Genomic DNA, 288,358 nt, shown 5'->3' with positions numbered 1-288,358 from the left:
ATATTCCCTTTGAAACATGGGAATTGCAAATCGATATTGTAATATATTGTGGTTTGTAGAAATATAATGTCAATTAAGAATCTCTTCCTTACAAGAGATATATTAAAATGCTTCCTCTAAAGAAACATTTAATTTTTGAACACAGCTCTGTTATTTTTCTTGCCAAGTTCTGCTGTTCCCTCTATATTTATGAAGACATTATATTACTACCACATCCATTACAGTTTTCTGCTCTAATCTCAGTGTATTCATTTGCAGCTTCTGTTATTTTTCCCCCTATAATCTAGGGGTTTGCATCACGGAGTCGTTAGAATAAAATTAGATTAGTATGAAAATGGACTGATAAAGTACCTGTCATATAAGATGAGCCAAATTAATGTTATCATCATCATTGTCTTCATCATCATCATCAACACCGTCATCACTAGTAGTGACAGCAGAAGAAGTGTTAGTAAAGCCATGGTAATAGTTTTGATCAAACACCCTGACTCCCTGACTTCATCTCTGTGATGCAACATTTTGTGCACCCAGGATAAGGAAGTACTATGTTATAATCCTTTTCGCAGAAATGATACTTTTCTAAAGGAGGTCCAAAATAAACATGACTTTACACACTCTGAGGACAAATAAGAGTCATTGTATTTCTCACGTAACACAAGAGTCTCTGTCCCTGGACTGCAATTTTCCCTTGTGTTAGTTTCTTTGTGTGTTACTGAGCCAGAGGCCTAAGTTATAAAATTTTTTTTCAGTTTTTTTAATTAATAGACTCTATTTGTTTTAGAATAGTTATAAGTTTACAAAAAATAGAGCAAAGAGCACAGAGACTTCATGCACTTCTTTCCCCCAACATACACACACACACAAACACAGTTTCCCTTACTATTAACGTCTTGCGTTAGTGTGGTCCATTTGCTATACTTTATTAGTGAATACTGGTACAATATTACTAACTAAACACTATAGTTATACTAGGGTCACTCTTTGCGTTGTACATTCTATAGGTTTTGACAAATTCATGATGACACATATTCACTGTTACAGTATCATACAGAATAGTATCACTGCCTTAAAAATGCCATGAGCTCCACCTATCATCCCTACTTCCCTCATCCCCAACCCACTGGAAACCACTGATCTCTTTCGTTTTTTATTTTCTTTGAGGAAGATTAGCCCTGAGCTAACTGCTGCCAGTCCTCCTCTTTTTGCTGAGGAAGCCTGGCCCTGAGCTAACATCCATGCCCATCTTCCTCTACTTTATATGTGGGACGCCTACCACAACATGGCATGCCAAGCGGGGTCATGTCTGCACTTGGGATTCAAACCAGCGAAGCCCAGGCCACCGAGAAGTGGAACATGCAAACTTAACCGCTGCACACCAGGCTGGCCCCTGATCTCTTTCTTGTCTTTTGCCTTTTCTACCCTGTCATACGGTTGGAATCATGTAGCACTTAGACTTTTGAGATAAGCTACTTTCACTTAGCAACATGTCTAAGTTTCCTCCATGTCTTTTCATGGCTTAATAGCTCATTTAATTTTACCACTGAACAGTATTTCATTGTCTGGATGTACCCCAGTTTCTTTATCCATTCACGTACTCAAGGACACCTTCCTTGCTTGTAAGTTTCAGACATTTTGAGTAAAGCTGCTATGTTTCACATTTTTGTTTCATCCTACGAAAAAATGAAACATAGTTGTTTTAGTGATTGCTTTTGACTTTCACAAATATTTTACGCCAATTAGTTCTTGCTTTTAAGTCAAATAAATTAAGTTCTGCAAGGATGTTATCAGTAAAATTGCTACAACTATGTAAACTAATACTAGTGTAGTCTTTTGTGCAACATCCCCTTCCTTACAGACCTTCCTTCAGAGTAACTGTACATGTAGACTATCTGATCTAAACAGAAAGCCTAAGACATTTAAATATAATTATGCTAAGATATTTAGGAGGGCAAGGATATTTTTTACTATATATGGGCATCTCACTATTACAAGGCATGGGTGTCATAGAATCATAATAAGAAGAAAGAGACTCTTGGGGCTACTTCAGAGTTCAGAACTACTTAGAATATTTCACTTAATTTGTCAGCAGCACAAGAGTACCGAAGTCTTTTACTACAGAAAATTGAATTCGTCTCTTTATGAAAGGAGTAGTGCTAAAAAGGAAAATATTCCTGTAATCAAATACTAAAAAAGGAATGTCTATATATTTATTATCCTAGAATACATTGACATTCTAGGCCTTTTGTGGATCTGCTAAGCCAAAGCCTGCCCAGCAAAATCTGAAAAACGTCTTTGCAATTCATTTGCTTTTGACTTTGCTTTCTCTTTTTCATGTTAAAAAATTAGCTTCACAGATTCACAGCCTTACCTGTTTCTAGCATCACTAAATATCTAGTGTATACAATATTACTTACACATTACAGGTGCTCAATAGATCTTTGTGGAATAAGTAAATAACTATCCCCTGAATAAAGAATTCAATACGATTTCTTCAAGCTCTGACCAGGTGAATCCAAGAATGGTGTGATGTCTGGGCACTAGGTGAAGGAAGGTCCATGAAGGCAACCTAAAAGAGAAGATTCGGTAGTGTTATCAATTTATGCTAAAAAAAAGAAAGCTCTGAAATATACGTGTACTCATATATGTTTTGTGTATATATAATAAATGGTGCATTATATATCTTTATATAGAGATACACACATACATACATAAATAGAAATACATACACCCACACAACGTGTACTTTAACTCTAGCATTTAGTTTTTTGAAAGTTGTCATATCTGTTTTAAAATGGCCATGAATTTTTGCTCTTGTTGCAACTATACCATTGCAGTGTGATATTTTACAGGTCCTCCCCAAAAGAGGTAAAGTCTATCCTTCCACTCTTTGATTCTGGCTTGGTGATGAGGCTTGTTTTGGCCATGGAACATTATAAGTGAAACGCAAAAAAGACTTGAAAAGTGTTTGCACATTAACGTGGCCTTTTTTGCTAACCCTGGAAATCCTGAGACTACCAGGGGATACCACAAGAAGAAGCCCAGGCTAGTCTACTGGGTGACAAGGAGACATGAAGAGCTGAAATGAGTTGTCCCAGCATATCTCCTTATTTTATGAGGCTGCCAACTGCTGAACATTTGAGGGAGGCCATCGGAGAACATTTTGCAGCCAGGTGACTCATCGGCTGGCAATAGATGCTTGAGAGAACCCAGCAGAGAACAGCAGAGCTGACTCAGAAGAAGCTCACAGCTGAGCCACAGAGTTTGGGCTAAATAAGATGATTTTACTTTAAGCCACTAAAGGTATGTTAGTTTATTATGCAGGAAAATCTGACTGATACACTCTTGATGATTTTACACTTTGTAAACAAAGTAGTCCAGGGTACTACTTCTTTTTAAAAAGTTTAAATTACGATGGAGTAATGTGAAGCTAATATATTGCATGAATATAGAAGTAGGCTTACTGATATGCCAGAGCACACAGCAGAATAATTAGTAATCATCTTCTGGTTTTATAAATACATACTCAGAAAACATTTCATTTACACTCTTCTACAGTAATAAAGCAGTTTTGTAGCAATATTATAGTCTACCAGGTTTAAATTATTGCAAGTATTTTTTGTGTGAGTCCCTCGATAAGTACCCATACAACCCATATGAACGAAGTGTTCTTCGTTTTTACCGTCTGATTGAGATCTATTCTTATTTTTTGATCCCTCTTATTTAATGTATTTTTTGCCAAATACACAGCCTTATCTTATTTCTTGCGAAAATACTGATATATGAGTATATAATATTATTTAACCATTTTATAACATTTGAGTTGTTTCAGTATGCAGACGCATACATATATACCTCCATTTATTTATTTATTTATTTATTTAATTCTTTTTATTGAGGTGTAATTGACAAATAACATTATATCAGTTTCAGGCATACAACATAATGATTCAATATTTGTATACGTTGCAAAACGATCACCACAATAAGTCTAGTTAACGTCCATCACCAAACATAATTAGCAATTTTCTTTTTCTTGTGATGAGAACTTTTAAGATGTACTCTCTAAGCAACTTTCAAACACACGATACAGTATTATTAATTATAGTCTCCGTGCTGTGCATTACAGCCCCAGGGCTGACTTATTTTATAACTGAGTTTGTACCTTTTAACCACCTTCACCCATTTTGCCCACCCCTACCTACCACCGCCCGTTCTGGCAAACACCTATCTGTTCTCTGTATCTATGAGTTCATTTTTTTTTTTTTTTAATTCCACATATAAGTGAGATCATGTGGTATTTGTCTTTCTGCATCAAACTTATTTCACTTTGCATAATGCGCTCAAGGTCCATTCATGTTGTTGCAAATGGCAAGATTTCCCTCTTTTTTATGGTTAAAAATATCCTATTGCATATATATTTTTTTTCCACATTTTTTTAATCCATTCATCTATTTATAGACACTTAGGCTGCTTCCATGTCTTGGCTGTTGTAAATAATGCTACAGTGAACAAGGAGTGCAAATATCTTTTCAAGTTAGTGTTTTCATTTCCTTCAGCAAAATATAGATTTTATAATTTTCAAAGAAATTAGAATCATAGGCTTCCAATACAGTGCGATTCTGAAAGCTGGCATGATGTATATAATGATATTCAGAAAATTGCATTGTGTGCAATTTTAGCATTTAGTAAAACAGGCACTAAGGCTTCTTACTTTTGCTTTCACTGACAGTTTTAAAACAATTTTCATCAGAGTGATGCATACACATGATAGCAGAAATTCGAAGAGTTTATCAGAAAAGATTCTCTTTGTATCCTGAATTATTCAGTGCAATTATATCTAGCTGGTATAAAATACAGTCCCCAAATTTTTGCAGCTTAACACATAAACTGTTGTTTTTTACTATTTCCCAGACTGATGTCGATGCTCCCAGCAGGGCTGCGGTGGTAGGGCGGCCCTCCTTTAAGTGCTTCTTGCTACAGATGGGAGAGGATACAGAGAGATGTTATGTATGTTTATGTTACGTTATTTTATGTTATGTTATACGTTATGCTCTTCACTTCTGTTCACACTCTATTGTCCTGAACTAGTTACACGGTACCAAATGGAGGCATGAAGATTTGATAATTGTTTTTTTTTTTTGCATGCACAGGATGAAAAAGAATAAGTTTGGTGGATAAACAACATTATCTCTGCAAAACCATTCTTGCTTTTCACAAGTCCGACTTCTCAAAGGCAAATTCTTAAATTTTTTTATGTTTATTTAACATTTTCATCCACTTCTCTATTTATCAAGTAAGAAAATTTGCATTGGCTCCTTCCTATGAAACACAAGTACAGCACTTATTCTGCCTTCTTCTCTCCTCCTGATTGATATTTGCCAATGAATCCTTTTATTCTATTGATGTGGTTTCAACTTTAAAATGAATATAGAATTTTATATCTCTCTCAATCAACTGCTAACAGAATCTCAGGCCTATCCTGAGAGTAATTTTTTCTCCCAATCTCCCTTGTTTCTATCAACATCATTTTTAATTTAGTATTTTCAAGGGCTTTAACAGTTATTTTCTGTTCTGGCTTCAAAATTTTAAAAATTCTATTCCCGAGATTAAGATTATGAAGCAATATAATTTTTGGATTATTGTTACTAGAAAATTATTCTTAATGATGTGCCAAGTAATTTAAATATCCTATTTTCCTTTGTACATGACTATTCTTTAAAGATTTTATTTTTTCCTTTTTCTCCCCAAAGCCCCCCCGTACATAGTTGTATATTCTCCGTTGTGGGTCCTTCTAGTTGTGGCATGTGGGATGCTGCCTCAGCATGGTTTGATGAGCAGTGCCATGTCGGCGCCCAGGATTCGAACCAACCAAACACTGGGCCGCCTGCAGTGGAGCGCGCCAACTTAACCACTCGGCCACGGGGCCAGCCCCTGTACATGACTATTCTTATCACTCCATAGACACTCAAATATGATGATCGCTAGCTTCAAAACAAATGTTTTGATTTTATTGTACTCCTTCAATTTCTTGTCTCTCCACGGTATCTTTAATTTTGCTTCCTATTTGGACTGTAACTTTTATACATAAACATTTTTATTGGAGTTTCTGATTACTTTCCTTCTTTTTTTATTTTTTTGTCTTTATTATCACCATCTGTTTCCCAGCTTTCAATGATACTTAATGTTTAATCCAGATCCCTTATTTCTTAGAAATCTCACTATTGAATGCCTCACACGATTTGGAGAAGACACTCACTAGGCTACTGCAAGAATTTGTCCAATTCTATATTTGGATTCATTGTCTCTTTGGCCACATGGCTTCTGGATTGTCCTCCTCCACCTGCCCACACCGCTGCCATTTGGCGGGAGCATAAAGATTATCACAAGCAAATTTTCTTTGTCCTTTACATGCTAATGTATTTTATGGCTTCACAGTTGACTGATAATGTGGCTGAGAACAGAATTTTAGACAGTGACCCTCAAATAGCTTTTTCCTCAAAAATTTGATAGCGGGACTCCAGTAGCTGTCATTTCCAGTGTGCCTGGATGCTATTTTGATTCTCATTATCAGGAAATTTTTTCCTCCTCTCTCTCTTCCAGCTTAGGGATTTACTCTGTGGCTTTTGTATTTTGAAATTCTATAAATGTGCATAGAAATGAGTATTTTTTTTACTTATTCTATTCATCTTAAAATGAGCTTTTTCATGCTATCTAAGACATCAAGTAAATTTCTTCTATTATTTCTTTCGAGGTGAATCTCATGCATTTTCTCTCCTCTCTTTATGGGTCTTTTGTTGTGTAGATTTTTGTGGACATTTACTCGGCACTGAGCCTCGTCTTATAAATAGAATTTTGCATTTCACTGAGGTTGTCACAACTCTACCATATAATCATAAAATTCAGTGTAGTTAATCCTACCTCCATCTTTATTTCTCCTTTCAAATGCACATGCAATTCTCCCTCCCATTCTATTTCATTCAGGGTTGAGTGAATGGCCATTTTTAGACTGATGTGTACCAAGGAAATACACGCTGTGGCCAGGGCCAGATACCTAATTTGCGAGGCTTATGGCAAAATGAAAAGGTAGGACCTCTTCTTCAAAATGCAAGGGGAAAAGGGCCATGAAAGGTACCAAGGCATAACTCTTTTTTCCTTTTTTCTAGGTCTCTCTCTCGACCTGTCATGTGTTTTTGTTTGCTATTTAATGTCACACTTCTTCCGGCTTTGAACACTCAGGATACGTGCAGGGTGAGTACGGACTCTGACAGCTGCCCTGGGTGGCCTACAGTGAGACTCTGTTCCTACAGGACATCAGCTGCCTGTCCCATCCCCTGTCAGATACTGGATCATAGGTAGTGCCCTTCCTGGGAAGGATAAGTCAACCTCCCTTTCCCGATGTATGCACCCTCAACCAACAGCAGATAGGTGACTCCACCCCACCCTCCGCCTCTGGCTAACCAGGAGGTTCTCTGTACCTGAATCAGAGGTGGGCAAAGAACTCCCCTCCACTGAATCACCAGCCAGAAAACTCCATGGGCTCCAAAGCTAGGGCTGGAAGACCTGTCACCATCCCCTTCCCTCAAAAGCGGTTGCAGACTCAGCTGGCCCTGGCTAGAGCTTCTGGAAAAGAAGCTCTCTTCCTGTTCTGCTGAAGCTGCCTGGAAAGATACTCACTTCTCTGAATAGAGTGGTGTGTAGAGGTGATGCGAGGAACTGCTGCTGCACCCAGAGAAGGTAGCCGGAGGATAAAAGTCACACAAGGAGGCCAGCAAAGCTAGGTCTGTCACAGAGAAAGAGGCTGAAATTTTTCTCAGAACTTTCTTTGCTTTTCTCATCTCCGGATGTTTCACATACAGGACCAAATACGTTGTTAATATAATTTAAGTTAGGTTTCCTTGTCTGTGCAATTGGAAGCAGCCAAACTGACACTTAAGATGGTGCATCTCCCAAAACTTGCATCCATATTTTCTTTCATAGGCTTTCTTTTAGTATTTTCCTCTACATTTTAGAAGAATGCTTTTGAATGCATCATTTATGGCTCTTTTATTTTTCTTTAAAATATAAATTCTTTTTTAGTTTTTGAGGTTTCTTTTTTACTTAATTCTTATTTTCCCATGATGTCTCATTTTTAAGGAATATTTTTCTCCCAAATACCTGAATATTTGATTGAATTTAAATTTAGGTTACTGTAAAATTTTTATTTTTCTAAATTATCTTTGTTTCCCTTTGTTCAAGTTTTTATTTTATTTTATTTTATTTGCTTGTTTTTCTTGTTTTTTTTAGTTGTTATTGATCTTGCTTAGGATTCTCCTTTAAGTATGAAGATATTTAATTTTCCTTAATTTATATATTAAGCTCATGATATGGGCCTATTCAGATAATCTATTTCTTCTTGTACGAGTTTTGGCAAATTGTGTCTTTCAAGGCCTATTTACTCTAGGTTATCAAATTCATTGGCACAGAGTTGTTCATGGTATTCATTACACTTTTAATGTCCAATAGGACCTGTAGTGATGTCCCTGTTTCATTTCTGATATTGTGATTTGTAGCCTCTCTCTCTCTTTTTTTCTTCCTTAAGGAAGATTTACCCTGAGCTAACATCTGTTGCCAATCTTACTCTTTTTTTGCTTGAGGGAGATTTGCCATGAGCCAACATCTGTGGCAGTCTTCCTCTATTTTGTATGTGGGTTACTGCCAAAGAATGGCCACTAAGGAATGGTGGAAGTCCGTGCCCAGGAACCAATCAGAGCTGCCAAAATGGAGCAAGCCAAACTTAGTCACTAGGCCATGGGGTCAGCCCCTCTCTCTCTTTTATTTAATTAGTGGCTAGGGGCTTATCATATCATATCATATCTATTTCTTTGCTGTTTGGTAAGTGGATCTATTACAGGCTAGACCATTCCTATGAATGGGAATGCTATGGGCTTTCTATCCATTACTTTTGGAAAACATTGGGCAAAATTACTTTAAGTTAAGGAGATTTGAATGTGTTGGGTTATGGACACTCCCTAATGACACCAAAAATGCTAATATATGAAAGCCTTATTAATAGGTATTCACATCAGCATTAGATTGCCTGGGGATAATGTAGGTTCTTGATACTCTGTATGCTCCTGGTGGGAGAATTACATATTGGAGTAGGTTTTTTAAATACACACTCTGAGTTAATTCCTCTGGTTTGTATATGAATTTCATTACAACTCTCTCCTGCCTGTGACTCAGAGCCCAGAATCTCTCTGCAGTCCCTTGGGCCAACTTCTCTTTCCTTTTATTGGGCAACATTGAACCATATTCTTTGCTCTGACTTTGATGGTTGTTTCTGTTTCATCCTTACTCTAACGCTAGTGTCTCTTCCTTTCTCTCTTTCTTTGAAATACTCTAAAATCTTTATTTGTATGTGAACTCCTTCTTGTTTATTATGTGTTTATTCTTTTCTTTATTTCTATACTCTTATGTCATCAAGGAAAGTACAGAAGACGAAGGAATGTTTCTAGTCTAGTTGGCATATTGAATCTTAAATCCTACAATGAATTTCAATAACCCATCACATTTCTTTTTTTATTACACGATTCTAAATGAAATGGATAACCCAGTCAACAATCGATTGCTTGAATAATTTAGTAATGAATTCTAATTTGTTAAATTTAGCTTAAAAACAAAAGAACAATAAATATAGGTTTTAGCATTCTTCAGCTGTTTCACTTGTGTCTCCCCTGGAAATCAGTAGATATGCATTCCAATATTTGTGGGATGTCTCCTTAATTATGAGAAAGAATTACTGACCTATATTCCATAGCTCATACAAGCACTTAGTGAGATACTATTTGATTATATACAAATGATCTGGCACAACAGACACAGAGGAACCAAAACACCTCTGGGATGATATTAAAGACCATACACCTTTCTGTAAGAAATGGACAGATTTTGTGAGGAAGGCATATGAAATGACAACTCTTTCCCTTAGAGATTTGTGTGCTGTCTTTAACATTCGTAGAAGCACAGACATTCATGCACCCCTAATACAGTAAAAAATGAAAATTATTTTGATCCTTATTTTAGAAGTAGAAAAAAATGACAAATTGTTACACATCAGCCAAGAGCTCATAACAATCAACAAATTTTGTTCAACTCTAATGTTCAAAATCATATGGAAATAATGGAGGAAATACAGTTAAATATAAGTGCCCCCTTCAGTCTCAATTAGGTTACATTCTCTTAGAGAAATAAAGGAGAACACAATTATATTTATAGTAGCTCTCATTACTAAACACCTCTTAATGCATAAGTGTGCTGTTTAAGAAGTTTATATAATGGTTTCCTTATTAGACCAATCAACACATAAACACTCCTAGAGTCAATTAATATAAATAGGTGATAAATCACTTGCTAATTAACACTAAACTCAGTTTTTGTCCCTCTCTTGTACCTTTAACCTTGTCCCTTTCTTTATTACAGGACTTTGCTGTCATCAATAAACTCAGCTCTTCCCTTCTTAAAATGAAAAAGAACTAGATACTCTCGCTATTAAAAATCTCTCTTTAATTTCCATTACAGGATGTAATACTAATAGAAGTTTCTATATTCACTGTCTACATTTTCATACTCCAAAGTATCCTTTTACTCTCCCCATTAGTTTAAATAAACTTAAAACAAAGGTCAAACCTTGTGTTTCCCAGAATTCAGTAGTAGGCCCTCTCTCCAATTACGCATTCTACCCAAAAGTAGAATTCTTTCTCCTATGAAAAGCCATCATAGTGAGGATAATAAATTCCAGGTCTTTTCCTCTAGCTCAGACTTCTCAGTAGATTTCTAGAAGAGCATATGCAACTCTTTCTTGACTCTCTCTACGTATATGTCCCATAAGCTCTGCAAAATTGACATCTCCAGACTTTACTCTTTCTTGTTTTTAACTGAAATCCCAGCATAGCACTGCATTGGCATTGACCTAAATAACCTTTCCATTACACTGTAAACTATGAGGAAAGATATTGTTGTGTTTTGTCTTTAAGTTTTCTATGATTAATACAACGCATGCTACATAAAAAGTGATCAATAAATACATATTTAATACATATGAATAATCTGTGATTTTAACATCTTCTTTAATTATGACTTATACATTGATGTACATCTATAACAAATATGATAAATAAGAAATAAGCAAACTGTAATATACTTCTCTCCCCAATATTATAAGCTAAATTATTGAGTCAGTTATAAACACGAGATTAACCTTGTGACAATAACTTGTAACCAATTTAAACAAAGCCACAACTTTCACCAAACAGTATATAAGTTAAGAAAGTAGGAAAATAAAATGATAATGTATTAGGCCTTAATATTAAATTAATGTTGAATTACTTGGGGACAAATTCATAGATTTTAATCATAGGGGAGTAGGAGATTACAAACAAAACTCTGGTAGATAATCAGTCAAATTGCCACTCCCAAGGCCACGGAACACAATCATAAAGAATGAACTGATACAGCAAGGAAGTCGTTACTAGCAAACAGCAGAGTGAGGCTTCATCTTGAATGAAAGAAAAGAAAATTTTATCTGATCCTATTAAATGTCACCCAGGAGAAACAGAACAATAGAATTAATAATGAGTTCCCTGATGATACAGGAACAAGCTGAATGATGAGTCAGATAGGATGGCAGATAGCAAACCTGAGAATGTGGAAACTGATACCAATAAGATAAGGAGAGTGTTCATGAAAGGCAAACAAATGAAAAAAGTAAAATAATAATGGACACAATAATGGTGATTTAGGTAATGCTGAGAGGCTTATCTTATCTTTAAGAGAAATGAATGCTCTAAGTTTGTTCAAAGTGAATATGAGCTGAATTAGAAAAAAAAAGAAAGAAACATTATCTCATGATTGTTGATACTACATATTGTGAATTCAAGTCTGAAAGAGGTTATTTGAAGTTTTAAAGTAACAACCTGTATGGAAATATTCCTAAACAGATGGTCCCTATATCCATTGACTATGCAGTCCACACAATAAATATGTTATACACTAGCCTACACTGAGGCCAACATTGCATAACCATGAATATAATAGCATAATTTCAGGAATCAGCCTATGTGTTTATCTCATTTTATCCTGCCTCATTATCCTTCTTTTCCAGTTCTAGTTTTAAAGCAAATTTCCTTAGAACCTCTTCCTGAGCCACGCATTCACCATAACACAGAAGGTGGGGGGTCAGCCTTGTTCAGCCCAGACCAGTCATAACCTTTCCCAGCCTCAGGCAGCCCACACCTCTGAGACCATGCCCAATCCTTGCTTTGGATCTCAGCCAGTTCTAAATACATAAACAAAAACATATTGTGAAAAAATTAGTAATTTTACGTAATTTTCTTCTATTCACGCCACTTTCCCCTGTAATCTTTGGTGCTCAAACAGAAATCAAACCGTCCTTAGGCTCCTCTTTCCAATCTGCTCATACTTATCGTGCTTGTGGTATATGATTCCCACTATGCCCCCTTGGTAACCTTATATCTATTGCAAATAAAAAGTGACCTGAAAATTTAAAATTCCACAGAATATTCTCTTCAGCCCCTGGGATTAATTGAGTCCTGGTTCATAACTGAGACTTTTGCTTCTCTTGCAGCAATCTAGCTTGTTAAACAAGTAAAAATCAAACTAAACAAAATTGCCTATGCTAACAGCCTCATGGTACCAGTGAGTCTAGATAGACCATATCCTTTCTTAAGCATCTGCAGTACTACTACATAATTTTTATACTTTCACTGTCAAATAAAATTTCAAATTTCATGATTCCTGACATCCAGTTATAAGTACACCTCTGTTACAACTTTGAAGATATCTTTACTTCTTTGCATGCTTCCATTCTCTCCAATTCTATCATTTCTCATATTTTTTCTTTTTATTACGCCTTTCCCTAGCCTCACGGTTAATCATCTAAACTTTACTTTTGTTTAGAATTTCTTAACCTAGGGTTTGCTAAAAAGCATAACTTTAAGTGAAGGTTAACACTAATGTTTTATTGGCAGATGCAAGGCTATGGCAAAAAGAGTGAGGGAAAAGTAAGGACACAGAGAAGAATGAGAAGTAGATACATTATCCACCACTAGAAAAGAAACAGAGCCAGTCAATCAGTGTGCAGGACGTATCTGGGCAGATTGTATGTAGTCTATCAAAGGAGAAAACAGAGAGGGAATTTATCTGCAGAACTCTCTCCTATCTCTTCTCCCACAATGATCTAAATTTATCCTGCAGGTAATTAACTTCTCCGCAGTTCTTGTAGTGGTCACTTGACTCTTGCAACAGCCACTGGGAAAGCCAGAAATCTTAGCACATCATTTAAGTCTGGAAGAATTGAGAAGAGCCAGACTTTAACTCTCGGTGGAAGGACTTTTCAGGCTTGCAGAAAATTCTTTATTGTGTTGGCTGGAGCAGAATCAGTAGCTGAGAGCTGAGAGAAAGCCAGGACGGGGAAAATCTGAGGCATTTCACACAAAATGTGACTGATATTCAGCAACACTCTCCTTACTCCTGTATCCCAGTCTTAGAGGAACTGCGCAATTTTCCTATCTTATGCTTTTTTTCTTTTTAGAAAAAGATTTGCCCTGAGCTAAATCTTTTGCCAATCTTCCTCTTTTTTTTTTTTCTCCTCAAAGCCCCAGTGCAAGGTTGTATATCCTAATTGCAAGTCCTTCTAGTTCTTCTATGTGAGCCACTGCCACAGCATGGCAACTGACAGATGGGTGGTGTGGTTCCATGACTGGGAATTGAACCCAGGCTGCCAAAGCAGTGATAGCACCAAATTTTACACACTACACCATCAGGGCCAGCTCTATCTTATGCTTTTTATAAAAGAAAAACTTTCTGTGACATGAAAGGAAAATTCTTTGAGTTAATAATTTCATTGTAATTCCATTTCTATAAACTTTGAAAAGTATAAATCAGAACTTTCATCAGTAGTTTCACTCCTCCCCCCACACCCCACCAAGAACAAATATCATTATTGTCCTGAAAATTTAGGATTATTCTTTCCTATGAAAAATGTATAGGTTCAAATCTTTAAAATATAAACTCAAAGAAGACATAGAGTCTAATATTTTCAATGGAAATTCCATCCTCCTATCAAAGTCAAAACTGAACAAAATTTGTTTTGATATAAAAGAATGAAAGAAAGTACAAGGATAGAGGGAAGAAAGGAAAGGATGGAAGGAAGGAGGTAGGAAAGGAGGAGATTCATATTCTTTAAAGATATTCATGGAAAAGCAGATGTGAATTATGAACAAGAAATATGCAGCCACAGTTCCTATATCTGCAGTCCTAAAACCATGGCAATAGACACCTTCATGTTTTACACATCACAAGGACGTGTGTGTGTATACGTAGGTGTGTCTATACACATATGCTTAATTATGCTTATATATAAGTGAAATGAATGATAGCAATGGCATAAGGAATAGGAAGGAGGAATTAGGAATATTTTGTTTTTATAAAGTACTTATTTTACCCATGAAGTGGTATAGAGTTATTGCAAAGTGGATTTGGATTAGCTGTAAATGTATATTGAAAAGTCTAGGGCAACAAATTAAAAAATAAAGAAACAAGTATAACAAATATGATAATAAAGAAGACAAAATGTAATCATATAAACCCTCAGTTAAAACAACAAAAGGCAGAAAAAGAGTGGAGGATAAAAACAGGAACAAAGAACAAGGGCAACAAATAAAAAACAGTAATGAATATAATAGATATCAATTCAATATCCATATTAATCCAACTCTGTCAATAATCATTTTGAAAAATCAGTGGTCTAAATACACCAATTAAAAGACAGAAATTGTCAAAGTAGATCAAAAAAACAAGACCAAACTATATGTTATGTATGTGGAAACAACTTTAAATATAAAGACACATATAGATTGAAAGTAAATGGATGAAAAAAATATATACCACACTGACACTAATCAAAGAAAGCAAGAGTAACCATGTTAATTTCAGAGCAGACTTCAAAGCAGAGAAAGTTATCAGTTACAAAGAAGGGCATTACATAATGATAAGGGGTTAATTCTCCAAGAAGACATAATCCTTAGCATGTTTATGTCTAACAACAGTGCATCAAACTATCTGAGACAAAATCTGATAGAACTATAAAGAGAAATAGATGAATCTACTATCATAGTTGGAGACTTCAACACCCATCTCTCAGAAATGGACAGATCCAGCAGGTGGAAAATCGGTAAAGACATAGATGAACAGCTATCATAATCAACAACACAATCTGTCAACTGGATATAATTTACATCTATAGATTACTTCCTCCAACAACAGCAGAATGCACAGTCTACTGAAGCTCACATGAAACCATCATCAAGATAGACCATGTTCTGAGAGATAAAAACCACCTTAACAAATTTAAAAGAATAAAAATAATACAATGTCTTCTCTCAGACCACAAAGTAATTAAACTAGAAAGAAATAATACAAAGATAACTGAAAATGCCCCATATATGTGAAGATTAAGGAATATACTTATAAATAACACAAAGATCAAAGAAGAAAACTAAAAAATATTTTGAACTAACTGAAAATGAAAACACAAATTATCAAAATTATGCGATGAAATGAAAGCAGTGCTTAGAGGGAAATTTATGACATCAAATGCATATATTAGAAGTGAAGAAAAAACTAAAATCAATAATCTAAGTTTCCATTTTAGGAAACTAGAAAAAGAAGAGCAAATTAAATCTAAAGGAAGCAGAACAAAAGAAATAAGTAGAATTAGAGCAGAAATAAACGAAAATGAGTACAGGAAACCAATAGAGAAAAATCAATGAAACCAAAAGCTAGAATTTGAAAAGATCAGTAACATTGACAAGCCCCTAGCCAGGCTAATTAAAAATAAAAAGAGAGGGGCTGACCCTATGGCCTAGTGGCTAAGTTTGGGTGCTCCATTTTGGCAGCTCTGGGTTGGTTCCTGGGCTCGGACTTACACCATTCCTCAGTGGCCATTCTGTGGCAGTAACCCACAAAATACAAAATAGAGGAAGACTTCCCCAGATGTTGGCTCAGGGCGAATCTTCCTCAAGCAAAAAAAGAATATGATTGGCAGCAGATGTCAGCTCAGAGTGACTCTTCCTAAGAAAAAGAAAGAGAGAGAGAGACGATACAAGTCACAATATCAGAAATGAAACAGGGGATATCACTACAGGTCCTATTGGACATAAAAGTATAATAAAGAATACCATGAACAACTCTGTGCCAATGAATTTGATAACCTTGAGAAAATAGCCCTTGAAAGACACAATTTGCCAAAACTCACACAAGAAGAAACAGATTATCTGAATAGGCCCATATCTATTAAAGAAATTGAATCAATAATTAATAACCTTCCAAAACAGCACCAGGCCCAGATGTGTTCATTGTTAAATTCTACTAAACACTTAAGGAAGAAATTATACCAGTCCTCTACAATTTCTTCCAGAGGATGGAAGCTGAGGTGCTGCTTCCTAACTCATTCAATGAGACCAGCAATACCCTAACACCAAAACAAGACAAGGACATTGCAAGAAAAGGAAACTATAGACTTCTTATGAACACAAATGCAGAAAACCTCAACAAAATATTACCAAATTGAATCCCACAACATATACAAAGAATTATACACCATGATCAAGTGAAATTTATCCCAGATATGCAAGCCTGGCTCAACATTTAAAAACAAATTAATATAACCCATCACATTGATAGGCTAAAAAAAAAAAAAAAAATTGCAGGATCCTGTCAATAGATGCAGAAAAATCATTTGAAAAGATCTCACCCTTCTCACAGTAAAAACTCTCAGTAAACTAAGAATAGAGGAGAACTTCCTCAACTTGATAAAGAATATCTACAAAAATGCTACCTCTAACACCATATTTAATAGTGAGAAACTGGATTCTTTCCTACTAAGATTAGATACAAGTCAAGGACATCCCCTCTCATCACTCCTTTTCAAAATTGTACTGGAAGTTATCATTAAAGCAATAAGATAAGAAAAGGAAATGAATTATATGCAGATTGAGAAGGAAGAAATAATACTTTTTGCTTTAGCAGACACGATCATCTACATAGAAAATCCAAAAACATTGACAAAAATATCTCTTTAAGTAATTATAGCAAGGTTGTAAGATACAAAGTTAATATAAAAAAGTCAGTTAGTTTCCTATTTACCAGCAATGAGCAAGTGGAATTTGAAATTAAAAAAACAATATCATTTATATTAGCACTCAAACAAATTAAATTCTTAGGTATAAATCTAACAAAATAAATATAAGATTTATGTGAGAAAAACTATAAAACTCTGATGAAGGAAATCAAAGAGCTAAATAAATGGAGAGGTATGCCATGTTCATGGATAGGAAAACTTGAAATTTTCAGGATGTGATTTCTTTCCAAATTAATCTATAGATTCAATGCAATTTTAAACAAAATCCTGGCAAGTTATTGCATGGCTATCAACAAATTGACTCAAAAATTTGTAAGAGGCAAAAGATCCACGATAGCCAACACAATACTGAAGGAGAAAAACACATTCAGACAACTGAGACCACCTGATACCAAGATATATTCTAAAACTACAGTAATAAAGACAGTGTGGTATTGGTGAAAGAAGAGACTAATAGATCAGTGGAATGGAATAAAGAGTCCAGACATAGACACACATAAATATAGTCAACTGATCTTTGACAAGGGAGCAAAGGAAATACAATGGAGCAAAGACAGTCTTTTTAACAAATGGCACTGGAACAATTGGATATCTTCATGCAAATAAGTTAATCTAGATATAAATCTTACAGCCTCCACAAAACGTAAGTCATGATGCATCATAGATATGATCTAAATGTAAAATACCAAGGTATGAAACTCCAAAAAAATCATGCAAGAGAAAACGTGGATGACCTTAGGTTTAGCAATGACTTTTTAGATACGGCATCAAAGGTATGATCTATGAAAGAAATAATCGAAAAACTAGACTCCGTAAAAATTAAAAATTTCCGCTCTGTGAAAGACAATGACAAGGGAATTAGAAGACAAACCATAGACTGGGAGAAAATATTTGCAAAAATACACCTGATAAAGGACTGTTATCCAAAATATAAAAATAACTCTTAAAAATCAACAATAAGAAAACAAACAAGCTGAGTTAAAAAATGGGCCAAAGACTTTAACAGACACCTTACCAAAAAAGATATAAGACGGCAAATAAACATATGAAACGATGCTTTACAGCATATGTAATTAGGGAAATGTAAATTAAAACAACAAAGTACCACTACATACCTGTTAGAATGACCAAAACCCAGAATATTGATAGTATTAAATGCCAGAAAGCGTGTAAAACAATATGAATTCTCATTCATTGCTGGCTGGAATGTCAAATGGTATAGTTACTTTGGAAAGTAGTTTGATGGGATTTTTCTTTAAACTAAACATACTCTTACCATATGATTCAGTAATTGCACTTCTTGGTATTTACACAAAGGGGTTGTAAACTTATGTCCACAAAAAAACCTGCACATAGACATTTATAGTAGCTTTATTCATAATTGCCAAAACTTGAAAGCAACCAAGATGCCCTTCAAGGAGTTGAATGGGTAAATAATCTCTAGTACATCCCATCCAAACAATGGAAAATTATTCACCACTAAAGAGAAATGAGTTACCAATCCATGAAAAGACATGGAGGAACCATAAATGTGTATTGCTAAATGAAAGAAACCAATCTGAAAAGGCTACATATTGTATGATTCCAACTATATGACATTCTGGAAAAGGCAAAACTGAGGATACAGTAAAAAGATTGCTGGTTGCCAGAGGTTGTGGTAGAGGAAGGGATGCATAGACTGAGCAAAGTTTCTTCCTCCCTGCTCATGTGGAAGACAATGGCTAGAGCGGGTTGGAGTTGAGTATTTCCCTTCTCCCGGATCAGTTTTGCTCTGATAATACCCTAGCCGACTAGTGTCTCCTGAGGGCAGGCTTTGTTAAGAACAGAGTCCTCTGGCATATTTCAAGATTATTCCATTTCCCCTCCCCCTGTTGGAAGAATGAGGGGATTTTTCTCCAATATTTACAGTTGGAACTTGGTCAAGTTTCTGGAGATAAGATTCACAATAGCATAAAGGCTCACTTATGACTGGGTTCTGACATTTTAACTCTCAGACTTGTCCACACTGTGTCTCCAGCAATTCATCAATTACGGTTCAAGTTTCCCTGTCAGGTACTGGTTTCCATGGTCCATTACACTCATGAGTCTCTTCACTGGCAAGCCATGGCTCCTTGTATTTGCCTGTCTGTCTTGGGGGCCATGGGTTGCCTGATGTCCTCACGTCTCTTATAGACCCTAGACGAGTTGTTCATTTTTCAGTCTACTCAGCTTTTTGTTGTTAGGATGGAGTGGGAATTTCTAAGATCCTCACCTGCAGAAACAGAAACTGGAACTCCTAAAGATTTTAGCAAAAACAGATTTCTCAGTGAACAATTATCACACTTTGATATTCCTTCATATCCTTTTATTCATTTGTTTTTGTTAGAAAAGAATCAACAGACTTCAGGGCAAATTTCAATTATGATCATGCTCTTTGGATAGAATTATCTCTACTTCCCTTCTGTTCCCTTCCCTTCCCTTTCCTTCTCTTCTCTTCTTTCTCATCTCCTTCCATCTCATGTAAAATGGATTTTGATGCCTCTAGGTGCGGTTCTATTTTTCTAATAGAAGCGTGTGCCCAAAGCTCACAATAGCATTATATTCACCACTTCACATATTTAAATTACCATTCTGTTCGCAGGCGTTCAAATTATCCCTGACATACAGGATTCTTTATAATGCTTTACACAGTTTTTTCCTGCTTTTGAAATATTGGGTAAAATTGGAACCACTGAGGGCAGTAAAATATTATCTACTGAGCAATATCTAAATTCACTGCATGCTTCTAAATGTTAATAAGTTTTAGAAAGTGAAATATTGTTTCCAATATCCCAGCATAAAGTGAGCCAAATAGTCTGAAGAGAACATTTTATGACATGTCTACTACTGTCGGACTCAGTAAGCATTTGGTAGATTATAAGAGCCTACTATTCTGTTTTGTCAACATAAAAATAATTTTTTAACCACAAATGATTTTTATACTTAAATACAAGGGAGATATGTGAAAAGTGACATTACTCTAGAAAAAAATAAAATAGTATGGTTGTTTCCAAGATCATTGTATTCTATAGAAGAAATGAGACTAGCACATTCTGTAGTGTGTGTGTTTTAGTTCAGGCAAGATGTATACTAATGCAATAAAAGTCATCAACCTAGTTTGGTGAAATATATGTTTGACGTATAAAAAAAAGACTTCCCTTGGGCTGGCCCACAGGCGTAGCAGTTAGGTTCTTGCGCTCCGCTTTGGCGACCCAAGATTCGCTGGTTCGGAGCCAGTGCGGACCCGTGCACAGCTTATCAAGCCATACTGGGTCAGGCATCTCACATATAAAATAGAGGAAGATGACCACAGATGTTAGCTCAGGGTCAATCTTCCTCAGCAAAAGGAGGAGGATTGGCAGTGGGTGTTAGCTCAGGGTTAATCCTCCTCAATAAAATTTTTAAAAAAAGACTTCTCTTAGGATTCAGCTGCTACATTAAGTCAAGCCCTAGCCATAAATCACACATACAAATATTTGATTTCTTTACTCCTACACCTTGGCTGTTGAACATTACTGCAGAAAAAGGCAAAGCTATGCAGATTGGTGTCCTCATTCATAGTCACGGTTTCAACAACCATTTATATGATGTTGATGCCAAAATCTACATCCTTAGAGTAAATCTTCACCTTGAACTCTAACTTGGAACATTGTTTAATAGTTTATTTGTTTTACGATATTTTTCCTTGATTGTGCCCAGGATATTTGTAATGCATTCCACACTCAACTAGTCCAAATCTAAAGTCATCACGGTCCGTGACAAGTCAGTTCTGCTGTATATATTCCACATTCTATCATTGGCCTTCCTCATTACCAGTCATCATAGGAAGAAACCCAGGAGAAATTAAAGGGTGCATTTTCTACTCGCCTTGTGCATTAAAACATACAAGAGGTATGTGATTCTACCTCCTAAATATTTCACAAATTTATTAAATCCTCTGTATACATTGCATACTGCTTTAGTTATGGTTTTCATTATTTCATACTTGGATAATTTAAATAACTTCCTACCCAATTTATACAGACTCTAATATAGATATATATTCCCTAAAATTGGTACTGTTGAGGTAAAAGTACAATGTGTTTAAATTTTTGGTAACTGTTGCTACATGGTTCTGCATAAGCTGTGTACCAAATAGTAATCCCGATGTTTGTTCCAATGTTTTATATTCTTATTATCCTGTATTGTTTATCAGCTAATAGTGATAATATATAGAAATAATGGTGAAACACTTTCCCTTTTAGTATTTATTTTCACTTTTTGTTATATTAAGTAAACTCCCTGAAGAATAGTAAGTAATGGAGTAACAGCAGGCACATTTTTCTTGTTCTTGATCAAAGGAGTATTTGTTGGATTCTTTTGGTGAAAAGAACATTTGAAATTGACTTTTAGCTGTGTTTATATAATGAAAAAGGATGTAATGTTTTTTGTTTAATGAACATAATTTATCGAAATTATTGTCTTTTTAAAATTCCTTTTTCTATAAATGCCATATTAAAGACTTTTTAAAGAAAACCATTGTGGAATTTCTGAAATAAAACATAATTTGCCGAAGTACATTATTCTTGAAATACACTGAAGGAATTACAACACTGTTGGGAATATTTCGATAGTATTTTACCAAAGAAGTGTTCTTAATAAGTAAAACACAAGCAACTTGTTTCTGTTTTTTGCTCTCTTCTTATATTACTCAAGTAATTCAATACAGTTTGTCTGCATTTCTCATCTCCCATTTAATGATGAAACTATCCCAATTAGTGTTTTCTTTCAATACTACACTGAAAACTGGTTTATTCACATCAACAAAGACTACAGACCATTTAATCATGTGTGTATACATATGTTGACTATATATGTGATGATACACACATACACACAAATATGTATAAGTACATATATACACATCTACAAATACATATATACACAAATCTGTGTTACAATGGCAAGTTACATAAATTCTCTTTTATTTGACATATAAAATGGGAGTTATATGATTTGAGAATTATAAGATGGAATAATTATATAAAGCACTTAGAACAGTGCTATGTAAATATTGGCTAATCTCTTCACATTTAAATTTGTGCTCTTTTCAACAATGCATGCATGCAATTCATTAATGTCTTGATAACCTGTGCTTCAATGGACTGACACAGGGAATAGAAGAAAGAAAAGGCTATTTCTCACTGTTGCTCAATATTGTTTTCTGACAGGTCTGACTAATGCCATTAGAAAAGAAGTATTAGTGGATGTTAATAATGAAAATGTTGGGCAAACATTTATATCTTTGCTGAAAACATAAATACATATTAAGAAACTCCAAAAAGGGGCTTGGCCCGGTGGTGCAGCGGTTAAGTTCGCACGTTCCACTCCAGCAGCCTGGGGTGCGCCAGTTGGGATCCTGGGTGCAGGCATGGCACCGTTTGGCAAGCCATGCTGTGGTAGGTCTCCCATGTATAAAGTAGAGGAAGATGGGCATGGATGTTAGCTCAGGGCCAGTCTTCCTCAGCAAAAAGAGAAGGACTGGCAGCAGATGTTAGCTCAGGGCTAATCTCCCTCAAAAAAAAAAAAAAAGTCCAAAAATATATACCACTGACCACAAACCTCATATTATTGTGCTTTGCTTTATTGTGCTTAACAGATATTGAGTGTTTTACAGATTGAAGGTTTGAGGCAACCCTGTGTCAAGCAAGTATATTGGTGCCATTTTCCCAACAGCATTTGCTCACTTTGTGTCTCTATGTCACATTTTGGTAATTCTTGAAATATATCAAACTTTTTCATTATTACTATATTTGCTGTGCTAATCTGTGATCAGTGATCTTTGCTGTTACTATTATAACTTTTCTGGGGCCCCAAAAGCTGTGCCCACACGAGACAGCAAACTTAATGGATAGTGAGTGTGTTCTGACTGCTCCACCATCCAGCCTTTCCTCATTTCTCTCCCTATCCTTGGGCCTCCCTATTACCAGAATCACTACAATATTGAATTAGGCTGATGAATAACCCTGTACTGGCCTCTAAGTGTTCAAGTGAAAAGAAAAGTCACAAATCTCTCACTTTAAATCAAAAGATAGAAATGATTAAGCTTAATGAGGAAGGCAGGTTGAGAGCCAAGATCGGCTGAAAGCTAGGCCTCTTGTGCCAATTAGCCAAGTTGTGAACACAAAGGAAAAGTTCTTGAAGGAAACCAAAAGTGTTACTCCAGTGAATGCAGAAATGACAAGAAGGCAAAACAGACTTATTGCTGATATGGAGAAAGTTTTAGTGGTCTGGATAGAAGATCGAACCAGCCATAACATTCCTGTAAGCCAAAACCTAATCTAGAGCAAAGCCCTAACTCCCTTCAATTCTGTGAAGGCTGAGAGAGGTGAGGAAGCTGCAGAGGAACAGGTTGAAGCCAGCAGAGGTTGGTTCATGAGGTTTAAGGAAATAAGTGGTCTCCATAACATAAAAGTGCAAGGTGAAGCAGCAAGTGCTGATGGAGAAGCTGCAGCAAGTTATCCAGAAGATCTAGCTAAGATAATGAAGAAAGGTGGCTACACTAGTTAACAGGTTTTCAATGTAGATGAAACAGCCTTACCTTGGAAGAACTTGCCATCCAGGACTTTCAAGCTAGAGGGGAGAAGTCGATGCCTGGCTTCAAAGCTTCAAAGGACAGCTGACTCCCTGTTAGGCACCAATGCAGCTGGTGGCTTTAAGTTGAAGCCAATGTTCATTTATCATTCCAAAAATTCTAGGTCCCTTAAGAATTCTGCTAAATCTACTCTGCCTGTGCTCTAGAAATGGAACAACAAAGTCAGATAACAGCACATCTGTTTACAACATGGTTTACTGAACATTTTAAGCCCAACATTGAGACCTACTGCTCAGGAAAAAAAGATTCATTTCAAAATATTACTAATTGACAGTGCACCTGGTTATCCAAGAGTTCTGATGAAGATGTACAATGAGATTCATGTCATTTTCATGCCTGCTAACACAACACCCATTCTGAAGCCTATGGATCAGGGAGCAAATTTGACTTACGAGTCTTATTTAAGAATACATGTTTGAAGCCCATAGCTGCCACAGATAGTGATTCCCCTGAGGGATCTGGGCAAAGTCAACTGAAAATCTTCTGCAAAATATTCACCATTCTAGATGCCATTAAGAACATTTTTTCTTCATGGGAAGAGGTCAAAAAATCAACATTAACAGGAGTACAAAATAAGTTGATTCCAACCTTCATGAATGACTTTAAGGGGTTCAAGACCTCAGTGAAGGAAGCGACTGCAGATGTGGTATAAACAGCGAAAGAACTAGAATTACAAGTGGAACTTAGAGATGTAACTGAATTGCTGCAATCTCATGATAAAACTTTAACAAATAAGGACTTGCTTCCTGTGGATGAGCAAAGAAAGTGGTTTCTTAAGATGGAATCTACTCCTGGTGAAGATGCTGTGAAGATTGTCAAAATGACAACAGAGAATTTACAATATTACAGAAACTTAATAAAATGGCAGCAGGTTTTAAGAGGATTGACTCAATTTTGAAAGAAGTTCTACTATACATAAAATGCTACCAAACAGAGTTACATGCTCCAGAGAGAGCATCTCTGAAAGGAAAAGTCAAGTGATGAGTAAAACTTCATTGCTGTCTTATTTTATGAAATTGCCACAGCCACCCCAACCTTTAGCAAGCACATTCTCACCATCAACATCAAGGCAAGACCTTCCACCAGCAAAACGATTAAGACTTGCTGAAGGCTCAGATGATGGTTAGCACTTTTTATCAATAAATTATTTTTTAGTTAGGGTATGTACATTGTCCTTTTAGATGTGATGCCATTGCACAGCTAATAGAATACAGTGTAGTGTAAACGTAACTTTTATACAAACTTGGAAACTAAAAACTCATGTGACTTGCTTTATTACAATATTCATTTTATTGTGGTTGTCTGAAACCGAACTTGCAATATCTTTAAGGTATGTCCCTAAACAAAATAAAGTATTTTTACTTCTAAGGAGAAAATAGTCCATTTGTCTTTAATGATTTGGATAAATAAGTCCCCAAATTGACATATTTGAATGCTTTTGAAAAGATTAGATTAGGAAACATGTTCTAAATTATTGGTACAGAAGCTTAGCCTAGATAAAGTAAATTTACATAGTCACAGCAAAACTACATATACATATTTATGTATTTATACATACCGCATAATATTTGGGTGGATTCTTCAAAGACACATTATTGTTAAATGTGAGAAAACAAAGGGAGCACCACAAATCATAGGTGTAAATAGTGTTTATCTTTCTTGATAAAAATATTGGTGGCTCCAAATTTATGGATGTGTTTCTTAATTTTAACTAAGAACTCAATTACTTAACATTTCAAAAAAACATTTACTACTGGCACAAAAGTCACATATAATTTCCTAAGGTAATAATACATATATTCAAAAATGTTGTGGATTAAAATAATTAATTATAGTAGGTCATGAATTCTGTAGCCACGGATTCAACCAATTGTGGATTGAAAGGCCTCCGAGGGTTGTGTCTGTACTGAAGATGTACAGACTTTTTTTCTTGTCATTATTCCCTAAACAATACAGTATAATAACTATTTACATAGCATTTACACTGTATTAGGTATTATAAGTAATCTAGAGATGATTTATTATGGGAGGATTGCCCAGGTTATATGCAAATTCTAGCCATCGTATATAAAGGACTTGAGCATCCGTGGATTTTACTACTGATGCAGGGTCCTGGAAGCAAGCCTCCACAGACACTGAGGATGATTGCATTAATTTTGTAAGCTCAGGGATCCTATATACTGCATTGACAAAATAAAAATGGAAGTTTTCTGATTCTACATAAACTAAGAAAGTTCACTTTACTTTTCAGTGTGAGAAATATGTACATATATATATACAGAACTACGAGCCGTAACAAATCTGTACCAAATTGTCTCTTATGTAGTATCCTTTTAGAATAACCAAGGCATGCAACCATGATGAGTCTTTCAGAGTAAACTCTTCATAAGGAGCTGGATCTGAACTGTATTTGGCATTAAAAGAATCGAATTACTTGTTACAGGGGGCTGGCCTGGTGACATAGTGGTTAAGTTCACATGTCCCGCTTCCGCAGCTCAGGGTTCACAGGCTTAGATCGTGGGTGCAGACTTAGCACTGCTTGTCAAGCCACGCTGTGGCGGCATCCTACATAAAATTGAGGAAGATTGGCACAGATGTTAGCTCAGTGACAATCTTCCTCAAGCAGATAGAGGAAGATTGGCAACAGATGTTAGCTCAGGGCCAATCTTCCTCACACATACACACACAAAAAAGAATCTAAGTACCTATTACAAATGGTGGGAATGATTATCTGTAACCTCATTGATTGAATCACTCCTGTAGGCTGATGATTAATCAATGTGCATCTTTAGCTTGCCTCTGCCTATTACTTCAATCAAAGAATTAATGATTTTTGAGAAGAACAGATTGACTGCATTTAAATCTATGTTTAGTAACTAGTAACTAACTGGGTGTTTTAAAACGAAAAACCACTTGATTAAATTCACTTGTTTTTTTGCTGGTCAAGGTAATTCATGATGTGGTTTTAACTGCAGAAGGAAAAAGAGAAAGGAGGCAAAAAGATGCAGAAGAATAATTTTAATAAGAATGTTAAACATGGAAACAGGAATGTAACACTTTAGTAAATTCTGGCAATAATCAAAATATAATTTAGTTATAGAAAAAACTGCTTAAAACAATAATAATGGCTTTGCATGTTTTATTGTAATTGCCTATTATTATTCTCACTGGTTTACTTTCCCTATCCTTATTTAGATTTCTGCTTAAATGACATACTGTTAGAGAGGATGTTCTATCTAAAACACACTCCCCTATAATTCACTATATATAATACAACATTTAATTTGTTTGCTTTGTTTTACTTCATAAGAGCTATCAATACTTGAGTTTATGTTTTTATTTGTTTCTTAACTCTCTCCAAGAAGAGAAGGACTTTGCTCACAAGAGTGCAAGGGCTTGGTCAATTTTATTTATTATTCCATTCTGAATGTCTGGCATATGATGTGTTCTTTTAAATATTTGGGATAAGTGAAAAATACTTTGAATATTTGTCTCTTCCACTAGACTAGACTCTCCACTTACTTTGGCAGGAAGTTACCTTCATCGTGTTCTCACAATGAAGCCATTCACCTGGCGTGTAATAGGAACTCAATAAAAGTATGGTGACTGAGTGAGCAATTGACTGAACAAATGGATAAATTTAATTTCCCATTCTAACTCCTATAGACTTGGATCAGAATTCCTAGGAGAGATAACAGCAAGTGAAAACCTGAAAAATGTGTTTCACTAAAGAGTTTCTGTGAATCATTAGAATCCTAGGGTCACTGCTGGGGGATGAATTGAACCATTGTGGATGGCAGCATACCACAAAGACACAGAGGCACAGGGGAGCAGCTTCTGCACAGTTCTGCGTTGACACTGTTGGTGATTCTGTAGGCATTAATGTAGCAATGTGCTGCAACAGCTGCCAGCAGTAAAGATGTATGCTCTGGAGCAAATATAACCACAGGGAATAGGAGCCAGAACCAAAACAGAAATGAAAATGGGAAAATAGTGGATCCAGAATGTTGGTACTCACAATGTGGCTGCGAGCATATAGGAGAGAGTTTCAGGCAGCAATGCTGGATAGAAATGTCTAAGGAGCCCTACAAGTCTCCTGTCCTAGACATAGGCAAAAACTGAGTAATACTATTTGTCACTGTGCCAGTGAAGGTATACATTTTTTTGTTCTGTAGGCTACTGATAGCAAAGCAAACACAAGTAACATAGATATATCAGAGGAAGGTTGTGTTCAAGGACTCTAGGGTACATAGTATGTAATCCTTGGTGATTTTATGTGCATTTTAAGGAATATTGGAAAGCAAAAATAAAGGTAGAAGAGTTCCTCTTTGAAAAAAGATTCCTTCAAACAGGTCATGAACAAGTACTGTTCACCAAGGATCTGTGCAAAGCTTATTAATACTGAAATTGATGAGTCTCAGAAAAAATGGTAAGGGTTGCTCTAAATATTAGTTTTGAATACAGAAATAGGAAATTTTACAATATCACATCAAACTGATTGTGTAAGTATAGACATTTTCTGGTTAGACAGAAGGCACAATAACCTCACTGAGACAGCGGCTGAGGAAAGTGTACAGGCAGCTTCCTGGAAAATAACATTAAAGCTGAAACCTGAAGGATGAGCGGGAATTAGCCACAAAAAGAAGTGATTGTGAGGAATATCCCACTATTCCTCAGTACATGATGTAAACTCGGAGATTAGAGAGTGCAGGGCACAAAGGAGGAATGGCAAGTTTCTACACATTTGGACCATAGGGTGATCATACTTAGGACTAGAGGATTGAATGAGGCCAGAACATAAAGGTTTATTTTAGGCATTAAAGTGCAGTAGAACCATGCTTTGTTGCATCAATACCTCCTACAAATACTATATCATTGTCAAAAGATTAAACTATTTTTCCAAGACAAAAATTCATAAAGAGGGAAACCAGTTAATATCATTTTTACTTGTTTAATGCTATTCTAATTATATTAGAACAGCTAAACTTTAAAGGTCTTAAATTCTTCTATTCCACTTTCAGAAAACAACATCTTATTTTTTCTGGTTGTACTCTACTTTTACTACCACCCAGAATTATTTCCATTCATTGCCAACTCTGAAATTTACGAATGATCATTTCATAGTTTCATAGCGTCATCCACAAAAGCCTTGACTCTGCTTCATTATCTGTACTCCCTTTAAAAACCCACATCTTAGAATCCACCTGTTGTCTGTCTTTTGCTCTACTGTTTTCATGATGACTTAATTGTATTAGCCAAAAATCTGATAACCATATGAATAATTGATTTTAAAAATTATGTTTTGTAATATTTGTTGGAGGCTCAATACGGCTTCATAAAGATTTTATTTTCCTTATTCAGTTTTCAGTCTTGCTCTGATCAGTGGATCATAATCAGGTATGTTGGCTATTATACAAGTTCTTTTTTGATCTGGCAACAGTCTGCTACCTCAGCCTCATCTTTAAATGTTGAATTAACATTCCAGAACTCTACTTCATAACCCAGAAATAGCAGTCTACTTGAGATTATGCAAACACATTACATTCTATTCACACCTTTGCACATTTTTTCATATTAGCTATGTCTGAAATGTTTTCATGCTGTGTCTTCTTCCACTGAGAACTCCAAATCTTCAATTCAAATGTAATTCTGTAATCAACTCTTTTAGCTAGCGTTTGCTGAGTATCTGCCAAGTTCCCAATTAAACCTGCATTGAATGCCAATTACCTTCTCTTATGTCCATTATGTGCATAACTCTGAGAGAATCCTCAAAAAATAGTATTGAAATTGATGTGTAGATCTTCTAAAAACAAAAAGTAAAGGATGGAAGCTTTGCTATATTAATTTTTAAATCCTTAGAACATAAAATAATAGAAGATAAAGGTCATTACAAATGTTAAACTGAAAATGGAGACTTCTTGCAAGTGTTTTGACCTGGATGACCACATTTTGTTTCTCTTCTGTAGAGATCCAAAGCAGGAAAATGACTAGAAATACAATGCTTAGGTTTGGGCCAAAATGAAATATCAGAGACAGGGTTTATCTTCCCCATAGAAACAACCAAAACAATGCAGAAAATATGTGAAAAGATAGTTTTAAAGATATAGACAGCAGATGATAAATGAAAGTAACGATGCAGAGAAAGGAAAAAAAAGAGCGATGAGACCTATGATTGTCCCAGAATAGGACCCTAATATGGTTTGTAGATCATGGTGAATAAAGGAAGAACCTAGAAGAGTTAGAAGCACTTACTGAGTTTACAAGAAAGATCTGAGACTCTAGGAAGACCAAGGTGACTGGAGCGCACAGAACAGAGAAGTTCAGATGAAAGAAGGGCACGTGGAGAACCCTGGATTTCTTCAGTGGGTTCTTCTTAACTATACAGCTGTGTTATAAAGAGTACATATACATGAGAAAACTAGCTGAAATAGTCAAAAGAACCATCTGAAAGGATTAGCGGTAAGAGTGCCCAGTCTCACATATGGCCAGGAATAGTGCATGTTTCCACCAGTCACTAGAAAGTCTCAAGATTCATGGGATATTGGGAAAGAGTATATAGAATCATAACTCAATAATGAGGAATGATTAGCCCTAGTATGAATATAGCTCCATTCCTGTCTAAACAATTATAAAAAGAAGCTGCCAAAAGATACAACTTTTGCAAGCAATTAAACTATATTACAGAACAAAGCTCAAAATTATTACAGGAATACAAAAATTATCAGGTGTGATAGGAAGCAGGAAAACATAAACCATAATGGCAAGAAAATTTAACTAATGGAAACCGACAGAGAATTGACACAGATGTTTAAGTTAGAAGAAAAAGACATTAAGACAGTAACCCTAATTGTATTTCATGTGTTTGAAAAGTCAATAGAGACAAGAAAGATATATATATGTATACATGTGTATATATATATATATATATATATATATATATATATATATATATATATTTTCTTTTTTGAGGAAGATTAGCCCTGAGTTAACATCTTCCTCTATTTCATATGTGGGGCACCTGCCACAGCATGGCTTGATAAGCAGTACGTAGGTCCACATCAAGGATCTGAACTGGCAAACCCCGTGCTGACAAAGTGGAGTGCACAAACTTAATTCCTGTGCTACTGGGTCAGCCCCTGTATCTATATATATATTTTTTGGTGGGGAAAATTCACCCTGAGCTACTGTGTGTTGCCTCTTATTTTTTCTTGAGGAAGATTACCCTTGAGCTAACATCCCTGCCAGTCTTCCTCTATTTTGTATGTGAGATGCCTCCAGAGCATGGCTGATGAGGGGAGTAGGTCGGCCCCTGGGATCCAAACCCATGACCCTGGGCCCTCAAAGCAGAGTGCATGGAACTTTAACCACTCAGCAACAGGGCCAGCCCCTGAAAGATATATTTTGTGAAAGCTAGTCATACAACTGGAGATGAAAACTACAATGTGTGAGGTAAAACAACAACCACCACCACCAGATGAGACTAACAGAGGACTAGACATCAGAGAAGGAAAGATTAGTGAATTTGAAGTAAAAAAATAGAAACTATTAAAACTGAAATACAGGGGCCAGCCTGGTGGTGTTGCGGTTAAGTTCACACGTTCTGCTTGGAGGCCTGGGGTTTACTGGTTCCAATCCCAGGTGAGGACATGGCACTGCTCAGCAAGCCATGCTGTGGCAGGCGTCCCACATATTAAGTGGAGGAAGATGGGCATGGATGTTAGCTCAGGGCCAGTGTTCTTCAGCAAAAAAACGAGGAGGATTGGCAGAGCTTAGCTCCGGGCTAGTCTCCCTCAAAAAAAAAAAAAAAAAAAAAATCAAACTGAAATACAAAGAGAAGAGAGAATAAAAGAAGAAGAAAAGAATACTACTGAGCTGTAGGACAACTTTAAAAAATCTAATATAATTGCATTTCGAATCCCTGAAAGAGAAAAGAGATGAAGGATGATGGTAAAAATATGTGAAAAAAAATCCTGGGCCAGATTTTTCTACATTTGATGAGAATTATAAAGGTATATATTATACAAGATGTTCAATAAAATGTTAATACAAGAAACATGAATAAAACTGCAGAAGACACATCCTAACCAAACTGCTCCAAACCAGTGATAACGAAAAAAATGTTATAAACAATAAGAGAAGCAAAGACATGTTTCACATAGAGGAACAAACATAAGAGTGACAGCAGATTATTCATGGGAATAATGCAAGTGAAAGGGCAGAAGTGTAACACCTTTAAAATACTACAAGAAAAAAAAATGTCAACTTTGAATTCTATTCCTATTTTTCAAAACAAGGCAAAATAAAGGCTTCCAGATATACTGATGTAAAAGAATTTATCACAAGCCAACTCGTATTATAAGAAATGTTAAAGGAAGTACTTTAGGTAGAAAAAATAATAGCAATGGGAAATATGAATCGAAACAAAGGAATAAAATCACTGCATATGCTAACTACAAGGTAAATATGATAGATTCTATTTCTAGTTCTATTTTCCACTTCTATTTCAATCTCTTTAAAGGATAATTGAATACTTAAAGTAAAATAAGAAAAAATATCTTTATGCCAATAAATTCAACACCTTACATGAAATGGGCAAACTCCTTGAAAGAAAGATAGCATCAAAATCCTACACAAGAAGAACCTGGTAATAACATAACCTATTGAAAACATATAACTTGTTAAAAATTTTCCCGTAATGGTAACTCCAACCTGAAATGGCTATGTTTATGACAACTACCAAATTTTCAGGAACATAGTATATTGATTCTTCAATGAATCTTCCAGAAAACTGACAAAAAAATGAGAGCAGTTTACAACTCATATTATGAAGCCAGCATTACTGTGTACCAAAACTAGACAAAGAAATTACAAGGAAAGAACACTGTAGACCAATACATCTTATGATGCAAAAAAGATTAAACAGAATTTTAGCAAATAGAAACCAACAATGGATAAAAATTATTTTATATCATGACGAGTTAGGGTTCTGTTAGAAATGCAAGTTTACTTTAGCCTTCAAATCAATCAATGCAGTCAACAGCATCACCAACTTAAAAAATAAAAGTATATGATCTTGACAATAGGTGTTGACAAGCATTTGAAATAATTCAACATGCATTTCTGATAAAAATTCTCAGTAAATTAGAGATAAAAGGAAACTTCCTCAACCTGATTAAGGGTATCCAAAAATCACACATAATATTGAAATCTTGAATCTTTTTCTTTACTATCGTGAAAAAGACAACATACCCAAACTTACTATGTCTATTCAATATTGTCTTTGAACTTTTAGCCAGATAAATAAGGCAAGAAAAATAAAAACATCCAGATTGGAAAAGACGAGGTAAAACTGTCTTGGTTTGCAAAGAAAGAGTCTCATAAATTACCTATAATCAGAATATAAAGATAAATCTCAAAACTCAGTAACCAGAAAAAAAGGAAAAATATTTGAATACAGTCTTTGACAGACATGTAAATTAACACGTGAAAAGAAATTCATTGTTATCAAATTAGTTATTAGGAAAATGACAACCAATATCTCATTGAGAAGATACTGCTTACTTAATTGAAGGGCTTAGATTAAAACGACTGATCATACAAAAGTGTTGCTGAGGAAGCACGGGAACTGGAGTTGAACCTAAGTTCAAGTCTTCAGTTCTTAAACCAACTGCAAACTGGCCCTATCTTACTCTTCTGCAGAATACAGATATATTTTCCCGACTGGGATATTTTGAAAATATACAATATTATATGCTTAAAACCCTTGACAAAGAGAATGACATACAGTAGCTTTGTTTTTAATAAATATCTATTATTATTACACTATTATCTCATTCTACCCACATACTTTATTTTTCATATATCAGGCCATCTCTCAGCTTTCTTTGGGATTCTTTTTTCCAGTTCATGGAGTACAGCAAAATAAAATAATTGGTAAAAGTCAGATAATTAGGAAAAAAAACGTGCAATTTTGTGAACTAGATATGCAATGAAACATGAGTATAAATTAAAAAATAATGAAAATGTAGTGACTGGCCTGGTGGCATAGTGGTTAAGTTCATGTGATCTGCTTCAATGGCCCCAGGTTCATGGGCCCAGATCCTGGGTGTGCAGACCTATACACAGTGCTCATCAAGCCATGCTATGGTGGCATCCCAAACACAAAATAGAAGAAGATTGCCACAGATGAGCTAAGGGACCATCTTCCCCAAGTGAAAATGAGCAGATTGGCAACAGATTTTAGCTTAGGGCCAATCTTCCTCACCAAAAGAAAAACAATAATGAAAATGTAATAAAAACATAAATAGCTTGGTAGTCACCATGTCTATTTCCTATAATAAACAATTTCTTGCATTATTTCATTTATTTTCCCTAAGTACACTATAATGTTAGTTATGTAATTATCAAAATTTTATGATAAGGACACTGAGGCTCAGAGAGATTAAATATATGACCCCATGCAGCTTTTTTTGAAAGTCCAAGATCTTTAACTACTGTCAGCATAGTCTAAATACCTGATTATAGTTGTCAGGTGAAATAAATTATGGTAAATTTATAAAATGGAATACAAAACATGCATTAAAACTCTAATAATATTGGTAATGATTCTTTATTGATTATTTACCTCTTGAAAATTTTTTATATTAAGTATAGTTTTATATCTACTTTTGAGATAGTCACGAGTGAATTCCCAGGGTGATGTGTGCCTGGCGTTGAGTGCTAAATGCAGTACACAAGCAGGGCACATAGAATGATTTTATCATTCTCTGGTGAGAATGTGCATTTGCTTATATATACAATTTTGTTAAAATATTTGCTAAAATAAACCGTTGTTGTCTCTAAGTGATGGGATTACTAGTAATTTATATCTTGTGATATTGAACTGTTTGTGATGATCATGTGTAACCCTTTTAATTAGCAAGTATAAACTATTTACATATTGGAAAGATAGTATTGTTCCTATAAACATGTTCATATTTTCACAGCACACTCCACTCGGAGCATATATTTATTGTATAAATCAAAAATATAACACCATAGTGAGTAACACTGGTGTGCAATAGAACTCAAATATTCAACACTTTTCTAGAAAAGCATAGAACATGAGAAATGGCTAATTTATTAGTAAGTGTGCTTATTCTGCATGTGATTTAAAAGTGGTTTGTAATCTATATCACAATGAGCCTTTTCAAAATAGGCAATGCTCTGGTTTCTGCCATAGATGCTATTGAGAAACCACATAATATGTTTCTGTGGCTAAAAGGACAAATCTAATATATATTTTTTTCTAATCAGAAAAGGTCAATTCCATCTCAATTCTTATTCCTAGCTGGATATTTAAGCTAAATTATAAATGTGCACCCAGTGAAAAGAACAGGAATTTAAGATAACTCACAGATTCTATCCTTTACAGTTCTTTGCTTGTAACAGATACAGAATTTCACTAACTAAAGCCAAAGCAAATAATTAAAGAAAAATCACAACAAAAAAAGCAAAAACTTATTAAAATGACCCTTCATGACTCATAGAAATGAGGAAGTAGAAAATCAACAAGGAATTTGGGAAGACCAAAATTAAGGAAGTGCCTAGAATTTCATATTTTGATATGATAAATTTTATAATTGATTTTGTTGTTTGATATTTGATAAATTTCATAATCGATATTTTAATAGTTTTGAAAAGTCTTGAGTCCTACAATAAATTTGATTTATGGAAAATTCACGAAAGACTAAATAGAGAGAATAGAAAAGTACAAAATAATAATAATTAATAAACTAAAAAATAAATTTAATCTTTAATATAGGAAAACCCAATAACGTTCATTATGTGATGACAAAGCAGTAGTTGATATATGTGAATTCCAACCTCCACCACATTTCATGGCTGATCTTTTTCTTTGCACAACATCACAGCAGCACAAGATTCTTTGCCAAATAAAATAATTCAAACTTTCAATCAAGAGAGGAACATATGTTTGACGTAAATTCTTGCATTGATATCTTGGCAGTCATGTTCCATTACCATGTAATAAGAGACATACAGGCATATAGGAAGTATCCCCCCAAATTATCTAATTTCTATCCAAATACTCCTTCCTTTGACATTTCTTGCTGAAGGATTCTTTGAAATCTCTCTCATCTAGCCAGAAAATTATGCATTGGATAACATGGCTTCATGTAAAATAACTATGCAACTGAATATTCTGTGTGTAGATAGAAACATAGATGTCTCTCTATGTCTCTATCTTTATAGTTGGTCAAAGTTCTATCAACTATGAGAATTGTTTTTTCTTTTTCACTTCTTACCCCTGACCTTGAGTTCACCACTAAGTAGGGCTAAAAAACATCAGAGGAACCTTTGACAGGTTGACTTTAAGCTGAAGCTGTCATGTTACACAAAGCCATCTATAAACTCAGGATAATATTGCTTTTTCTCCTGGTTGTCTTGGTTTTTTCAACTTATAGGAACCTGGCTGTAACATGTACACAGGAACATAAGAGTGAGTTTAAGGAATCTGATCAGTAGCCATATGATTGCAGTAAACACAATCTGAATGTGAAGACAATATATAGATATAATTTTCTTGCACCTTTTGCGATTATTCAGGCCTCATAATGTTGACTAGAATTCTCTCAAGATGTGTAAGTAACTATTTTAATAATCATGAATCCCTGACCGTGGAACAGCAAGTCTCTTTGAACTTAGCTCCCAATCACAAATTGAGTGTTATCTGATGCTTGCACAGCAGCATTCCATCTTTAAATAGAAATAGTACATACAAACTGGATCCAAACAGGTCCGAAGAGATGAAAACAAATTACATGAGCAGGTGGCTCCAGCTCCCTAATAACTACTCCTGCTGTTCCGCCACATCTCCCTCACATCACTGGTATGACCCCATGGAGTGTCCACTACGACTATTAACAGAAGAGAAAAAGAAATGGCCTGGTGTACAGCTGATCTGCATCTTAAACTGGCACCATCTAGAAATGAATGGCTGCTGAAAAACAGCCTTATGCAGGGTTGGTTATGGAAAGCCGTGTTGAAAAGAAAACTTCAGAACTTTGAGCAAAACATATGATTTCCATTTTGTTGGGAAGAAAAGATGGCCAGAGGTATAGATCTTGGGCAGTGACTTATGGACAGTGCTAATGGCTTGACTGACCAATTAGGATCTTAAGAAGTGAAGATTAAAACATTGGTGACTAGGAGATCTGGAGAAGAGTCATTTGGATATACCGCTCAGAATAAACAGAAAGTATGAAAACATTCTTTTCCATAGAGACGCCCAGTAGAGGACATTCTTTCACATAAATCCACATAGCCAGGTGGATAAGACACACCTTTCTGTGAATGTCATCTTTATTTAGTTATCCAAGTTGTTCAATATACACAGGTACAATGTGGCCATAGCAGCACAACTGGAAAGCATGAATAAACTCAGCAAATGTAATAGCCATAGTCTTATCTGCCACCACAGCAAAGCAGCAAAACCAAATTCATCTTTTTTCTCAGGGTCACTCACCCTAGCTAGTAATAACCTCATATTTAAGCTTTCAATTCAATAGCTTGAGTAGTCAATTTTTTCTGGGGTTGAGTTAATTTAAGGGAACAATAGCCATGTTCACTGGACTCAGCTTTACTTTTTGGGAACCAGACTTTCTGTGCCTATTGTCTCAGATATTGTGGTAATGAGAAACAAAAATTCTGAAACAACATGAGTTTGTGCTGAACAAGGAAAATCTTGCTACCTCCACTTTTGAGTCCAGCTTGCCCACAGCAGAGGACAAGGTGGAGCTCCCAGCCACCTGGGGGTGGATTACATTGTGTGCCTTTTGTTGCTGTTGTTGTTGTTGTTGTTTTGGTGAGGAAGATCGGCCTGAGCTAACAGCTGTGGCCAATCTTCCACTTTTTGCTTGAGGAAGATTATCTCTGAGCTAACAGCTATGCCAATTTTCCTCTATTTTATGTGGGATACTGCACAGAGTGGCTTGACAAACCCACATGGGTCCGTGCCTGTGATCTGAACCCATGAACCCTGGGCTGCCAAAGTGCAGCGCACAAACTTAACCACTACACCACCAGGTCGACCTCAATATTGTATGCCTTTTTGACGGAAGAGGCTGCAATGTGTCCTCCAAGGGATATTTATCTAATCTAGATAAACATGTGCTTGCTCAAAACACTTTTGCTGGCACTACAAACTTTAGAACAAAAGTAGTCAATCGAATCAATATCAGCCCAAGATATGGTGCCTAAATATAATATTTTATGTCCATAGTGATCAGAATTATGCTTTCTTAAGCTGAAGAAAGGGAGTGAATAGTTGCTGAACAGCAAAACTGGTTGATTATTCTGGTTTTTCTCTGTTTCATCAACCCTTCATTCTTTAGATCAACTTTAGAAGATCAACTCTTCGTTCTTTAGATCCATGTAGACTGCATTAACTGGGCATGCTTACTGTGTGGCTTCTACTTGGGTTGGAGCAAGGACAAACAATAGAAAAAATCAAAATGGGAAAGAGGACGACTTCAGATATTTCAATTTTTCTCCCTGTCTGCTTTTCTGCCATACCTGAGGCAGTAGTGATGACCCTGCTGACTAAATCCCACACTGATGTTCCCTCCTGCCTAAGAAGCCCAAATTTTTTATATAAAAATGCCACAATAAGGGGGTCTGCCCATGGCAGAGTGGTTAAAGTTTCATGCACTCTGCTTCAGCGTCCCGCATTCAGATCCCAGGTGTATACCTACTCTACTCATCAGCCATGCTGTGATGACATCCCACATACAAAATAAAGGAAGACTGGCACAGATGCTAGCTCAGGGCTAATCTTCTTCAAGCGAAAAAAAGAAGAGGACTGCTAATGAATGTTAGCTCAGGGCAAAACTTGCTTACCAAAAAAAAAAGCCACATTAAGATATAACAATACTAGCCAACTCCTGGCTTTACCAACCATCCCAGCCTGGGTAGAGGACATAAAATTAAGCCAACTCTTGATCCTCTATATCAGAACAGTCATCATCTAAATATTACCAAGTGACTCCAGTTGATACCATATGGATCAAAATAATTGTCCAGCTAAGCTTTACCCAAATTCCTGACATCTAAAATCATATGCCAAAAATAAAATTTTTTAAAATATTGAATTTTGGGTTAGTTTGTTATGCTGCAATAGATAACTGGAGCAGAATTTGATAACTGAATAGTGATGGTGTAAAAACACTGAAAATATGTAGCATTCTTTTGTGATGGTGGCGCCAGAAACTAGAAGGACCCGGAGAACAGTGTTCATGAAAATAGGGGGCCTCAGTAAGGCTGTTGGTGGGCACTTGAAGAATAGCAAGGTGAATGCCTTTGTGCTCTGGAGAAAACAGGAGCATCTTTATGTAGTAGTGGAAATCTGGCAAACGGTTTGCAGTAGTAATATGGGAGATAGAAAGCAGACGTCATGGACTCTTGTACCTAACGGGAGATTTCAGGCAGGATAAAGTAGCCACTGACTTCCAGCTGCCAATGATAAAATATGAGAAAGGATGAACTGAATAGGTATTGGTTCAGTTTCTGAGAAAATTATTAGAGGAAGTATGCCAGCAGGACTTCTTGGTTTTGTAAATATAACCAGTTCTCATCTCCAATTCCTTGTAGCAAAAGATTTTCAAACCATGGAATGGCATACAGGTAAAGATCAAGTCCAAAATGCTCCCAGTAAACATGGCCTCATGGCTAAGATGTCACGTGAGTAGCTGGAAAATTCTTTGTGCAGAACCCATAAAAATATATGGACACATCTAATAGAGTTCTTCAGACTCTGATGGGTATTGTTAAACAACACCCTGACTCTCAGCCCAGGTAGAGATGAGTTGGTCTTTAAAAGCAAAGTGCGAAGAAACAAAAAATGGGTTACAATTACGTACGGGAAGCCTAAGCTATTTTAAAGAAACTATACTTGTTCAACTGAAAATACAAAATGAAAAGAGGTCTTTAGACACCTAAACTTCTACAAGGAAGAAGCAAGCTGAACAGCTACTCATTTGAAAACAAGGTCATTTTTTATGAAAAAGCAAAGATACTAGAGGGAGAAGGTATAAGAAAGCAGATAGCAGACCCAATAGACCAAAAGGTCATTCTTAGAAAGTATGACTGGGCTCTAATCACTGAACTAGCAACATATTCTCTGCTGGATCCAACGACTTGACTTCTGTGTACCTCCCTTCTCCACCCCATCTCTACTTTTTGACTGAGATTGTCTATTGTGTTATTGCATCTGTATCTCAATGTTGTATATTGGATTTTTTGGTTGAAAATTACTTATCTTTTCAATTTACAGGACTTTAGATAAATAGAAACTATGGTTTAGGAAATACACACAAGGAAAGTAATTCGCATATTAACAAGACCCTGAACTCAATATACTTGAGCTGATTTCATAATAGAATGAGATTTTGGGGGCTTGTGTAGGAGGTAAGTATATTCTGCATCTGGGAGAGATGTGACTAATTGGGGCCCAGAAGGCAGACTGAGATAGCTAATCTCCAATGATCCCCAATCAACTATATCTCCCCATATTCACTTCGATTAACCTTGTGTAACCAAAGGCACCTAGTGGAAGTGTAAGAATGTAACCTGAAGCTAGGTTATAGAAAGCCTTGCTGATTCCATGTTGATCTCTTGGAATCTTTTGAACTGCCATGTAAGAAGTGCAAATACCCTGAGGAGACCTAATCTGTCAGGAAGCCCAAGGTAGACTTACAGAGAGGCCACGTGGAGAGAGACAGTAATTCTGTCCAACCTCCAGTTGTCCCAGTCATTACAGCACAGGTATGAGCCACCTTGAATCCTTTCAAGACCAGCCACCAGCTGAATATCAATAAGTGAATCATATGTGTAGATGAATGGCCCAGTTGAACCTTTTTATAAATATTAATCCACAAAATCAAGAGCAAAATACAATAGTTACTTCAGCTTATTAAATTTTGGAGTAATTTATTATACAGTAATATATCACTAGAACGTACTTGGCATTAAAACAATTAAAGCAAACTCTAATTCCAATGCTACCATTAAGTGTGTTGTCCTTTGAACTTAAAATAGAAATTTGTATCACATAAATTCATTGGTTGATACATTAGTTGATTATTTGAGTCATTACTTTTTGTAATTGTTTTTAAATCCTTACTTTGCACTGCTGATACTAAGGTAAATGTGAGAACTGCAATTTTAATTATTTTAAACCTCAGAAGTAGATACAAGCTGTAAAAGGCTGTGTAAACCATATATGTAGTGTAAATTTTAATTTTCATCATCATTAAATATGAAGCAAGTTAATAAGTGATAAATGTCTCATGTGGTCAGACCCAAACCATACTCTTAGTGCAAAATGTACAATTCCCAAAGTCCAATCCCAGGACAATGTTCACAGGTTCACAAATCAACTATTTTCCAGACCAACAGTCCTTCTGGGGAAAAAATGAGTGACAAGAGGATAGACTAAACAACAATATATATTATCTACAGTGTCTTCAAACAAATGCAGAAATAGAAACAAATTCATGTGCTACAATAGAACCTGAGTCTCTTGAGCCTGCCATCACAGATTAAACCTGGAAACATTACCTGCACTTCTTCAGCATGACCCCATTCTCGCTCTTCAGTGTAAACCTTTTCAAGTGCATCCCTAGACTGTCCCTAAAAATAAAGATAATAGATTGATCCTTGTTTTATTATCATTTGCTTCATTTACATGTTCTTTATAATGTCACTAATACAGGGTAGATCACTATTGCCAACGCAACCAGGAATGCTGTGGATGTGACCTACAGTCTTTGCTAATTAGACATTGGCTTTGGATTATCTTAACATAATGGACAAATAAATGTAGAACATCACAATTATACTTTTTTTTAATCATTTTCTGGCGAAAATTCCCCCAAATTAAGATTTAATAATTGCATCCCTATTTTTAAATCAGGGATATATTCTTTTTTTTTTTTTTTGCCATTCCAATAAAAGTGCTCTCTAAATTACCCCTTATATCAAAATATTTGTTTGTTTCATAGTTATTCTACATAGTTCGATGGATGAAATACATCTGAATTCAAGAAAAGTGTTATCATTCACACATAAAAATGTGTTAAATTGTACATTATAAATTTGCATCTTTTATTTCCAAAACAATTTAGAGATAACTGCTCATGATGCAATTTCTTGGAACATAAAAATTAAAAGGACACAATTCGTGCAAAAGGGGAAATGACTTCAGGGTACATGTTCAAAATGGGCTTTTCATTTTATGCTGGGATAAAAGCTGAGCTTTGGAAAATAATTGATGCTACAACTGATATGATGATACTGTACCTTCTCATATTTCCTAATATTAAATAGATCAGTGATAAACAACAAAAACCATTTTCATAAAAAAAATTGGTTGAAACATTATATTTTATAAGAAAAATATTAAAGTATAGAGCTTTATTGTGATGATTTGGTTACTGTTATAAATTAAAAAAATTTGGTTGTAATATTTTTCTCTAGTATAAAATAAAAAAACACATAGTTAAATACATTTACCAATTCTTATAATTAAATTTATTTGTGATTTTCTTATTATTTATCTTAATCCAAATGCTTATTTAATTTATAGCTGCAATTCATATCCTGCAAAGTATAATTTAAAAAAATCATAATTCTGGAAGCTCTGTCTTAAAAATAATTTTCATCTTGATGATGTATGCGAAAACACAAGCAATTTCTGAGCTGAATTGATAAAACTCTAAAATACATTGGTATATAGGTCTATATAGAATATTGAAATTCTTCTGTATGAAAATACAATACAATATCAGCATTGGTTTCACAGAGTTTATTTTAAATACTCTAGAAGGAAAACTTATATAGTTCCATTCTTCTGTAGGCATAAAGCATTGGTTGAAACCCAATTGTATGTACTTATATATACTTTATCCAAATAAATCATAAAAGTACAGGAGACCATGCATATGCTCAGTGCTTCAGTATTTTAAACACCGAAAGTTATTTCTGCAGGAGAAATTAATGAATCTTGAACTAAGCACTGACAGGTTAGGAAAGAGGAGAGAATTAACCCAAACTGTTGCTATGTTACATTGTTATATATAAAATGTATATATTTGTGTAGCAGGGTATGTGCATGCACATCCACATCAGGATGCTCTAGAAATGTGGATTCGAACTTCAGCTTCACTACTTCCTATCCACGTGCATTTGGCAATTTACTTAACACCTCTTTTCCACTTGCTTTGTAAGCAAAATAATATTGTTGTGTATTATACAGCTTAAATGAAAAAATATAGCATAAACATTAGAATAATGCATGATGCTTGGTAAGCATTATGTAAGTATTTAGTTTTATGTTAGGCTGGGTGAAAGATTAATTAAGAGTAAAATATAAATAAACGATTAATAGCGTGTTTAATTTGTATCATTCAAAATGGCTTTTCATTAACTCCATCAGCCAAATACTAACTCAGCTCTGAATTTTAATGCATTTTTTTCTCAATCGTCTCTTTTGGAGTAAAGGTTAGCACTTGACATATCTCTGTTGCATACAGGTAAGTACAAATTGAAAGTGAATGACAGACCTTAAAACACCTATCACATCGCATCCTGGTGGATGACGCTTTATTGGGTTTCACCACTCCTGAATCAGGTCCAGCATTAAGTGTTCAAAGACCTCTAAGCCCTAAATTAAGATTCATTAATCAAAACTCACCATGAGAAACTGTGACACTCAGATGTGCTCTCTGTTTGAGCCCAGGCTGGACAATCTGTTCACATCATATTAGCTTCTGAAACATTGTTCCTAAATCTCTGCCCTTCTGTATTCCCACCTTTCATCAGTATTTACTGCTCCTTTGATGTAGCTCAGAGTATTAAGAAAAAAGTCAGATTGTAACTAAAAGAGGCCACTGGATTGAGGAAATCATTTGACGAAAGAGACAGTCTATACATCTTTCAATAATTTTCTCAATCTTTGAAATTCGCTTTCCCCTAAAACTAGGTAGATATACCGATCTTTTAAAATGTGTGTACTATCACTCATAGAGATGAGTTTGCTTGTTGAGTCAGTATCGGATAATATCGTGTACAGTTTGTTTTATGCCCAAATTAAATTTGAAAGTCAAGTCTATTAATATATCTAGTTCTTAGTCATTATTTACATGGTTTTAAGTTTAATTTTGACCATATATAAGTATCTGACATGTTGAGTGGCAGCTGTGCCTCTGCAGGGGACAATGATACCCTAGATATGAATCACGGCTCCAGAAAAATAACAGTTACATGGCAATACAACATATGAGTGTTCCAATCATCACCCACACAAATCTAAAATAATTTCTACATGAATATGGATATATGTTTCTAATAGTGTCATGTCAATTTTATTAAGTATATTTCTTATTTGATACAAAAGTTTATGACATTACAAAAAACTTATGAAAAAATAGTACTATTTGAATAGTTTTAAAATTGTTCAAGAAACTATGCAGAATATAGTCTCAGATTTTATTGAGAATTTGAGTCAATGAAAAATGATATGCTTGCTATTTATATATGTCCATTTCGTTCAAATTTTTACCGGAGAAACTCTACTTCAAGATGAGATTAAACTAAGTGCAAAGAATTTAGAACTTTGCAAAAAAATGTTGCGGACATGAATTTCACCTTTTCATTGGTCAATAACTTAACATTCTCTGAATCCACAAACAACAACTCTAGCATGTTCATAGTTTAAATGAAGCATAGACATTTCCATTGTATTACTTGCAAGGTGGGAATAATAATTCTTATTGAGTTCTATAGGAAGAACACATGAAATTTTTACTCAATGTACATTCAATATTTCAAAGTCCAAATTAGTGCCTGGAATATCCCATAGTAAAGTGGAAAATGGTATGAATGTCTTTGTGCATCCTGCTTTGTAATGTGGAATTCCTTCAACTTAGAAAATAATGTATTTCTGTATTGCAATACCACTGATAACATATACCATACGATATTAAATGCAAAGACATGTATCGGCTTTCGTGCCCTTGCTAGTGAACAATCACTATTTAGGACATTAGTTCTATGGAACTAATACTTGGATATCTTTTATATTATCATTTTTGTCCTTCTCTTTTGAATGATTTCCATCAGTATGTATGTATACAAACACACATAAACAGAACCTCTTCCTGACCCCACATTCATCTCCAGCTAGCTTACCATTTCTTTTTTTTGAGGAAGATTAGCCCTGAGCTAACATCTGTTTCCAATCCTCCTTAATTTTTTTTTAAGAAAGAATGACCCTGAGCTAACATCCATGCCTATCATCCTCTCCTTTTTTATATGTGAGACGCCTACCAGAGCATGACGTGCCAAGCCGTGCCATGTCCACTCCCGGGATCCCAACCGGCGAACCCAGGGCCATTGCGCCACCGGGATAGTCCCAGCATACAATTTCTTTGCTCACTTCTACAACCAAACTCCTGGAAAGGGTTTTCTATATCTGCAGGCTCCATTGCTTCACCTCCTCTACCTTTTGAACCCATTCCCATTACGCATTCTCACCATATTGCTACAATAAAATCATAGAAAATTTTTCCAAGTCGTTGGAGATGTTTACATTTCAAAATCTGCATTGATTCTCAGTCAACATCTTTTGCCACCCCTCATCAGCATTTAACATGGGTGGTCTGTCCATCCATATTGAAACATTTTCTTTACTCGGCTTCTGCAACCTTACATTAGCCACTTATTCTTGGTCACCTTTGCTGCTTATCTTCAATTTCCCAACCTCAAGTCTATAATCAGCTCTCTCATCTCTTCTCTCTCTATTCCTACCCATTAAGTAATCTTCTAGTCATATTCTTTTAATCCCATATTAAGTTATAATCATATAGTTTTAATTATAATATATAATAAAGTTTTTATCCATCCAGTAACTCCTTCATTAAACTCCAGACTCCTACCTAAAACCATATGCTTCACATCTTCTCTTAATTATAAAATGTGCTTCAAACTGACCACGTCCAAAACTGATCTTGTCTTCTACTCAAACTCACAAAGACTCTGGCTCCCCCAAGTTGTTTTTCCCATCACTGTACATGACTCAGTTCCTTTGTCCCAAAAGCTTGGTGGCCTTAACTCTTGTTTTCCATAACCCACATGCAGTCCATCTTCCTCCTGGCTCTACTTTTAAAATATATTCAGACTCTGTACATTTCCTGTGGCTTTCTCAGCTACCACTGTATTCGCAGCTGCCATTATTTCTTATATTGGCTAAAGTAACAGCTTCGAAGTTGGGTACCATACGCTACTATTGACTTTTCTACATTTTTCCTTGTCAGTGGCCACTGAGCGCTCGTTTTGGGGTTTGGTTTTGCTTTGCTTTTTTTGTTTTGTTTTCTCTATAGCACTGATGGTATTGCTTTTAATATAGGATGAATCAATTGTTAGTAGGTAAAAGACAAATTAAATCCCTTAAATCAATCAGTCTCTCACATCATTATTATCTATGTCCTGGCCTTTGCCAGCACGCACTTAAACTATTATAGTAGTCTCACATATTCTTCTTCGATATTCTCTTTGTTGATGTTATTATTTGACTGTCACCTTGCTTTTCTACTAATTTTTTCTACACTTAAATAGTGATTTGTCTCTTAAGAATATTGTATAAGTCTTTTCACATGGCATACATCCTTTGTTCATTTTCTGAAGAGTTTACAACATAGTTTTTAATATCCTTCATATTCCTACTAACTCTATTATGCTGTAGCCTCTGCTTCTCTGATCTACACCCCTCATCACCCGGTACCTGTTTACCACTGCAAGTAACACTGCAGACATTTTGAGATCCTGCTGCCTCTCCATACTAGCCATGCTATTTCATGTTTCAATGTCTTTGTACTCAAAATTCTGTTTTCTTTCTTCACAAATTCTCACCTCCACTCTGTCTCTTTTGACCACTCCTAGTGTATATCAAAGTTATGTGTCACCTTTTTTTTGAGGAAGATTAGCCCTGAGCTAACATCTGCCACTAATCCTCTGCTTTTTGTTGAAGAAGATTGGCCCTGACCTAACATTTGTGCCCATATTCCTCTATTTTATATGTGGGACTCTTGCCACAGCATGGCTTGACAAGCCGTGCATAGGTCTGTGCCCAAGATCTGAACCAGCAAATGCTGGGCTGCCGAAGTGGAACATCCTAACTTAGCCACTACACCAGTGGGTTGGCCCCTATGTTCCACTTTTAGAAGGCCAACATGCCCTCAAACTCCATAGAGTTTGCTGAGCTGGAGAAGATTTTGCAAGATTAACTTCAACACTTTAAAAAAATCATGTATAAAATGGAACTATCATAGTGATATCTACATCATGGGCTACAGGTAATTCATGGGATGTGCTTCTGTAATTGCCTGGTATATTTTTAATAGTGCAATTTATGTTAATATTATTGTTTCATGATTAATGAAATGCTTTTAAGAGAAATTCTTATAAGGAAGGAACACACAGGTATTTAGGAAAATATTTTTATAAATCAATTGAAGTAAAAAGGATCATGGATATGAAGTAATACACTGAGGAAACCATGAATAACAGAGACAGATAATCACCTCTGCATTAAAAGGGAAAAGGGATTTAGAAGTCAGTTTGAGAAGAGAAAAAAGCAGAGTAGTGGATTGGCGAGGCGTTATGGCAAGCTGGCTGCAGTACTTTCGAGATCTGGGACGTCTAAAACTCAAAATTAAATGATTTGCTTTGCAGCCGGGTAAATCCTCTGTTTCACCCCAAAAATAAACTTAAGGATATGTGGCATATGCGGGAACTGGTAGTTGATTTTGTCTTTGTTTCTATGTTTATTTGGAGGAGATTTGTCTGTAGTAATTACACGAAAGGACTAAGATCCAACTTTTACTCTATGCCAGATCAGAAATAAAAGACAAAGTTGTGGATTGGAAGATGTACATTTGGACAAAGGAGAAAGCAGGAGCCAGAGATGACCATGGGAACCTAAGGACTCAGATATTTCAAGAAACCTTGCACAGAACTTGAATGGGCTTAATTTAAATCATTTCTAGATCTCAATTGTCAGTGGCCCCAGCTGAAATCTGAATAACATTTACATCCACCACAATGAAGTATAAGAAAGTTTTACACGTCTGTGTCCTCTCTTAAACTATCTGATTTTGAAGAAAGGGTCTGAGCATCTTTTTATGTCTGTATTATTAATTATGGAATCTGACACAGGTGGTCACTCACAAATATGTGTTTGGAATTTAATCCTATACATTGGCAAACTCAGTCTCATAACTAGTTTTCATCCATTGCTATGATTCTCCTAATAAATTCACTGCCTACTTTTTGATCCTGCCAAATCTTGTTTATCTAGAAAGATTGCTAATACATAGCAAGATTTGTTTTGGGTTTTATTCCGTCTGCACTGATGCCATCATTTTTGAAACCTGAGATATAAAATAATATCATAATAGGACCCCTTTATCTTCATATACAGGTAAGTTTAGCCTACTAGAAAAGTATATTGGGAATGCGGTATAGAAAAGCAAATTTCATAGGAATTGAGGTAATGGATTTCTTTATAATAAAATGATGATACATAATGAATTTTAAGTTTTCCTCTAAAGCTTTGTGAATGTCTATCTTCACCTCAAAATTAAATAAGAAGACAAATTTTGACAAAAATTATTATCTTATGAATTCTTAACAGTGTGTGCTATATGGTTAATCAAACATAATTATAAAAAGACAGTAATCTGGGGCCAGCCCGGTGGTTAAGTTCTCCTGCTCTGTTTTAGCAGCCTGAGGTTTTCCAGTTCGGATCCTGGGCATGGACCTACACACAGCTTATCAAGCCATGCTGTGGTGGCATCCCACATAGGGGAACTACAAGGACCCACAACTAAGATATACAACTGCGTACTGAGGCTTTGGGGATAAAACAAAAAAAAGTAGAAGATTGGCAACAAATGTTAGCTCAGGGCCAATCTTCCTCATCAAAAAAAAAATCATCTATGCCTAAAAGACAATAATCTAAATATGTGAAAGATTCTATGGCCTGGGGTTCTGAAGTTTTTTGTTATGGTTTTTGTTATACTGTCACAGAATTTATCCCTGTTTTTCACGAAGGTTGATGCCAATGTATGAAAATATACAAGGTTTATGCTATTTTGTGAATATGTTTTACTACAGAAAGTAGGATATTAGTAATGCACTTCCTTCTCCCAAGGCCGAGTGTCATAACACAGAAAAACAGAAAACAGAAAATAATGTTTATAGCAATAACGCCTCAATACTGACAATAATGACAAAATTTAGTTTTGGTCATAATGAGACCATAAGTTTGGGCACTAATTTTTAATTTTCTGGTATTTTAACTTTATAAAATTTAATTTTACGTTATTAACAAATATGCAGTCACCAGGTCTTTGAACGTGTCTACCATTGAGTGACACTATTGTATGTAAATCTCTTGTTTGATTTTTACCTTTTCCAGAGCCCTCCTAACCTCTTCCTCAACCAATCAAGGCTCATTTATGGGTTTGCTGCAAAGGTATCATCCTGTGACTTCTTTTCACTGGAAGTTTTGGTTAGAACAAATTTTTAAATATTCTTCTTTTTTTTTGAAAAATTCTGTCCCAATTTTTCTCCCATATGTGGCTTGAAAATATCCTTATATAAATTCATCTTAAGGATGAATGGGAGGTACAAAAACAAAAGATAGGGTTGATTTATTGGTATATTTTTTGATGAGTTGAAAATAATTTCCTTCTTAATTTTTCTTGTAAGACAGTGTGATCAATGAAAACTCTATTTTCAGGTGGACAGTCATGTTTGTATGATTCACATGATTTACAATTAATTTTTTTAAATAAAATTTAAATTTAGATTTACAAAAGTTCATAAGATAGTACAGAGAGTTCCCAGATAGCACACACTCAGTTTCCTCTTTTATTAACATCTTATTTTATGTTATATTTGTACAATTAGTCAACCACTTGATACATGATTATTAATTTCCTCAGTTGTATGTAATGTTCTTTTTCTGTCCCTGGATCTAATACAGGATATCACATTACATTTACTTATCATATCTCCTTAGGTCTCTCTTGGCTGAGGTCGTTTCTCAGACTTTCCTTGCTTTTGATAATATTAACAATTTTGTGGAGTACTGCTCAGGAATTTGTAGAATGCCCCGTAACTGGGATATGTCTGATGTCTTTTGTATGATTAATTGGGGTTGTGGATTTGGGGAGGCAGACCACAGAGGTAAAGTGCCATTTTCATCACATTATATGAAGGATACATATTATCAACATGACATCATTTTTGATGTTGAACTTGATCATCTGGCTAAGAATGTGTTTGTTATGTTTCTCCACTGTAAGGTTATTCTTCTTTTCTCTTTTTCATACTGTAGTTTTTGTAAGGATGTCACAATGTGCAGCTCACGCTTAAGGAATGAGTGGTTATGCTCCCCACCCTTGAAAGCCAAATATATACATATATTATTCAGAATTCTGTTGTAGGAAAGGTTTGTCTATTCTCCTGCATTATTTGTTCATTCAATCATTTCTATAAAATGGTATATGACTATGGACTCACGGATATTTATTTCATATTTTGGATTATACTCAATACTACTTTCTTTTGTTGCAAAAATTGTTTTAGCTTTGACCATTGAGAGCTCTGTCAGCTGACTCTTGTCCTTTTGACACATCCCCATCTTTTTTTTTTTTTTTTTAGCCTTTTCACTTTCTGGCAGTGCAAGATACTACAGGTTCATTTTGTATATTTCCTGCTCCAGTCCTAGAACCAGACCTTTTTCCAAAGAGCCCCAGTCCCTCTTATTGGAGAATGGTAGTAAAAGACATTATCTGAGTGCTAAAATTAGTGTGTATGTTTCTCTAGAAGCTTTGATAATTTTCTGCTTATCTGGATGTTCTCTAATTTTGTCACATTACATTTTGGAGTGGATGTGTCTTTTTCATTCTTCCTAATAACACAGTAGCACATTTCATCTTAAAGGCTTATATCAGCTTTTATCTTTTTTTTTTTTTGAGGAAAATTAGCCCTGAGTTAACATCTGCTGCCAATCCCCCTTTTTTTTGCTGAGGAAGACTGGCCCTGAGCTAACGTCCGTGTCCATCTTCCTCTACTTTATATGTGGGACACCTACCACAGCATGGCTTGCCAAGCAGTGCCATGTCAGCACCCGGGATCCAAACCAGTGAATCCCGGGCCACCGAGGCGGAACGTGTGCACTTAACTGTTATGCCATGGGCCGACCCCTCAGTTTTTATCTTTAGAAGATTTTTTTCACCATCAATTTATCTTTTCTCACTGTCTCCTATCATTGTATCCTTTTCTTGTTTTTATACACACAATATCGTCTCAAGTTTCTTGGAGGAAAAGAAATTCATTTTTATTCTTCTTGATGAATTACTTCTGTTTTAGTTTGTACTCAATGATTAAATTGGTCTCTCTATTTTATTCTATTGGTTTTGCTCATTTGGTTTTCCATTTCTATATAGGAACAATAGACTAGATTTTTTATTTTCGTAGCTGCTATGGTTTTCTTCAGCTGCTGTGTACAGAGGTCCCCATCCTGGATAGGCCTCTCTCATGAATGGGAAATCTGAGCTCTAGTTCCTGAGTAAAGACTATGACTTGAGAGCTCCTTTTCAGAGAGCCTTTTAGGAGTGCATAATCTATCTTATCTGGATATCAGAATAAGCAAGCAGTGTACTCTAGAGAAATAAAAGCTAATTTTTGTTGCCTTGCTTGTCATGATTTATTTTAATTTTAACCAAGAGTTTAATTATCTCTGTTAGCATCTCTGCAAGCTGAAATGAAGAGAATTTTCTAACAAGTAACTGGAATGCTCTACTGTTGACTCACCTTCAAATAAATTCCCAGTACCTCTTACTTCAGAGCTCTGAGATGTTAATTCTTACACTGAGGCCTTCTTTACAATTTTTTGGGGAAAAGGGATTCTTGCCTTTTTTCAAGAGTCCATACAATGATGACCTTGGACTACAGCTTCTCCCAAAAAACATCATGTATAAGCATGCTTTTAGAAGGCATTTGGCTGTTGGTAATAAAAATCCTAACTAACTCTGGCTTAAAATAATGATGGCTGTTATTTAAATAACAAAGTGTATAAAAATGAGACATCTCTTTGGTGTGTGCTTGCATCTTCTTATGGGCAGTCTTCCATGTGTAGGTGATGCCTCGCCACATGATTACAAGAGACCTGCCACAGATGCAAACATCAAGCATCATATCCTTATTCAGCAACGTTCATAGGAGCAAGCAAGTCTCCTCTAGCTCCCTCTCTTTCTCCCCTGAATATAAAAATAAATATAAGTATTGCCAGCAGAGGCCAGCTTCACATTATGCATATCCATCAATTGATCATGGACAAAGTAGAAAGGGATTACTATAATTGGCCTCAGCAAATCATAATTCATTGCTTAGGTACAAGTCCACTAGATTTCTCTTAGTGAGTAATAATAATTTTTTAGGCAACCAATATTAAGCATTTTTCTATTTTCCACTTTAAAAGGAATTAGTGGACAATTTTCCTCTTTATCCTTACCAATTTTATTATCCTTATTAACTTGTGCTACTTTATACATCCATATTTTGATTTTAATATATTCTTAGGTTGAGAAGAGAGTCTGCCATTTTGAAATGGAAGATCTGAATGATTTCAATAAATCATTAACACAGGGAATTACAGTTCTGCATTAAAGGAATTAACATCCATATCACGAATTGAATATAAATAGAAAAAAATAAACACCACGAAAGAACTTTCCCATCGCGTTCAGTAATGGATCCATGATGATGAAATTTATCTACAAATGAATTAGTATAGAAAAAGTATAGGATGAATATAGTCAATTAATTTTAATGTATATTTTGTCTATAGTGTCATGCATGTTTGAATAGTTTTATGTGGTTTTCTTTAATTAGTTACGTGTCATTTTTTTTTTCTATCTGGGAAATACATAACAAATCCTCTCTGAAGTTAATTTATGCAAATATGCACTTTGATCTTTTCTTTTAAAAACATAAAAATTCTTCTTGGTTATGTCAAGAATGTAAATATTTTGACAGATAATGCCATGTAAAATATAAAATAGTTTATTATGGTTTAGTTGTTTTGACAGAGTATTTTTAGGGCACTTAGCTTATATACAAATAAGTGCCATCTTCAAGAATTGAAGTAATGTTCTTTGCTTTAAAAAGTTATGTCAACTTGGTATAATTAAGAATTTAGAAGGCAGTTCCATATTCACACACTCAAAAATATGCTTCTGGGATTTTGATTAGATGTTACCCCCACTAATTCTATTTCTGTGAGCTTCTAGACTGTGTTGAAAGGAAAATAGAACAATTTAATGGAGATAATAAACCATCTGATAAGTTAAAATATAACTGATTTTGTGAAGAAATATGATTCCTAGATATAATAAGCAATCAAAACAAGAGAAAAGCAGAAGAGTGAATGGAGTTCCAACTTCCATAGATAATATATAGAAACATTTACATATGAAAGTGCTTCAAGTATGAATGCAATTTTTTATTTGGCTTTAATAAAGTAGTAACTACAGAGGGATGGCTTATCAAAGAAAGCTTTAGGGAGCTTAATTACGGGAACATAGAATAACCCTTTCAGCTGTTAAGTACAAATTGAGTAAGGAAATCTATCATTACATTCTTAATAATGCACTCAAATGGAAATGTTTAGACATTTTCTGCGTTTAGCAATTTTCTAAAAGTAAGTCAGCAGGTTAAAAATTACCATATTTTTTCAATGCAGTCTAATTTAGTTATTAATTTACATAATTTACTTAACGCAAGCCACTTTATGAAACATTCAATTTCTTAACCTTTAATGAAAATCTAATTCTTAATAATAATATAATACTCTCTGAACATGACAATTTAGTGAAATTATCGCATAATTTAGCTTATTGCTTTCAGCAATCAATGAGTTTCTATCATTTTTATGAATGCATTTTGAATTAAAAAAACTCTCCTAAAACTATGAAGTGATTTAAGATTTTAAATTTGTTTTTATAGTACTATTCCCTGGCTAGAATGCATACATTTCAAAGAGAAGAATGACCATACAAATAAAAACATAAATTATTTTAAAAACCTATAGCTATATTCAGTGACAGTTTGTCTTTTAACTGGCCTGTAATTTTTTTTTTTTGTGCATTCTGAATATATTCATTATATTTCTCTGGTAGGACATTTAACTGTCTCACATCAGTTTTTGCTAGGAAAATGAAGTCAGGTAATTTACTTGGTAGTTACAATGAACCTTTTAAATTTATAACAATATAATTTTTAATTAATGCCACATTAGCTTTAAAAGTATTTTAACAAACTCTTCTCATGTGCATCACCATCCCGCCCCCTTTACGTTATCACAAATTATAGTTTTATATTTTATGCATCCATTAACACAAAGTTATGTGTTTTATTGATTTGTCTTTTAAATCACATAGAAAATAAAAAGAGGAGTTAAAACAAAATATAATAATATTGGTAAAGGCAACTGTATAGGTAAATATAAAAGTCAATTTACTAAAATAAATTGATAACAGTGAAAAAACTTGAGGTCAAAAGGTAATAATTATGTACATTTTTTCTAGTCTGAGTTCTACATGACTGGATTTTTTTTTAATCCAGTGAGACTTTAGTTGAGCAGTTTAATATGTTAGACAAAACAGTAGAAAGTATTTGGTACATGTTATTTGACGTATAATGGAAGGAGAATATTTTTCTTTAATAATTCTGAAATCCCTACTTCTTTCTTTTTTATGATTTTTTTACAAGTTTTATGATTTTCAGATGTTATGTTCCTAAAATCTCAGCATTCCTATTGCTATTCCTTAGACCAAAATTTACCATCTCTTGCCTTGACTCTTGAGTTATTGCCTAAATCCAGTCCTTCAAATTAATCCTCCAAGATGCCTTAATACTCAGCAGTAAGAAATGTTCTCACTGCTTGCCTAGGACAATAGGCATGTTTGCTTGCTGCAAATATGTGTTATATCTTTCAAAACAAAGAAGAATGACTTTGACGGTGGCTCAGAGGCCAGTAAGACTGCCACTACTACCAACGTCCCAGAGGATGTGGACTCAGTAGGTGAAGTCAACACCTCCTTGGCTCCAGAGGTTGGAGCCACCTACTGGGTTCCTAAAGCTTCACTGTAGCTCTTAAAGGCCAAAGCAGGGAGTGGGGCACATCACTATGATGGTAATGTTGTAGGATAGATGTAAAAACCAATGGAATAAAATCGAGAGTCCAGAAATATGCCAAAATATCTATGGTCAACTGATTTTTGACAAGGTTGTCAAGACAGTTCAAAGTGGCAAAGAATAGTCTTTTCAACAATTGGTGCTGGGACAACTGGATAGACGCGTGCAGAAGAATGAAGTTAGATCTCTCTCTAGTTCACGCAATATACAGAAATTAACCCAAAATGGATCAGCCACCTAAATATAAGAGCTAAAATACAAACTTCTTAGAAGAAAATATAGGGCTAAATCCTCTTGACATTGCATTTTTCAATAAATTCTTAGATATGACACTAAACCCAGGAACAACAAAAGAAAAAATAAATTAGACATGATCAAAATTAAAAATTTGTGCGCATCAAAGGACAGTATCAAGCATGTACAGGGGCTGGCCTGGTGGCAAAGCAGTTAAGTTCACGCACACCACTTCAATGGCCCAGAGTTAGCTGGTTCAAATCCCGAGCTCAGACCTACACACTGCTTATCAAGCCATACTGTGGCAGGCATCCTACGTAAAATAGAGGGAGAAAAGCACAGATGTTAGCTCAGAGACAATTTTCCTCAGCAAAAAGAGGAGGATTGGCTGTGGATGTTAGCTCAGGGCTAATCTTCCTCAAACAAAGTACATAACAACCTACAAAATAGGAGAAAATATTTTTAGGTTGTATGTCTGATAAAAGTCTAGTTTCCAAACTTTATGAAGAACACTTCCAACTCAACAATAAAAAGATAAACAATTCAATTAAAAAACTTGCAAAGACCTGAATAGACATTTCTCCAAAGAAGATATCCAAATACAAATACAGAACAAGGGCATGAAAGGAAGTTCAATATCATTATTCATTTGGGAAATGCAAATCACAACCTCAGTGAGACACAATTTCACACCCATTCTGTAGCTATTTTAAACAACAACAACAAAAAAGGAAAATAACAAGTGTTGGTAAAAATGTGGAGAAATTAGAACATGTATATTGTTGGTGGGAATGTAAAATGGTACAATGCCTGCAGAAAACAGGTTTTCACTTACTCAAAAAGTTAAACATAGAATGACCATACGACCCTACAATTTCACTCTTAAGTATGTACTGAAAACACGTACTCTAATAAGTACATGTATGCACATGTTCATAGCAATAGTCCACAATATTCACAATATCCAAAAGATGGAAACAGTCCAAATGGCCATCAATGGATAAATAAACAAACTGTGGTATATGTAACAATGGAATATTTTTCAGTCACAGAAAGCAATGAGGTACTGAAACATGCTACATTGTGGCTAAATCTGGAAACATTATGTTAAGTGTAAGGGACCAAATACAAAAGGTCTCAGGTTGTATAATTCCATTTATATGACATACCAAGAATAGGTAAACCCAGAGACAGAAAGCAAAGTTGTAGTTTCCAGGGGCTGGGGGCAGGGAGGAGAGGGGAATCATCGCTTAAAAGTCACGAGATTGTCTTATAAGGTGATAAAAATGTTTAAGAACTTGATTTAGGTTGTGACTGCAGAACATTGTTGATATACTAAATTCCATGGCAAAGTACACTTTAAAATGGTTAATTTTATGTTCTGTGAATTTCAACTCAATAAGAAAAAAAAAGGAAAAATTATTTGTCTATTTGAAATTCAAATTTGACTGCATATCCTGTGTTTTATCTGGTAACTATATATATCATATTATCACTTGTTGAAAACTAGAAAAAATTATACATTAAATGAATTGTGTCTTAAGACAGCAAACAGCTTTATGGTTGCTAGTCACTCTTTTAGTCATCTAAAATGACACAATTATTCCATTTGCATATAACAGCCATGTCTGTCTTTCAGAAACACATATGCAGCTACACAAAGCAGATGAGTTGATCAGAGAAATGATAAAAAATTCTGTATAAAAGTCACTGCTCTCCTCTTGATTTTTGTATTATTTAGAAATCACTATTCTCACCTTCCTGTACTCCCACGCTTCCTATCCTATATTTTTTCCAATACAGCATCAAATTAATAATATATATAAATTGATTTTTTTGAACTTTGATTTTACTTCCATATGATTTCCCCTAGCCACAACCCTTGTGTTTCTTACGTGTATTGCCTTTTGGTGTTTATAACACAATGCTGTGAGATGACTCAAAGAAAAAGTGTGGAGGCAAAACAAATAGAAGATTGAAGTTTGTATTTTCTTCTTCTTTTAATTTAATAGAAGTGACCTTACCTACAGTTTCTTTTTCCAACTGAAGAAAAAAGATAATAGTGATTTTTGAAAATCTCTTTACAGCACAGCAAAGCGAAGCCTAGAAGAAATGGCTGTGCACATAAACTAAGCGCGAAGCACTGGGATGTTTATTAGATGGAGGGCTGGGAGTACATGACAAGCATCTTAAAACATGATCTGAAGTGAGGCTTAGTGAATTTTCCCTGCAAGATGATCCTACTAATAGGAGGGCTGCATGGATCAAGCACTCTCTGCCCACCGTGGAAGCAGGGCTAGCTGAAAGTGAGCACCAGATTAGTAGAAACCACGGTATTCAAAGCGTGCCAACTGTGGACTTACAACAAGAAAGAGATGAGCTCAGCAAGTCAGAGGGAACAAATCCTTCTGGGTCCTTTAACTCTAGGAAGATCTTTTTTAATATTCTGCAAATAATTCCTGAAAGCAGTGGAGCCAAATTTGGAATTTTATAGTCCTTTTAAAATGGACTTAATTTCGGTAAGATAACACATTTATTTTGCGTTTCCATTTCTCACCATCCCTGCAGGCTTGGTTAAAAAGCTAGGAAAGTAGCCAAATGTCTATTCTATATTTGAATAAAGAAGTCGAGTGTCTTTAAAATATAAATCAACATTTCTCTTTATCTCAGGCACAACATATTTTGCAGAAAACAAAACTTTTTCCCTAAGAATGAGTTTGTCAAGAATTTAGTATAAGATACAGTAATAATCAAAAGCAACATAATAATATTGGTGATTTTGGTCTATGTGAACACTCTGAACTTTGTAATAAAATCCCACATAGTTAAGAAATCAGATTATTTTATGTCTTTTAATAAAAATAAAGTCTGCATGGGGCTGGCCTGGTGGTATAGTAGTCAAGTTCATGTGCTCGGCATCAGTGGCCCAGGGTTCACAGGTTTGGACCCCGGGCATGGATGTAGCACTGCTCATCAAGCCATGCTCTGGTGGCATCCCATATACAAAATAGAGGAAGACTGGCACAGATGTTAGCTCAGCGACAATCTTTCTCAAGCGAAAAAAGGAAGATTGGCAATGGTTGACGGCTCAGAGCCAATCTTCCTCACAAAATAAATAAATAAATAAATACATAAATAATATATCTTAGTCAAATTCAACTAGAGCTCATGCAATACAAAGCATTTTACTTTTAAACAGTCACGGCTATTTGCTGTTGTTCCTAGGAAGGGTTCATTGGAAATACCATGGCAATACAGAAACAGGCAACATAATTCCGACATGTACTCTGATACACAAAGAAACAACTTCTCTCAGAGAGTGCTTAACATTCCCCTCTCATTCCTATAACAGCAGAAAGAATGCTGATGCTGTTTAACTAACCTAGTCACCAAAGAAAAGACATGAGCAAGAATTATCACACTATGGAAACAGAACGATAAATTGATGGCTCAGAGGTAAAACAAAAGCTACCATTTTCACAATTCAAGGTAGATAATTGGTTTTGAGTAGAAATTAATAGATTTGACTCAGTGATTAGAGTTAGCCATTTCATTTACCATCAAACATATTGTTATCTAAAGCCTACCTCTGTGTTTGGTATTAAGGTCACAATGATGAATTCGACAATCAGATAAAGCTGCTGCTCAGAGACTTAAACCACATTAGGCAGAGTTGCAATAAATCCAATAAAGTTCAGAAGATGCTACCATAGGCTTCAAAGGCCCTGGGCAGGAAGTCTAGTCTACGTTAGGCTGAACTGTTCAGGATTGAGAAAGAGCATATGATAAGTGCTGGAGATAAAAGCTTCCCTGTGTGGCTAAAGCTTAGAGTGTAAGGAGTGCGAAATGAGGAAGGATGATGTTGAAAAAGAAGAAGCATACCTTGAAGCACCTTGTTTGCTGTGTAAAACAAAATAAGAGAGTCATGCGGAGGCATTGAAATTTTAAATCAGGAAATTAACCCAAATGAATTTGTACTACAGAAGACTATTCTTTCTGTAGTTTGGAGAAAATGGCGTAGTAGTGTGTCAAAACAACAATACAAACAATGACAAAAATAGTGCAATGTCAATGGAGATAGAGACAAGTGAAAATATTAGTATCATAGAATTTAGAAAGTGGTTGGATACGGGAGTAGGTAAAAGGAGAGTCAAATGATACCCTGGCTTCTGACTTGGTCAACTAAATGAATGGAGGTACACTTCACTGAAATAAGGCTAATAGGGAAGAAGCAGTTTAGTTTGGGGCATGTTGAGTTTGTAACGCCTGTGGTTCATGCAAAATGAATTGACTCAGAGGCTCAATGTTATAAGAATAGACTAAAATCTCAATGGATTAAAAAGACAAAGTTTTGTTGGTCATTTGTATTACATGCTCGTTATGAATAGAGTTGCTGTCTGGATTCCAGATGCTTACTTATTCCAGTGGGATTGATTCTGAATTCAAATGGTTCATGAAAAGAGAATCAGAGGCTCTAATTAGTTCTACAAGAGGCTTGGTTTTATTAGGTCACAAAATAAGTCTCGATAAATTCAAGAAGATTGAAATCATATCAAGTATCTTTACCAAGCACAATGATATAAAACTAGAAATCAAATACAAGAAAAAAACCACAAAAACATGGGGATTATATAACATGCTACTGAACAACCAATGAGTCATCAAGGAAATCAAAGGAGAAATCAAAAAATACCTAGAGACAAACAAAAATAGAAATACAACATACCAAAATCTATGGAATTCAGTGAAAGTGGTTCAAAGAGGAGGTTCATAGCAAGCAATACAGGTCTACCTCAAGAAATGAGAAAAATCTCAAATAAATAATCTAACTTTACACCAAAAGGAACTAGAATTAGAAGAGCAAAGAAAGCCCAAAATTAGCAAAAAGGAAAGAAATAATAAAACTTAAGGGGGAAAGCTTCCAAACACATTCTATGAGGTCATCATTACCCTGATATCAAAATCAGACAAGAACACCACATAAAAAGAAAATTATTCTGATGAGCATAGATACAAAAGTCCTCAACAAAATATTAGCAAGCCAAATTCAACAATACATTAAAATAATCATACCCCCTGATCAAGTGGAATTATTCCAAGGATGCAAGGATGGTTCATCATCCACAAATCAATCAATGTCATACACTACACAACAAAATGAAGGATAAACATCTTCTGATCATCTCAATAGATGCATAAAAAGCATTTGACAAAATTTACCACCATTTATGATAAAAACCCTCAATAAAGTGGGTATAGAGGGAACGTATCTCAACATGAGGAAGGCCATAAACAGCAAACCCACAACTAACATCACACGGAATGGTAAAGCTGAAAGCTTTTCCTCTAAGAACAGGAAGAAGACAAGGATGCTCATTCTTGCTATTTTTATTCAACTTAATAGTGGAAGTCCCAAAGAAAGGCATCTAAATTGTAAAGGAAGAAGTGAAACTGTCACTATTTGCCCATGACATGATACTATATATAGAAAACCCTAAAAACACCAACAAAAAATTTTTAGAACTAATAAATGAATTCAATCAAGTTGCAAGATGAAAAATCAATACACAGAAATCTATGGTGTTTGCGTACACCAACAAAAAATCTGTCAGAGGGAAAAGTTAAGAAAAAAAATCTTATTTACAATTGTATCAAAAAGCATAAAATACCTAGGAATAAATTTAACCAAGAGGTAAAAGACCTGTACACTGACAACTATAAGACACTGATGAAAGAAATGGAAAAAGTCACAAATAAATAGAAAGACATTTAATGTTCATGGATTGGAAGAATTAATATTGTTAAAATTTCCTTACTATCCAAAGCAATCTACAGATTCAATCCAATCCTGTCAGAATTCTAATGGCATATTTCACAGGACTAAAATAAGGTATTCTAAAATTTATATGGAACCACGAAAGATCCCAAATAGTCAAAGAAATCTTGAGAAAGAAGAACAAAGACGGAGGTATCACACTCCCTGATTTCAAGCTGTATTACAAAGCTATAGTAATCAAAACAGTATGACATTGGCACAAAAACAGACATACATGTCAATGGAACAGAATTGAGATCCCAGAAATAAACCCACAGATATATGGGCAATTAATCTATGATAAAGGAACCACAAACACACAATGGAGAAAAGGTATTCTCGTCAATACATGGTGTTGGGAAAACTGGACAGCCACATGCAAAAGATTGATACTAGACCACTATTTTACAACATACACAAAAATTGACTCAAAATGAATTAAAGACTTCAATGTAAGACCTGAAATCATAAAATTCTTAGAAGAGAACATAGGTGGAAGCTCCTTTACTTAGCAAGGTCTTTGTGAATCTGACTCCAAAGGCAAGCCCAACAAAAGGAAAAATAAACAAATGGGACTAAATCAAATGAAAATCTTCTGCACAGCAAAGGAAACCATTATCAAAATGAAAAGACAACTTATGGAATGGGAGAAGATATTTACAAACATCATATCCGCTAAGGTGTTAATATCCAAATTATATAAAAAATTTGTACAGCTCAACAACAAAACACAAACAACCTGATTAAAAAATGGGCCAAGAATCTAGATAGACATTTTTCCAACTAAAACACACAAAATGGCCCATAGGTACATGAAAAGATGTTCAACATCACTAGTTATTAGGGAAATGTAAATCAAAATCACAATGAAATATTACCTCATACCTGTTAGAATGGCTATTATCAAAAAGACAAGAAATAACAGGTATTGGAGAAGGTGTGGAGAAAAAGAAACGCTTGTAAACCATGGGTGGAGTGTAAATTGGTACAGCCACTAAGGAAAACAGTATGGAGGCTCCTCAAAAAATTAGGAATAGAACTAGTATATGACTCAGCTATTTCACTTCTAGGTATTTATCTGAAGAATACAAAAAACACTAATTTGCAAAGTCATATGCAACCCTATGCTCATTGCAGCATTCTTTACAATAGCTAAGATATGGAAAAAACAAGATGTGATACACAGATACATAAACACATACATGCTCACACATACACAATAGAATACTACTCAGCCATAAGAAAGAATGAAATTTTGCCCTTTGTGACAACACGGAAGGATTTGAGGGTATTATGCTAGGCAAAATATGTCAGATGGAGAAACACAAATACTGAATGATTTCACTCATTTGTGAAATCTAAAAAAACAAAACAAAACAAATGAACAAACAAAATAAAACAAAAACAAATGCATGGATACAGAGAACAGATTAGTGGTTACCAGAGGGAAACAGGGTTGGGGGGTGGGCGGAATGAGTGAAGGGGATCAACTGTATGATGATGAGTGGTACCTAGATTTGTGGTAGTGAGCACTTTGTACTGTATAGAGAAGTTGAATTGTAATGCTCATACACCTGAAACTTATATAATAATCAAGAAAAAGAGGCAATTTTAGGGACATCATGATTATTCTGTTGGCACACGGGTTTCAGTTGAAACCTGGCCTGGGATCATCTATTGTGTTCTTATAAGCTCGGATTCTAGTCCCTCTGTCATTATATTTTCCCGCACAAGTTACAGCAGGTCTTAAGAGAGGGAGACTCTGCTCAAGTAATGTCATGTTCAGTCCAAATATGTTCCATGTTTAAAAGCCCTGGAATAAAACTCCATAATTTGCATTCACAATTTCAGCCAATGTTTATAAAATCAAAACTTTGAACATTAATTTAATCATTACGGATGTCCAGGCTCCATCTCACTCTTTTCGAGAATTAGATTTAGCCCAATGTACTTAGGCGCTGGAGGTCATGCTGGATCACCAGACAAGACTTCCTTATCCTTGAACGTAAATTCTTCTTTGGAGTGTTGTTCTATTCCAGTGTACCTGACTTGAGACTAGCTCGGTGCAGAGGTGCTATTATTAATGTTGAACATCCAAATGGATATACTAAAATGGTAGACATCTATCCTTCCAGTAGTCCAAGATTGCTATACAGAATCACTCACCTCCTCTCCAAAGGCCAGCTATGAATTCTGCTGAACAGAGTGCCATTCACTTGCTACTAATTCTAGGGGAGCAGAACACTGTGCACCATTTACTAATCTCAAGAGTGGACTCCAAACACCTCTGCCCACTGCATCTTGGTATTGGAGTCACCAAGGTAAACACAACACAGTCAAGCACTGAAGGGAACAATGCTTTACTTACATGGAGAAGAGACAGAGCAAGATCAGCTTCAGATGTGGGCATCAGTCTCCCACGGCCAGCAGGTCTCTCCAGGCTGGTGACACAGGGCAATTTGCCTATTTGCTTACACAGCTCCTCTCATACCACAGTGAAAGGATGCTGGTCTGAAATTCTGAAAGCTGGAAGCATGCCTGAGGTCCATTGACATATACCCTTAAGCAGAACAAAGTAGCATACAGTGAGCTTGAACTAGGGAAAGCCATTCCCACACAAGGCAGTAAGCCGGGCACAGGCTGTGCAGGCTCTTGATCTCTCAGTAAGGAAGTGTTCCAGGCCCAAGGCCCATTTCTGTGTGGCCCAACAGGGGTCAAAAGTCTATGCACACAAGACTGTATTTCTCAACACATTCCAAGTGATTACTAAGAGAGTTAAGACACATGGAAGACCTCCAGTAGAATAAGATTGCTTGTGTGTGAATCAGGATCTGAGAGTCCCTCACTGTCTGATATGACATGTTAGCTAAATTCTATATCTCAATTTCTTCATTTCTAAACTGAGGATAATATCCAAACTCGAAGAGCTGTTGCGAAGACTAGGTGTACTAATTCATGGTAAGTACTTAGAATTATGCTGACCCATTGCAAGTGCTAAAGAAATTTATCACTATTATTATTATTATTATTATTATTAAAAGTGTAGTTATTTGTTGTTCATGTAAAAACTAGAAGATCTCACAGAGATTCTTCCTGGACCAAACAACATCTGCTAAAGAATGATTGACTATAAACATCAATGAGAGTAAGGAGTTGTCAATTTTGTTTTATAGTATTATTATTAGTCTTGAATTTATTAGCATTGTGTTACTTACTTCAGGTTTTATTTATTTATTCACTACTACACCGCTGTGTCCATGGTAGCCCCCCACCCCTTGCTATCACACCATCACACACAAATTCAGCCTAAGTCTTCAGTAACTGGAGACAAGAAAGACACAAAAGCAAAGAAAGAAACTTCAAATATCATCTCTGAAATTAATTATTGGTAAACTGTCTCCATGTGAGATTTGTAAACATATTTTGGGAATGAATTTGCTTGTCCACATATTTTAAGTTTACTCGTTTTCTTCTGTCAAACTAAGAAAACAGTACAGAAAAATCTGATGTATGGTTATGATACATATATTTGCTTAGATTACTTAATTTTGAAATATTCAGCGACTTGATTTTAAAATGAGAGGGAAAATGAAAATAATTATGACGTATTATTGCATCTTCAAAAGTATAATTGTAATTAGAAGATAATAAAATATTGATATATAATAATACTTTCAAAAATCAACTTAGAATAATTTTAAATAGTTGCATGAACTTAAAGTACAAAATGTTTACAAATATACATAAGTTTAGAAATGTTCAAGGCCAATAAAAAATAACATTCTATTACACAAAAATGGATATAAATATATAACTACATCTGTTTTTCATATAGGAAACAGGAAAAGCATCATCAATAATGTTTATTTATTGATGAGAAAGACAGAAAAGAAGTATAAACTAGAAAAAAGCAAAGTGTGAAGAATATTTCATAGTGGAGTGAAATCTGATCTTTGAATAAGTGGGAAGGTGAAGTGACTGACATCCTATTGTATATTGAAGCATAAATGAGTCCTATAATAATCTTCTTCATGTACTAGAGGATTGATTAGTTATCATCTGAAGAGACCTTGAACTGTCAGGAGAAATTCAGCATAAGAAGAGTTTTTTTGTTTAATCTTCCCAAAGCAGATACCATTGTTTCAGGCTGGAATGCTCATATGGCAGTAAGTAAAGAGAAGGAGATGCTGGAAGGAACAGCTGCTGGGAAGCTAACTCAGAATCTAGAAGCTTGTTGAAATTTAAACTCAAACAATAAATTTCAGTTACAGAATGTTGAGCCATAAAAGAAGAAACATTAGGCAGACATCATAAACTACCCAATCATTCACCTTCCTAAGGATGTTGATGGTTGGCATCAGGAGAAGCAGCCAAGGTCATTGACTTCAATCCGGGAAAATCTCTGGTCAATCAAGGCAGTTCATAAACGTTCATCCATCAGTAGTGTCAGTAAATCCAGCCACCAAAGGGGAAAATATTTCATATCTACTAACTCTGTACTCAGAGATGAATATTTGTGGTAGTAGGTAAAACTTTCATCCCAGAGACTCTGAAATTTTAACTAAAACTAAAAGTTATCAGGTAATATGTTTTTTTTCAATTTGAGTATAATATTTAGCAAAGTCAGATTTCTACCCTAAGAAATAATGCTTTAGTTTGTAAATGTTTAATGAGTTCTCAAAGTTTACTGTTTTCTGTTTTATAAAATTTTAGAAAATATGAGAAATACTTTATCCAAAGGAATTTAGCTTGTTGAAGGAATGTGAAAAGAAAAAGAGTATATGAGGTTAGCATGAGAGTGTTGCAAAGTGAGGTTCTAGAAAAGGTTTGTTGTGTAAAGAGTTGAAATTTATTTTAAGAACAATGACATATAACGTGACCTTATCTTCCTAAAATTTCACTCTACAAATGCAGAATGCTTGGAATGGAAGAGAGGAAAAGAGTTGGGAGGCTATCTCAGTAAACAAGAAATTATGGACTTGGGACAGCAACTATGGAGAATTAGAAAAGGAGGATAATTGACACAAGAAAGAAACATTTTCCACAAGTCAATACATCTCAGTTAAGAATGGAAATTGAGGCTACATATTCTGTTAAACACGAAGTCAATCTTCAAGGACAAAAAGCACAATTTAAACATTCTAATAAGTAAGCAAATACAACCTGCACTTAAATAGAAACATCAAGAGAAAAGATAAAATGAGTCAGTGAAGCCAACAAGAAAAAAAAAAATATTTATCAAAAATAAAACCTCTCTGCAAACTAGCAAAACATGTATAGACATGGTATCGCAGTAAAAGGCTTTGATGGGGAATCACCAGTAAAATATCTGGAACAGCTAATTGTCTCCTGTACTCAGTTACGCTTACATTTAAGAACTCTTGTGATTACTTTGGGTCTCTCAGAATAATCCAAGATGATTGCCTTATTTTAAAGATTAGCACTCTTAATTACACCTGCAATCTTAATTATCCTTGCCATGTAACATAACCTATTCACAAGTTCTGGGAAGCAGGACTTGGGCATCATTTGGGGGAGGGAGTGTGGAGCAGGAAGTGGTGGCATTGTCTGGCCTAACACAATTATTTAGGGAAGGTAAAACAGATACGTTTTTATGTGAGGAAAAAACTGGAAATGGAGGGCCAGCCCCACAGCTGAGGGTTAAAGTTCCATGTGCTCTGCTTTGGTGGCCTGGGATTTGTGGTTTCAGATCCAGGGTGCAGACCTACTCCACTCATGAGCCATGCTGTGGAGGTGTCCCACATACAAAATAGAGGAAGGTTGGCACAGATGTTAGCTCAGGGATAATCTTCCTCAAGCAAATAAGGAGGAGGATTGGCAACAGATGTTAGCTCAAGGATGAATTTTCTTCAAACACAAAAAGTAGTGGAAATAAAGAAACTGAATATTTAAAAAAAAAAATGAACACTTAATCCAGTGGTATGAAAGTAAGGGCAGAGATGCAGAACTTGTTCTTGCAAAGGATGAAATCTATTGCTTAGATTTCTTGCATCTTGCTCAGATATCACCAATTATTCCCAAATGAAATATTTTAATTTTCTACCCCAGTAATAAATAACCAGTCATTATTTGCTTAGTTAGATAATTAATTAATTCTTCCAAAATTATTTAATAATTGAACATCTAACTTTTTAGGCTTCTAAGTACTAGAAGAGATGAGTCATAAAATTTTGCCTTAAGAACTTAATGAACTCATAGAAATATTATGATTTAGTTAAAACAAATATGTGAAATCACATAAAGGAGAAATTTTACTTCTATGGAAAATAAACAACAGCCACAATCCTAAATTCTTAGTCTTTCAAGAAAGTAAATATATGACAATTGTTTTATGCAATTTGGACCATTGCAGGGTGCTCAGTCTAATTCTTTATATATTGCACCTAAGGAGTAAACGATGTAAGCTTCAAGAAAGACCTGCTCAGCCCCACTAGTACACACTAACTGGCACAGAAAAGGAAGGTGTGGTAGGCCCAATAATGGTCCTCAGAGCTATCCATGCCCTAGTCCCTGATGACTGTAAATATGTATGTTACATAGAAAAAGAGGCATTGTAGGTTTAAAGTTATAGACCTTTAAATATAGAGATAACCCTGGATTGTGCAGGGGGCACAATCTAATTGCATGAGCTCTTAAAGGTACAGAATTTTCTCCACCTGGAGGCATGGGACTTGGCAGAAAGTGAAGTCAAAAAGATTCCGTGTGTGTAAAGGACTGGATGCATCATTGTTGAATCTGAAATTGGGGCCCATATGTAAAAGACTAGAGAGAGTCTTCCAGAGCTAAGGGAAGCCATGGCTGACAGCCAGCAAAGAAGCGAGGGGCTTAGTTCTACAGCTTCAAGGAACCAGATTCTGCCAAGAATCTAAGTGAGCTGGGAAAGAAATATTTCCCAGAGCCTCCCACCACCAACTCAGACAGCTGACAGCTTGATTTTGGCCTGTGAATCATTGAACAGAACTAGTGAAGCCAAACTGGACTTCTGATTGATAGAAATGTGAAACAGTAAGTTTGCCTTGTTTAAAACCCCTTGGCTTTAGGGAATAATACCAATCTTAAAATAAAATCAAACAGAATGAAATAAAACAAACATACATACAAACGACCTTAAAGGAAGTAGAACAATCAAATGGAGTAATGCTCGTCAATAAAAAGGAACCATCTACTGATGCGAGCAACACAAGAAATGAATCTCAACAACATCATGCTGAGGGGAAGAAGCCAGAAACAAGAGCACATATTGTGTGATTCCATTTATAAGAATTTCTAGTGATAGAAATCAGATCATAGATTGTCAGGGTTGTGGATGGGAGTGAGGTTGATTGCAAAACGGCATAAGAAATTATTTTTAGGTGTAGAAATATTCCATATCTTGATTGCAGTTCTGGTTACAAGGGTGGATACATATTTTCAATTCCTCAAACTGTACAACTGAAATATGTGTGCTATAATTTACACATATTATATTTAGGAGTCTCTCCATTTTTGTTATTCCATCCTTCCAACTCCTCTTCATGTGGTAAAAAGATATCTATTTTAAACTATAAATTAGACCATCTTCTTTCATGCTTTAAAAATGTTCAGTGCCTTGTCTCAAGGGCTTCAAAAATAATGATATTATTTTTCATCTGCTTTCACCATACCTGCAACACTCAAGAAATAGACTAGATTTCATTTATTTGAAATGGGTAATGTCACCTCATCATTTAGGCTTCCCTTCTAGACAGCCAAATACACAGGAAAAGTGCTTATTTTTATCATCTCTCATGTTTCTTTTGTCCCTTTACAGCATATACCACAGATTGTATTTACATATTTCTTTTATTAACCTTATACCCCAGTGTACTTCACAGTATGCTGAGTAAATCCAAATACTATTTTGCATTTTTCCTGTCAATATATATTCAGTGACTAACACATTACCTGCCATGAACTTTCCAAAATATATATGTTGATTTAATCAATAAAAGGATAAATGAAACAATGAATGCATTGACAGAAGTACAATATATATATATTATTTTCATTATTCTCAACCCTGTTTATCTCCTTTGAGCTATCATCTTATTTTTCGTTTATCTGTGCAAAATAATAAGTACCTTTGGGACAGAGGTTATGTCATAAGTCTTTACCACTACATAACCAGAACCAGACCCCTAGATTTCAATAAATATTTTAAAAACTAATGAAAAAAATAAATGTAAATTGTAAAGTAAAATGTAAATTTAAAACTCATAATTATGTTTCTTCTTTTTTAACTTTGCTTACTGTCTTTTTCAAGTTTCCCTCTCTCCAATATGGAATAAATTAAAATACATGCAAACCAGAAACATTTCCAATTGTAATTTTAAATATTTTACATTTTGAGGTTAATAAAAATGGCTGTAAAATATACACAGCTTTGGTCATTTGTTGGTGTAATACTCAAACTATTATGCAGCATCAATTCAAAATAAAAAGTTATCAGTCTACTGGTTCATACTGATATAAAACCTTTTCTGTTTTTCAATGAACCATCAGTAGAAATTATTAATCTCAAGTGATTTATAACCAAGAGAATGATGGAACTGGAAAGTGATAAAATTACCCTAATTGTTTTTAAGAACATGACTATCATTGCAATGTCTTAAATACCAAGGTAAATAAAATGTTGCCTGGCAGTGTCATAAGAATGCAACCTTTAGAAATATTTTCAAAATTTTTAGAAAGAAAAGAAAAAAAACAGCCTAAAATTTTATCTAATATATTTTATTACGTGTGTAAGGATTTTTAAATTTGTTGTCTTAAAGCTGTTTATACAGTACCTTTTCTAAATTACAGTTATATTGTCAGGTGTCTGGGATAACTCGTATATATAAACAATGTTTCACTAACATCCTTCTTCAAGTGTAGCGTGTGCAGGCATTAATCCACAGTAATATTCCCTGAAGAATCAAAGATTATGCAGACAATGTTTTTGACAAGGAAATGTCACACCATAAATGTGTCATTTAGGATTCTACATTGAATAAGGTCATCACTGAGAGAGAATTCTTGTTCCTTTTTAGAAAATGACCTCATAAATGTCTTCAAGTTTCCATATTCTGATATAAATGGCATTTCTTACTAAAACATGAACTTTTACTAGGTCACCCATGAGCAGTCCTTCAAAGTAATAGCTGTGGGCACCATGGCCATAAGAAGCCAACACTTTCCCAGGAGAAAAAAATCATAATAGGGCAAAAATATCAATCAAGAAAGGCCTTAAGAGTATGCATATATTATAGCACCAATATATTATTTTAAAACTATTTGTTGAGTTCTTAGTATGACCCAGGCATGATTTTAGGTGCAGAAGATTTTTTTAAATCCCATAAAATAATAGTTATCATTATAATAAGTGATCCATGGGGCAGGTCTTGTGGTGTAGTAGTTAAGTTAGCACACCCCACTTCAGTGGCCCAGGGTTCACGGGTTCAGATCCCAGGCATGGACTCACACACTGCTTATCAAGCCATGCTGTGGCGACATCCCACAAATAAATTGGAGGGGCATTGACACAGATGTTAGCTCAGGCCCAATCTTCCTCACCAAAAAAAAAAAAAAAAAAAAGGTGTTCAAAGTAGGAGTGGAGTGTTCTCTGGGAATTTACCTAAGGTAGCCTGGGGGGAGATGCAGCAAATTTATAAGAAAAACCTTCCATTGGAAAATAGTATGTAACCTGGCTCCTACATGATGAATATAAACTACATTAAAGTGGAGATGGGGGATGGGATGGGTGCCATTGTATGTGAAAATCATGAAACAGTGACTAAAACATCACAGAATGATTGAAAGTACTAGATCACCTACAATGAAAATCAATAAATGAATTATTGGAACCTTCTAACTTGAGGTATATTCTATGTACACTTTTATTAAGGATCACTTAAGTCAATGCAGTGCAAATTTGAAATGGTGACACCTGGGTTCTGCTGTTCTGCGCTTCCAATTCAAAAGCTTTGTGACATACATTTCTTAAGCTCACATACTGTATGACTTTTTAATATAACTCTCAAGGTATATTTTGCATATAATAAAATGCATCCATTTTAAGAGAACTAGTTTATAATTTGGGGAAAATATGTAGACTCAGGTAACCACTACTGCATTCACAGTATACAAATATTCATCACCATGGAGGTTTCCTCCTTCTCGGTGGTTTTATATGAGTGAGTCCATGGAGAGAATTTCTTCAAATTCTTCACATTTCTTCATATGATGTGAATGAGGCACTGACGGTCCTTTCTTCCATATTAAATTTGCAAAGATATTTTTATAGAGCAAATGGTTTTGGAGGAAAGAGAGTGCACCTTCCTCCAGAGGAAACGGCAGGCATGTTTACTGTCTAGTATAGTAAAGGTAATGTGTCCCATTGGGGGAAAAGGGCAGACATGTGTGTTGTCCATCATAAAAGCTTCAAGTTCCCTAAGCTCCCTCTTCTATAGCACAGCTGAGTGTCTGTAACAGTGTCCTCTGACCCACCTCTCAAAGCCCTATGGGAATTCGGGCTCAGGAAACTTCAGGCTAATATACTGAAACTGCTTCCTTCTATTTAAGAGCGGTGAATAATAAACCGAACTTCATCTCTGACCCTGTAGACTGCTCTCCTCTGCCGGAAATCATGGGACTGTGGCAGGCTCAATTGTTAGCTTGCAATAGGTAAAATCTCAGACCCTTCTCAGTGCTTGACAATTTTTCTGACAATCATGGTATGCTGAAAGAAACACGGCTTTCTAGGAAAGCAAATTTGAGGGCCTTCAGACCAATTACCGGGATTTGAGAGAAGGCCATGGAAATAGGTAGTGAATGTGTTGATCAAATTGTGTGCTCAATCAGACAATAAATTGTCCTTGAATTTATTGTCTTCTAATGAGGAGGAAATGTAGAGGCGGATGTGGAAATCTACTGGAAAGAAAGTTCAACACAGATGTTGCCAAAATGTTTCTCTCGGTGTGCTAACTCTCCTTGGGGTTGAAGGTCTTTCTTGATAAACTGTCGATCAGTCTGAGGTCTACCTCATTTTATCAAATAGGACAAAGATGTATCCTAAGAGGGAAGAAGATTCTGACTCATTTTAAGTTCAATTTATAAGCATCTACACTGCATGCAAAAAGAGGGAAGTCCATGACTGCCATGGGCAGAAACCAAGCCAGTTATTAGGACTCAGAATGGTTTGTTTGGGAGATGAGGGGGCAGAGAGTGTAATGAGTGTTAAAGGAAAATCCACCAACTGGGAAGTCTTATTGCATAATCTCTCCTGCAGCCTGTCACGTCTACAGCATATCAACTGAAAGGTAAGAGTGAACATCTCAGAGGGGTTGGTTTCCTATTTTTTCCTTGGATGTTTATGTTGCTTGCTTGTTTTCTTTCCCAGTGGGACCTAGTTTCTACAAGGGAGATTCTGTCTACTCTGGGAGATCTCCCGGAGACAAACTCCTGTGGGAGAATATAGATAAGGCCTTGACTAGGAACAGGGTTCTTATTGCCCCAGATTGGGTTTGCTATGCTTATTAAATTGACCCACTGAATAATGAGAAACTGACACAAAGAAATCTAGATAAAACCTTACAGTCAGTCCCCCTACCATAAAACACTCTCCCTGTCATTATTTTGTCACCAGGCAAGAACTTAAAAGATACTATTTTGGTAATGCGACTACAAATGCACTGGATTTAGTGGTTTTAAAGAAAGTTTCTGCAGGGAGACCAGTTCATGTAAGTTACAGTGCACTAATCTTATGACTCTAGCTTCACAAGTTCCCCCAAGTTAAAATAGATGGGAGCTGTTATGAGCATCTTACCATTTGATAAAGAGTGAATGGAAAGTCACAAACATTTGGAAGATTGTTCCGTTAAGTTATGAACCTCCACCACATCACCAAAAGTTTATCAAAAGCCTTGTTTAAGGGCACGAAGCTGCTCTTTTCCTTTGTACCTCATAATCCCTCCTTCCCCCTCGATCCTGATTTCAGCCACTTTAAAAACAAAGATAACTAGAAGTGTAGCTGAGGTCTCTCCATGATCAAGGAAGACTGAAGATCATCCAGCATGTTGGGGAATTGCAAGGAGGGAAAGACTCAAACATACGGCTCATCGGAGATGAACGCAAAAATCAAGATGATGGAAGGAAGGGGTAACTGAATTAAGCTAATAATGTTTGTGTAGAGTTCACAGTGGGAAGGTGAAGTTAGGGAGAACAGGAGGGTAGGGCTTTTGGGCCAATTCCAATGTACTGTTTTTGTTTCCTCTACATCAATATATAGTTGGAATTGACGTGTTATGTGTGTGCACGCCTTAGTCTTATAATTGCCAGAGGGGATTCTCTTGACAGAGAAGAGTCCTATGTAGACACACACTGATGAGGCACTTGAATTGCTCCCCAACTTCCTTCCAGTCCCCGCCCAGGTGATCGAACAAAATTAATACAGAATCTTGTAAGGAGAAAGGAAAATTACAGGCTTGACTAAGGACTTAAAATATGCAGATGGATAAGGGATGCAATATGTTAACTTAGCAGTCCTTTGTGTCAAGTGAGCAAGGCTAATAGGAGCTAGAAGTTTACAGTAGATTATCTCCTGCTGAATTCATTTGTTTCTATTATAATCCAGGTTGTTCCAGACACTGTAACTATAACCAAACTACTAGAAAAATTGGAGGTACTTGTTTTTGTGGACATTGCCAGTATCTTCTTTGTCATATTACTGGCAATAGAGGATGCAGATGAGTTTGCATTTACTTGGCAAGATCTCCAATAGAGTACACTGGGTGGATCAGGATTTAGTATAAGTGACTCTACTCTCTAATGTCCAAAGTATTCAAATTTAACTGGTGGGGTTCACAATTGGAGAGAGAGGTTAATGTGGCTTTTGGGTTGTTTCCCTTTGGTTAATTGAATGTAATTTTGTTGCTTCTACACGTGAGTGTGTCTCAGTCACTTCACAGTTTTTGACAGCTCTCTCATCCATCTTTCTAGGTAGGCGGTAAATTAAAAAGGAGTCTGACTTGGGCATCAAATTTTTTGTTAATTTCATATGTTATTGCCATTCTTCATTATCAGCTAATGTCTAAATTTGTATCACAAAGTAAAGATTTTAATTCATTTCTTCCTATATTTTAATAAATAGGAAAACTTTGGAAGAGCATGGAACAAAGTCACATAGGTAGCATGGGAGGGGGCATTGAGATTGCTAACTTTATACTTTCATTATTTTATTATTACTTTTTTGCTGAGGAAGTTTCACCCTGAGCTAAGATCTGTCACCAATCTTCCTCTATTTGCTTGAGGAGGATTAGCCTTGAGCTGACATCTGTGCCAGACTTCCTCTATTTTGTATGTTGGTGGCCGCCACAACATGGCCACTGATGAGTGGTCTAGGTCTGCACCCTGCAACCAAACCCAGGCTCCTGAAGTGGAGGGCACCAAACTTCATCACTAGGCCATGGGGCCAGCTCCCATACTTTCCTATTTTTAGGTTTGTGAGTTTTAATCATATATGCTGTGATAGGCAGAATAATGGCTTCCCAAAGATGCCCACTTACTAATCCCTGGAACCTGTGAATATGTTACATTACTTGGCAGTGGAGAATTAAGATAGCAGTTGGAATTAAGGCTGTGATCCACCAACCTTAAAATAGGTAGAGTATCCTGGATTATCCTGATGGATTCAGTGGAATAAAAGGAGTCCTTAGATGTGGAAGAGGGTGGCAGAAAAATGCAAGGAGAGAAAGACTGAATTGGCTCACCATCACTGACTTTGACGAAGGAAGGGGACGTGGATGTGAACAGCATGGAACTGCTAGGAAAGGCAAGAAAACGGATTCACCCCCAGAGACTTCAGAAAGGAGTGCAGTCCTGCCAACACCATTATTATAGCCCAGTGAGGCTCAGTTCAGATTTCTGACTTCCAGAACTGTAGAATAATATATTTGTGTTGTTTTCAGATGTGATTTGTTGCAGAAGCAATAGGAAACTCATATATACGCCTGCATGCAGTTGATAACTGTCAAATCCAATCTGTGCAACTCAACACCTACAGAGTTACCGTCAAATAAAGCTTGCATTTAAACATTTTGATTAAGCTGTTGTGTGTGTGTGTATGTGTTCTTATGTGCATCATTTGACTTGCCTGAATAAAGTAATTTATTTTGAGGCTATTTCAGTACTGCAGTTAATGAGTTTTGCTAGGGTGATAGCTGTGGAAATGGAGAGAGTTTATATAATTGTTACATATTTAGCTATAGAGTTGGTATGATTGAGCAAATTTTACATAGTCTTTTCAAGTCCTGTTCTCCAACAACAGTTGAAGGAAAACTATTGTGGAAGAGAGAAGAATCAGGGATGACTCCTGGGCAACTGGCTTGAACATTTGCATTGATAGAGATACAATACAGAGACAGAGGACTAACACTTTAATCAAAACAGCTTCAGAACTGGACAATTTGGACTATTCAATATCTTATTAAAAGTTGGCATGCATTAAATGCACAAAGGGTCATAAACCCATATTAAGTGGTTTGGGGATATTCCATAATTCTTTGGCTTTCCTTGATGGAAAACAAAAATTTCACCTAAACTCATCCTTAGGTGAGTTCACAAAAGAGATGAGATCTAGGTGAAATTTAAAAAGGAGAAAGAATCCTGCTCAAATCATGATTACAAGGGTTCTCTGTCCTTATTAATTTGGATAAATATATCCTAGGAGAAAAATATGCCAGAAAACGTGAGGATAAATATCTTATTGCCACAAATCATTCTTATTCATTCGTGAAAACATCCAAGATGTAGGGAAACAAGTGTTAGACTGACTGAAAGATTATCAGTTATGCAACTAAGTATCTAAGTGAATATGAGGAATGTTCTGAGTATTGATTTCCTAATCTATAAATGCAAGAAATGGATTTGACCACCTGCAATGTCCTTTTAACTCTGCCACACTTTTAAACAGTGACTGTGTCATTTAGCTCCATAAAAATAAACCATGCCCTGGAATTACGCAAATCACTCCTAAAATGTCTTATATAAATGTACATAAAAGGGAGAACTCATATTAAGGACTTCCACAAAGGATCTGCTGTCATTTCTATTTTAATTAATGAAAACTGATAAGTAAAAATTCACTTGCAAAATATCTATTTATTCCAGTTTTCACTTTTTTTCCTGAAGAGCTTTGAAACTGTAAAATTACAGTACAAATTGAGTTGTTTTCAAAGTAACCATCTTCACTCTGTATTGCCTTTCATCTGAGGATCTAAGACCATTTCCCATTTTTTTCATGATTTGCCAGAGGCTCTAGATGAGTCCAATCTCTATTCACTTATGTGACACATTTTGCCCCTTTTTGAATGAACACCCATAGCTTCACTACTATGGGGTAAAATGTCTGACCTGTTATTCTAAAAACAAAGCATTCATTTGCACAGCCATTACTATCCAACAGTTTTTACTGTCCCAGCTGGTTAGGAACATATCTGAAGAAAAAAATTATCTTTGTACCATGATTTCTAAATCCTCCAATAATCAAACACCCAGCTAAATGGAAGACTGTGATCATGTTTCACTTCTTTTCCTTAGAGATATTTTATTATTTTCTGAAAGTTGGTCCTTTTTCATAATCATCATTTAAACTGATATTTTTTATACCATCTTCAAATGTCCTTGGAGCCACTTTTACTGCTCTTTGGCTTGAGATGTGCATGAAGACCATATCAACTTTTCTACATTTAAATTTCATGCACTGGGGCAGGAAGAAGAATGGGATTCAACCTCCCTCTTGTTTTTGTAATTTAACATGTTTTTTGAAGTCTAGCTAGGCAATCATGGTAATTAGGATCTCTGGCACATGTTAAGTACTTGACTCAGTTATTATTTATTGTTACTCATGATATGCAGAGAATATGATATGCTATACATGATATGATAGAATATAGTAGGAATATGCATAGGAATAAGATACTTTTTCTACTCACAAACAGTTTATATTATGACGTAGGAAAGAGGAAATGCTGGTATAGTGTTGTGTAATATAAAACTATTATCCAAGAAAAATGTTTCATTTTACAAGAATGGGAAAAATATTAACAGTAACAGTAGTGAATATATAATCATAGTCATTGTAAACACAATTACATGTGTTATCCACCATGCCACTACTTAGCATGAATTTGCTTATTAATTCTATCCATGATAAAGACATTTAATCAGGAATTAGAATTGTTGTGCTTAATGTGAGACAAGTTCCCCTTGTCCAGCTGGGGACTCCAGACTTCCTGGACAAGCTAACAGACCTCAGGATGAGAGCTTGGAGCCAAGGCAGCTGAGTGGAAGGGAGCTTGGAGACACCTTGTATAGTCACTGTGTCCCAGACATCAGCCATAGACACAGTCATCCACAATTGCCTTATAAACTAGATCACTCTATATTCTGAAGTCCTAGTTGAATACTGTTAAACAGAACTTTGTTTAAAAAAATAAAATTAAAACAGCTAATATCTATAATAACTAATATAAACAGAGCATATATGTGTGTGTAACCACTCAGCATTTACTATGTGCCAGATAATGTGTTTTATTCAGATCATCTCATTAAATCCTAATAACACACTGATAAGCTAATTATTATTACTTTCATTTTAGAGACAAGAGGATGAAAAGTAGAAAACTTTGAGTAATTTTCCCAAGGTCAGGCAGCTAGTAAATGTTGAAAACCAGAATTTAAAAACAGGCAGTTTGATTTCAGAAACAGGTTCTTGAGGACCATGATGCACTGCTTCTCTTGATAGAATCTCGTTTTATTAACCTCTGGAAACTGTTGACTAGTTTATGATGTTGGGCTGTTTCTTCCACTGCCTCAACCAATAAGATTACACTCACACACATGCACTTGTGCGCCCCAGTGGCAATAAAATAAACCCCAAGCAGTTGCAACAAGAAAATTGTTCAATAGAGAATGGCAGGAATTATATATTATCTGAATCAATAGTTTATACATAGAGGACTAGAATTCCAGAGTGTTTTGCCTGCATCTAAATGAAAGTTATTCTTTTCCACAACATATCAAGGTTGTAGAATTCTTGACACTCAACGGAAATCCCAGAGGAGAAAAGTGGAAACTTTCAGATACAGTATAGGAATGAATGAAACGCATTTCGTCGATTCCAACAGGCGATGACTCAAAGTGTGAATGTTGAGCAATTTTGATTGAATTAACAGTGGTTTCAATGTAATTGCTATTTACGCTGTTGGCTTAAATGGAAAAAGGTTTCCCAATGGTAAAAGGTATGAATTGCAAGAGACGTTTAGTTTACAGCGTCTGAGGCAAGTATAGGCCTTGAATTGTACGGGGGCAGAAACTTTTAACAACGTATGAACTAGGGTAGCTCCAAATCTGTAAATTTGACAGATTACAGTTTAATAAAATAAATATAATATATGTATTGTACAACTTGTAAATTTGTTTGCATTTTATATACTCTTGTCAACCCTCGATATTTCTCTTGATTTCTTGACTATTTCTTGAAATGCTCCTGTTTCTCTTATTTCCTACCCCAACTCAATCTTTCACTTTATCCTAGCGTGCCCTGTTGGGGTGCAGTTAAATGGGAACCTGAGATATGATGCGGGCATGTCTGTCTTAAGGTCTTTATCTTTATCCGTATCCATTCCCAGAAAGAAAAGTTAGAGCTATATATCTCAAAACATCTCAAACTGTGGATGTGTATCTTAGATGCACGGAACATTACAGTTGATATTAAAGCTGTTTCTATAAATTTATTTAGCAGTGGCTCACATAAATATAAGGTGGTTTACTAAATACGCACATTTCTCACTCAGTGCATATGAACTCAGAGAAATGTTAAAGGTGCTGAATATTTGTTCCACATGGAAGCACCTGGCTTCTTTTCCTCAAAGATAATAGGGCTGCATCTCTTAGATCCGAACTCTCCTCTCCTCCGACATTCCAGTGTTTGCTTTAATGAATGTAACTACCAAAGAGGGACCCATCCTTCTGTAAAATATCAATCTTATTAAATGATAATGGTTTACTTAAATTAAAATAAGGTCACAATGTTTTTTACATATATGGTAATAACTAAGTCCAAAGTATTTGAAATCTTGGATGTGAAATTATACATTTTTACTTATAATTCTTTACATACAAATCTACAAATTTTTTTTAAAGATTTTATTTTTCCTTTTTCTCCCCAAAGTCCCCCGGTACATAGTTGTATATTCTTCGTTGTGGGTCCTTCTAGTTGTGGCATGTGGGACGCTGCCTCAGCGTGGTTTGATGAGCAGTGCCATGTCCGCGCCCAGGATTCGAACCGACGAAGCACTGGGACGCCTGCAGCAGAGGCACGAACTTAACCACTCAGCCACAGGGCCAGCCCCACAAATCTCCAAATTTTAAAGAGAGTTTTTAGCGAACTCATTTATGAATGTGCTTTAGAGAGCAAAGTTCTTTCTGTATCGGTGGAAAATGATTACAATAAAGTTTGTTACAAATTGTTAAATTTCCTTTTATTTGCCTCTAAAAATAATATATGTGTATCATGTGTGTACATACATATGTATTACTCATACATATACATTATTCATCCATATTAATTACTCACACATATGTATTATTCATATGCATATACCCTCACATATACGTGTGTGTATGTGTGTGTGTCTGTTTATATAGAGAGTTAGATTCACGTGGAATCTAATGGAGTTCTTCCTCTCCCTCTCTTATGTTGCTGTTCTATCTTTCTTAAAGAATCATTAGCTACCTCACCTGAAATACTTCATTCCTCCTTGACAACCTCACCACCTTCATTCCTGCAGACGCATTAGAAGTCGATCTCAGCCTAACAGAGAACTACTAGTAATGCCCAGGAAATGACAAACACAACAGAAGCAGCAACTTTCCTTTTATGCCAATAATAAATAATAGAAAATGTAATGGGAAAATATTTCATATAGTCACAAGAATTTAAAATTAATCAACATAGGCTGAGGTATTGTATTTTCATGACAGAGGATGGCAGGGATTCAGAGAGCAGAGGCTACTCATTGCATGGGGCTCTCTATGCCTTTGGGATCCCAGCCTCACGTCACCAACCACACACTCGTTTCAGGTGGAAGCAGTGGGGAAGTTTACATCTGGGAGCCATGAAGGCTTAGACAACCCAGTGACTAAAAACCATGAGATACTCCTAACGATAGAAATAATGCATGGATCCTGTTAAATCAGGAGGACTCTGGGGATAATAATAGGCTTTATCATCATTATCAAGATCTAATTGCTTGCCACCACATGTGTATATCTAGCTACTTATGTGTCTCCGTGTATTTGTAGCCCTTGAGGAAGGACATATTATATATGTATTTTCCATTTGTGAAAACTCATATCCACTGATTTCCAACACTTCCGGGGATATGATAAATAAATATATATGAGATAAATAAATATATATGTATAAATATGATATATATGATATATATATGATAAATATGATATATATGATAAATAAATATATATTTGAGGCATTTTGGGGGCAGCTACCTAACAATCCAGTAGCCCTATGACACTTTATAAATTTCTATTAAACACTCTGAAGCCTATATTTTCCAGATGATTTCCTTGATTTACCATTTTACTTGCTGAGTAAAAGCATTCAGAGCTGCTCAATGTTCTATCTGTATTAAAGCTTACCTGCTATATTTTAAATTGAGTTTATTTTCAACTCCAATTCATTCACCCTAGTTGAAAATTCTTTCATTCAGAACCTAGCTAAAAGCTATTAAAATATTATTCTATTGAAGCACAATATGACTAAAAATAAAATGTACTCTATTTTTTGTGCCAACTATGAAAGAGAATTTTAAAAGAATGACCTTATTTTGTAAATTCTATTCACTCTGTCTTAAATCACATCTTATCACGATTCAGGTTATCTTCTAAAATCTGCCGAGTGATCATAAAAGCTAACGAGGGCTTTGATGGAAGATGTAAGACAGGGAGACTCACTCAATTACTCTGTAGTATAAATCGACAGGCCAAACTTTTCTTAGTTCCTTCTTGTGCTCCTGCTCGCCTGCTAACTCTCTCTAAACACATACACTGACATACACACACATAGGCGTGCATACACACACACACTCATAAATGTTAGTGCTTACACTCATTGTTATTAAGCAATATCTTCATCTTATCCTGTAATCCAAAAAAATGCACGTTCAGCAGAAAGATAATTAGATATCATTTACTGGACTACCATGAAGAAAAATCCAAGCATACATTTTGTGACCCAAAATATTGGAACATGTTGAGGGCATGACATTGCACTTTCTTTTAGAAGCAAAGGACTGAGAAGGAGAAAGAAAACAAAAGAGAAAAAAAAAGATAAAGCAGGAAAGTTAGCTGAAAAAATTTCCCCCATACCCAGGCTGCCAGTTTTCAAGAAATAATCGTTCTGAAAGTCAAGCTTTAAGTACTATCCTTGAGGGTACTTTGAAATCCAGAATAAAACCAACTTTTCTTCCACTGATTGAGATTAATTACGGTCATGTAAAATAGAACTTTATGATGATAATTTTAAGTTTATGCATTCAATCTTGAAGTTAAAAAAATATAATTCTGCTTTGAGAGTTTATGCAATATGGACTGAAAATAGAAAAATTCAAACAAGGACCCTGGAATGTCTTTAAGAAAATTAATCTAAGTGTGATAGTCAATCAAGAGTCTTATTTACATTGCCACAAAGCATATTATAAGAAAAACAAAAAGCAGCACTTTTCTTCCTAAATGTGCAATTTGATTTCATTCTTTCCACAAGACATATACATTAAGCACCGAACATATGCCATTGGTCTAGGCACTTGGGACTCAATGGAAATCAAACAGTCTCTGTGCCTATCCTCATAATGTGTATAGTGTTATGATGAGCAAGATTTAACTTTGCTCCTACAGTCCTGTGTATGCTTACTTGTCCTAAGAAAGGAAATACACACATATACACTTCTGCCTTGACTTTGCTTTCAAAATATGCACTAAAATTGTAATCTAATTGGCAGGATAATTAACTACTCTGAGTGAAGGAATGATTTGGGGTCCTTACTATTTTATGCAGTTTTTCCTTCAATTAGTTATTTCTTGCTGCCCATTTTTCTAAGCTGGCACCAAGAGTGAGCCTCTCACTGCACACTTATCCACAGCTGTCAACAGTTGTTCACTCCCAGCTGCACAGTCAAGACAATGAGCAGTCTGTCAACAGATTACTGGGAGGGGGTGCCCTCACCTGCCTGCACAGGGTAGACTCGTGCACATTCAAGTGTTCAGAGAAAGGTTCAGTTTTGCATAGACCAGTGAGTGAGGTACAGGGATATTTTCCTTCTTCTTTCCCACAAATTTTAGAGAGAAAGATTTATCTCTTTCTACCTTCAGATTTACTTTTTCATGGCAATTCAATAGAGAAAAGATAACTTTTCCAGCAAATGGTTCTGGAGAAACTGGACATCTATGAGGAAAAATATTAACCTTAATCTAAGTCTCACACTTATAAATAAAATAACTCAAAAGGTATCACACACATAAATAAGAACTCAGATTTAAATTAAAATAAATATATTAGGGGGCTGGTCAGTGGCACAATGGTTAGGTTCACACACTGCAGTTTGGCAGCCTGGGGTTCATTGATTTGAATCCCAGGCATGGACCTAGCACTGCTCATCAAGCCACATTGCGGTGGTATCCCATTTAAAATAGAGGAAGATTGGGACAGATGTTAGCTCGGTAACAATCTTTCTCACACACTCACATAAAAGAACAACAGAAACATTAATTTCTAAAGAACTAACGATAGTCTAGTCTTCTGTTTAAGACAAATAAAATGAGGTCCAAACATTTAAAAATATATATATATATATTAGGAGAAAAATTTGGATCTAAGACTAGGCAAAGAGTTCTTAGACGACACCAAATTTTCATTTACAAAAGAAAATTTTGATATGTGAGACCTTATCAAATAAAACATTTTTTGTGTGTGTGTGTGTGCAAGAACCTATTATGAGGATGAAAAGGGAAACTAGTGACTGGGGAAAAATATTTCAAATCACATATCTGACAAAAGACTTAAATCTAGAATATGTAAAAAACTTACCACATTCATCACTAAAGATAAAAAATAAGCTATTCTACCAGAAATTAGAAAAGTAATGAGCAGACATTTCACCAAAGAAAGAGAGCTAAGTTCTCCAGTGTCAGAGTAGCCGATTAAAGCAACGACCCCAAAATGAATGTGTTAAGTTTTTCTTGCTTCTTACTGTGATGAGATGAACAAGAGGCTAAAACTAGAGAAATCATTGACTCGTCTTGTTCCATCGCCCTCCAAGCATCAGCACAGGGGTTGGGATTAGTTGATCAGTGCAGACATGGGAGTCTGCTCATTCTTGAGGGAGCCTGGTGTCAAAGGCTCCTGCAATTTTATGGACCCTTGGTTTGTGAGGAGGGTAAGGGGGGAGGGCTAGGAGTGGAAAAGCAGTGGGAATTGAGTTAGAGTGGGGAAAAGTGTCGTCAAGGTTTCCCCTTACTCCTTCCATAGGGAGGCCTCAGTAGTGGCTCTTGAAAAAGACCTTTGCCCAAGGCCTCAGATGAAGACACCTAGGAAGGGAGGCACCTGGGCTAGGAGGGCAAATATGTGAAAGTGTGACTTGCCAGTGCGGCCTGGATCCTTGACTGCAGATCCCTTCAGAGTGTGCAATGCATTGGCTGAGTACCGAGTCTGGTGTGGGGAGGGCAGCTTTCGCATGAGGAATTTACTGTTGGGTAAAGCCTTTGTAATTGCCAATGATCAGACCTGAAAAATCATACATAATTTTCAACCAGGAGCCAGACTCCTCAATCCTTATGATGATACATGAAGACTGTGTTGGGAAAAGGCTGGTGAAGAGTTGGAAGAGGTCATTGGATTCCAGAAAAAGAAAATAGACTATGAAAATTACTGAGTCAAAATAAAAATAATAATAATGATAATGATGATGACAATAATAATAAGAAGAAGGAGGAGGAGGAGAAGAAGAAAAGGAAAAATTGGTTTATTGAATGAAATAAAAGGAGGCTAGTAATACTGGAGGCCATTGATCAAGTGAGAGCTAGGCAAGAGGAAAACTGGAACGGCAGTAGTCAGAGTGCAAATGTTGTTCATTCTAAGGATCAAGGTGTTTGGGAAGTATTCTAAGAGCAATGGAAACCTATGGATGGCTTTTAAGCAAGAAAGTTACATACTTAAGATTGCCATTTTAAAAGTTACTCCAACTGCTTGTGGAAATTGCATTATAGCAACTGCAAAGCAAAATGGAAGCAGGACGGCCAAGTAAGTTTATTCTGCAATACTTCAGGAGCCATATTGGTTCCTTAGATGAAGTAGGTGGCAAAAGAAATGGGAAGGGATTGATTGAATCAAAAGATATGTTTGAGTTAGAAGTGATAGTCTTCATTTTGTGGTGTATGAGAGTAAAGAACAAGACAAGAATGACTTATGTTATGGCATGATCAGCTGACTATACAGAGTCTTTTTTTGTTTGGTTTGGTTTTTTACTCATTTTGGAACAATGGAGGAAAGGCAATTTTGGAGGAAAATAAACACTTTACTTTGGACATGTTAGGAGATTGATATAGAAATCAGAAAATTAAAGAGAATAGGCTATAAGTGAAAACATATCCCTGTAGTAAATATTGGATTGCAAAGAAATGTTTAAACATATATAAAATATTTAATAGTTTAGACACATCTTAATTGACTTAGGACAAACAGCTACCTAATTTATTCCCATTTATAAGCTAAGGAATTTTAGAGCATGGTTATTGCAATGGATTGAAAATAAAAACTGAGGATAATGCCGGACCTTCATTTACCAAATATTAACTTCCATTGAATTTCTGTTGGATTTAAAGCTCCCAGAATAACTGTTTTGAGAATTTGTGCCAAACAGTAAATGCTTTTTGTTATGAGGCTTGTACAAGGACAAAGTCAAAGTGTGATTTAGCGATTTTTATCCAACTTTTCCTTGAATCATAGGCCATGATGCTATGTGAAGAAAATATACTAAATCATTTGTTGACAACCCTTTTTCATGTCTCACAAAAATGTGTAGCTATAACAAGATGTTCATCTTTGAAGTGTGTGTCAAAGTAGTTTTATGGCAGAAAGGTTAGGTGTAAAATGAAGGATTTCAACATTATTTTAAGCTTATGTGACTACTGAATTTTACTTTTATGGGTACTCCCTCTAATTGGGAAACAATTCCACAATAATTCAATAATGTGTATCTGGAAATCCAAAATCATGTATCATTGAGCTTTCCTAACAATCTTGAAAGTTATATAGTTAATACTTTTTGACTGAGGAAGTATTTAAATCTGAGAGAGAGTAGGCAACTTATTCAATATCACAGAAAAAAATCCATGACAGAATAGGGACTCAGACCTAACTTTCTGATTCGAAATCTCACATTCTTTCCCCTATTCAATTGTATTTCATAACTAAAATAATGATAATAGTAATAATAACAATAACAACTTGCTTCCAAACTCTTTTTGGCAATTAGATAGAATTTTGCATTTCTTACAGAAAATATTCTTGCAGTAAATGTTATTACTGAATGTTTACAAAAAGAAAATTAATTTTTTTTTAATGCATGGTGATCTACGTGCATATATTTTGCTATTTTCCTGTTCTAGATTTCTCTTTAGGTTAATATTTTATTGCTTATTGTTTTTTCAAATATTTCTGGAATGCCTCTCATATTCCAGTCACTGTGCCACATACTAGATTTTTATAACATTTTTATTAAACCCATTTGTTTAATGTACTTCAAAACTTACTTTAGTCGGATATCAAATAATACTTATCTGATATATTCTAGTTTTTGTAATTATGTTATGCCATATACCTGTCATCCATTTTTGAAGACATATACAAGCAATAACAATATATCATAAAATAATTTAACAAGCTAACATGCTGTTAAACATGATTAAAATATTCTGAGGATACAAAAAGCAATCCTGGAACATAGTCATTAGTAAAATAATTCATCGGGGTTGTATTGTAATGAATGAAATTTCCATTTACATCAATGAAAGATGAGTAACATATTTTATTATATCCCTTCTAATAGTTTATTAGTGTATTTCTTTTAACAATAACATTTCCAAAGCCGAAAAATAGCACTGTATAATAATACAGTTTCCTTGATACTGTAATTCATACTATTTTAATCTAACAACATAAAATTCCTATTACAAAAAGAAGAGGTGATAGCCTGTTAATAATCATGACAATAAAAAGATAATTTACTTCACTAAGTCCTGTCAATTTGCAATTTTTTAAATGCAGCTATGTAGATAGTGGGGCTCTTGAATCTTAAATATATTTTGAGGAATTGATTATATTGATAAATACAGAGATTCCGGCTGATTGTCATTACAGAGCCCAGACCTTTCGGATTTCATATCATGCATTTGAGGTAGCAGTCAGGGATAGCTTCATAGGTGTGGGATCAGTCCAGTGGACCAGAACTCTGCTCAAAGTATACCTACGATGAGAATTTAACACTGTGGTCACTATTTTATAATTCTTAATAATTTTATCCTTGAATTTGTGTTTTGTAAGTGAAGTCTGATGGGACGATACTGCATGTGCAGGTGACTCTGCTTACATACAGTTCTGCTTCCTGCTCCCCCTGGTCTCCCCAGGATGGCTTCAGGCTGCTCCCTGCATCTTGGTGCCACTGGACCCTCCCAGCCTCCCTCATCCTTCCCTCCACCGGCCTCATCACCATCACTGTCCTGCATTCAGGTGAACCTTGAGTCGAAGAAGCAAGAGATGCAGGAGGAAGAGGATGAAGGAGGGCTTCAGGTGTGTATGGAGAGAAAGTAGCCTATTCTTTCCTGATGAATTTCTTGTGTATGAGCTATCATCACTGACTATCTCAGTGTATCATTTTACTATGCATTGTTTTGCCTCATTGCATGGATTGTTAAGATACTTTTTCATGGCTCATGTGTTTTTTAATTCCTAGATGCCACTAAAAAGCTATTATTCCTTAAGAAAAAATACATGAATCCAATCATGCTATATAGCTGTGTCATCTAATTACTTTTATAAATGATATTTTCATTATGTTACTCCTCTAGTAGCTTTACAACTAATAGATAGAAATAAAGACCTTTTTCAGATACTAATAAGAGTAAGAGCAACAACAATAACAAAAGAGAGATGCAAATACTTGTTTGCAGTTCTGTTATAGGAACTAAAAAAAAATCCAGGGAAGATATATTGTAATTATGTCAACATAAGGATTTCAATCTTTATACAGTTCATTACTTTATGCTTCAGGTCATAAGGGTTGACAAACATTTTCTGTAAAAAGCCATATAGTAAATGTATAAAGCTTGCAGTCCAAGAGGCAAATGGGGAATATTATATAAGTGCTTATATAGCCATTTAAAATTAGCCATTTAAAAATGTTAAAATAAAACAAAATATTCTTAGCTCACAAATAAGTGATGTATTAGATTTGGCCATTGGCACATAGTTTGCCTACCTTTGATCAGGAGATTAGGTCAAAAAGTCAATTAGTCATCTCCTTCAGTGACATACAGAAAGAAAAATCTCTCTGTTGCCTCAGAGATAAAATCTTACTTTGGTTGATACAGTATTTTAAAAACTGCCCATATTATTTTATAAACTATAAAAAATATAGATCTCAGCACAGAAACAAAAAAGATTATTCTAAATCAAGTTTTATAAATCTTTGCCACTACATTTGGGAGAATTACTGAATGACTTCATTTTTTAATTGAATATCTAAAAATATTATTATATACTGTAATTTATAAGGAATTTTCATCTCTAAATCTAAGATTTTTCTTTCTATGTTTTCTTGTGTGTGCTTAAAAGCAAAACATTACATCATTGTCTCCAAAAACTGAACTCAATTTATTCGTAATTTATGAAGAAAATATAATATGAAATTTTATTATATACAATTATATACTAAATATGAAAAATAACTCATTTTATAATGTTTCTGTATGTCAAAACATATTTTTTACTTCATAGGGAGAAAAATTAATATGCCATACAGATTTTTATACTAATTCATTCAAAGTATTTATATGTCCTGTGGTGTCTAGGGGTAAATGCAACTTCTAAACTCCATGCAACGTTGTACATTGTTAAATTTTTTTAAAGTAATAACCTAACTTGATTATTGTTTACAGCTTATTTTTAAGAAGAATTTAATGTCTACATATTTTTCCATAAAACATTAGTAGATATTCTGTAATTATTTACTCTGCCTCTGATACCCGAGGAAACCTTTCAATAAATTTGTTTTTTTGCAAAGAGATCATGCCCACTGAATTATTCATCAATCACTAAAAATGAAATTGGGAAAACATATAATGTATAGCAAATTCCTACCACCCCGCAGCAAAGTTTTAATTCTTAAATGAGTCTATCTTGGTAAAAATCTGCATGTACGTCACAAGTGAGGGTGAGTTGTATTCCAGTTAGAGTAATAACATAATCTTCACTTCTTGTTAATATATGTTCTTAAATAATGAATATGTATATTGTATTAACAATTGATATTGTCTACCAGAAGGTAAAATGGTTTCATACTCTCAAATGATAAAAATTATTACTCATTATGACATGGCTAATATAATTTTTGAAACTATTCAAATTTGTGGAAAATTTTCTATAAAATTGGTACCAAATTAATATGGAACTAAAAGGAGGGGTTAAATACATATATTTATTCAGTAATATAAATTAGGCCTCCAACATATAACACAATAAAGAAAACGCTTAAATGTTTCTATTGCTCACATGCCTGTTTTGTTCAATACTTGAATAAACGGACTCGGTAAGACATTTAACATTAGCTGTGAAAGACTGAAGTAAAGCAAAAAAGTTCCTACACGTTTTGACAATAAAGAATGAGTAATTGGATTAGTCCAGTCAGATTCCTATATGGACAATAACAGTCAAAGCTGGAATTTACATGTTTATATTTATTACTTATTTTTATCCAGTAACTTTTCTCAAGTAGATACTTATATGACAATGTACTCATTTGGTTCTTTGAATACAGCTATATTTTTTAAAGGAAAAAAAATCAGAACTTTGGAAAGAAAAATTGTTACATAATAAAAATAGTTATAGAGTTTACGTATTAATGGATTTTACTTATACAAATACATTCTCAATCTTGTACTATAAAATATAGTATTGCCATATAATTCATATTTAATAGCTCTTAAATGAACAATTCAGGGAGTACTATATTTCACAATAAATGAGTAAGATGCCTTGATCTATTCACTCTGCCGTTCACAAAATAACCATTATAATACTCTTCACCCTTTGTAGGGTAATTCATTATTACCTTACACTCTCATAGCCCCACGTCTGATTTCCCGTGTCATATATGTAATATACTTTCAGTCATCATATGAAATGTATATTTGATTGATTGGCAGAGGGTACTATTGAACTGCTACTCAAATGGTCTCCATTTGCAAAACAGAACAAAAAATAGGTTGCAAAATTGAAAAGTGAAATGTAAGACTTAAGCAAACCCAATATAATCTGCACTTCTTGGGAAATAATTAAAATGAAATATAAGTATTCAACAATTATATAGCTTTTTCTTTGCAATAACCTCATACATCCATAACATGTTGATTATAAAATGACCTAGTAATTTTCTTCCAGAATATAATTTATTTGAAAAGTGGAAGATCTATGTTAGAGATACAACTTCTTTCATGAAGTTACGAATTTCAAGTTATATATCAACTATCCTCTGTGGTTTTAATTCTGAGCTCATTGTTAATTGAATACTTATTTATTTGTAAGATTTCATGTAGTATAAGAGAAAAGGAATAAAACTATGTATTTTGAATTGAGCACATTGGATACAATTTCAGAGCCAAAATATTGATTATATTACAAATGAAAATATAAATATTTCATTTTATGTTGATAATATTCTACAAGGTCATAGATGTAAAATGCAGACTCAGTTGACCCAGAGTATCTTATAGAAAGGATAAAGTTTAAGGCATAGGCAGTCTCTTTCTGAATTATAAATGACAACCTTTAGAAAGTCTCCAAAGTGGAAAACAGGATTCGGCTTTCGTAAATTCTGTAGAAATGGGAGTGTCAGCAGCAACAGAAAGATGGACAATTACAATCACTATTAAAGCTTCATTAAAAGATGCAATGGAAAGATTAGGCATTTTCAACAAACCCAACTGCCTCTTAAAGATAAGAGAAATCATTATATAAACCTAGAAAATGTTTGAAAACGAGGTTCCATCGGATTTGGGGATAGAACAGAAAAGAAAATTGTCTTAGTCAGCTCAGGCTGCTATAACAAGATACTATAAACCAGGTGGTTTAAACAACAGACATTTATTTCTCCCAGTACTGGCAGCTGGGAAGTCCAAGACCAAGGTGTGGGCAGATTTGGTTCCTGGTAGAACCTGCTTCCTGACTTTCACACAGCCACCTTCTCACTGAGCCTTCACAAGGCAGAGAGAGAGAGACAGAGAGGGAGAGACAGAGAGGGAGAGCTCTGGTTCCGCTTCATCTTCTTATAGGGACACTACTCGCATGACCCCATGTAAACCCATTTACTTCCCAAAGGCCCCATCTCCAAACACCATCACCCTTGGAGTTAGGGCTTCAACTTACAAGTTGGGGGAGGGCACAAATATTGAGTCCACAAAAAACACCATAGTGTGCAACTCACTTACCACAAACATTTGGATGGATGTTTTGACAAGTAAAGTAAAGCCTTGTCCAGATTCAAAAACACATTGGGAGCATGAGAAGGACTCTACCCCGTTGTGGGCTTTGAATATAGAGAATAGGGGCCTGAGCCAAGAAATGTCCTGGTCTCTAGAAGCTGGGAACATCCCTCAGCTGACAGCCAGAAGGAAATGGGGATCTTGGTCCTGTAACCACAAGAACTAAAATCTTCCAATAACGTTAATGTGCAAAGAAATGGTTCTTCTTTAGAAACTTCAGAAAGGAGACTCCTAGAACCTTGATTTTAGCCCAGTGAGACTTTGGTCAGAACATCTAGAAAAACCTAGAGAATGGCAAGATAATAAATTTGTGCTGATTTAAAGCACTAAGTTTATGGTAATATTTTATGATGGTCACAGAAAATTAATGCATATACCCACAGAAAAAATAAAATGTGGTTAACTTGTACAAGATGTTTAATAATAAAATATACTGGCATTCTTTGAGGGTTTTTTTTTTTTATGGCAACCATAGAAAACAAATGCACATACAGAAAAAATATAATGTGGTAATTTATCCAAGATGCTTAATAACAAAATATGTTAGTATTCTTTGAAATATTTAAGAAAACATTTCATTCATAAAATAAATACAGGCTTTTATAGAGAATGACAAATCAGACAAGAAAAGTACTTAGAGAAAATACATAAATGAGAATTTTCATTAGGTGTTTTCATAGTTGTATTCACTTTATCCTGAGATTTTGTGTGTGTACGGGTGGGTGTGTGTGAGGAAGAGTGGCCCTGAGCTAACATCTGTACCAATCTTCCTCTTTTTGCTTGAGGAAGACTGGCCCTGAGCTAACATCTCTATCAATCTTCCTCTTTTTGCTTGAGGAAGAGTGGCCCTGAGCTAACATCTGTACCAATCTTCCTCTATTTTTTATGTGGGACGCCACCACAGCACGTTTTGATGAGCCATGTGTAGGTCCATGCCTGGGATCTGAACCAAGATCTGAACCCATGAATCCCGGGCCACTGAAGCAGCCTGAACAAACTTAACCACTATGTCACTATGCAGGCCACCTGAGATATTTTTAAGCCTGGTGTACATTAGTGAATAATATAAGACTTTGTTATGTATTCACCATCTGCTTTGTTGCCCCTTTAAAATTGTAATATTTTCTTCATTAAAATTTAGCTGAGAAGGTTTTCCAGCTATATTTGAAGTCTACAAACTAATTCCTCTCCTATATTTCACTGCATATATGGCACCCTAAATATAGTGTTTACTATTCTCAAGTATGTTTTAACATTTAACTAAATATGTAACAAGTTGGAACTAATATTGGATTTTAGTAAAACTTTCTCTCTTGACTCATCACTATATCATTTAATAGCATACTCATTAGTAAATACGCTTCTGTTTATGTTGACTTGTGGTTAATAATATGGCCATATCATCTTCTACTGATGGACATTTAGATTGTCTCCATTTTTTTGGTTATTGCAAACAATGCTGCAATAAATATTCATATGTGTAGCTCTCCTCTTTTTGGCATATATGTAAGGGTGTCTCTACATATAAATAAAGGAGTAGAAATGCCAACCAAGTGCTATGCATGTCTTCACATTTACTAGATGTTGGCAAATTGTTTTTCCAAGAGCTTTTATTATTTACACCACCACCAGCAAGTATGACAATTTTCATTTTCCAGTATGTCGTCATTTGATTTTGCCATTTACCTTAAAGTTATGTGCACTTGAATTTGTATATTAGAATTTTCATTTCTCTGAAATGAAATAGATTATATTTATTACTTGATTTTATTTATCTTCTACACATTGTCAATTCGTAACTTCTATCCAATCTGTCTAATGAATTATCCCCACTTTATCTATACATAGATGATGACGATGATGATAGATACGTAGATAGAGATCCTGGATGCTTCCATGTTGCTCTTTATATAAGTTGCAGTTATCATCTCTCAATATATTTTTTGTCTTTATTTGTGATATATTTGTTGAATATAAGCTTTTAGTAAAGGAAAGTCAATCATCTTTCTTTAAAATTTTTTGTTTGTTTTGTGCAATTTATGTATGGAAGAGAAACGCAGGATATTAAAATCTGCATGGACGGCTGGCCTCCTGGTCGGCTTAGAGAGGAAAGGTGACTGTCTCGAGAAAGGCAATTGCTTCCAGATGGCAACAGAACAAAAATATGTGTTTCCTTTGGACCACAGGAGGAACTGAGGCAGGAAACTGGAGTAGCTGCCTCTTAAAGAAGAGGTACCCCATTTGTGAGAGGCATTGGCTGCAATAAGGAAACAATAAATGAGCGGTCACCTGGTGGGATTTCTCCAAAGAATCTAAAGGAAACATTCCACAAAAGAATGAGCCATTATCTGAAACATGCCATAACTAAAAACCACCAGTGAAGAGTAAACTACCTCAGTTATGTCCCTTCCTCTCTCTGTCCTCTTGTGCCAAATGTGCTGAAACCCAAAACAACAGCTAGGACACAGGATGATCTCAAGCGAGAAAAAGAGAAAAGATCAAACATATTTCTCCTCTAATTGTGATTTTTCTGGCTAAAGATGGCCTTGAACTTCACTTAAATTAAACAAGTTTGAAGTTTTCATATTTTTCTGGACTGTATTTTATTGTTTGGACAAGATTTATTGTCTTCTAATGACTGGCAAAAACAGATATTTCATCCCGGGTGAGAAAAACAAGTTGAGAGAGTAAGCGGCAAGACAATTTTAGAAAAGAATGAAGTTGCTTTATGCCGGCCCCCCGTGTCGTTCAGTTCATTCAATAAACTGATCTATATGCATGGGCTAGAAGGCCACATAGAGTGTCACGGTCTTTCTGCTCCAGGCAGAAGGTTACCAGCGTGTTTAATAGAGTTCTTTTAACTCTCTCAGGATGGGATTACCCTTGAGAATGAAGGGGTTATTTGAAGACACTCTGTTTCCTGCTACTTAAAACATTTGCTTTAGAAACAAACTTTCCAAGTCTTTCTATTCCACATAATGGAACTGCGCATGAAATACATGAAAAATGAGCTTTGCACATGAGCCATACCATATTTGATGTTCTCTGGTCAGTCAGTTCTTCCCTGTGTATGATAAGTGAAATAATTTGTTATTAGTAGAATTTCATTTGTATTGTCACTTTCTATTGAAAACATATTAAGTATACTAATTCTAGATTTTGCTGCACGGAATCATTTAAAAAGAGATTAATATGATGAGCAATGATTTTGTGTCACTTTTTTCCCTGAGTATCCACAGATATCATGGATCCCCAGAAGAACTTAGTCCTCAAGTGTCCTAATATTCACTTTCAGAACCTGCAAAAGTATTTCTGAGGCACACTGCTACATCAACTTATTCATGACACACTCTGAGACTCTATATGTTACTCTATTAATTAGTGATTATTTCTGCCATTTCTAAAAAAATTCACATACCTTCACAGAAAGCTCATATCTACAACAGAAATGCTTGTTTTGCTAACATTATTGTTATTTCTGATATTGCTATTTTTAGTTACTTCCTGGATATTCTATCTACTGCTAATGCACCTCTGCATGTTTCCCCTGAGATAGGTGGTACAATTTCAGTGATAACTGGGTAGTAGTGACATGTTAAGAATTTCATAGTAACAACTGTTGATTACAGCCACCAAATAAAGAGGTGGCCACGTTCTCCCCAGATAGCCTTTCTACATGATCTGCTATGTGGATGTGAGACACTGGCCATGCTGCAAAACATTCCTTGAACTTTTCTATTGAGTAATTTTTTAGGTCACACAGTTTCCCTAGTTAGTGAACATCAACATGTCTCTTCTCTCTTCTCTTCTATTGGTTTCCTGGCTTTTACCTCATATCAGACCTCACTTTGTCTCATCTTCATCCCCGAGGGACTTTAGAACTCTGGAGCCTAATGTGTAATTAGAAGAGATATGTCATCACTCATACTCTACTGAGTTAAATGTGGGTAGACACACACACACCACACACACACACACACACACACCCCTTCTTCTGTTAATGTTCACTGTCCCACATCATGATTAATATGTATAAATGTCACACCATGAGATATCCACATATCATATTCTAAAAGTCTCTACATTACAAAAACAAACAAAAACTCCCAATACCCTAACTCCAAGGAAGCAGTGATGAGAAAAAAAAGTTACTGAAATGAAGATGGAAGAAATTTCTATGCTGTCATAGATGCATAAGAATAACCACATTCAATTAAAATACTATTAAGAGAAGGTAATGATTCTTGGAAATTGTTTTGTAATTAATTTATTTAAATTTCTATAATATCAAAATTAGAAACAAATTCTATACCCCAAAATATAATATGGTTAACTAAATATGATACAGTTGGATTATATCCAGCCCCTAAATAGTGTGTGTTGAATCTGCATAGAGACAAAAGGCCACAATTGTATCTACATAATGGAGACTACAAAAAATCATGTTAAGATAATACAACTTTTGCTGGGAAAAATTGTTTCTTTCTTGATATTTCTCTGGTTCTCATGAGAGAATTTGCAGTCAAATCTTTTTACTTTACTTAAATGTTTGGTAAACTACCACTTGATCTTATTGTGCTATATTTCCCCATTTTGATCAATCTAAAATAAAAATAACATTTTTATTAAATAAAATAAGCTTAATGATCAAGTAACTATATAGAGAAATGAAAGAAAATTGACACACAACTCTGAGGGAAAGCATAAATTAGATATATGCCAATGTATATTTCAAACATTTTTGTGATTTTTTTTTACTACTGCAAGCACATGAATATGTAATTAATCATAAATTTTGCTAGGATAAATATAAATTAACTTTGAAAAACAAAACTGACCCAATATATTATTGTTCTTTCCAAAGAATAAATTCTACAAAGTATATTTAAACTTGTGGTGCAAATTTTATATATATTCACATATTCATATATATTTTGAGGAGGCCTCCTAATGGAAGACATGTGTAGTAGATTCTAATTATCTCAACTATTAGCAAAAATATATTTATTGTCCAGTATGTACCAGACCGTGTTTGCATCTCTAGTAAATAGATTGGCAATATTTTACTTTGAGCATAAAATATAATGGGAGCCAACGTGGGAAAATGCACATGCCAATAAAATAAATCATGGAAACAAGAATTTTAGATTAGGATTATGTGGACATTTCTAATGTATAATTGTGTGAATTAGAAAAGTCTGGCAAATAGTGACTTAAAAAAAAGAACAGCCATTGTTTCTTTAAAAAGAAGTGTGGGATCTTTTCTTTTATCCTTTGAATGTTGAGTGTATTTCTTTTACTTCTTTTTTTTTTTTAAAAGAATGGCACCTGGGCTAGCATCTGTTGTCACTCTTCTTTTTTTTCTTCTTCTTCTCCTCCCCCAAACCCCCCAGTACATGGTTGTATATTCTAGTTTGAGTGCCTCTGGTTGTGCTATGAGGGATGAAGCCTCAACATGGCCTAATGAGCGGTGCTGTGTCCACGCCTGGGATCTGAACCAGTGAAACCCTGGGCTGCCTGCCGAAACAGAGGTAACCACGAACTTAACCACTCAGCCACAGGGCCGGACCCTGATTGTATTTTCTCACATTACTTTATGGTCATAAGATATCTACCTGTGCTCTAGGGGTCTCATTCATAGTAAAGACAGAAAGAAGGAGGTGATTGCAACGAGAATACATTTTCTGCTCAAATCTATGCCCTTTATAATGCAACAAAAACTTCTTCAAGCTCTTCCACAACCTCATTAACATCTAATAACCTGGTTGAAAGCAAGAGATTGAAAGAAAGGGAAAGGGATTGGAACTGAAGGAAAGTGTGTGTGTATGTGTGTGTGTGTAAATAAGAAAGAGAAAGAAAAGAATGTATTTTGGGATGTGTATCTACCTAAATAAGTCTACTTTAACGTTACTTTTGAAAAGAAGGACTATTATAACTATTTTATAAGAAATTATATTTATATGAAATTATTTACATGTATTTTTATGAAATTTTATAAATTATACTTTAATTTTGGTTAATTTATAAAATCTAAGAAATTTATTACAACCTTGCTCAGCATTCAAATTACGTTTTAAACTTTCATACTTTATTTCAATAATTTTCTCATTATCATGGAATGAATAGCATCAACTTAAAGCTGCCTTTACTTTTAATGTTATAACTTATTCATTATTATTAGGTAAGTTAAAAAAGGTAGAGCTGTGTCTTGTTTTATGCCCTGCTACATCATTACTATTTACAACAGTGCTTGTAACAAATAAATACCTCTTGGGTGAATGAATAAATAAAAAAAGCTTATAAAATAATAATCTTGTTGCCTGGACCTTTATATTATCATTAATACTGTTATCTATTCCTCACTTAATAACAGTTCTATAATTGCCTTTTATCTACAACAGTAAACCAAAGGTCACTAGGAGTTAGCTTTTAGAAAGGAAATAATGGAAAAATAAGGGGGAAAAAAAACCCTACAGTAAAAGAACAGTTATATTTAAGATAACTCTGATTAAATAACTGATTTTGTTTTGAATTTATGTGTTTCAAATTTTTACACTGAAGAAAAGCCATATATTTGTAATAAAAGTTCAGATCACTACACTGATTATATGGAAGAGCAGATAGTCCTTATATTTTGACAGCTTACATAGTCTTTCTGTGATATACAGTACATTGTAATAGCACTTTGAATTATTGTGTTGTTATTGACAATCTGTGCAAACCTTTTGGAAGATAACTCAGTACATGGTTCCTGTCATCACTGAAGGCTAATACAAGAGAGAATATATCAAAGCTCTGTAAATGTGAGCAGAGTAATAATTAAAAAGAAATTACAGAGCTATATTTTAAAAATTTTTTGTGATGAAAAAATTACAGTTTTCATTTTATCCATGCCCTAACCAGAGGCCTTAATAAGAGATACACTTAACTGACAGCAAGAAAGAGCTAAACGTCTACAAATATTATCTTCTCAAACAGGAGGTATCATTCTTTTTGAAATATTGTTTTATTATGCATTTGATGCTGTATATAATGTAATTGTGTTAGCACCCAAATTACAGAGAAGTAATATATAGAGAGAGTGACAGATTAAGGAAAAATCATAAACATAGTATTAGCAGAGATGTGGAAAACACATTCAGGATACATAATCAACACATTATGATTTTTATGAAAGACAATAAAATAGAAAATACAGGAAAACTTACATAAATAGAAGCTTGAGTTTTCTATTTTGACAATGCTATACAGTGACCCAGATAAAATTATTGAAAAAAACTCTAGAATTCTTTAACGGCACTTCTGAATTCCTTATCTACAGACCCCATTCAAGTTTTGGTAATTGTCTCACTAATCTTCTTTATAGAAAAAGGGAAGAAAAGAAAATGTGAGAAAGAGAGGGAGGAAGGTGGGAAAGAGATGCATAGGCAGGGATGAAATGTAATAACATTAATATTCTTTGAAATAAATGAATATTATCAAGAAATATATTGGGGCTGCCCGTGACCAAGTGGTTAAGTTCATGTGCTCCGCTACAGCTGCCCAGGGTTTCTCTGGTTCGGATCCTGGGGGCAGACATGGCACTGCTCATCAGACCACGTTGAGGCGGCGTCCCACGTACTACAACTAGAAGGACCCACAACTAAAATATACAATTATATACTGGGGGAATTTGGGGAGAAAAAGTAGAAAGAAAAAAAAAAGAAGATTGGCAACAATTGTTAGCCTAGGTGCCGATGTTTGAAAAAGAAAAAATAAAAAAGAAATATATTAAGCCAAAGTATTATTTACCTACCAGAACAGAGGAAAAATATTTCTGTACATGCAACTGTCAGATAGCTACATAATTACTTGATGGACCATAACCAGATAATGATCAAATCAGAGAAAAAAATAAACTGATGACAAAATACATGAAAAGAGGATTATCTGTTCTAATATCATGGGCTAAATCTAGGGAAAAAAATCTAAAAATTATAGCAATGATAGGATACACTCTAATGTAAGTGCTAGAAAATGAGTCCTTAAGTAAAAATGGTTCTCAGAAGGGAAATCATGACAGCATTTAAAATTATCCATGTCTCAGGGATAATCAAATACATGAGATTTGGTTTGGCCACGAAGAAAACATATTCTAAATATTTCATCTTAATTAAGAGCAGGAGATAGACCATACTATTGTACTGACATTTTGAAACGTTTTGATTGGGAGGCATACTTGTTATTTAATACCAGATTTTCCATATAGAGATGTGGATAGAACTATGTTCACATAGAAAGGTAACAATGCAGGGGTGGGGAAATTTGAACAAACATAATAAAATAGAGAAATAAAACTACATTAATCTAGCATGGTACAGATGATGACAGAAAAGAACAAGACAGTAAAATGCAAATATACCAATAAGGGAGAAATTTAAAACTCTGAAAAACAAGAACTATGAAATAAACAATACTTACTCATTGGCCTTGCTTTGTGTGTTCTGTGGTTCTCATGAAACCCTCAGAATACTGTTTTGTGGGTGACGATGGCCTTTCAGCCACAACCATCCCATTTACTTAAGCCCCAATTCATCCCTCTTCTATATGGCACCCAGCAGGTGCAAACATTAAATAGTTGTCGCTTTAGCTGGCAAACACCTGCCCCCAATTTTCTAATCCATCCTCTCCCTACGTGTTGAACTTGCAAGCACAAGAGGCTCTCCAGTTTATTTCTCGGGGTGCTCAAACAGAAATTGAAAAACATGGGCTGATTTGGGGCATCTGACGTGCACCAAGAGACTCTTGCTTAAAGTCCTGCAGTTTCTGATTCCAATTTTTCCTTCAGCCCACTGGCATTGCTACAAGTTCAGTTCTTCCTCCATAAGCCCATTCATCACAGTGTCCCACTCAGTGACTGACACCCCATCCATTTTGACAAACAAACAAAAAATCTTAGAAATCAGCCTTCATGCTCCTTTCTGCTCACCACTACTCTATCCCTGTCCAAAATTAATTCTTAACCGAATCCCATCGATTTATCTCCTCAATAGGTAGCGAATTCATAATTATTTCTTCTTTTTCATCATTCTCTATGTGCTGTCTGGAGTAGAGAATGACGAAATGTAGATACTGCAGAAATACTGACAGAAAGACTGTGAGAGTAAATTCTGAAAGATGCAATAGGAACTTTAAATTTTAGTCTTTACTTAAGTTAAATCAAGTTCATTTTCTATGATTCGAAAACAAAATCAGCCTAATAGAATACTAAAATCCTTTCACGAAATTTTCTTAACATATTTTTTATTTTGGCTGACAAGGCCCTTAAAGTTAGAAACTTTCCTTGTATCACTTTATATGCAGTGATTACCAGAGAATTTTTCAGAGAGTTGCTTGAGTTCCTGATTGAACGCTTACATGAATATAGAGTAAATTAATGCACAGAATCCATACTACATAAGGATAAGGTGGATATAGGAATACAACAGGCGATTTTCTTCATTTCGTTTGTCATTAAACTCTTAATGGAGAATAAATGCTGAAATAGTCTCCTGAGTAATACAATTTTAAACCTTAGAAAATTTTGCTTTTAAACAGTTTTCATTTCATTTTTCTTATTTGATGTCTATGTTAGTACTCAAGAAACTTTTTTTGAAACTCAACATAATGTATATTGAAAATGTGCATAAATAATAAATGTGAAAAAGCTCACTTTTGTTTTGCCTTCAAAAAACTAAGAATAAATAAACGTTACATTTAAGTGGATTTTTCATCTAAAATACTTAAGAATGCCAGCCACATGTTCAGTCAACAGAACAAAGTTTGTCCTAAATGGCATCCAATTATCTTATGTATTTCCTGACATATGGGAAGAGAGTCTTTGAGTATGTTCTTATTTTTCAATATTGCTAATTAATTTGGGGGTATATAAAATATTTAATTTTATTAGGAAAAATACACTATAAGGCAGAAAGAATTTTTCGCAGATGATACTGATTAAATTAAATATACAAAACAATCTCTTCTACTAGAAATATGAATCAGTAACTATAGTTATTTACTAAATTGTAAAGTCTCTAGCATATTGCATTTTAATTATATGAGAAAATTATATTTACCACCTGGAAGCCATAGGTGACACATGCACACTTTTTCTCTATCTATCCATCTTTTTCTCTTAATTCAATGTCTACATAACAAGGCACTTTGATTAAGTTTGATCCTAGGATTCCACTATGTAGGTTGACTGACAATTAGATTTCCCTTGTTACATGCACTTATAAATGGTTTTGTGATATCCATTCGTACATACATGATAAAGCAATGACCCACAAAAAACAAAGAATTCACCAGGAGAATAAGAGACAGGATGAGATTTGTACTCTAGGGAGACATCCATAGCAGAAAATATGATGAGCTTATTGCTGTCACCAGGGGAGGATGAAGATTAATATTGATGAGAAAAAGTATTATTGTTTCAGGTGAGTGGAAATTGTTTCTTTATACTAGAAAACTGGGAAAAAGTAACTGCCAGTAATTTTACATTACCCACTATAATTGCCTATTAGATATTTAATATTTTATTTATTAATGAACACTGAACTCTTCCTATTAACATGTATAAATATATCACTTTCTGATTAAAGAATGTGTTCTGCATTTTGGAACTTTAAATATTCTACAATGTACTAATTACCTATTATGTGTGAAGATATTTTATACATAATTTGTTTATACATTGTGTATACAATTTATGCATGGTTTGTTATAATTCCTATAACAAACTAATGAAATAACTATTCACAAAAGAGAAACTTGTAGATTAATATGACAAATTCTTTCCAAATCACACAGCTTTTGGGTTGTAACTGAGTTTAACCCCTTGGGCAAGGAGAGCTAGTAGACAGTGACAGCAGCATGGCTACACAGACTGTTTGACGGTAGAAACACCGTATTCAGACTTGATATACACAGACTGTCAGTGAAAAAACAACATCCATTGTGGGTTCAATTTCTTTCATCTCTGCACGCGACTCACTCGGCTTTCTTCATTTGGGGGCTTCAAGATTCTGAACTGTCTAGGGGAAATTTCCTGTGTAGATCTACTCAAAGGGGTTTCTTTTCTCCCTTTCATGAATAAATATGAGCCAATGAGTTATATTTACTTATGGAACTGTTCAATCTAAGCATCAAAGTGAGAAACAAACAAAACGAAAGAGAAGCAAACATTTTAGTGGCAACGTTTCATTTTTCTATCACATTTTTGTTTTATTTTAAATAAAACTTGGAGTCATTTACTCTATGTTAATAGAAAGAGTCTCTAGAGAACACAATTACTCTCACGTCTTGATGATGGCTGTTAATAAAACAGCACGTGCTTCCCCAGCGAAGCACATGATTCAAAGACAATCCCATGCCACCTGCTGAAATGGCAGCTTTTTAAGGAATAAACTTGGTTTCTGAGTTTGGATCCTCAGAATCTTCTCTGTAAATTGAAAATATAATGTCTATGTCCTTCTCAAAAACAGTTTGATATTCTTAAATTATGTTGAATTACCATCAACGCCTAAAGTAAATATAGCCAGAGTTTCAACTTAAGAAATTTGACTTTTTTTTTTTGCTTGAAAACAGCTAAACTTGGAAAATATCAACCCATTTCATTAAAAAGACATGATAGTTTTCAAATAGTTTGGAGATTATTTTTTATACTTTTGCTCATATTATGCAAAAATAGACACAATGCATTTTTATGGGTAATGATGGATGATGGATATAATGATGAATGATGATGAGGTGAAGGATTAAGAGACTGAAACATTTCAGGGAGTAAAATGTAAGGTGTTATTTTTTATTTTTTTGAGGAAGTTTAGCCCTGAGCAAACATCTGCTGCCAATCCTCCTCTTTTCGCTGAGGAAGACTGGCCCTGAGCTAACATCCCTGCCCATCTTCCTCTACTTTATAAGTGGGATGCCCGCCATAGGATGGCTTGCTGAGTGCTGCCGTGTCTGTACCTGGGATCTGAACCAGCGAACCCTGGGCTGTGAAGCGGAACGTGCTCACTTAATCCCTGCACCACCAGGCTGGCCCCTAAATTCTAAGTTTAAGATATGAATTTGGAGCATATTTTAGGACTTGGTAAATAGCTTAGCTCAATTGAGAGTAATTTTTATAATCTTGTCTTTTTCTTGATTTTATTATATTAGTACCATTTAGGTTTTGGCATATTTGCTATCAGTATGGTCTCTGAGACCACCTAGTTGAGTGCAAATTCCAGCTATTCTAACAAGGACTTAAGTGTTGTGACATTGTCAGGCACCGCTAAAATGCATTTTTCTCATCTGAAAAATGGGTTAGGAGTACAAACTAGAGAAGACAAAAAGAGCAATGCATGTAGCCATGGCAAATGTTTGAAAACAAAAATTAGGTTAGAGCCAGCCCTGATGGCCTAGTGTTTAATTTTCTGCCATCTCACCACTTCAGCCCAGTTTAGTTTCCTGGTTGTGGAACCACACCACCGGTCTGTGAGTTGCCATGTTGTGCTGGTGGCTCATAGAAGAACTAGAAGTACTTGCTACTAGGATATACAATCATGCACTGGGGCCTTGGGAAGGAAAAATAAGAAAAGAGGAAGATTGGCAACAGATATTATCTCAAGGCAAATCTTTCCCTGAAAAACAAAAATAAATAAATTCACATAATTTCTAAAAAAAAAAAAAAAGAAGCAGCATTAGGCTAGAGAAAGCATATTAAATAAAATAGTCTCAGGAAAATATTTTACATGCAGATTTAATAAAACCACTTTTTTAAGTAGCTATTATAAACTCCCCAAAATAGAAGGCCAAAGTGAATGAAATAGAGCTCCAATCTCCCTCCTAATTTTGAAGTATTCTGGCTGACTTTTATTTTGGTTGGATTACTATGAAGCTAGATTGTAAACACAAAACTGTACAAGAGAAAATATTCAGAGAGAATGTGGATATTTTAATAAGCTTCGCAATTAGAAATGAGAAGCCAAATACTATATCATGGCAGAAAACTAGGTTATTTGTGAGGAGATAGTTACATGCTATTATAAACCATATTTTTTTGTTTTTTGCTATTTTTGGGACAGAGATTTTTATCTCAACTTCCATGCCGCCGTTTTAAACTGTATTTCAGAACCACAAAATTTAAGAAGTAACTCCAGATACATAGCAGAAAAATTTTGCCCTTCACTTCCCTCCTACTTTTTCCTCCATCTCTCCTCTATTTCCTAATGTCGTCAACTAAGATATTCATTTTCCTTATTAATATTTGCTATATTTAAATCCTTCTAAATTGATGAGTTCGTCTGTACTTTACCTTTATGCCAATTACAAAAAGTAATAAACAGTGATTACATGGTTCAACTTATGAAAATAGCAACTACATGGTTTTCTCTAGATCTGTAAATAAAATGATATCATGAAACATGACTTTTAGAGGAGAAAACTGAAGCATAAATATCAAATGCTTTCTCTTTCCTCACATGTAAAAAATATTTCTCAGAAGTATTCTTTAAATTAGTTTGTTTCATATTCGAGCCCTTAATTTCTTACGTAGTTCCCCTAACTGAGTTCTATCTTTCAGTCTTTGTAGGCATATCATCTATACATTCCAGCCCTTTAGTACTACTGTATGTGGAGTTATATAGTGTGTTCTCATTTCTTTTTTGTTGTAGAGAACACTTCTTCTGAGATGACTGTCATTGCCCTGTTTGTGTAAGGACACTCTCCTTGAAACCATGATTACCTCTTATTTATCTTATTAGGTTCCATTTTCATTTTGTTAGAGGTTGTCTTAAAATGAGGTCTTTCTCCTCAAAATAATAAAAGTTAAAAAAATATTATTTCCAATTTCCATAATCTAACAGTGCTAGAGATGAATAATTTTTGTGGAGGCATTTGAAATGTAATCATTATTTTGTTCATTTGTTCTTGTTGACACTGTGTAATTAAGTAGCATTTTTCTCCAATAAGCTATAATATTCTCTGGCAAATATATTTTTTCTCTTACTTTGTGAGCAAAAGCGACTGTATGAAAGACAAAAAAGCAAGAGAGAAAAATTTAATCAGGTCATCTTATATTCAAAGCACAGGAGAAATGTATTAGAGAAATGGTTGGTGATAAGAAAGATTAAGATAAAGAAATTTCAAACAACGAGTAGCAGTTTAAAAAAAAGAAAAAGAACCATCTTTCACATGTTTATAGCCCTAGGCTTAGGTGATAAATGTATTAAGCTTTTAAGAAATAAGAGCTCAGTAACAGAACTCAGTGAAGACCAGGTGAGATCAATGAGTAAGACTGGGAAATAGTTTAAAATGCCATTACAAGGGGGTGTGGATATCTAAAAGGAGTTCCTATTTGCATAATTTTAATTTATTTATTCACTGCTTAGTAGTTCCTACTTTTAATTCTCGTCCATACAAAACTCATAGCAGCCTGTTTTGAAATCATATACCCCAAGTCTTAAAGTCCTAGCCAAAAACAGAAATGCAAACAAAAATTCAAAACAGAATTGACGTTAAAGTGATGTAGGAAAGGAAGACAATTCCTCTTCTCTCTGAGTCCTTCTAGCTGGGCTACAAAGTAAACTGACCTGAGACAGAATAACAGGAGAAAATCAAAGCTTTATAACATGTATACATGAGAGAAATCCAGGAAAGCTGAGTAACTCACCCAAATAGTGGAGGCTGTTCCTGTAAATACTATCTTCAGCTAAGGACAAAGGAGTGGGTGGGGCCAGCCCTGTGGCTCAGTGATTAAGTTCACATGCTCCCCTTCTGCAGCCCAGGGCTTCACCGGTTTGGATCCTGGGCATGGACCTAGTGCCATTTGTCAAGTCATGCTGAGGTGGTGTCCCACATAGCAGAACCAGAAGAACCTACAACTGGAATATACAACTGTGTATTGGGGTGCTTCAAGAAGAAGAAGAAGAAGAAAAGAAGATTGGCAACAGAGGTTAGCTCAGGTACCAATCTTTAAAAAAAGGAAAAGACAAAGGAGCATGTTGTGGGTAGTGGTTTGGGGCTTCAAAGGGAAGGAAGGCATTGCACATGGAAATAAAAAACCAAATGCTTGGTCAATAAGAAGGGACTTAGCAAGGACCCTCACAAGTCTACAGATACCCACAGTTATCTATGGTGATGCTCTGTCCTGGGGACAGACGTCTTATCTTAAATTTCTTTTAGGCAGTCAGTGGGGAGGTGAAAGTTTCATTTGGAGTCTTTTGTTCTTAAAAGTAATTAAGTCATGGGGGCTGGCCCGGTGGCACAGCAGTTAAGTTCGCAAGTTCCACTTCGGCAGCTCTGGGGTTCACGGGTTCAGGTCCCTGGTGCGGACATGGCACCACTTGGCAAGCCATATTGTGGTAGGCATCCCACATATAAAATAGAGGAAGATGGGCAGGGATCTCAGGAGGCTCAGGGCCAGTCTTCCTCAGCAAAAAGAGGAGGATTGGCAGCAGGTGTTAGCTCAGGGCTAATTTCCTCAAAAAAAAGAAAAAGTAATCAAGCCAAAGAGACAGATTTGGAGGTGGCCAATTCTGATCTCCCACAGTAACTAATTACAGAAGACAAGCAAAGGACAGCTTAAAGCAGTCTGCTAAGTCAACTCTTACCCTAGCAGGGATTTAGGGACCGTAATTAATATTACAGCATATTTGTCTATTCCTTGTTTATAACAAATTATTGAATATTTAATTTTTATCTATAATAAGTCAAGGTTGATCACGACAATCTTCAAAGAGCGACTGCTGAGCCAGGATGGCTGCTGAACTCAGGAGTGCAGGGTGTGCAGGGCTAACATCTTCCAGAATGAAGACATTGACATGGACGGGGCTGGATCCCCTGCGTGAGGGAGCAGTGCTTTTCAGAATGACATCTCAGTACAAGGAACTTCAAGTTCTTATGAAGTCCAAGCCAATTGTCTAGACAGCCTAATATTTTTAGGACTAAGTCAGACCTTCATTTCCTTGTTAAACAGTCTAGGCTGATATTTTCCAATAACCACTGGATCTTTGCAAGTTTTTGATATTTCTTTTTTTTTATTTTGGTTAAAAAAAAAAACTCCTATACAAATGTATTTAAATATTTAAAAGACAACCTAATGTTGAAGTTTTGACTTGTGATATGTCAGTCTCTATTTTGCACTGTGTTTATGATTTGACTGCTAATGAGTGATAAAAGGCATATGAAGATAAAGACATCTGAAGATAAAAGAATATAAAGATAAAAGAAAAAAGGCATATAAAGATAAAAAGAATATAGTGCTTATGTTTGGAAATACTATACATGTTCAGCAGAATTGAGTTAGAATATCTTGATTTCATTAAGACAAATTGATCACTGTTATTAAAAGCATCTGCTACTGTTCTCAGGTTGAAATATTTTAGTGTTTAGAGAGAACAAACCCTTCTTTGGAGTGAAAATCTGAAATTGAAAGTCATCAGAGAAAAGTACTTTACTTCTGGGATGTGATTAATTTGAGTAAAACAACCTCTGTCACACTAAATTGATGTTAATTTTATTTTTTTTATGTTTACATGTTTTTTTGTAAACAAGCACTCTGTTTTATTGGCATAAGAACTATGAGCTTAAGAAATTTATTTCTAGTTGCATGTCTATAATCATACATTATGATAGAACTGCAAATTACCGCAAAGATTCACAAAATTTGACCCCTCTTTAATAAACATCCCAACGCCATTCCATCTGAAACTAGCCATTGATATAATCAATACTAATCCTCTATGATCTTTTCATTTTAAACTTTTTACTGACCTCTATCTTATACTTTTTGTATATGTTCATATATTTCTGCACAAATCTTAAATGTAAAGTTCAATAAAATAGCAAAAGTAATCACAACCATGAATCCGATAAACAGAATTATGCTGACACTCAGAAGCCCCTTCATGTGTTTTCATAATCACTATCCCTCTTTACCACAGTTAACCACTATTCTGAATTTAACCCCAAATAGTTTTTCCTAACTTGAGCTTCATGTAAATAGAGTCATACAGGATGAGTTTTGTTCTGTCTGGATTTTTATAATGAATATTTCTTTTTAGAAGAATTCAGTTTGTTTCATGTAACTGAAGTACATTTAATTTCATTGTTCTGTTACCGAACCAGGTTCATTTTGTCCTCCGCCTGGAAAGCCAAACACTGAGACAAAGAGATTGCAGCAGAGAGAGGGTTTTGATTACAAGGCAGCCAAGTGAGGAAGGGAGAGCATGAGTCTCAAATCCACTTCCCAAAAATAGGGACTCAGGGATATTTATGAGGTAGGGGAATAAGGTGCTCTGAACTATAGAGATAGATGATTGGAGGTAAGGAGAAGTGAGGGAGCTGATGACGTGGGCAAGTATAGTCAGACTTCATGGCTCTTCATAGGACACATGTTCACAAAATGGCGGTGTTAGCATGATCTGAGGGTGGAGTTTTGAGCCTCTTGATGTGAAAAATTCGCCTATTGGACAGCTGCACAGGCCCAGTTGATGAGTTGGTGGTCTCAACTGGACAAGGGGTTCTAATTTCTGAAAAACAGCTCACACACCAATTGCCATGGTGACCCAGGCTCCAGGGAGATGTTATCTATAGGAGCCTAGTGGGAGTCAGAGAGCATGTTGCCTAAACAGCACAGTTAACGGTGGGGGGGCGGGGGGGGGGAAACAACTAAAACCTATAATCAGTAATTGCAAAAAGGAAAATAAACTTTAGTTACTAGCTACTTAATCATCAATGGCTAACTGTTTGCCAGTTTCAGTTCTGTCCTACTCAAATATGCAAATAGATCACAATTTATGTGTACATTTTATACTTAATGGGCATTTAGGTTTCTATTCCAATTACTATCTATTATGACTGAAGTGCTAAGAACATCCTTCATAAGTTTTTAGGTGCACAAGTTCATACATCTACTTCTTGAGGATATACTCGAGTGAAATTATGTGAAATTTACATATTTTCAAATTAATGAATAATATTAAAATTTTTGCAATGTTTTGGGACCAAAAACAATCATTCTAGTAGTGTGTGAAGAGGTTCCATTGTTCTACATAACTGCCTACTCTCAAATTTTTCTTTTTAATTTTAGCCATTCTTATGGTTATGTAGTAGCATATTTTTTTTCTGCATAAATCTGCTTTATCATACGTTACGCTGTGTGTGTATGTGTGTTGTCAGGATACAAGTTATCGTGATGCTTTTGTGTTTTTGCAGAGTCAGGACTTCCTGAGCAAAGACTGCTGACAATGTAGAGTAAGGGATATGTGAATGGTAAACAAGCTTTGGAAGTTAAATACAGAGACCTCCAGAGAGATTTGCCAATTTATCTCCCATGGAGCCATGGATTTACATTCCGAAGTGTAATGTACCTAGAGGCCTTCCTCTCCAGGCCAGAAGGAATAGATATCTGATGCATTTTAAATATGGACTTAAAAATATTAATCAACTTTGGATTTCTGAAATCATCGTTATTTATTTTTAATTTTCCTAAGGTGGTATTGTTTACTATATTTCATTCATTACCATACTGAAATGAATATCACACAGCTTGAGATATAATTCACATATCATACAATTCACCCTTTTAGTGAACGCATTACAAGTTTTTTAGTATACTCAGAGTTGTGTAATTATCACCACAATCAATTTTAGAACATTTTTATCACCTCAAAAAGAAACTCCGTACCTATCAGTGGTCACTTCCCATTTTCCAGGACTAGGCAATCACTAGCCTACTACTGTCTCTATAGATTTGCTTATTTTGGACATTTCATATAAATAGAATCGTACACTGTGTGGTTTATGAATGGTTTCTTTCACTTAGCGTGATATTTTCAAGATTTATCCATATTAAAGCATATATCAGTATAACATTCTTTCTGTTTTTTAAAGACATTATTATCTCCACTTTTTAGATAAGGAAATCAAGGCTTATAGTGGTGAAAAACTTGCCAAGAAGGGACCCAAGAATTTACTTTTTAACAATTTCCCAGGTGTATGCCTAGATGATACCAATAGGAAGCTAGTAGTGAGAACCGTTGATCTTGATCCTGAAGAGCCCCCAACACTAATTTGACATGATGGTACCAGTTTACAAGTGAGAGGAGTGCAATGATGGTTAAGCTTTATGATTATGAGAGGAAGTGAATTGGGGCGTATACTAGGCCAGATGTATTAGACCAGGGCAGATACTAAAAGTTGAGTCTTTCCCTTCTCTCTGGCGTTTTGCACACTAGCGCCAAATAGATCTTCCTAAAACAATGCTTTCATCGAGATGTTATACAGGTATCTAGAAGAGCTCCAGACAGACTGCTGGCCTCCATAACCTAGTCCTCCTCTTCCTTTCAAGCTATGTGTTACGTTAACATTTCAACTCTGATTAGCCAGGCTTTTCACCACACCCGAGTCTAACATTGTGCTTTGCTTCTTCAGTTCTTCTTGATTTTGACATACACTCTCACCCTCTCAGTTCTGAGCTCTCAGTTTAAAAGTTAAAGTACAAAATTTAACATTCACATGATAAAAAAGGAAATAGAATGGAAAAGCTTGTAAAAAAAAACTTAACTCTCCCCTGCTCTCTAAACCCCCAGTCCTACCCCCTAGAAGAAAGAATCTTTAACCTTTTTAGTTAATTCCTTATGCTGCTATTTTGTGATGAACAATTTTTTTATTGAGGTATAATTGACATACAACATTGTATTAGTTTCAGTAGTACAACATAATGATTCGATATGTGTATGTATTGCGAAATGATCACCACAAATCTAGTTAACATCTGTCACCATACATAAAGTGTTTCTTTTTCTTGTGATGAGAACTTTTAAAATTTACTCTCTTAGAAACTTTGAAATATGCAGTACAATATTAACTATAGTCACCATGCTGTATATTACATCTCAATGGCTTGTTTATTTTATAACTGGAAGTTTGTACCCTTTGGCTCACTTCACCTATTTTGCCTTTCCCCACCTCCTCCCCGCCTCTGGCACTCTGGCAATCACAGATCTGCCAATCTTTTTTCTTTGAGCTTGTTTATTTATTTGTTTACTTAGATTCCATATATAAGTGAGATCACATGGTGTTGGTCTTTCTCTATCCGACATTTCACTTAGGTTAATGCCCTCAATGTCCATCAATGTTGTCACAAATGACAAGATTTCATTCTTTTTTTATGGCTGAATAATAATCCATTGTGTATAAATATTACATTTTTTTATCCATTCTTCCATCAATGGACGCTTAGGTTATTTCCATATCTTGGCTATTGTAACTAATTCTGCAATGAACATGGGAGTGCATATATATTTTCAAGTTTGTGTTTTCATTTTGTTGGGATAAATACCCAGAAGTAGAATTGCTGGATCATATAGTAGTTCTATTTTTAGTTTTTTGAGGAAACTCCATACTGTTTTCCATGATGGCTGCACCAATTTACATTCTGACCAACACACAAGAGTTTTCTCCTTTCCCTGTCCTCACCCACACTTATTGTTTCTTGTCTTTTGATAATAGCCATTCTAACAGGTATGAGGTAATATCTCACTGTGGTTTTGATTTGCAGTTCCCTGATGATTAGTGATGTTGACATATTTTCATGTATCTGTTTGCTATCTGTGTCATCTTTAGAAAAATGTCTATTCAGATCCTTTAGCTGGACTTTTTTTTTTTTTTTACTATTGAGTTGTATGAGTTCTTTGCATATTTTTGATATTAATCCCTGTTCAGATTTATGATTTGCAAATGTTTTCTTCCACTTAGTAGATTACGTTTTCCTTGTGTTGATCGTTTACTTTGTTGTGCAAAAGCTTTTTAGTTTGATGTAATCCAACTCGTTGACTTTTGCTTTTGTTGCCATTGCTGTTGGTGTCAAATCCCAAAAATCACTGCCAAGACCAACGTCAAGGAGCTTACCACATATGTTTTCTTCTAGGAGTTTTATGGTTTCGGGTATTCAGTTCAAGTCTTTAACTAACTTTGAGTTAATTTTTATGTGTGGCGTAATATTGTGGTCCAGTTATGTTCTTTTGCTTGTGGCTGTCCTGTTTTCCTAGCACCATTTATTGAAGAGACTGTTCTTTCCCCATTGTGTATTCTTGGTTCCTTTGTCATAGCATTCATTTTTATTCCTGAAAAATATCCCATTGCACATATATCACACATTTGTATATTCATCACTTGATGCACATTTGTGTTGTTTCAACTTTATGACTTTTATGAATAATGCTAACATAAACATTCTTGCACAAGCTTTTGCATGAATGCATATTTTCACTTTTTTGAATATATACATAGAAGTAGATGGCTGAGTTAATGGTTAAATCTATGTTCAACATTTTGAAGAAATCCCAGAATGATTTAAAAGCAGATGCATCATTTTATATTCTCACAATCTGTGTGTGAGAGTTCCAGTTTCTCCACATCCTTGCTAGCACTTGTTATTATGTCTTTGCTTATAGCCATTCTAGTAGGAATGATATGGTATGCCATTGTGATTTTGATATGCATTTCTGATTGCCAAAGAAGTTGAATATCTTTTCATGTGCTTATTGACCACTTGTGTACCTTCTTTGTATAAATGTCAGTTAAGACCTTTTGCACGTTTTTAAATATTGAGTTGTCTTTTTATTGTTTCAAGAGTTCATATATTCAACATAAAACTTGCTTATTACATAGAGTGTTTTCTCTCATTCTCTGAGTTATATTTTTACTTTCTTGAAAATATCTTTTGAAATAGAAACATTATAAATTTTAATGAAGTCCGATTTATCTTTTTTTGTTTTATGTGATTTAGATTAAAATTAGTAAGACTTTGCCAAATCAAAGTCACAAGAATTTTCTCCTCAGAATTTTATAGTTTTGGCAGTTACATTTAGATCTACAGTTTACTTTAAGTGAATTTTTGTTTGTGATATGAGGAAGAGGTTCCACTTCATTTATTCTTTTGCATGTGGCTCAGCAATAATTTATTTAAAAAGTAATTATTTCTCCATTGGATTATCTAGACATCCTTGTTGAAAATCAATTGACCATAAATGTAAATGTTTCTTTCTGGATTCTTGGTTCAATTTTATTGATCAAGTGTCTATACTTATACCACTACCACACTTTCTTGATTAATATAACTTTATAGTAAGTTTCGAAATTGAGAATTATGGAAAATATGAGTCCTTCAACTAAGTAGTCTTTTTAAAGAATGTTTTGCTTATTCTAAGTTACTTGAATTTACACATGAATGTTACTATTAATTTATCAATTTCTGCAAAAAAGTCACTGGGGGTTTTGATAGAAATTGTGTTTAACGTATAGATCAAAATTGGGAGTAATACCATCTTAATTGTCTTCCTACCATGAACATGGGATCTTTCCATTTTTTAGGTAATTTTTTTCAAAAAACTTTTGTAGCTTTTCAGAGTTATATTTCTTAAATCCTATTGGTGCTACTGTAAATGGCATATATATAATTTTTTTACCAATTAAGTTTGTTTCACTGGGAGGTCTATGGAGCGCCTCATGTGAATATTATTGAAGTAAACATTTCCGCATTTAATTTTTTAAATAAAATTATATAGAAAGGGTGGGGAAGATTTTAAGAAATTAGCTCAAGTGATTGTGGGGGCTGGCAATCCAAAACTCTGTAGGGTGGCCAACAGTGAGAAAGTCGGGTTTCTATGTTCCAGTCTTGAGGCAGATTTTTTTCTCTTGAGCCCTTCAACAATTTAGGTGAGTCCTACCTAAATTATGGAGAGTAATCTGCTTTACTTCAAGTCAACTGATTTGTAAGTGTTAATCAATATATAAAATAGTGGGAATTAGACCAGTGTTTGGCCAAACGCCATAACTTAGTCAAATGGACGCATAAAAGTAACCATAACAATATACCGTGAAACTTTTGCTGCCTGTCTCATAATTTTATTTCTTTAACATAAATTAAGTAACTTTTTTATTCCTATGCTTATTTGGCTTTTGACATGTTTTTTGAAGTTTTAGTACCACCTCAAGCCCCTTTCATTTTTCTATAGGTCTATGTATTTCTTATTGTGGGATTACTTTATATTTTCTTAGAAGCCCTGTGCAATTAAGTTATTCACGTACATAAAAAATATCTTCAGCCACATTGTGTACTGCATTGTCACTATCTTAGTGGTATCTGTTAATAAACAGACATTCTTTATCTTTTATGCTTATTACTTTATATGACCTATTTAGGAAATGCTGCCAAATGGCAAAATAGGGAACATTTTTTCCTATATTAACTTGCATAGTCTTTATTGTTTTACCTTTCACACTTTGAGATATAATTTACCTGGAATTGATTTTGTTTCTGGGATGATAATATGGTCATGTTGCCCTTTTCCCTGATATTGCTGACTCGATTGACCTAATTCAATTTATCTGATAGTTTTTCATTTCCTCACTGTTTTCCTGTGCCAATTTGTCAAAAACAAACAGTTCCTATATGGTGCACCATTCTATTGGTTAATTTGCCAATCTTTGCACAATAGCACAATGTCTTAATTTCTATATGATCATAATTAAGAACTTTTTCCCCTGAAATTTTATGTTGGTGTAAAACATTCTAAATCATTCTAAACTTGACAATATTTCTGGCTGTCAGTGTTCCTTTGCATTTCCATATAAGTCATAGACTAGCATTCTTATTTTCCAAAAAATTTCTCCTAAGAAATTAACATTTAATCTCAACATCAGCCTGGGCTGCACTGTCATCTTTATAGCTTAGAGTTATTAAAACTATTGCTCCTATGAATATTTTGCATGTATTTTTCTTGCAAAAATATATACATTTCTGTTTGTTATAGATGAAATTATACGGTAATTGATCTTTTCTGTATAGTTTCCTACTTTAGTGGAATTCATGGAGATGTGTCTTTTTGTTTGTTTGAAATTGCTGCTTATTCATATTCTCTGCTCTGTAGCTTTCCATTGAATAATTAGGTCACATTTTAAAGAAATTTCCACTTGATAGGAAAAAACCTGAGCTATTATCCATAACATCAAGAACAAAATGCATTGTACATCCAAATAGATGCTCCTCTTCAAATCACCCTTATATACGTCTTTTTTGTGACTTAATCTGGGTTCCCACTTATAACTTCTGAATCATTATTATTCCATCGTAAATCTTCCTTGTTTTATTTTATGTAAATTTTATCTAGTTTTAAAATATCCGTTTAGAATTCTTAACATTTTAGCCTCTGACATTCTTGTTTAAATAGCTATATTCCTAGATTGATGGATTGATTATAATTTGCTGCTTGACATTACGATCAATTTTAGCTTAGACAGCTGGTAGAGGTGTTTACTTTCTCTGCCATCTCCATACAGTATTCTGAGCAATTCTCAATCTGTTTTTTTGTTTACACATTAAGATCTGGCAATAATGACTTGTATTCCCAAATATTCACTACAAATCTTTTCTCCTCTGTCCTTTTCATTCTTTACGGATTGCTATAGTATATTTAGTGAAAAGAGAGAAGGTAAACAAAAATCTGTATTATTTCTGAGAATTCACTGAAAGTTATTTGCTATATTATCCTATTATCAAAGAAATTGCCTATTTGCACTCAAGTATATATACAGAAATTGAGCTTGCTTATCTATTGAATAGCATAATTTTATGTGGGTATCTAAAGTATTTAGGATATTAAATTCAACAAGAACGAGGTTATTGCTATAATTTTTGTACATTTCAGACTGTCTCTTTCAGTGAATTTGAGCCTGCTTCACCACTTTGAATATTTTATTGCATAGCTATCTTTAACAGTACAATGCATATATCTTTTAGTTAATAAAAACACATTGGTCAGATATTTCAAATTCCTCAAGTGAAAAACAAATTCAATCTCCTATGGTATTCAAACATTTATTTTGTTTCATAGTCCAAATATGCACCCACTTTGATACTAGAATCTGCATTTTTGTGAGAGCCAATGGTTTAAATCTAATATGAAATGATTTCTCCTTTTCCTCATCTCGTTTCATCATGCTTAATTTCTTCCTTTACTACATTTACACTTGAAAATGATCAAGATAAATTGAAAAATCAAATACTGTCTATTTCAACATATCCTCAAGAAAAACAAAACCTTTACCAAGGTGGAAATGAGAACTGAAATTTGCTGGATGCTACAATTTCTATACTCTAAAATATTTACAGATATTATTTTTGGTCTTATTGTGTTGTTTTCCTAGGTATAAATCTTTGATACTACTTGAGGTATTGAATCCTAGACAAGTGCAAATTCTATTCTCTTTGTGACAATCTGTTGCCTGAAACTTAAGTGTTTGTGAGCTTCCAAAACTTCTTCCACTTATCAGCACGATCTAGCTGTTGGAGTTGAGTAGATATTCAGCAATGAAAAGTTTTCCAGAACACAGTATTTTCGTATTTTTCTCCAAGGATCTTACTTTGTGGTAACTATTTTTCCTTATAACACTTTAATCCTATTAAATACACATGCCGCAGCTTTTGAAAACAAAGTTGAAATTTATATGTGCATTTGATTTAGATAAAAAGATTTTAAATACTTAAAGCTAAGTGCCTAGATTACTACAACTGACTTAATAAAAATTAGCACGTATTCTCTTTTCCTTGCCCAGTTTTTCAAAAATAAAATTGCTATAATTACTCGTAATTATTTCAATTATACTAAATATCAAGAATACTTATAATAATTGTTACTTTGATGTAAATATTTAATGTCTCATGACACCTGGAATAATTTTTTCTTTAAAATTAACACAATTTGTTTCTAGTAGCTTTGAAGACTGTTTCAGCAAGTGTATTACATATGATATGAAAGAAATTGTGAGAATAAGTTTTACTTCAAAAGCTTATTGGTAGCAATTTATTCTTTTAAATGGTCATTAATTTCTTAGAAAACATGGTGCTATTTTGACTAATTCTTGTGCTTTTCTATTCTTTAGAGTGCTATTTACATTTGTAATCAGTATTAATCTTAATTGTATTAAATTATTCTTCCCTGTAAACACACATTATTTGAAATGAAGAAAACATCTCTAATGGAAGGTGAAACATGCACCTGATATGTCAGTCTGCATGATATCATGATACTTATTTTATACCGCCATATGTATTTTATACTTTGGGATATAATCCAATACTTTTTCACTGTATTGCTTCTGCCCTTTCAGTTGACTGAACGGAGAATGGTATTAAAACCTCAGATCTAGATGCTAGGTATGCTTCTTGTTATTGGATGGTTGTCACTTCAAGGTTCTCAGACGACAGAGCAATGGAATATGTATGTGATCTAATGTGTGTATATACACATATATATCAATATTACGATGTGTTGCAATCTGTATCTATTTTAACTGAAGGGTGAGTTCATACTGATAAATCAAACTTTTGTCTATGATTACATGTATTATTCTAGCCTCCACCCCTTTCTTTTTTGTAAATTCTTGACATCAATGGTGAGAAACCTGGATCCTACAAACTACTATCCATTTACAAAATTGTTCAATTCTGGTATGCATGTATAATGGTATCAGAATTATTAGCTAATTCCCCTACAGTAAACGATTGTATCCACTACATTACAATGCTGATGCGCAGTTCTTTTGTCTCTGTCTTAGACTCCATTCCTTTCCAAATTTATTTATGTCAGCACCTTTTCCCCACCCCTCTTTAGTGAGGCTATTTCTTAAATGTGTAATATAGTTTCTCTTTTTCTGGTTTTCATTCACTCCTGAGATCCCCTAACCTCCTAAATGTTTTGTTTTGTTTTGTTTTAGTTTCTATACACTAAGATCCATTCAGGGCTGTAAAGTTCAATGGATTTTGACAGACTTATCGTGTCATTTATCCACCACTACAGTGTCATACAGAGTAGCACTACTGGCAGGATGAAAACATCTGCTGTGCCGCACCTATTCAACGCTCACCTGTTCCCTCTGTAACACTGGCAACACTGATATTTTTAATGTCACTACAGTTTTGCTTTTTCCAAAATTTCATATAATTGGAACCATACAGTATGTAGTCTAAAATTCCTTCCAGATTTTCTTCTTTCAGTTAGCAATATGGATTTAAGAGTCTTCCATGTCCTTTTGTGGTTTGATATCTTATTAATTTTTGTTATTGAATAATATTCCATAGTATGGATGTACTGCAATTTATTTATCCATTCATCTACTAAAAGATGGTTGTTTCCGGTTTGGGGCATTTATGACTAGCATGACTGTAAACATTCATGAATAGTTTTTTGTGCAGACATAACTTTTTAAATCACTTGGTTAAATATTTAGGATTACAAATAATGCATCATACGGTAAGACTGTATATAGCTATATAAGAAACCGCCCAACTGTCTTCCAAAGTGGCTGTACCATTATTTTGATCCTAACATAGCAGTCAGATGGTAATGAATTCACTGGGCTTTTGTTTGACTAGAAGTCTTAATTTCTCCTTCACTTTTGGAGATACTGTCACTGGATATAGAATACAACACATCACATATTTCACTCTCCTCTCTGCTTGCATTGTTTCCCAAGATAAGTTCACTGTAGTTCCTTATTTTTCTACAGTTAAGGCTTTTTCTTCAACTCTGGCTTCATTCAAGATTTGCTCTTTATTTTGTGGCATTTTGAATGACATGCCTGGGTATAGGTTCCTTGACACTTATTCTTCTTAGGATTCTATTGGTTTTTTTATCTGTGGTTTCGTGCCTGTCACTAATTATGGAAATTTTTCAGCAATTATTACTTCAAATATTTATCTGGCTCTTTCTCTTTGTCCTGGTATTCCCATTACACGTATGTTTGACATTTTAAAACTCTCCCACAGCTGTTAGAAATTCATTTTTTTGTCACTTTTTTTCTTTTGCACTTCAATTTTGGAAGTTTCTATTGACCAATCTCCAAGCTCACTGTTTTTTTCCCTTCCTCAAAACTAGTTTACTGATAAACCCAAAATACATTCTTCATTTCTGTCACAGTGGTTTTTAGTTTCTAGTATTTCCTTTTGATTCTTTCTTACAAGTTTCTATCTCTTTGCTTACATTACTCACTTCTTCTCTCATGCTGTGTATGTCTTCCATTCAGGTCCTTAAATATTAATCATGGTTATTTTAAATTTCCTGTCTCATAATTCCAACATTTGTGTCACATCTTTCTCATGTTCTGATGCTTACTTTTTCTCTTCAAGCTATTTTTTTCTTCCCGTTTGTAATGCCTTATAAATTTTTCTTGAAAGCTAGATACAATATATTGGATATAATAGGAACTGAAGTAAATAGGTTTTTAGTGGAAGGTGGTATGTTTATTTGACTAAGAGTTGGGCTGTGTGTAATGTTTGCTGTAGATGCCAGAGGCCTCAACTTCCTCTACTCTCTTTGCTTTTCTCTCCTCCTTTATCTTTGCGCTACCTTAAATACTGCTGGATCTGCATCTTGCAATTCTTTCACCACTGTAATTCACTGTTGATACACTTGAGTCCAGTAAGAAGGAGGAGGGAAAATATTCTATAGTCTTATGATAAAATCTCCTTATTTTCTGAGGCTTAGTATCTAGACTGTGACCTTCACAGTGTTTCTTAACATTTTTTTTCCTTCTTAGGTGTGCCAACATGGATAATCCATAATCAATCTGTAAATCAAAATTTGGGATGAGTTTATTGTGAGCCAGGTCTTAAGACTATAGCCTAGGGGGCTTCCTTCCCCAAGGAAGGAAGCACACACAAAAAGTGGAGTGTACAGAGTGTTTATATACTGTCTTGGAACAAAGAGCATACGTCACATATGACAGGGATATCTCTTTTACTACTATCATGAGATGCTTAGCTGATGCAGCAGATCAGTCATCACAAGGTGAGCACAGCAGGTTGGTAATTAATCCTTAGTTTCCAGGAAGAGATGCTTATCTTTAAAGAAATGCCGATATGGGAGGAGGATAAAGCCCTATCTTTAAGGGCATCATTCTTGTCTTTGGGACATTGTAAATATTTAAAGGAGATGTCCACTGCATGCTCAAGAGGCCACATGAGGCCCTTTTGGAAAGACAAGGTCAGGCCAAACTGGTTTGTAAACCACTGGCTTCCTCATATACTCCAGCATATCCTATTGCTTTTCAGGTGATATTGACAAGTAAGAGGGTACTAGGCAGAGAGACTCTCCCACTTTCAGGTCAGATAATACTCTGTTAAAGTCTCCTCCTCTGGAAAGTCCACCTTTGATAGAGAAAACTCTAGTAATATTTCGCAATAATTACTCTTCATCTCATCCTGCCGGAACCATGATGAGATTTTTATTGGCTCTTCACTGTGAGAACCTGTTGGGGTACCAGGAAGTAAAACCTACAAAAGTCTGTGGTCCCTTGTAAGACTGCAGCCTCCAGGAGTTTCTCATGCAACTTATGCCACAATTATTTCCCTTCATTATGTCAAAATCACAATTTATTTAAATATTCCTCCTAGTTAATGCTTCCAAAGAATTCTGCTCTAGACAAACAGATCTAAGTGGTGACATGCTACATGTGCCTGTTTCTCCAGGTTTTGGAATTGTAGTTTACCCTGTGACCAATTTTCTCATTGGTCTACGAAATTCATTGATTTTCAGTTTGTTCAGCTTCTTCTTTTTTCATTCTTCTTGGTTTTTTTTGGTGAGGAAGATTGGCCCTGAGCTAACATCTGTTGCCAGTCTTCCTCTTCTTTTTTTTCCTCTCCAAAGCCCCAGTACCTAGTTGTATATCCTAGTTGCAGGTCATTCTACTTCTTCCATGTGGAATGCTGCGACAGCATGGCCCAATGAACAGTGCATAGTCTGCACCCAGGATCCCAAGCGCTGAACCCTGGGCTGCCAAAGCAGAGTGAGCGAACTTAACAACTCGGTCATGAGGCTGGCCCCCATTCAGCTTTTTCTTGTTGTAAGAATGGATGTAAAGATTTCCAAGCTCTTTATATACAGGATCTGAAACTAGAGTTCAGAGAATCCAAGAACTTTTTAAAAGATTTATTTGCAAAAAGATTTAACCCCACTCTCAACGTCTAAGTTATTTATAATTTTTTCCTTTGTTATATAGATGAGAACAATGAGACCCAGTTATGATTAATTTACTTGCCCATGATGAAATAGCTTATAAAATGTAGAGCTGGATAAAACCACTGGTTGGACTCTAGTGCCCAATTTCCCAACCATCACGCTACACTGCTTTTGAACTCTCTCTTGTCTGTCAAACATCTCAAGAGTCCTTTCACTTATAAGCACTTAAACAAGGACAGAATAAAGCTCTTGTCTTTAAGATTGTATGCAATTTCTACACTGGATCATTTGAAGATCTATTATTCTTCCAAATTGAGTTTCCCATCGTCGTGGGCTAGCACTTCATTTATTTAGCACTGTTGAGGAATCTTGCATATTTGATACATATCATGTGACTTTTAAATCTGTTTAGGAAATGTCATATATTTGGTTCCAAGAAAAAAGGTTCATGAGCATGCATGGAGTTAGCTCTTACCGTTATATGGACATATGAAAATTTAGTATGGTAAAACATAACAGTGTGTAACTAACTTATTAATATTTTCCAACATTTTGGATAAAAATTGAAAAAGGAAGACAGCTCTTTTCAGGGGCTAATCAGTAGGTATTGTATCTAGCAATTTTCTCCTCTAGATCATCATTTGGATGATTATATGGTGAGTTAAATCAGAGAGTACAAAGATTAGGTTAGGTCCCAGGAATCTAAGACTGCTCATTTTGCAATCATTCAGAATACCAATTAGAAGGCAAAAGTTAAAATATTGATTTATTACAGAATATTTTCATGTAATTGAACACAAAAATACAAAACAATCAAAAATAAATGAAAAAAATAAACTTGACCCTCAATGGATTTGCCCAGAATTAAGAGAAAAAGTGGGAGGAAAGAAGTAACTAAACATGTAAAACAAACAAAATCCTGATGTTTACTGACTGCTTTTGAACAATAGCTTGCAATTAAAATGTTTGAAAAGGTATTGAAGGAAAAAATCCCAAAACACAAAAATGTGATATTATAGGTAAAAAAGGAAACAATAATAGATATAAATGCAGTATTCAAAGTAAAAGGAAGAAAGCAAATAACTATTCTCAATACTGAATCTATGAAGTTAAATAGTAGACTTTGTTTTCAAGTATATACTTTTAATTAGGCTGAATAGAATTAGAAGTCTTACTACAGACAAATAATTTTTGTTTCACCTGTTTTAATTTTAGTTAAAATATGCATGATTATTCACCCTGGCAAACTTTTTTATATTTTATAATTCAAAATAATTTTTAAATATTATTAACTGACTATTTGCTTCTACTTTGAAAAGAGATGGTTAATCTTTTTTCTTTTGCAGAGTTACTTAATGATGTGTAAATAGAAACATTCAGTATCAGCAGGTTATGATTAAGGTACTACTTTACTAATGCTGAGAAGGTGGCATGTTGTAATTTACAGAACAAATGATGACCTTCACACTTTATCATTTGGCATTTTAAAATTGAGCCTCATTCTGCACATACTGAAAACACAAGTCACAATGCATGTGTCTTTGACCCACAGATTCAGCATAGCAAGGAAAAAACACTACAGCAGTGCCTCTAGAATTTTCCAGAATGAAATTAATAGAATATCATTTTTGTAACGTCGTGGAAAAAATACATCTGTTTATAGTCAACATATTATTTTTGATTCTTACAATTTTGAACAAGAGCAGAATAAAAAAAAATAAGAATTTTGTGATTGTGACAAGGTCTGTGAAGCAAGGAGCAAGCCACCTAGTGTGTGAAACAAACAATACTGAGTAGAGAGTATTGTTGACAGATTAGCAAGACAAAAACAAACAAAAAAAACCCATTTGCCTTTACAAATTAAAGACTGGAATCAGTTTTCATAAATGAAAGCTAAATATGTTTGTTGAGAAGATATAATTTTATTGGACAATACAAGGTTTAAAAGTATGTGCCCTGAGGGGCTGGCCCCGTGGCCCAGTGGTTAAGTTCGCGTGCTCTGCTGCAGGCAGCCCAGTATTTCGTCGGTTCAAATCCTGGGCGTGGACATAGCACTGCTCATCAAACCACGCTGAGGCAGCGTGCCACATGCCACAACTAGAAGGACCCACAACGAAGAATATACAACTATGTACTGGGGGGCTTTGGGGAGCAAAAGGAAAAAAATAAAATCTTAAAAAAAAAAAAAAAGTATGTGTCCTGAAGCCAGACTTCCCTCAAATATAGTCTGAGCCACTGATAACTCATGAACCTATTGTTAAATGTAGTTATGCCTCAATATCCCGTTCTGTAAAATGGTGATCATGATGATGATGATAATAACTAACGATTATGTAAATCTTATTGTATTCTTTAGTATTTTGACTCCTGATTCTCCCTTATTTCCAATAACAGATGATAAAATGAAGTTAAATATCTGATCTAAGGTCACATAGTTAATTATAAAAATAGCAATGTCTCCTTCATGGTTGTGGGATTTGTAACCCTTAATAAATATAATGATTCAAATTGTGATGTGAGTATATACGTATGTACGTTGAGAAAATTTCAGAATGTGGCTGGAGAAGTCAGAGGAACCTGATTAAATGACTTCCCAAACCAAAGCAATCCGTCTGGAAAGCCTGATCTGAAGAGGTGTGCATGATTGGAGGTGTCATGGGGCAGACACGTGCACTTATGTAAGGAAATGGAATGAAAGGTTCAAAGCTATCATGATAGTGAAACACTCAGAAAGGATGGGATAATCTTTCACCAAAACTCCTCAAATATTAGTGAAGTTTCCATAACATTTATAAGTGTGGTTTTATTTCATAGAGAAAAGAATGCTTTCTCTCGTGTTTCCTGCCTGGCATGACATTAAAGTGCACATTGCAGAATTGAAAACGTGGAAGTGAGGTTAAGAACTACCTGAAATTGTAGGGAAGACGTGAGAGTGGTAAGATATACAATTGGAGGTTTGAGACAATATTTTTCTAAAACTCTAAAAACAAAGAAACATTTGTAATATCACTACAAAGCCAAGGAATTTTTTTATTAGAAATGATGATGATACTAATATGTCAGTATCTTCCAGATAATAATGTGTGTTTTATATGCACTGACTTTATTTAATTATCAAAACAGCTATAGGAAGAAGATACTATAATAATCATTTTACAGATGAGGAAATTGAGGCAAGAGAAGTTAAATAATGGTTCCTAGTTCCCACAGGTCTTAACTAGGTGGGGGCAGAATTTCCATCCAGGCAGTCCGGCTCCAGAAACTGATATTTACCACTAGCTATACAATCATAGGTGAGGTACTTACAGAGATTTGATAACCAATTATATTCATCATATTCAACTTACTATAAAAATAGACTACAAAACATTCTTACAAAGCATCCTTACATAAATTAGTTGATGAAAAAATATCTTAGACATTGAGTCTTAACTTATTCTGTTTGAATTCACAATTCAACATGGAGTTTTGTTAGGAAATCATTCTTTAAGCCATCTCTCATGTAAACAGATTTATATGGGATTTTACTGTGTATTGAGTAGAATATATGCTTTCCTTCTGGGACAGATGCCCAAAATAATACAAACTTAAACAGAATAGTGTTTCTCTGCCCTATAAAATTCTTAACACATAGATGGCTCTGCTCTGCAAAGAGGAGACACCCCTTGCTAGTCACCATTCATGATGTCCTTCAAGACAGCTCAGCAGATATATGTCCTAACAGGACAGGGAAATAGGAAGTGAAGGCTATTTTTGTTTTTCTCAAGGGTGTGACCTGGATGTTGCACACATTATTTCTCACATCTTATTGGCAAAAATTTAGTCACATGACTACCTGGGTCATCGTCATTCTCATAGCTGTGAGCACCAAAAAAGTTCTATTCATACGAGAGGCAACTACCAGTCACTGACGCATCCTGAAATGGAACAAGAGAACTAAAGCAACTAATCTTGCATCTCCCTTACCCTACTGAGACAGAATTCTCTGGATTCCAGATTGCCTGATTACCAATCCTTTTATAGCAGACATTTCCATTTCTTTTTCTTTTTGTGAGGAAGATTGGCCCTGGGGTAACATCTGTTGCCCATCTTCCTCTTTTTTTTCTCCTGAAAGCCCCCTAATACATAGTTGTATATCCTGTTTGTAGGTTCTTCTAGTTCCTCTATGAGGGATGCTGCCTCAGCATGGCTTGACGAGCAGTGCTGGGTCCACGCCCAGGATCCGAACTGGTAAACCCCTGGCCGCTGAAGTGGAACATGCAAACTTAGCCACTGGGCCACGGGGCGGGCCCCTGACATTGCCATTTCTATTCATGGTTACAGACCATCACACACAATGCAGAATATGCTGAGGATTGGAAAGAACTATTCAAACTTTGTGTATCACATGTGACTGAGTTGCTATATGAGGCTATACCTCAAAGTTTGAGATTTGCTGGCACATCACAAAAAGATTATAGGGCCTCAATAGCTTTTATAGATGCTCTCCAAGTTCCCATTGTACACATCTCTCTGGCAGTATATGAACAGACATTTGATGCTATTCATAGTTATTGAAGTATTTTGGTCATTCTTTCTGACAATAGACCTACAGCTAAGAGGAAAAAGAACATCAAAGGTCAAAACTCCATATATTTTATAATTCAAGAGATTTTTTGGAGGAACCATGTTGGATGTGGCTCCATGTATTTTGGAAAAGCAAAGAGTTTAATAGAAGATGTTGCAGGATCAGTTTACAGCAAATAATATTACTAGAAACTCAGTGGGTCAGGGCCCCAAATTCTTGCCGCTAATGCAAGTATGTGAAGAGGATTAAGAGTGAAAATAGTGATTTTCTTAAGAGGAACATATAAAATAGTAGAACCTAGGGGTGTTTTATTTTGCCTATACGTTTTGACTAGGGTCCTGGCAGGAGAATAAAAGAAGGTGCTTACTTTTGCTCAAAAGGATTACTACCTCAAGCTTGCTTATTGGACTGATTTAACATTCATTAATTGTTTTACATATTTGAGTTTGATACAAATGGAAGTGACAGGTCTCTAGGGTAGCGATTCTCCAAACTTAATTCCAAGACCAGCAGGATTAGCATCACTTGGTGATTTGTTAGAAATGCAAAGCATTAAACATCAGCTCAGACCTACGGAATCAGAAACTGTAACTTATCATCGGGGCCAGCAAGCCGTTCTAATAAGTCTTCCTGGTAATTTTGAGGCAGCTGAAATACCAGAACAAGTCTCGGAACACCCACACAGGCACAAAAGACCACAAAAGGCCCTAATGTCAGCTGGGCAAATTAGGGAAGAACCAAAGTGTTTTAGGGACTCTGTGAGACTGAAAAAAATCCACTAGAAAAGACATAGAATGTCTTCATTTAATTTAGTCATATTATGTCCAAAACAATATGATCATAGCTCTATATTCTTCAAGGTGTCACATTCCTATCCTCTATTTTTGGCAGGTGAGATATACTTAAAGATGCCTTTAATAAACCCAAGTTCCTCAATACAAACTAAATGACTGTTAAGTATGCATCTAACTTCAAGGTTGTGAAAATGAAATGAAATCTGTATCTCAAAGTGATATCTGCACTCCCATGTTCATTACAGCATTATTCACAATAGCCAAGACATGGAAACAATCTCAATATCTATTAATGGATAAATACAACGTGGTATGTGTGTGCGTTTATATACAAATATATACACACATATATAAACATACATATATACACTATGGAATATTACTCAGCTTTAAAAAAGGAAAATTCTGCCATTTTCAAAGCATGGATGAACCTAGAGGGCAATATGTTAAGTGAAACAAGCAAGACACAGAATGACAAACCGTAGACAATTGCATATGTGGAATCTAAAATAGTCAAACTCATAGAAGCAGAACAGAACGGTGGTTGCCAGAAGCTGTGGGCAGGGGGAACTGAGGATAAGTTGACCAAGGGTTGCAAAATTTCAGTTATGCAAGGTGAATAAGTATGGAGATATAATATGCAACGCTCTGACTATAGCTCACAATACTATATTGTATACTTGACACTTGCTGAGAGGGTAGTTCTTAAATGTTCTCACCACACACTCAAAAAAAGAAAATAATAATTATGGGAGGTGATGGAAATGCTAATTTGCTTGATTGTGGTGATTATTTCACAATGTATAAGAGTAGCAAAACATCAAGTCATGCCTCTTAAATATGCATGGCTTTTATTTGGGAATTGTACCTTAACAAAGATGGGGAAAAAAAAACATTTACTTTTTGATTATCCATTTATTTCTTTAAATTGATGTTTAAAATAGTTTTTGAAAATAATTTCTATTGAGCAAGCGAAGTAAATAATAATGTCTTCTTCAGTTAACGACGGACTCCTTTCTCATATTTGTAACTCACTTCCTTTCCAACATAATTGTATATGTTACTATATTCATGAAAATTTTGAAATGAGTAGTGATAATGAAAATGTTTATTTTTTCTACCTTTAAAAGTTTTTAGTACCCCGTTAATTAACACAAGTTTTTGGCTTGAAGTAATATATTTATGAATATAATTCTAGGCGTATGTGATATAACAGTGCCTGACATTAGAAATAGCTAATAATGAATCCTTAAAGTTAAAATGTTTGCAAGAAAAATGAAAACTATGTGATAATTTTGAAATGTTTGCTTAATTTGAAGCAAAAATTGGCGTCAGTAAGCCTAAGAATAAATCAAATATAGCATTAGTTAAGTGCTAATAGGTCAACTGCAGGAACCAAGTTATAAGGCACACTGCCACATAATAAAAACAGATCATGAAAAAAGAATTAAAATTTGGCCATGCTCAGATACCTATTCTAGTAAACAATTTCAAGTTTCCTTCTAGGTTTCTTCGCTCCAGTTTCAAATGGTTTGAAAATAAAGCATAATTTTTAAAATTCCTAATATTTATACATATAGAAAGAGATATGTCAACTTTGCCATTTGTTCATTATTTATTCTTTAATACTCACTTTGTAATTAGAAAAATCCACCATGATTAGTAAAAGTTTGTAAAAAAGAGGAATAGTAGTAATTGAAAACTGATTGTAATCTTATAACCAAGAAGACAAATTTTTACATTATGCAACAAAGTGAAGGGTATAACCAGTGTTTATTTATTTAAAATATCTGAAGAACTTAAAGGGACCAAATGAGAAGTTACTAGAATCTATGGGGAAAACCAGATGCAAACGTCTGTACTATACCAGTTCTTTGAATAGAGAATGTAGTTCTCTAAATTAGAAGGATTAAATTTGAAAGAACAGGTGAATTACTCGTTTGTAAATACATTTGTTTTTCCAAAAACAAAAACATACAGTTAAAAAAACATGAACAAAGTAATTGAAATCTCAAGACTACTAAAAAATACAAATTTTGGAAGGCTTTAGCAAAAGGTTTGGGTGAAAGTCTCTACTGTCATTTTTAAGGCATCCTTTAGATTAATAAGTGTTAACGATAACCAGATTCTTAAGTGATAAGAACAGGAGAAACTGTTTTCATCTTTTCTTTTTCTTCAAGACTTATTGAAATAAATATATATACATAGTGTAATAGAGAAATGGTACTTATTTGATTATATATGTAAAATAATCATCTAACAACTACAGTTGGTAAGGATTAGAGTTCTGGGAGCATAAGACAGACAAGCATTTTTAAATGGCCCAGGAAGAATGAATAGATATTTAGAGGACTGAGACCAAAAAGAAGGAAGATAAGAATTCTCTTCTAAATTTTTTTTTTTCTAAAACATCAACTTTTCTAGTTTTCACTGCCAGTATATTAGTGTACTTGATTTCTTTTCATAAAAGAATAGCAATAATGATTAAGTGTTAAAAGGAAGAATAGACAACGGAAGAGGTTGCAGATTATGTAATAGAAAGCTCAGTAGAAATACATGCTAATAATATAAAGGAGGCACTATGTATTTGAGATTTGAGAAGGCAACACATCTCTGACTTTACAGGACTGATGTATTCTGCCACACTATTTTCTCTCAAATTCAATTAATGTTTGAAATCATAATAATTATTGTAAAAATATTTTAGAGCTGAATTGTTTGGATAGAATTTTTTTTTAATTCTAATAAAAAAAAAGAGCTATTTTTCTTGAAGGGGAGATGATGGGCAATGATGAATTCATTCACTTCTTCCACCACGCTCTCTGAAGATGACTTCAGATTTGGTAGAACCTTAGAGCTATACTAATATGACTGTATCAGAACAACAATACGGATAGCCAACAGACTAGTTAAAGATCGATTTCTGTGGATTATAGACAATGGAATCTCAGACTTAATGATGTAAAAAGTTCAATATTTTTATTATTCTAATATTTATTTATAATAACATTATTTTCCTCCAGTCTTTCTTATGACATACAATTGAAGATGTTGTACCCTATTACAGAATTCATAACCATGCTAGAATTTTTAAAAACAACTATCCCCATATTAGCTCTGTAAGAAGGATATTCCATTACTTTCATCTGATAGGACTCAAAATGCTGAGCCATATCCTCACTCTCCTCACTCGTCCCACACCACGCAGATACACCAGACCAACAAGCTGAACAGGGAAGAACAGAGTTTTTGAAATGCTGCATTTCTAGCTTACTTCTCAATCAAACAGCCATGCAGTTTTAATATCAGAAAAACTTAAACTCAATTGAAAAGGCAAGAGGTATAATGCTTATATCCATATGACCGTAAGATATATACCCCATGTTTCTTACAGAGAATCATAAAGCGCCTACAAAGTAAAATCTACAATTAAATTTCTAGTGCTTGAGAATTCATAGGGAGAACTAAGAACTTATTTTTTCATTGCTTGGAGATCTATTCATAATATGTTATGTGGATATTCACTAGTTGAGGCTGAGAGATTTAATTTTCCACAAAGATACTAAAATCTATGTATGTTTTTATATATGAATGAGTATAAATAGAATCCTTGTCAAACATTTATGATAATTAAGACTATATTATATTAAAAGAGAACTAAATAACATTAAATGCCTTAAGTTGACTAACTGTAACATATTAAAAGATAACCACAAGTGTAAAATTTTTGAAATGACTTACTTTACGTAATTCAGAAAAATATAAAATCCAACAGTTTTTCAGTGACACTTTCACACTGCCATCATTTGAATCCATAAAAAGCTTTTACCTAACAGTTGAAATGGAAATGCTTAGTGTTGTTATTATGCACTAATGGAATTTTCTTAAATTAATAATCAGCATATGATATAGTTTCCATCTATTAGCAAAACCAGTAAATTGAAAAATATATGTCAAAAAATGCAAGAAAGTGTGAAAATATATTAATGTTTTATTCAGTTAAAAAAATCTTTTTACAATAAATCCCATAAAATTATTGTCACACAAAAAGTAGCATTTCAAATAATGATATGTATTTTTTATGCCACTAATCCTTCAGCTGAAGAGGTTAGTTATTCACCTCTGTCCATGTCTACCCGACCATAGTTATACTGAAACGTGTGAAATCACTGAAATTAGATCGTGTTTCATCCCCTGAAATGGAAACTGCATGGGATTCAGTGTGATACATCAAATGAGGGTTTATTATAAATCCAGAAAGAATTTCATCATAATAAATTATGTTTGTTTAGCACTTAATGTTTTACAAACAACTTTTCGCATAATTGAACACGTTTAACTTTCAGATAATCTCTATGAAATAATGTTATTATTTAACTTCAGAAAAATTGATGAAAAGTAAAATCAGATGTGGAAACATGATATATGAAACAAGTAGATATTCTGTATATGTATTTCCAACATATGCTGTTACAGATTTTAGGATTGTACCTGATAGAGAGTTCTGACGGATATATTCACCAGTAAGCGAAAATGATGTAATAAATTAAAGTTCATGCAATAGATCTTATGTCCTGTAGGAAATTATGTATTATTTATCAGTACAAATATGAATATCAATGTAACTCTTCCACCTAGAGAAGAAACACTAAAAATAAAAAATATTTTTCTAATTTTCTTTGAATTCTTGGTATTGCAAATTGTAAAAAATGAATACATGATTATTTGCTTTAGCTGTGGTGAAGAATCTTTCAATAGAAGTGTTTAGGCTCTGAAAATGCAAATTAAGACTACAGTAAGTTACAATTTTATATCTGCTAGATCAATAAACATTAAAAAATATTAGCTATACCAAGCATTTGAGAATATATAGTTCAAGGAGATTTATAATAATTGCAGGAAGATCTAAAATCTTCCAATTTGCTAGAGCAAAACAAAACAAAACCCATAATTTTATAATGTCATAACCTTAACATACCAAAACCATGAAATATCACTTCAAGGTACATTTTCAAAAGAAACATTTGCATGTGGATACTAACAAAATGTACCAGAATAGTAATAAAAGCAACGTCTGTAAAGGAAAAAAATAGGAAACCACCCAAATATCCATCTACAGAATAATGACTAAATAAGGTGTAGTCATATTCACTCACAGGGATATTATACTGTGAAAATGAACGTGTTATGTGAAGAAAATAAACTGTACCTTCATCAAACAATGTAAATTAATCTTAGTCTTGAGTGACAAGTTCCTTCAATTCTACATATAGAATGAGGCTAGTATGATAACATTTTTTTACTTTAGGCATAGCACATATGAGATTAAAATACATAGGATGCAAGGAGATGATAAGCACCTGTTCAAGACAGAGGACAGAATGTGAAATTGAGTGATTGGGTCATGTCTGATAATTATAATTCTTTATAAATCACATATACTCTCCCCCATATGTATCCAACGTTACATCTTACACATACAATAAAGAAAAATTTCTGACAATATAGTGATTGAAACCTAAACTTTTCTTAAGTGAGAGAAATTGAAGGTTCTTCTAGTTTTCCTTGGGATGACAGAGTTCCTGGGGTAAAAGATCCAAGATATGAAGGCAATGTAAAAACCAAATCCTGAATGGAGAAGGTGCTGAAAAATAGGTTATATTATCTGCCTCTCACCTTTAAATCCACTTATAAATTCTGTTACCCACAATGCCTTCTGTTTATATGGGATTTTTGGAAAATGCTATTTTTGGAAAAAAAGAGACGATCGCATATGAACAATCATGGAAAAAAGGGCTGATTAGTAGCTTGACAGAATACTCCATTAATGTCTTCCCTTTTCTATATTACTGGGGTTTTCAGAGCAAAGAGCACTAGCATCTGGGCTAAAGTGTGATAAAATCACAAACATACTCTGGAAGTTATAGACTATGTATTGTTCTGGTGAGAGCTGAGAATTTATCTTTGCAGAGCCATTTGTTTCAATTCCAGGGTAGTGTAGGAAAGCTAGAGACCTTGGCCCTTCCTCTGAATGGACCTGTTTGCATTCTACAGTAAAAGTGTCTCCTCTTCAAAGGGTAGGAGGGTAAATGTGCTATCTGCCCCACATAAGCTCCACCTTTCATAATTCTGAGGTTCTTCTCCTGTAGTGTGAACTCCACTGAATGTACAGATGACATCCAGCTCATGTCACACTGCACAGTATGAAATTGTGCTGTGGGAAGCTGGCACTGCAAAATATTATGGTGGTGGTTGTTGCTGTAAATAAAAAAAATCTGATCTCTGACTCAAGTTCCCAGTGTTTGTGTACATATCTATATACATATACACATTTATCAGTCTATCTGTCTATCTGTTCACTATTGCTGTTGTAACAAATTATCACTTAGTGGCTTATATACACATTTATTACGTGATAGTTCTGTGGCTCAGAAGTCCAAAAGCATTTCACTTGGCTAAAATGACAGTTTTGGCATATCTTCATTCATTTCTGGAGGCTTTACAGGACAATTTCTTTTACTTACCTTTTCCAGTTTCTCGAAGACACTCATATTTTTTTGCTTCTGGTTTCCTTTCTCCATCTTCACAGCAAGCAACATCATAATCTCTGACACTTTTTTAGATTGGGCCCATCCTGATCATTCAGAAAAATATGCCCAAGTTCCTCAACTTAATTACATATACAAAGTCTCTTTTGTGATATAAGGCAACATATTCCTGGGTTATGGGAATTAGGATGTGGACATATTTGGTCAGGCCATTATTCTACCGTCATACATAGGTAGGTAGGTAGGTAGCAAGAGGAGTAAAATCTTCATGGCTTTGGACTTAAGAAGTGCCACTGCTAAACTATCCCAGACACACAAAAAGGGGGAGCATCTGACACTTAGAGGGAAGTTCAAGAGAGAAAAAAATATTCTTTGGCTACTGAAACACAGAGTCAGTATAATTCTGAATACATATATTCTACCCCCCAATGCACACACCAATCCTCCAATTTGCAGAATATATTCTTAACTTAGAGACACACGATTTTAAAATCCCTGTCTAATATTCGAGAGTACCTCACTAAAGATATGGAAGTCGTGAACCATGCTATCAACCAAATTGTTCTAACTGGCATTAATATAAATCTCGACTCAAGAATAGAAGAATAAGCATTCTTTTTAAGAATATAAAAAACATTTACTCAGATATATTCTGGGCATTAATCAAATATCAATAATTTTAGATGTTTCAAATCATAAGAGCATATTCTTTAACCACAGTGAAATTAAGTTAGAAATAACAAAAAAGTACCTGAAAAATCCTCAAATATTTAGAACCAAAATAAGACATTTCTAAATAGTACATGGGTTAAATAAAAAATAATGAAAACTGTAATAAGGAAAAATAAGAAAAAATCTTAACTGAATAAAAATGACAAATACATATGAATGTAAGTCTGGAAAACTTACAGCACAAAATTCCTATATTAGAAAGGAAAAATATCTAAAGCTAATAACAAGCTCTGACTTTAAGAAATATGAAAAGAGCAAATTAAATCCATAGCAAACAGAATAAAGAAATAATAATATAAGAACCCAAATAAACAGAATAAAAATTTTAAAAACTATTAGAGAAAAATCAATAAATCAAAAAGCTGGTTCTTAGAGAAGATTGATAAACTTCATACATTCTTGCCTAATTTGTGAAGAAAAAAGAAGACACACTTTACCAATATCAGGGCTGAGTGAGGGAGCACCACTATGAATCCTACAGATATTAAAACTATCATAAAAGTAATATTAACAAATGTTTATGAATAAATTTAACAACTTATGTGAAATGGACAAACTTCTTGAAGGACACAAGCTACCCACATTCCCCCAAGAAGTCACAGGTAATCTGAATAGCCCTATAGGTTGTAAGAAATTGAATTTGTAGTTAAATTTTTTTCAATAAACCACCAAGCCCAGATGGCTTTACTGGTGAATTCCAGCAAACATTTAAAATAGAAATAATGCCAATAATTTCTAAATAATACACACCCACACAAAGTGACACGCACAACTACCCATCAATTTACACAACTATTCAATTACAACTAAAATTCACATAAGTTTTTAGAGACATGAGAGGATAAGAAATCACCAAATGTGGGGTTTATGCCACATTTCTGGCTCTCATTCTCATAGTGTTTTTTTTTTTTTTTTAACTCTTTCTCCTTGTACTTCCGCCTCCCTCTTGGAAGAAATCCCACTTGTGCTCTTGTTTGTTGCTGGTTGTTTTGTTAGTTACCATCGTATAATCATTAGAAGAATGGTTTACTAATTATTCTTGCTGGCTCTATCATAACTTTAAAATCTTTACTCTTTTTTCCAATCCACTTATCAGATTACCCCTCCAAATAAATGCACTATTTCTATAAATACAAAAATCTCAATCTCAACTAGTTATCTTCTAAAACTATCAAATCAAGAGAGAGAGGAAAGTGGAAAGGAAGGAGCAAGAGAGGGAAACAGATTCAATGTTTTTCCTCTTTATCTTTGCATGTCATACAAATTTGATATGAATTTCTATCTTCCACTGCCTAGTAAAAAAGATAAAAAGAAGACCCACCTTCAATGGAGATTTTTAAACTTTTACAAATTTTGCATGAAATATGTTATTTATTAGCATTATGTATATTATAATGTAATATATTCAAATTTAGCTTTACTCATTTGTTTTAGATTTTTATTTTTCCTGTGTTCTTAATCTTTAATATTCTTTCTAGGTAGCAATTGCTGAAAAATTTTCAGTTGTTGCTTATGGATTGAAGAATGCTCTGTGGGTATTGGGGTAAATCAAATTCTCATGTCTGTTTATTCAAAATACCATTCTTTTCTTAATTATACAGGTCTTAACTCCTGTATTTCTCCTAAGGTTCTACTCTGCCTGAATGAATAAACAATTATAATTGCGTTCTGTGATAAATGTTAAAATCATAAAAAATTATGACAAGACTTCCCAAATCATTCATGCTTGTAAAATTAGCTCTGGGAATTTTTGTTCTGTTAACGTGACAACTCCAGATAACTAATGTGTCAAATAACGGTGATGCTTAGATCCCTGTAGTCGTGTATTTAACAAACAAAAATATGTAATCAGCTGTCTAATGTTCTGATTTATGGTGTATTTGTATCTGGTTGCCTTGGTAGTTTAACATTATTGAACAACGTAGCTTATCTATTTTTGAATAGAGAGTTAAATTTAAAATCAAATTTCTCATTATATAAAGAGGAAAAATAAAACATAACAATGAAAACAATATGTTTGAAGTGTGATAATATCTTCAAGATCTACAAATAATAAAACACATTGCAGTCAGAAAATATAAAGTCAAGGGCTGGCCCGGTGGTGCAGCGGTTAAGTTCACACGTTCTGCTTCTTGGCGGCCCGGGGTTCGCTGGTTCAGATCCCTGGTGGGGACATGGCACTGGTTGGCACAACATGCTGTGGTAGGCGTCCCATGTAGAAAGTAGAGGAAGATGTGCACAATGTTAGCTCAGGGCCAGGCTTCTTCAGCAAAAAAGAGGAGGACTGGCAGTAGTTAGCTCAGGGTTAATCTTCCTCAAAAGAAAAGAGAAAATATAAAGTCAGAGATCTGAAAGTGGCCTGAGTTGTTTGTTCCATATCAAGTTAAATCTCTTTTCTTTTAAAAGTCAAACTGCTATTGCTTCTTTTTGTAAAGAGAATGAAAATTCTCATTGTAGGGAAGGAAGACATTTCCTCTAGCCGCTCAGGGTCCTTCTGGCCAGAAAATGAATTAACTTCACATGAGTCAGAATAACAGGAGAAAGTTAAACAAAGCTTTATAATATGTATACATGGGAGAGGCTCAGGCAAGCTGAGCAACTCGCCAAAATGGCTGAAGCTGCCACTTTAAATATCATCTTCAGCTAAAGACAAGGGGAATGTTGGAGGTAGGTGGAGTCAGATACGGGAGATTACCAGACAGTACAGTAAATAAGAGTCAGGTTATTATGCAGATTTAAGTCCTTGCCTTCCACATTGATAAGAGTTTCTAGAGATAAGGTCATCCCCACTTCTTCCTGGTACAGAGAGGGAGACACCTTTGCACACAGAGATTTCCTTTACAAATGTAAATGTCTCTAACAAAGGGTAAGTAAATTCTACTTCTCGAGTTTCTTTCCTGTCTGCAATTTTTAAAAGTAACCAGCCCAAAATAATGCTTATGCCAAAAAGACATATCTTGTGGTGTCCAATTCCAATCCCCCACATCATCAGAAACTATAAGACTCTGCAAGCTGGGCCTGCTCTTCTCTCAGGCTTTGTAAAGTATAAAAGATCATAATGTAGTTTTTCATAGTCTCAATTATGTCATTTTGTATATGTATTTACTTTTCTGCAGAGGCATTGTTTGATACTCTTATTTCTTTACGCCCATGAAATATGTATTTTTCCTTATTTTGGTTGATTTTAAAGCATATACCATTTGTTTAATGAAACTACTTCTTCTAACCTTTCAAGGCATTAAAGATTTCATGTATATGATTACTCTGCTTGATTATGCTGATATTGATATACATTCTGGTAGCTGCATGCAATAAATTATATAATTCCTTTCCATTCATTTTTGCTGAGTTTTTTCTGAATAAGTGTCAATAGTCTGTTAACATTTTCCCTATATATAATTATATAATCATTTATTTCTTTTGCAATTTGTTAATCTATTAATCCTCAATTCTTGACTCACTATCTAGAATACTAAAATGCTAAAAGTGTACTTGTTAAGTGAAGATATTAAAGTTTTGAATCATATTCATAGAAAATTGAAGTCAAAACATGCATGAATCTTTGGAATTAATCAGTTTTTCACAAAGAATTTTAGCATAATGCTGATTTGTTTGTTTTAAGACAAGTTTAGGATTTTTACATGTTTATATACAAGTTTAGTTGCCTTATTTTTTTCCTTTTACATTCTGTCTTAGTTTTTAGAAACAAGTTTATTCAAACTTCGGAAAAGATAATTGAGGCTAAGAGTATTTCTTTAAAAGGAAATTTTCTTAACTTCCATAAGCCTTTCCTCCATTTTCAAAGATTTATTTTACTGCTCATTTACTGTTTCCTGAAGTTACAGAATATATACATATATATACATGAAGCAGGAGCAGAGTGGATAACTGTATTTGAGGGTAAAGATGATGAAGATTATTTTAGACTGGTTAATTTTAAAACTTCAGATGAGAAGCAGACTCCGAGGACTGGAATTTGCTTGCCCTTTGAGGAGAGACATTTGCATTTGTGAAGGAAGGCAGGATGGCCTTATCTCTGGAAGCTCTTAATGGGGAAGGCAAGAACTTAAGTTGGTTACTGTCTGGCAACTTCATGTAACTGATTTAGGGTGGTGGCTTCTGGCCTTTACTTAATCCGATTTGATTCTTATCTAAAAGTTATGGGATCACCCAATGGCCAGACCCCACCTGCACTGATACCATTTTAACTTTTTTTCATATTCTTTCCTTTGTCTTGTAAAGAGATAACTCGCATACCAATGCCTTAAAATTAGCCCTACCCTCAGCTCATTTTTGCAGCAGCAGCTCTGACTGCCCATGGGTCCTGTCCCCATGCTATTCCACACTATTCTCTAAATAAAAGAGCACTACCGCCAGATCTTGAGAGTCCAAGAAATCTTTCTTTCAACTCCTCGGCTCACCGACCCCGCATCAAAGATAGCTGTTATAATGGTAGTTTGAGAACTTTCATCCCAAGGGCAGATTCAGGGTTTTCTTATAATTCAAGGCCAAGCTTGTAAATTAGGCTGCTTTAAAGAAAACTTTTGGGAGCATTGCAGATAAGGGAAGGGAATGGAAAGACTAAAAGCAGGCTTTTAAAAAACGGGCAGCAGCTCAAAGATCATTGGGGAATTCTCAGCCAAAACCAACATTGACAGTTTGGTTATGAAAAAGAAAAATCTTTTTTATCACTTTTACTCTGAAATCTACCTCCAAGACCCTTGCAATCTGAACTTTCTCCCTCCCCACCGCCAAAATAATAACAAAAACAAACAGCAAAAAAACCCAGCATCTTGTTTCATCTCAGTTCAACATTAACGGGGGAGGAGAGTCTTTGTCCCAGGCCCAGCCCAGGACTTTTATTTTTAATAAGTTCTTTTTTCAGAATGAGAAACTCTAGATGTGGCTAATGTTCCTTTTCCATTTAATCAATTTGTGTGATAGGGACTGGCTCTATGTTAAGAGATTCCGAGCTGTAGTTAACTTTGATTACTCTTCAGACTTTAGCAGAAAGTTAACCCTCTACTTGAAACACAAAAGTAACAGGTAATAAATGCAGGTAACCTGGGTAAAGACATGGCTGCTCAGATGAACAAAAATAACAACTAAAAAAGACAACTGAGGTTGTCACACAGAGATCAGATGTTCAGTCTACTAGCTACATAAACAGAAAAAATCTCTCAAATGCAGTCTGGTAGATAGGTTTTTCTGTGGAAAGTTGAGATAACGTCTTCCATAGATGGACAAGTTTGAAAGTGAACACTTGATCCATTTCCTTGAAAGCCAACAATCCTTTTTACCTCATTATGTCAGAAACTCATTGCCTTATTTTGGACAGATTTTTCCCAGTTCTGTCTTCAGAAGAGTCACTTACAAAAATATACTTATGCGTCCATTTTTGTCAGGTCACTGAAGGAAGTGAGAACATTGGTGTTCATAACAACAACATTCTATCACAGTGCTTCCATGTGTTCACAGGGTACCTCCTTTCCACATTAGCTACTCAGTGGTATGGACTGCTCTTGTATACCAACTTGGACAAAGATATACTAGCTGGGGGTGGAAGGGAGACACAAAATACTCCTCCATAGTCTGATGGAGAGTCTTGTAGTAGTTCTTCAACACATGTTGTCGGATTTCAGGTATAGGCATCTGTCCTCAACTACAGAATCCATGTGCTCCACCAGTGGTGGCCACAGTGCAGACAGTAAAGGCGATGGCTTTCTTCAGCCACTCCACTGCCTAGTGGCTGCAGAAATCCAAAGTGCTAGACTCACCAGGTGCTGTGTTCCCTTGGCTGTGACCCAGCTACTTACCTGAGGAACCACCTTAGGGCTGAAGCCCCAGGGTTCGCCCATCCAGGACAGAAGGACTAGCCGCCAGTCTGTGTATTTTTAGATTTTTCCTTTTCTATGAATATTTAAAGCTACTAATTTTTCTCCAACTATCCTTTTAGCTGCCTCTCACTCAATTTGACATGAAAAAATTATTTCTTTTATTTTTTTAAGCTTTCCAACGACATGGTCTTTAACCTTTGAATGATTTAGAAATATGATTTGCAAGTAATTCATAACTATTTACTTCTAAATTACTGTAATTTACAGTGAGAAAACAGTTTATAGAATAACATTTCTTTAGAATTTGTAGATTTATGGCCTCATATTTTATCAATTCTGTTAGTGAGTTGCATGTGCTAGGCAGAGTCCTAATATTTTGGTTTCAGAATAGTATGAATATTCTTCATTTGGGGTTGAGATTTTCCATATATTGCTAATATTTTTCTGTCTTTGGTATGTCATTATTTGAAAATGAGGTACAAAAATATGCCATGACCATTTTTAAGGCATGACCTTTTTTATATTTCTTAATGTAGATATGCTAATATTTAACTTAAGCATAATTTTCTTCTTGAAAAAATTGAATTCTTAACAATTGAAAACATTTAACATTATGAAATAACCTACTCTGTCTCTCATAATATCTCCTTTCTAGAGTCTGTTATGTCTGGTATTAAATTAGTTACCCGGCACTAATTCAGTTAGAATTTGATTGTTATATAGCTTCCTTTTCCCCTTTCATCACAATTAATTCAAGTGAATGAGACCTCAGTTATGATATCTATAATATCCTCATACCACCGAAACAAGAACAGCAACTGCTTACCTCCAGATTATTCACTACATGAGAGAAGTACATTAGATGTGTTAATCGCTGCACTTAGCTTTCTGCTACTTACAACTTAAAGCATTTGCTAACCTCTGTCCTGTACCAAAGTAGATCTGAGCCGCAGTTTCTTCATTTAAGAACTGAGTATTGGAATTTATATCATATTTAGCAATTGCTTTAAACTGAGGACAGGCACAAAGTCACCTGTAGAATTTTCGTGTGGTCTCCCCAGTACTATTAAGGGTCTTTAATTAATAGAGTGTATATCAGCATAATTTTGCAGTTCTCCACAGATGATTGTGATGAGAAACTCAAATTATGTACCACCAGAATAAACAAACTAGTATGGTTTTTCTGAATTTATTATTCTATTATTCCTGTTGCTTCATGAAGAAAATTCAAATTGAGTAAAAATAAGCATATAAATTGCATAGGAATAATTATAAAGAAATGTTCCATTAGATGCTGAAATTGGTGGTATTTTGCAATTGCATATGAAACTAGAGATGGAGAACATTATAGGCAAATCACTTTCCTGGATTATAAAATATATTAGGAAGTTTATATTGCAAAAGAAAGACTAAGAAAATTCTGAAAAAAATGAAGTATCACTGAAATGCCTTGGCCTACCAACAATAAAATATATAAACATATAGTAACGTAGGATGTGTGATATTGGCATGGCAGAAGATATCAAAACTATTGGAACTGAATAAACAGAACAAAAAATATATAAGAAGATCCAAGTGGGGGCTGGCCCCGTGGCCGAGTGGTTAAGTTCGCACGCTCCGCTGCAGGCGGCCCAGTGTTTCGTCAGTTCGAATCCTGGGCGCGGACATGGCACTGCTCATCAGACCACGCTGAGGCAGCATCCCACATGACACAACTAGAAGAACCCACAACGAAGAATACACAACTGTACCGGGGGGTTTTGGGGAGAAAAAGTAAAAAATAAAATCTTTAGAAAAAAAAAAAAGAAGAAGAAGATCCAAGTGTATCTAAATCTAATATACATTAATCAGGTACCTCATAATTTGTCAAAAACGCGCAATCATAGAACGTATAATGTGAAGAGGATTGAGAAGTCACTAAATCTAACAGTTTCACTGTATCTTATTTAAATAAGGCCCACAGTGTGAATAGGTTTGCCTAAATCACACTACTTAGTAACTGAATGAGTGAAGGAAAGAAATGTCTCCCGAAACTGAGAACTACCCATGACAACACTGTAAGCTTCTTTGTTTTTCATTTTATGATATTCATTACCTAAATAATCAATTATTATTTTGTAACCACAACAATTGCATTGCAGTATATTGGGATCTGATATATCAGACCTTGTCAAAAGCCTCACTAATCCGTTCACACACTATTTCCTGAAATTAGCACTGACCCCCAGGTAAAAAATGGGTTGAAGCACTGAAGTCAATAGCAGGAGACTCAGTAACACCCTCAGACCTGAAAGGATAGGGAAAAGAAATGGTGTTTCCAGAGACTGACATTTTTTCCTAGAGCATTTTTAGACTATTTCATTTGAGACATCATTTTTGCAAGGCATATTTTATGCCTTCTTCATAATTTTGAATGTAGGTATTTATCTCCATTTCTAACATGTGCAATATTTTGTGGTAGAGACGATGTTACGTTTATTTTTGCATCATTCCAGTACTAGAAATTTGCTTTTGCCCATAGTGCTCAATATTTAATGATATAGTTACATATTCAATATAATTTATGTTTAATTGATCTGCCTTTCAGAAAGTATATTTCACAAAGCCTGAGAGTATCAAAGGAGTAATGTTTTGAGAATCATAACTTTAAACAGATGTATTTCTTATACTTCTTTCCAAATATCATATTATTGTCAAAGAAAAATTGCACTAGACAAGATAAACAGGCAAGGAGACTGCATTCAAGACGACCGCAGCAGGAAGGAGAGACGGAACTGAACTCCGCTCAAACCAAAGGGTAACAAGAGATTTTCAGAGCAGAGTGAGCGAGTGGAAAAGGACTGGAAGATAAAGAGGGGGAGGTGGCCAACGTCGATTAGATCCTCTTTCTTTGCTAATTGGCACTTGTCAGTTTAGGCTCCTATTCTTTATGGAGACTGGGAGACAGGGGCCCTGTCTTTATTGAAATATACATTTCAAAGAGATGGCTCCCAGGTTCTTCAGAAAGACATTCCTGTGCTGCTAGAACTGGCAAGAGACTGGAGAAGGTTTGCAACACAAAGGGACAATAGTAAATTGCAAGTTTTCTAAAGGAAATGTTTTAAGAAAATGTTTAAGAAAATGTTTAAGAAAGAATGTCAGGAAGAAAATTGTCTAAAGTTTAGTTAAGCTGAGAACAGGAAGGCTGTATACTTTATACCATGTAAGAAGTTGATTTCAAAGCATGCAATTATTACAGGCAGGATATCTATTTTTTTTTAACGTAAATATTCAGAATTTTTTTTAAGAGTACTAGGGATAAATATATGAAAATCAATAGGATACATTGGAATATGTGAGGAAGCCATTTGGTGTAAAACTAATTTGGCCTGACTTTGTTTTCCGAAAGGGCCTGATGTGGCCTGTTGAGCAGGCATTGAACATCCGCTTTAAACATTTACTATTCCCCAAAGACAAGAACGATGCCCCTTAAAGATAGGTATGTAGCTTCCCCCGATATCAGCATTTCTTTAAGGATAAGGCTCTCTTCCTGGAAGCTAAGGATTAGTTACCAACCTGCTGTGCTCATCTTGTGACTACTGACCTGCTGACTGCAGACATGCTGTGCCAGCTAAGCATCTCATGACAATTGTAAAAGGGGCATTCCTAACACATGTGATATACGCATTTTGTTGTTTGATGTGGATTAAGGCTGCACCAGGTAGAGAAGCCCAAGGTGACCTGGCCTACATGCCGAACTATATGACCCGGTGGATTTTTATGGTATGAATTAAGGCTGCCCCAGGGAGAGAAGCCCAGTGCATCCTCACGTACATGCCGATTTATATGACCAGATTCGTATCTAAAGTTATCCGACCACACAATAACCAGACCCCATCTGCACTGAAATCATTTAATGACTTTTTACATCATCTTTTCTTTTTCCAGTAAAAATAAGTCACGTACCCATGCCTTATAAATTTAGCCCTAACCTTCAACTCAGGGCAGCAGCAGGAGCTCTGACTGCCCATGGGTCCTGTCCCCATGCTATTCCATACTATTCTCTAAATAAAAGAGCACTACTGCCAGACCGTGAGAGTCCAAGAAATCTTTCTTTCGACTCTTCGGCTCGCCGTCCCCGCATCAATGTAACATCTCTGTACACCTCAGTTCCTTGGTGCTCTCCCTTCTTTGGGGAAGGAAGGCCCAGGTTATAGTCCTCAAAGTTGGCTCGTAACAAACTCACCCAAAATTTTGATTTATAGATTGATTGGGATTATTTACACCAACTCTTGTATCTCATGGTGAACAATTTGGAAAATGCTAACATGATTTATATAGTTATTGATAAAATGTTACAGATGTTATGGAAAGAGGATACTTGATATCTTTCTTCCAGAAATAGTTTTAAAATATAAAGCTTAATAATACCAAAATAAAAGTACTTTGAACTGAATTTCGTTTCTAGTATAACATTAAAACCTACGTATTGTGAAAAACTTATTAATCTTTCCCAGTAGCATTTTTTACAACTGCTTTGTGATTTCTCATTTATTATCACTGTTACCTATATAATAATGCACTTACATTAAAAACAAAAACATACCTATAAACGGAAAGAAAAGTGAGAGATAAAGTAGGAAATGAACATATAGGAGAAGAGAGCATTAGCATCTAGCTTATGTGGAAATGAATAAAACAAATACAATTATTTCTTAATTCCTACACACTCTGCTAGTTTCCAGCAATAATTTGAAAGAAAAATTTCAATCTCAAGTAATGGCAAATTCACACGTATATTCATATAGAAAAGGACTGGTTACATGCAGTATACACAATCTGTGCTTTCTCATGTGTTAAAAATGAATTTACTTGCAAAACATGTTTTATTAAAAAAGTTGAAAATATAATTGCATTGAAATTGGAAATATTTTTATTAAGAATTTTACATATCAATGAACACATATAAAAGGAGAATATCTTTAAAAATATAACATGTAGGGCTAGTAGAGAAATACAATGTATAAATATCTTTTAAGATGCTTTGATTGTCTCAAAAATATCTCTCATATTCAGAACAGATATCTAGTGTTGTAGTTTTTAAGATGGGACTTGGATTAAGAACAAAGACTATACTTATTTTATTCTTCTGTTTAATAGTATTGATGAGGATTATTTTGGGCTGGTTACTTTTTTTTTTATTTATTTACTTTTTTTTTGAGGAAGATTAGCCCTGAACTAACTACTGCCAGTCTTCCTCTTTATGCTGAGGAAGGCTGGCCCTGAGCTAACATCCGTGCCCATCTTCCTCTACTTGATATGTGGGACGCCTACCACAGCATGGCATGCCAAGCAGTGCCATGTCCACACCCGGGCTCTGAACCAGCAAACCCCAGGCCGCCAAGAAGCGGAACATGTGAACTTAACCGCTGTGCTACCGGGCTGGCCCAGGGCTGGTTACTTTTAAAAACTGCAGACAGGAAAGAAAGTCTGAAAAGTAGAGTTTACTTATTCTTTGTTAAGAGACATTTGCATTTGTAAAGGAAATCTCCATCTGTAAAGGTGTCTCCCTCTCTGCACCAGAAAGAAGGCCTGGATGACCTTATCTCTTGAAACTCTTAATGGGGAAGGCAAGGACTTAAATCTGCATAATAATCTTGCTCTTCTTTGCTGTACTTGTCTGGTAACCTCATGTAACTGACTCCCTCCACCACCAACACCCTCCTATGTCTTTAGCTGAAGATGATATTTAAGCTGGTGGCTTCAGCTATTTCGGTGAGTTGCGCAGGTTGCCTGAGCCTCTCCCATGTATACATGCTATAAGGCTTTGTGTAATTTCCTCCTGTTGTTCTGTCTCACGTGAATTTACTTCATTCTCTGGCCAGAAGAACCCAGAGCAGGTAGAGGAAATGCCTTCCTTCCCTACAGTTTGGTGACTTAGACAAGATAAAATTTCACTATCTGTGATGAGGATAAAGGCTGCCTCAGGGAGAGAATGCCCTACATACCAATCTATATCATCCTCCGGAAGCATAGGACATCCTGACTTTGTCCCATCTGATTCTTAACCAAAGTTATAGGACCACCCAATAAAGAGACCCCGCTAGCACTGATACCACTTTAATGACTTTTTTACATAATCTTTCCTTTGTCTTGTAAAGAGATAACTCACATACTTATGCTTTAAATTTAACCCTACCCTCAACCCATGTTTGCAGCTCTTTACTGCCCGTGGGTCCTGTCCCATGCTATTCCATACTATTCTCTGAATAAAAGAGCACTCTACTGCCAGAGCTTGAGAGTCCAAGAAATCTTTCTTTTGACTCCTCGGCTCACCAAGCCTGCATCAGTACTACTATAACAAATACTAATCAACAAAATGAATTTTGCTTAATTATGAATCTCAAGGATGTGGATAGTTCAGTACAGTACAGTCCAGAAACTCACCTACTTAGCTCTAACATTTCTCCAATGGTCTTATGCATTTTCCTTTTCAAGTTAAAAATAAATGTGCTCTGAAATATGTTTTCATTAAGTCATGCTCTCAAAAGTCTTATTAAACATATTTTCTGAATTGGACTTAAAAAATTTTAGCAGCATAAAATTCAATCTCAGTTTTTCTAATGGGAATATAAGAATGGATAGGAAAAGGACTATCAAAATTTACAAAAAAGAACTAAGGAAAATTACCTGGTAAGTTATTAAGGAAAATTATTGAGGTGATGATTTTCTGGGGGAAAAAATTACCAATGTAGTCTCCCTGATATGTAGACAAGTGAGTGTAAGAATAAATATAGAAAATGGAAAGTTTATAAAATTGCCAGAAATAAAAGTGTCAGTATCAGATGGTTCAGTAATTCCAAAAAAAATCAAGACTCAGATAATCACAAAAATGCAAAGACAAAAAAACTTCACACTACATACTTTAAGAAAAGAACTGTCTAGTATTGAATGATAACCTAGAAAAAATAGCACAAACATATTTTATACTAACATTAGCTAGACACAAAGCAATCTAACAATGCTTTAAAAGTATGATATTTTATGGAGCAGAATGATAAATTTCTGAATACAAAGTTCCATGTCACAGTATCTATTAACTATTCAGTCAGTATATTTTTTGGTAAGTATGTTGCAAGAAAATGCATATGAAAAAATTTACTTTAAATTATTTAAATTAACATTGACTAAGAATATGGAGTAATATGCACAGATTAATGTAAAAATCCAAAGTTTTTCATAGAAAATATAATGGAAATATGCAATTACCCTAGCTAGAAAAACTATAAACCATCATTCAAAAATATATACTAAAGAACAATGTGAAAAACTAAATATAATAAAATACAGAAATTGAGTGAAAAATTTATGATAAAATCTGAATCCATTGAGAGACAGCACATGTTCCTGAACAGGAAAGTCTAAACAAATGTAAATATGTGGTCAATATTTGCCACCCCCCCAGCACACACACACACAGATACACACATACACACATGTGAATTTAAATATATTACATTAATAATTCTGTTTCCAAGCTCACATTTTGGTGGGGACGAGGAGGTGTTACAGTTGGTAATACTTTTTCTTTTTTTTAAGATTTTATTTTTCTCCTTTTTCTCCCCAAAGCCCCCCAGTACATAGTTGTATATTCTTTGTTGTGGGTCCTTCTAGTTGTGGCATGTGGGACGCTGCCTCAGCGTGGTTTGATGAGCAGTGCCATGTCCCCGCCCAGGATTCGAACCAACGAAAAACTGGGCCACCTGCAGTGGAGCAGATGAACTTAAGCACTTGGCCACAGGGCCAGCCCCAGCAATACTTTTCATAAAGACAAATTGCCAAGAATTAGTGGGGATTAGAAAAGCCATTATACGAGATCACTGATTCAATATATATCTAAAACATTATAGTAATAATCCAGTCAATATGTAGCTGCATTATTACGGATTGTACGCAATTGTGTACAGAGATAGATGCATAATTGTAAAGACAACAACAAGAAGTAAAAAAAAAATAGATAGAAATAAATATAATCATCTGGTAGCTTTAGTTTTAGCATAATTGATTCTTTAATCAAGTCTATTTAGTGTATTAGCTATTATTTAGAAAAATGTTTGAAAATTGCAAAAGAATTGAATTTGAGTTTGGGGTACAAAAAAGCATTATTAGCATAAAAATTTTAATTCTGAGAAGTCATGAATGAGATACTTGAAAAGTTTCTTTAGAACTAAAAATTATTGTAATTAACCAACAATCTCCCTTTTGAGATTTGCCCTGTAAAATTAGTCTTATAAATTTGTGCGTGTGTGGCATTTGGTGCATGTTTGTTTCTGTGCATATATATTTATAATATTGACCCTTAAAACAGACTTTACCAAACCAAATTAGTGGTTTTCTGTTTCCTGCGCTTTTCCGTGATAATAGAGAAGCCTAGCAAGAATTTAGAAGCTGGTGGAAGAATAAAAGCAGAGTATTTATTCTTTCAGGCCCTTCTCAGCAAGGTCAGATAAGATGCTTGCATCAATAGGGTAAGTGATGGCTCCTCTCAAGTTGCCCAAATAACTTCCCCTGGATTCTTCCTAAATTTTCCTCCCCTTGTCATTTCAAGGCCTAGAGGTCATAAGAGCTCTCCTGTTACTAACCTCTGGGGCTACAACCCTGTCTCTGAAACACCCATACTCACACTTCTGCAAATCACCTCTTTTCAATAAACTCTGCTCAACTTCCTTTCAAGTATTCAATCTATTTTTTGTTGGGATCCTAAACAACTCAGTTACTGGAACGAGAAATGACCTGGAAGACAGAACACATGAGTCGGATTCTGGGCTTGCCTCAGACTCCTTTACTAGTTTCTCCTGTTGATTCGCTACCTCTCCCTTAATCAGAATCTTTGGCCTCAAGGGTAGGGCCCTACAAACAGATAAAGTAGGAGGAAAATTCATGATCCTGGATCAAAGATGTATCAAATGAGTATGCTGGTTAGAAGTCTTTAGTGGATTGCCACTGAATTAGCATCTCAGGAACGTTCCTGAAATGAGTCTTAAGGGGAAGTTCCCCAGCTAGCAGATGTTGGACTTGCCCGTCTGGTTTTCTACTTTGTGTGAAAAGAGAAGTCATCTGCGTTTACAATCTACGTGGAATTATGGAGAGAGGTTGACAGGTTAGAGGGCTTGTCAGAGACCTGAAAAGAACAAAACTGCAAGATTTTTCACAAGAAGTTTTGGGGAAGAGACTCTCAGAGTGGGCACAAAACGTAAATAGGAGGATACTCAATTTAAAGTAAATGCCCCAATTTGGCATCCATGTCAGAGTACTCTTAATCGTTAAGGAGACAAAATTACCTGCCCTGTTGCTAGATATGAGACTTCTCCCCTAGCCATCCCATTCTTGATCCCTGGGACTAGATGACAAATGGCCATAGTGAAAGGCATGAATTCATAAACTGTCTCTTTCCCTCAATAAGGAAAATTGGGCTTTTGTCACAGCTGCATGCTCACTGCATCAACAACAGAGAAAAACTCCTGTGCTGTTGATATGACACCATCCCCCAGGATAATAAGTTACATCGTAAGTGGCAGGTTGATTCTCTAGGATTAGCCTTTTCTGCTTTTATTATTTCCGTCAGCACTTCCATTCCTTGGCTGATGAAATTCCTTATTCTTTGCCAAAATAATAACCCATAGAAAATAATTTCACCTTCCATACCCAATATTTTGGGCTCAGTGAATTTGGATATTTTAGGACAAATGTTTCCACTAAAAAATATCATTATAGTTGGATTGAAAATAGTGCAGCTTTTCATGCATGACCCAATTCTAATCAGTGTGACAAAGTAGGAAATTCCAAATGAATTATATGATACAGACATTTGCTTGTTTCTTTTAACAACACTTGAAAATAATTTATTGTTAAAATAATACTGTCATTGCCCATTATACGTTTAGTTTGTTAAGTTATAAAGCATATATGGTATTGGCCACAAGAAATATCTAAAATTTGTATTGATTCTAGTGGTGGTTGTAAAAGCTGTTATTCACTGGGTCAGCAACATACATTAAGCACAGGTTATACGACACGCTTTTGTGAATTTAATGTTGAGGAAGTCATGAATTGGTTTTACAATGTTAAATTCAGAGGCAGAGATAATCTAAGTAGTTGAGTATGCTATATGCAAATAACAATGTGCAAGAATAATTTCCTTTTGAATAGTGTAATTGTACTATTGGTAGGTAGAGGATGAAGAAATTACGTTTCTTGATTGTGGGAATTAAGAGATGTCTTGATAAACTTGGCTTTATTTGATCTTTGATGGGGGAAGGCAGTTTTAATCTTTTGCTTTATTAACTTGTGCAAGAGAGATTTCATACAACTGCCTTTATTATATTATTTCCTTTGAATACTCAATGCAATTTACTTATTTTTAATAACTACTACATGTATAAATCTACTGATATTTATTATTTTCCCTTGGATGAGGTATAAGTTCTTCCCTGGGTATACATTGAAAATCAAAGCTTAAGATGTTAAGAACGGGCCTGCAAATGTCTGTAAATTTAAATAGCAAATGAAAAACTATGTTTTCCCATATATACGCTTATGCAAGTCGAAGCAAAGTTATCCCAAATGACCTGGGTGCATAAATTATTTCCCTTACTATGTCTCTTTCGTAATATACATATACACATGCACACACACACAGCACATATGTATATATTTTTTTCTTTTAATGACAACTGCTTCACAATTTCCTCTGAATTTCACTCATAAAAATAAAATTAATCACTGCTTAACACAATATGTGGTATTTTTTCCAAAGGGTAATAATTTTATCTACGTTTCTTTTCTTTCTTTGATTCTTTTATTTATATTTTTATTTTTTTAATTGAGGTAGCATTGGTTTATAACATGATACAAATTCCAAGTGTATGTAGTTTTAACTTCCGTATGGACTGCATCGTGTTCACCACCAAAAGTCTAATTGCCATTCATCACTGTACACATGTGCCCCTTTATCCCTTTCCCCCCACTTCCACCCCTTTCCCTCCTGGTTATTTTCAAGCCTCCTAATGATGGTTGTATTAGCTTTTTAGGGCTGCCATAAAAAAAATTACAAAAACATAGTGACTTGAAACAGCACAATCTTACTGTCTGTCTCACCTTCCTTGAGGCCAGAATTCAGAAACCAAGTTGTCAGCGGGTGTTGCACCCTCTGAAGGCTGCAGAGGAGGATGCTTTCTGGCCTCTTAGGCTTCTGGGGGTTGCCAGCAACCTTTGGTGTGCTTAGGTTTGTATCTGCATCACAATTCAACCCATTATAGTTGTCAAAAGTGATGTGAATACATGTGACAAAAAGTTATCGTAAGTAATGTAAAATCATGTAGAAAAACCAAAAATCTCTCTAAAAATTGTACGTATCATGATAGTTTCTTATAACATATGTATATTTACATTGATCTAATTATTATCTTTTATGGGAAGTTGTGTTCCTTAAGTACCAAATTTCATGGTAAATGTAAAGATGTTTTCATATGTATTGCCTTTTTTCTGTTTGATTTTTATTTTTTAGGCTATCTGAGTTATCTATTGGATGTTATTTTTTTTGTCCCCATTGAGTACTTCAACTTCATTTATTACTTTATATGTAAAATACAATCAGCTATTTAAATAAGCTATTCGGAAATTGAATTTTTATGCAATTCTTTTGATAATATTTTACATATGAAATTAATACCTGACTTTCTAAAAGCCACAATGCATGAGAACTCAGCAATTATAAAAGTAGCATAATTTTTTAATTATCTAAAAACAAATAGAGCAACATCACGGCATATTTTTGGTGTCACAGTTTATCCCACGTGAAAGTTTTTATCAGCAACCTAAAGGGAAAGTTAAGGAACAATGAGTACATAAAACCAGTTTGTTGAGGATACAGACTTTAGTGAAAAGAGAGTGATCATCTCTTGACTGAGCATTTTGTTGCAAACTGAGCAGTTTACAAAACGGAATGAATCAAAGCCATAATTCTACTTGGTCATTCCAACTTACTCATGATTGCATCATAAAAATGATTCTATTTTTCCTCTGAAATTTTGAAAGTTATTATAAAGTAGAATTATAGGTAAGTGGGGTAGGTTCATTGTCAAGTCTCAAGTCTATGAAGAGAAAAGGCAGAACATCTTTCTGACATCAGCAGGATCTACAAATGTATCAGAGGAAGGTTTCAAAACAAAGCACTTTCTTTCTGAATGTGTTATAACAATACTGGTAAAGCAAAGGGCAGACATGTTTCTGTAAAATAAAGTGTTTAATTTTTAATCTCTTTACTTTTTGATGCAACAACCATTTTTTTCTAGTGTATTCAAAAATCGCAAACACCCTTGTTGCCCCAGATCATTTTATCCACCTTCACTCTACCACTCTCTCCACATCTAATGTAAAACCCTTTATACTGCAAAGGCACTTAGAGATAATAATTGAAAAAATTGAAAAGTGCTGTAAATGTCTGCATGTGCAAAACACCAATGTCCTTGGAATTACATCACATTTGGAGGGTAATTCTCCTGTATTTAAACATTTTGTTTTGGAAAAAATATATACTGAGCATACTTCCCCACTTTTGATCTTTTGTTGAATGTCTCTGTTGACTATGCCTAGCAATTTTCCATTTTTCTGAGAGCAGAACCACTAATTCTTTTAAGAACAATGGCACCCCTTTCTAACCCAGTTCCCTTTCCAATCACAAGTTTCTAACAGTGGCTTCACATTATACTACCAGGGATCTCTGTCTATAGTTGATCACCCCAGAAGTAAACAATAAAGGCATTCTCTTTGAAAAACTGCTCCTGGCTACATTCCAACCACATCGAAATAGCTTGTCTGAAAAAAATAAAGCTAACATGGAAAGAAAAGTGGAATTGAGTGGTAGATTATTGGCAACATCCAATTGCTGGTCCCAAGTTTTTCAAAAGCCCAGGCACATGCTCCTTACTCATAATGAAATGAAATTTACAATATATTTTACTCTTTGCTTAAGCTATTTCAAGATGAATTTTTTTGTATTTCTTTCATTTTTTTTACTAAGTTATCTCTAATTTTCTTACAAGAAAGGGAGGAAATTTTATCAGGAAAATAACAAAAAAGGCAACTAAATCGTCAATAGTTTCCCCTATTGGAACAAGGGATTAAGACATTTCTAAAATATGCATTTAATATGTGTCAGATGACAAACATAATGAGAGGGATCTGTGAGTAATTAATTTTATTGGAAGCAGTTTTCTAACTGTTACAATTTCTTTCCAAAAGCGAATCAATAATAAACCAATGCCCTTTACTTCATAGTGTAAACATTATTTTGATGGATTTATGGATTTTAACGTTATTGAGTATGAAAATAAATTATAAATTATTGATTATTTATAAATGATTTGTTTTCCTTAAGTATATAGTTTACTTTTTTAACCAAGAGACTTGTAGACTACAATCCTTGATTTAAGAATATTTTATAAGTTGCCTACATCTTTATTTGCTTCATTAATCAATACATAAAGTAATTATTTAATGATTACTTTGGAAAGAAGCCAGGGAAATCAATACATTGATCTCTCCCTGCTTTTCTAATGCTCCCCTCTGACTCTCCATTGGTTAACATTAAAGTGAAGTCAAAAGGCCTGAGAACACATCGATATGGGTCATACAAGTCAATCTTCCAGGGAAGAGAGAAGGAATGAAGAGAGTGAAGAGAAGGTATGGAAAGTAAAATAGAAAATATCTGACAAGTCACTCTGTTTTTCCTTTACCATCCACTCTGTTTTTATTTCAGGTAAATATAATGTGTTCCCAATGAGGGGAAATCACAAAGATTCATCATCATCAATCTTCTCATTGACAGGTAGATAGCAATCAAGTCTTGCTCTAATCTAAAAGCTAACATATTAGCCATCACTGTGTTCTTCAAATAAGGTTGCAAAATAATAAATAAATAAATAAAGGGCTAATGATAATTAGTAATTATATAAAAGTTTCACATTCATCTTAAAACTTGTCAAAACCCTCTGTTCATAATCATAACTGACTTCTACCATCCACTTCATATACTCCCTGTCCTCTGTTAGCACGTTTGTTGTAAGGGGAGAAATCCAGTCATTTATTGCTGCAGGATCTGAGTGCTTAGTAACGTTGTCATTATGATATTGCCCTAGTTCCCATTGCTTTAAATTATTGTAGTACTTAAGAGAAAAACCCTGGAAAAATTCAGATTCCAAATATAGTCCTCCCTGTTCCAATAATATTTCAGCAAAACCACACTGGTAAGGGGGGTTAGTCATTCCATCTACAACAGTCACCACTTTAGCTGTTTGATATCTCAGCTGCATGAGAAATCCAAGCTCTTCATGAGCAGTCTGGGCTTCTAGTTCATCAGAGCTATAATGGTAATTTTTAGTGGAAACACTTGTCCTAAAATTTCCTTCCTCAAATCAATAATTATGAAGACTACATCAAATAAGGTTTGCAACAGGCAGAGTGTTATATAAAATATACCTTGCTATTTTTATATAACTATCCCTTGTATAACCATCCCTTGCTATTTGCTACTTCATAAACTAGCTGGCTTTTTCTAGTCTTGTGTATTTTGTTTTGGGGGGGATTTATTTGAATGTTTTTAGTCTTTTAAGAATCCAAAGTATATGTTTAATGTAAAACATGGCTACATTTTTAAAAAAAAAAACTGTAATGCCAGAAACACAGGGAAGTTCAAAAATAAAAATAGGGATAGAATGTTGATTTCACTTTTAGGGTTTTTCAAATGAATTCCTAGAACTGATGAGAAAGAACATATTTCAGCCTCTGGAACTTACAGATTCCAAATATAAATTGTAAGTATATTTAATGTTCAGAATAACTTTACTGAACTCAGAAGAGAAAGGATTATTTGGGTTTACCTCTTCTTGCCTTTTGCTCATGTACATTTTAATGTTAATTGGAGTTTTGTAGAATTATAAGATATTGTAATAGGAAGATATCTTAAGAGCCTTTATTGGAGTTTTTATTTTTCTATCTAATTTGGAGCAACAGATTCCCTGACTCCAATAGCATTGTGAAAGTAGTGACTAATCAAAATGATCACTTACAGGGCCAGCCTAGTGGTGCAGCAGTTAAGTTTGCACGTTCCACTTCGGTGGCCCAGGGTTCCCTGGTTTGAATCCCGGGTGTGGACATACCCCACTTGTCAAGCCATGCTGTAGCAGGCGTCCCACATATAAAGTAGAGGAAGATGGGCATGGATGTTAGCTCAGGGCCAGTCTTTCTCAGCAAAAAGAGGAGGATTGGCGACAGATGTTAGCTCAGGGCTAATCTTCCTCAAAAAAACCAGATAAAAGTTATCACTTACAAAAGGAAAGTTCAATGTTGCACATTTTATCTTAGGAAACTATTAGCGAAAATGAGGGAGAGAAGAGCTGGTGGGGATTATCCTGATACTAGTAACACATAATAAGTTTGTTGTAAGGATTAAATAAGTATAAATTATACATTAAATAGACATAAGGAAATTTTGCATTAACAATGAGCATTATACAGATAAAGACATTTGTCTTCGTAGTAATGTAGATATTTGAAGAAAAAACAACCAAGACTATTTCTTCTAATTGGGCAATCCATATTTTAATTCATAGCAATTCAATGTCCTTGCTGTTATTGAATGCAGTCGGTATACAGAGCTTTAGAATGAGATATGTATTGGAATGTAAATTGATGCATCAGGCTTTCTTCTACTGGTTAGGATATACCTCTTTTTAAATCAAAATTTCTGTTTTTTGTATGTAATCATTTTTATGTGCATGTAATTCAGTGTCATTAGAAAAATCCAAGTGTCAGTTTTTCAAGTCAATTTGCTAAACATATTGAAGCAGATTTTGCATATATGATTGCTAAACTCCTACCCAAAAAATTATTAATGTATCCTTAACAGCTGCTACTTCTTTTATTTGAGGAAAGTGTGAGAATAAAATTTGACATCTTGTAAGTCACATGATCCAATCCAAAAAGGTTAAGACATGAAAATGAGTAATTAATACCCAAATTTGTAGATTATTAAGACATAGAAATATGCATGTTGAAATGCTAAATATGTTTTCAAGATTTGAAAGACTTAAAATATCCTGAAAGCTGTCAATAAAAGACCTTACACAATATTAAAAATCCACTTAATAAGATATTTTATAGTGTTGACACTTTTACTTCCACTAAGCTTTTTACTGTGATTTCAAAAATATAGTACATTGTTCAAACATTATAGAAAACTAAATAAGTATTAAAACACTCAATGTGCATTATTTTAAATCTATTTTTGTAAAAAATCAAGAATACACAAAACAGTACCTTAAAGTTTTATTTCTAATGTTAATGTATTTGATTTAAAGTTATGTTATTCTTTAATCATAAGTAAAATGCTTTGATTCCCAATTATCCTTTTAAACTGAATATTAGAAATGTGTTCTGCAGTATTTGTGATATTAGCCATAAAAATGTGTATATTACCTGAGTATATAAGCAAACATTGAAAACTTTTGAGCAATTAATTTAATATGTAAAATACCAGAGTATTTGCATTGCATAATTTTAAAATTACCAAGCTTTATTTTATATTCATTATTTTTTATAATTCAAATACTTTATATGATTCATGTACTTTCAGTTGCTTGTTACATTGAGTAACAAAATTAATGACTTTCACTGAAAAACTTTAGTATGTTACCCATTTCTAAAATTCCTTTTTGAAATATCTTTCTCACTATTTTTTGTTTTGCATATACTCACGTGAAGAGTATATCTTCCTTTCTACTTTATTTGTCCTTGGTTACTGGTCATTACTAAAGAAAAAGACAAATATTTGCTGACAGATTCCACTATTAATTACTGTTTCTTAACCTCAGGCATCCCTTCACAGATTGTTCTGGGTGTCTATGTAATGTCATGTAACAAACTGTCATAGAATGTAGTAGCTTAAATTGTTGGCTATTCACAGCTGGACAGTTCTCTCTTAGAATCCTTCATACACTTGCAGTCAAATGTCATCTGGAGCTAAAACCACCTGAAGGTACAATTCAGTCTGATGTGCAAGATGCCTTCTCTCCATTCCCATGTCTGGTACGTGGGCTGGTGTGGCTGTAGCAGCTGCAGCTGACTAGGAACCAATCCGTCTCTCTCTCTCATATTCTCTCTCTCTTCCAACCTGCCCCTCTCTGTCCCTCCTTCTCCACTCACTACCTCCTCCTCCCTTTCTCTCCCCACAACATATTCAAGCTGCTAGTATCCATTCTGAATGTTTCTTTTTCTCTCTCTCTCTCTCTTTTTTTTTTTTTTTGCTGAGGAAGATTTGCCCTGAGCTGACATCTATGATAATCTTCCTCTATTTTGTATGTGGATCACCACCACAGTATGGCTGATAAGTGGCGTAGGTCCATGCCCAGGATCCAATTGAGAACCCGGGCCACTGAAGGGGAATATGCTGAACTTCACCACTACAACATGGGCCAGGCCCCATTCTGAATGTTTCTTCTGCTGGTATTTTTAATATTGATAAATAAGTACTAACAGTTATTTGTAATGGTGGTCTGGCCAACAGTGATTAGAAGACCTTAGGGAAGATGTCATTTGTTCTAAACACATACTTTGTTTAAATAAAAATGTGATATTCCCTATATGCAGCTATATATCGAAACAAAATTGTGCTATGTCCTTTACTCTTACAAATATCCATCCACCTTTCCATATTTTTATTCTTCCTTCTACCATTTCTTTCTTCTTACCTTCCTTTCTTTGTTATGTTTTTATAAATTTTTTTGTTTGAAATATTTTCTGTATATTAAATTCTTAAAAAATATTTTGCAATTTAACTTAAACATTCAGTTACTATTTAGTAATCTGTGAATGTAACAATCTTCAAGTCTTTCTTTACTTGTAAATCATTTCAAGTAATTTGTAATATCTTACTACTTCAAGCACCAGCAATATTATTTAATTCTCCTTACTTTCCTCCTTTTTGTCCACCTTTATATCTTTCCTGCTTTCATTCCTTCTTTCTTTTGAATAATTACCACATTGTGCTGAACAAGTGGCTCATGCCCAGTGCAGTGACATTCAAAAATGACATTTAAATTATTTAACATTTGGGCTAGGCTTTCAGTAATTCACTCTTAAGGGAATGACATCTATCATTAGGTAACAAATGGATATGGTGAGGCTTTTGGAGACAATAATTTTAGGTACAAAAGTAGCGAATGTCTTAATATTTAATTTCACTACCCTTACTTAGAAAATATATAATTTTCATCTTTAATAATATGGAGGGACAATGTTTATTCAAATTATATAGGCAATTTATTTTCAAACAAAATTAGAAGTAACATAATTTTCCATATTTCTCCCAGTGCTTGTTGGTTATTTATTCTGCTGGCGAGTCTGAGTCAGATTTCTAAAGTGTGAAGAACATGTATTTATGCATAAAATATGGAAATTATTCTATTGCTCTATCATGAGTTCTACATTTACTGGCCTAAAGAATCAGTACTTTTATTCTTACTCATAACTTCCTTTCGAATCCCGGTTGAAAGTGACACTCTAGACAGCAGGAATCCTTACGTCTGATATTGCTACGTCTGAAGAAGACCGTCAAATATGTTCTTCATATGGTTTTAAAACAGCCTCAAAGTTCCATCCACAAAAAATAATGGCTTTATAACTCTACAGTGTTTCATGTGACCAATATAATATTTTTAAAAACATACTGAAAACAGAACATTATTAATTCTTATCCAATAAAGAAGAACTGTTCTCACATTTGAACTATGTTTATCTTAGTACAAAATTATAGATCGATAGGATGCTTCATTTTTCTTGGCACTTCAAACAAAGAATCACATTGTATTTGACATCTATTCTTGCTACTAAAATATCAGTTATCAGTCTCGTTTTTCTTTTTTCCTAGGTAATCTGACCTCTGCTTTTAGTTTTTGTGGGCTTTTTCTTTGCTTTTTGTGTTTGAAATCCCTCTATGATATATCTAGGTATAGATTTTTAAAGTTACCCTTTCTTAAAATTCTTTGTGGAACTTGATATTGGGAGTTGTATGTATAAATTTTGCTATTATATTTCTCTTCCTAATTCTTGCCGTTCTCTCTTTTTGCAGTACTTTTTAGATAAATTTTGGATTGGTGCCGTATATTCTTCACTTCTCTGAACATTATTTTAGCATAGCAAAGTCTGCTATATTCTTCACAATTTCTTCAGAACTTTATTCAGTTTACTAAGTATTTACAATTATGAAACATATTCATTAAAATGTCCAATGAATTTTTAGTTTCGATTATTAGACTCTTCATTTCTAAAAGCTATTTCTCTGTTTGGACACTTAGGACAATATTTCTCACTTTCTTATATTTTTAATTTGATTTTGACATTCATTTGGGGCTTCATTATACTATATGTTATATCACACCCTTAAAACATTTTATTATATTAAATTATTTCAAGTTCCATTTAGCAAATTTTTGTATAATATTTACTCATGGATTATTATTTTATATACCTTTTAATCAAATAAAAATGCCTTTTATTTGACATAGTTTTTATTAAAATGGATTAATTAGTCTTAAGAATTAAAATTAGTCTTATTTTACTAATAAGTTCTCCTATGCCAAATTTCAAACCAAATATATATGTGAGGAACTCGAAGCTTTCCCACTAAGTTCAGGTACAAGGCAAGAATCCCCCTTTCACTACTTTATCAAGATCACGCTGAAAAGTCCTTGCTAACGCAATAAGACAAGAATGTGCATTTAAGATTTCTGCATGTATTTTCATCACTTGATAGCTCTTTTCTTTCACTACTGATTAAAATTTGATTGAAAGAATGTAAAACAGTTTGTGTATTCATTCACCTATAATAAGGTGTATTGATTATTTCCATTTTTTGACAATTATAAATAAAACTGACATGAACATTCATGTGCACATTTTCATGTAAACATAAGGTTTCAACTCAATTGGGTATATACCTTTGAGTGTGATAAATGGATCTTATGGTAAGATTGTGTTTAACTTTCTAAGAAACTACCAAACTATTTTCCAAAGTGGCTGCACCATTTTGCATTCTATCAGCCATGAATGAGGGTTCCTTTTGCTCCACATCCTTGCCAAATTTGGAATTGTTGCCCAATTCATCTTCACTGGACTCGTACCTTCAGTTTTGAAATTTAAAAACAAAAAGAAAAAAACCCCAAACATTAAAATTGGGATAATATTTAAATTGTGAATTTAGTTTAACTCAGTAGGAGATTGTTCTTTTTTAGACGTTTTATTCTTAAATGACTTTGACTAATATAAATTCTAAGGTATAATTTGTAAGCCACTTTATTGGGATATGAAGCATTCATATTTAATGTATACAGCTTGGTGAGTTTAGAGATAAATATACACCTATGAAACCATCACCACAATCTATGCCATAAACATATCCATCATCCCCAAAAGTTTCCCCCATCCCTCTTTATTTATTTATTAAAATTTTTGTGACAAGAGTCCTTAACATAAAATCTACCCTCTTAGCAAATTTTTATGTATAGGATACAGTATTTTTTAACTATAGGCATTATGCTAAACAGTAATGTTTAGGACTTATTCATCTTGTAACCAAAATTTTGTACCTTTGACTAATACACCCTCCATTTTCCCCTTCCTCTAGCCCCTAGCAACCACAATTTCACTTTTTCCTTCTGTGAGTTTGACTATTTCTAATACCTCATATTAATAGTACCATGTAGTGTTTGTCCTTCTGTCTGGCTTATTTCACTTAGAAAAATGTTCTCCAGGTTAATCCATGTCAGTTTAAAAGACAGGATTTCCTTCTTTTTAAAGACTATAATATTTCATTGTATGCATATACCACACTCTATGCGTTCATCTGTCAGGGAGCATTTAGGTTGCTTCCATGTCTTGGCTATTGTATATAATGCTGCAATGAACATGGGGGTGTAGATATCTCTTTTAGATAGTGATTTTGTTTCCTTCAGATATATACTCAAAAGTAAGATTTCTGGATCATATAGTAGTTCTATTCTTAATTTTTTGCAGAATCTCCGTACTGTTTCTCATAATAGCTATACCAATGTACAGCCCCACCAATAATGTACAAGGATCCCTTTTCTCTACATCCTCACCATTGCATGTTATCTTTGATTATTGATAATAGCCACCTAGTATGCGAGGTGGTATCTCATTGTGATTTTAACTTGCTTTTCCCTGATAATTAGTGATGCTAAGCACCTTTTCATATGCCTGTTGGCCATTTGCGTGATGTCTTTGGAGAAATGTTTACTCACCTACTATGCCCATTTTTTAATTGGGTGGGTGGTTGTTTGTTTTGCTGTTGATTTGTAAGGGTACCTTATATATTTTGGACATTAACCCCTTATTTTCTTATTTTTCTCCCATCCTGTAGATTGCTTTTTAAATTTGTTGATTGTTTCTTTTGCTGTGCAGAAGCTTTTTAGTTTGATATAATCCTACTTGTCTATTTTTGCCTTTGTTGCCTATGCTTGTGGTGTCATAGACAAGAAATCATAGCATAGGCTAAAGTGAAGAAGATTTTTCCCTATATTTTCTTTCAGGATTTTTATGGTTTTAAGTCTTACTTTTGTCTTTAACCCATTTTGAGTTGATTTTTGTGTATGGTGTGAGATAAGGGTTTAATTTAATTCTTTTGCTTATAAGTATTTAGTTTTCCCAACACCATTATTAAAAAGATTATCATTTTCCCATTGTGTATTCTTGGCAGCCTTGTCAAAGATCAGTTGATATGACTGGGTTCATTTCTGGGCTCTCTCTTTTTTTCCATTGGTCAATATGTCTGTTTTTATGCCAGTGCCATACTGTTTTGAATACAAGAGCTTTGTAATATATTTCAAAATCAAAATGTGTGATGTTTCCAGCTTTGTTCTTCTTTGTCAAAATTGCTTTGGGGACATTTGTAAAGATGGCAGTATAGGCAGACTCTGAACTCATCTTTTCCCACAAACACAACCAGGTTACAACTATGATTGGAAAAGTTACCCTGGAGAGAAAACTGAAAAGTGAATAAAAAGTACCCTCACAACAAGAGACAGTCCTGACTGAGGTGAAAGAGGCAGAAATTCCTTCTGGAGAGAAAGCAAGCCACTTTTGTGAGTGGCAGAGATTCACAGCCAGCTGGGTGGAAGCCACCCTAAGGTATGCAGCCTTCCCTGGAGAAGTGGGGACTATAGCAGGGGCACATTATCACTATAAGCATCCCTCAGACTCAGCACAACTGAGACAGATGTCCTACTATCTGGCTTCACTGGCTATTAAGGCCAACAGGGAATACCCCCAGAAAGGTAATGGGACGAAAGCCAAAAAAAACATAGCTCCTAAAGGGCTCATGTACAAATTCACCCATCTCAGAGAGCAAGGTAAAATCCCCAAAAAGAAAGCTGCAGTCCTTTTGTGAAAAGAGACTCACCTAGTAGGCTCTGGGTCCAACTCAGTGAGGAATGAGACCTCTCCAGAGACTGAGTCATTGGTGGTGGCCAGTGTTGTGACCTAGTACTGGGAGATGCCCTTGAAGTTCTTCACCTGGCCTGTTAGCCCAGAGGTCTGCCAAACCCATTAGAGTGAAGATTTAATCCAGTTCATCCAGGACAGGCAGCAGGACCTAGGGACCAACCCCACCCCACAGCAAGCCCCCAGGCTACTTGTCAGCCTGCAAAAACTGGAGACCTTGATCCCCTACAGGCAAGAAAGTGTGTCCACCTCTGTGGGGCAGGGCCTGTGTGAGGACCAGGTGAACTGTGGGGGGCATTCTTGGAGAGGTGTGGGCCTCTGCAGTGGGGTAACTTGGTACATTCCAGTGGGTAGGGAAGTATGCACAGACCAGGGCTATGTTGGTAGTGTGTGTGGACCTGTGGGGGGAGTAGGGCTTATCAGTGGGAGAAGACTTGTGCTTCACAAACAGCCACAAAAAGCATCATCCCCATTTTTCAAAGCCTGAAACAATTGGGTTCTCCCATGCCTAGGGCAAACTTCACTCACCTGCAATCTTAAGAGAGCTGACAAAAGCCTTGCAGGCCTGAGGGTTACAGCAAATGTAAGGCCCTGAGACTACCAACCAGCTACACTGGGTACCTACTCAAATAACAGTATAACTGCAACAGGACTGTGCTATTAGACCTTGTATCCAATAGTACTGGGGATCCCCAAACCTGATTTACAAAAAAGTGGCCAGGGAGGAAAAGATTAGACTAACAGGCTACCTCAGTAAGAGCAACCCTGCCACAGTAGAAGAACAAAAGTAGCCCACATGGGGGTCACTCCTGGATCATTTGGACTGATGACAAGTGGAAAGCACACTGTTAGGCCTCAAAAGGCATCTCTTGCATAAGGCCACTTATCCAAGATCAGGAGACATAGCTGACTTACCTAATAGATAGATATAAGCACAGAGAAAGAGGCATAATGAGGAGGCAAAGGAATACATTCCAAGCAAAGGTACAGGACAAAACCCTAGAAAAGGAACTAAGTGAAACAGAAATAAGCAATCTACCTGACAAAGAGTTCAAACAAAAACTCATAAAGATGCTCACTGATCTTGGGAGAAGACTGGATGAACACAGTGAGAACATCCACAAATAATAGGAAAACATAAAAAAGAACCAATCAGAAATGAAGAATACAGTACTGGAAATGAGAAATTCACTAGAGGGACTCAATAGCAGAGTAGATGATACAGAATAATGTATCAGAGAGCTGGAAGAAAGACTAGAGGAAATCACCCAAGCTGAACAGAAAAAAAGAAAAAACAATTAGACAGAATGAGAACAGTATAAGAAAACTCTGGGACAATATCAAGTATACTCACATTCATATTACAGCTGTACCAGAAGGAGAAGAGAGAGACAAAGGGGAAGAGAATCTATTTGAAAAAATAATAGCTGAAAATTTGCTAACCTAAGGAAGAAAACAGACATCCAAGTACAGGAAGCACAGAGAGCACCAAACAAGATGAACACCAGGATGCCCACACCAAGATACATTATAATTAAAATGTCCAAAATTAAAGATAAAGAAAGAATCTTAAAAGTCTCAAGAGAAATGTAACAACTTACATACAAAGGAAAGCCCAAAAGGCTATTGGCAGACTTCTCAGTTGAAACTCTACAGCCTAGAAGAGAGTGGTATGATATATTTAAAGTGCTGAAAGGAAAAAACCTATAGCCAAGAATACTCTATCCAGCAAGTTTATCATTCAGAATGGAAGGAGAGATAAAGAATTTCTCAGACAAGCAAAAATTAAAGGAGTTTATCTCCAAGAAACCAGTTCTACAAGAAATGCTGAAGGCACTTATTTAATTGGGAAAGAGACTGTCACAAATAGGATATCAAAAAACTCCCAAAACAACCAGGCAATAAAATCACTGGTAAAGGCAAAAATATGTGAAAGTAACAGATCAACCACCTATGAAGATAACTTGAATGTTAAAAGACAAAAGAGCTCAAGTTACTTATTTCAATGATAAGAGGGAAATGGATAGACACACTCAAAACAAGAGATTAGACATGGTTTCAAAAACATAAAATGTGGGAGGAGGGGAGTAAAAGAGTAGAGCTTTTAGAGAAAGGTCAAGCTAAAGTGACTATTAACTCAATATAGATTGCTATATACCTAGAATGTCACATAGGAACCTCACGGTAATCGCAAACCAGAAACCTATAATTAGAAAATAAATGGCTGAGAGGGAAGAAATCAAACATATTCCTAATGAAAGCCATCAAATCACAAGGGAAGAGAGTAAGAGAATAAGAAAGGAATAGAGAAGAATTACTAAAACACCCAGGAAAAAAAAGTAACAAAATGGGAACAAATACATATTTATCAGTAGCTAATTTACAAGTCAAAGGACTAAATGCTCCAATCAAAAGACATTTGGTGGCTGATTGGATAGAAAAAGAAGACCCATATAAGAGACACATTTCAGACCTAAAGACACTCAAACTGAAAGTGAAAGGATGGAACAACAGGCTACATGCAAGTGGCAAAGAAAAGAAAGCAGAGGCCAGCCCAGTGGTGCTGCGGTTAAGTGTGCATGTTCTGCTTTGGCGGTCTGGGGTTCACTGGTTCCCAGGTGCGGACATGGCACCTCTTGGCACATCATGCTGTGGTAGGCATCCCAAATATAAAGTAGAGGAAGATGGGCATGAATGTTAGCTCAGGGCCAGCCTTCCTCAGCAAAAATGGAGGATTGGCAGCAGTTAGCTCAGGGCTAATCTTCCTCAAAAAAAAAAAAAAAACCAGAAAGCTGGAGTAGCAATACTTATATCAGACAAAACAGACTTTAAAACAAAAACTGTAACAAGAGACAAAGAAGGGCACTACATAATGATACAGGGAACAATCCAACAAGAGGATATAACACATGTAAATATCTATGAATCCAACATAGGAGCACCCAAATATATAAAGCTATTATTAACAGACATAAAAGGAAAAATAGGCAGAAACACAGTAATAGTAGGGGAATTTAACACTCTGCTTACACCAACGGATAGGTCATCCAAACAGAAACACTGGTCTTAAATGACACATTAGACCAGATGGACTTAGTAGATATATATACAACAATCCATCCAAGAACTGCAGAATATACATTCTTTTCAAATGCACATGGAACTTTCTCCAGGATTGATCACATATTAGGCCACAAAACAAGTCTCAATGCATTTAAGAAAATTCAAATAATTCCAGGCAACTCTTCTGACAACAAAGGTATGAAACTAGAAATCAACTACAGGGAGAAAAATCAGAAAAGCCACAAAAAATGTAGAGATTAAACAAAATGGTACTGAACAATCATTGGATCAATGAAGAAATCAAAGGAGAAATCAAAAAATACCCTAGACAAATGAACATGAAAATATGACATGCCAAAATCTATGGGATACAGCAAAAGCAGTTCTCAGAGGGAAGTTTATAGCAATTCAGACCTACCTCAACAAACAAGAGAAATCCCAAATAAACAATCTCACAGTGCACCTAAAGGAACTGGAAAAAGAAGAACAAAGAAAGATCAAAATTAGCAGAAGGAAGGAAATAATAAAAATCAGAGCAGAAATAAACAAAATAGAGATAAAAAAACAATAGAAAAAATTAATGAAATGAGCTGGTTCTTTGAAAAGATAAAGAAAATTGACAAACCTTTAGCTTGGCTCACCAAGAAAAAAAGAGAGAAGGCTCAAATAAATAAAATTAGAAATGAAAAAGGAGAAATTACAGCAGCACCTCAGAATTACAAGAGATTATAAGGGAAATATGAAAATCCATACTGCAACAAATTGGGTAATCTAGAAGAAATGGATAAATTCTTAGAATCATACAACCTTCCAAAATTCATCAAGAAGTAGAGAATTTGGATAGACTGATCACCAGTAAGATTGAAACAGTAATCAAAAACCTCCCCCAAAAATAATAGTCCAGGACCAAATTGCTTTCCTGGTGATTCTACCAAACGTTCAAAGAAGATTTAATACATATACTTCTCAAACTGTTCCAAAAAATTGAAGAGGAGAGGAGGCTTCCTAACTCATTCTACAAAGCCAACACTATCCTGATACCAAAACCAGACAAAGAAAACACAACAAAAGAAAATTACAGGCCAATATCACTGATGAACTTCAATGCAAAAATCTTCAACAAAATACTAGCGAATCAAATACAATGATACGTTAAAACGATCATACATCATGATCAAGTGGGTTTCATTCCAAGGATACAGGGATGGTTCAACATCCACAAATCAATCAACGTGATACACCACATTAAGAAAATGAAGAATGAAAATCATATGATCGTCTCAGTAGATGCAGAGAAAGCATTTGACAAGATACAGCATCCATTTATGATAAAAACTCTAAATAAAATGGGTATAGGAGGAAAATATCTCAACATAGTAAAGGACATATATGACAAACCCACAGCTGATATCATTCTCAATAGAGAAAACTCAAAACCTATCCCTCTGAGAAGGGGAACCAGACAAGGATATCCACTTCCATCACTCTTATTTAACATAGCATTGGAAGTCCTAGCCAGAGCAATCAGGCAAAAAAAGAGAACTAAAACAAATTCAAAGTGGAAAAGAAGAAGTGAAACTGTCATTGTTTGCAGATGACATGATTTTATATATAGAAAACTCTAAAGATTCCACTAAAAAACTTTTAGAAATAATAAATGAATACAGTCAAGTCAGAGGAAGCAAAAATCAACATACAAAAATCAGTTGCATTCCTATAAAATAACAACAAAGTAGTAGAAAGAGATTAAGATTATAATTCCATTTACAATTGCAACAAAAAGAATAAAATACCTAGGAATAAATTTAACCAAAGAGGTGAAACATCTGTACACCAAAAACTATAAAACATTGTTGAAAAAATTCAAAAGGACACAAAGAAATGGAAAGATATTCCATGCTCCTGGATTGGAAGAATTAACATAGTCAAAATATCCATACTTCCTAAGTCAATCCACTGCTTCAATGCAATCCCTATCAAAGTTCCAACAAAATTTTTCACAGAAATAGAACAAAGAATTCTAAAACTTATATGGATAAACAAAAGACCTCGAATAGCCAAAGGAAGCCTAAGGAAAAAGAACAAAGCTGGGGGTATCACACTCTCTGATTTCAAAATACACTACAAAACTATAGTAACTGAAACAGCATGGTACTGGCACAAAAACAGACATACATCAAAGGAACAGAATTGAGAACCCAGAAATAAACCCATACATCTGTGGATAAGTAATTTTCGACAAGGGAGCCAAGAACATACAATGGAGGAAGAAAAGTCTCTTCAATAAATGGTGTTGGAAAAACTGGACAGCCACATGCAAAAGAATGAAAGTACACCATATCTTACACAATACACAAGAATAAACTCAAAATGTATTAAAGGCTTGAATGTAAAACCTGAAACCATGAAACTTCTAGAAGAAAACATAGGCAGTACACTATTTGACATTGGTCTTAGCAGCATATTTTCAAGTACCATGTCTGACTGGGCAAGGGAAACAAAAGGAAAAATAAACAAATGGGACTACATCAAACTAAAAATCTTCTGAACTGCAAAGGAAACCATCAACAAAATGAAAAGACAACCTAACAATTGGGAGAAGATATTTGCAGACCATATATCAGATAAGGGGTTAATATCAAAAATATACAAAGAACACATACATCTCAACAACAACAAAAAACAACAACCCAGTTAAAAAATGGGCAAAAGATCTGAACAGAGTTTTCTCCAAAGACAATATACAGATGACCAACAGACACATGGAAAAATGTTCAGCATCATTCCCTTTCAGGGAAATGCAAATCAAAGCTACAATGAGATATCACCTCACTACGGTCAGAGTGGCTATAATTAACAAAACAGGAAACAAGAAGTGTTGGAGAAGATATGGAGAAAAAGGAACCCTTATATACTGTTGGGGGAGTGCAAACTGGTACAGCCAATACAGAAAACAGTGTGGAGATTCCTCAGAAAATTAATAATAGATCTACCACATGATCCAGGTATTCCACTGCTGAGTATTTATCCGAAGAACTTGAAAACACAAATGCATAAAGATACATGCACCCCTATGTTCATTGCAGCCTTATTCACAATAGCCAAGACTTGGAAGCAACCTAGATGCCCAGCAAGGGACGAATGGATAAAGAAGATGTGGTATATATACACAATAGAACACTACTCAGACATAGGAAATGATGAAATCTTTCCATTTTCAACAACATGGATGGACCCTCAGGGCATTATGCTAAGTGAAACAAGTCAGAGGGAGAAAGTCAAATACCATATGATCTCACACATAAGTAGAAGATAAAAACAATGACAAACAAACACATTGCAACAGAGATTGGTTTTGTGGTTACCAGAGTGGAAGGGGGGAGGGAGGAGGGAAAATGGGGTGATTAGACACAGATTATAATTAATCTTTGGATGGTGAACATGATGTAATCTACACAGAATTTGAAATCTATTATGATGTACACCTGAAAGCAATATAATGTTATAATTCAATGTTACTCTAAAAAAAAATAGAAAAAAAGAAAGAAAATTGCTTTGGCTATTTTGGACCTCATAGTTCCATATGAATTTTAGGATTATTTTTCTATGTCTATAAAAAAATGCTATCAGGTTTTTGGTAATGATTTCACTGATTCTGTAGATCACCTTGCGTGGTGTGGATATTGTAACAATATTAATTCTTCCTTAACATGAACATGAGATGTTTTTCCATTTATTTGCATCTGCTTTAACTTCCTTCACTGTTCTATAGTTTTCAGTGTACAAGTCTTTCAGCTCCTTGGCTAAATTTATTCCTAAGTATTTTATTGTATTTGATGCAATTGTAAATAGGAGATTTTTCTTAATTTCGTTTTAGGATAATTTGCTGTTGGTGTATACAAATGCAACTGATTTTTGTATATTGATATTGTATCCTTAAGCTTTAATGAATTGGTTTATTAGTTCTACCAGGTATTCTGTGTGTGTGTGTGTGTGGAGGCTTTAGGATTTTATGCATGTAAGATTATAACATTTGCAAACAGAGATGATTGTACTTGTTCCTTACTGATTTGGATGCCTTTTATTTATTTTTCTTGCCTAATTGCTCTAGCTAGCACCACCAGTATTATGCTGAATGGAACCCATGAGAATGGACACCCGTGCTTTGTTCCTGATCTTAGACAAAAACTTTCAGCTTTTCACTGAGTGTGATATTAGCTGTAGTCTTGTCATATGTGGCCTTTATTATGTTGAAATAGATTCTGTTTATGTGTAATTTGTTAAGAATTTTATTATGAAAGGATGTTGAATTTAGTCAAGTGCTTTTTCTGCATCTATTGAGATGATCATGTGATTTTATCCTTAATTCTATAAACGTAGTGTAACACTTTGATTTCCGTATGTTGAGCCATCATTGCATCCCAGGGATGACACTTGATCATGGTGCATGATCCTTTTAATGTGCTGTTGAATTCACTTTGCTAATATTTTGTTGACAATTTTTTATCCATATTCATCAGAGATATTGGTTTGTAGTTTTCTTTTCTTTTGGTATCTTTTTAGTCTGGCAGTGGTATCAAGATGATGCTGGCCTCATAAATTGAGTTCAGAAGTGTTCCTTCTATTTTTTTAGAAGAGTTTAAGAAGGAGTTGCATTAATTCTTCTTTAGCTGTTTAGTAGAATTGACTTGTGAGGGCATCTAGTCCTGGGCTTTTATTTGTTGAAACGTATTTGATTACCGATTCAGTCTCCTTAGTCATTGTTGGTCAATTCTGGCCTCCTTTTTGTTCTTGAATCAGTCTTAGTAGGTTGTATGTTTCTAGGAATTTATCCATTTATTCTAGGTTGTCCAATTTGGAAGCATATAATTGTTCATACTAGTCTTTTCTTTTCGGTGAGGAAGATTGGCCATGAGATAACATCTGTTGCCTATCTTCCTCTTTTTACTTGAGGAAGATTGTCCCTGACTTAATATCTGTACCAATCTTCCTCCATTTTGTATGTGGGTTTTTGCCATAGCATGGCTTGATGGGCAGTGCATAGGTCTGTGCCCATGATCTGAACCTGAGAACTGCAGGCCATCAAAGTGGAGTGCATGAACTTAACTACAACACCATCAGGAAGGCCCATTCGTAATAGTCTCTTTATGATTTTTTCATTTTCCATGGCATTAGTTGTGATGTTTCTTCTTCCATTTCTGATTTTATTTTTTTTTGAGACTTGTCTCTGTTTTTCTTAGTCTAGTTAAGGGTTTATCAATTTTGCTTATCTTTTCAAATAACCAATTTGATTATATTTTGCCTTGGTGTAGAATTCATTTGATTTATTATATTTTGATTATTTTGGGTTTCATGAATCTGACTGTCCATTTCTATGCTCTGATTTGTGAAGTTTTCAGTGATTTTTTCTTTATATAAGCTTTCTTCCCCTTTCTCTCTCTCTTCTCCTTTTGGGACTTCCATAATGAATATATTGGTCTACATGATAGTTACCCATAATTTCTCTAGACTCTCTTCATCCTTTTTCATTCTTTCATCTCTTTGCTTCTCTGGATAATTTCAGATGACTGTCTTTGATTTCAGTGATTCTTCTGTTTTATCAAGTCTGCTGTTAGCTTTCTATTGAATTTTTCACTTCAGTGATTGTGTTCTTCAGCTCCAGAATTTCTGTTTGGTTCTCTTTTAACTTCTCATTTTATCCATATATTGTTTCACAATTATGTGTAGGTGTTTAAATGTCTTCTCTTGTACCTGACTGAGCTTCCTTAATATGATTATTGTGAATTCTTTGGGAGGCCGTTCATAGATCTCCCTTTCCTTAGGATCAGTTACTGGAGCTTTATTTCGTTCCTTTGGTGGCTTCATGTTTCCCTGATTCTTCATGATCCTTGTAGCCTTGCACTGGTGGCTGTGCATTTGAAGAAGCAGTCATCTCTTCTACGCATTTCAGATTGGCTTCAGCAGGGAAATTCTTTCACTGGTCAGCCTGACTAGAGATTCTGGATGGGTCTGGTTTCTGGGTCGGCCAGCAGGTGACCTGGGGCTAGGATCTGCAGATGGGAGGGCTTGGTTCCATAGTCTGTTGCTGGAATTATCTATTTATTTTTTTAATCATGGTTTTTGCTTAGGAAAAGGGGCTGTCTAAAATTTTCCTTTAGAAATTTAATATAATGTATACTTTAAACACAACCTAATAAAGATTTATCTACAAAGATTCCAGGGACTTTAATTGTAGAGAATTTTTGTTTACCATAAATCAGTATATCATTTCTATGAGTCTGTAAATTTTCAAGTTTAGTCATAAAGTGTGTCTCTTGATTTAAAAGGAAAAGCATTGATATCAACATTATTCATACTTAAAAATATATTCCAAATAATCTAAGATGTAAAGGAATAAATTTTCTTTAAGTAGAAGTTCTCTTAGAGAAAATTCTATTTCATCCCATGAGTTTGCAAGCTTTTGTATTATGGCTGAACAAAATGCAATCCTACATGTTGCATTGATGTGATACTGTAATTAGAATCAAATAACTAAATATAATAAAAATGTCTATTTCCAAATTCACACTACTTCATCTAAATGGTTCTCTTAAGAAAGAAATCAGAAACTGTTTTCAAGCTAAATGATTTATTTACCAATGATGAGTTATTACATTTCAGATATTCAGAGATAGTAATTATCTCTTATAGTTTGATCTTGATTTCAATATTTGATTTGTAATGTTTGATTTCAAGACTTGTATGTGCTAATTATTTGCTTTAATATTCAATTGGAAATGCTATATAATAAAGTCATTCTATATAAAATGCAGTTATTTATAATAGAAAGAAAATTTAAGAATTATCATGTGATCAAAAACTAAGATAGGAACCAAAAATTGTGGCAGCTAGTGCTAAAAAGACTTTTGTTCTTCTAACAGTGGCTAGGTCATTCTTAGGTAGAAAATAAACAGGCATAGCAGGAAGTACCTACAAAGTCATAATATCTTGAAATCAGATTGATGTAAGCTACTCTTGATCACCCACAGGCACCTCAATTATCTAGAATTACTATCCCAATTAAGCACCTGTCTTTACAGTTAAGTGTTACTAGTCTCCATTTGACAAGATGGGAAAGTCCCAATTAAGAGGACCCCCAAATTAAGCATGATTTATGTAGAACAGCCTTATTACTCCAAAAATATCTTTTTTCTGTCCTACTTCACTAGCAATTTAATCCATTACTCATCATATCGTTCTGCTTAAGTAGTTATGCAATATTTTTATCATAAATATTTTATGACAGTAAAAAAAACATAACACTTGGCTGAAGTGGTCCAACCATGGCAAAATTATTTTCTCTTACCACTAAGCTAAAAGCAATATATCTAAGATTCCATTCCTTGATATTTTTTTGTTCTATTCATTTTGGATTTTCCATACAACACTTGAATTTGAATTTATATTTTAAACCTCTTAAAAATCATAGGTAGCCATTATATTTTGTGTAACTTCTGTGGAGCTAATGAAATATTGTTCATCTAGTATGTTTCACTCGTTGTATTTTACAACTTAATTAAAACTGATTAGATAGATTGCTTAGAACTGAGATTTTCAAATTGAAATACATGGGGTTCTAATTATTCAGAAGAAGTGGATGCATTGCTAACTGGAGATGTGCCATTAGGAGGAAATGAAATTGTATGAAGTTTTCTTCAATGCTCTCACTCCAACTGTATCAATAGAAACATAATATGATTTTATTTAATGTAATGAGTTTTGGAAGAAAGGTTCAGAACAAATGAGTCTATTATATATTTATTTTTGCATAAAAAATCTTCTCAAAATATGCTGGCTTAAAACATCAAGAATTTATTATCTTACATAGTTTCTGTGGCTTGGGAATTTCAGTTTTGGTTGACTGGGAGGTTCTGGCAAGGGGTCTTCACGAGATTGCAGTAGATGTCAGCTAGACTGCAGTCTTCTTAAGGCACGTGTGGATCTGGAGAATTAATTTCCACAGAAGTCATGCCAAAGTAACTTCAGCTACTTGGCAAGTTGGTGCTGGCCATTGGCTAGGAGCCTTATTTCTTCTGTATGTGGGCCTCTTTATGGCACTACTTGAGTGTCATCTCAGCACAGAAGCTAGCAATCACCAGAGCAAGGGATTCAAGCAACCCAAGTGAAGTTGCAATGTTTTAATGACCTCCCCTTATGTTACATTGGTTACACAGGAACAACCAATCAGGATGCTTTGTAGAACACTACACAATGGCGTCACTAGAAGGCAATCATTATTGGGTCTATCTTGGAGGCTGGCTATCTCAATAGCTTAGTACTTGCTAGCCCAAGTTCTTTTGCCAGATTTTAAAATTCAGCTTTCAATTCTGCTATTGATTGTGTGATTTTGGTCAACATAATTAACCTCTATCTCCCAATTTTTCCATATTTAAAATAGAAATTGCAATGTTGTCTTCTTGATAATATTCATGAGTATTTAATGAACTAATATTTGAAAAATATTTTTAAAAAAGGCTGAGATGCTGTAAGTTTTCTAAATATGCTTGCTATTTCTATTTTTATTTTTACAGCAATATCAAGATATGCAATTTTTATGTGCTTTTATAGAGGCTAAAGTATAAAACTTGCCTGGACAGCTCCCATTCATATACTACTGGTTATCAACCTAATTGTTAATTGAGTGTAAAAGAGCTAGAAAATATATTTTATATGATGAATAAAGGAGAAAATAGTGAAATGAATTATCTAATGAAGGAACATATTTTTATACGTGGAGAATCAAAGCATATATGAAAATTAAAACGTACACTATTAGCCCTACTTTACCAAACTTGTGTATTTGGTAAAAAAATAACTTTAAAACTATATTTAGGAGAATAATTATGTTATACAATCCATATTATATTATTCATTATCAACTTATGCATTGTCACCCCTGGAGTACAAATACACCATATATCCTGAAACAGATTTATGAATCAATTAAAATATTCAAACAGGTCTGAGAATGATTGGAAATATAAAAATCAACAGTTAAGAAAACAAACCAAAACCAAAGCACAAGTCTGTGGTTAAGTTTAACACTCAGTTTTGAATCTCAGGTGAGAGAGAAAATGGCAGAATTTGAAATAATTTCTTGCTCACGCCTAACATCATTTGCTGACAAAATGAAGAGTATAAACTAACAAGAGCCTCTATAGTTTATGCTAAATGTAGATGCCTGCCAAGAATAACAATGTTAAAGGAAATATTTTTTGAAATAGGATCCACTGTCATCACTCTCCCTTGCTATTAATCTTAATTTTCTGGTGAATTGGCTTAGCAAGAATCATATATTTTCATAAATATCATTAGCAATTGGAAGAATTTAGAAAAAGTATAAGAAGCCAATGTAAAAGTATAACTCATAAAGACGTGTGGGAGTATTTAAAACAAAAACACTGTAAGAGAGTAAAATTAGCATCCATTTGCAATTTATGAGTTAGTTGTACCAATGACTCCAGTTCAATAGAATTCCTTGTTCCAACTATAATCTACCTTTGTACATCAACAACTTTTGTATCTCAACATCCATCAGAGAATGAGGGAACACATTTTTCCAAATGATACTCACCCTCTGTAAATAATACAATTTACAGATAAAATGGCTGTAAAGGTAGCAAGAAATTTTTTCAAATGATTGAAAGGAACCATGAGAACAACAGTGACAACAATAACAACACATCACATGCTCACACACACACATACACACAATCCTCCTGTTTGTACTTCCTGTTGGTTTATAGAGTGTTCTATGTTTAAGACTTAGCTGAGCAGTGTAAAAAGTGGCTTAAGTAAGTACCATGTTCTTCCAAAGACTCACTCTAGCCTCACTCACGTCAGTTTGCTTTTTCCTATTTTCTCCCTTTTCCTGCCCCCCACTATTCTTCAGTATGCTTCTGGGTCTGGGGTTATTGAAGGCTGGTGTTTTCTAACACGTGAGGCTTTATCTAGCACAGACCTTCATTCATACACATTAGTTATTTGTGGAATGAATAGATGTTTGTATTGATAAAGGAATGACTCCATTAATACCGTCATCTTAAATCATTAAAAAATATAGTGCATGACTTGCACCCAATGAATAAATTAGTGCATATGAAGTTTAATATATCCATTTAATAGTACTCCCTCTAAGATATGTATTTTAATAGAAAAACTGCCATGCACTATCAGCTATAAAAATTTATTTGTTTTCTTGTCAGCCATCCAATTGGTTTTCATTTAATTAAATAATGAAATATAACAAAAATACTAAGGAATTAAAGAAACTAAAATAAAAAATATTTAATAAAGAATACTTTTATGAAAATATTTACAAAAATATTACACTGAGGGGCCGGCCCAGTGACCTAGTGGTTAAGTTTGTGTGCTCTGCTTTAGTGGTCCAGGGTTCGCAGGTTTGGATTCCAGGCGTGGACCTAACACCATTGGTGAAGCCAAACTGCAGTGGCATCCCACATAAAAAAATAGAGGAAGACTGGCACAGATGTTAGCTCAGGGACAATCTTCCTCTAGCAAAATGAGGAAGATTGACAATAGATGTTGGCTCAGAGCCAATTTTCCTCATTTTAAAAAAAATGGACAAGATGCAAAAGTAAATGTTACATTACATATGTTTAATGATAAGTTAAATAAAGTATTATAATATATAGCTGTGTTCTCGATTATAACAAGAAATTTTGTAGACCATTATTCACTATTTTTTGCTTTAACTGCTAGATTATTAGGAAGCAACATGCTATCTCAAATCTAATTAAGTCATCTGAAAATGAGTTATTTGTGTTATTATTTTGGCTCACAATCAACATTTTATAACACTGCATGAAGCAACTCAGCAGAATGTATCCCAAAAAACAACCTTCTGCTTTCATCATTATGCATCAAAGAAGTAACATGGAATATTTTGCTTCATGCTGAACACTTCTTCCTACATATACATATTATATACATATAATATATATGTAAGCATATGATATGTATGTAAATTAACACAGGTATACATATATGTAGAATATAAAATATTTCAAATGGCATAGATTACTGTGAATTTCTCATGTTCCCGATATTGACAAAAAAAGTGAATCAGACGCGTATAAGATGTACAAGAAACAACAATCCTTGTCATGAAACATTCCACATGAAATTGGAAAAAAGTGTAAAATAGGAATATAACTGAGGATTTTCAAAGTCTAAAGAGAATTTAGTAGTTATTTAGCCATGGTGGTCCCATGGTTAGTTTTATACCTCAAATAAGAATATTTTGGTAATTTATTGAATTTTGAATGCTGACTTTCTGATCAAGATTTCCAATATATATGTCAATGTGGGTATAAATAATTGATTTTATTATATTTTAATATACATTAGCTTACAAAGAGGTCCAAGGGGCCAGCCCAGTGGAGCAGCGCTTAAGTTTGTGTGCTCTGCTTCTGTGGCCTGGGGTTCGTAGGTTCCAATCTCAGGTGCAGACCTATGCACTGCTTATCAAGCCATACTTTGGCAGGCATCCCTCATATAAAATAGAGGAAGATGGGCACAGATGTTAGCTCAGGGCCAGTCTTCCTCAGCAAAAAGAATATTGGAGGTGGATGTTAGCTCAGGGCTAATCTTACACCAAAAAAAAAAAAAGAGAGATCCAGTAAAAATATCATAAATGTGGGAATTAAAATATAAAGAAAGAATTAATAATGCTATAGAACATCAAATAAAAGAATTAACTCTTAGTAAAACAGAAATGCAAAGAAGAGTGTGAATCCAGACAACTAATGATAATATAATGGAATCTCTGATCAAAGGAGTAGAAAAGAATAGTTGGAACATAAGCGTGAGATGAAATATAATATAAAGACACACACCTAGATCTGTGTTGATTATATTTTTGTGAACACTAATAATCAATCCACAAAAGATAAAAAATATTCCAGATTTCAGTATCAGTGGAAACATAACCAAACTGGTATTATCTTTCTTTCTTCTACAGTGAAAGCCAGAAAGCAGAAGACTAGTTTTAGAGGATTGTATCAAAAGTTCTTTTATCCAATTATAGGCTATCTGTAGTAGGAAAAAGTCCAATATACCATCCATCATTCACGAATCAACAAAACCAAAACTTGCTGGATGCTAAAAACTTACAAGACATAAAATACCTTTGAGGAAAATACTTAAATAATCTCCATGAAAATCATATCAGAACCATAATTATATATTCAACATTTATTATGTATATTTTACCAGGCACTGTTCTAAGTATATGAAATAAAGTATATTTCATTTCTTACAAGGATTGTGTGAACAAAACATTGCCTTTTTCTAAATGAGGATAACAATGCTTAAGAAATTAAATATCTTCCTAGTACATGGGAACACATAGCTCACAAGGGATATCACCTCGTTTTTAAAGCATTCACTTTGCCTTTAGGGGTGAGACTTGCACCGCTGTTCAATAAAGTGTGCCAGTGTTCAAACCCACATGACAGGGTAAAACACACTGAGAAAAAACAGCAGCATCAATGAATCTAGCAATATTTTTATTAATAATATAGTCATGATAAAATATAATCTTTTAATCTACTATAAGGGAAAAATTATTTTCTTATATTAAAATGCATATATAATAAGAAAGAGGAGGGGAAAAAGAAACTAACTGTAGTCTGGCACCAGAATTAGTAAACAAAACTATTCAATTTTATTTGCAAACTACGTATGAGTGTTATAAGAATAAAATAAAGAATAAAAGAAAGATTGCATCTTAGTAGAGAAAGGTGTACATTGATATATAAGTATAGGTAATATATAAGGAGACATTTAAAGGTAGGCAGTAGTTAAATAAGTATAATAGGTACACAAAGCAAATAATTGCCACTAAAATAAATCAGTCATCCCAATTAGGACAAATAAGTTGAATCATTCTTGTAATAATAAAGGGAGGACATTGTTCCAGTCATTGTTCTAAGCAATTTACTTGCATTAAACTACTAGAGATCCACAATAAATTCAAAAGTTGAATCTAATGTTACACTTGCATTGCAAGTGGATAAACTGAGGCCAATAAAGCTTATATTGTTAGCTGTCCTGAGAGAAGAAGAATCATAAATCAATCTTCTTCTTCAGTGAGCATTCCTAATGGCTACCACTTCTCAATCAGAAGACAAAAAATTTACAAATGCATAGTTTCAAGCAAGTGCATTCAAATAAATATCTCTGTGACTTCATATAGGGAAAGGTTTACTGTCTAAAACAAAAAGTGCTAACTTTAAAAATTATTCATAATTGGATTAAAATAAAATTGAAAACTATGTTATTAAAAGATGCCATTTCCCATCTTATAAAATAAAATATAAAAAATGGTGAAGCTGTATGCTCAGTAGAAGTCTGAAGGTAAGAATACTTATCCCAGGGCCAAGCTTAAGAAAGGGAAACTGAAGTCAAAAGTGCAAAATGAAGAGAGGAAGCCGCATAGCCAGTGGGAACCTATTCTAAGCAGCGCAGCTGACAGATCGCTTCAATCTGCTGTGTGTTCCAGGAGGGCTATTTGTAACTGAAGTGAGACATAGCAGCTAAGACCAGGATTGCCAAAAAAGAAAAGTCTTCTTGGAAGTGGCATGAAGCTAGCAATAAGAAAGGTGGCTATTTCCCTTCTATTAGACGTGCCTCTGTTTGCCAACTTAGCTCCTCTGAAAAGAACTAACATTATTTGAAATTCCTCCTTAATCCAGATTAACCTTGATGGTATAAAAATTCCAAACACCTCAAGGATGTTTAATTCAAGGGGAAAAACTTGCTGCGAGTGACTGAACACCAAAGGGCTGTGATTTTTCTGCACAGAGAAAGGAGCAGCACAAGACAGATGAGAAATCCATAGGCTCACCATTGTCAAAAGTCAAAGCTCTCCCATAGTTCCAGGAATATCTCTGTTCTGGATTCTGGTCCCAAACCTGCAGTCCATCCCGACAAATGAGTGTTCTTTAGTTCTTGCAAATGACGACACTGATTAAAATATTCAAAAGAGATGGCTGCTTCAGCTTAGGATACAGAAAGTCACAATGGAGACTACTTAATGGGTCCTGGATGTGCTTCTGGAGTGATGAAAAAGTTTTGAAAATGGAGAGACGTGGTGGTTGCATAACACGGTGAATGTACAACATGCCACACAAATGTCTGCTTTAAAATGGTTCATTTCATGCTCTGTGAATTTGACCTCAGTTAAAATAATCCAAGGTGGTTAAAAAAAAAAAACAGTAAGCAATCATTTCATTCCCTTTCAGATTTCAATAATAAGTTAACAGTAACATATGAATATATGTGGTTTAATTCAAATGAATATCCTTTACAAAATATATCATCTTTATCAGAGAATACGCAAATACATATTATCCTAGTTCTAGAAGTCAACTCAGTCATTTTGCCATATCTAGCATCTTTAATAAGAAGTATTATTCTTTCAAAAATCTAATGTATGAGGTCAAAAGCAGGAAAGAAAATGCTCTCTAATGAAAATTACATTTCTATTTCTGCTTCTGAGGCTCTTTAATCATTCAGTGTGTGTTGCTGCTGGACTTAACAATCTTCGTTTGTGGGCAAAATAGCTTTAATTATCTCCATGTTAAGCACCGAGGTGACAGGAAAATATTCTCGAAAGTGTTCTAAATTAGCACTAATTTAAATCACTTCTACTATCAATAGGTTTTCTTCAGCAGATCTGGGAAGTTTATATAAGATTTTTCTACAGGAGTACTCAAATGAAAATCTTTCACCTGGATGGGGTGTGCTACGATGAGCCGGCAGGGGCAAATAGCAAATGGAGGATTTTGCAAAAGCATATTTATATATGAATTTTAATATATACATTATATATACTTGAGCAGAACAAATGATAATCTAAAGCTATTGAATTAACATTGAGATTCTAAATGTGACAAAAGAAATAAAGAAATCAACATGTGCATTTTAGTGTGCTCTCAAGGCAATTAGGAATTTGTTTAACACCTCTGATTATAATGCAAGTATCTGAAACATATTTCTATCATACAATAAACTCACGTATCCAGAGATAATTAACTAATTACCAGAAACTTTAAATAAATTCGACATTAATGACATTCATAACTTTAAAAATATTTTTCTATGAAGAAACTGAAAAATAACAATTATGTATATAGACATCTTTGATATCCATGTCTATAGACATCCATTTTGCATCAAGGAACTCACCTTATTAGTGTTCAAAAAGATTACAAAATAATTGAAAATAGCATTTAATAAGATAACAGTAAAATAATGCATTTGGACATGTAATCTGTGCAGTTCCCATTACATATAAACTAATATTAAAGAAATTAGATGGTGCAGTTTATATCATTGCAGCTCTCCGTTCCAGGAGTGTAAACATAGAAAGTGCATAAAATTTATCTCCAAGTATTAATTATGGTTAAAGTGATAACAATTTCTGTAAGAATTTAGGGAAATGAAAATAGAATCAAATCATTTAGATATCATTCCTCTCAAAATATTTTTGTCAAATATATAATAATTGATGTAGGAGTTAAGAAAAATACGTGGCAAATATCTGAAAATATCTAAATAACACTGATCACCTCCAGTACTACCACCCCACGCAAACACACTGGCATTTTCATCCTGTAACTTTGCAGTAATCCTCTTAGTGTCTCTCTTCTGGGTTGCTCCCCTTTCATTTCTTCTTAATACAGTAGCTAGTATAATCTTCTTAAAATTTAAGGCAGATCATATCACTCCCATGCTTGTAATTATCTACTGTCTTCCCATCTCATTTCAAGCTGTAGTTCTCACAGTGACCTACAAACTACACGACAAATTTAGTTCCATGCAATTTTCTATTTCAGTGACTTAATCTTTTATTTACTCCGCCTTATTCACTTCACTCCTACCAAAGTGTAGTCAAGTTTGACACAGAGACTTTTGCTAGAACAATGGGAAGGGTTAATTTGTCACAATTTAGAAGGGGAGACTATAATTATGTCATTTTCATGAAATATAATGAGCACAGTTTTTTGTGTATTAAATTTAAGAAAATGTGGACGTCTAAATAGGAATACTGAGTTTGCGTTTGGATATATGACTCTGGAATCCAGTGAAGAGATATTTGTTCTCAAATGTATATAGACACAATGTACATGGATCTCTTAGAATACATACCTAACTAAACTATGGGTGCTGTATTAGTTTTTAGGGCTACCATAACAAAGTATCACAAACAAAGTGGCTTAAGCAACAGAAATGTATTTTCTCACAGTTCTGGATGCAAGAAATCTGCAGTCAAGATGTTGGCAGGGATGATTTTCTCTGAGGCCTCTTTCCTTGGTTTGTATATGGCCATCTCCTGTGTGTGTGTTTATGTTGTCTTCCTTCTGTAGCCGTGTCCAAATTTCCTCTTTATATAAGGAAATCAGTCATATTGGATTAGGGCTTCCCTTAATCACCTCATTTAATTTAATTAACTCTTTAAAGACCCTATATCTAAATGCAGCCACATCTGGGATATTGACTTGAGTATATGAATTTTGGGGAGACACAATCCTATAACAGGTGCTCACCTCTAATCTGTGATTTTTGGGAGAGCCAAGAAGATATTCTCTTCATTGACAATAAGGAATGCACTGTAAAGTGTGGTATATTACAGTATCTTTGAGAAGTTATGTGCTAATTATTTATTATAAGTTTCAAATAACACTAAGAGATATGTATAGGATTGGCATCCCTGATATCAATGAAAGTGATGGGATTCTGGAGTGTCAAAGTCCAGAGTGCAGCACATAACTGTCAAAGGAAGAGGAATATTTCCATAATGGTATCAAGGGAGGAATGGCAATCAGCATGCTTTGTTCTGAAGGTACCCAACAGAAAACAGTATTCTAAGCGGTAAGATGGAAGGTCAGAAAAACTGGTGAGCAGAAAGTTCATCTAAACTACCGTGGTGGTAAATAACATTGCTGCACAAGGCTTCCCCACCGATCATTTTCCATTCATTAAAGTGGGGAAATGTCCTCTTGAGGAAGGATCTGTCAGTGCCACTACATATGCCTTTGATTCTTCTTCAAGTGAAGCTTTTTTAATCTTCCCCTGCAACTGTGTGCCAGAGAAAGGAGAATCATTAGAACTTTTTGATTATTTTCAGGTATAATATCTGAGCTGATACTGAAACTAAGTACATGAAATGCTAAAATAATCTTCTGGATTAACTAATATATAAACACCAAGTAATAAATGGTCTTGGACAAAGTTTATCACATAGTATATTTAATATGTCCTTGGACACTTTATTTTCCAATCCTTGAGTAACTGTTTGAGATAGATATACACGACAGGTGGAAGAAGCCTCACATTAGTTCCCACATTGGCCCTTTGTGCTAGGAAGCTCTAGAAGGAAGGCCTTGAAATTACCAATCCTTTGGCCAAGATAATATATCCAAAGCAAAACCACATCTAGGAAGATTGGGAGAGAAAACACCTGTATCAAGGATTTTAAAGATTCAGAGAGACTTGTATCCATCATTACTCCTTTTAATTCGGTATCCAAATCTCTGTGGAAAGCAGAAGAGGACCATACATTAATCATTGGATAGACTAAAATGCTGTTGTACCAGATGTTAGATCTATCTGGAGCAAATCAACACAGCCTCTGACATTTTGTATGCAGCTTTGAGGTATTAAATGCTTTTTTCTTAATACCCCTTAACAAGAAAGACAAACAAAATTTCCTTTACAAGGCAAATTCAGGAGCGCATCTTCACCACCCTGCTGCAGGGCTCCGTGTGCTCTTGTGCTCCTGGGCACAATATATTCTGTAGCGTCCTTGATCGTACTGATATTCTGTGTTAATGACATCATTCTATTTTTGGTCTGATGAGTAGGAAGTGACAAGAACTCTAAGTTCTCTAGTAAACAACATGTTTGCCAGAATGTCAAGATGATCTCTAAGAAGTGAAGTTTCTAACTGGTAAAGTTTTTATGGGTACAAGATTTTGGATAATCTCGGACATCCTATCGAATGTAAGTCTCCTTCTACGTCCAAGAAACTGACTTCTACCACTGAGAAAAAGATACTTGATGCACCTCTTTGGATTTTGGAGGCAGTATATATCATCTACGGGGCTATCATCCTGACCTATATGATAAGTGACTAGAAATTCTGCTAGTTCAGAATATGGCCCAGAGCAAGAGAGTTCTCTGCAGTAAGAACAGGCTGTGGAACGTGCTTTTTTGCTTTAGGATCATGGACCCAGAAGAAACAAGGTGATATAGATGTATGCTATTGATATGCAAGCTGTGTGGATTTTGCGTGACAGCTCATTAGGAGAATAGCTTCTCAGGTTCCAAGGGTGCTGCAGGAAGACCATGCCCTCTGTGGCAGAAAACAAATATCCTCTTTAGAAACTACTCCTAAGTGACATTGGGACTTGGTAAAGATGTTGTGTTCAATCATAGGACACCTATTGACTATGTAACCATACCTTCCCATTTTGGCCCTGAGTATTTTTGAATCCACTGATTCATAATTTTAGGAAAACACAGTGGGAATCAAAGAATACCAAGGAAGTGGTACACTTGAGACTGGCTTTAAGCAGATGTAGAAAAATGAAGTTTAGACTTCCAGGTCACTAATTCCCTATGACCCACTGAAGGGGAGGAAAAGGCTTGGGTCTAGTTGACATACAGATCATCAAATATAATGATGGTAGCCCCAAAGGGATTACAGTTGCATTCTATTCCATGCAGAGTAAGCCTTGAAGAACTGTGGCAAAGAAAAAATTTCCTGATGGGCAGAGCTATGAGCAATACACTTCATTAACCCTTCAAATTGGAGGGAGAAGTGACCTAATGCATGGTTTAGCGTTAATATCTCACTAGAACGAAAAATAATGGCTTGGTCTGGCTAGCATGATCTTGGATAGTATGACCCTGGAATATTAGGAAGAGATGTGAATGGACCAACGAGAACAGAAAAAACCATGTGATCTTTGTGTCTCATGTTAATGTCCACCAGAGATCATGACGTAGGGAATGCCATCAGGTGCACAGTGTGACAAACCTAGTGAGGTTAGACAGTCTCCCTCCTGCCTACCCCAAATGTTTGCAGAGTAGGCAACGAAGAGATTGGCTATAATAACAGGAGTGGTGGCAAGGTATTGTCTTAATATAGGCTCCACTTTACCCAGGCTTATTTAACAATGCCATTACTAAATGCTGACTCTATCAGCAGTTTCCTATTCCTGAGCCCTAACCATGACACTATTTTACAGGGAAAAATCTCAGAAAGCCTTCCCAAGCAACACAATCTGAGAGTTTACAGAGTGCCTTATTCAGATCGAGAGACCCATTTTACCTCAAAGGAGGAGCCACAGTGGATCAGAGTTACGTGGTTCACTGATCTTATCACATATCACATAACCAAAAAGCAGCAAGCCTATGAAACTTAGGCCTGTACAATGGTGCATTAAAGTGAAAATAATCTGAAAGATTCAGATGCTGTCCTACAAATTAGAATGTATGTCCTGCACTGCCAGTCAACATATGGTGTTGAGTCTCAAATGCCACAGTGCATGGGATCCAGAAATCAAGGGGTTGAAGGAAGTTTTGTTCCTTTCACCATTATGCCCAGAGACCTACTCAGGAATATTTTTCTTCTCATCTTAGAAACATAAGACCTTGGCAAATTATGTTTCTTGGTCCCTTGAGAAATACAGAACATTTCTGTTCATGGAAAAAGTTAGAACTTTACTGATGGGAAAGTGAAGCTGTGATGCTAAACTGACAACTTTGGATTCCTAATGCCAGTGGATATGTCAGTGTGCTGGCACAAAAATTGACTCTGATTTCCATGAAAAGCTAGAATAGCTACTAAAGAATGGACTGGGTGAGAGTACATATGAAGTTGAGTGGATTCAGTGGGGTATGTCTTTGTGCTTTTATGTTAAATTCTAATTATGAATAGTGAATTACAGCATTCATCGCTTGAGAATGGTATAGCTTCAAAGGCTTAGTGCCCAAGGGCAAGCAAACCATCTGAAAAGCTACCTAAGGGTTAGAAAACTCCCAATTTATGGCCAAGTAGAGAAATGATGAGTATCAATCACAAGTTTAGAATTACCTTTAGGCCATTGCTTGGATTGCTATCTCATTTTGACTAATTTTAAGATATTGCGATCGGCCACCTCCTTGAATGGTTGGATTTTCATTTATCCTGTCATGGAATATGTGTGTGTGTTATTCTCATATTATTAGAAGAGAGCCAAAGTCTATAAGAGGATATTAATTGATCTGAGTATTACAAGGATAGACTGTTTCCCAATCATGATTCTCCGCTGATGAATTTGGCCCCTTCAGTCTTCTCATGTTGCTCAATAAAACTCATCCCATGCTGCCATCATGGTTTAATTTCTGATCTTCACTAGCTCTCTCAGAATAGCCTGGGGTAAGGGAAGGCCTCTCTATTCTTCCTTGCAGAACTTAGCCAGAGCTTCAGCAGTGATGGTGCCCGGCCCAGCTAGATTCAAGGATCTACTACTTCCAGGATCAGAAGACACATCACATCTCCATCTCAGATGAGTAATATGGTTACCCAAGGGGATGCTCAAAAAGCCCAGCAAACCTATCCCAGAAGTATAGGGCAGTTAGAACATCTCAGGCAAACATGGAACAATGAATTTTTTTTTAATAATAAAAAAAGGCAAAAGGAGCCAAGGGAAAAATTTCCTCTCTTTCTCCCTCCCTCTTGACATCAGATTGTTCAGATGCACCATGGTTCTATATGGATAGAAGAACTAATGAATGCCTAAGCAATGTGCTTTGTTTCATTGCGAAGCTGTGGCCAGCATGGTGACACACCACCTCCTATCCATTTTACATTTTTCCTCTTTCTTTCTTTGTTGGGATCATTATCTCCAATAAAGTATCCGTGAACAAGCTTTACAAGTTCTATGTTCTAGAGATTCCTGGCTAGGATGGTCTAATTGATTATGGAGTCTGTAGGTCCAAAAATTAGATGTACAGCTTATCATTACGAAGATTCACTTACAGAGACCTTAGCAGGTGGTATACGCTCTTCTATACACTTAATTCTCCTATTAACTATGATTGAGATAATAGTATTATTTTACAGAACAGAAAGTTGTGGAGCAGTAATTAAATGGCATCAACTGTCAACTTGGTCTTTACAAAGAGCAGAGCCTCTTGTTCTGGCAAAAGTTGGATCTCACTAATTTACTACAGTGAAATCAGTTATTATTGGACAGTGGCTATAAGGTAATTTGAATTTTGGAGGCAATGTTTATATCCAAATCATTTGTGCATTTTCTCAACCGTACCAAAAACTACCATAATCCAGTGTTTTCCAGATCAAGAGAAAGTTCTGTAATTTTAATTGGTGGCAGAGTAAGCTCTTCTGTGTATGATGTATATGAATCACTTACTTGAATATACCTGAAGTGTTTGTGGACGGTTGGAATAATTTAAGGTAACTTTAGCTTTCCTTGGGAAGAAAATCACAGAAGCAGTCTCCTCACTTTTGATGTAAACCTCTACTTTATACAGCAAGTAACTGTTCTTTTGAGAAACAGTAACTTAGATGGGATTCTGAGCCTGTAAGTGTTCAATGACTCAGCGTGAGATAGTTGACCATGAAACGTGAGTTCACAATTGTGAATTTGGTATGAAGTAACCTGCAAAACAGAAAGGCATTGATGATATGCAGCAGGCTGTCATTGCAAGTAGAAATGTCAGTGGTATACAGAGAAATGGGCTAAAATAAAGTAAATCTGGGAGGGCTTAATGTGTTGTATGAGAGTGTATGTCTGCCTAATGTTTCTAATCCTGCTGCACTGCCTCCCATCCTTCATAAATGAAGTCCAGCAGGATGAGCATATGATCAGTTAAGGAGATCAAAAAATAGTATACTAAGGATAGTACAAATTGATGACAAATTGTCTCCTGTACCTAGATGTAGTATCCTAAAATAAACATCAATAAATTAATCTGGAAATATATAAATGGAATATAATTTAATAACCAAAGTATAATTTTTCAAGAATTGAAAAAGATATTAAAATGGTCCAGAAATGTTTGAACAGATTCTCACCACCACTAGTTACAGAGAAAATGCAAATTCAAAACAAACCAAGATTTTATCACATTTTCATCAGCGGATCTAAAATGAAAAAGGGACAGATTGTAGCATATGTTCAAGGCCATCAGGAACATACCATAGTTGGGTGAAGCTTGATTTACTGGCTGGTTGTGACAGATGAACATATTGTTGTGAACTGTAGGGCATCTCAGTAAAAGGTAATTTTTAGGAGGACTCAAGGAAAAGAGGTTTTACATTGAAATGAGTGCTGTCTGAGATCTTGCCCAAGATTGGGTGTTTTTAGGTAGTAGGGGGCAACTTTATGGTTTTATTCCCTCATGGATATTATGTAGGAGGCAGAAAAAAATGGAATCCGACTCAACAAACAATTGGTGAAGAAGTAGCTGTCATTCACGTTAACTGAGAGGGTAGTCATTTGATAATCTTTGTGGTTTCTGCAGTGGTGTTGTTTTTGTCTCCATTCAGAAAAGATTATGGAGTTATCTTGCTTTTGTTTTACTTCATCACAGTCAGAGTGACCTGGTCTGATGGTGGTGACCTAGGAAACTGTCTATGTTCAACAGGCGAACACCATTGCTTAGCTGTGAGCACAGGACAGCTCCTCCCAACAAGAAGGTCTAGCTATTAGTACTAGGCCAGCTCCCAATAATCTCTTCCTCACAGCAATATCAGTTTGTTATTATTTTCCATGAGTCTATGGGTTAGCAGGGCAATCCTTCACCCTCAGCTTGATTCACACTTGTGTCTACAGTCAGTTGTAAACAGTGGGTCATTAGAAGGCTGCAAAAGTGTATGGTCATGAATATGAGATCTGAATACCTACAACCCAGTTATAAATCCATATTCACACCTATTAGTTTACTTGGTAGACATTCACTGCTTGCATAATCTAGAGAATTCATTTGACTTCTATGAGCATCAATTTCTCACTAGGAAAATTGGAGATCAAAGTGGTAGTCTCTCCATAGGCCTGTTGTGATGAAGAAATAAGCTCAGACATGTAAAAGCACTTAACATGGTGCCTGACATATAATAACACTCCAAAATGTTAAGTATTATTATCTTCTTCATAAATAAAATATTTAGGTCTATTTGCCCAAGATTCTATTGGATTATGGTTGCCAGATTTAGCAAATAAAATATAGGATTTCCAGTTAAATTTCAGTTAAGTAATAAATTGTTAGTATCAGCATACAATATGCAATATTGGGGACATACTTATGCAAAGAAACTCGTAGTATAGTTTATCAAATTTAACTAAATGTCTTGTATTTTGTTTGGCAACTCTATGCTGGATGAAATTCTTATATACAGCTTACATGCATGTTTATTTACTAGAATGATCATGGGAGAGAATGATGCTGATAAAAATCTTGAATAAACATCATGAAAACATACCCAAATAGTAATTGGGAAACATATCTTTATTTTATTTGCGTGTAAGTACTGAAGATCTTCTGCTTTTACCATCAAATTTAAATAGTGCAATTCTTAATTCAGAATACTTTAAAACTTCCATTCAATACTTAATACTGACTACCTGTATAATTGTGGGACATTTACTTTGCCTTATTTGGTTCATTGGCTAAAATAGTGATAAAAACGATTTATCTTTTGTAGAGTTGATAAGGATTAAATGAGTTGTTACATGTGAGATTTTTAGGTAACGCATGACACAGAATGTGCACTCAGTGTTAGCTACCATATGAGAGGTTTTAAAATGTTTATCCTATTATTCAGAGTTCTAGACATATCATTTTCCTGGTTCCTTGTCATCGCCCTCTACTTATTTCTACTAGCTCATAAGAACTCATTTCAATTCATATCTAGTAAACAGTCTGGGTCAGGGATGGTTTAACCATTCCATCTCAAGTTAAGAGAACATTTTCCAGTTTAAAAAGGTCTCTTTTATGTAGTTTCCATTGTTTCAGGATTAAAACTCAGTCAATTAGTTAACCTCCTTTAAAATGCAATTATCCCTGTCATTCCTCTCTTCCTTCCAGCACGGTGCATGAGTAGAAGGAAAATCCTGTAACACCAGCATGCAGAGTAGTGGTGCTGTCTTTGCAGGTTCCAGGGAGAGGCTTCACCCGAATTCATCTTTGGGCGTTGCCCTCTGCACACTGGCATCATCTGTTGCTTTGACCACTCCCGCATATCCTGATGTGTGCTGACATTTAATGATTTTCTTCACGGTCCTAGAAAAAATAACCTCCAAACATTCTGTACCATCTTTGTTCTCTTCCTAGAGCTGTTTACATCTGCTGGCTATCACTGCCTTTTTTAGCCTCTTTGTAACAAGAGCAAATTAAAGACTATGCAAGTAGTACTGTAGGGCTTACTTTTCCCTAAGTACACCTTCACACCTTTTTAACTTCTATAATAGTGGCAGCCTGATATTGATGCATGACAATCTGGGAGGAGTTTGTCCCTAAGTTCCAGATGGGAAGAAGGTCATTGGTCCTCTCTGAGCTGTATCTTCAAACCTCTTAGGAGGGTTTCTATCATCAACTTCCAAACATTTCAGGTTGCAACACATGGAGAAATAAGGACCAAAATTCCATTACATATACTCACACTTATAATTTTTTTTGTACCTATTATCTCAGAAAAGAGAGCAATGTAATTCATGTTTGAAGTATATAGCTACTTTGCCAAATCCTGTGCTTTTCCTATTAACTAGAATATTTTTAAATCAGAAAAATCTAAAAATTTTCCAGGTTATTTTTCTACATTCACCTGTGTATTCCTCAGATGATTTTGAATTTTAGAATATGCAAAATTCTTGGCTAGTGATTAGGAATATAAAAATAATAACACAATATTATGCCATCAAATATCTCAAATTTTACAGGGTAAAATGCAATTTGTCTTTCTCTGTAGACAGTGATACATAGAAATAAAATAAACTATGCTTTTCTGTATGCAGAAGATGATATTGTTTTAAATTACCTTAAGTGACTGTAATACATTTTATGTCATTTCCCTTAAAATAAAATGATATCTAAATATATCAGACACAAATCTCAGTTTTGTGTTCATTCAAAATAAAATCACAGCCTATTTTGGTGAGAATGTTAGACAGAGCTTCCAAAGAGAAATATTAATGCATTTAAATATATTCAGTTATTACCTAAGCACAGCACATTTATCCATATGAATACACATATTATTTCAGATAATAGAATTTCTAATTATAGCTAATTGGATTGATTCAATTTGCCACTATATAAATCAATCCTGATGAATTTTTTTTTCCTTTTTCCCCTGAGGAAGATTAGCCCTGAGCTAACATCTGCTGCTAATCCTCCTCTTTTTGCTGAGGAAGAGTGGCCCTGAGCTAACATCTGTGCCCATCTTGCTCTGTTTTATATGTGGGACTCCTGCCACAGCATGGTTTGATGAGCCGTGCATATGTCTATGCCCAGGTTCTGAACCCTGTACCAATGAAGCGGAGCGGATGAACTTCACTGCTACACCACCCTGTGGGCCTGGCCAATCTTCCTATTTTTCTGCTTGAGGAAGATTAGCCCTGAGCTAAGATTTGTGTCAATCTTCCTCTACTTTGTGTATGTGTCCTTTGCCACAGCTTGGCTGGCAAGTGGTGTAAGTCAGCACCCAGAATCCGGACCCAGGCAGCCAAAGCAGAGCACATGAATTTAACCACTACTTCACGGGGCTGGCCCCAACCCTCATTAAATTTTACGTTCTACTTTTAACATAACTCATTCCAAAATCTTTATCACACAGAACACAAATGGAACTTGGAGTTTTATGCCCTAAACTTGATATGTTTAATGAGTTTGAGAAATAGTCGATGTACCAAATAAGAGAAGGAAGTAAGCATTATTTTCATCAGTCTTGTTTGGCTTCTTTCTCTTTTTATGTGCTGCCAAGATTTCCTATGGTTTGCTGTAGTTTATTAGCCTCAGACACACAATTATACTTTCTCTTCTTTTACGCCGTTATCATTTAAAGCTTTACCTGCTGCTGCATGAATCTCGCCAGTTTGCTATATTTCTGAGCATTCATTTACAGTACCTTATTTCCATCTTCGAGAAATTCTTTATTTTTAAATTTAGAAGAGCACACCAATTTAATAGATAAATAATGTTAATATTTGTAGTCCAGATTACTTTTAGGTTTTTACTCTAAAATCCAATAAAGAAAAATACCAAACATGTATTAATTGATTCTGCCTGTAATTTGCATACAAAATCATGATTTTCCTTTTCCCCCATAAACTAACAAAGTTAGTAACGCTATGATTTTTTTTTTTTTTTGAGCTTTCCATCACCTGATTGTTCCCAGCTGGTCACAGACATCTTTTAAACTAATTTGCCGTCCTTAATTTTTGTAATTTACACATTTTAAAAGTTCAATGCAATTTCGTTATTTCTTAATTCAGGATGAAATATATTTAATTCCTTTCATGGTATAGTGAAGAGGGTATAAAATAGAAATTTGGAATATTTAAAAATTGAAAATATGGGATATTTAAAATTATTTCCAGTAGCTTCCAGTAGAAGTAAATTTTCATTTATTCATTCAGAAATATTTTTATTGATCGCTTGCAATTTATGTGTATACTCTATGGCACTAAGGTTATTTTATGATTATTTTGGCAGTGGTTCTTACTCTGAGTTATCTGGGATATTTCAAATGTGCCCATACCAATTTGATCTTTCCCATTAAATCAAATTACATAAGCAAAGTTACAGGTAATTGAGGAAACCAATAGGATATAACTCTCTGTATAAACACTCCATATAAGTAATGATTCTTTTCAAACTAGTGGCAATAATTAGAAAAAATGTAATCCCCAATATTCAGTCCACTTTTTTAGAATATCATTCTCATATTGGAAGAAATATATGCAGTATTCTGATGAAGATGGACAAATAGCTAGCTAGCTAGGTAGGTAAATAGATAGACAGATACTGTTCTATAACAATGTGTGGCATCTGTGGGGGTACTAGAATGGCAAAAGAATGGTGTAGTAGAATTCAGCTTAAGGCATTTTTCTATTTATTTAGGTGGAATTGTATACTTTAATAAATTTAATACTTCAATACTTTATTGTAAATTAAATTAATTTAAATTAAGTAATTTAATACTTTAATTAAAGCTGCATATTTGTAAATACTCACAAGATAGCAAAACTTTTATGGACTAGAAGAAATGAATTTTTCCAGAGATCTCACATTTTGATTCATTACCAGCATGTTTTTCCACTTCAACTCAAACTGCTTGCCAGAAATCATCAATCTTTTTTGCTGCTGCAACCCCTAGATCGATTTTGAAGAATTAAGTGACACTTGGCACATCTTTGAATTAGTTTTTCAATATAAGATTAAATACTTGCAAATAATATGCTTTTCAGCATATTGTGTATTTAGATTTTTGTATAAAATGTTTATTTACTAATTTAAATGTATATGGTGAATCCCAAACAATACTCATCATCACAGACAATTTTTCTAACATAAGAAATTTAACATTTTTCTTTTTCTTATTTCAATGAGCTAGGATGTGAATTCCATTATCTCTCAAAATTTTATATTAGCATATTACATATTTTATATATTATAGTATTTTATACCGTTTATACATATCTGGAAGAAAATTATTAGTTAAACATTATCAAATGTTAAGCACAAATTAAAGTAAAATAAAATTCTTTTTCATATCTGTGTATCTCTATATATCTATACCAATATTCAATATCTGTATGAAGCTTTGCGATTATTGCTCCAAGCTGTCATCATTGAATTCTACCACGATTATCCTTCAGTTGCCCTGCTCTGATCTCCCTTCAAAAAAGATCTCGCATTCAGCTGTGGAGATGGCAGGGAGCTACAGTCACCAACTGCAGCACCTTTAGTTTCTGTCTCAGTATTTGAGCTGAGACCCATATTTCCTGTGCAGTCCCCAGCCAATGACTGAATGTAGTAATGTTACAAGGCTGGTCAGTTTTGTCTGGTGCAAGATTCCTTTACCGGACAACATCTATTTCAGAGCTCTTCATCGCGGTGGCCAACAATTCGTCAGATCTGCATAGGAGTCTCAAGCTCTACCTGCCCATCAGGTTTCCAGCCATCTCTTATTTAATGGGTTTCAGATCTGCATTGCGTTGTGAAGTTTTTCCCTGTGTAGTCTGGCTTCCTCTTTCTTTTCCTATCACAGTTGTTGCCTACAATAACCTTTCAGAATGCCTAAGTTTGTCTCAGGGTCTGCTACCAGAGGTACTGAACTGACCTAAGCTCCCCACGTGTCAGGGTTTAATTCTAGTCATAGTTTAACACCTCCTTACAAAGTAAAAGTCTTACAGTAGTTTGTTTTGAATTTTGATGCATGCGGCAATATGAGTATGAGCTCATTTTTATTGTGATTTTTCTTTTTTGTGTTTGTAAGTTTTTTATTTTGAATAATTTCAGGTTTAGATTAGAGTTGCATAGATAGTACAGATAGTTTGTATACTGTTCACCCAGCTCCTCCTAGTGTTAGCATTTTACATAACCATGGTACATGTATCAAAATTAAGAAATAAACAATGGTGCAACACTAGTAAAGTACAGACTTTTTTAAAAAAAATTTTTATTGAGTTAATGATAGGTCTGCAGTCTTGTGAAATTTCAGTTGTATATTATTGTCTGTCAGTCATGTTGTAGGTGCAACCCTTCACCCTGTGTGCCCACCCCCCAGCCCCCTTTCCCCTGGTAGCCACTAATCTGTTCTCTTTGTCCACAAGTTTAAAGTCCTCATATGAGTGGAGTCATACAGAGATTGTCCTTTTCTATCTGGCTTATTTCACTTAACATAATTCCCTCAAGGTCCATCCATGTTGTTGCAAATGGGACGATTTTGTTCTTTTTTATGGCTGAGTAGTATTCCATAAAGTACAGACATTTTTAAAATTTTAAAGTTTTTAAAAGTTTTTCTGCTAATGTACTTTTTCAGTTCCACTGTTAATCTAGGATATCAAGTTGCATTTAGCCATCATGTCCCCTGAGTCTTCTCAAATTTGTGACCACCAGCCTTTCCCTTTTTTTTTTACCCACCTTAACTTTTTTTTTTTTGTGAGGCAGATTGTCTCTGAGCTAACACTGTTGCCAATCTTCCTCTCTTTGCTTGAGGAAAATTGTTGCCAAGCTAACATCTGTGCCAACCCTCTTCTATTTTTTTATGTGGGGCGCTGCCACAGCATGACTTGAGGAGTGGCCCTAGGTCTGCACCCAGGATCCAAATCTGTGAACCCCGGGCTGCTGAAGTGGAGTGTGTGAACCCAACCACTACACCACAGGGTCAGCCTCTCACCCTAACATTTTTTAAGAGTACTGGTCAAAGATTTTGAAGGAACTCTGTAGTTTGGGATTTTTCTGATGTTTTCTCTTAATATACGGGGCATGTGAGTTTTGGGAAAGAATATTATAAAGACAAAGTGCTCTTCTCATTGCATCATACCAATGGATACCTGACATCGACATGGCTTCATTCCCATGAACCTTAATCACTGAGTTAAGGTGTCTGCCAGGTTCGTCCTGTAAAGTATGATTTGTCACTTTCTTCTAAGACTTTTGTCCAGTTTTGGTGTTAGCGTAATGCTGGCAGTGTGAATTGGGTACTGTTTCTTCCTCTTGTGTTTCCTAGAGGAGATTTTGTAGAATAGCTTACTTTTTCCTTAAATGTTTGGTAGCTGAAGGCTTTTGTTCTAAAGGAGGTGGCGGGGATGTGAGGTCTGACTGCCATTTCTACAGTGGCTGCTATTCCCCTTTCCCAGCCAGCACCACAGAGAAGCTTCCTGAGGCTCTCCCAGATCTTCCTTATGAGTGCCTCATGGAGATCTTGGGGGAAAACCTTGTAATAACGTGCAATCCTCTTCCCATGACTGCAGTCTGAAGGGGCTTCTCACTCTTATCTTATCCTACATTTGGCCTTTAACTTTTTATTTTTATTAAATCAGCTGAATCTCCTTTCTTGCTTCACTCAGCAGCTTTTGTCCTACCTAAGTGAACATGGGATGCTGTTTCTCCTTGCAGGCATCTATCTCTCTACACTTTTTCCCAGCTAGTTATTTGCTCTGATACCTCAGTTCTCTCGTAGGTTCAGGAAAAGTCATTAATTGGCTATTTTTCCAGCTTTGTTCTTGTTATAAGGGTGGAAGTGGAACTCCTTGTAGCTCTCTATATCTCAACATCTCTAGCTCCACACACAACTCTTCTGGCCTCATTGTTTATATTACTATTCTGTTTCTTTCCCTCCATTGCTTTTTCACCATCTTCCATGGAAAGATGTTGTAAATATTGAATAATTATTAGATTTCAAAAGGTAAAGCTGTATGGAAAAGTTACATATCTATACAATCAAAGAGCAACTTAAATTATATTTTTTACAATGCCATTATACTTTTGTATGATACTACTTATACAGCATTTATAATGTAAGGAAATGAATTTCTTATTAAAAATGGAACAGGACTACCCAATCTGAAAGATAAAAAATTTAAAAATAAATAACCCAGTCTCAGCAAATTTGTGCTTGTATTTGAATCTGGATTATTTGCTAAGTGAATCCACAAATTTCTGGATATAGGACCCCTTTATTTTTTTAGTTTTATTTTGGGAAAAGCCAATTTTAGGTTAAACAATATTTCTTTTGCAGGAGTAAGTCAATCAGCAGGTTCATGGCATTGTTTTCTCTTTAATTATGACTTCGATTCAAAGAAACAGACAAAACAAAATATGAATTTCTTTTGCTCACAAAGTGAAACACTATCACATAGATTATAAATATTAAAGGCTTTATGTTTTCATATTATTAATAAAGAGCTTGTTAATTATTTACTATGATCATATAACACCTCCCACATAATCTATCTATTTAAATGATAAACATTAAGCATCACAAAAAGAGACGAAGGCGTAGGCAACTTTTATGTTCTATAACTGAGTTTAGGTTATATGATAAATGCTGTTTAGGCTTCTAAGTGCATTTGTTAAGCTACTTGTAGATATTTATAATTAATGTGCAGTAATGTCATTATTACCAAGGAGAAAGTTGTGTTTTAACTGGTAGCAGTTAATCATTTCAGAAATTGGCTAAGTACATAATATTTTTGAATTTAAAAACGATGACATTTTTGGGAGTCTCTGTACTTGGGAAGCTTGAAAGCTTTAAGTAACTTGTTAAAGCGGCTTAAGTAAAAAAATTTTCTCCCTTCTTTCCTTCTTTCCTTTCTCCCTCCCTTCCTTCCTTCCTCACTTTTCTCCTAGACAGGAATAATTGACTATATCAACGTTTCCTTTTAAATTTGATTTCCAACGTAGAATATTTAAGTGGATTGGTTGCTAAGATATGTCCCAGGTAGTATTTTTATATTACTTTTCACTCTTTTATTTCCAAATAAGTCTACTATTTAATATCCCTTAAAACTGACTTTTAACTACATAAGTTACATAGAAATGCATTTTATTTAATAATGAAAACATTGCACACAAAGCTGGACAGTCTCCTATTCCACCCCCATTCCTAGACACTGTTAGGAATTGTTGGGTTCAATTTTACAACTTTAACGATTCTGTGTGGTAAGTGCGTACTTGTGGGTGTCACTTCATAGGATTACCCAGGCTCTATTTGTCTTTTGATTCTACGTTCTCTGATAATTTTGTAGAGCAACATTCCACCATGGTAATTAGCTCTTCAGTTTTGTTTAGTCTTGACTTAACTCCATTTTCTGAACTTTTGTTTTTATTTTCATTTTTAATTTCAACAAGCATCGTTTTAAATTCCAAAATCTCCAGAAGCTTATCACTGGATGATGATCTCTACTTAATGGATGCAGATCCTTCATTTACGTCTCTGAGAAACAACATAGATATACTGATTTAAAGTTCTGTTGAAGCATACACTTACTGACCTTATGTTTTGTGTAATTCAGCCTTCCTGTTGTATTCCTTACATCTTATTTAAGATGGTAACCTTTCCAAACGTTGGTTGACTCTTGAATTTGCACTGACTTTCTAACATGATTCTGTGTGGACTGCATTTGCCGAAGCAGACCCCTGGTGAAGAGCTGGTTTTCTGGGGTTTTCTGTTTTGTTTGTTTTGTTTTCTGAATAGTTATGAGGTGAACTTTGTGTGAGAAATCATTTAGCAGTAAATCAGGCCATACTAAAAATCCACCTCAGAGCCGTGAAATCCATATTTGTATTGTGAGAATCAATTTATCATTAGGCCAACATTATCCATCACAGTAATTTGAATTAAGTGTTGCCTTATGATTCATTATAAAATATGCTTTAAATTTAAAGTTTCACAAGAACTAAAGCCCCAAGAACTCTGTTCTAAGTTTTATGATTAGGTATGTCTAAATAACATTATGATAAAACAATTTAATACTCGTTTCATGAAATGATATTTTCTTTCTTTTTAAAGGAAGCTATTACTACAGTTTGTGAACACTGAACTAAAGGAATAAAGCTAGTTTGGAAGAAGTCTGGCTAGGATGAAGACAGACATTTTCTGGGAAAACTCCTCAGACATTGTGTAGACTGGGTTAGATATTCCAGTATTTGTCCTATATTGTGCTTTCCTTTCTTAGACTCAGCATTAATCACAAATCATAGTAATTGCCTGTCTATTTTTCTGCCATCCTTATTAAAATAACAGAGCAAGTACCTCTTTGTCTTGTTTACTATTTTATCTCCATAGTTTGGCATTTGGCAGTTTATCAGAAAATATTGTTGGATGAGTGAACAAATTGCAGAAAGGTTTCATACTGCTTTTTAATCATATAATAAATGTTATGTATTTTACATATATTGAATATTAAAACAACACAAACATAATATTTCCTCTGCACTTAAAGAATTCAGAGAGATAACAGGTGCATAGCCAATGACTTTAAATTTTTTTCTTTTTGGAACAGTGAATGAAAGCTACGTACTTCCTTTTATGGCCCCAAGTCACACCCAATGTAAAAACATGCTCTAGTGAGTCAAATGGCCTAATGGATCAACTGAAGTTCCACAACATTGATTATACTTATAAACCATCTGAGCCTTAATGACAGGCTGCCACTTGCACAATTTGTTGTTTATAGTTCTGTCTCTTCGCCTCCTAAGACTACTTTGTTCTGCAACACCCCTTCACACTTTGCTACACAGGCGCATAAGTCTGGGCTTCACTGATATTGACAACTCTATCATATTGATTCAAATTGTGCTTCAACACATCCTTGAAGGATTTCCTATGAACATCTGTCGTACAACTGGTTTTCTTCAGTTCCTCATCTACAGGTTGCTTTGGAATCATATTGCCATCAATTTTCCTCACATGAATAAGCTTCAGAACAAGATAAAATGAAAATAACTAGGCTGTGGTTCAGAATCTGTGAGTACTCAATGCCTGCATTGTTTGGAACTTTATCAAGTATCTTCCTTCACAGAAACTTTGTTTCATGAAGGAATATTCTCCTAAGAATGGAGCTGATCGATTCCACGTTATGCAGATATTGCAGAATGAAAAGTATCGTCACTGCATCATTATCATCATAGCTTACATTTGTGTAGCATTTTATAATAATATTTTTTTTAATTGATAATGAAACTGCACCTTAGTTTAGGTTACTTGCTTAGTGTCAATTAGCTACAAAGCAGCTAACCTGGGACTAGAATCAAGGATTTCTGACTGAAGATGTTACCACTACATGTTACTGACCTGTGGAGTTTAAAACAGTCTGACGTACAAACGATTACTAAACTATTGCAATTTATAGTTAATTTCTAAAGAATATTTTATTATAATATCAAATCACCTTGAAAATGTTTAAAAGAGGTAAGAATTTTTCTTCCTTTATAGTTCATTAATAATTTGGTAAATCTTTGTTGAATGAATAAATGCAGAATGGATAAATAATAAATGAACTCACTGGAGTTAACTGAGAATATACTATACAAAAAAATATTATATTATGCTAACACTCAAACTAAATATTAAAAAATTAATGACATGGGCCAGCCCAGTGGTGTAATGGTTAAAGTTTTGTGCTCTACTCCGGCTGCCCCAGGTTCGCTGGTTTGGATCCCAGGTGTGGACCCAGCTAGTGCTTATCAAGCCTTGCTGCGGCAGGCATCCCACATATTAAAAAAATAGAGGAAGATGGGCACAGATGTTAGCTCAGGGCCAATCTTCCTCAGCAAAAAAAAAAAAAAAAAAAAAAGAGGAGGATTGGCAGTGGATGCTAGCTCAGGGCTAATCTTCCTCAAGAAAAGAAAATTAATGAATCTTTAAGTATGTATTATTTTATAGTAAGAAAAAACAATAAATATAAATCCAAACTTGATACTATTCTAGATTTATTTTAAAGTATTATAAAGGAGTTAATAATAGAGTGCTATATATTCCATAGGGTGGAAAATTCTTATAGTTTTCTGGAAATGAAGATTTCACTTCATTTTAAATAAAATTCCTGGGAATAAGACTCTGAGGCAGAGATTTGCATGCAGGATGTGTTTTGGACTTTCAGGAATATATCAAAAACAAGGTGAGGGAAGCAAGAATAGGGTTGGGCAGAGGATTATTACCTTACGGCGAACTCTGATGCAGTTTCAGCAGGGCCTCCGCTGACCCCAGGATAGCTCTGATGTGGGGACGGCCCTTCTAAGTTAATTGACACATAGGCAAGGGGCCTACAACACACTGATGGGTCACTGAATATGAGCTTCTCCCAGAAAAGGCACATAACTTTGGGAAATACAGCTCCCTTGACCAAAAACAATTGAGAACAATCTCCAGGGAGATTCTCAGCTATGAACCATTGGAAGTCAACCCTCTTGGCATCCAGGGAAATAGACACTTTGGTTCTCAAAGGGATATGTGGGCAGCACACCAGAGGCACTTACACTCTAGAATGTGGCTGCAGATCCATTTAGTGAAGGACTGAAAAATATTGTATATACTCATAGTGCCAATGTCTTTCCTCAGGTGTATCCAGCCATATCTTTAGGTCTTTGGGTCAGGGAATTGATTTAAATCTAGAAACTGAATGCGATAGGTAAAAATTTTTAACTGCCCTTCCCTTCCCCCCCAAAAGTGTCCTGCCCTAAGCCACAGAATTTGTGAATATGGTGAGACATCACGTCCATGATTATTTTATGTTGTAGGGCACAGCTCACCTTCAGAAAGGGAAATTATCCTGGTAGGCTTGATCTAATCACATGAGGCCTGAAACTCAGAGGGCTTTTCCTGGCTGATGGCAGAGGAGAGGCAGAGAAAATGGAAGTGTGAACACTCCAATATTGTTGCTAGCTTTGAGATAGAAGGGGCTCCGTGAAGACATTTTGGGCAGCCCTTAGGAGGAAAGTAGCCCCTAGGTGAGAGACAGTAAGGAAATGGGAACCACAGATTGATAACTACAAGGAAGTAGAAGAACCAACAACCTGAATGAGTATGGAAGTGGATTTTTCCCCAGGTCCTTGAGATAGAAGTTCAATCTGGCTGACACCTGGACTTCAATTTTCTGAGACCCTCACCAGAGTAACTGTTTGAGTCCACCTGGACTTTTGACCTACAGGGCTGTGAGATAATAAATGGGCCTGGTTTTAATTGGCTATATTTGTGGTGATTTGAGATGGTAGAAATAGAAAATTAATAGAGTGAGTGAGGAATTTAATTTTTCCATTTTGGTCAGCCTTCTGCTGGCCAGCTTTTACTCCTTTGTTTTAAAAACATACATAAACATTAAGCAACAGTAAACTGCATATCTATCTTGCCCTAAGCATACAATAAGCTTTTATCTATCCCATAGATCCCTTTGGGTTAAGCCAGTCTGATTCCAATCCCAGCATTGCTGCCCATCATGTTAATTAACTTCACGGTGTCTCTGCTGAGAGCTTTAGCTGTGCTCTGCCCTTCTAGAATCCTATCAGCCTCTTCATATAAGGGACCTCAGTACCAGGCAGATTCTCCTGATACCCCAGCCATTAGTGGAGTTTGCTAAAATATTGGGGCCACATTCACCGGTGTATTCCCCATGGCTTAGCGAAGAGAATGTCCTCTGAGCGCTCCCAAATACAGGTTTCCCCTTGCATCCAAAACTACAGTATTCTTAGGAAAACTTTCTGAAGCAGAAATGGTAGCATAAAAAAAATAAGCAATTACTTTAGGACACATCTTGCTAACAGGTGCGCAAAATAAATCGAGATAAAGCACAGATGCTCACAGACACAGTTGAAAGCTATAGCGGCTAGGCGCTGAGATGCTGAGTGCAGTTCCTGGGGCAGGAGCTTGGCGGCACCACTCTCGCTACTGGCGGTGAACGCTGCCTCCATAGCTGCTCTTGCGAAGCAGACGCTGAACGCTATTTTCACTTCTGTGCGAGAAACGAAAATCCTCTTTCTATCTCTCTGGGTTAGCCAAAACGGGTACTAATGTAGGTCTTCATAAAAGCTAAGTGGCATAAAGCAAACTTTCCAAAAGTGGGGGATACCTGTAATCTAATCGGGTAGTAGTTTCTGTAACTGGGCGCTTGAATCCCCAGCGTTTAGAAGAGTTTTCGGCATGTCCTAGGTGCATATTAAACATTTCTGACTGACTGACTGAATAATTCAACGTCAACTTATAAAAGAAAACAGTCATTTCCAGCCTCTTTAATACCACTCTACGGTATTAAAGAAATCTATTCAAGTTCTCTATAGCTCAGTAAAGATGTTTATTTACACTCCTCATAATGTGTTCAAGTCATTGAAAGGATAGATCACTTGTCTAGTAGAAAACTCTGCAAAGTCAGTGTTAAATTAAGAGGTCATAAATTATTTTCACTTGAGTCATTTAACAGACACTCAAGAATAATGTTGAAGGACTTTTTTAACATGTGCAAGTCTTTTATCATGGTTAATGAAACTATTTCTATCGTCTTATTTTTAACAATACCTAAAATTAATAAATTTAGAATACAATGACACAAATTTAAATTAATAGTGTATTGGGGATTAAAAGGTTTCAATGAAATGAAGCTTAAACTTGATTTTTACTTATCTTTGTTTTTCTTTGTGTGAACAAATGAATCAAAAATATTTAAAGTTAATATTTTTCATTAATTCTCAACAATTCTCTTCAAAAGAAAATTCACAAATTTTATTCCATCTGTCCTTTAACTCAATCTTTTTCAAATTTCATCAGAATTAATTTTTTGTTGTTCTGTATTGGAGTTATCATATAATACGTTAAAACAGAGTCTGGTGTATTGCTATATTGGATGTAACCATTTAAAATGACAGAACCCCAAATAAATAAATTTGTGTGTTCTTTAATCTCATAAAAATAAATGAAAAACCTCAGGTACACTAATCAAGTGTTTTAAAAGAAAATATCAGTGTTTTGCTTTTATGCTTTATCAGACAAATATATTTTTCTTGTATTTATCTTATTAACTTGGTTGATTAATTCCCATCAGTCTGCACAAACTTGATTTAAATGGTTTGTGATATCAAATTAGAAAGTCAGGCTCAGGTAAGTTAAAGGAAGAAGTATAATATCAAGAGGTTAGGTAGAAAAAGGCGATTCATGTAGGTGAATTTCCTTGCTTCCAAAAAGAAGTAGAGCAACAACAAAAGCATTTATCTTCACGGAAAGGACTGTCTCTTTTCACAGGAATAGCAAAATTTCTTAGCGCCGACTTTCAAAAGAAAGTTCTTGGATGGATATTTAGTCAAGAGACAGGTATTTAGAAGTATAATACTCAGAAACAATTTTGAAATATTTTGTAAGACATTTTATGTAATTACTTTTGTACAAAGCCGAAGTTATAATATTAAAATGCAATAAAAATATATGTGGAATTGTAAGATATGATAGTCAAATAAGAAATTTCTGATAGGCAAATATGTATCAGGATAAAATGTACAGTATTGCGAATTGTACATGTCATGTGTAGCTTTCAAAAATGTTAGCAAATAAACAGCAAAGCTCTCAGAGAGCATTGAAGAAAGCCTGGGAAAAAACAGAAATGGAGACCACGCCCTCTAACAAAGTCTTGTGTGGGTATAAATTATGTTGCTATATTGTTAGCCAGGGCCAATCTATATGTCTTAGATAGAAAATAAAGGATGAAAGAATGCCAACAAATTATACAACTTTTGACAAGTTTATAAAGGATAACATCACACCATATTTTTAGAGGGATTTTTAGTTTTCAAAGAAAACTGAATGCATATTACATTTAGTATTCATGGTGTTTTATATTTTTTAATTAAGTGTTTTCTTACAACATCATAGGGTAGTATGTAAAGATCTAGATCCAGATGCACATATACAAACAGAAAGATGTGTGTGTGGGATGCACTGCATAAATAATATGTTATGCATGTAGACGATATGCATTATAATTATATCACTAGCACAATTCCCAGTGCACCGTACATAGAAACCATAAAAAAATGTGTTTTATTTCAAATACAGGTAGAATTTTAAAATGCACAATAAAAAGATACTATCCTATCATAATAATTAATTTTAAATAAGTAATTAAATGCAAAAAAGTAACAAAATGGAGAAAATAAACACATATTTTACTGCTCAGGCATATCCACTGCCAAAATTTTCGTAAAGATCAATATAGCAATAAATAGTTAATTTTTCTGATATGTATACACACATTTATATGGTGATTATCTTGTAGTCTTTTTTCCACTGATTATGTATTAATAAATATAGATATCTCTATGTAGATTTCTGTTTACTTTTTAAAAATAGGGAAATGCTAATTTTTAAAATTTTAAATCCAAACTTTAAATATTTTGAAGTTATTTTGTGTGTCTATATATTCTTTTTGTTAGTGCCATTGAATCAATTCTGACTCCTAGTGACCTTGTGTGCAGCAGAGTGGAATCCTGCCTGGTCTTTTTGCATAATCCTCTCGTCTTCTGGGGCTATACCACACCATGCTCTGCTGCTGTTCACAGGGTTTTCATGGCCAACATTTTGGAAGTGGGTGGCCAGGTTTTTCTTCCTAGTCTGTCTTTGTCTGGAAGCTCCACTGAAACCTGTCCACCATAGGTGACCCTGCTGGTATGTGAAATACCAGTGGCATAGCTTTCAGCATCTCTGCAACAAGCAGCTGCCATAGTATGACAAACGACAGGTGTTGTGGTTCCCTGACCTGGAAACAAACGCAGGCTCTGGCAGGGACAGCTCGAATTGTTAACGGCTAGACCCCCAGGGTTGGCTGTGTGTGTGTATGTTTATATATATACATGTGTGTAGGAACAACTTACCTTTTATTCTGAAGGTGCAATTCTGCCTGCTATGTAGGATCATTCCTGTTTGTAAATTGATCTCACATTTATTATTAGTCCTTACGTTAATCCTTCTGCTTTTATGAAATATTTGTTTAATCTTTCAGTTGAATATAACATAACTTTTAGTGAAAATATTTTATAGCAGCACGTGAGTGTTACATACGTTATTTTTCCAATGTCTTCTTTATGGTCATTGAGATAAACTATTTGTGTACTGAATAAATTAGTGCATCCTTTCTCTGGGCTAAGAAATTTGCTTAGATATATCTTCCATCATAATATACATCTTGGCCCTATTTCTGATAACAAGAAACATCAACTCAATTATCCTTAAATTTTCCATCTTACATAATGAGAGGATATCTCTCTAAGATCAAACTATTATCCAAATTGATGAATATTTGAACATATATTGAATCATTTTCCCCTGGATATATACTTCCTGTGTGCCAATAACCAAGCAAGTAATAAAATGGTGTGAATTATTGTGCCCAAGTTGGGCTTATTCTTAAGAGAATAACAAACATTCATGAGAAAAAACAGGAAAAAAAAAGTATAGGCCACCTAAATTGTGGAGAACATACAAAAAATGTGTTGCCAAATAGGATTCTGTTTCTTTAATCTGTTGTAGAAAGTTTGGCAAGAATGCATTTACATGATTTTGCATATGATATATATGCTCTCTCTGTGATTATGCATATACTTATGTGTGTGTATGTGTGGTGTGTTTAGCTCACTGTCTGGCTGTATATTCTATTTAAACGTTTTTTTATGCACACTCTTTGCATAAGTGGAAAAACTTATAGTCCTTTATATACGTAGGTTAAAATGTTGAAGAGTTCTAAAACCTAAATGAAAAATGTTGCGTGAAAATTTCCACATAGTACACAGTAAGTACCTTATAACTTGGTAATTTTTTTAAAGGAGACACCTTACCAAATTGGTAGTTACTTCAATAGTTACAGATACGGAGAAGGTAATTGCTATTAATCTGTGAAAAAAGTTTACTGATAAAACATATGATGGAGAGATTCTTAAAAAAATGTTTTTTTCCTGAAATAGGTCACTTTTTGCATTTTTATTTTCTTCCACCAGTACATTCTGTGAAAATTTTGCCTATAATATGTACTTTGAAAACAGAAATGTATATAATTTCAAAATAATGTCAGTAGTCAAGATAAAAAAAAAAGAGAGAGAGATTGATTTTGGACTTCCATGAGTAATTTAGGGTAAGCGTAAACATTCTTTCTTTAAAAAGAATGGCCCTGGATTTGTATCACATAAAAATGAATATTTTTTATTAAAAACTCCATATTTGCAGAGTCATTAGGAGTTTAGATAAGACACACGGTTGAAGTTGTATTTTTAAAAATTGATTGGCTAAAAAGTTAAAAGCAACCTTTAAATACTTGCAGGGAGCAGCAGAATAGCATTTCAGTAGAGAATTCTGATAACCAGGAGGTCACATCAGAGGTTTCTGATTCATTGGAAGCAGTGGGGAGCAAAATTTCTGTGAGACAAACAGTAGCTTTGCTAACAACGCCCCAGGGTGTATTGGCAAATACACGTGAAATATTGACTTTCATAAAATAGGCAAACGGACTTTGTTTGCAGAACACACATTTCCTTTCACAACTATGCCTAAGAATCTCTCCTAAGACAAAAGATAATAGAGTTTCCTCTCTGTCTTTTGTACACAGTGAAGTGTGACAGTGAATGGGAAAGACATGGATATCTAAAAATACGAGGGAAGAACATCTTTATCTGAAACCACAGAGAGTCGTGGAATACCCAAATATGACTCTTAAAACCTAATCTCACTCTTTAAATGTTTTTAATAGAAACATAAGTTACTTTACTAGTGACTAAATTAATAAATGTTTTCTTGATTAGTTCACAGATAAAGCAGAAAGGGAAAGGAAGAGGTGCATACATTCCACTGAAAAACCATTTTTGAGAAATGAGTTTAGAATAGTGATTATTCTATTTCATCTTAAAAATATCTGTATGAAAATGCAAATAAAAATCCACGTCCTCCTATTGTAAGTATTCCATTGTACCAAAAAAAAGAAATGTATCCTAATTCTCCCATCTCACACCAAAACTTACACTAAGTAACCTTACTTTCTTTACAGCAACACTTCTGAAATTATAATATGCAAATGAATCACACAAAATCTTGTTAAAATGCAACCTGGTTGAGCAGGGCTGAGGTGGGACCTGAGTTTGCAAATTTCTAAGTATCTATCCGGGTGATTTCAAACCCTACCTTTCTCCAGACCACTCTGAGTAGCAAGACTTTAGAATAGACTTTGCCAATGGGTATACAAGAGCACACTGGAGTGCCCCCCTTGATGACAGGTGTGCCTAAACTATGGCTCTCAGTGTTTCCCGGTGATGCCTGAGGCAGCCAGAGTGAGGGCTGATTTTGTCTAGCTGCATCGAGCTTTATCCAGGTATTATAGCAACACACACCTTGTGTGTGTTCTGGCATGAAAAATGTTTAGACACATGCTTTGCCTGGCATATAACTAAGCACAGAAAAATTGCATGCATCAATATTGACATGATATTTTAAGAGAGAGAATCTTTACCACTTCGTAGTTAATCCCCAAGAACATTCTTTAATTAAAATGTTAAAAATATCTTCAATGTTGGTTTATTTGGCATTTTTGAAAAAATAAAATTTGGAATTATAACTGGCCCACTTAAATTGTTTGGGATCTTTAGACTGGCATTAATTTAATTCGTAGGACCATTTGGGCATCTTTTGAGGACAACATTTAAAAAAATACTATTCTTGAAAATTCCCTAAAACTAGAATGAATAGTTCTCTAAAAGTGCAGCTGTCTTGAATATATTAAAGTCACTCCAAACATATGTTTACACTTTTTCTTCCTGCTTACAAAGTGTGTTTTTAGAGGTTATAACTTTTTAATCCTTGTGATATTCCCAACATTCTATATGGTTCCAGTTATATCTGATAAATCCATTTGCATGTACAAAATTTGTATCATTTTATTACTTCAGAGTTTTTTTTAATAATGCTAAAGACGTCTTTCTTTAGTTAAACGTTGTCTTCTGTATCATAAAATCAATATTCCTTGAATCAGATAGCAACGTCTTTTGCAACAGAGACAAAGAACATAACTTCCCACCTCACCAGTGCATAACTGAAGCCTTATGAAGCTGGTCACAGGGGTACCTACTATGGAATTTCATTTAAATAAAGACAAAAAGAGGAAAATAATTCACGCTGTTAGAAGTCAGGAAGTGGTTTTCCTTGGGAGAAAGTGACTGAAAGAGAGCACTAAGAGACTTCTAAGCTATTGGCAATATTCTACGGCATGATCTAAGTGGTGTGTTCAGATTGTAAAAAATCAGTATAATGTACTCTTATGACATGTAGTATTCTGTATTAATAATAAAATTTTAAATGTGTGAATAATCATATTTTTAAAAATTTATTTTTGTGTTTTTTCAGAGGTAAAGTGTTTTTTATTTAAAATCTTTTTTGGAGGGCTGGCCCAGGGGTGTAGCGTTTAAGTTCTCACACTCTGCTTCAGTGGCCCAGGGTTCACAGGTTTGGATCCTGGGCATGGACCTGGCACCACTTGTCAAAGCCACGCTGTGGTAGTATCCCACGTTGGCATAGATGTTAGCTCAGCAACAATCTTCCTCAAGCAAAAAGAAGAAGATTAGCAACAGATGTTAGCTCAGAGCTAACGTTCCTCAAATCTTTGTGTGTATGTGTGTGTGTGTGTGTGTGTGTGTATGTGTGTGAGGAAGTTTGGCCCTGAGCTAACATCTGTGCCAATCTTCCTCTATTTTGTATGTGGGTTGCTGCCACAGCATGGCTGCCAAGTGGTGTAGGTCTCTGCACAGGATCCGAACCAGTGAACGGAGGCCACTGAAGTGTAGTGTGCGCAACTTAACCTCTAGGCCAAGGGGGTCAGCCCCTTTAAAATCTCTCAATTACTGTTTATTTGTAAGATTCTGTATTGTGCATGGTTTTGGCTCTTTCATCAGCTATTGCACATCTTATTCTCAGTAATAATTTGATGGAAATTTTCTGGATACTATTTAATAGTAAAGTATCATCAACAGTTGGAGGAAAATTGTGTGTTTGTGTTTGAGTATATATGTGTGGGTGGTGTGTGTGTTCAGTGAAGGAAAGAATATAAACACTTTTATTTAGCAAATTCTAATTGTAACCTTTAAATCTGCTGAGAGGGTAGGTTGCAACTATAGACTTAGTGCTATGTCTTTGAAAAATTTGAAATGCTTCCCTAAATCTTTCTTTCCACAAACAGGTTTGGTTCAAGACAGAGAACTGCACAACTGAGAACTTTCTGTCTGATGAAATGGCTGTTTCATCATGCAGAACGTCCTGATAATCAGAATTATAAATCACTGAAAGAGAGCTCGGCTGTGAGTCATTGAAACTCTGCTACAAAATACTCCCCTTAGTCAAGATAATGAGCTCAACTACACACTATAGTCTTTTTACGAAAATACCCTTAAAACCACTCTTTCCTGACATTTACTATGGTAATCAGACCCAGAACTGGAATGCATTTCTGACATCTAAGGCCTCTGTATCCTGACTGAGAGAAATAGCTTTTCTAACACGTACACTGTGTGGATATTTGCCATTATTCTCTTTACTCTAAGGGAGGAGATCGGACTTGCACTAAATAAATGAAATTAGCATTCATTACAGTACACATAAAATGTTTTACCCTAAGTGAACAAAGGAATGGATAAGTGACCCTAAACAGTTGCTCAATAGCAACATAAAAGGAACAATGTTTTTCGAGAGTTTTTTACAGAATATTCAGTCTAACTCTTTATACTCAAATGTAGATTCGAAGCACACAAAGAAACTATTTTTCCCAGAGAAAATAACTCAATGCACGTGGAGTAATGCATTCGTATTTTGTTTCTCATTTGCATTTTTGAGATGTTTGTACTTCATGGAAAGTTTGCCTTGAATAAGAACTTTGAGAAGTAGGTAGAATTAGTGTAAGTTTCATAAAATACTAGAGTATGTAGCAGTAGCTAGATTTTATTCATTCATTCTTTGTAAACTCCTCAGATTATATTTCTGCTTCAAAATTTATCAAGTATTATAGGGTGAATAGTGGCCTCCCAAGGATCTTCACATCTGTATCTCAGAAACTTGTCAATATGTTATCCTATGTGGACAAAGGGATCTTTCAGATGTAATCAACTAATAATCTTAAAATGGGGAGATTACCTGGGTTATCCAGATGGGCCTAATGTAATCACAAGGGCCCTTGTAAGAGGGAGACAGTAAATTTAGAGTGAGAGAGAAGATACAAGGATGGAAGCAGAAGTCAGAGAGGAATGAAGATGCTACACTGGCTAGCTTTGAAGATGGAGGCAAGAGGGAGGGGTGGGGGGCATGAGTCAAAGAATGTAGACAAAATCTAGAATCTGGGATAGGCAAGGAAATAGATTCTCACCTAGAGCCTATAGAAGGAACCAGCCCTGTGGACACCTTGAACTTAGCCCAATGAAACTGCCATTGGACTTTTAGTTTCCAGAACTGTAGGATAATAAATTTGTCTTAAGTCACTAAATTTGTGGTAATTTGTTACAGCAGCAATAAGAAGCTGATACACTGGCAACCAGTAACCAATAACTCCCTACCAAGCCAATGCGATCATTTTATTCTTTCATTTAGTATATGACTCTACTTTACACAAATCATTCTTTTTGTAATTCTTTATTTAAAAGCCAATATCCTCTTCTAGGCTTCTGATTGAGTCCTGCAGAGGCCTAGCTTTAGTTCTTTTTATGTCTCTAGGTATGGCAGATCCTTCTGATGTCTGCATGACATCTCCTTAGCTTACTACTGATTTCAGCTAGAGGTACTGAAAATTCTATGTGGCCTCAGACCCATTTTGCATTGTCAGTCTCTCTTCTGGAGTGACTGTTATTCATCTTTCTGCATTTGCTCTGGGGTCTTTTCTGATACCTGGGGCAAACCCTCTGTACTTAAAGCCCACTAAACTTAACACTGCAGAAGATAATATCTCTAGTGGTAGCCCTTAAATGTGGCAGAGGAGCCAGTAAGCAGATATCACAGCCACCAATATTTCAGGTGGATGCTTATGGATTTCATTCTGGAATTTTCTCAGATCCAGGAAGAAACACATCCCACAACCTACAACAGTGAACTTCATGGGACATCCTCCTTTTAACTTTTAATCCTGTCCTGACTCATTCTCCCCACACTCATACTCCTCCTTCCTGTGATCACTTTTCCATTAACTACCTGCACTAAGATCTTGTATCAGGCTCTTCTTGAAGGGAAACCTGAGGTAATACACGAGGATAATGTCAACAGTCTTGAACACAGCAGTCAATCAAATGTTTCTTGGATGATTTACATTTGAAAAACAACTGAGTAATGAGAAGGCTTTAAAATACATTTTAAGAATTGTCTTGATTTTGTTTGGCTCTTTTAATTATCTTCTATGATGATGATTTTTCCTTTCAGCATATATGTATTTAACATTAATGAGAAGTGTCATTAGCATGCTGTTAAAACTTCTAGAAGATGTCTTCAGTGAAAGATATTTCTAAAATCTGGTTATTAAATGATTACTCTAGTTTTATGAGTTGTTTTTTCGATAGGAATTATATTAATTTTATTTAAAATATTTTATTAATCAATAATCCAATTTTCACCAAACCTTGGGCATTTGCTTGAATGTCAGATTATCTTCAACATTCCTTTCACTAAAAGAGAAAATAGTACACAGTACAAAAGATCAATTCTGATCTTAGATATAATGCATGCTTTTCGTACTTTGAACGGGCGGGGCCCAATGGATACTCTTAGAGTAACACTTATTAAGTTCAAAAAATTATTACTTTTTTCTTGCATTTTAAAAAGAAATATATATGTTTACTGATTACATGCAATCTTTTAGTGCTCTCTTAAAAAAAACAGTAAGCCAAGAAAAAGCAACAGACTGTGAATATATATATGTGTGTGTGTGTATTAACAGTGTGTATACAGTGTATTTGTGTGTATGTAGACGTAATAAATATTCACAGTACATTCACTCTGTATACATGCATATACACACTACATACAGTAAATAGTGTATGTAGGTACTGTATTTATATATACGATTTCCATTTATATTTTCAGCACAGAAATAGTTTAAATCACTCTACTGGGACAGTTCAAATCATAAATAGGATTATAAATACTTTTCTGGAACCTTTAATCATAGAACTTTAGTTATGAATATGTAGTAAATTATAAGTTATTACTTGTGATTCTTCTAGGAATTGTGATTAGGTGTAAATGTGATATGTAGGTTTATGTTTCTAGATATAGTTCACAATAATATGTTTTCATTTATTTCCTGCAAGTTGATTGTTGCTGAGCTAACATCTGTGCCAGTCTTCCTCTATTTTGTGTGTGGGATGTCACCGAAGCATGGCTTGGTGAGTGGTGGTCCACACCTGGGATCTGAACCCTGCAAAGCAGAGCATGTGAACTTAGCCACTATGCCACTGGGCTGGCCCCTATTTCCTGCAAGTTTTAATGGTGGTGTGGCTGGGAACAAAATGTTTTGGACACATTTTGTTGTAGAAAAGTATGAAAGCACTGTGATTTTGAATATTTTATATAAGTAAATAACTTGGATATTTTTTTAGGCAAAGATAGATACAATCTTTATTGTTGAATTCTGATAATGTTGTCATGGTTTAATGGAAGATTGACAATTTTCCATAGAAAGATTTTTCTTCATCCCCATGGAAGAGCTGTCTTTTTAATCTGTAGATATATGATATCCTTATATTTTAACTTAAAAAATTTTATCTTCTATTACATGCTTCCCTCTTTCTCATCCATTCATTAACTTCTCTTCACTTGAGATATCTGTGTGCATGTATGTGTTTGTGTTTTGCTTAATGTTATCTAGTCTTTATAATTCTTTAGTAGTGTTTATTTTCCATGTTTGTTGTTTGAAATGATGCTTCATTTCTTGTCTTCTTATAATTTGTTTTTGTCTAATATTTTCATTTCTCTATCTGTTTATATCTAGAGTACTGCTGGCTTAAGATTCATTGCCTTCTGTTGTCTTAGAATCTCTTTGAAAACATACAGTCTTGAATTTTTAAGATATCAAAAACAATTATTTATTTATAAATTTAATTTGTTTTGTGAAATAAATATTTCTTCATTTTCCATCTGCATTTTGCTTTGTTGCTTACTTTATTAGTGCAATTGAGTAGGTTCCATGACGGAGTCTTTTTGTCATTCTTCCTTGAATATGTAAGATTTATTGTGAATCATCCATTTGTAAGAACATAGAAGTGACTATCCCATGCAGTGAACTAAAGATGAAGATTATTTGAATTTTGCTAGGCTAGCACCCAACACCATCTCACACATACTCTACCTTGTGGATATATCTCCTTCCTATCCAGCAAGATATCTGTGTGAGTCAGAGTGAACGCCAGTATGTTATAGATCCTTACTATGGTTTTCTAACACTTACTTCAATTCCTCTCACTAGGAAATTTAGCTGGCAAACTGATTAACATCTGCTGTTTTCTCCCCAATATGTCACAGAAGACAGACAAATGCTTTTAGATGGTTTTTGTACATTTAGTTGTTGGTGGAAACATGGTTGGTTGGTGGTTGTTCAGTTGGTTTAGTTTGGTTTGATCTGATTGCTTATAAGGTACATATTCATTTCCTCATTGAATCCAAACTCATTTGCAATTCAGTGTTTTCACCTGAGGATTCCATTTGGTATTGAGGCCTGTCTTGACAGGCCTGCAAATGTTCCTGATCCCTTATTGTTTCCTGGTTTGATGTTCATTCCGCAGATAGCATTACTCAGAACTAAAGTTTGGAGTTATACTTGACTGGTTTCATAAGAGTCTCCTTATTGTTCTTTTTTTTCCTCCTTGTTGATTTGGGTTATTTTCAGAGATAAGAACTATGAATACATGACTTTAATTCAATATTATCATTGCCTTTAATGAATTATTATCTAGTCCCTATTTCTTCTAAAATTCTATCTGATTATGCATAAATCTCCTTTTGTTTTCATGTAATTCATTCTTAAGAGGGAACTGAAGAGGACAAAACCTCTTAGTGCATAGAATATTAACAAGTGTTACTAATCTATTTTGTATTCATAGACTGATACATTGCTTCTTTATAAATTGATAACAATACTGATTATCATACTCTATACTATCTATTAATTAATTACTGTAAAGTTTGTGATGAATACTAAGTATTTGTATTTAACAGAAGATCTTGCCATCTAAAAATTCTTCATGGTAATTTCTCCAAGTTATACAGCTCCTAAAGGAAACAAAAATTAAAATTGTTTTGGTGAAAAATGACACTACTGAGATTTTATTTTTATTAAATTCAATATTAACTATTATAAATAATTTGTAATTACTTGGCATAGAAAACAATATATTCATGCTTGTGTAAGTCTATAAAGTTTCCATTATATATTTATTGACTATTCTTTCCAGTCATAGTCAATAGAATTTCAGGGATGCTCATTTATTTTCATTAAGTACCTATATTAAAAATGTTACACAACGTAAAAAATGCTCATATTATTTCAGATAGTTTCTAAAAAGTACTAGAGTTACTACTAACGCTCTTTCATAATGCTCTTTCATAATGCTCCTGACTCCTCAAGAAAAAGTAATTTACTATGGCACAAAATTTACTAACTGGCAAATTATTATGGTAACAAGATAAATATTTCACTTATACTGGAAGTTTAAAACATAGGTAAAAAACTACTAAAAACCTAGGATCATCAAAAAAGAACTAGAACTAATAAATAATTCAGATTTAATTATATACTAGTAAAATAGATGCAAAAGGTTCTTAATTTTTTATTTTAATTCAGAAAAATAACATTAATATCCATTCCCTTTTCAACATGGAAGTGTAAGAGCTCAAAAGGAACAAAACCATCAATGAGTATCTCAAACTGTATAAAACCTTTGATATTTTATCAGAATGATACCTGGAAATTCTGTAATTTTTGAATCGAGGTAATCCCATAGAATTTCTCAAACCGATGCGCCTCATTTTAAGAGATATATGTTAAGTACAACACGGTAAGTTCAAATTCTGCCACAATGGTTAGCAAACATGTGGCCAATAACGTTTTCCATTTTTCCATTCCCATGTGTCTATCCTCCCCTTGTTGATTCTGCTGTTGTGCCTGAAAAATACCTATGCATTGTGTCTGAAAAATATGGAAGTGCCACCTCAGAGTCTGTGCATTTTCTGTATTTGTTTTCCTGAAAACTCTCCCTTCAGATAGATTGATAGATGATACATAGGTGACAGATAGACAGACAAGTAGGGTAGAGGTAGATATAGATATTCAGATCCACTTGATTTCAATTTTATGAAATATATAGTTAAATCTCTTGTGTGCTTCTTTATAATGAGTATCCTATGCACTTGAACAATGAAAACTTATGAGTTGAGACTTATTTTATAAAATTTGATGCATGTAATAATTTGAGATAATTATCAAATGCTCTAAACATTCTCCAATTAATTAGAGACAAATAAAACTCAGGTGGCAATTGCTTCTCTATGGCTCTGTGATAAATTGAAACAAGCAGTACTATGTGAAGATAGGTAAACAGGTATTGAAGTTTCAGGATTACCATCTATAGGGCATATGAAATTGTGAAAGTGAATTATTGCCCAATGATTTCTAGTTCATATGCTATAAATTGGGGAGCATAAATACAAAGCATTCCGAGAATGGAATGGATAGCATTTTTCCTAGAAACTGGCATATATTAAGGGCACAATGTGTATGATTCAACTCCATTTTGGTATATTTTCAATTTCCAAGCCTCACTCCACATTTAAGTATTTCCATTAACAGTATTTTATATACACAAAAATATTTCAACACATTCAACTAACTATAACTTACTTAGGTTTGTTTACTTGCAGATATTACCAGTGTCTTTATTTTCCCTTAGACACCAAATATAACATAAAATGAGATTTTTAACTACTTTCGGAAGTTTAAATGTTGGAGATAATTGTCACAAGTTCACTTCAATATTCTTTTGTTTTTTATTTTTTTATTTTTATTTTTATTTTTATTTTTATTTTTGAGGAAGATTAGTCCTGAGCTAACTACTGCCAATCCTCCTCTTTTAGCTAAGGAACCCTGGCCCTGAGCTAACATCCATGCCCATCCTCCTCTACTCTGTACATGGGATGCCTACCAGCAGGGCTTTTGCCAAGCGGTGGCATGTCCGCACCCAGGATCCGAACCAGCAAATCCCAGGCCTCTGAGAAGCGGAACGTGTGAACTTAACCGCTGGGCCACCAGGCTGGCCCCTCAATATTCTTTTAATAACTAGTATTTATTGTCCCATATCAATATATTACAATGAACTTAGGGATATTTCACCTACTAGATCTAAATCTATTGACAGAAACTTTAACAGAAAATTTATTTAATGGAAAATATTGTTTAATGAAAGATAGACTAGTTCCTACCTTCCTTATTCCTTACCTTCCTTATACCCTCCCTCCTTCCTTCCTTCTTTCCTTCAAGAAATATTGACTGATTTTCTATCATTTGGGAGGCCATCTTCCATGAGATGAAGATACAGTGGTCAATAAAACATATTCCCGCTCACAGTGTACATGCATTCCAGTTGTGAGACAGGCTATAAACTAAACAAATAAAGTAGACATTTTCTGGATAAGTACTACAAAAATGAAATAATTTTATTGAGTAGAGCATGACTGGCAAAAGTTCACTGGCAAGAAAAACTTTGCAAGAGATGGTGATTTATGAAAGCACTCATGAATTATGTGAAGGAAACCTCATGTATAGATGTGAGGAAAATAATTTTAGACGGATATTTTAAGACCCTGAAAGAGATATGAGCTTAGAATGTTCTGAGCGTAACCGTGGGGCAATGGGGTAGGGCGACCGAAGCATGGTGAACAGGGAGGAGGAAGTGGGGGCTGAACTTGGAGGAGGAGGCAGCAGCGTTTTAACTCAGATGAATGGGTTCCACTGAGGGATTTAAATGAGGAGCAGTAACATCACAGTCAAATCTCAAAAATGGCACTCTGGCCTCTGTGTGAGGGTTGTGCTCTAGTAAGGCCAAAGAGGAAGAAGTAAGTAGTGTTCAGGACCTGTTGCAATATTTAGGAGAAAGAAGTTGTTGGCTTGGATTAATGTAGTAGTGCTTGAGGTGGAAAAAGGTAGTCAGATTGGAAAGAGGTTTTGACAGTAAAGACAAACAGACTTGATAATAGATGGAAAGTTGGCAAAGAGAAAGAGGGGAAAGAATAATCATTTCTAGGATGTTGATTTGCTCAATATTTTGGCTGTGGTACCATTTCCTCACATGGACAGAATTAAGGGTCCCTAGGTTTTGTAGGGAGGGAGGAAACCAGAATTTACTTGTGAATTAAGCTGCGAACCCTGGGGCACTCCAATGTTAAGAACGTTAATGGAGGAAGAGAGGGCAACAGCAAATCAAGCAAAGGAAAAGCCCAGGGGAAGATGAAAGGAAATTTTTTTTCAGAAAATTATCTTTCCCTAATGATATTGAAATGTCAATTATAAAGAGCAAAATTAACCATCTAATTTGGTGAAGTCGAGGTGGTTGATGGCTTTGACAAAAATGTTTAAATGGAATCATGGTAACAAAAGCCTGATAGGAGCCATTACAAGCAAAATATGAGATAAGAAGCAGGGATATCTAATAGAATCTAGCCTTTAGGGTAATTTTGAATTGACTCAGTATCAGAGAAATAAGCTAGTAACCCAAGAGGGAATGTGAAACATAGGAGTATTTCTCTCATTTTTTGTTTTTATTTTACTTTACAGAAGATGTATCTGTAAACTTTTAAAGTGACATGGAAAAGAGGTAGAGATTGTTGGTAGAGGAGAGAAGATGAAATAAACACAAGCGTGAATACAAGAATAACTGTAAGAGTGCCTGCAGCATTTATGTATTAGTCAAAGTAACTTCTTCTACAATACCTGTAAAACAAGAACAGTGATGCCGGGGTCCAGCCTCGGCAGAGTCCAGGTTCTCCTGGGAGAGATGGCGTCTTCGAAAGTGTAAGCGCTAGACGTGAGACTTGAAGCAGTTGCAAGCAAGTCCAATTTATTTCGGGGACAGGGTACACTTATATAGGGAACAATCCCACGAGGTGGTCTAACTATTGTCGTCATGGGAACAAGAGATGAGGGGCAGTGCGTGACTAAAGGTAATAATCCAAGGTGGTTATCTACATCCAGATGTGCAGCATACATAGCGATTGTTTAGGAAGAGGTTACATCGTTTCAGGGTCTTCAAAGAAGTTAGGAGGACAGCGAGTACATAATTAATGGAATATAGACCCCCTCATCCTTGGGGGCTGCTGTTTGTTTTTTGAGATATGTTTATTGCCAGTTCTGCCTGTTTTTACAAGGCTTCCAGGACAGAGGGAAGACGTTAATCAGTAATAGGCTTTAGAAAGGAGGACAAAGGACTCTGCTTAAAGAATTATGTTCCCTGGAGAAGTGCCTTGCACGATTCTCCTTCCATTGCCAGACCTTGTCACAATACAATGGCAGCTAGATTGGGGGAATGCTTCCCACACAGTGAGGTGTGTAATTTTGAGTGGAAAGGAAAGCATATGGAATAACTTATTGGAGAGTAGGCAAGTGAATTGATTAATGAGATGTATAAGAATATTGGATACTGGTGAGTATACAGTTACAGTTTATGATAAAAAATGTCTACTAGATTAATCCTCATAGTAAGATGTGCTGCTCCAACCATACAGGAGAAGGTCATTGTATTGGCAGGTATGTTGGAGAGAATGACAATTGCACTTAGGATATAAGTAAATAAATGAATTTAGCAATAGAACTTAGAATTTGTGTATTTATGGAAAAAGGAATATGTGGACACAAAGTTTAGTGAAAACGTAGTGAAGTCACCATGTTTAAGGATGCACGTGTGTTAAATAACTGCTGAATTGGGGGCTGACCTGGTGGTGTAGCGGTTAAGTTTGCATACTCTGCTTTGGCGGCCCAGAGTTCACAGGTTCAGACCCTGGGCAAGGAACTATAAACCGCTCATCAAGCCATGCTGTGGCCACATACAAAATAGAGGAAGCCTGGCACAGATGTTAGCTCAGGGCCACTCTTCCTCAAGTAAAATGAAGAAGATTGGCAATAGATGTTAGATCAGGGTCAATCTTTCTCACTAAAATAATTTAAAAAATTACTGAATTAGAAATGAATTATATGGAAATATAGGTGGTTGTGGACAGAACTAGACATTTTGAAATTAAGGTTTTTTTGTTTTGTTTTTTGCTGAGGAAGATTAGCCCTGAGCTAACATCTGTTGCCAGTCTTTCTCCATTTTATATGTGGGTTGCCACCACAGCATGGTTGACAAGTGGTATAGGTCAGCACCTGGGATCCAAACCTGTGAACCAGGGCTGCCGAAGTGGAGCTCGAAAACTTAACCACCACACCACGGGTCCAGCCCCAGAAATTAAGATTTATTTGTTTGTTTGTTTGTTTTTTTTTGAGGAAGATTAGCCCTGAGCTAACATTGCCACCAATCCTTTTCTTTCTTCTGGGGAAGATTGGCTCTGAGCCAACATCTGTGCCCATCTTCCTTCATTTTATATATGGGACGCCTGCCACAGCATTGCTTGATAAACAATGCATATGTCCACACTCAGGATCTGAACTGGCAAACCCCGGGCTGCTGAAGTAGAGCATGCAAACTGAACAGCTTCACCACCAGGCTGGCCCCAGAAATTAAGGTTTTTAAGAGGTTCAGTTATTAGAACAATCTAATTTAAGACATAGCCAAGAAATTGGGTGATTGAAATTGAATGGAGGGACATAATTGTGGAAATTGAGAAGATTAAGGAACCTAAAGACTGAAGTGTTGTATGGATAATCTGCATAAAAGGTGACATTAGTAAGATTTCAATGCCATCTATTAGAGATACTGAGAAGTTAATAATATATTCAAGGAATGTGGGAAAGCAACCAAGTGATGTTATTTGAGGGTGTGTGTTTCAAAAGAACTAGGATTCTTTTAAGGGAGAAGGCAAAAGGGAAAAAGAAATACCTAGAGTTATAATGAGAACAAAGAAAACACTGGATTTTCTACAGTCCCCATGCAACATGGGTATGGAAAGAAAAAAACTGTCTCTGCCTGAGCAACTTCAAAAGAAATATGGCCCTTTGAGAAACCAAGCGTTCAGTTAGAAAAGAAGAAAGCAGCTATAGGAGAGGAGTTTATGGATATATAGGACATTAGTCTTTGCAGACCGAAAATTCCAGAGGACAGCAATGGAAAAATGGTAGCAAGCTCAGCTAATTGATGATGACTTGGTCAATTATGCTTTTGCTTGGCACTGAATTAAATAGGGGGAGGTAATCCATGACAGGATCAACTTTGATGGTCTCTCATGGTCTTGGCGTGATCTTGGAAGAGTTTGGTATCTACATTTTAGTTTGATAGATGCTCTTTGGTTGATGATCATCTCTCATCCCTTTCCCACCACCAGGTTTTTAGATATTGGTGAATTGGAACAGGAAGCATGGAAGCATCTACCCACTTCCATCTCCAAGGATTTCTTCACTAGAAACGGAAATATAAACTGACTGGCCAATCACCAAACAGACAATAAAGGAGAAACAAACCCCATAGTTAAAGACAGGAATACCTTTTCTAAAATTCAGCTGTCGGTGGAGCTCCAGTACCCACTGGATGCTGTTTACCTGGAAGTGAAGAATCATTTAGGTTTTGCCTAAATATCTCTGTGCTATAAGTCCTGAGAGTTCATTCTTCTTTTTTGTAATGCAAGTGTCTGACTTAAGCTTTGATTGCCTAGGCTTCCCTTTCAAAGATAGCTATCTCAAGTAAACACATGGCCAGCCACACAAGTAGATAAAGAGTCAGGTGTGTTGCCCACCCCAACTTGGTTGATTGTGATAATTGAGCATTTTGGCCAATTGTTTTTTCTCTTCCCGTGCTTTAAATTCCCACTCCCACATTTTAACTTAACCAATAAAGAGTGAGCCTGCAAAATTCTAGGGCCCCACTCTCAACCCCAATAAAAGCAGAACCCCTTTCTTTCTCTCTTTCCCTGTGAGCTCCGTGTGTGACCCCACATGTGCCATGTAATTTCTAGTACCTGTAAATAATAAACCTTGTCTTTTTCAAAATTTCCTGATGGTTATTGCTGAGGGCATCTTGCAATCATAATAAGAACCCCAAGGGCCGGTCCAGCCACAATAGGCTAACACAAAACAACCTCACGTAACATAACCTTTGTTTTTGGTGGAAGACATCTAGTTCCCCTCCTCCACCAATATGTTTTTGCTGTGGGAGAGTGTTATAACTTTTCTTTTTTGGGTGTTTATGTGGGGATTATTTGAACAGTTCGATTTTCTCTCTGCCACTATAATTAAGAAAGGAGCCAGAGTGAAACCCCTCTATGGTTTTCTTTCTTTTGTATCTGCCTCTCGTTATGGGGTTGCTTTCTGACTCATCTCATCTCCTAGGAAAATATCTGTGCAAGTGACTAAATAAATAAGTTTCTTCAATCCCATTAGGAATATATTTAAAGTTACATTCTCTGATCAGATTTAGTAGTAATAAGCTTACATATTTTTTCTGCTAATGTTCTGGTTACTGTGTCATATCTTACTATTTGTTCCAGTCATGGGCTAAAGTGTTATATTTTTTATTCTGTACCTCACTAAACCCTAAATATTATCTCTGTAAATAGTCCCAGAAATACTCTAAATAGTAATTCTTATTTGATTTTACTCTAGGTATATACTTAGATTTAACTACTTCCTTTTTCAGCCCTGTAAATTAGTCTATATATTTTGACAGGAGCTATTTGGACAGTTTAATTTGTAATAAAACAACTTCCTTATTCCTAATATAATTTATTTCTGTCTGCATGTCTGTATTCCCACTCCTAGAATTGTCCATTTATCATGGTGAGTGAGCATGGGGACCACCATCACCTCCCACCAAGAGTCAAGTTGGTCCTTCCCAAAAGCCCCAAAAACAATCTCTGCAGGGTCGGATTTCAGTGTATTCCTCAAGTTCTGAATTATTCAACCTTATATAATTAATAATTAATATAAGATATTAACAGTATGATTCATATGGAGCTGAGACAGCAGAGCCTCATCTCTACTTCTTTATATTCTTCCATAATGAGAGAGAGAAAATGACTGCGTGGCTTTTATGAATGTTAGAAGTGTGGCTTCTCATATATTGTGAGCAATTGCTGCAATTAGACAAACACACACTATCCACAGAAAATAAAATATCATGCAGACTCAATGCAATCTGAAGACATGCTCAGAGAAACATTATTGTGGGAGATTTAGCACTAAGTACATTTTAGGCAAACTTTTGCATTACGTTGTCACATAGTTGATATTTGTGATGATTCCACAAAATCTCCTTTTCTCATCAGAACTGTTGTTTTCAATTTGCATAAATAAGTTATTTTTATGTAGTTTTCTTAGGATCCATGAAAATACTTGCACTCTGGTGTATACACTATTCAACCTCGTTTAAAATTGAAAACTGCTTGTTCTTTAGATATAATTTATTTTATTTTCTGGCATCCATTTGTCGGCCCTTTACTGTTTCAAATATCTTAAGTCCAACTTAACGTTAAAAGATCTAACAATTTGTTCAAATTAGCTATATTTCTCTTTGCCTCTTATCAGGCTTCAAATGTGGGTTTAAAAATATTTTTCCTAAGGCTAAAGAAAGAAATCAAAAACTGTAACTGATTCTTACGATAGTGGCTGTACTCTTCCACATCCTGATTCAAGCATCTTTAAATCTTCCTATTATAAAAATTCATGTCACATGAAGGATGGGACTACTGTGAGTTTACCCATGATATTTTTAAATAAGTATACATATTTAAAGTAACATATAATATATAGATATAAATGTGATTATATATTAGTTCAACCTGAAGACTGTCATTGAAATTCATATATTTTTAATGAATCACGTAACTTAATTATGGGCATCTTAAAAAGTCTATAAACTAATTTAAAAGTAGTATTGGTTAATGTTTCTTTTAATATATGATAAAACGTTTTCTATTTAGGCTTGTGATGGGAAAACACAAATTGTTGTTTCAATCTTTGAAGCTCATGGTTACTGGATGGTCTATAATGGTTAGGGACTGATCTGTAAATCACTAGTTCACAGCAGAGGTGGTTTTTTTTTTTTTAATTCTGGAGAAATAATCAAAATTTCTCAGAAAGAATAAATCTCTAGAGAAAAATGAATGAGTTATAATCAAAATAGCATTCCACTCAAATAAATATCCAGTGTGATTATATAGGTCATGCTGGACATCATAGAACTTGTTTGTATAAAGTAGATGTTTGCTGGGGACCTTTCATCTCTATTAGAAAACTATACTTGTGTATTTGTATATGTTATTGGAAGCTTTGATGCTATTTTTCATCTGATAGGTTTTCTTCATAATTACCTCCTAGATTTAGTTATTTCCATTGCTGCCAAACTTCCCTATCAAGGCCTGCATCTCTGATATTTGTCTCATTTCACTGATGCCCTAAAAGACAAAAAAGATCTTTCAAGATTCAATCTTGGCATTCACAAACAATGTCCAGACCTTGTATTTTCCATTCCCATAAGTCTAGCACACCAGCAAGTTCAGAAATATTCAAATTTGTGTTAGTTCAATTTCTGAAGGCATTTGAAATATTGCAGGGGAAATTAAAAAAACATAATCTGGGCTTATCTAGAATTTCTCTTAGGCCAACTAAAGGAATACACTTTAAATTCTTACGACTTAAGAAGATGGGGTTAAATGTCCTAACACATGCTTCTGGCTATTTGCATTAGCTTAAAACAGACTAATCAACCTACTGTAAAGAACTAGGAAAATCAAATAGAATATATATTAAAAATCTGTTTGAAGGCAGAGAAGAGTTAACAAGGCAACCAAAACTTGAGGAGACAATATCTTCGTGTAAGGCCTGAGGCTGACATTCTGTGCTACATATATCCTTGAGCCATTCACTTATTTGAATACAACCAGGAAAAGACGCAGATGCTGAGGAGAAATGTTCACAGGCTTACAAGTGTTAGAATCAACTAAAATGGACCTCAGGTCCTTGTAAGGTGGAAGGAAATTAGTAAATACCCAAGGTTTTTGCTTGAAATCTTTGAGAAGACACATCTGAGGTGGGAGGTGAAACAGAATTGTACTAGTCTTTACAAAGAGTTAATCTCAGTTTTGAATCAACTCAATTTCCAATTGGATTATTGTGGTGTGCTCCTACATTATAGTCATGAGTCAGGGGAAATATAAAACATTCCCAAATTCCTATGGAAATCTGGAGGCAAAAATCAGACTTTAGGTGTGGCAACTTAGAGATCAATGATAAACAAATACACATTCTGCTGACACTCATGAAAACCAGCAAACGAAAAACAAAGTTGACCCCGAAATACCCTCTTGTACAAAGGAAAACTCAAATGGGATGTAGTATATTCTAATTGGTTAAGGTGATCTGCTAGAAATAAAGATCAATTCTCTTTGGAAAGAGAAAACTGTGATATTTTACACTCTGTTTCTGGAATTTAATTTGTTTTCCAGAAGAAAATTGCTCCCATTTATAACATACAGCTAGTATAGGGTAAGTGATCACATTGTAAATACATGTAAAACTGGGTGAAATATACAAGGGTGTGTGTTTAGGTGTTGGATCCCTAAGAACGGGGTTACTCATAGAGTGAGTCCCATATCAGATCTCCTTCTCTGTCTGGGGACAATTCCCTGACTGTGTCACAGCAAGCCGGAGTCCAAGCGGACCACTATATTCCCAGGGAGCTGAGATGGCAGAGGGAACCTCTCAGGAGTGGTGAAGCAGTTGGTATTTATAGAACTTTGACATTGGAAAATGAAATTATGCAGTGGGAGAAGCAAGGGTCCCCTCTGATTCCCAGACTGAGGGCTTGGCCCCTTATGCCCAGGGAAAACCTCCCTAAGCTTGTCAGAGAAGGGATGAGTTGAGAAAAAACAGGAATACTTGTGGATGAGCAATTCTGAAGGCAGTTCGAGATCTGACCCCATCAGAAATAAAAGTCTACTGAGGGGCTGGTAAAAGGGGACAAACTTTCCGTTATAAGATGAGGAAGTTCTGAGGATCTAATGTATAGCATGGTGACTATAGTTGATAACAGTGCATTGTATAATTGAAATTTACTAAGAAAGTTGATCTTAAGTGTTCTCTTCAAAAAAAAATTTCAAGTGTGATAGATATGTTAATGAACTTGATTGTGAGAATTCTTTCACAATGTGTAGGCTATCAAATCATCATGCTGTACGCTTTAAATATATTACAATTTTATTTGCCTATTATACCTCGATAAAGCTGGATAAAAGATCAAACCAGTTCACAAAAATAAATCCAAAAGGTCTAAAACTTTTCACACAATAAAGAGTAAGTAATAGAAAATGACAGACTTGAGAAGAAATAAGAAATGTGACGTATAGTCCAGGCAAAAGCCGTCTGTAGAACCAATCCCAATAGTTTAAATGTTGCACTCAGCTGACAGTCAATTTAAGGCAGCTATGATAAGTATTCAGAAAAATTAAAGGAAAAATAAAGATTGAAAATATAAGGTATGTCAGCAGAGACCTGAAAACCATTAAACAAACAAATAAATGAAATCGTTCCAGATCTACATTACCTCTGGGTCATGATCTGTATCCAGAACATACGTTGAGGTTGGCATGGCAGTCATTTAGCTTGATGCTTGGAGCATCAGGCTTTCTTATTCCTTTTGTTGAGCATTTTTGGCTTATTCTGATGGAATAGAGGTTGCTCAGCATCATTTGCAAATTTGGACATCGTATATTTGACTAAAATCACTAAGACTAGGATTTCTGTGAAAGTGTTCAAGACACTTCAAAGTCATGTTGCATGAAAACCTATCCCATTGTATATTTTTTATCTTCTTTAGATAACCAAGAGGGCTTTTCCCCTTAATTTGGATGTAAACTATTCAACTTCATCAACATCTGAACATGCTGTTTGGTGACTGTTAGGTGTAAGGATCTTAGGAGGACAAAAATTAAAGGACCAGATACCCATCAACAATGTTTATCTTGAATCATTAGAGGAGGAAATAACCAAGGGGATAAAGAAAAATGAGTATTCAAAGTGACAATCCTCAACTTCTGATTTCCATGGGTTCTTGTTCTGGTGGAAGGGATCGGAGGACATTACTTTATGTCCTCTTCCATTCTTTAATAAAAACAGAGCTTATAATCCTGACTCGGTCACAGGTGACCATCGGCGGCAATGATCTCAGCAATATCTGTACATTTGCTTCCTTTATTATCAGCAATCATGAATGTTGAGTACAAGTCATTTACTGACAACTCTTGATGTTTTTGTTTGTTTGCTTGTTTCCAAAAGAAAAAACATTGCAGCTAAAGAGAAGACCATTCAAACCAAAAGCAAAAAATACTTGGCATGTGATGCTACTAAAAACTTTTCCAGTCTTTCCTGTAGAGGGAGGAAGTATCCATCCCCACTGTAGCTAGAATGGATCTACCTGACACCTTCTTTCTGATAGCACTGATTTTCCGTAATATGTACCATTTTGATTGACCTTTTACATCAGCATATTTGGTTCACTTGAAGTTCGTAAACAATCCCGTTTTGTATTCTGTCTTGGCATGGTCACCAAACTAATTCGAGCTATATGTGCAAATATATGAAAAAAATAATGAAGGCTTTTTGCCAAAATGGTCCCATTTTAATTTCCAATATAGCTGCAGTTCACAAGTCACATAAATACTCATAATGAAGTATTCAAAATTGAAATTAGACTTAGCAGCACCATCCAACATTTCCTATCCTTTCCTGGCAGACACTTTTATTTCCTACTGCTTTACAGAGAAATCATGGAACACATGCATAATGAGTTCTAGAAATTGAAATCAATGAAACAGATAAAATTCCATTAATTATTTATTACATGATTTTCCATGGTTTGTAACCTGTAATACATGATTAAATTACACCATTAAGATAGCCTGAACATTACTATTTTGAAAATGTCTAACTTTAAGAAAAAGCTTTCCATTTATAGTAACAGTCTTTTATGTTATTTTTTTTGTCAACCCACTAAATACTTCATAAATATCATTTAATAGGAACTTCTAATGAAATATTCACTTTGAAGCTAAGGAATTTTTTATACTTTCTTTTTCCCAAAACCATATCAAAAAGCAAGTATATAATATAGAGCTTTAAAATCGTATAGGGAAAAAAACTGAATGAAAGTTATCTATAGACAAAGTATGTAACCAATTTCAGAAAAATGAATGAAGAATTAGCCAACATGAGACATAGAGTCCCAAGCTCCTCTGCCTCTGTTCCAGAGGCCACCTATCCCTTAGGATACTTTATGGATTAAAGAATCAGGAGAGAACTCTCTAGGGAATCTCAAACTGATGAAGAGCAGGAAGCAGCAGCCTTCTTGACAGTATGTCTCCTGGGGCATTATTGTGTCCTATTGCCAATCTCCATCCCCCCTTTCCCTCACCTCGACCCCCCCCCCAGATACAAGAGATACTGGGGTAAATTTAAATGGATTAGACCAATTATGATTCTTCTTCTAGGACTGGCTAGGTTGCTGCCTGAGCAAGGCCCATGGATACCTTAGAAGAGAAACAGGTAGGAATACTGGGAGTCCAACATTGTCTTCTACAATAAGTTGAAGTATTGAGAGTTTGGGCTATGAGCTCCACAACTGATATTTCAATTGTGCCACTGAACTAATAACATGATGATAAAATTAGATTAGTATATAGAGAAAAATGTCTATAGGATTCACACTTGATCATTTTGACTTTAAAGGAACCTATGTAAGCTACATGTGAAATTATTTATTTATTTTTTTGAGGAAGATTAGCCGTGAGCTAACTACTGCCAGTCCTCCTCTTTTTGCTGAGGAAGACTGGTCCTGAGCTAACATAAGTGCCCATCTTCCTCTACTTTATATGTGGGATGCCTACCACAGCATGGCGTGCCAAGCAGTGCCGTGTCTGCACGTGGGATCCGAACTGGAGAACCCCGGGCTGCCGAGAAGCAAAACATGTGCACTTAACTGCTGTGCCACTGGGCTGGCCCTGCAAAATTATTTTTGCTTCACATTTCTGATTTAAGATCTAGTACTTTCATGGCCTGCTTTACCCAAATATTCTGAAAGGAAAATAAATATGACAAAAGCCTTCAATTATAAGGAGTTTGTGAGATGAAGAAGGCAATCAAACTAAGTAAAATGCTTTGTGTAAAAATTTCCTTTCTGAAGGTCCTCACTGTGAAAATTTGAAATAAACAAAGAACTGTGGTACAGTCATTTCTCTTCATACAGATTTTCAAAGATGTGGGCTTTCCTGACAAGTTGTTAATCACCCTTCCAAATAAACAATACTAAATAAGTCAATAAAAATAAAAATAATAAAATATTTAAAAATGAAACTACTTAATAAAAATAAAATGAAACTGAACCTTTGACTATCCCCCAAGATATGCTACTTCTATATTTCCCACCTATCTCAAGAATTGATACGGTAATTTACTTTGTTGTTGCTCAAGCTAAGTAAACTGAAGTCATTCTTGACTCTTTTTTATTATACACTTCATGCAATCCATGACATTTCAAAACTACCTAAAATATGTAGTTCTCGTTGTTCCTCATCACTTCCATTACTACAGCCCTAATTCTAATTTTGGACTAGTGTGACAGTCTCAGAAGTGACCGCCTTGCTTTCATCCCTGCCTAACCAACTCCACAAAGACTATTCTCTATATAGCAGCCGAATTTGTACTTTAAAATTCTAAGTCAAATAAGGTCATTCAGTTCCCTGGTCAGAAACCTCTAATGGCTGTCCCCTTCCTTACTGACCTCCTGACTGTCCTTCAAGCTTTCCACACAGCATCTCACTTCAGATTGTTTTGCACTGGCTGTTTCTACTCTCCACAGGTATTTGCATGGCTCAAAAGGAGATTCTATTACTTTCTAATCCTGTATAATATATATAACATATCATGTATGTTATATATATGTCTTTCTGCAATTTTTCATACTCTATGGTATGTGTTACTATAACATTCATATACATCCTGTATATATGTGTGCATACATATAATTTATTAATAATTCATGCTATATTGAATAAAGATTTGGATACCATCTGGATCTTAGTCTATATGATAGGATGCATTAGAGAAGTGACTTTCTTTTCCTGTGTATCGCCATATGTCCAGTGACTAAGATAATGTCCTCAATATAGTAAGTAAGGCCTTAAACTTTATTAACGCTTGCATGAATGAAAGTCAAATATATTGATTCCAAATTTGTCAATATTTATATTTGAACTATTTTTGAGTGTTTTTGGCTTTAATGACTCATCCACTTGTCTTATATAGAGCCCCAGAATAAAACTTACATAACTTACGTTTGCTCAGATCTAAAAAGTACTGTAGTAAATTTAACTATATTGGATTTTAAAATACATCCATCACATAAACTATTTATTGAGATTTTGGTTTCTCCTGCTTGACAACATACTTTCCGGTTATTCGAAATATTTCCATGTTGATCTAAGCTAATTTTGACATTTCAAATATGGTATAGTATTTAGTTTTTCAATTTTCCTGTAACCTCTCTCTTTAATAAGGCATCTAGAAAACCAATGCCAAGTGGAGATATATGTCTTTTTTTTTTGCAGCTAAAAGCCCATATACACTCCCTTTAATTTAGCACTATGTGTATATAAACAAATGACATAGCTCTCTTGAAAGACAAAAAGAAAATAATAGTTTTTATACATCATTGTAAAATATTAAAATCTTAACTTCTTTCCGTGTGCTTGTATTGGGACTTCCAAACAGAAGGCAAATTATACTAAATAATATACTTTCACTCATTTGCCAAGCTCTTTAAAGTAAAATATGTAATTGGCCACCATTAAATCCCTTCAGTCTTATAATATATGTCTGATTAGTCACTGTGCCGCAACTTGCTCAGAGGAAATGGAAAAGAAAACTAGTCATGTGGTAGCAGTAGTGAAATTTTTTCTTTTTAAAATGTAATACTAAATTGAAATAAAATAATTGACTTCCCTAAAATAAAACTACTGGAGTGAAAGAAATGTATGAAAATCAAACTTCAGGCTGGCTATCACAGTTTTAATCACTTTTGAACAGATGTTGCATTCCAACATTTCTAATAGTGATCTATTGCCTAAATTTTGGAAGAATGTATAGCAACCGACCCCAGGTTAGCATACATGCATACATACATACACGCATACATGCATGCATACATAAAAGCTCCTAGCAGATTTTAATACAGTATTTTCTCCCTAACTTTACACCAGATTTACAGTGATAATTGTCAATGAACTTTGAACTACCGATTGATGTAAGGTAAATTCATTCGCATTAACAATTATTATAAAATGTCTTATTAAAAAATGACGTATTTTGTAAGAAAGATTTCTAAGTAAAGTATCTATATTCCTCAATAGATCATTTTCTTAAGTATTGAGAAGATTTTTCCTGTTATATTTGTCAGTGACTTAATCTGATTTTTACACATTCCTGTTTTCTGAAAAATTATAAACCAGCAAATATATTATAATTCTGACTCCCCTGGAAAGTATCTTTTTCCAAATTAGTTTCTAATGATAGTTAATGTCATCCACATAGCTCTGTTTCATAAAAATCCCGATTAAATCACTCTTTTATGCTTTATTGTTATAAGTCTTTTCGGTAATTTTCATTCTATTATCTACTCATTGTAAAGAACACTTAAAAAGACCTTTCAATAACAGTTTTGCTCACTATTAATTTTGGAAGTGTTCATCAGGCAATTTTATGATAAGTCGCAAATTACTTCTAGTTGTTTAATGAAGTCCCTTTTTACTCACAATGCTCCTTTATTTATTGCTCCCCCTTTTTTTCCCTGTATCCATTTGGTATTATGCATTAGTCATTCAAGGACATAATTAACACAGATAGTCTCTTTCTATTTCTCAGGATGAACTTTCAACGCCTTTTATAAATGTATCAGAATTCAGTGGGTAAAGCAAAAATCAAAAATCATTGAATGCTTTTTTGGGAAAAAGCCATGTTAGATATTCTGAATCAAAGCCAATAACTAAATTATTTGATATTATAGATTAACACAATGTTGAGTTGGGAAAGACAATTATAAAGGAATAGTGAATATTTTAAAACTCTTGTGGATAAATATAATTTTTAAATTAGTGTTTAAATTTTATCATTTAATTTCATCTTTATTCAATAATAATGATTGCTTTCAAACAAATCTAAATGACAGAGCAGAAGGCTGAAAAACATTTTAATTATCGTACACTGATATAAATACATCATTTCCTTTCTATTCTCACATTAACCACAATATAATTTACTTGCAATTTAAAACACAAGCTTCAAAGTCATATAGGTTACTCCTTTAAAGTTTCCAAATTATTACCATTTCATATGCACTCTTCAAAACAGATGCAGTGTATTTTTGACACAAGAAATAACAGTGTTTGTTTTAATATAAGTTTTATTTAGTGGCTATTGTATTGACACAATTTTATCATATGTTACCATCAAAATTAATTTTTTTTCTTTTTTAAAGATTTCATTTTTTTCCTTTTTCTCCCCAAAGCCCCTCAGTACATAGTTGTATATTCTTCATTGTGGGTCCTTCTAGTTGTCACATGTGGGACGCTGCCTCAGCGTGGTTTGATGAGCAGTGCCATGTCGGTGCCCAGGATTCGAACCCACGAAACACTGGGCCGCCTGGAGTGGAGCGCGCGAACTTAACCACTCGGCCACAGGGCCAGCCCCCATCAAAACTAATTTTGAATGTCATAAATTATGTAAATATTAGTACATTTCTTCCATATTTTAGATGGTAAGAGTAGAGATCTTTGCAACTTTATGACATATCACTCAGGGACTCACGTAGAAAAGAGTTGGAATTGCTTTAGTTTTGACATGAAGTTTCAATAGTTTTGAAGTGCCCGAATTGTTACAAAAGCAGAAATCAGATAATTCCTTTCAGTATTCTTAAGTTCCTGTTACTTCCCATAGTTTGACTTAAGAAACCCTACTAATATTTCACTATTTCTTTTCCAATAAACTTACTCCATTAAAAATAGAATCTGGTATCATATTGCGTTCCTTGTATTCATATTAAACATGCCATCGTAATGATTTCACAGTTTTGCTTTTATTATAATCTTCTGAGTCCACATTAAAAAATGGAATAAAAAGAAAAGTCCTCCTTCATTTTACTTAATTTTTTATTAAATCCTTAACTAAATAATATCCAAGGTCTTTTTTGGTACAAATTAACAAAATATGAATTACCTACATTTAAATGAAAAAAATACGCTATTCTAAGAAATTTAGCAGAACAATTTCTTGGTGGGCATGGAAGAATGTCGAGGAGTTCTTCAGAGCTTGTTTCATGGTAGTAATGAGACTTAAAAATGAGCTCTGTAACCAAAATCTGTCTAAGATCAACCTGGAAATAGTTTGTCAGGCAAAGGAGAAAAATTAGTGTCATCTTAGTCTCATTTTTCTAATTACTCCTCTTTGTAGCAAGATTCCTCTATTGGCCTTAATACCAAAGGCTGGACTTTTGAATAACCAATAATTAAATGTGAATTAGGTATTGGATTAAAAATTTATAAAAAAACCTCTTCAAGAACCAGCCAATGAATTCGTTAATTGAAGAAGGCAAAATAATTAAACTGAAATATCAAAATGAGTAGAATTTTACTGACACATAGGCACGCTCTGGTTGGTGGTGGGAAGTGACAAGTACAGGGATTATCAGCACTCAGAACTCTTTCTGTTGTAATATGCAACCCAACTCGAATCTTTAACTTTGCTAGTAGTGCCACTTGTAAACTATGATTCTCCACTTTGCTATCCATCTGATATGTAAAATTTTAGTGGACATAAATTTGAGATTACATTGCTATCTTGGTTACTGCTGTTTGTCTAATTGCCCATTTGAAATAGATGCCCAGAGATTTACAAACTCTTCCAAATAGTATATATCTTGGAAAAAAATGTTTTCCTGGAAATATTATCTAAGACGTGGGAAGCATAATGATACATCTTCTGAACTTAGACTTAACAAGAGAACTTTTCACATATTAGTATTTGTCCTAGTGAGTAAAATCGGAAATCAGGATCGCCCGATTTATCCATCTATTAAGTATAAATATTCAAATGATAAAGCAACGAAAAAACTGGGGTAGTGCTTAATGCTAACAGGCTGGAAGACAGACATTAATGATTAGCAATTACAGTACAGGAATTTACAGCTCAAAGAGTTTTATTCTTAGGAATTTGATTATGTAAAATGTTATTGATATTTATTTTCACTGGTTTAGCTAAATGGCACATTAGACACAGCGGAATAAAAGGTCAGTAAACTTGAGAATAAATCAAAAGAAATTATTCAAAACAAAGAGAATAAAGATCACAAAAAAGTAAGGGAGGCTCAATGCCCTGTGACAGACGATAAAGCAGGTGTGATGGTAAACTTTACGTGTCAACTAGGAGAGTGTTTTGAATGAGATTAGTATTTAAATCAGTGAACTTTAATTAAATAGATTACGCTCCACAACGTAGGTGGCTCTCATCCAGTCAGCTGAAGGCCTGAATAGAACAGAAAGACCAGCTTCTGAAGCACGCAGGAGGTCTCCAGCAGTCTGCCTTTGGACTGGAACCGCACCAACGGTTCTCCTGGGTCTCCAGCCTGTGGTCTGCCGGGCTCCACAATTGTATAAGCCAATTCCTTCCAATAAATCTCTTTTTCTCTCTATATGTGCATCTTGTTGGTTATATTTCTCCGGAGATCTCTAATACAGTAGGGTAACAAGTAATTGCAGGCCCAGAAAGAAATGAGAGAGAGATAAAGGGTCATGAGGGGAAGGCTGTCAGAAAAAAACTATTAATTATATCATTGCTAAAATTTTTCAAACCTAAAAAAGTCATAAATTTAAGCGGGGTAATTAAAATGTTTACAGATTAGATGATTCACTAAAATGACGTGTAGCTTCATCAGAAGGACACTGAAATTCCAGCAGGCATTTTTTTTTAATATAAGTATTGAGAAGCAGACTGTAAGATGTTAACTAAAGGTAAAGATCTAGAAGGTCAAAGACAGTCTTGAAAAGGAAGGAAATTCTTTAATAAAACGATGGCATGACTGGATGTTCACATGGAATAAATAAATCTAACTCTGCCTCCCACCTTATGCAAAGTTCAATTGAGATACATTGTAGACCTGAATGTAAAGGTTTAAATTTAAATCTTCTGGGTGAACACATAGGAAAACCTCGTTGCAACCTGAAAGTTATTTAAATATTTCTTATACAAGATATTATAAGCAATGATTGTAAAAATATTGTTGAATGACATTTCGAAAAATACATTTAAAAAACTGTTCATCTAAAGATGCTGTATTTGAAAAACTTATAGCTTTCAGAGATTTGTACCCAAAGTATATAAATAATTCCTATAGACAAACATCCCCCAAAAGGAAATGAATAAAATCCTCACAAAAGAAAATGTACAAATGTTCACTAACAGCATGAAAAAGTAAATCACATCATTGGTCAACAGGCGAATGTCATTAAACCAACAATTAGAAAATGATGCTGTGTGAATTAGTTATCCACATAGGAAAGAAAACTAATTTAATTACTATTTAACCATGCATAATAATAGATTTCTAGTTGATTAAAGACTGAAGTGGGAAAAACACATATAAAAACTTTTATGAGGAAGTGTAGGAAATGTCATGAAAATTTTATGTCAGGGAATGATTTCTAGGAGAGGCAGTGTTCACAGCAAAATAGAAAATTTAACTACATTAAAATTAACATCTATTACTAAAAATGCAGGTAAAGAAAATGAAAACATAATACATAAACAGGGTAAACTATTTTCTACACATATATAGAAAAAAATCACTACCAATTACTAAGTAACAATTCATAGTAAACAATTCAATGCAAATTTAAAAAATGCATATAGACAATTTAGAGAAAAATCACAAATAACAAATAAACATGTAAAGAGATGCTTAACCTCTTTATGAATGTTGGGAATGAAAACTGGACCAAAAATGAAGTACCACTTACTGCCCAAGAAATTGGGCAAAGATAGTTTGTACTAAATGGATGGGAATGCATCTTCACCAAAATAAATACTGTACAGAGATATGTATGCTTAATATTAGATTATATTCAAAATAATATGCAAATAAGACAATCCTTAAAACCATAGTGAAGGATAACATGACACTTGACGAATAGCCAAGTGGAGGACAGACACATAAGTGGAAGTCTGAGCATCATTTTCTCTGATAACTGATAGTGCGAGTACAAGAAGCTGATTGCCACTTACACTCTGTCTACCCTCTGTAATTATGCCCCTCCTCTCCTTCCATATTCTCTGTATCTTCCTACTCTTTCTAGTTTATTTGTCAGAGAAGAAAAAAGGCAACTTCATGTCATCACAGGAGACTCATTTAAGGAATCTCTCAAATATTATTCTACTTCATTTGGTCAAATATCCCAGCATCCACTTTCTTTGTTTACAGGGATTAAAGTGATTAAAAATTACTGCAAAGAATTATTATCAATTCTTATACTGGAAGAAAATATGTACACGAATGGAAAGTGTTCAAGTGTTCTCACATGTGGTTATTAGGTTCTAGGGAAAGGAAGGAAAAATCATTACCCCTATTTATTCTCAATCTTTCCAAGACTTGAAACATTTTTATAATTAAAATATATAGAAAATCCTTAAGGCTAGCTCTCTCACCCTCCAACAAAATATTGTTATGTTATTATTTCAACTCTGATTTTGTTATTTCTTACTGTTACTAAAGCAATTTTATTGGTTTTACCTATTAAAAACATGGACACATTTTAAATAATCAATACTGAATACTCTTTATCATCAAAGTTGACTAGACTGGAGGTACATAGATAATGTGCTGAAGCAACGCTACCAGACACTAAAATAGAAAAGTCCTTTCCTCCCACTACACATTTCACAAACATACAGACTGTCAAGGACATATGGCTCTAATACGTGTTGTGGGATAAGATCATACATACAGAGGAATTATTAAAATTTGGACATTCTCAGAGAAGCTCCCATTTATGGCCACAATACTGAAGAGACTAGAAAGCAGGAATGTAATTGTCTAAATGAAAAAACAAAATTAAATGTCTGACAAAAAAACCATCATCATCATAAGAAAATATAGAGTTTTTATCTGATTAGTTTCTTTCTCTCTACTTCAACCTCCAACGTTATTTTTAACTTTCCATAGGGAATATTGAACAATTCTTGAAATATCCATTCTGTAGTTATACTATTTTAGAATGTCATCAAACTCTTTCTTAAGAAAAAGTTATATAAGATTTAGAAAGTGATTCTTTCAAACCCACCATGTTTTTTTCTTGTCTAGCGAATCTTGCAAAGAAAGATAGAAATATAAAAATGGCATAAGATCAAATATGCAGTATGTGCACTTACAGAATTAATTAACATTACACTTTCCTTTGCTAAAGCATTTGGGAGTAAAGCATGGTTACCAAAGAGAGTACCACCCTCCTACCCTCACAATGGGAAATTAGCAAACTTAATAGTTCGCAGGTAACATGAGTCACAGTCAAAGAAAAAACTTCCCTACCATATGTAAAATGAAGTCTCCGAGTTGATCTTTCTCTGTGTGAAGACGTGGCACTATTAGTTTCAGTGTGTCTTGAGACTGTTCATTTTGCCAACCTTGCATGTACCTGTTTCGCTCCAGTAAACAACATTCAACTACATGGGCAGTCTCCTGTCAGTTATACAGTAAAGTTTTAGTGTAGCATTTATCATTTGTGTCAGAAAAATTACTTCTATCTAGGACCCAAGTGAATGGTTAGATAAATGAAATTGGGAGACTAGTGATGTAAAATTCAAATAAGCCCTTATTATAACTTTATCTAAGTTAAATTTAATGAGAGGTAATTTACATATAATAAAATTTAACCTTGTTCGTTGTACAGTTCTATGAGTTCTGGTAAACATACACAATCTTGTACCCAGTGAAATAGCAAACATATATAATATTACCACCACCCTCAACTTTTTCTTTAATTCTCCAAACATGTCATCTATGATGTTTTTTTCTTATAATTCTGCCTTTTCCAAAATGGAGTAAATAGAAAATGCAGTATGTAGCCTTATATGTCAGACTTCTTTTATGTAACATAATGTTTCACAATTATCTCTGCTCTATTTTTTCTTTTAATGGAAATGTCTTTAGATTTTCATATAATTATTAATAGCTTCAGGTGAGTTCTCCCGATATACTGGGATGACGATGATAAATATATCACTGGGCCACTCGGCCTTTCATTTGAGTACTTCTGGAATCAAAATTTTTCATGTAGGACTAGTTTTTCCTTTCTATTACGGAGTAGTATATTTTGATGTATATACCACAATAGCTTCATCCAGTTGATGAGCATTTGGATAATTTCCAGTTTATGATGATAATAAACAAAGTTTTAATAAACATTCTTTTAGAATTCCAGTATTTTAAAATTTCACTTGGATAAATAAGTTGGAGTGGGATTACTGGTTGTGTGGTAAGTAGATGATTAAATATATTTTTGTATGTTAAGTATATGATTTATGTTAAGTCTATGATTATGTTTAAACTTATTTGTTTTCCAAAATGGTTGCATAATTTTACATTCCTACCAGCAATATATAATAATTCCAGTTGCTCTGAATCCTCACTCGTGCTATATAATGCTAATTTTTATTTTGTATGCATTCAACTCAGTGACTAAAAATGTTAAGCAGATTTGATGTGCTTATTTGACCTCCATATATCCAGTATGGTGAAATGTCCATTGAAATCTATGGCACATTTTATACTTTTTTCTTATTATTGAGTTGTGCAAAGTCTTAATATATTCTGGATACATGACTTTAACCCCAGATATGCCTTTTCCAAACATTTTATAGGAGTATGTTGTACATATATGTATTTTCTTAACAACATCTTTCACAGAGGAAATGATAATTTTGATGAAGGTAAATTCATCATTTTCTAATTGTTTGTGTCATCTATGTCATGTCTAAAAAAACCTTTGGTTAACCCAAGGCTTCAAAGACATGGCCTACATTTTACTCTAGATAATTATAGTTTTGGCTTTACATTTAGATCTGTGACTCATTTTAAATTAATTGCTATATATGGTTTGAAGTATGGGGTGAGATCCATTATTTATTCAATTGTTTGTTCTTTTACCCGTCTATCATCTATCTATCTATCTATCTAGTTATCTATCTATTTGCATATGGATGTCCAATTGTTCCTGCCTAATTTGTGGAAATGAATATCCTTTCTACCTTGAATTACTTGAGCATATTTATCAAAAGCTGATAAGCCTTAGTTCCTGAGGAGGTGATGTCAGCAAGATTACAGAATACAAGATCTACCCTTCATCTCCCACCAAAAAAACAATTAGACAGCTATGGATAAATTAAAATAGCCCTAGAAGGTCTCAAAAGTACAATTAAGAACCCACAGCAACACAGTTGAGTGAAAAACAGAGAATAACAAAACAGAAAGAATTACTGGGGCGATAGGCTTAGTTGATATCTGGAGATGGTTAGGAACAAGAAGGGCAGGGGTCATGAGTATCAGCTAGATGGTGGGTGCCATTGAGGTACCCAGTGGCCTTCTACACAGAGGACCTCAACAGACTTTGCTGCTGAGGACCTCGACAGCCCTGAAGACAGCTACAGGTTTCCCACAGTGTTCACAGTGGCGGACTCTGGAGTATCAGTTGGCACAGACCTCAGTAGCCCGCTTTTCAGAGGACAACATCAGCTTTCACCACAGATATAACCAACAACCATTGCTATCATGGGCCCCCTGGAAAGGGAGATGCTGCTGCACCCTACTCCTCCTTGGCAGTAGGACCTGCTGCTGTGCTACCTTGGGACCGGGGCTGCCACCCACTCCCAACATCACTTAGGCATCAACAGCAGATGTGATCAAACAGAAGAAAGAATTTGAGAGCTCAAAGAGCAGTCACTTGAAACTATCCAGTCAGAGGAGAAATAAGAAAAAAGAATGACCTTGAGTGAAGAAAGTATGTGTAAACTCACAAGCCCAGCTGGGCTAGGGCGGCAGGATATCCTGCTGAGAGACTGAAGAAATGACCCAGAGACGGTGAACAAGACATATATGTTTATTGGGTCCTGTTTACAGGATCGTGTCCAGTGGCAGCTGGCTGGACTGAAGTGTGCACCCGCATCCATCCCCCAAGAGAAGCTTGCTTAAGTAGGCAGAGGAACAAAGGCTGTATGTTTGCCAGAGGGCTGTCCTTGGTATGACAGCATTCCCAGGAACAGTAGTTCACATGGAGGGGCTCTGTGTCCCTATAAGACATGCTGTTCTTCTCGTGGGATAAAGGAGGATCTAAGCTGGCCAGGCCCAGATCATTACAAATCCCAGTAGCTGGGCTGCCTGCCCAGCAGGGAGCCAAAAGGACACATGGCTGCAATGGGCCTGGGGGCTTTTGCTGAGCCATCAAGGCCCAGGCCCTACAGTATGGGACATAATTACATTATGAAACAGTATTCACATTATGAGAGCAAAAAGAAGAATGGTGAGAGAAAGAGGTAGAAAGCCTATTTAAAGAAATAATGGCTGAGAGCTTCCCAATCTGGAGATATGGACATGTAGTAACATAAAGCTCATAGGACCCCATAACGTTTCAACTCCTAGAAGATTTCACAAAAGCACATTATAACAAGGCTGTCAAAAATCAAAGCCATAGAGAATTTTGAAAGCAGCAAGTGAAAAAAGAAAAACCTCATCACATTCAAGGGAACCCTCATAAGGGTATAAACAAATTTCTCAGCAGAAGCTTTGCCATCCAGGAGAGATTGGGATGATATATTCAAAATACTGAGAGAAAAAAACTGCCAACAAAGTAAAGAATACTTTACCCAGAAAAGTTGTCTTTCAGAAATTAGGAGAGATGAAGACTTTCGTAGGCAAATAAAAGCTAAGGGAATTCATCAGCACTAGATCCGTCTTATGAAAAATTCTAAGGGGAGTTCTTCATGATGAAATGAAAGGGCATGAATTAGTAACATAAAAACATCTGAAAGTATAACATTCACTTGTGAAGTTAAGCATACGGTCATATGCTAATATATATACTATTACATTATATACTATTATAATATATTATATTATATATATAATATTATATTCCAACATATATACCAATACTTTAATGTAGTGTATAAATAACTTAACTCTAACATAAAGACATAAAAAAGTATTAAAATAACTTAAAAGTAATAAGGAAAAAGTAATAAAATAACTTAAAATAACTGCAGTTATAATAATTTGTTAATGATTACACAATATAAAAAGATGGAAATTGTAGCATCAAAAAGATAAAATATGTGTCAGGGGAGTAAAAGTGTAGAGTTTTGTATACAAAGTTAAGTTGTTCTCAGCTTAAAATAGACTCTTACAACTGTAATATATTTTATGTAAGCCTCATGGTAGCCACATATCAAAAACCTGTAATAGATACCCAAAAGACAAAGAGAAATGAATCAAAGCATACCACTACAGAAAATCATCAAATCACAAAGAAAGACAGCAAAAGAAGAAAAGGGAAACAGAAAACAATTAAGAAATCGATAAGAGTAAATCCTCACTTATCAATAATTACTTTAAATATAAATGGATCAAACTCTCATAATCCAAAGGCATAAAGTGGCTGAACGGATTAAAAAAAATAAGACCCAACTCTATATTTTATACAAAAGACTCATTTTCTTCTTTTTTGTTTTTTCTAAAGGTATCCTTTTTTTTTTTCTTTTTTTGGTGAGGGAGATTGGCCCTGAGCTGTGCCTGTTGCCAATCTTCCTCTTTTGTACTTTTTTTAATCCCCAATGCCCCAGTACATAGTTGCATATCGTAGTTGTAGGTCATTCTAGTTCTTCGATGTGGGATGTCGCCACAGCATGACTTCATGAGCGGTGTGTAGGTCTCTGCCTAGGATCCAAACTGGTGAACCCCAGGCTGCCAAAGCAGAGTACATGAACTTAACCACTTGGCCATGGGGCTGGCCCACAAGAGACTCATTTTAAATTTAAGGAAACACACAGGCTGAAAATGAAGAGATGGAAAAAGATATTCCATGTAAATAGAAATCAAAAGAAAGCAAATGTGCCTATAATTATATCAGACAAAAAAGATATTTAGTCAAAAACAACAATAAGAGACAAGGAAGGTCATTGTACAATGACAAAATGGTCAATTCTTCAAAAGAACACATAAATTGTAAATATATTTGCAGACATCATTTGAATATCTAAATATATTAATTAAATGTTAACAGACATGAATGAAGAAATAGGCAGCAATGCAATAAGCATTAAAGTGGGGACTTTAATACCATACTATCAACAATGGCTAGATCTCCAGAGAAAAATTCAGTGAGCAAATATTACATTTTAAATTACACATTAGGCCAAATGGATCTAACAGATATATACAGAACATTCCATTCAACAGTAGCAGAATACACATTCTTCTCAAGTGTATACAGAACATTATCCAGGATAGGTCCTATTTTAGGTCTAAAAATAAGTATCAACAAATTTAAGATGGCTGAAATCATATCAAGTTGATTGAAATCATATCCAACTACAATCCCATAAAAATAGAAAACAGTAACAGGAAGAAAACTGAAAATTTCACAAATGTGTGGAGATTAAACAACACACTCTTGAACAATCAATGAGTTGAAGAAAAAATCAAAAGAGAAATCAAAAAATACTTGGGACAGGCTGCCAGTCCTGTGGCTGAGTGATTAAGTTTGCTCACTCCACTTCAGCAGCCAGAGGTTTGCCAGTTTGGATCCTGGGCATGGACCTACACACTGTTCATCAAGTCATGCTGTAGTGACGTCCCTCATAGAAGAACTAGAATGACCTACAACTAGGATATACAACTATGTACAGGAGCTTTGGGGAGAAAAAAATTAAAAGAGGACGATTAGCAACAGATGTTAGCTCGGGGCCAATCTTCCTCAGCCAAAAAAAAAAGCATACTAAAAAGAAAAAAGCCAAAATCTACAGTCTCACTTTAAAAAAAATACTTGGGACAAATGAAAATAGAAACATAACATATCAAAACTTATGAGATGCAGCAAAAGCATTCTAAGAGGGAAATTTATAGTGATAAATGGCTACATTAAGAAAAAAAAGATCTAAAATAAGTAATCTGACTTTACGCCTCAAGGGACTATGAAAAGAACAAACTAAGTCCAAAGTTAAGAGAAGGAAGGAAATGAGGATCATAGCACAAATAAACGAAAAGGGGACTCTAAAACAATAAAAAAGATCAATGAAAGTAAGAGTTGTTTTTTTTGAAAACACAAATAAAATTGATAACTCTTTGGTTGGATTAAGAAAAAAGAAAGAACACTAAAATAAACAAAATCAGAAATGCAAAAGGAGATAATACAACTATTGCCATCAATATAAAAAAATCATGAGACTACTGTGAACAATTATTCCCCAACAAGTTGGAATATTTAGAAGAAACGGATGAATCCCTAGACATATTCAATCTACCAAAATAGAATAATGAAGACATAGAAAATATAAATAAACCTATAGCTAGTAAGCTAATATATAATGCATCTGTTATGTGTATGTATATATATATTTTTTTCTAGTATTTTCATTTGACACCTTCTTGGTTGTTTATTAATATTGTCCACCTCTTTCTCTCTTACTTTGCCAAAGTAAAATAAGCTTAACTGTGGTATAATTGGTGCAGGAAAAGCTGCACATAGTTACTGTATACAATTTGGTGAGTTTGGACACACACACAAACACACATATATATGTGTATATATATATATACATTTGTGTTACCATCACCACAATCAAGATAATAAACACATCCATCACCTCCAAAGGTTACCTTGTGTCCCTGTTGTTTTTTTGTATGTGTGGTAAGAATACTTGACATGAGAACCACCCTCTTAAAATTTTAAATGAAAGGTATCTTATTGTTACTTATAGACACTATGCTGTAAAGAAAATCTCTGGAAAATACTCAGCTGATATAACTGTAGCTGTAAAGCATTGGATAAGAACTTCCAATCCCCCCTCCCCACAATCCCTGGTGACCACCATTCCATTCCTACTTCTATGTCTTCAACTACATTAGATGCTTCATACAAGAGGAATTATGCAAAGGCAACCTACAGAATGGGAGAAAATATTTGCAAACCATATATCTGATAAGAGGTTAAATTTCATGTATATAAGAAACTCCTACAACTCAACAGCAAAAAAACCCAAGTAATTTAATTCATAAATTTTTTAATAAGCACTCGCAGCTCCATTATCTCACCCTGGCTAAGAATGTGATTCCAGTGAATTCCTCAAGTATGCATGAGATGACAACTTTCTTCTAAGCATTATGTGCATTATTTAGAGCAGAAGTCGATTGTCCACAGCAAAGCTTGGGAGTCAAAGGCAATTGGGAAGATTTCTCATTCTCAGTCATTTTGGGAAAGACAGCGCTCTCTCTTCCTTGTCCTGTTCCAAGTACATGTGATATTTCACAAGGAGTTGTTCTAGAGGTCCGTGGGTAACCAAAGACAAAGAAATATGCAGACACAGATGCACTTTTATACACTCACAATCTTTACTTTCTAAAAGTTACTGGTTCAGAGAAAGGACAGCCTGAATAGCAAACAGCCTTGGATAGTTCTCCGGATAGACACAGATTATAAACTATAAAGATAAAGCTATGTTTGCCTTATTGCCTATACATAAGAAATTGTGCCAGAAAAGCACCACTAATTAGAGGAATCATCAGGCTGAGGTTGTCAGATACTAAAACATAGCAATAAACATAATCACTCTATCCAGTTATTAAATAAATATATAACCAGACAGAATAAAGCTGAAGTAGTTCTTCTGATTGAAATGTTACCTGATATCCATATAAAGAATTGATTAGTATGTCAAAAATATGATGTGTAAGTTTTAGTTTTATTTATTTAAACAAGTAAATAATTTTATACACATGTATGCACCCACATATATGCACACTGACCCCTCTGATATCAGTCTGAGGCTCCGGGTTAGCAGTACTGGCAATATATTTGGTCAGAAAAAAAAATCTTCAAAATACCTTACCAACTACAAAATTGCCTAAAGCACGTCCTGTCTCTGATAACCACAACAAGAAGGGCTGGCTCAATTCTCATCACTGTGTTCCCCTTTGTACTTTAAATGTTTTGTGGAAAATGTTGATTTATAAATATCTTGTGTTGTTTTCCACCAACACTTTGCCAAAATGGTGGCTCACATTCTAGGACAGTCATACGTAGTTGAGTGCTAGGAAATTTAGAGCGAAGTAACAGGAGAATACACAGCTTGGTTTCCTCCTCTGCAGTGAAACATAAAGTGGTTTATCTTTGGTCTCGCATTGTCCTTAAGATGTTGAAAAGTTTCTGAACTGCTTTAGACATTATCCATCTAGAGCCCCCCTTTCTGCTTAGGGGTCATTCTGATACACGTGCTGAATACTTGACTGACACACATCCTAAATCATAACAGCTATAAATCCAAGTTCCTGCAAGCTTCTTTAAACTTCATTTAATTGAATGGCTTGGTGGTGACCCGTTTGTAGGGCGGATCTCCCATGGAGAACCGCAATAAGATTTGTGATTAAATTACTTTTATGTTCCTAAGTCTTTTTCAGTGGTTAGTGATTATTAACTTGCACAAATAAATGGTATTTTATTGTTCTAAGTTTTTTTTTGACTCTGTATTATTTATCAACAGCTTAAATTCATGTTTGTTTTGTTTTTTCTAATTTTGCTGTTAATTAACTCTGTAAATTTCCCAGATAGGCACAAAATACAGACTGCTGTCAGATCACCATGCAATTTTCTCATTGAGATAGCTTGAATTGTTGCTTATAAGTAGTAGCATTATTTTTTTATCATTTTGTTTTAATTTTAAAAACTTGAAGGAATTACTTTTATTTTCCTTCCTTCCTCCAAGTACTTTTATTGAGATCATAAGGATGTGTAACATTGTGTAATTTCAGGTGTACATTATTGTTTATCACTTTCTGAATACACTTCATCATGCTCACCCTCAGTAGCCTAATTTTTGTCCACGACCATACATATGTACCCCTTTGTCCCTTTCACTCACTTCCCCAAGCCCTTTCCCCTCTGGTAACAACTAATCTGTTCTCTTTATTCATCTATTTGTTATCTTCCACATATGAGTGAAATCATGCAGTATTGTCTTTCTCTGTCTGGCTTATTTCACTTAACATTACACCCCAAGGTCCATCCATATTGCATGTTGTTGCAAATGGGATGACTGTCTTTTTTAGGGCTGAGTAGTATTCCATTGTATATACACACCACATCTTCTTTATGAAGGAATTACTTTTGAGTACTATGCAAAATATATTTTGCAACATTGTTAACTTTTTTAATCTAAAAGAAACAACTTTTGCATTACTGCACACATTCTCATTTTTTCCGTCTAAATGTGAAAGATGGTTATAAAGCACGCTCCCACTAACTTAACTTCTGGGTCCACCCAGACATTTGGGATCTTAAAATTGGTTGGAAAAAATTACTAAATGATTTTTAGTCTTTTATTCTGTATACTATCAGTGTAGAATTAAATATTGTAAAGTGCAATTAAAATTAAATGTCTCAGTTAAAAGCACAAGGACATTTGATTATTTGTATATTTTTGGCCTATTATCAAATAGGACATATAATTTTATATGTGCACATATGTATGTATATGTATACATAAAATTGAGGTGAAAAATAAATGCTTTAAACTGTCCTGGATATTATTACAGTATAGAAAATTAAAAAAAAATATTGCACATTTCATGCTTACTATTTGCCATGTGTTTTGAATTCATTGATAGCAATTCTTACAACCCTGAAAAAGAAGCATTATTATCACTAATTTAAAGATTTGGAAACTGATATTTAAAAGGTTTAGTAGTTTGACTTTGATTTATTATGAACAGCTTTTTCTAAAATAGTGTTATCTTTCATTGCTTTATAATTAAGAAGGAGAATGGTTGCTCCAGTAAGTGAAATATGCTTTGCAACTTATTAGTAAAATTCTAGTTCAAGAATGTCTTTGCTAATTTTCATTAGTATTCACAACTTCTCCAATATTATTGATTACCATTTTTAGAGATGTTTTAATTGACTTTTTAAAAAAATGATAACAAACACAATTGCAAACAGATGGTGCTCCATTCTGTAAGAATTTTCTTTTATCAGTTTGCTTGATTTATTTATTGGCATGTTTGTGAGTCAGAAAACTGCAATATATTTTGGAAGTTTATAGTTTCCCTGTCTCCATTTAAAACAACACTTCATTTTTATATTGTTTTTGATTCAGGTTCTATTTTATATTAATAATTTAATTGACACAACTTTAAATATCAGATGGAGTAAAAAAGGATAATATTTAATTTTAATTCTCTTCATTTTACCCATAGCTGTGTTATTAAACATCACATAGAGTTGTTTCCTAAACTGATGGTCTTCTGGCATACTATGATTGCATCAAATGAAAAATAATATTGATATGCCCATTATTACACATGGCCTTAATTCACAAATTTGTCATTTTTAAGCAATCTTTTTCTTTGTTGCTAAAAGCATTAAATAAAGGAACATTTTAATGGTCATAGGGAGCTGTAAATATATCAAATGTCATTAAATCTCTTATTTTTAAAGTTTTTACCCTTAATGTATTCCAATAGCAGATAATCTCTAAAAAACCATTGAGAAGAACATTATGACACAATTCGGTAAAGTCATAGAATAAGTAATGCCACTTTGCACAGTATTCCCACTACATTTTAAAGATAGAGAAAACAAGAAAAGCATACATAGAATAAATAATTGAAGACTAAAAATCCAAAATGTTTTACTTCTTATTATTTGAAATAGTACTAAAGAAAAGTTAAGTTTTGAACTTCCATTATCTTTATCACACAATGATGCTGAACTGGGGAATTGCAAAACAATTTTTCTTTTAGTTTTTAAATGGAAAATAGTATCACTCTTTCATGCATAGAACAGAATGCAGAAGCATTCAATATGCAGACTGGAATGTGTTTAAGAATATCCTAATATAATTTCACAGTGAGGGATTCTACTGGAACTTCGCCTTAGGGGGACACTGACCAAAACCAAACCAGAAACAGTTAATAGAACCCCCAAAATATAGGGAGGTCTTTATTTATTGAAATATTTTTGCCTTATTTTTCACACTAATGGAGCATTTATAATATTCCAGGAGTAGTATTGTAGATATTAGATGTGTTAACTAAGTTCCCACATGGCCTTTTGTGGTTAGCATTATTTTCATCACAATTTTAAAGATGAAGAATTGAGGTGAGTAGTGGGAGAAGTGTTAACTAATCCTTCCAAGGCACTGTTCCTAGAATGGGGTAAGGCCAGGAATAAATCCGGGGATAACAGCTTCAGAATCTGATCTCATAATCACTATGTATTAATGTAGGGAGAAAAGCGGGGGGGGGGGGGGTGCATGGATCAGAGAGTTGTCATAAAAGTCTACATGTTTCTTTTGATCCAAATGATGCTTTGGTAAAGTTGGAACTCTGCCAATGTTTACATCCTTCAAGTTATGAAATGGCGGTTGACGTGTCTTTTTTTAGATCTGCCTTTTTTTTTTAACCTGCCTTATCAGCCTGATTACTGTATTTTCTTCATCAGAACTCTGTCAGGGGAAGCAGAGAGGTGCAGACTTCTTGTTGATCTGGTGTTGCTCTAGGAGTGGTGACAAATAAATAAATAAATAAATAAATAAACAAACCCCTACGTTCTCCGTGCATAGCAAACCTCCATTGTGCATGGGACAAGTATTGTGACAATGAGGGCTCTTGCACTGGGGTTTTGCTTCCTGAGTTTACAGCTTAACTCTTCCACTCTCATGAGTCACCTTGGGCTATTTTTTTAAAATCTCTGCCCCTCACTTTACTATCCATTAAATAAGGTTAATAACATTGTCCTCAATAGGTAACTATATGTATAACATTAGTTAATGCATGTAATGCGGATATGAAAAGGGTGAAATACATTAAAATGGCTCAATAAACACTCATAACTATTGTATTGCATTTCATGATTATTGTATGGTGAGAAACGTGTATTGTCTCCTATATTCCTAACAGGAATATCTCCACTATTTCAGATGCAGAATTTTAGGCACAGATAAATATTTGCCAAATTTATCACACGGTATGTTGAATGGTAGATCCAGGCTTTCTGGCTCCAGGACTTGTGTTTTTTAAATTGGGACATAATTTACCTATCATAAAATTCACTATTTTAAAATGTAAAATTCAGTGGTCTTTTTAGTATTTTCACAAAGTTGGGCAAGCATCACCACTATCTTATTTCAGAACATTCCCATCATCCCCAAAAGAAACTCCATGCTGATTCTCAATCGCTCCCCACTCACCACTCCCCCCAGACACTGGCAAAATGAACCTACTTTCTGTGTATGTAGATTCTGGACATTTAAAATAAACGGAATCACACAAAATGTGGCTTTTTGTCTCTGGCTTCTTCCAGTTTGCATGAAATTTTCAAGTTCATTCATGTTGCAACATATATTAGTATTTCATTCTTTTTTATAATTAATATCCCATTGCACATATATACCATGTTTTGTGTATTCATCAGTTGAAGGGCATTTGGACTGTCCCAATGTTTTGCTCTTATGAATAATGCTGCTATGAACATTCATGTAAGAGTTTTCACATGGGCATATATTTCCAATTTGGGAGGAGTATATCTAGAAGTAGAATTGCTGGATCAATATAGTAACTCTATATTGAGCTTCTGGTAGAACCGCCAAACTATTTTCCAAATACCTGTGCCAATTACATTACAACTAACAAAATATGGAGAGTTTCAATTTTTCTACATTTTTCTCAGCACTTGTTTTATCATGTTACATTACAGTCATCCCAGTGGGTGTGCAATGGTATCTCATTGCGGTTTTGACTTGCATTTTCCAAATGGCTAATTGCGTTGAGCGTTTTTCATATGTTTATTGGCCATTTTATATACTCTTTGGAGAAACGTCTATTCAAACCCTTTGCTCAGATTTTCACTGGGTTATTCAAATTTTTATTCTTGGATTATAATATTCTGGATACTAAACTCTTGGATATATGATTTGTAAATATTTTCACTCATTATGTAGATTGTATTTTCACTTTCTTGATAGTATCCTTTGAAGCACAAGGTTTTTATGTTGATGATGTCCACTTTGTCTTTTTTCTTTTGTTGCTCCTGCTTGATCTGTCATATCTAAGAACCTATTGCATATCCCAAAGTCATGATGATGGACCTTTATGTTTTTTTCTTAGACTTCTATGGTTTTAGGACTTTCAGGCCTTTAATGCATTTTGAGTTAATTTCTATATGAAGTGTGAAATAGGAGTTCCACTTCATTCTTTTGTATGGGGACAGTCAATTATCCAAAAACATTTGTTGAAAGGAGTACTTTCCCCATTGAATTGTTTTGGCACTCTTGTCAAAAATCAATTTCTCATAAATATCCAAGGTTTACTCTGGACGCTAATTTCTCTTCCATTGATCTGTATGTTTATCCTTATACCAGAACTATACTGTATTGATTGCTGTAGGTCTCTAGTAACTTTTGAAAGCAGGTAGTGTGAGTTCTTCAACTTCATTCTTGTTTAGGATTGACTTATCTGTTTGGCTCTTTTGCATTTCCATATGAATTTTAGGATCAGTTTGTCAATTTCTATAAAACTGATATCTGGGATTTTGATATAGATTGCATTAAATCTCTATATAAATTAGGGGAATTTCACCATCTTAACACTTTTAAGTCTTCTGGTTCATCAACAGGAGTATCTTTCCACATTTTTAGGTCTTCTTAATTGCTCTGACAAGGTTGATTGTTTGCTTATGTGTTAGCTGACTTTTCTGAACTAATTCTGAAAAGTCTACATTCTTTGTCCCTTGTGGCCACTGAAAACTATGGTCAGTCACTTAGTGATCAGTTAATTATTGAACAGAAATACTGTTAAACATGTGCAACCAATAGATCTCTAGTCTTTGCCAAGGTGTTTTTTTGTGTGCTTTAGGGCGTATCTTCAATACTCAGCCAGATGGTTGACAATTCTTCCTTAACTTTCACTTCCTGCTTGCATGGAGACTCAAGGTCAACCAGAGGTGAGAGCTTAGTGCTTTCTCATGTGTTTTCTAAGCCTCTCCAGGCCTTTGGTCATGCACACAATTCTGTGCATGCATATGGCTTCTAGATTCCCAGGAATATATCAGAGACTTTCAATGCCATATGGATGTCTCACCTCCCAGATTTTGCTTTTAAGCTTTTTAGTTAGCCTACTGTTGCCCCACCTGTTATCTACATCTTCAGGAAGCTGCAAAGTTAAGCGATTGCCTCTAATGATTTTTGATAAATATCCCCTGGAGAAAAACGTTTTGTCCTGGGTGACTTCCAAATCAGAGCAAATAAAGGCAGACTTGAATTGAGATCTTCTGGGGAACCACCACACAAGTAAAATAATAATTCTCTGAGAATGCAGCTTTGAAGGAGATCCAAACTTGTTTATCTCCTTTCAGTGTTTGCTAGACTGCTAATATTCACTGTATTTTCAGGCTCTTGGTTTTCAAGGCTACCACAGAGCTATTGAAAGTAGAATGGGGCAAGTTAAAATGTCACAAAGCTCACGTCTTACCAAGATTCAGCAACTATTTTTTCTTGAATAAATGTTCCCAGATTGCTGAGTCTTTGGTTTATTTCCACAGTTTTGAAAACATTAATTCTGATAATTTTGCCAGTTTTTTGTTGATTTTATTTATAAGAAAATTTTAGTCCCTTACTCTAGCATTTTCATTAACATCACCCCCCTGGTCCACTATTCTTAAAAACTACAACATAAAATTTCTAAAATAACTATGCAAAGACCCACACACCAAATTTGATATGACAGTTTGGGGCTTTGCTTCCTGATGAGAGAGTTGTAGAACATCCTCATACTGGACAATTCCTCACCTGCCTGGAAAGCAAGAATGTAGGGTCTTACCACCAATTTGTTTTTATGTCCTGAAATAATACAAATCATCAAAATTTTTACATAGGAATGTATCCATTTTTCATTTTTGTCTGACAAAACTTATGGAACTTTTAACTTTGTCTAGGGGGTTAGGCAGGAAGGAAGAACATTTCTTCAATCCTGTGAACAAGAATTCAGATAATGTACAAAATCATAACTTTTTATGAACCTACCAAAAGACAACATAAGACACAATTTATACAAGTAGTCAGCTGCATACTATTACTAGAGGCCCTGATATTTTGATATATCACTTTATTAATGCTTTAAAAAGCTAAGGAACTCAAGGAAGTGAAAACTCTGGGTTTAATTCCTAAGTCTGACATCATAAGTCGGTTTATATTTGAATAACACAATACAATCAATAGTTGTACAACTCGATTCTATTAATTTAAAAAAGTAATTGCATTTACTCTACTTAACTGTCAGATTTTCAAGCAACACTTCTACTTTCCAATTTCAAACTTATTGAAGAGCACTTGCTGGAGGCATGCAGCCCAGATTAAACATATAATGTGATTTCTTACCCAAATAAACTATTAAACCGTATTGTAAAGCTTGGAGACTGATGAGACAGCCATATAATAAAATAACATTGGTCTCATCAAGATATTAATTTCATTTAGGGGATGTATGTTTCTGAGAAATAATAGATTGTTGGGAATCTTGCATTCCACATATCTAAAGGCTTACTCCATGTTTCGATCAAAGGTAAATTAAAGAGATACTTTTAAGCTCCTGATATTGTCAGAAGTAGAGTTCTACTCTCTTCTGCCTTGTTTGGTTTACTGTGACATGTAAATCTCAGACATTGTTTGAAATCTATATTTCGAATGCCTTTAAGACATCATTTTAAGCTTAGATCCAACAAGGATACATATTGAGTCATTAGTACTAAAGGCCCCTTTTTGTAAAATTTTTAAAAATTTATTTCATCTTCTTATTTATATCTATTAAAAAATAACAATGTTAAAATGACTTCAGAAATCCTATGAGGGGGCATCTATATTTTTGAGATGAAAGATTCTATCAGGAAAAAATAATAAAAAGACAGGTCTAAACTAAGCTTGAGTCTAATGTTACTGCAGTACAACTCTGTTAAAATTACTATACATTATAAGCAGTGCCAAATACAATAAGTCAAAAGGAACCACAACATTGATATTTAAACTCAGTATAATATGGAAGGGTGAGAAATATTTCATATAAACGTCTATATAATTCTGAAAACTATTTAAATATACATAGAACATGTTGAAAGATTATATGCATGATAAACTACATATACGTATGAATATATATGTATTTGCATGCATATGTGATATAGGAGATGAATAGATAGAGAATGAGAAAGAGAAAGAGAAGAGAGGCAAATGCATATCCTTGTTTTAATCTTCTTCTTAGTCTAAATCAAGGATATTTAGAAAGGTCAAAATAACAAACTTCTATTTTTCCATCTATGTATTTCTGTGAAGCTATTGATTTTTCACTGCTTATTGGCCCCTATATCTGTGTCTATTGTCTCTTCTTCCCATGTCACAGCAAGGAGGAAAATTAGAAAAATAAGAAATATCCCAGAGTGAATTAGATAACTGTCTAAAGTAATTGGCGGGGAAATCTATATTTTTTTTATTTGTATGTCTACAATCTAACCTCTTGACTTAAAGTATATACTATGTTGAGTTCAAGAAAATATCCCGAAACACTTTGTGCATGTATCAAAATATGATCACCTAACTTGTGTGTGTGTGGAAAAATCTTTCCAGTTCAATATTTATGGATAAGTTATTCTTTACTGTTGTATTTTCAAACCCAGTTGAGGAGGTCAAGTGTCATGGCGCTATATGCTTTAATGGTGTGTTACTTACGTGCTGACAGTTGTTATTCTCTGAGTGAGTCTTCATTTGTTACAAACTAAGATTTGAGATCGAATTCAATTGCAACATGGCATGGGTTAAGGAGGGGGCTTTATTAAGAAAAGAAATCTCACAAAGTGAGAGCCAGAAGGAGAGCAGTTAGGACACAAATCCCTCTGTTCTATCATCCTATGTCTTGAAGCCAGTGAAGGTAGATCTTCAGTATGGATCTACATTCTAGTACAGAATTATTACCACCATCAAATTGCTCCCCTTTATGGCACAAGTGTGAAAGCAACTTTGCTAAGTGGAGTAGAAATTAAATTGCTTGACACCAAACAGTTTCTAAGTACAGGGTTTCAATTGTATATGAGTTTTCTGGGAATACCAGCTGCTCTGTCTCTGAGGATTTGGGGCAAAAATGGGATGTTAGAGTTCCACTGTGGGGTTAGCCAAAACTCCCATGGGAATATTATCTTAAGTGAACCTGCCTCTGAGAAAAGGCAGGGTTCGTCCAGTAGCAGGGAGCTCATTTTCTAGGTAATCTCGAGCGAACTCTTGGGGTCATGTTAGACAGCTCCATTTATGGAACTACTCTGAATCTGCTTCTACTGCTGATCAAACTCAACATTTCAATTGACATTAAAAAATTGAACCATTTTTGTTTCCACTTTATTTTTCTCTTAGATATTGACCTAGTTAAGTGATGACTGCCGCTAATGTCAGTCTAAGATAACAAATTTTGATAGGGCTAGTAGGTCATGCCATTTAATTTGGAGTTTACTCTCCATGGTGCACGCAGTTGTTTTGAATGACATGGTAAAGATGTTTTCAACCCTAAAAAATTAGAGATCAAGTAAAAAACATGTAGCTGTCAGGAAAAATTTTATATTGGAAAGTGTCATTGCTGAAAAAATAACCTGGATGGATATAAGTATCATTTTGGAATTACAAGATTACAGAAGGCCCAATTTGGTCACATTGAAATGAGCCAAACAGTTCATCGTATCTCTTATGCAGTAATTTTTGTAAGAAGTCTCGCAAATGTTTTACTTTCACAGTATCAAAGACCTACTCGTCCTTGGTCTGCACTGATTTCAAAAAACACCATTTGGGGTTGAAATATCTGTAACTGTAACGTAATAAAAATTAGAGATATTTATTAATTTATTGAAAGTCAGATAATTGACAAAATAAGGTTTTTGATTCCAGTGTTTTTCATCTTCAATGTTAACTTCCTTCCTTCTAATTATGAATCACAGGAATATCCATCTGGAATTATTGCTTGCCTTGCTGTTTCATTCTTTGCTCCTATCACCATTGTCTTAAGTCAAACTTGTTATTTTCCTGACTCTTTAATTCTGAAGTTTACATGTAATTATTTCCCTGATGTGTATACATGTGTGCCTTTCATGTTTGTGAATGGCATCTGCCATTGCTGTGGTATCTGCAATTTCTTTTTACTTGAAGCTTTCTGGGAAAATGGACCTCTGCACACAAAGTGCTTCTGAAAAATCTGTCAATCAAAGTCCTACATTTATTCATTCAGTGATTGACAGTTAACAGAGGCTGGCCAAACATAATGTCCGTACATGTATAATGATCATCCAGGGTAATGGGACACAAGAGGAAACATTCAGAGTCCTCTTACTCGGATTGGCATGAGTGCAGGGAGAAAAAGAATATTTCATATTATTAAAGTTTTAAGAAACATATATAACTGGATTTGATGTATATGCTCTCTATTAGGTGATTATGGTCTGCCAAAAGAAAAAATGCAGGAAGATGGAAAGGGGGATACTTTTTCAATTGCAAATTCTGATTCATTTGAGGCAAGGTAAAGCACTGTTACTCTAAAACTCCATTAAATTAATGAGTCTTGGATTCTTGTCTCCTGCAACTGAACTTTCATGCTTTGATCATCATGCTATGTGGGACCAATATTAATTCATCCCAACAGGATGAGCTTGGACATAGCTTTGATTCTAAAATAGCTGAAGATGAGTTATCCTGAAGGGGGAAAGCCCCAAATTATTTCTCAACTACAATGAAGAGTCTTTCAACTTTTTTCAATACTGTTACCACCCATAGCACAAGTTATTACATCTTTAGAGCAGAATATCAGTGACAGTTGGTGAGCATGTGCATTACTCTTTCCTAGTAAAAATAATAGAAATGGTGGAGAAGAAATAGGAGAAATCCCCAAGAGCTCTGGAAAACAGAAAAGGGCAACTCTGCAAAAACAAATTGTATGAAATTTTGAGACTCTGTAAAGCACAGAGTAGAATAATCATAATAGAGCATTTAATAACCAAAGACTGGCGAAGTATAGAGCTGTTGCAGAGGTAAGATCCTTCTTTACCTTGGGATCCCAGACAGACTTACAGCCTAGAAACTATAATTACAGGGAGTGGGGCTGAGACATGGACAGTGCTAAAAGTAACTACTTAAAGTAAGACCTTCACTCCGTTTGGACTGTGCACAATTATCCTACCCAAGATACCAATTGTGTTAGTTTGTTTGAGTTTAGAACAATCATAAACATTTTCTAAATAAAGTAATGATGTGCCGAGGAGAATTGTAGTTGAACAGAACACTAAAATTAAACAAAACCCAGTGTGAGAGTTAACTCTGAAATATAGCACAGTGATGTAAAATAAAAAAACTCAAAAAAGAATGGGAGTTTCAGTGAGGAATGAAAAAATACAATTAAATTCAAATATTTAAATTTATAGATGTATAGATTGCCTCCTAATCATGTATTTTATTCACATAAAAGTCAGCCTGTCAAAATCCCTTGGCATCTAGTTTAAATCTCATATTACGAAAATGATTTAGAGCTGGCCTGATGGCATAGTGGTAAAGTTAGCAGGCTCTGCTTTAGCGGCATGGGGTTCACATGTTCAGATCCCAGGTGTGGACCTATGCACCACTCATCAAACCATGCTGTGGCATCCCACATATAAAATAGAGGAAGATTGGCACAGATGTTAGCTCAGGGCCAATCTTCCTTAGCAGAAAAAAAATAAAGAAAAGGAAAATGATTTGTACACACAAAAAATTAGACATTTGTTACAAAAACCTACAATAGTAATTTATTGTAATTGATATAGAATTTTATTTCTAAGAGTATTAAACAAGATTAACCATATTTAATTTTGAAAATCTTTTTAAAAATCTAGCTTGGAACAGAAATAAAGACATGAAAATTGGTTTTGCCTGAGAAAGGGAGGGTGTGATTGAAAACACATGTAAGGACATTTTTGAAATGTCAAGTCCAATTGGATCTTTGAAGAGATTTTTAAACAAGCAAACAAGGAGGAAAGAATTTGGTAAAGAAAAATTGCAAATGAAAGAAACATAAGTAATTAGAATCAAGAGTATCAAGAAAGCTCTAGACAAAATTAATACTTTGAATGATGAAGTGAGGATAATCTCACAAATGTAAAATAGCAAGGCAACAAATTCAAAGACAGAATTCTTGCGAGAAGACAAAAATGAGAAATTATAAAATATGAAAGACAAATTCTGGAAATATAAGCGACTACCTTTTCTCCATTGTATATTCTTGTCCACTTTGTTGAAGATTAGCTGTCCATAGATGTGTAGTTTTATTTCTGGGCTTTCAGTTCGGTTGCATTGATCTGTGTGCCTATTTTTTTTTTTTTTAAGATTTTTTATTATTTTCCTTTTTCTCCCCAAAGCCCCCTAGTACATAGTTGTATATTCTTTGTTGTGGGTCCTTCTAGTTGTGGCATGTGGGATGCTGCCTCAGCGTGGTTTGATGAGCAGTGCCATGTCCGCGCCCAGGATTCGAACCAACGAAACACTGGGCCGCCTGCAGCGGAGCGCGCGAACTTAACCACTCGGCCACGGGGCCAGCCCCTCTGTGTGCCTATTTTTGTACCAAGACCATGCCTTTTTGATCGTGATGGCTTTGTAGTACATTTTGAAGTCAGGGATTGTGATACCTTCAGCTTTGTTCTTTTTTCTCAGGATTGCCTTAGAAATTTGGGATCTTTGGTTGCCCCACATGAATTTTAGGATTCTTTGTTCTATTTCCATGAAGAATGTCATTGGAATTCTGAATGAGATTGCATTGAATCTGTAGATTGCCTTGGGTAGTATGGACATTTTAACTATGTTTATTCCTCCAATCCATGTGAATGGAATCTCTTTCCATGTCATTATGTCACTATCAACTTCTTTCATTAATGTCTTATGGTCTTCATAGTATAAGTCCTTCATCCCATTGGTTAAATTTATTCCTAGGTACTTTATTCTTTTAGTTGCGATTGTAAATGGAATTGTATCCTTGAGTTCTCTTCCTGTAAGTTCATTATTAGAGTATAGAACAGCAACTGATTTTTGTAACTTGATTTTGTACCCATCTTAGCTTTTTTCTTGTAATCAATTTCCAGCTTAATAAAATTGTGAATGGAAAAGATGCTTGTTATTATTTCAGTTTCCTTAAATTTATTGAGGCTTGTCTGTTTCCCAACATATGGTCTATGCTTGAGAATGTTCCACACGCACTTGAGAAGAATGTGTATTCTGCTGCTTTGGGATGGAGTATTCTATCCATGTCTCTTAAGTCCAACTGGTTTAGCTTCTCATTTAATTCCACTGTTTCCTTGTTGATTTTCTGTCTAGAGGATCTATCCATTGATGTGAGTGGAGTGTTGAGGTCCCCTACTATTATTTTGTTATTATTAAAATCTTCTTTTAGGTTTGTCAATAGCTGCTTTATGAACTTTGGTGCTCTTGTGTTGGGTGCATAGATATTTATAAGTGTTATTTCTTCTTGATGGAGTGTCCCTTTGATCATTATATATTGCCCCTCTTTGTCTCTCTTCACCTGTCTTATCTTGAAGTCTACTTTGTGTGCTATAAATATTGTGACACCTGCTTTCTTTTGTTTGCCATTAGCTTGGAGTATTATCTTCCACCCTTTCACTGTGAGCCTGTGTTTGTCATTGGAACTGAGATGTGTTTCCTGGAGGTAGCATATAGTTGGGTCTTGTTCTTTAATCCATCTTGCCACTCTGTGTCTTTTTATTGGAGAATTCAATCCATTTACATTTAGGGTGATTATTGATGCATGAGGGCTTAATGCTGTCATTTTATCACTTGTTTTCCAGTTTTCCTGCATTTCCTTTGTTTCTACTCCTGTGTGTTTTGGTCTACCCATTGAATTATGTAGTTTCTTATGACGTGTTTCTTTGTTTTCTCCTTATTTATTATTTGTGTCTCTGTTTTGCTTTTTTGTTTAGTGGTTACCCTGAAGTTTGTATTCAGAATGTTATGTATAAGATAGTCCATTTTCTGAAGGTCTCATTTCCTTTGTCTAAATCAATTCATTCCCTCTCCTCCTCCCCTCCTAAGTGGTTTTTCTCACATCTTATTCCATCTTGTGTTGTGAATTATTTGTGGTTGAAATCACAGGATTATCTTTGTTTTTGGTGTTTTCTTTCCTTTAACTTAATGCTATACTTGAGTATTTGCTATCCTATTCTGATTCTGTCTACTTATTTATCTCCTTACTCTGTGTTTTGTGATCCTTTTCTCCTTTTTCTTTTTCTTTCAGGTATGAGCACCTTCTTGAGGATTTCTTGTTGGGGGCGTCCTGTGGCTACGAACTCCCTTAGCTTTTGTTTGGGAAAGTTTTATTTCTCCCTCATATCTGAAGAATGTTTTTGCTGGATAGAGTATTCCTGGCTGAAAATTTTTGTCTTTCAAAGGTTTGAATATGTCATTCCATTCTCTCCTAGCTTGTAAGGTTTCTGCTGTTAACCCACTGAAAGCCTGATAGGGGTTCTCTTGTAGGTTATTTTCTTCTGCCTTGCTGCCCTTAGCATTCTTTGTCATTCATTTTTGCCAGTTTTACTACTATATGCCTTGCAGTAGGTCTTTTTACATTGACATATCTAGGACATCTGGAAGCTTCTTCCACACAGATTTCCCTCTCTTTCCCTAAGTTTTGGAAGTTCTCTGATATTATTTCTTTAAACACGCTTTCTGCTCTGTTCGCCTTCTGAAATACTTATAATTCTTATGTTGCATTTCTTAATTGAGTCAGATATTTCTCAGAGACTTCCTTCATTTCTTTTTAGTCTTAGTTCTTTCTCCTCCTCTGTTGGGAGCATTTCAACATGTCTATCTTCGATTATGCTGATACGCTCCTCTATGATGTCCACTCAAGTGTTCAGGGAATTGGTATTCTGTTTTATCTCATCCATTGTGTCTTTCATCTCTGTTATGTTGGATTGATTCTTCTTTGTAGTTTCAATCTCTTTTGTGAAGTAGCTCCTGAAATCTTTGAATAGTTCCTCTACATTCTCTTTTACCTTGTTGAATTTTTTGATGATAGCTAATTTGAATTTATTGTCATTTAGATTACATATTTCTGTGTGCTCAGGACTGAATTCTGTGTCCTTGGTATTTTCTCTCTGGTCTAGAGATTTGATATGGTGTTTGATATTGCTAGAGGAGGTAGGTTGAATCTTATGCATCCTGATATTATTTGGTTGAAGTTCTCACCTATTGCCACTGGGTAGTAGTCAAGAGCATGACATTCTGAGCCCTCTGCCTTCAGCTGAGATCCCAGGCAGTGGAGCAGGGGCAGGGAAGTTGTGGGGAGGGGTGATTTCTCCTGCGTGCTCTCTGGGCTTTCTTACTTTGCTCTCACTATCTGGTTTCCTTGGGTGTTGGCTTGATGAGGTCACCCCCCATGAAATCTCTTCCCATGGTAAAGGTCTTCCCTCTAGGCTGCATGGACCCTTGGGTGTCCTTGATGTTCCTGTGAATGAACTTCCCCTCCCTCTTCCTTCCCTCACGCAGGCTCCCACAGTCACATATTGCAATCTTTAGGTGAGGGAGCGAACTTCTCTCTTGACCTACTCTAGCTTCTCTGAGAGGGGCTCCAGCCTCTCTGCCCTCCATCATATGGTTGTGAGTCTCTCCAACATTTTTGTGTTGTCTTAGGATGTCCTCTGTTGGAGTATGGATGCCCCTTTTCATTGTATGTTATGGGGGAGAGAGTCCTGGGCAAGTTCACTCTGCCATCATGCTGATGTCACTCCTAAATTTTTTTTATACCCCACCCAGACTATGGTATTTTTGTTATAGCAGCCTGAAAAGACTAAGACATACACTTTTTAAATTTCTGATTTTCAGATTGATGAAAATAAAGCTTAAATACTTTTATGACTGGAGGTACCACAACTTATGAATAAAGGATATTTATATTGGCTTAATATTTCAAATTGACAAGTCAAAGTGTACTGTCTTGAAAATGAATATGGAGTATAATTTTGAATATGTAATTTACTTATCTAGGAAAACTACTACTGAAATATATTAATATATTACTAAAGAGGCAAGATTATACTGTGGGGGTGGTATCAAAAATTAAAATCTCAATGAATCAAATTTGACCACCCTCCTTCTCTAATTGCTTATTATTGCAAGTTGATTGTTGATGTTTCTGCATAGAATGTGGTTATTTGGTGATAGAGATGAAGAGCAAAGCCAACTTTTCAAGCATTAGGATTCATCAAGCAAGAAAGCAATAATGCATAGTGATTTGTACACTGGCTCTTAAAAGTTACACTAAGAACTATTAGGGGACAACTTGGTGGCATATTGGTTAAGTTCACATGCTCTGCTTCAGTGGCCCAGGGTTTGTGGGTTTGGATCCTGGGCAAGGACCTACACATGGCTTATCAAGCCATGCTGTGACAGAATCCCACACACAAAATAGAGGAAGATTGACATAGATGTTAGCTCAGCAGCAATCTTTCTCAAGCAAAAAGAGGAAGATTTGCAACAAATGTCAGCTTAGGGTCAATCTTCCTCACCAAAAAAAAAAATTACACTAAGGACTATTAAAAGTGACTTACACTCACATTTCATTAGACCAAAGCAAAACATAATAATTCCTTTTGGGAAACTAAATGGTCAGTTTACCAATCATGGCTTCAAATGTAGATTTCTCTGGCTGAAACATAGACCATATTTAGCTTCTTCTGATCTGGAAACATATGAACTATGAGAGCATGTTATTTGTCTTCAATCATTCAATAAACAATGGAAAAACAGGGAAAAGCTAACACTTTTAAAAACACCCATGATTTATGATTCCATATATTTAACATTCTGGAAAAGGCAAAACTACAGAGACAATAAAAAGATGAGTGGTTTCCAGGGGTTTGGAGTGAGAGAGGAAGAGAAGACTAGGTGGAGCACAGGGGACTTGTAGGGCAGTGAAGCAATTCTGTATGATACAGTCAGTCATGGTGCAGAGATGGTATCATGCATTTGTCAAAACCCATAGAACTGTACACTGCAAAGAATGAAGTCTAATTCTATGGGCTTTAGTTAATAATAGCGGACTTTAGTTATAAGCAACACTGTTCCATCAGCTGTAAAAAATGTTACGCACAAAAGCCAGGTGTTAGTAATAAGGGCATCTGTATGGGGAAAGTGAGGGTCTGTGGGAACTCTCTTTCAATTCAATTTGTCTGCAGACCTAAAACTGCTCTAAAAAATAGTCTATCATTTAAGGAAACAATAACGAAAAAACTCTAATTGATAAAATGGAAAAAGAATGGGGTGGAGGGGAGACACATAAGAGACCCTAGTCTATTGATACTCTACTATATCAGGGGACAAAAATTTTAATGGCTCTTTGCCTGAAGTGGGAGAAGAAGCCCTGTCTTTTTGGGTTCTCAGTCTCTGGGAGGGGAAACTCAAATCCTTTGTGGTCTGTAGCACTTGTCTCTTATCCCTGGCCTCTCTGAGAAGTTCCTTTTGTCTGTAAATACCTCAGCACCTACTGAAGTGGTTATTGGAAAATAGAATTCTTGGCATCTGAACATCTTCCTCAGCCTCTTTTCTGCTCCAAGGGCCATTTAAGTCTGAAAAGGACAGACATTTTTCTTCTAAGTTGATAAACATTTTGCAAAACAATCATCTCAAAGGCATAGTATAATGTGCTTCTATTTTATTCCTATTAACTTTTTGTGCTAATTGCTTGGGTTTATTGAAGGGTTTATTGTCATTGTTCATGTTTGTCTGTTTGTTTTAGATTTCTCTTTTTTTGCTAACTGCCTCTGTGGATCGATCTCTCTCTTTCTCTCTCTCTCTGTCCTGCTCCCTCCCTCTCCCTAAATGAAAATAATTTAAGCCTAGAAAGCTTCTGTGGGTCCACCAAACACTCAGCACTTAGCAAATTTGCTTGGAGACATTTAGTCCAATTAAAAGGGTTTTAGTCAGTAATGACTTAATCTGTTTTCATGGATTTCCAGCTATGGATGTGACAGCCAAACTCCTTGATTTGATCTAAGCTTCAAGTTGCGTTTTAATCTACCTTTTTGCAGAAAGACGTTCCTAATTGTATGACTGGGATTGAGAAGGAATAGTTTATTCATGCCCTATGAATTATTGGATTTTTGGACAACTCTATTCTCCATTTCTAATTTGAAATTAGACAACTATTTTACAATCTTGTCTTTTTCTTGTAACAACTTTCAAACAGAACTGAGCAGCAAACCCACAATGGTAAAATTCAGTTTTTTAAATCTCTCCTCCTAGAACTACAGGTTTTGCTTCCTTATAATATGGATGACAAATCGTCATGCCTCCTATAATAGTTTTGTGTATTTCCAACAAATTTCCCATCCGAAATCGAAATACGTTATCCCTTTTGTTATAGATGCACTCTGACATTAGGTAGTATTTGCATATTATTCAAGAAGGAATTGGCGATGCTACATACTCAAATATCCAGCAGCTTAAAACAACAACAGATAATTTATCATTCATGCTACATGACCCTTTATGGTTGTTTGAGGGATGCAGGGGAGCTGTTCATTGTGGACATTCATAGTTAGACCAGTGGAGAAGGGCCATCATAAACATTGCTGGTTGCCATGACAGAAGGAGATAGAGATCCCTGGATCACATCATACCAGCATCCAAATACTGACATTGTAGATTTCCTGCCTCCATCACATTGAACAGAACTAATCAATGGGCCTGCCCAACCAGAAGCAGACTAGAATGAGAAATCTTACCATCGCTTGAAAGTCAAAGAGACAGCAGATCTATGTGAGAAGCACTTGTGACTACCACAAAGGGCAAAATAAAGATATATTTTAGAAGTAGGCAAAAACACAAAACACACTACTCATGTATACTTCAAAAGAGTAAATGATAGTCTATAGAAACACAGAAAATGCAACTATAAAAGAAGAGATATGGAATAAAAGAAAGAAAAGACACCAAAATTTGTAACTGGTACTAAATAATCTGTTAACTGTGTTTGTGAAATTTAGCACAACTGTTCAGAACTGAAATTTTTAAGAAAGAGAAGCATGCTTAACAAACACTTGAGTTATCTATCTGAATTTTAATTATTTAAATTACATGGGGCCAAGATTAGCTTAGGGCTAACCTTCCTCAGTAATAACTAACTAACTAACTAACTAACAACCAAAAATAAAGGGTCATATTTGGGGATAAAGATTGAGTACTTTCTATTGTTAGTATCAGTGTATGTATATGCATATATGTGAAAAGAAATAATATTTTTATATTTATTATGCATTAGTAGATATAAAAAAATTCAAGATAAAGTCACATAACAAGATGAATACAAATACTGAAACACACATAATAAAATTTTAAGGATTTCACTCAAAACAAGATATAAACTCTGGCAGGTAGTTAGGATATTGTTAGCTAATCCTCAACCTCTGAAGGTATACAAAGGAATAAATAGAATAGATTCTCTACAGTACAGTATCCAGACTTATATACCAATATTTTAGAAGTCACTTGGGGTGATAAATAGCACACAAAAAAATGGTGGAAATAAATATAAAACTAGATTTCTTCCCTCCAATCTATTATCCATAAAGCCATCTGAAAAAGAGCTCGATTATATCCACCCAAATCCTATGATTTATTTCACATTTAACTCAGATTAAAATCCAGAGATGTTACTGTGGCCTGGTGACTCGTACTGTTTCCTCTGGCCTCCCGCCCTCCACTGTGCCACTGCCTTCTCTCTGGCCTCCTTACCTCCACAACCTGCTGGTTTTGCTGTTCTGGGAATAGTCTCTCACCTCAGAGACCTTTCCCGTGCTCTTCCTTCTGCCTCCCTGCTCTTCCCCCAAGCATCTACTGTTTTACTCCAGCACCTTTTTCTACTTTCCACTAATTGTCAGCTTTTCAAGAAATACATCTCCTGCTCCCTCTGTATGAAATAGCAGTTTCTTATCACAATTCTCTAACAATGAATTATTTTTCCTTATAGTACTTATCAACTTCTGCCATCTCTCACGTTTATTTACTTATTTTCTCCCTTCATTTGAATGCTAATGCCATTAATCTAAATAATTTTTAAAAGGTTTTTCTCACAGTCAGAATGATGCTGCATACGTACATACCTGGGAAGCACTAGGAGCTCAAATATATTTTTCAAAGAGAAGAGTTAATGAATCCAGCTTCCTTCCTTCCTCCCTCCTTTTCTCTCTCTCTCTGTCTCTTTCTTTATCAAGAGTACTATTTAATACAAAATACTCTTGATAAAAATAATTCTACTAAGGCCTTGAGTCAATTGGGGTTATTTGCTGATTGCAAACAGTGAAATCCCTGTGAAATGAGAGGATGAGTGCTGATAGATTCCTGTACTCAGAGCTGATGAAGTTTCATAGGGTAAAAGAGGATATGAGGAAAAAAATCTTTAAAATTGCTAGACAAGCATCATTATATATATCAGTAGATATTTATCTACTGTACTTGTATTCGTACTAATTCTTATACTTGGCCTGTAATCCTAAGTAAAATTTGCTTTTGGCTATAAAGAAATTTAAGCAAATCTGTGAAATCATAAGTTCCTAAAAATCTTTGGGACATATATGTATGAGTACACACACACACACACACACATACAGACAGGACTGAAAACATTCGAACTACTAGTAATAATTTCCTTATATTAAATAATTGTATGGATAACTAAGGATGTAATCATTCTAGACATCTAAAGAATAAGAAAGAGACATCTGTAATGTAACTTTACAAGTCTATATGTAAAATAATACTTCCATATTTTCCTCAATTTGAGTACACTTTGAATCTGTAGAACTCAGGTTCCCTCACTGAGTCCCCTTCTCATTAAGCTTATCGCACCATTTCAGGCTTCTTGATGATTCTGATGAAGCTTGATGTATCATATTGTATCTCTCACATTTTGAGAAATGCCCTGATTATTGCTTACCTAATATCCGTTACCCGTCTCTGCCTTATTAACAAAATCTATAGTTTATGAGAGCTGACAAATTTCCCAGATGGAATGCTCCATTCCACAAGTTTCTTGAGGCTAAAATTGCTGCTAATGACAGGTAGGACTTACTTGGTGATGCTTCTAGAAAAATTCTTACAATGTTAGTGGACTCACTGGTGCATGTTGTCTGCCCTTTAATCATCCCCTAACTTTTGCTGGAAACATGGTCCTGATGCTTCCAATCAGCAGTGGTGTTTCAAAGACAAGGCCATTAGCTACACAAAGGATGGCTGAGAGGAAAGACAGAAGGAACCGGGTCTCTAATGCCAGCAAAAGATGCAATGATTGCTCCAGACTTCCTTCCTCTGAATTTCTTCTTAGAGGAGAAATAATTTTTTTATAAGTCCTGTTGTTTTTAACCCTTAATTTTGGTTTCCACATATGAACAAAATTTCAATCTCATACACCCTCTTCTTTCAGTTCACTTTTTAAAGATAACTGAAAAGGCTAGGAAACTTTCATATCTGTCCATTATAATTGCATTTCATCTTAATGCAATTGTATGTATTAATACAATACAATGTATATTAATACAACTAAATATATATTCTTCTCCTTAGAGTGTTCCAGGTTAAGAAAAGTCGAGGTACATAGATTTCAATTAAAAATCTACCAGAAAATGAAATTTCAATCAAAAGTTTGTTCAAATACTTATTCGTACAAGCCAATGTATTTCCTATGAAAAATATGCCACCCTATGAAGTTAATATTACTAATTTAATATTAACTTCTTTAACATTAAAAATATCCAGGGGCTGGTCCAGTGGCGCAATGGTTAAGTTTGCATGTTCTGCTTCGGTTGCCAAGGTTTGCAGGTTCAGATCCTGGGTGCAGACCTGCACACAGCTTATCACGCCATGCTGTGGCAGGTATCTGACACATAAAATAGAGGAGAGTGGGCAGGGCTGTTGGCTTAGGGCCAGTTTTCCTCAACAAAAAGAGGAGGATTCATGGCAGATATTAGCACGGGGTGAAAAAAAAAATCTTAAAACAGTGAAGCGTATATGTTGACAATAATGTCAGATCTCAAAGACACAGCATGAAGATTTTAAATGTTTTGTGTAGTGCCTAATAGTTGGCATGCACTCAAACCAATTTACTTTCCAATGGCACAAAATTTTATCACACATAAAGATTAAGGCCAAGTCATGATTAAAATGAGGTGTGCAGTCCTCGAAGCTTACAGAAGTTGACACACAACTCAAAGACAAGTCAATACTAATTGAGGGATTTAAGAGCATCATATAACGTTAGTGCCAAAATAAATCTAATTAACACAGATCAGATATAAAGTAATTTGCTGTTATGATATGTATTACAGACTATAGTCAGAAGGCTGAAGTCAATGGAGTGGTAATGCCAATCATACATATATATTTTTACCTAACTGACTAATTGTTTTTTTAGTTATTCTGGAGCTTGAGCATCTCAGATAACCAAGGAAAGAAAAGGAACAAAGAATGAAAGGCTTTAACACAATTGCCTTATTTTTGGTAATGTATGCATTACATGAATAAAATTACAATAGGATTTTAGGTAATGTATTTATATTCCATCTTTGCTTTATATTTTAACTTACAATTCAGAATCCCTGGAAGCATATAGTCTGTAATGTACACAGACACATTAATGACCATTGACTTTCCTCAAAAATACTTTGACCTATGTAAATGAATAAATTATGCTCATTAGCTTCAGTTTATAACCATCAAAAGTATACAACCTAAAATACTTCTTTATATCATAAACTTACAATCCTTAACAAATGGATAATTAGAAAGATATTTTTCTGTTGCCCTGGTGCTGGGATCATCAGAATGAGTTTCCTCATCTCAGCATGCCTATCCTTTATTGATTTTGTTTGTACAACCACCAGAAAATTATAGCATATAGTACAAAGATTGATTTATGATAAGCCTTCCAAAATATACTTGTTTATGAATTAATGTAAGAGTAGATAACTGACTACAAATAAAATGGAAAGGGCACTGAATTGGACATTGCATCTTATGCAATATGAGTGCAGTAAATAAATTAGTAAATAAATATTTGGGGAAGGAGAGTGTGTGGGTCACAGAATTTATACATGACAGAAAGTTTTTACATATACTGCTGTTTTAAAATGTAGATTGGCAGCATATTATTGATTACATTTTAGATACTGGGAATTGCACTACAAGCTGGGCATTTCAAATTTCCTTCCTGATATGTACATATCATAATGTATGATGATGCATGTATTGAAAGTACTTATTGATCATCACTAAAATGGTGGAAAAATAAATATATTTATGTTTAATACAGAAAAAATAAATAAAAATAAATCTTATACTTATCCACATTTGGAAGGTAAAAGCTAAAAGACAACAACAAATGGGATTGTCATCAAATATTGTTTTCAAAATTGAGAAAGCAATGGAGCAATGTCATAAATTTTGAGAGAACATAATTATGACCTACTGATTTTATTTATGAAAGTAGTTGTCCAAAATAGCAGCATCCAACATTATTTAATATTCACAATGTCTCTGGCACTATACTTATAATATGCATTTTTATTTATTAATCCTAAAATAGCCCAGTGAGATAAGTATTATTTTATTCCCATTTCAACTGTGGAAGTAAAAGAAGAAATAATGATATCAATGGTTGGAAAGCGTATGAAACTTTGCCCAAAGCATCTTAGTTCAGATTTGATGAAGGTGGTGTTTGAATCCTGCTCTAACTAAATATCAATCTTCTCGTAACAACCACTGTAGCTTGTAAAGTATATGGCCTCAAGGCATCTACAAGTTATTCTCATGTGCTTCTTCTTCAAGGGTACTCTGATATTTTTAATATATGTGCGGCTACTATTATTACTACTACTGCTATTACTGCTACTACTATTACAACTTCTACTACTACCACCTGTATGTCTGTGATCAGGGGGAAAACCGTAAATCTCTAAGTCCATGAAAGGTGGTGAATTTTTAATGCAATAGCTCACCATGGCTTATTTTCACTAGCGTTGGTGGAGCGGGAGTTGCTTTATTTGTTGGCTTCACATTTTACACAAATCAAATAAGTAGGCATAGACAGATAGCAAGCTGTCAAGAATATAATTGACCTGTTTGTTTGCTTCTTGATGTCTGATTAAATGTTTCCCATCATATGAATCTGTTCATCATATTTATCCACTGGAACATGGTTATCCAGAGTTATTCCCATCTTCACTACAATTGAGTTTCAATTTTTATTGCAGGCTGTCATATTAGCATTCCTAGCTTGCTGATGCTAAGTCACTGTTTAAAAATTCTGATTTACTTCAACATCATGAAGGAGGAAAAAATAGTTTTCCAGAAGCTGAGGGAGACATATTGAGAGGATCCGTGGGAAACATGCCTATAATAGATCCAATCTAAAGATCTATTTTCCTACAATCATTGAATGGCTTTTTAATACTATGCCAAGGGCTTTTCCTATTTGAAATCTTTTTTCGGAACCCAGAATATAAATCATAAAACAACCAAAACTATTTTAAGGGGCATATATCTTCCAATTTAGAACTATGTATAAATCTCCTAATGAGCAAACTCATATCAGTAATTTTATCCTCTTTTGCAGAGCAGATGCATGTATTTTCGAGATTTCTTATAAAATGCTAAATTTGTACACTTTCTATAAGTAAAATCCTCCTCCTTCCTGTTCTTATTTTTTTATTTCCAAACCCCCAAGGACTGTAGAACATTTATCCTGATTTCTAAGCAAATTTTATGAAATTATTACTAGAAAGGGATTTTGAGTGTTATTAGTCTTTCTTTGCAAGGGAACATGGCCTTGTCAGGCAAGGGTTTCACAGTGGGGACGTTTCTCCAAGCCCTTGATATCCATCATCATAGCAGTCTTCTAATGTTTCTTATTCCGTTCTTTATTGATCAATGCCTTCAAGTTCATACAGAGTGACACAGCAGGCTGTAAATTCAACTGACATAATGCAGCAACCTACAGAATCACCCATTCAGTTTGCCAATAAATGATCTCATTGTAGAGTCAAAATCAATAATAGAATCTTTCAGTGTAGTTGGAGAAAAACACTGGGTTACATTCTGTGTCTTGTGGTGCATCTTGATGTCAGGAGTTCAGCTGAGCTGGAGGGACAGAGCTGAGCTGCCAGGTGTGGAAGTAGAAGATTAAAGCAATCAACCAAAAATGAGAGAGTTAAGTCTCTAATCACTACTGAAATCGACAATCAAGAGTCTAAAACTGGAGAACACTATCACTATCCACTTTCCATTTCTCCCCATGAAAGAGTGCACTGGGTGAGGGTCAGTTGGCTCAGTGGAGATCCAGAGGTGGGGACTATCTCACTGTTGAGAGAGCCCTGAACCAAAGGCTCCAGAAGTTTAGCGGACCTTGGAGTGGGGGTAAGGTTTAGAAGTAGACAAGCACTGAGTACTGAAATCAGAGTAGGGAAACATGTCTTCATGGTTTTTCCCTCCCTCTTCTCATAAGGAGGTCTCAGGAGGTGCTTGAAGAAGACCTCCAGATAAGACCTCAGACAAAAAGATCTAGGAATGAAGGCGCCTAGGCTATGAATGCAAATACACAAAGAGCATGGCCAAGGTATGACCAAGACCCTTGAGTTCTTGACTGTGATTCTCCTCAGAGACTGCAGTGCATTGGCTCTGCACCAAATCTGGTGTAGGGGGGCCAGCCTTCCTCCATAAAGCCTGCAGGTAAAGCATTATAATTGCCTATGGTCACACCTAAAAAATCACACACAGATTTTTGACCTAGAGCCAGACTTGCCACTTATTATTTGAGTATGTATAGTTTTCACCGTTTTTCAGTAATGTCAAATCACTTTCCGTAAACAGTGGCTCCAGTATTTATACTGACTTTTAAGTCGTGGTATGGCAGCTACTATCTGGTGGCTCAGAGTATCTTCTTTAATAAAATCATGTTTCTGCATGATCACAGACATAGTTTGAGCAATTGTTTCTCAACTTCCTGAAATAAGCTGTTTTTATGGTTTTGAGATATGAATCAGATGCTCATTGCCATTCACTGAAATACAGCTTGATTTTTAACTCCAAACACATCGTATCTTCCAGAGGGAATAATACCTATATCTCAGTCCGTGGAACCAGTTTCAATAATTTATTGAGTTTTCTATTTGCCAGCTACAGAAACCAACAAAGACTAACAAACAGAAAAGAAAATAGTTTAGAGAATTAAAGGAAGAGCTTAACCCAAGAAATTTATAAGTTTTCTGGGGATGGCAGTCCTTGGATTTCAGCAACAGAAGCTTCAGTTTATCTTCTAAGAGGCGAAAGGAGTGACTTACGACAATTGTACCCCTGTTTCTAGCAGAAATAATTTAATTGGTCTGGAACATGTTATGTACATGTGCCTAGTGAAGGTGTGGCTCTGTGCATTCAGAGAAGAAAATTTTCCACCATAAAGGTCTATTATTAAAGATGTAGAAACATACATCTGGGCACACAAATGGTGACTTCCACAATTCTCAGATCTGAATCACAGATCACAAACCTGTGAGCTTTCTTCTGAGATCAAGACATAAATCTCATATTAACACTGGAGAACTATATTTATTTGTTTCACAACATGCCCCAAACTAAATTCTAATTTCTCATCGCTGCCTTTCTCATTCAATTTTGCCATCGTTTTCTGCAACCCCTAATCTATTTAATGTCATGTCATGTAGTCCAAAGAAGAAATATGAATAATTTATAATCTCTCTTCCATTGTACTGCCAACCTTCAATGTCTCCAGATAGTGTTGATTTCTATTTAAATTATTCTCAGTGTATAAGATTTGCCTCCACCCCAAATATTTGCTCATTGTCTTATTCTTGGATACTTGCAATATTCTTACACAATGTTTGTGTTTTCCCTGATGACATAATGATACCTACGGAATGAAAAATTGAATGTCCTGTTTCCCAAGGTTTGCTCTATAAAATAAAATGCCTTTGCTTATCAACATGCCTCTAACATATTCAGTTTTTAACAATCAGCCATACTTCTCTCTACATGTTCATTACTAATCACATCAAATTACTTGCCTTTGATAAATATGTCAAGTAATCATGATGAATTTGAACAGGTAGTGTGTTCTTTCTGCTACAGTAGATTAAACTGACTCACACAATCACTCACTCACATAATTTTAGAATTGCATCTGGCATCTCGATTTTGTGTATTTTTATTTACTTTGTTTTTGTTTATTTTTATCTTCTCTCATTAATTAGATTTATTTTGGTTGGCAACATCCTGTTTTTATTCTTCTAATTGGGAATTAACATGAAAAGGTATTCTGAACTATTTATTTTATGCTTTATGTCTACACATAATTTCATGCAAACACTCAAAACCTCATCTATTTTAATAAAGTCTACATAAAAATTTTAGTTATATGTGTGTGTGTATATATGTTTAGTTGTGTGTGTATGCTATATACTGTATATAATATTCTGATCTTAGAGCTTTTTAGAATATAAACACTGAGTCATTTTCTGAGTTATTTCCTATATATCACACAAATTCTTCCCTGATTTCTCATCTTTCTGGAGTACTTTCTCCATAAGTATTTTAAAAAGAGATTGCTATGTTGTCAATCTTCTGAAACAATGTATGCCCGTCATTAACTATATTTCACACTCTGGTTTAAATGATAACTAATACTCAAACACCATATCACAGTAATTTTCTGTAGGTGCCTATACAAGACTTTTAGACTCACTATGCCTCTCCTACCTTCCAAAACTCCATATTTTGTATTCTCAATATTAGTAACTGGAAATATATTTCCCTCAGGTTAAAACAGATAGGACTTCCCTTTACATTTTTTTCCCTTCTGTGTTCTACCATCAGCAATTCCCTTTGATTCTGCCTGCATATATGAAGCAATATTTATCAAGACCACTTTAATACACTGCTCTGAATGACCATAAGACTATCCTAGAATTTTACAAAATCTTTCATTTTCGTGCTTCCAATTTCCCCTACCAACCATCCTTCTATAAGTGAGATTAGTAAATGTAATTCAGACCATACATAGCATTATTATCCTTAAACTTTATTATTATTTGTTATTATTCTAAAACTACTTTTTTTATCATTATCCTGAATATTTTTCCACAGCCTCCACTGATCACAGAATTACCTGTGGCCATGCCCTGTAAGGTGTCATGTGACCTGACCTCAGTTGATGTCTCTTTTCTCACCTCTTACCAATTTCTCCTTGGTCCCTGTGTTCCAGTCTTTCTGTCAGTCTTATAGGAACTGGAAAAATCCTAATTTTTTGGTGATATCTATTTCCCTTTTTTAATACATTTCCAGTGGCTGACTATTATTCAAGTCTATGCCCTATGGCACATTCTTTGAGGAGACACCTCTTTCAATCTATCTGAAATGGCTCAAAGGCCAGTCACTCTTTCCTTAGCTGAAATATGGTCATGTATTTATCTATTTGTGTATAGGTTAGCTTGCTGAATTGGAATATAAGCTTCCTGAAACCAAGACCTTTTTTGCCTTACACTTTATATCTCTGAAGACTAAAACATGCTAAGAAAGATGGATAGATAGATAGATCGATAGATAGATAGATAAGTAGGTAGATAGATGGATGATAGATAAATAGATGTAGAAGTGTAATTTACTTAAAATAAAATTAGATAGAAACACTGTTCACTGTTAATAAAGCAAAGGAAAAAAACAGCTTTCACCCTTTTCTATCTAAATATTATTAGCAAATATATAAACAAAGATTTGCTTGTAGTTTTGAATAGACTTTGAATACATTCTTATTTATTTTGCAGATAATTATATGAAACTTGTGAATTTATCTGTCATTATTATCAAAATATTGCCAAAATAAGGTTGATTCAAATATCAAGTACACGACTCTGAGGCCACAGAAAAATATTGTGAAAATTAAAATTAACTCATAAGAATTAAAATGAACTCATGAAAATTAAAATGTCAACTTTTGAAAAATTATTTTACAGTGGTTGGACAGTGGATTAAATCCCTGGTCATTTCAACCTGAAAAATTATGTACTTATTGTTTAAGTATTAACGTTATTTTAAATCCAACAAGAAGGTCTGGTCATGCTATAACTGGTTATTAGAAGGTCTGGTCATGCTATAACTGGTTATTTTTTTTTTTTTTCTTAAAGATTGGCACGTGGGCTAACAACTGTTGCCGATCTTCCTTTTTTTTTTTTTCTGCTTTATCTCTCCAAACCCCGCCCCCCCCCCCCCCCCCCCCGTACACAGTTGTACGTCTTAGTTGCAGGTCTTTCTAGTTGTGGGATGCTGCCTCAACGTGGCCTGAGGAGCGGAGCCATGTCCGCGCCCAGGATCCGAACCCTGGGCCGCCGCAGCGGAGCGCGCGAGCTTACCACTCAGCCATGGAGCCAGCCCCTATAACTGGTTATTGAGTGATCACTTAAGAAGAAATACAGTTTAAAATCTGAAGCAGATTCATATGTATTAGAGGGGGGAAATTTAAATCACATTTTTCTTTATAAATCAGAGGCTTTACAGAATATTCAAAAAATTAAATGATGCTTGTTTTTTCTGCAGAATGAAGTTAAACATTATTATCAAAGTGAAACAGTCATTTGAGATTTGAGAACTTTAAGATTTTTAAGAGGGATTCAGAAGAGCTACTTTGGCGTTAACAGTAAACTGAATTAGTCTAGACTGCTATTCTCAGCATTTGCTCCTTGAGGAATTACAGTGCTTATGGTTCTTTTGGATTTAAAAATAAGCAACTTATGGTATTTTAAAGTTTTATTTTAGTAAGGGAATATTAAGTTAAGAGCAAATAAGTGCCTTTATTCATTTGATTTTGTCCTATGATAAAGGTTGCATAAATAACATGATACAGGAGCATATGATTTTCAATAGATTTGGGTGAATAATTTGCAGAATTTATAAATGTTCATTAAAAGAAGCATTATGCAAATTTTAACATTTATTTCTCTCTCTTGCTTTTTTTATGGAAGGAAGATCATATTAATAATCTAAATGAGTTTTTTCTTGAGTCTTAATGTAGGAAGAAAAGCTTTCTTCCCAAATTAATTTGTCTGTGGCAGTTAAGAGAATCAGAAAGTTCACAGGATTAGAAATAAGGCTTAACTGAGTTGAATCATAGTTTTCCTCTGCTAGCTCTGTATCTTGTATTACTTAAATACGCTCTGAGCTACAGGATTCAATTGAAAAAATTGACATAAATTAATTATCATAACCACATGTAATTTATGAAAACATTTTAAAATAGTAACGGGTTAAATATAGAAGCTTGCATTTAAAACATTAGTACAATGTATGCTTTAAGACAGATTCATTCATTTTCTCTATGGGTTATTGCAAAGAATTTCCACCAAAGCAAACGTAGGTATGCATATGTTTTTGTGTGTATGTATGCATGTGAATTTTTAAAAATATATACATTATATTCTGAATGATCCTGTATCTACAAGTGAATAGGTTAATTATTTTGGGGGAAATATTACCTAATATGACACTTTCACTTTCTTTCATTTTATGTTCTGCTACCCTCAGTTTAGGCACTGAATGTGACCCCTGTGTATTCATTTCTCACAAATGGATGCCATTTATTCTTTTGTTATGTTCTTTTCTTTTTATTGCATTCTTTTTAATTTATTCTTTTATTATAACAGCTTTATTGAAATATGAGTCATATTCTATGCAATTCACCTATTTAAAGTGTGCAAGACAATGAATTTTAGTATAGTCACAAGAGTTATGCAATCATTAATACAATCAACATTAGAATATTTCAATCTCCACATTCTCACCAACACTTTTCTATTATTATTATTACTATTACCATTCTAGTGGATGTGAAGTACTCTCTTATTGTGATTTTGATTTGAATTTCACTGTTGGCTAAAGATGTTGAATACCTTTTTATGTCGTTTTTGACCATTTATATATCTTTAGAGAATTGTCTATTCACGCAATTTCCATATTTTAATTGTCTTGTTTTTTGTCTTTTATGTTTGAGTCGCAGTTTTCTTCCTATGTTCTGAATAAAAGTCCTTATCAGATGTATGATTTGCATACTACCACATTCCTCTTTTCCAGTTTATCAAATAAGAAGAAATTGTTGAGAAAAATAGCATTACGTATTGCATATTATATATCATCAAACAATTATAGATATATGTTGAAAATATTTAAAATATATCATTTATCTTAATAAGATTAAATAATTAATTTCGTGTTTGTATTTTAGAAAACTACATGTCGATCTATGATGGCCTTATTACACTTAATTAAGAAACGTTTTAAAATAACAAAATGAAGGAAACTTGAGAATTATCTCATTCTCAAATGAAGAAAAATAGTATAATAATAATATAACAAATAAACCAGGTTATATCTGAATTAAGTTTAAATAATTTCATACTTCATAAATTTTTCAGTTGCATATAGATGAAAGCAGAATTATTATTTGTCTAATTATATGCTAGGCAAATAGGTTATATCAGAAATACAAAACTATTTTAAATGATTTTAAGCATTTTGCAGTATTTAATATAATTAATATTTATATTCTTATTCTTAATTATTTTTATACTCCATGATATAAAAATGTCTCAATAAAATCTATGTTTAAGCATTTTTGGATGAAATAGCCATCTAGCCATAATATAATGTAACTTGTTTTTACAATTTGCTAGGCATTAGGTTTTGTGAAAATCCCACAGAAACACTTGATTTTACTCTATTGTAGAAATAAAGAATAATTTTCTGAGTGGTCTTGGATAAATCATAAATAGCTTCTCTCACGAAACTCATAGTCTCTTGGTGGAAACAGATAAATGCATAATTATGAAACTTAATAGTTAAAAATGGTATTAATTGATATAAAGAAAACGAAGGAAATGTTACTAATAAGGAAAGAATAAAGTTTCAACAGCATATCTCCTTCTTAATTGAGGAACACGTGAATACGTGATTCTTCACTTCAGTCTAGTAACGCCTGGTGCCGGGGAGTAATAGAGAGCAATGCACAGGTATCTGCCTCAATGACAAGGAAGTAACCATAAACACAGGCTTCTTCTGGGGTCTAGAATGTGGGAGAATGGAACAATAGTGCAAGTGGCATTACTTCTTTTATCACTTGGCATAGTAACTAGAGTTTACTTAAATACTTTTAGCTGATATGATCGGAGAAGGATGAATGGGTTAAAAGGTATTCATATCACAAGGCATTGAGATTTCTTCAACAGATCCACAGTCGAAATGGCATTTAAACTGTAACTATTGGACTAGAAGTAGTCAGAATTCCGTAAACTTTGATGTAGACAATAAGTAAATTGGATAAAAGGAATGCCATGTAATCAGGGATAATTTTAATTTATAAATATTTCTTCTTGAAGTCTAAACTAAGAGAAATATTTGTATAGCTTTCTTATTATCATCCTCAAGAATACCCCTCTCTCTGCTGTGTCTGTTTCTAACCTCAGGTCACAAATCCTCAGTCATTTACTGCTACTAAATCCTTTGAAATGTGAGAAAGCTGTGTCTTTGAGAATTTACATTACGTGTCCAAAGTAACTACATTTTTACAACCACAAACTTGTTTACAATGATATATTCATCACTATTAATAATGTTCACTTTGTTGCTATGTATGTGGTTTACAAATAATATTCACAAGTCGAATGTCATTTATATTGTTATGCAAATATTATATTAAGTAAATATATTAAGTATTCTGTAAAAAAATATGCTCTTAAGTGTAGCAATACTTGAATTAAGTGACAGTAGTGATTTTATTGTTGTAATTGGTGTTGTATATTTTTTATTGATTGAATTTTTCTCTCTTTCTAGCCAGGTATGTGTTTAACTCAAAATTTATTGATTCGAATTAAATATAAATTCCATAACACTAACATATCTGTAGCACAGTGTCAAACTTCTGGGTTTAGGATTTGACAAGATAATCTTCCACATTTTACTTAAAGTATGCCTACTTTTTTATGTGTGCATGACACCAGGTCAATATCATTAATCAATTGATTTATTGCACTCAGCAACTCAATTTAAGGATAGATATTTGCAGTACTTACTTTCAGCAACTAATTAAACACATATGAACTCTGATTTTTTATATATCTTTAAAATTTTATTAGTAACTCTTTATATTTTCTATGGTTCTTTAATTCTAACACATTCGTATTTGTTAATTTTGCACTCATGTAGTAAATATATGTGCATAAACATATGCAGGGGAAGAGAGAGAGACTGACTCCTGGGCTAGACCTTGGATTCCTAATCAGCATAGTTTGCTCTTGTCAGGAGGTTTGTCAGTTTTTGGAGGAGTTGGACCTTACATAATTAATTGCATAAATTTGTGTAATTTAAATTGTATTTTAATGTGCATAGAGACCTGACTGTAAAATAAATATATTAATAAATGTTCAATCTCAATTAAGAAATTAAAATTTTCTTGAGGTAAAATTTATCACCATACAGATTGACGGTTTTTCAGTTGTAGTGTAATTTCTATTTCAGGATCCAATTTGGCAATACCACAAAAAAGTGAGAGCGCAAATGCAGTGTGTTCCAACAACCCCAGTTGTAGGTGGGTTTAGCTTGGAGGAGCCCTTGCACCTGGATATGGTGTGTTAACATTGCACTACATACAGTGCTTCATGAATCTCCCCAGGGCAGACGCAACCTAACTGCTCATCAGTAGAAGGGTAGATCGATGAATTGTGGATTATAAATGCAATGCAGTATTAAACAAGTAAAGTGAATGTGTAAATCATACAGGTCTAAGCATGAATAAAGCTTACTACTTAAGTAGAAGAAGCAATTTGCTTCACGATTTGTGAATTTTGATATTTATGGAATAGTTGAACCACATAAAATAATATATTCTTATGACTGCATATTGTTTAAAAATACAAATAATGCATATTTATGATTACAGCTGCAGAATAGTGGTTATATCAGGGATACATGGATAAAGAAGCACTAGGTTGTCTTAAGAACATGGTTTAACTGTTATTGAATTTTAATGTTAAAAATATGAATATGGAAATATATGTACCAATTAAAAGGTTCATAATTTCAATGGTATGCCCATTTGAAAATTTATCATCTCAGTATAATGATATTACACTGATGCGCTACATATGAAATTTCATATATTTTATACACAATATATACTTTCACATTTCATTAGATTCTTCAGGGTCTTTCTATACGATTCTTATCTATTTAAGAATATTGAGGGGCCTGCCCAGTGGCGCAGTGGTTAAGTTCGCACGTTCGGCTTCTCGGTGGCCTGGGGTTGGCCGGTTCAGATCCCGGGTGCAGACATGGCACTGCTTGGCACGCCATGCTGTGGTAGGTGTCCCACATATAAAGTAGAGGAAGATGGGCACAGATGTTAGCTCAGGGCCAGGCTTCCTCAGCAAAAAGAGGAGGACTGGCAGTAGTTAGCTCAGGGCTAATCTTCCTCAAAAAAAGAATATTCAATATAGGGGCCGGCCCCATGGCCGAATGGTTAAGTTCATTTGCTCTGCTTTGGCAGCTCAGGGTTCACCAATTTGGATATTGGGTGCGGACCTATGCACCACTCATCAAGATATGCTGTGGCGGCAACCCACAAGAAGAACTACAATGACCTACAATTAGGATATATAACAATGTACTGGGACTTTGGGGAGAAAAAAAAAAGAGGAAGATTGGCAACAGATGTTAGCTCAGGGCCAAGCTTCCAAAAAAAAAAAAAAAAAGGAATATCAAATGTATATATAGAATATATTACCCCAAAGAGTGATGATAGCATTAAAAGAGGAAACAGGCAAGCAAGAGACCCGTGGCATTTCAAAATCAAAGTTATGTGGCATAGAAATGCTCCCAAACCAGGCTAAAAGGATAGGAGGGGAATGAAAGGGAGATTGTCAGTGAGGCCAATGGAACAGATTATCTGCAGATGTGGATGTTGTCAACTTTCAAGGTAATGAGTTTTCAGATAATTGATGACTAAGAAGTATGATTAGATTTAACGATATGCAGGCAATTAGTGATGTTAGCAAGAGTCCCTTCAGAACAGTGTCAGGCATGGATGCTAGCGCACCGTGCATGGAGAAGGTCGTGAGAATTGAGAAGAGGAGACATAAAAGCTTTCCTGGAGACATTTGGCTGTTCTTATTCAATTAAAAAGCTTTCCTGGAGACATTTGGCTGTTCCTATTCAATTAAAAACTTTGGGGATGATTCGCATCAACCTACATTTTTACAATTCCTCCAAGTGATTCTGCACATACTGATGTTTGAAAAGCTTCATTTTTTGTTTAATATAGGCAACACTAAACTTTGAGACAGCACTCGTAAACAGAGAATGGATAAGTATATGGAAAGGAGGTAATGACTAGTGTACTATGGTCCCTTGAGAGATTACGTGTAGTTGCAAGTAATGATGAGACCCAGAGTATGTTCCGAAATTGAGGTAGATTGGAAAAGAAAGGCAATAGTGGAAAGGACATAAAGGAATCAACATCTCAGCTTGTTTGACAGAATATAACCACTGACACTGAAATAACGTATGGTAATGTCAGAAGTTGGCACAGTAAGAAAAAGAGTGATCCAGATACTCCTCAATGAATGTGCAAAGTGACCAGTGTATGAGCAGATGATAAAGCTGGAGGGATAATAGTTTCATGTTAGGTGACCTGAACCATGGGACAGCAGCAGTATTTGCCAGAAGGTGGGAGAGTAAAGACTTGGAAGCTGCACTGGGAAGGAAGGAGGGTTTCGATCTTATGTATTGAATAATTTAGGATTTGTGTTATAAAGTGCTTCAAACTGAGACAGCTTTCGGGAAAAAGTTGACCTCAAAGGACTTTCAGGATTCAAATAAAGAAGGGAGTTGGATGGAGCAATAAAACATAATCAGGGGGCTGGCCTGGTTGCATAGTGGTTAAGTTCGTACACTCCACTTCAGCAGCCCAGGGTTCGCCGGTTTGGATCCTGGGTGCGGACCTATGCACTGCTTATGCAGCCATGAGGGGGTGGCGTCCCACATGTAAAATAGAGGAAGATTGGCACAGATATTACCTCAGGGCTAAGCTTCCACCAAAAAAACTTTACTAAAAAAGCAAATTTCAGTAACTATGAATTCCGATTTCAAGTGGCATAATGTAAGAATCAGGGAAATGGGAGTGATGGTTGGATTACAGGTGTTGTACAATGGAAATCAAATTGTGGAAGATAGTGAAAAACTGAAGAAGCTTAAATTTCAGGTTAAGAATCAGAAAAACAGGAATTCGAGTTTAATCAGCTTGCTCCTGAAGGAAAATGCAAATAACTGGAATGATTTTCAGGTGAGGCAGTGAAAGTCAACAGCAGTTGAAAGAATGGGTCTGTTCCTCAGTGATTGCAGGCACTGACAGAGATCATAGTGACTAGAAGTAAAGAAAAAATGAGCAAAAGAAGGAGAATATTTCAATGAGGGTAGGAGGAAACCAGGTCACAGAAAGGCTTTGGTGATGACTAAGACAATTTTAACACGTGTTTTCCAGGATTTCTTTGGCACAAATTTCTTTGTGTGTGTGTGTGTGTGTGTGTGTGTGTGTTTAAATTCACAGGGCCAACACAACCTGGATGTACAGGTTAGGTTGGCTTCCTTAGCTTTCTTTGTGTGGCACACCCTGGAGAAGGGTCTTTGCAACAGAGTTGTTTTTTTAGTACACCCCTCCTTACTTTGAACCTTGTGGGTAGTGTGAAATGAGTGTGTGTGATGAAATAATTCTGTTCATTGTTCTATGGGTAGAAAGAGGAAGTGGACTGCTATGTCAAACACACATGAATCCAGAGATCAACATTCTACTTTGACAATAATAGCTTTGTGACCTTGGGTGATGTCCTTGTCTCTTTCTTCCTCAAGCATATAAAGAAAAGATTAAGTAGATATTACTTAAAATTCTCAGTATTAGCTTCCTTTTGCTGCTGAAGTAAATTAGCACAAACATTGTGGGTTAAAACAAGACTAATTAATTATCTTATAGTTATGTAGGGCAGAAGTCAGAAATGAGTTTCACTAGGCTAAAATCAAGATGACAATAGAGCTGCATTCTTTCTCAAGGCTCCAAGGGACAGTATGTTTCTTTGCCTTTTCCAGCTTCTACAGGCACCTGCATTTCTTGGCCCTGTACTTCATGTTAAAGTCAGTACAGCAATAGCTTCAAGTCTGCCTGACTCTGATTTCCCTTCTCTGACTCTGACTTTTACCTATCTCTTTCCTTGTAAATCACTTTTAATTACAGCAGGTCCCCCCAGGACAATCCACAATATCCCCCCCATCTCAAGATGCTTAACTTCTTCATCTTGGTAAAGTCCCTTTTGCCATGTAAGGGAACACACTCACAGGTTCCTGGGACTCATGGACATGTTGGGAGGGCAATTGTTCTACCTCATGCATCCATTTTAGTTGTAAATTTTAATAAGGGGATCTAAACTTAAAGAGTTAACTAATATTTGAGTGTATATAACTTTACAACCATATACTCTTGCTTCGTTCATGGTATTAAATTGTGCACATGGGAAAAATTATCTGAAAGACACTAAAAATAAAATTATGCAATAAAAATATTATAAGGTTATTATTTGAGGCAGGCTAATGTTCATAAAGTGATAAAGGAATGATATTATAAGCTGTATAATGACTATGTAACTTTTCAGTTCTAATAAATTCCAGTATTTTAGGCCCAGAATATCAGCCATCTCATCTCCCTAAAACTGCCAACATTGATATTTACTTCTTATGTAGGCAGATAAAATAATTATAAAGTAATACATACCATCTGCATATAGATTTAGAGCTTACAATGCAATTTCCGTATATACATGTGTATATATATGTATACGCACAAATAGTTTCACTTTTGTCTCAGAAGTACAGGGGTGGAATGGATAATTTAAATGATTAACTTCAAGTCACTCATTTTATTACAAATGCTCTATTGCCCCTTATACGGCACACACCTTACTGTGCTTTCTTTGTTTTTCTTTGCATTAGGCACGAATAATTGAAGAATTAAAGAATGAATGAATTAATATATGAGCAAGAAAAAGAATCTCTGGGAACCTGATTTATGTCTTTATTGCTATCATTATAGTGACTATTGTTTTGGAATTTCTAGTTAGAAAATATATTTTGAACTAAGCCTTGAAAATAGGCAATGTGTGGTATACCACTGCCTGAGACATTCAGCCAATTTAACTATAATGCCATGGCTAATGATGTAGCTTCCATTTGGCTAAACTGCTTTGTGGTTAATAAACTAAAAACTCCTCACTTCTAAGGTATATGCATAACTTATCTCTGTCTACATTTAGGAGTAAGTGGGAAACAGTTAAGTGATGTTTAGGAGGAAAGAACAAGCCATTCACAATCCAATAAATATTACTCAATATAGTTAAAACGTTCTCTGCATGAATGCCTCCAAATTCCCACTATAATGAAAAATATAGAAGACAATTTTAAGTTTATGTGTGTTTTCTAACTTAGGGCAATTCACCATTTTGTAAACAAACTTCAACTACTTGCTTTTGCTTTTCAAAAAGAGCAAATTTCTGAGGATTTTCTCAAAAAATACCAGGGAAATTGAGTCTAAGAATTATATGTTTATGTAAATGTAAAAAAAATATGCTTATATATCTACGTGTAAATTGTAAGAATTAACTGTGTCAGAAGGGCTGTTCAGGGTTATTAGAAATGTATCTGTTTAGGGAAATAGAGGACGCTGGTCACATTGCGGGTTAGTAGGCAGTCCTGCCACTTCCAAGTGTGCGTGAATGTCATGACTCCACTCTCTATGCACCAGTGATATGTGAAGCACACGGGGACATCTTGATGGAGGCCTTGTGTTTGTGGGCAGAATGAATAGAGTGAGGTCATGGAGCAGCTGAGCCCTAGATTTATGTATTACACTGCCCTCCAAAAAGCCAGGCCTTTTTAGAAACAAGAGGCTTTTGTGAGAAGCAAATTCTGCAATGCAAGCTCACCTGGATTTTTCTCTTCTTTGGGGCAGGGAGGAGCTTCAGAGTTGGGAAAACAATCACTCTTCTCCAGGATATGGGCAATGTCTTTTCAGGCATTCCATATATTTTATTAAGAATATGGTGTAATTCTCCACCCAGCAGATGAGAAGAATCGCAAGTAGGAAGGCAGTAAGGGCTTGAAGAATGAAAATGTACGGAGGAGTCCTGTGTCAGCATTGGATAGGAAAATTGGATCCTGGGAAAAGGGAAGTGACAATAATCACTTTCACTCTTTGAAGAGGGGTCCCGTTCCCAGTATCTCTTTGGCTGTAGCTCACCGGAGTCAGAGTTCACTCTCTCACTGCCTGAAAGAGAGAAAAAGTACACGCAGCCAAGGGCTAGTCCACTAAAGGGATTTTTAAAATCATTCTGAAGGTTGTTTATCCATTTTTCAAATATATTTTTCTAATACTATTTATTACATTATTCTAAGAAAAAGCTTGTTTTTTCTTTAAATCTAAATCGTTGTGGGAAATATTGTCATTTTCTTTTTTTTAAGTATGCTTTTTGGTGAGGAAAATTGGCCCTGAGCTAACATCTCTTGCCAATTTTCCTCTTTTTTGTTTTGTTGTCCCTCCCCAGAGCCCCAGTACGTAAGAGTATATCCTAGTTGTAGGTCACTCTAGTTCTGCGATGTGGGACGCTGCCACAGCATGGCTTGATGAGCAGTGTGTAGGTCTCCCCCAGGATCTGAACCAGTGAACCCCAGCCACGGAAGCAGAGAGGACCAACTTAATCACTTGGCCACAGGCTGGCCCCCTAAGAAAAAGTTTTAATTCACATTTGTATTTGTCTATGTGAGAGTATGATTCAGACATTCCAGGTGCTTCTGGATATAGCTTACCACTTTACTCTTGCAGAAAGGAGAGTGTTGTTAGCACTCTGGTTTTACAGATGAGGTAAATAACGCTCTAGATATTAGGTAAATTGTTTAAGACCACTTCCTGAATATATCTTGTGTAGATTCATGCATTTCCAGTTTAAACACAAGCCCTGGTAGTTACAATAAATTCTCCTTTTCCTTTTTTGTACTAGGGCTACTGCTTCACAATCTCATGGAGAGCAAGATGTGCACTATTCTTTAAGAGATTGTGATACTCCAAATCAAAATGTATTTATACTAAGCTGCCAAAATAATTCGGGGAAAGAGACTAAAAGTGTGAAATTAAACTCCAGTTTTTTCCTCCCTTGGCAAGATCATTTTACACTCTATATCACAGAACATTTCAGAAGAGGATAGTATTGTTCATGACAAAATTAGGTTTATCTGTATTGACTTTGCACATGCCTATGGCAATTTTTGTTTATTCACTGTTTTCTTCTCTGCCGGTACAAATTTTTTGAAAAAAACCCACAAACACTCACATCTTAGTTATTTTTAAAAATTTTACCTGGTTAAAATCTTTGCAGTTATGCTATGATTTCTTTCCACATATTCCAGTTAAAGTAAGTTCTTACCTAAATTTAAAATATTCTGCTTTCAAAATGAAATCTTTCAAGCATTTTTATTGTTTCTTAATCAGAGACATTTCAGTATGTTACGTATTAAACCCATCAGTTTAGTACATCAGTTCTTTTGGGCAAACTATGTGCTTAATTCATCTGGTAGTACAATTTCTTAGTTCTAAGCACACCGGATGTCTGATTCCTCATAAATTAAGCCCTCTCGAGTCCTGAAATAATCGCACATTTCCTCATTCTTTGAAATGCTTTTCTTTTTCTTGTTCATTGGTTTCCTTGCACTCCTAATTTAATTTCCTGTGAAGTTCTGTTACTGCAGGCATCCCTTCACTGAACGTTCTGCGCATTCCCAACCTGTAACATAGACATCCATTACACTTCACACTACTCATCCGGCTCTTGGTAATTTAACAGATTGGTGATTGTTCCCTTCATAGGCTGTATGCACCTCCAGGTTAATTTGTTGTCTTCTTTGTTCTCCCTTGATGTAATAAAGTTACAAGTGCTTAAAATATAGTAGATATCAATAACTGTTCTATAACAAATATGTGTGACCATTATAGACTCTTCATACACGACAATTAATGGGAAATGATATAGATCTATTACAAGAATGTAGTATTTAGCAGTGAGTATATATATATACACACACACACATTTATATGCATGTGTATATATATAGAATTTGGAACATAGTTGTTCAAATAATTTGGATTCAGTCGAACTGAGTTATACACCAGGTCTACATTGTTTTATTTCTCTGATTTGCCTATGTAGTTAGCTTTTCTGAACTCTAATTTTTTCATTGATAATGTGTCCATCCTTCAATAAGGTTTTTTTAAGGTTTCAATTGTGCAATGCTTATAAGGTGCTTTTCCCAATATAAAAAACTTTTCAGTAACTATTAGCTATTGTGACCATATTCTGAGAAATCTAGATTTTACAGTAAGTGGAGAGACATGTAGTTCATGTTTATGAAATTAAATGCATATATAATAATTTAACAAGTGTGAAAAAATAAATATAGAGACTTAGAGTGTGTGTGAGCATACTGAGAAGATGCTGGGAGCTGATTTTGTTTCGTATTTTTGTTTTTGTTCCTTGTTTTTATTGCATAGTGTTTGTTTCACTCCTTTCCTCTCTTTCTCCACACTCTCATTTCCTTTTAAATCAGAAAAAAACAATTTGATCCTGCAAGATATCTAAGGAATAAACTATTTGGACTCCATTCAGGGCAGAGAGAGACCTCCAGCTGAGACATGTGATTGCTCCAGGTGACAAGTTTGATTACTCTTATGAAAAGAGTGAAAGGATGATAAAGAGGCAGCCATGTTCACAGACAGCCTATGGCTTCTGGGTTTACATACACAGCATAGTAGAAAAAGGAAACTAAGTAGAGAGGGAATGTCTTAGAATGCGGGCTGACATGGAAGGAAGCAAGGCCTGTGGGGAAAGTAGAGCACTGGTGTCACCTGGGCAGCTTGATCCGGTCACATCTTTACCTCCCCGTGACTTGTAGGCTGGCTTGTAAATTCTATGCTGTGCACACTGTACCCATCTTCTCTGCCATACTTACTGCTCTTTGGCTCAATTAATTATTTTCTCAGACACTTCAAACATTGGTCAAAAGTATCAAGTTATTCAAACACAAGTAACCCGCCCATTGTTAAGTATGAGTACTTTAGCCTATATATTAACTCTTCTTCAGTGGTTTAAATCACACAGATAAACATCATAAGCATGAAACATAATGTGTATTGTGCATGTGTATGTGAAAAGTTTAGTATCTTGGATTAGCTGGTAGAATATTAGAGTGATATATATAAAACAATTGTACAGTGTCAAATAAAAGACCTAATGTAAAGATATTTTTTGATTCTATTGCTCTTTTCGAATGGCATAAATAGCTCCAATTTACATTACAATAAAAAAGAAAATAATTTCAAAAGAAATGCTGCAAATACATTTATAATGAACAGTTGTATTCCTTACATAATTTATTGCTTTAATCTCATCTTTTAAAAAGCCCACTAAGAAAGCAATCCAATGCACAACTTTATTTCCACATACTTATCAAGTTTCTATATTTGATTTCTATATTCTATTTATCAAACTTCTATATTTGATTTCCATATTATATTTATTCTTCACCTTTGATGATAGACACTGAGAGGGGAACTTCAGAAAGATGTTAAAGTTATCTTCTCGTCGTATAGTTGAATATTAGCCAGGGCAAACTTGTTGAGTCCTAACCAACCTGTATATTAGGAAGTGAAATGGGCTAACGTAGTCTCAGGTCTCAATAAACAAGCACGATTACTCTCGGATGAATTTACTGTTCACTCATCTGTTTCTCATTACCTTTTGCACACGTGTATATTATGACAGTTATTTTTGTGCATCTTAGTTATTTATGTGTCTGTATCTACAAAAATGTGATAAGCTCCCCAAGACTGGTGCTTCTGATTCCCTTCTAGACTCTCTGCGCCTACTATATAAAAATGCAATAAATAGTGCTGTTCCGAGTAATAGCTTATGTAGATTATTCAATTACAAAATTGATTTAGTACATTCGAGGCAGTAAATTTGAAGATTTAAAAAAAGATAATCAATTTATTCCGTTCTTTATAAAAGAGCATCCTGTGAGCATTTCCTTTCAGTACTCTCTCCATGCGATTCCTATTGAGAAAGTCAGAAATTAAAGAATAGCTGTGCCACACGCCAACTGTGCTCATTTGATTGTGAGGATAAGAAATGATGCACTGTGTAAAACATCTCTGTCAGCATGGAGCTGGCTTTTTACAATTTGGTTATATTAAGAGTTGTTTCTTTTTGAAATGGAAATGAGCTCATTATTTATCAACTCTTGCAGAGTTCTACTTAATTCCAAAAATTACACCAATGATGAATTCAAGTACATTTTAAATCATGCCTATGAAACCATTTTCTTTTCTTTTCTTTAATATCTTGACTTTACAGTGCTTTACATTTTGCTCTTATGCATAATTTGGTTTAGACTCTGGGAGCAAAAAAGATGCTCAAGTTGAGATTGTTCCCAGGCATTGGGTATGAATAAAATATTGGTTAGAACGTATAGATATCTAATTATGTTTAAAATTTAATGAGGAGTACAGGTCATTTAAATAACACATAAACTAGTGAAACATAAATGTTATGTGTTGTCACCCTAAGGCAATAGGTTTAAAAGACTTAGAGTCCTACTTCAGGCCAAGATGTAATAAGAGGGATTGGATATACCTTCCTGTCTGAAACGAATAAAAACCTGAACAAAATATATGATACCACAGTTTTTATGACATTGGTCTCTGGTTAACAAAGGGCAGTGAAACGAACAATGGGAGCCCTATGATCACA

This window comes from Equus asinus, chromosome 11, assembly GCF_041296235.1.
Source record: "Equus asinus isolate D_3611 breed Donkey chromosome 11, EquAss-T2T_v2, whole genome shotgun sequence".
NCBI lineage: Eukaryota > Metazoa > Chordata > Mammalia > Perissodactyla > Equidae > Equus > Equus asinus.
This window is presented reverse-complemented; position numbering follows the sequence as displayed.